This window comes from Struthio camelus, chromosome 6, assembly GCF_040807025.1.
Source record: "Struthio camelus isolate bStrCam1 chromosome 6, bStrCam1.hap1, whole genome shotgun sequence".
NCBI lineage: Eukaryota > Metazoa > Chordata > Aves > Struthioniformes > Struthionidae > Struthio > Struthio camelus.
Window position 1 is genome coordinate 38,207,251 of NC_090947.1, and position 288,358 is coordinate 38,495,608.

Here is a 288,358-nt window from a genome sequence, read left to right on the forward strand (position 1 = left end):
ATTTAATAATCTCGTTCACTAAACTTTGGGGATTTGTTTCGTGCCTAAATGTTTCTTGCACAATTACAAGCCGTTCGCTTTCCACCAGCTGCACTTTAAATGTATTTTAATTGGCTGGAATTTCGAAGGAATCCGTTTGGCAGTCATTGACATGTGAAGCACGCCCCTAGCAGCTGAAACAGGCCCCAGAAGCAGCCCGATTACTTCATCAAAAGAAACTGTTTGAATACCACTGACTCCTACATAACTACACTGAACTCCATTATATAGGTGTGGTGATGTAATTAATGATTATCTGTTAAATTCCTGATTGTACCGGAAGCAAAAAAGTATTACAGACAGATAACAAGTTTACAGTGGTCTGCAGACTTACAGCGCTCAGCGTTGGCTTTCAAATATTGTTAGGTTTCTAGAGAGGCCTTGCTTGTGCTTTTTCTCTTTCTGATCTAAACCGTGCAGAAATATCAACTGCATTACTGTTTCTATACTTGCAATACACCAATGTTATCTGTTGGATTTTTGTATACAATATTATTTTAAAAGCTTCTAAAGTGCTAAATCAAAGTATAAAATAAGTTTGTTTCTACATTAATAATAGCTCACTTTCCCCATTTCTCTTTATTTTGGGGTTCCTAATGTGTATTGTAAGCCAGCTTTGCAGACCCTTAATTTAACATAGTCAGTTCCTCGCACTGGACAGTTTGTAATACAGAGGTTTAAGAGCTGACAGCAGTAGGGAGAGCTACCAACAGCTGCTGGGGGTAAGGGGGAAGAAAAAAAAGAAAAGAAAAAGAGAGAAGACATTAACGAGAGAACCACAAGAATTCACACTGTAAAATACAACATTTAGGATGAATGTAGTGACATTAACAAGTCAGATTTTAAAACAGAGACATTTCAAGTGATTCTGATTGAACACATGGTATCTGAGAAACCCAGAGTTCTGCAACCCATGAAAGCTCCTGTGAAATCATAACTGCTTGAGCGTTCACTTATCATCAGGGTACCACAGAGGATGAAGGAGCTAAAGAAAAGGGATTATTCTCTAGCTGAAGTACAATGAGAACTGTTTTCCACATTTAAAAGGGGAACAGTTCTTCAAGTGAAGTTAAGACAATACTTGCCGCCTACAGAGAAAAGCAGCATTTCAAGAGCACTGTATGAAAAGGAGAAGGATTAATGCCATAGAGAGAGTCCATTATACTACTAAAGAGATGCATATTTTAATAATTTGATGCCATCCAACACTAGAAATTTCCGTAGTTAACTGGCTTATATTCCTAAGAACTGCAAAACTTCAGTGTACTGAGGTCTTACGGGAATTTGCTGGAAGTATCACTTGGGGGGAAAAAAAAAGGCAGAAAGGGTCCAAATAATGATAAATTATGAGGAGCCCAATCTTTTGTTAACTTTTAGCCACCTTATGATATTTCACTGAGAGAGGGCCAAAAAACATTTCAAAGCTGCCCCTATCAATTACTAAATCCCACAGGCTTTGTTCCAGACAGCAAAGTGCTATAAAAGCATCTCTCCAGCGTTCTGCTCCTGAATAACAAAAGGAGGAGTCTAACACCAAAAAGGCCAGGTCAGGAGCGCTGCATCTACCCACAGGACTTATTGATCAGCTACCTAGACTCTGTGTATTACAGTAACCCAGTGCATCACAATCAGTAAATGTTTTTCCTCCTCAAGTATATACATGACATAAAGAAAGATTCTTGCCTTCCTCCTTCCTAAACAAAGCAGAATGAACTGGCAAATGGCAGATGAGACAATTTGCCATAGCTCATCACACTGCCTATGACCGAGCTGGGACATGAATCCAGCTCCTGCAAGCCTTCCTTCCTTCATTAGGCCATGCATTTACAACTGTCCCATGTAGGGGCACTTGTGGCTACAGCACAGATTACACCTGACTTAGCTTAACAGCTGAAAACAGCTAGGAAGAATCCTTAGATCTCTGAAAGCCAAATAGAACAGAAGTGGAGGCTTAAATCTAGACTTCTTTCACCCTCATTCAGGCAGAAATGGAAGATTAGAGAGCTTGACACCTTTCTCTCATCTATAGCCGAGTAAAATGTATGGCAAAAATTGCCAAAGAGCCCAAAAGGTAATACGGATGAGAGAAGAGAGGGAGAACTGCAAAATTATTTGAGACCTCATCCACAAATGAAAAGAAAATCTTAGAGCATCACAAGCAGCCAAAATACAATGTACTTAAATCCTTATTCATGCATCACTGAAAACTGTACACTTTTGCCTACCCGACTCTTCATATTTATTTAAACAAAAAAAAAAATTCCTCACAGAACTGACACATTGCAAATTTCCGGGGAAAAATTAATATGAACCGCATAGTGGACGGAGAGGAATTGTAGACAGGATGGCAGATGTGCAACAGCCTGCTCCAGTCCTGCCACCTCTGCAAAGTGGCAAGTACCAAACTTCGGAAAGAGAAAGATCTATTCATGCTCTATTCATGCTGTCACTCTGGGAATCCCACTCGTTGTCATGGGCAGCATGATGACAGCCATGAAGCCTCGAGGTGCCATTGATTGTCATAGGATATTGAAGACAATTGCCCATTATTTATCTTCAATATCTATCATTACAATTAGCTAAATCTGAGACACTAGCAAATGTTTCCAAAGAAACAGTACCCGTGGCTTTTTCAAAAGAGGGGCACTGATTTATTTTCCAGACTTATGTGAGATTCAAGTCACAGACACAATAAGCCTCAGAAAAGCTGTACACTAAACTGATTTTCTGGTAACTGTTACACCAGAAAACCCTTGCGTTGACAAAACTTAAGCATATGAAACATTTACTATTAAGACAGTTAATAGCCCTAAGCACAGTGAAAAGGAAAAGCATCACTTTGAAATTTCAGAAACTATTTAAAAAAGAAGACAGAGAGAGAAATATGTGTGCTATCAAAGGAAAGATAATCAATCCTTCAAAAGCAGAGACATCAAGAAGCAAAGAACACTTCTACCATGCCTAATGGCAATTCGTTGCTTGCCTGCCTTCTCTAACTGCTGTTGGCATTCAGCTGGATGAGAAAAAAAACACTACAGGACGACACACAAGCAAAAAGGAACTATGGCAAAGGAAAAAAACCGAGAGTGAATGAAAAGCTAGTTTTCCCCTATGCAAATACTACACATCAACGAAACAGTTTCTGGCCTAACAGAACCATCTTGAGAAGATACATAAGGATATTAGCATAACGGATACCTGGTTAAAAATGAAAGAGAACTGGATGAGAATGCAAGCGCACAGGAACTACTAAAAACAGCAGCTCATCAGAGTCCCAGCAAAACATGTGGTGAGACAAGAAAAATGATCTCTCTGATGAGCACATTAGAAAGAATGTGTCATCTGGCCAGTATGCCTGAAACCGGAAGGTGGAAGCATTAAAATAAGGCTTATTACAGCCTTTTTAGAACTAGGTGACAGTACTGACCATTCAATTATATTTTTTACCTAGAGACTGCCTATCTGAAGTGCTGTGAAGGTACGTAAGTGATGATCAAACTCTCCCTGGCACTAACTGAGGTGGACAGGCAGAATGAAAGCAGAGGATGAATCACAACCTTTGTGCCCTGGAAAGTGATATTAATCCTTCCATACATTTTACATCCCTTTCTGCCTCCCCATCTTCCTCCTACATACTTCAAGATTTCCACACCTGCGCAGTTAAGTATAGGATAACAGCAGCCTTAAGGCCCCACTGGCCTATAATATTTTCCTAGACATCATCCAAAAGGTAGCACAGCATACACACAACTCCTCCATGCTGTGGTGTTTGGGGAAGGATATGTATTTATGAAAATACATTTCCTCCTCTGAGCTTTTTTGAAAATCCAGTTCTGCAGCCCTTGCTCATGAAGGAACTACATCCAGTCCAGCCCTACCATGCTTACACATAGGGCACATCTTCATAAAAGCCCTATACAACCTCCCTGAAACACATAGTATGGAAGCCAGGTCCTCGGCACTAACAGTGTTAGTCTACCACACCACTCCAGTTGCATTGTGCTATTTACTGATGCTGACACATACACAGAGGAAACAGCATTTAACAAAAGCAAGATGACCAGGTATTAATGTGTCTTACCCTTCAAAATAGCAAAGTTGAGGCCTTGTAAACAAAAGAATGTATAGAAAAGTTAAAAATGTACATATAAATTTCTTTTGGATGGTGGTGACTCTTTGGACAGAGGAAGCAAGCGCTCCAAGAAATGTTTCTCTGTTGTCAGTCTGCTGGGAGTTCACATGTCATCTCTCCACCTCTACTTTTAAGGAACAAAATCACCAATACTAGAACTGCAATGTAGGGCATGTTACTGAAATATCAGGTGTCGAGCAGATAGACACCCCTTGACAGATCAGTTCCCTAAAGCTAAGATGCACGCACGAACTGTTGTTATATTACCTATTACACAGAATCCTATGACTTGGTATTTGTAGCACTATTAAATTCTTCCAAGTAGATCCTAAAGTGTGTGTTAAGTATGGAAAAGTTTTTCAAAAAAAATAATGGTTTGTTTGCATCTAAGGCCAAGTTCATACCCTAAGCATATCTGCCAAACACAAAGTCATATTATTCAGCATTAATGTCAATGTAGAAGCTTACTGTAGTATCAGTGCCCATGGGCTTATTAGCATCGTTTTTCAGTTTTTCCCTGCAAAAATCCATGCCCAGTAACTCAATTTGCAATCACTTTCTTGTTCCCATCAGCTGAAAAGAAAAAAAGGCATTTAAAACACAAGTGTACTCAGAATTGCTGCAACTGTATGTCACGCAAATAGCTGCTGTCAGAGAAGGTGTTAACCTGCTCACGAAGAGAAGCATAAGACCAAACAGGGTGGATATGAAAAATTTGCACCTTCACACCTTTCATTGGTGAGGGCATGGTCTGAGAGTTCATGTTTTCAAGGCAGAAGGCAGAGAATTAGGAGCATGTAGAGGACACCAAAGGTTGCGGGATAATTTAATTGACTACAGACAGGTCTGGACAACATAACTTACTGGAGGGCAAAAGGAAACAGGGTGGAGTAAAAACAATCTAAATTACACATCTTGTGCGGATGCACATTCACCTTCAGGGGAGTCAGTCTGCTGCCCTGGAGAGATGCGTCATCTTCAAGTGAACAATATTTACTTTGATGCATCATGACAACTGAAATGTCATTTCAGTTGCTGCATGCTGGCTTACCTTATAACCAAACAGATTCATACATCAAGCGGTGACAATTTAAAAACAAATTTAAAAGAATATAGAAAAACTATAGAGAGAGACATAAAAATGATCAATGTTTCGCTCCTTCTGGTAGAAAACATACAGCATCCTATGTCTATGTTTAAAAATATTTTAAAACATCTATTGTTATTCTAATAGATCTTCTCACTCAGAACTAAGTGACCAATCTGGTGTGCTCACAGTTACAGAAGTGAGCGTAGACAAAGAGAAGTCCACAGCTGCTTATTTTTATTACCTTTTAGCACCTTAAATTTCTATTATGCATACAGGTAGGTAGGGGACGATCAACGGATACTCAGCATGGAAAACGAAGGACCTCTAGAAAAGATGAACGTTTTGTTTATTCCATTTCCTATCAATCTCTTGGGCATCAACACTCCCAGCTTGTAATAAATTCATGCTCAGAAAGTCACTTTAAGGATAGTATTTTCAATAAATATAAGAAACTATGATGTCTTCATTAGCCTAATTAAGATAACACAACCTGAAAAGATTGCTTTTTATTAAACGCTATATTGTAACAACACAGAACAGTAATGCGCAGTGTTGCCAGTGAGACCATTCAAATACTGACTGCTGCGATCCAGGAGACCAACCACACTAAAAAATTATCTTGGCCTGCACAGAGCCCCGCTGGTTTGGGGAAAGTATGGCATGAACATAGAAATTATTTCAGCAGAAAGTTCCAGATGATACTTTAATCACTCATTTTTCTCCACCACACCTTAGCAATTATTATAACAATGTATATATTAAGAATTTTGTTTCACATATTCTTTTAATAATAGTACTCAGAACTTTATACGGTATTCAGCATCTAAACCTTCCCAGAAGGCAGGCAAGTAGCAAGTGTCACACTCTCACAATGCATTTCGGTACTGTATAAATGGGACATAATTAAAGTGAGACTTAATTAAAGCTTTTCTTCTCCAGAGACGGACAGGTAAAACATACCTTACTGTATTCCTGAGTACAAAAGAGTCTAAAATTGTCTTCAAGATTACACAATTGTAGTCTCACTGTACAGCAAAGGTGAAATACAGTAATAGTTGGGATTAAGTTCTGCTTCCAGCTGCACCCTTTTCAGTTTGGACTAATTTCTGATTCCTTGAAACAAAGCAGTCAGGATTTACTCTGCATAATACAGAAAACTTGACCGCTTGTAGCACACTGCTATAAGACTGTGTAGGTAACCCCTACTGCTCATGGTGGTGCACCACAAAAATCCACCTGTGTGGAACCAGCCCCTTGAAAGCATATCCCTGGGCAAGTTACTCAACTTCCTCGGCTAACAACAGGATTTCTTGATGGCAGCACTCACCACGTACTGTCTGTAGGTAGAGAAGGTCTATCCCAAAGGAAGCATCAGGCACCACTTTACTGAACACGACAGAAATCATATGTTGGTCGCGTTATGTTTGGAGTGAAAACTTGAGATGGTGGCTGGCCACGGTGCCCAAGATGGTGCATGGGGAGAGATTAAAAACAAAACAGAACAAAAAAACCCAGCAGCATGTGGTGAAGTCAGATACCTATTAAACTTCAGCCCCTCTTTGTAATTTAAGCACCTGTTCAGGGCTATATAGAAATCTATCTGCCTACTTTTATTCCAGTCTCTGGCTCTGGCTCCTAAAGGTATTTGGCAATCACAGTTCTCTGAAAATCCTTGCATAGTTTTCAGAAGGAAAAAAGGGAACTTTGTGTTTTCCAAATACCAGCTAACGATAAAGTTAAAGCTGGAGAAAGGAGCCACCAGTATTTTCTACACAAGCAGTAAGCCAGCAACATGCATTTACCTGACAGCATGGCTTCTACTGGAGAGACCCTCCCAGTTAGCTGGGACAGATGGACAGACAGTTCCTGCTCGCGGCACAAGTCCCTGAATGCTGAGCTTCTGGCTGGGTGTGGAGCAGGAGCCGTGCGTGGGCAAGCAGAGACCCCCTCTGCAGACCTCTGCCTCCACGGCAGGGCAGGCCAGGCTGGTGGCTCGCCCGCTCCGGGCCCTGCTCCAGCCTGGCCAGGCAAAACAGTCACCTCGGCAGGAGGCCAGTCCAGGATCGGGCTGGAGGGATATAACCAAGGTGGCTGGGCTGCACAAATATCAGGAGCTGCTTATTTCACATTTACCTTGGGGCTGCACTACAATTACTTGTTTGGATTAAGGAAGGGCCTAAAACAAAGGGGAAAATCTCCTTTTGAAAATCAGTCTGTTAGGGTTAAAATATAAATGTAAATAGTGAAATTACAGAAAAACACAGCTTGGAAAGGCAAAGCTGAGCCAGGAATCACAGCTATTTCCACAGCGTGGAAATGAGAGAACTGACATCCGTCAGACTCAGCCACAGATTTACTGTTATTCTCTCTTCTGCCTTTCAGTTTCTTCCTCTGCAGAATGGGGATAAACTTTTCCTCGAAAGACTGCAGTGGCAAGAGATAAACTTTGGTTAGTTATACGAGGAAATTATATGTGAAATCCTCTGCTAGAAGCAGTTACAGAAGCTCAAAATTGTATTATTACATTAGAAATATCACTCTTTAAAAAAATCTGTTCTATTCACAATACTGTACTAAATTTTCCTGAGCATAAGTAATATTTTAACAGGATTTTCTTTGTTTGTCGTGTGCATGGGAAAAAGAGTGGGATAAGGAGTTACAGTGTGCCTAGTCAACCAGTCCAAGTTGCTCTAAGGTCATAAAAAATAAAGCAGGACACAGAGAGCTCTGTACTTCAGCTCTAAGAACTTCCAATTGATTCACTTTTCCTCCAAAAACCAACGAAGCTCTTTCAACACATTAGAGCGTGATATGGTCAATCATTCTGCACCACGTAATTATATGGTTGAATTTTGAACAGGCTGAGAGGATTGCAGGATAAGGGTATACTTACAATTACTCAAATTAGCGGAAATGAGCATTTACAAACACTCCAACCAGAACAAGAGCATGCTGGTCAATGAACCGGCAAAATATAGAAAGAAAAAGGCAAAAGAGTGGACAAATAAGGACAAGAGGATAGAACAGCTGCAGCTTGGGAGGAAGCAGCAAACTTTCCAGACGTGAAATTCAGATTTAAGGATTTTTTTTTCCTTCTTCATATCACTTGTGCTTTTTCTGAGGCCCCTAGGTGCTATAGTATGGGGAGCTGGATTTTCTGTTCTGTTTTATATTTCCAAGATGACAATAAGCATTCACCAGCTCAAATGAGATTTGAGCTGGGACTTTTTTTTCCTTAGTGAACTAGAATTTAATACCTTCTTGACCACACAGCCCACATATAACTTTTCACAGATGGGGTTTATCTAAGTTCAAAATATTTCAATGGATTACTTAAAGTGTCTCTTGATGACAAAGCAGCTTTAAGCATATTCCAGGATTAACAGTTACATGATTGATTCTGTAGTACAGGACTGAAGATTCAGACTGAGAAAGGACAGCTGGATGTCTGCAGGAATAAATGTGGTTTTTGTTTATAGCTGGAGTTTCTAGAGAACCACAGCAGTGATGCTCTGAATCAATGCATCCTCTTGCTACCCAGGTCAGTAGCATGTATGTCTAGGTCACACTATACCTTCCGCAATTGCAACAAAGATTCAAACACAGCATGTTCCTGCAAGTGATTGCTTAGACCAACTTTGGGTCCAGGAATCCTATTCAAGGGTCTTGAATGACACTGAATAATCTGACAGTAGAACAGCATTTAACTTGCAAATGCACTGTACAGCTGTGGACTTACTAAAACTAAATTAACTGCCTCTTTGAGACAATTTTCTTCGTTGCATAACAAATGTAGGTTTCTTTTCTTCTGATTCCCAAAAAGACCTCTCCCATTTGTATTTAGCTAAATATCTTGCTGTAAAGCTTTAACAAGGAGAATGATGATTCACCTGAATTATAGTTATACAGCTGCAGTCACTGTCTGCAAGGATGCTTGGATGTTCAACACACCCATGGGATGGCCTTGCAAAACAATCCACAGGAATGTACATTAGAAAACAACCATAAACATACCAAGATGAAGGTTTGACTGGGATTTAGTCAATTAAAACAAATATTTTTGCACTGAGCAATTAGAAGTACTAAAAGTGTTCTCTTTAGTATGCAGTATGGGCACATGGATGACATAAAAGAAATTGTTTGCTCTTAAGTCAGTAAGTGCATTCTTAACAATTGCAAGCAGAAGGGGTGGATAAAGAGCCTGAGACCAGGTTGGCCTTGTATTGCGCATGAAGATTGATTGAGCCAGAGCAATTGCAATAACAAGCGTTTCAATCGTGCCCTAGGCCTCACTAGAAAAGTGCTTTCAAAAGGCAACAATAGAGACACTGCTGCTGATACAGGAAAACTACAGTGTGTATCATCTGGATCTCCCAGATGCTAGGCTGTGCGCTCATGATGGATTGACTTGTCTGTACCATGGGAGCATGCGGGGAGCATGTCATTGTTCTGTTCTTCTGCCACTATTTTTTGGGCTTACCCCTCAGCAGTAACCAGGCACTGGATTGCACAGGCCCTCAACGGCATCATGTTACTTCTTTCCTCAACTATCCTCATTAAGAAAGTTTTGATTATTTTTTTTCCTTTAAAAAATTGTATAAGTTCTGCTTTTCATTGCCCAGAAAGTGGTTGAAAATGAAGAACCAGACTACAAGCTTTAACAACATTAGCAGATACAACATATTTGATATCCTATTTTTATTTTACTGCCATGCCAATAATTAATAGGAAAATTTTTCCACTGCTATCTTCCTGTCTTCCCAATTAGAACTCTCCAGATGGAATCTGATTGGGAATGCCAAAAAAAAATGCACTCAAAAAAAAAAAAAGTCTTACTGAAGTGTAGAGAGAATTCATCTTGACAATCATTATTGTCAACAAATCAAGTTGTAAGGGAATACAGAGTTACATCCATCCATGTAAATGCCAGAGTTTTGCATTTTTTGGTATATCTGAGGAACTCTAGGTTGTCAGAGTTGTTTCCATTCTGTGTTGCGGTATGGATTCCGTTCGGCACGGAGTTTCTGGAATAATACCTATTTATTCTCACTGTGCAAGAAGAAACATCAGTCATCTGTGGGGCTCTGTGTGGTTCCACAGAAGAAAAAGATACAGAAAAGCTGACCAAGCCATAAAATAGGAAAACTGATTTTGGAGGGGAGAGAGGAGAAAAAGGAGTGTTTTATAGAAAGAGATCTGGTGACTTCTGCATAGGAGCACTGGAAGACCTCAGCAAAAGGTCTCAGCCTTAGCAAAGCCTTAGCCAAAAAGCCTTAGCCAAAAACAACCTAAGCTCTGGCCTAACTTGAAACTAGATCATTGACAGATGAACAAGAGGGAGGATGGGCTCCTCAGAGCTGCATGAAGAGCTCTGCTCCATCACCTACTCATGTCATCTCCTAGGGCAGAAAGCAGACTCTCAGGGTTGCTACTGGTTTAAAGATAGATCTGCTAATCTAGGGTTTAATAATTATAAGCAAAGAGCATACAATTTGTTAAGTTTCAGGCCAAGTTTAGTCATCTTTCCTCAGCACAGCAAATCCACCTACTCCTCTGGCAAGAAAAGGAAAGATGTAAGAATCAAGAATAAACATGTACTACTGAAGGACACACTGCATTTTTAAGCTCAGATGCTTAGAAGTTTTCACTACAAAGGAGCTAAGGATGGGCCAAAACCCCAAAGCTTTTTTATTCTCCTTTACCAGCTGTCAGCTTCAGCTGCAGATAAAATAGGATCCTAATTCATGTTTCCTAGACAAACCCGGCAAAGCCTCCAAAGTTTAGATCATCCCTGTAAACATTCATAAATACCTTACAAGCAGTGCCATGGTGCTTTTCAGTGTGTCTTTTTCTTCTCTTCTGTTTTACAAATGGCAAAACCATCAACTTACTTTGTATTTCTGTGTCTGGGAAATTCAGTTGTCTCCATAAACCTCTGAACCTGGCCCAAGAGTCGAAGACCTTAAAGCAGCCATAGCAAACTGAGACAACAGTAAGTGTTCCAGTGCACGTCTCACCAATGTGCAGTAGTTGCAGATCAACAGGGGAATGCCACTAGGGATCTTTCCATTAAGTAGACTGGTATTGTTTCCTTCTACTGACTTCAGTTACCCATTTGATTTCAAACAATATGCTGTGATCCTGCTCTGTTTGTTAGCAAAACGTTTGAATTCAGATCGATATAGCCTGTGATTTTTTTCCCCAAAACTCAACTGAAGGGTTTTATCAAAAAAAAAAAGTGTCTCTACGTAAAATGTGGAATCTGTGGATACAATGATATCCACTAAAAAGTATAAGTAACAAAAAAAAAAAATTCCCGACCTCCTCAAATTGAAGTTTGTACCAAAAATAGAATGATAAAATTATTCTGCAGTTATTTTGGGGGTCTTTCAGTAAGGTCTGATAGCTAATTTACCAATTAGCACTAAGGGAGCATACCTAGAGAAGCAAATCACTGAACAGAAAAGAGAACATGAAGAGTCTCAGGCAACAAAGAGGATATCAGTCACGCATTTCTCTGAAATGAACACAGCTCATCACAACATACTTACCTGCTCCACTGCTCCACTTGACTTGGAAAAGAATCTGATAAAATTTAGTGTATTTTTATATAAACTAAATAGTGAAAGAATTATTTGATATGATTATTACTTAAGCATGATTATGCAGTTACTTTTAAAATATGTGGATTAGGATGAGGACTTTTTTTCATTTGGCACATACAAGATATAGAAAGGAAATAAAACATTGTTTTAGAAGTCCAGTGAAACAGAGTGCTTTTCTAAATCTACACCTTTATGAATGCTAGTGTTCTTTGTATTGAAAGAGAAACACTACAAAAACTCAGGATATCAAGTGATTTAAATCATACGAAAGGCTATAGAACTGACTCAACAACCAGCTGTGAAAGGAGCCAGACTCTAAATGAAATGGATTGTAACATATTTGCAAAAGAAAGCAAGGAACATAACCTTCGACTTTCCCTTAGGCCTCTTTTATAAAAGAGATTCAGCTGTGATTTAAGAGACCCGAGGCAGGAAGGTATCACAGAGCATAACAGATTCATTTGGTGGAAAAAACATTTTAGTTACTTAAAATACTACAGACAAGATTATTTGCAATTAATTATATACCTTCCATCCTCGCTTCTTCTTTCATTCCAAAAGAGTGTAAAAATCCATTACTATACAGATGTGATTCCATGCAAGGTATTCTTAAGGAAGAAAAAAAAAAAAAACTACTCTTTGCAGCACAGCGAGAATAAAGCAACAGCAGCTAAACAGGAGGAACTCCTGCTCTACCCCTCTGCCAGTGAAAGGAAACTAGGAAATTCAGAGCTGCACCAAAACTCTAACCTTCCCAGCAAGACAGTTTCTCAGTACAGTGAAAATTAGAGGGAATTCCAAAATTTTATTTTATGATTATTTACCTACTTCATCGAACTATGGTTCACTAAATATTCACCGTCTTCCTTCTACTTAATATATTAGAATTAGGCTAACTTTTCACTGTAGAAATATCCTAGACTATTATCCAGTGCCTTATATGCATGCAGAGTACCATATAACCCAAGGTGCTGGCAGCCTAAGCTATGCTCCAGAAGGTACTAAAATATGCAGGCTTCAATCAGTTTTCAGTGAAGACCAGCCTTGCAACCTTTCCTTCATAGCAAAAAAAGATGCTGCTAGCCTCCCCACCCCATTCCGCCTTTTTGTTTCAGATGCCCCTCATGTAGCTCTTGTCTTAGTTTATGTTAACCTAATGTCCTCTGCTCCATTTCTCCTCCACTGCTACATTTGAACAGACCTGCTATCCAAGGAGTCCCTCCGCTATGCTTCCAGTTTATCAGACACCATCAGGAGCCTTTTGGTTAACCCGTGATATAATATCAGCCAGATCCATAACTAGAGGAAATATGCCCGATAAGACATTTATTTTTATGTTCAGTGAAGAGGAAAAAAAAAAAAAAAACTGTGGAGCAAAAAAGTTGATCAAGTGCTCTGTGAATCATTTTGTGATTTGTGGACTGAATTCCTTAATAAAGATTTTGCTGACACATGTTGTTTGTATTTGCCTTCAGAACTGTCTAATTAGTAATGAGTAATTCCACTTGGAAAATATTTACATAAAAGCATTTAATCTCATGTCACTAGCATAGATTGCATCTTCTTTAAGGAAAAAAGGAGCCAGAAAGTAAGTAATACTGTAGTCTGTTTTAATGTACTGGGATATCCCACCAAGGATACAACTCTAGTGAGGAGGAACAAGGTCATGCTGTCCCTCAGGTTTCAGAGACTGCACTCTGTTGTGCCCGTCAGATACAAACTTCAGAAGTTCACACCAGTGTAATGGTTTCCAAAGCCATTCCACTGTAAAGTGGGGCCTGCAGCCGCAGTTTAGTTTCATGGGTATAATACGGCAGGATGAATTAATATGACAGAGAAATATCTGTCATATTTTACAATGACTACATCATTTTCCTGTACTAATCCTAAATTCAGTCTATTCAAAAATTTTCATTTGGAGATAGAGGGAATGCAAAACGCTGTAAAAGGAGTGGAAGGGATTAATACTCTCTTCTGGAAAGACAGTTGGTTAAGAATAATTCAGAGCTATGCTAATAGACTTTAGGCATGAAGCAGTAAGGATCACAGTGACTCGAACTCACATCCGTGGAGACAGCAAAGCTCAGGAAAAAGGTTGAACTGGACTAGACATCAGCTATTAATAATTTAACCCTCTTCCTACTCCAGGAACAGCTGAGTTTTGAATCCAACATCTGGTTTGTAAAGTAAATTTTATACCCCGTAAGAAAACCAGCCAAGAGAGCAGAACAATGAAACTAAAACAGAAGGATCCCTACAGAATGCTATTCATACTAATTATTGTCTGTAATTATCACTAATCAATGAATATCTAATCTTACTTTTTAAACAACAGTTTCCATTTGCACTTAAGAGTTTGTAAGTTAAGCAGTCAGGATGAGATTAGAAAGAATGTCATCAGTGGCTTTTGTTTTTCAAAGGATGAGGTTAATTTTAACCTTGCACCATTTTTAAAGCTATTCAACTGCAGTTCAGAAACAGAACAGCTTGTGTTTGTGTAGGTTTAACAGTTAAAATTTAAATGGCCTACCGTGGTTTCAAAACTGCCAGTTGCAACTGAATCTATCCTCTGAAAACAAAGATGTTGCCTCCATAAAATGTCTTGCCCAGGAAAATTTCTTGATTTGGTGTTTGTTGTAAAAGGACTGCCCAGCTCAACCAGAAACATCCTCTACCAAGAAGCTGGGAAATTGCAGTTAAAATGACATAACGTGATAAGGAATGGACTGGAAGGGAACTTCCCATTGGTGAAGCAGGAAGTAAAGATGATGCAAAGTGCTGCTGAAAGCCAAGATCAAAAGGTTTCTCAAAGTTATCAAAGTAAAATATAGATAAATGATCCCACTACAGAGTTGCAGAACGTGGCTGAGACAATAATACTCATTCTAAACCAAAGAAGGAGAAATAAAACTAAGAGGAATATGATGAAACATTACCCGCACCATATCTTTTTCTTCACAGCTGTATCCAGAGCTGAACATCCCAAGAATTCTGCAGAATGTCTTCCTGACATTCCTAGCAGAAGATAAACATCTGCTGGGGGCTAAAGTAGACCTAAATGGAAAAACATCTCAGGTCGAAAATACCCAAAGGTCTTTGTATGTCTTCAATATCTTTTAGTACTCTTTGGCCATGGGAGACTGTAGTGAAAGTACACTGCAAAGCCAAGTCACTTAACAGACCCACAATTAAGATATGCCCTAGTCTTTAAAAATTTTAGCTTCCAAACTCAGCAGGTACTCTGTTTGCTTTGCATAACTGAAGGAGAAAAATCAAAACATGATACATTACTTTCGCTTTTGAACTTGCACTTTAAACATTTCTAACAGCCTGTGCAGGAGGCAATCAAGAAACTAATGAGATCGCTACATATGGCCTTTCGATGTTGCAGCCATTGTAAGCCCAAGAAGCCACACTGCCTGCTGTATATCATTTGTTAATGACATCTGTCTCATCAGAGGACAAGCCACTCCAGCAGCACCTATGCCCGGGAGGGCCAGTTGTCTCTGTTGTGGCCAGGGACAAAAGGCTGACGTGGGCACTATTCATGCAGCTCAGTGACAGATTGTGGGACACAGCATGGCTCCTTGACAGCATGGCTCCTTGCACTGTCTTCTGCTCAAAGTATCATAATGAATGCAGCAGGTCATAAGCAAAGTATTTTCCAGAAAGCTGTTATCATTTCTAAATTATAAATGGTTAAAATTGTGCAAGAGGCTTGCAAACATTCTGTATGTCAGTGTTTCTACCCAAAAGCCATCTTAAATTTTCCAGATTGCTTTGCAGATACAGAGCCAGCTGGCGACTGTGAATAACCTGTACAATGGACTGTCTAATACCTTGTTTGTCTGGCAGGTTATATATTTGATGACCTATCCATGGTTACAAATCACACCATTAAACAGTGCTACTTTTATAAGCGTCTCTAGGCCTGCTTTTAAATAATGACCATGATTTCTAAAAGTGAGCAATCCACAGTCCTCTTAGGTGAACCAGACCTAACAAAAGTACAACTCTCATTCTCTAAATCCCTGATAGTTTGCTCAAGAGATGGATGAATTTAGCAAAGTTGGAAAGCATTGCTTCCAAAAAAGGTGACATGAGACAGATGCTAGTTGTATTCCCCTATTTTTTCCCCCAAGACAAACAAATATGAGATCAGATTTACCTCTGCTATGAAATAATATGTGAGCTCTTGTTTCTTTTCTGTGGGAAAAAAAAAAAGGCTATTTATTTTTTCTAGGGCAAAATACACAAAGACATGCCTGAGTGTTGCTGCAGGCACCTTTTATGAAGATGTAAAAGACATTTCAAACAAAAACCTTGGCAATCACCCCCCCCCCAAAAAAAAAAAAAATTCAGCTGCCAGCAGCAAATATTTCTACTGGCAAACACTTCTCCTCTATAAAATTCTTCCCCATTAGGAACCTCCTTCCCCAAAGGCCTGGTAAAAAAGGTTTGCAAGAGCTCCATGAATATTGTCAAATGGAGGCTGCACTTTGCCTTAGGGCCAGAAGGGACCATTAGATCATCTCATCTAACACCTGCATTTAAAAAGAAAAAAAAAAGAGAGAGAGAGAGAGAGAGAGAGAGACAGACAGACAGACAGACAGACAGAATTTCACCCACTCACTTCTATATACAGTCAGCAAATTTGTTTGTTAACAAATATCTTCCAGAAAGTCAGTCCTCTACCCTTGATCATCAAGAAATGAAGAATCCATTCAGCAGTTCCCTTGCTTTTACCTCCGTGGAAATACTACATTGTGTATCCCAAGAAATACTCCCTGGAAAAGAGCTATCCCTGCCCTGGTACTAGTATTTGTGTTTGTATTTCTAGAAGTTCTCTCTGAACTTTGCTTCTGCATCTCACTGGAATGTACTTGAATTTTAGATGTCACTGGTTGTGTTACATTGAGCATATCAGTAACTTAGGAGCCAACTGTCACAAAATTTACAGCAAAAAGTATGCACATCAGTAACTCTAATGTGTTGAATGCATAAGACAGGCTCAATACTACTAGAACATGTATCTAAGAGAGAATTTGGAGATAGATCTTAAATGACAGTTAGCTACACTGATTTACCCTAATCTGTAAAGTAACAGGACTCCACGTGTTAAAGCTTCTGGATTTGTTTCTATGCTAGCCAGTTAATATACCCAGTTCTGCAGAATTTTTGCATTTTTTAACTACTAAAAGAAATGTCTTTAAAATATAAGACAAAACAAGGTTAAGAAAACATTTGACTATATTTTGTTTTTCATACTATAAAACATTTTAAATTTCTAATCAATTCTTATCTTACTTGTATTCAATTAACAGTCATGGCACTGGTACAGAACTTTTAAAGACCATTTATGTTAACATCTTTATGTATTCACCATTATAGCACATTACTGAAGGGTTTGCTAGCAGTTCACATTTATAATTCATTGCATGATTTTTGCCTACCCTCACTTGTTGGAGCATTTCCCATTTTAGGGAAAGATTCCAGACTGGAGTTATTTGTCCATGAGGCTGTTCAGGTCTCTATGTATCAGAATAGGATTATTTTATCTATAGCTTTGTATAACTATGTTGGATTCCTGCAATATAAAGAAGAAAATACCATTCTGCCTTTTTGAGAGAAAGTATAGCAATGACACAAAATTACACCTATTGTCCTCATGAAAAGATAGAAAATAATGAAGTTGAGAAAAAGAAGAGAAGCAATAGTTTAACCAGGAATAAATAATAATTTAAAAAAAAAAAACAGAGGGACATGAGCTTCAGAACTGGTAAGAATTGTGCCACAGATTTCAAAGGCAGAACACTTAAACCAAGTGTTTGCGCACAGACACAATACAGAAGCGGGTCACGGGTCAGCCAGAGGCAGCGGGAAATACTGTGCTTGACAGTAACTGTTTGCAGGGTGAGCCTTCATACAGTCAGATCTCACACCTAGTAAATAGCTTTAATATGCGATCTGTTGTGTCCTGTGAGTGGTTTTGCCAAGAGAAGAAATAAATGATGACATCATCTGAAAAAAATCTTCCTAAATTGCATCCTTACCTGAAGGATAGACCCATTCACTGTTTTATGATATTTGTGTACAATAACTGCAGGTAAGTAATCCAAAGTAATCATTGCCAGTGCTCTAAATTTGCATCTTTGCCCATCCAAAGATAATCAATGCTGGCTCTTAATCATTTTGGGAAACATATTCATCCTCAAGCATAATCCTTCTGAGGCACATATGGAAAATTGTTTTCTCCAACACTAATGCAACGTGGCCTTTCCTACAGAGAAATATAGAAGCAGTTTTATACCACACAGCCCTTTATCTCTTCATAGCATCATCATCACCCTTCTCCTGTGTCAAAAACTATGCTGGCCATCTGCAATAGCTCTCTGCAGGAAAAGAGAAATAATTCACAGATTTGCTATTATTTATGGAACAAACTTCATCATTATAGGAGAGACTTCATTCTTCACAGCTAGAAAAAAGCCTTACGCTCTTTTCTTCAGATGCTATCATTAGGAGGCAACCCTCAAATGTTAGATAATATTGGTAGACTAAGACTGGAACTCCAGTCTCCTCCAGGGGTGAAAGTGGAGTAGAAGCTCACACTTAAGGATTTATAAAGTTGCTCGAGGAAAGCAACTCTATTTAGAAGGTATATGTTTAAAACCAACCTTACAACTTGTGCAAATCTGTGGGACTAAGGCACCTACCTGAGGCTAAATACAGGCTTGAGTCTTTTCCTAATTCAGGGCGATAACTGGGAGTCAGGAGTATATCGTGGGAATCAGCTCAGGCTCCAAAACGTCCATCAATTCGAACATTAGAAAACAAGCAGATACACGCTTTTGCCTCAATTAAGTTTTTACACTAAATAACCTCGCTATACCAAGTCTTACTGAAAATCATGTGCTAGCTGTGGAAAGAAAGAAGTCACTAGTATGAGATCAGGAAATTAACATTATGAACACGCCTGTGAAAATGTATAGGAAAACACTTCTTTCTTATAAGACTCAAAGAGATCATTTCTCTAGCTCCTGTGTAAGGATTCTACAGAGGAAGTTAAGTGTTTTACACACAAGATAATAATTCTCTAGAAACAATTACAAGATGAAATAGATCACACTAATTCATTTACATGCAGAGAAGATTAAATCTCAACGTATACCACTGCATTCGGTGAACGACAGCCTGTGATAAGCAGACCGAATAGGTGCCCAGCTATGTTGTAGGTTCCAAGACATAGTAGAAAATCCCTTTTTTGTCCTCCCACAAGCCTCCTTCCCAGACCCATGACCTCCTCCAAGAAGATAAAATTACAGGTAAATGGTCAAAGTTAATTCCTTTTAATACCTACAGCTACTTATCTAAACTAATGAATAACTTAATGCTAATTTCAGCCCTGTTGCCACCTATATGAAATCATTTTCAGGCTGCAGCATAGCAATCAACTATCTGATCGTGTGCAAAAGCAGAACGGTCTCCTCTCCTTAGCTACATAACATTTTCCCTTCAGACTGGAAGTCTGTGGGTTACATGAGGTTAAATTTCCTCTGAGATGTGGCCATGCACAAAAGGATTTTGTTATTATAAGGGACACAACGAATGACCACACTTTAGGTTCATGCCAGAGGTGGGGAAAGTGGCCCGTGTTCTAAAGTTCAAATAACTACAAAAAGCCCCTATCTGTAAAGGGCTCTGTTCAACTAAAGAATCAAGGTCATACTGTCTTCATTTTGCCTTAACTTGCTATGTTCTCCCATACCGTCCTCTTAGAGGACTGGTCCTGGAAATACTATAGTTCAAATGAAGTGATAAGAACACACTGAGCACAGATCAGCTGTGGATTAAAGATGAATGCAACTCTTAATGTAACTAAAAGCTAATTAAAGATTGTGCATAAAGAAACTTCCAGTCCACTTGCCTGTCCTCTTATCTGAATATGGCTATTAAAGTCATTTAAACAGATGTACTTGCAAATCCTTGCATGTAACATCAATGTTGCAACCCCTTGTCTTTTCAAAGTGCCAGTCCACTGTCTGGTTTTTAATGCTTTTCTCATTTCCAGATTTGCAGGCAATTTATTCCTTATGAATCAATAATGGCTAGCTTTTGTCAGCTGCTATTTCTCCAGACGTTTTATGATCTTACATCTTACTAATGTCTCCAGGATATTGTCTGCCACTAGGGTTAGGCACATAGACCTGTAATTGTTTGTCTCTTGCCCTTCGAAATGGCTCCCATGCGGACTAACAGGTCTCTGCAGCAAGGTCAGCCAGAGAGAACCACACACAGAAAGCTGGCTTACAGCTGTTCACAAGCAATATTCAGCGCATTTTTCACTCATTCAGTGGCCAGGGTACTTTCAATGGTTTATATCTAAAATATACCTCTACTGGCGCAAAGCCCACAAATCCAACGGTGAAGTAAGAATGAAAGTTATAAATAAAAGAGAAAAAAAAGAAAGGGAGATGTTTCCCACACCTATCATTTGAAATCTCATCATTCAAAGAAAATCTCTCTTCTCTGTCTCTTACAAATACTCTTTTGTGTCTAGTGTATTTCAAGTTGCTACTAGTCTTCAGGTTATGCCCTGCAAAGAACCGAAATACTACAAAGAGCAAGATGTGACAAGAGAGCTGGCAGGAATCCAGAAGACAGAATTTGCACAGTATCGATTTGAGATGAGATAGCCTTAATATTATAAGCTACTGAGGGCTTCTGGGTTGAAATCTTAGACATTCAAATTCTGTTTGTGCTACGATCTAAGGTGTTTGTTTGTAATGGTGATGTCATTATTTTCACAGTTGTCTCAGACCAAGGGATAGTGACACAACAGTAATGTCAAACGCACAGCATTTGTTAATCTTTTGGGTTCTGCAAACAGAAAGATCTCAGGTAAATTTAGAGATACCATGGATGTATCAGAAAGTTGAGTATGAATGAACACCTTGTAAAAATACTGCTGACACTAAAGAGCTTCACTAACTGGTCGTGCTAGTATTCCAGATTCAAGTCTCTCATGTTTGTTGATATACATCTTATAACAGATAGTGAATAAAGTTCATTTAAACTGTTCACAAAAGGTTGGGCTTCCTTCCTTTCCAAATATAAAGAAAGGCAGAGTACCCAGGCTTTTATCTCCTTGTTGTTTCTACAAAAATCTATCCAATGACTATTTTATATCACCTACATATAACTTCCCTCCTTTCTTCTTCTGAAGTTTTACTTCAAAGTCAAATTTCTGTTCCTATCCTCATTTTTTCAGGTGCCTTATCATTACCACAAATGATGTCATCAACATTTCTGAAAACTGTGACAAATGGTCACACTGTACATATATCTTCCTTGAGCTTCTGTATGCAACAAGCCCTCTGAGCTCTTTTGGTTACTTGTCTGTACTGCTGTTTCCCATGCAAGAATCCAGTTCAACCAGGTTTTCAGCCACTTTCTCCAACTCAAAGTTCTTCTTGCTAGATTCCCTCCCCTTTCTTTGCTTATTCTTAATATCCTGCTTAAGAGTTACACTCATGAGAGAGACTTGTACCTTGCCCTAGTGCTTTGTTTTCATCTCACCCGGAATTAAAGCTTCAGAATGCATTTGTATTTTTAGCTGGAAGTAATTCCAGACTCTCTCCATATCCATTCTTTGTGCTCCTTAGTGCTGTTAACACCACTAAAACTGTAAACTTCTCAGAGCTGGCCTTTCTAAAATCCCCGCCTCACACATATGCCTACATGTGTCAGTCTTAGAGTTGAACAAAGCTCACCCATGATGATTCAGTCCAGACTGATTTCAGTGGCCAGCCTAAAAGTTGTCACCTCTTGTTGATTCACCGACTATTTGATAATAAAATTTCACTCCCATCATATCCAGGAATATCTCAGCTCTGCCTTTTCCACCTCCCCCCCCCCCCCCCAATATCTTTCTGGGAAATTAAATCCTTCCATTTTATTTATTTTCCCAGTAATCTATTAGATTATTAACACAGAGGCTTTTTCAGAAATTCCATCATTTCTTTCTCTATTTGTCTGAGACTGACCGGCTGTTACTTACTGCCAATCCATTGTCTAATACTGGTAGTCCTTCCCCCTCGCATTCTGTATAGCTGTTTCTCCTTCAGTAGCCAATTTCTCTACCCCACTTCCTCAAATTTACATTCTTCCATTTATTAATCTCCTCATAGATGGGTCTGCTATTTAGATCCTCTTGCACATCAGCTATCTGCAACTTGCCAGACTTACAACGAGGCTCATCCTCCTAAATACACTCTCCAAATTCAATTGGAAACTCCAGGACTTTCTTTGATTGCATTTCTACTCTGCAGATTTTTCTGTCCAAGAGGTTTATTAAGCGCTCTTTCATACCAGCTGCATAGGATTCCACAAATCCTATCCCCTGTAGGCTGCTTTGCCTATGCCATGTTTTCATTTTTTACATTTCCTGTAGTTGCCATTTCAATCTTTCTTATCCTTACCAGATGGAGAGGGGGAGATGCCCCCTCTTTACTTATATGGGCACTAAAATGCTTATATAAATTTTCACAGACAAATATTTGCTGGCTTGTACTAGTTGCTGGACTTCCCAGGGAACAGAGTCTGTTAGACTTTTAAAACCTTCTCCCTCAGGTAGCTCCCTAATTTAATCTGGGGCCATAGGCAGGAAACAGGTGCCAAACCTGCCAGCAAAAAGCCTCTCGTAACATATCCCAGAGAGGGACTCCGCAGACTACCACCGGCTACAAGCTCATGTCACCATACAACACAATAGTTCTGTTCCACAGACAGCTTTTGTGCAAACCCTCCTTCCTAATGCCCTGCTCCCTGTTCTCCACTGGGCAGTTGGACTGAAACATCTCTCTGCTCCTCCTATAAAAGTGGTCCAAGATGAAATTTTGGCATTATTCAGGTCAAGGGGCCATCAACATCCAAGGAGGTGAGACTTCACCCGGAGGTCCCAAGGCCAAAGGGAACCTGCACAGGCATCTTGTCAAATTGCTGCACTGGCAGTCAGATTAACTCTGTCGATTAACGCACCCCATCATTTTCTGAGTATTCGCACTTTACTTCATCTAATACCAACTATGAATTTTGTAACTAGCTACTGAATATTGGACTGTTTCATTCTCATGATTTATTTTGCTAGTGTCTTGGCAGCCATCCTACAATATAAATCAACCAATATATGAAAATCATTACCAAAAAGAAAGATTTATGCACAACTCACAGTGGTCATGCAGCATCTCTAACTGTAAAAGATGTCCTCTAATAAATTTAAGATACATCATCTTTCTCATCTCAGAGCTTTAAAAATATACAATGTATTGAAAACCTTTTCATAGTTGTGCAAGACTGCACTTTTCAACCCTCAGTCAGTTTATGAATAGGCAAATAATACAGAAATACATCTTACAAGTATATCCAAACGCAGTTTTGACTCTTAAGTGTAGGTCCATTTTTGGCCTAATTTTTAGCACAAAGAATTCTTACTAATGAAACTCAGTGTTCTTGAGACATAAATGAAAGATAACAACTCATGATTCTATAACCATTTCCATCATCCCTTATGTGATTCACAATGTTCTTATCTGTTGCTATCATTGCCATTACATGAATGCAATCACTTTTGGAATTACAGTTGCTAATAAAGTCTATGAAGACAAAGCCTGCCACATCTATCACAGAGATTATTAGGATAAAGTCAATGCTGCTGCAGTCTAATATTTTTCCACAGAAGAGCTGGATGTCATAGAAGCTATACTTCTTTCCATTACGAGACCCAAAATGTGAAAACATTTTATTTTGAAATTTCCAAGAGTAGGTCATCATATATTTTTAATTTTGAAAGGTTCTTTTTTTAATGTTTCATTAAAAAGTTGTAAAACTGAATTTAAAAAATCAATATAAAATCTATAAAAATTACTATTTTAAGTTATATTTGTGGAACTATAAAAAGGCACATTTTTCAAATTGAGAAATTAGGATGAAGTCTTGGATACAGGAGATTAAGAATTTTCACCAAATCTTCTTTTTTGAAAACATTTAGCCCCCACCAAAGAAACTTAGCTTTAAATACTTTTGTCAGTTGTATCAATCAATTCGTGGTTGGAAACCCATTGCAATTTTCTTCTAGATACTTCAGTGTTATTAAAAATGTAAATCAAGAAGCATAAAAGCCAAAGGAAAATAAAAATTAAGACAGACTTCTCATTTATCATTATGACAAATTAAAATAAAAATAACTGCACTGATATAAACCTCTACTTTCTAGATGAAAGAGACAGATTGCTTGACACCTACCATCCATTCAAGTCATTAACAGCGCTCTTCCAGGTCAGGAGAAGCAATGATAACCATTCCCCTGCGTAACACTCAGATTAGTAGAGTGCTAGTACATGGAATTATAAATCTCTCTTTTTTTGTCTGCATGCTCTTCACTTTGCAAGCCTTTTCCTATCCTAGATCAAATTACAACAGAGATCTTCCCCCCTTAGACTTGACTGATCTGCCTGGACCCAAACCCAGACAGTAAATGGCACTTTCTCCCCAGACTGAGACCAGGAGGAAAGTCTCAGAGCATCCTGTGTGGGAATCAGAGCCCAAGCTGGACAGTAAGTCCATCTCCTGAGAGCTTTAACACAGAGATAACTCCGACAGCACTAAGCATGGACTGTCTACCTGGCCACTTGTTTCCAAGAAAGGAAATCCCAACTACCACAATGCCTGAGTTCAAAGGGTTAATATGCCTTCACCTACACCAGCCTACCTCCCTCACACAGGCAGTTTTATTGGTTTAGGTTTCACTCTAACGTAGACACTTGAACAGCCCAGCTGTCCAGTTCAACCCAAATACCTTGCAAGCCTACCCTCGGAGCACAGTTCCGCGCACGTTGCTCTATGCAGCTCACTGCAGGCTCCAGTGCTGAGGACCAGACAGGGAACTCTTTCCAGCTGATTTCAAGCTCTCATTCGTGTGTAAATGTCTGGCTGTTTTAGAAATAAGGCACTCAGGTTTTATGGCCCTGAGCAGGCGTTTGATTTTTCACATGGGAAATAATATAGGAATGATGATAAATTGTCCAACAAATCTTCCACTAGCAATCCAGGGACAGAAGAGAGAGAAGAATTGAAAACGGGAAGTAGGAGATGCAATTTAACAGGGCAGTGGTTTTGTTTGGGAAGAGCGTGTGTGAAACGTTACAGCTGACTGCTTGCTTTTTAACGAGGCTACTTCCGCTGAGAATATTTTTTCAACGTAATCATGAGATGTGAAACTCGTATGAACATTGATGGAGCTTTCTGTATTTCAGTGTGGTATGTCAGTGAAAGCAGGGATTACAGTCTGGCAGTGTAACTGTAGAAATAAACATTTGCTTATGTAGTATGTCCTTTAATCATCAAGTGAATCTCAGCAGTTTGCTGCAGAACTTGCCAAGAGACCTGTTCTGATAGATCATCATGCAAATGTAGAAGGAAAAAGGTGCACCCTCTTCTATTTTCTCATTCAGGGTACAAAAATTATCCCACCTCCTGGACATCTCATTAACAATTTATACAGGTGGTAAATCTGTCTGCATGTATGCATATAGCAGCATAGGTATAACATTATGGTCATATCTTTCCTTGTAAAGGAAAAGAATAGGTAGGCCTCACAATTGAAACATTATTTTCCTTTTCAATTTGAGAATCATGCTACTAAATTCCAATAGAATTGACCTCTCTTAGCTGAGATCTGACTGTGCATCATGACATTTAAGTCTGAGCAGAGAAGGACAGTCATAAAACACCATGTGAAAATATTAGCTATATTGAAGTCAATGGCAAAACTCCCATTTAACTTCACGAGGGACAGAATTCTAGCTTGTATCTCTCATTGGGATGCTGACACAAAGCCAATGTCATCCCCCAAAAAAAAATCCATAGGTAACTAAAACCTATTGATTTACAGCATTAAAAATGAATATGATCAGTACCCTCCAGATGAAAGAGACATAGCATTTGGAATAAATCACATCAGAATATCTAATCCAGACAAGATATGGATGTCAGGGAAGCTTCAGAAAAGCGTAGCAATGCTCCTTGCAGCATTCCTTTTCTTTCCCGTTGTACTGCTTAAAGGTACATGCAAGCTTGTTACTTAGTAATTACAAAACATGTTTTAATTTGTTCATTCATAACCAGTTTGAAATACATCCCAATAACAGCTCTTTTTCATGGTTCTGCATGCTGCTAGGAAAAGAGAACTAATGAAAAGAAATACTGTAAATGGCTTAACTTATTTAGACAATGTATGAATTAATTTCACCCCATCGTATATGGGTATCCAGTAGCCCATAGCTCAAAAACCAACAAAACCCAGATCAAAAACTAAATATATCAGAGATATTATTTGTCCACACGACAAGATTTATTTCAAGATAAAGGAGGTAAGGCACTGTAGAATTAGGAGTAAGACTACTCCCCCTTTTAAGTAACCCAAACATTCAAATTCCTTATATTCTGATCAACCTTAACAGAGGGCAGGACAGCAGAGAAAAGATAAAGATTACTCTTCCACAAATTCTTCCTCCTTGAGTGTTGAGTGCTCCCTCAATGAAAGACAATTTTGTTTTAAATAAATTTCTGCATCTTCATTTAAAAAAAAAAAAGTTAAAAAGCAGAAATGAGACTGCAGCACTCACATCCCATTGAAATGGAACAAAAATTGAGCATGTGACTACCCTTTGCAAGCCTTTTGTGAAAACATCCCCCTGACCTTTTATACTTTTATAAATATGCAGACTCCCCAGGAATACTCTCAATTGTTTATCATGCTGAAAGTCTTGGTGCAATTTAGCACCAAATACACTTCCATTATACATTTAGAACTCATCACAGAATCTAGTAGTTCAGTACTGAATGTTATTTACCTCAGAAATAAACATGCTAGAAAGACTTGTTTCCAAATGTGAACTTTTCTGCAAGGTACCTATGTATGCACAAATGAGCAAGCAGTCACGTGTGACGGTTGTGTACATGCCCATCCAGCCCTTAGGTGAATCACTTACACCACATAGTCTATTCAGGCTTTTGAAGGTGAACAGCTAAGCCTTTGCGCCAGGTTTCACACGCATATTGTGAGACTGCAGTGACACGACAACAGGTATAATCTGAAACTATTACCGACTTCTCACAACTCTTGCTTTTCTCTTGGGTCAAAGAGATATCATGCTTAGTAACAACCCTGGCATTTCATATTTATAGTTGAAAGTAGTAAAATCGTTCTTCTATGTTCAGTCATTAACATGCCGTGTATTTTACTTACATTCATTATAAATCACATGTATGAAAGAGACCAAAATGAAGCCACTGCTAGAAATATCTATTAAATGGTAGACGTCCTTGCTGTTTTTTCAGGTCCATTGTCTGATGCTGTTTTGGTGCACTGCAGCGATATCAGTCTGACTCAAAAGAGCTGTATAAAGGATTTGGGAAGATAGGACAGACTGTAAATGGTCAAAAAAAAAAAACCCAAGAAATTTAGGACAACTTCATTGTGAACAAACTTCTATTCAGCCACTGAGTGCAATACAGTGAGTGACAGCTTATACAGAACTTGGCAGGCTTCAAAGAAAGAGGAATAAAAGAAAACTTTTAGCCTGCGATAAGCTTTATGACAGGGCAGTAAAATCTTAATTGAGATACACTGAACCATTCAAAGAAGTTTGTGTAATACAATATAGGTTTAAATGAACAGACACAGTCAGAAGAAGATGAAAGAAGCCTTCTTTAATGAAAGATCCCCTGATTTTTTAAGAGTATTAATTTCTCTAATTCTTGCATTTGCTGATTTTCTTACCTGTTCTTGCAATGTCTATTATGCATAAGCTGATAAATTCTCGTATTTGCAATCGGTATTGTAATTATGTTGACAAGCGTTAATTCCACTAGTCATTTTTAATTCCTCTTTTTAGAGGAATATATAGCATGGCCTTAAAACTTGTATTATCTTGCCTTAAAAAAATGTGTTACCCCAACACAATTCTACACCTGCTGAAATTCAACAGAAGTTTAGTTCATTATATCATATGGATATGGAGTGTTGGAATGCTTCTACCACTGTTCTAGTTCACTGCAGTCTCACTACAGGATTTGGTATGGCAGAATGATTTTTTGTAGAAATTAAGCCAGCTGTAACTATAGAACTAGAGATATTTAAGCCGAAATCAATAGATATCAGGGCAGCTCAGATGTTCATGCAGCCATATCACCCCTCACAGTCACATTGCCATTAGAGGATTTATAAAGGAAATAAATACCTGATGGCAGAGATTTTTTTTTAACCTCTTTTGTAAAATCATGACAAGGTAGCTGAGAGGACACTGAATGATACTTTGAACTTCTGTCTCTCTCAAGATTTGTCACACGGTTTGGACCACATGAAATATTGTCCCCATAAAAGGCTGCATGAACTAAAGATTTTTAACTGAACCTAGCAACTTTTCTGAACCTAGTAACAACCCTATCTCCAGTCTTGAACCCAGCCCAACTTTTGCCTTATCTACTCCAGTAATTCTGTATAACCCAGATCTAAATCTGTGGTACAGACAGATAGACAAGGAACAGCCCTAAAATTAGACCAGAGGCTATCCCAGACCTGCCAAAATGCATACCATAACCCAAGAACCCTACAAGTCCTCAGTCCCTTCTGGACCACCAGTACATTTATCTCATCAGTCTCTGCCAGCTCTATTCTATTCCTAATCCTAACCTGCCGGCCACAGAAATCTAAACAGGTGATTATTGCCAGCACCTGCCCTGTATCTGTCCTAACACCCCTCATTTCACCAGCCCTTCTGATCTGCAGCTCTGCACCTGCTCACACCTTTTATTCTTCCTCTGCCTACTCTGGACCGTGGTCCATACCCCGAGCCCTTACTTATAGCAACTGCTCATTTTTAAAGGTGTCAGAAAATTCTTTGTGGTGTCTCCACTTTCTTTAAGTCATGTAATAGCTGCACGGAGCACTGCTTTAGTGTTATGTTGATGCAGTATCTGGCTACTATTAGATCAGCTTGAAACAAACAGAGCAACCACTATATTCTAAATACTCTAAAAACTCTAATCTACCATGCTACCACTGCCGGATCAGTAAACACAAGGCAAGGATATCAGTCCTCCTGAGACTGAATACAGACTGAACTGATGGCAGTCATTTGCTGTTTGGTTACCTTGACTACAGCTGCTTTCTGTCAAAGTCTTTAAAGTTAGGAGTTCACTTTGCAAACATACAATCCCAACCTTTTGCTGGGGTGTTGCTGAGCTGCTTTCATCAAACATTGATAAATGTTGACCTACAAGATAAAGGATCATACGAATACAAGCTTTCTTGATTCTTTCATTTTAGCTCCAACCAATTTCCCCACTGAAATCTGAGCTGTAATGATGAGACAAGCCACTTCTCCTTCAATGAGTTTTGCTCGGCATTATTGCTTTGATGTCTGCAAATTACAAACCCACGTTTCTGATAATACATTTTTCAATTTACTGAGCAACATTTATACCTGGTTGCCATGTGGATTTGCATACATATGTCTAAACTTAAATGCTAGCCAGGCTGAAACATCTTCCTTTTGGAGGCTCCACTGAGAAATCTTGGCAAATTAAAATCATTAATACTTTCCGTGAGTTATGTCTGCATAAACCATTGCCATTACCCAGGGACAACACCAAGGTGAAGAAGATGTACCTATCATAGTTGAAAAGAGCCCATTCACTGCTTGAAAAACTTCTGCCTCACAAATACCTGCCTTTGACCTCAAAGCAGTTTTATATTTAATTTGGGGGCAAAAAGAAGGGAGGAAGGGTTGAAAATCCAGGGACCTCTCACCTTCTCCTTTGATGCTGCTTCACTGATTTTTAACAAATTTAGGCCACTCAAAATCAGCTGGAGAGGTAATTCTCAGTACTTAATTATTTAGGCTTTACTTTTATTTTAGAAGGGCCAAGGTTTTAAAGAAATAGATACTAGGGGAGAAACAGACTGAAAAAGGAGAGTATAAAACTGTTTCCATGGCAACTCTTCAGATAACAGTAACAGTCTATCTAGCCTAGAAGGATAGGTAAGTGAGACTAAAATATGTATGTAAGATAAATACCTTAAAGGTTCTTTTTCAGTTTAAATACATAAATTTGAATTTAGGTACTGCCAGAACATTATAGATATTATGAAACCTATATGTTTGATTTAAACAGTAAAAGAACATCTGTTTTACACTGTGCAGTACCATTTAGGAGAGAAAATGTTTTCTGAGAAAAGCCTAGCATCTTTCCACTGGGGATGGGGGGGGGGGGGGGAATCAAGACATTACTGTATCTTCCCTAGGTAAATGGCACAGGTTTTGTGTAATTTAAAATTTCCACCAAATCAGACAGTTCAAAGACACAGACTTCCTTGCATTCTTTCATCTTGCATTCTGTTTCAGCACATAAATGGTTGACTTAAAAGCTCTAAACCATTATTTTGCCGCAGCTAGTGAGGAAACAGATCCTGGTGTCACACACCAACACCCATTGCACTAGCACCATGAGAAAGCCCTGTGGTTCCAAGAACTATGAACAGCAAGGAAAGACCAAAGGCATGGCTGACAAAACTGGACAAAACAAAATAGTTTGAAAGGTATTGGAAGAAAGAGTAAAACAGCATTAGAAGGGTTAAAAAAATAGAAAACTTTTAGGGGCAAAAAAGCTTCAAATGGACCGTGGGTAACACTGAGAATCCCATTTCCATTTCCAGAGGCACAGAACTGAGAAACCCGCCAGGGACAGCACCAGGGCTCGGCTGGCTGTGTCCAGCTCAATGGCTCAGGTGCAGAAGCAGGACCCACTTAGGTTAGGCCAGTTCAGGCAACTGCCCATCTGCACAGCATGATGGCTTAGCAGGCAGCTTCTGGACCACAGAAACTTTAGCCTAGCATATTTAAGGAAACTAACACCAATCACAATTCCCTTAAAAGCATGGTGTTCAACCATGAGCCATTCAACTATTCTGCAGTGAGGCTGTGGCTGCCACCTCCACCATCTAAGCTCTGCCTAAAAAATTCTCTCCCCTCATACAGCAATTAGAAATCTAATTAGAACCCTAAAATCCTGCTCAAATCTTTGCAGCAAACTTAAGTGATTCCTTTCTTCTTTAGAGGGGGAGAAGTAATCATCGTTTATCTCCTATGTCATGTCTTCTAAACCACCTGCTGTTCTCATTACTCTTCTCTCATCTCTTTCTAACCCTTTCTTGAAGTGCAGTGCCTAAAGCCAAAGACAGAAATCCAGCTGAGCCTTTACCAGCACTGAGGTGAGCAGAATAATTACATCTGACACTCCTCCTAGGACATCCTAGAACGATATTTGCCTTTCTTCAACTACATCATGTAGCTGGCTTATAGCTGGATAGCTATTGTATCTCCCCGGAGCCACGCTGAGTAGCCAAAGCCTTGTTGTACATATGCATTTGCTTTCCAAAAGTAGAACTTAACTTTATTTCCAGTTCAGCCTCTGTTCTGATGCTTTCCTCCAGAGCGTTTGACTCCCCTCCTCTTCTTTGCTTTGAGTAATAACAAATCTTTTAACTGCATTTGCTACTCCATCATCCAAATTGTTAAAGGAAAATGCTAACCATAACTGAGTATAAAACAGATCTGGTCTGCTCCAGCTCCACAAGCTCTCCCAGTTTCATAGTAAGCCACTGCTCACCACTCAGACTGGTGAACAGCTGGTTGAGGTGGGGGAAAAGAGGGGGGAAAAGAAGGGGGAAAAGAAGGGGGAAAAGAAGGGGGAAAAAGCTCTGCATAGCTCTGTTATGGTAAAGACCTTTAGACCAGCTTACATATCTGGCAAAAAAGTCTCACCTAAAAAGTACTTAAAAGCTTGTACATATATCAAAGCTACTGCTTCTGTCCTGTTGGTAGTCCAGTTATTCTACCATAAAATTACAGTGATTGTCAAGACAAAACCAAGTTATCTTCTAAATAATTGCAAATTGTCATATTTGGCAATATAGTCATATTACCTATGTTCAGAATCTTTAAGGAACAGAAATTTGACTGACTGCTCTAGAGTCCACTTGCTCTTCCAATTTTTTCCATTGTAAAGGTAATTATCATACTTGTTTTTCTGCCTCTCCTCTGGGACATCATTCACAAAATCTTGTAGATAATTGCCAATAGTTGAGAAATCATTTCAGTTGACTCCTTATGTAGTCTGGGCCAAGACTGAAGTTCATCAAGCTCTTTAACTAGAAAACACAAAACTTATTCTTTCCCTGCATTGGCCTGCACTCCCATCCCCTTATTAAAATTAATTTCATTAAGCATCTGATCACAATTAACTGTTTGGTGAAGAGCAAAACAAAGAAGCCATTGACTACTCCAGTCCTGTCTGCCTCACCCTTTATTTGCTCTCTTTCCCCATTGAGCAAGGAATCTATGGGGTTTTTTTTTTGTTTTTTTAGATTCTATGGGAAGGGCAGTTCATCAGCTACCAAATATAAAAAGGAGACATGTGCATTGTGTTTCAAGTGCAGAGCAGAACTCACTCGAACCTGTAGCCTGTTGTTAAAATCACAAGCTCAGACTTAACCAGTCCCTTCCTTGTACTATGCAGTGCGCCGGGCTCTCTAGAATCAGTATGATGAGTGGTTTCTACTGCAGATCTGAATGGAGGATAAAAGTACTCAAACAGCTACTTTGGCATTAGTCTATTTTAAGTTCTTGCCTTCTAAGATCATTGTGGACTTTCTTCAATTTTTTCCAGTACTCAAGCAGCACCATATGATTTCTCACCTGTATGTAGCTCCCTCTCCTGAAGTTGTCAACTAACTGGTTAAAAAGTTTTTAAAAAATCATAAATTCTCTGCAGAGTTTTAAATTACTTATCATCGGCAAGCATCTGGAAATTAACCTACACATGTCTATGCGAAAGATGAAAGAGGAATAACATTTTACTGACCGCTAGGGAAAGGTTGGCAATACTAAAGAGGGAGCTGTCAATAGTCAGGCAGGGAGGGGAAAAAAAAATCAAAAGAAGTCCTGAATTCTGCTCTTTTCTTCCTTCTTTTCTTCCTGCCTTACTTCTCCAGTGACTTTAGTATGATTTAGTAGTAGCCCACTTTCTCCAACTGTGCTGCAGAATCACTGTCCTTTTGAACTCAGCTAATAGTCTTGTTTGAAGTAGCTGCAGCACGAAGCATGGCAAACACAAAGCAAGAGAACAGGAACAGCATTTACCCAGTACCAACAACTCCCTCTGTAAACAGCTATAATCGATATTCTATGTTCGAGGTCTGCTCAAATGGAGGACCCAAAACAGTAATGCCATTCTTCATAGAAAATACCCACACTGGCAGATTCTGCAGATGAGATTAAAAGACTATGAATCGTGTCTCATATGAAGTGTGAATGTACTCAAAGATTCCTGCTGTTCCTCACTCTTGAATGAGGTTTTAAAAGGCAAAAAACAACACTGTGTAAGAGTACGTAAATTCATGGAGAGTTTTGATAGCTTTTAGCAAATTAACAAACACTTAAAAATTCTTTGGCAAATTAAGCATTGTGCAGTCAAGAATACAAGCACTGTGGGTTCTTCAGGAGAAGGCCTGTCTGTCTTCATTTATGCCTCATTCACTCCTGATTCTTCGATGCTTAACAAGCACTAATTACTAGACTGCAGAAGAATTACATTTGAAAATTGTATTCCCGTAACACTAGGTCTGATTTAGCATTACAGAACCAGAAACCAACCTCAAAACGAACAAAAAGGAGGTAGGATATGAAATTTTTGTACCAGTAAATAGTAACTGAATGCAAACTAAGTGTTAGGTGAAGCCTTGCAAGAAAGTTCTGCACAATGAAATGCAATGTTATCAGAGATTCCTGAACTGGCTTTGAATCATCTCACACAAGCCCAAGTTGGCACCACAGCTATGTTATGTTAGCACAATGCCCTGCCTATGCTGCTTATCCCAGGCCAAGCTATCATACCCAACTTCAACTAATGCAGCTATATTGCTTCTAGGACCAAGGTATCTCAAACACTGCATTGTGCCGTGTAGACATACACAAAGCAGTGGCAAAAGTGCAGTTTGAATGGATAAGCTGTGCCATTTTTCAATTAAATGACTTAATGGATGCAGCACTCCAAATCTGTTCCCATGGCAATGTAGAAGCAGCAATGGAAATAGAGGCAGTTTGCTCTTATACTCGGAAGGACAAGGAGCGGAACAAAACCCTTTTCTCCATTTGAATGAACAAAAGCAGGAGCATTTTCCAGTGCAAACATGTAAAGCCAAAATCTTTCCCATGTCCTGACCACAGTAAAATTCATGAATAAACAGAAAAGACCTGCCAAAAAGGTCAAGAAACTTGGGTTTTGCTTTGTCAGACCAACAGGGGTTAGGGTTGCTTCACAGAGAACATCCTGCTCCCATCCCTCCTGAGCTGAAATCAAAGCACTGTTGGAAGAAGAGTCCCAGATGTTCTTTCAAGAGGCTGAATAGAGGGAGAGACAGCCTATAAGGTAGCCTCAGCTTTGCTGATTAGTCATCATTTTCCACTGTGTTCGGAAACAGAAAAATAGCTAGTGTAGGACGTGAAGCAAAGAAATATACCACACAACAAGCGATCATCCAGAGCATCTTCAATCCTGAGGTCAAACAGAACACAAACAGCTATCACATGGTCTCCATCGAAAAAGCTGCAAATTCTAAGGCAAACAAAATCAAGTCAATTATTCCAGCTGCCTCTGCTACATTAAAAGTCTGCACCCACCCATCACTCCCAAACAGAAAATCTCTCTTGGACTGCTAGCTTCATTAACAGAGGGGATTTCATTGGGAGGAATATACCCCTTTCACCACATTGACATACTCTCTTGCATCATCTCAGTCTAGTCTGACTTAATCTTTGGAAAAGCTTGGCTTTAGGCAGGCCCCTAAATCAGATGCTTAGAAAGCAACAAGACTGAATCCTTGTACTGTGATTTAAGTGACCACTGCAGATCAGAGTGCCCAGCTGTCCAGCCACATATCTCATTGTCTACTGCAGCAGCATATTATTATTTGCGTTGTAGTAGTATCTAAAAATGCCAGTCCACAGCAGGATCTCCATTCTACCAGATATTTTGTAGGTACATATCTACAAACTGTCTCACGCACACAGAGGTAGTCCAACAAGCTGCCCTGCATATTAAAGAACTAAATTAGAAAATAATCTTTTTGGTGACTGCCTAAGCTCAAACACCTGGAAAACTAATGTAAAGACTACCTTGCTAAAGTCCTTGCAGAAGTTGCAATAAATACACTGGGAGATTCCTTAACTTCTTACACCGAAATTGTTGTATTTTATTTGGCCTTCCTCAGACCCTGAGTTGTCAGAAACCTGACCACAGAACACAGACATTTTATTATCCTGAAGAAAATGTAGAGGTTCAAAAGAAAATAGATCAAGTCTCAGAGTAAGTATTGTGACCTTTAATGCTATGTAAAACATTGTTATCATGACACCTATCACCTATTGTCTCTCTTAAGAGGCCTAGATCAAATTCCAGTATTTCTCTTGTAGTCTAGGTTCGTTTATCCCCATGTTCCCAATGTAATTAGGAGCTTAATGTAGCCCCTGCCAGAGCCATCATTTCTGACAACGGAGATCTGGAACTAGCAGTAAGCCTGGACCAAGGCATAGTATAAGCCTAAAAGAGGAAAGTGAGAGCAGAGATTTTTGAAAGCAGCCCACCAGTGTAAATACCATTCTGAATGAACTAACTGTCCAGCTTATCTGGAAGTCCTCCCTCTGCCTTCCCTATTCTCTTCTCTTGAGCATTCGTAATGAAGCAATAATATGCAATAATAAACATCCTTTCTATGAACACACAGTAGTGTCACTGTGCCCTGAAACCCAGCACAAGGCTTGTCCAGCTTCTTTGTGCCTTATACCTCATGATAAAGAGCTAAGCACTAAAAAGTGAAGGGCTCTGATAGAGGAGATGCAGGTCTCCTGCTACCCTGCCTTTTAATTAAATAATAAACAGGATTAAATGGAACTTAATTTAATTCCATGGGAAACTCCCACCCACTCCATGGGAGTGCATCACTTGCTAGCAGTCAGCACTGTATGCATGTCTCTCTTTATTAATAAACGTTCTTCCATCCCAGACACTGTTTGTGTGTCTGTCTCCTTGTCACGCTCAACATGTGGCTTTTCTAATCCCTTGCCTATAAACCCTCAAAATCCATCATCAGGGTATTCTGAAAGAATTAGTACTGGATGCCTTCGCACATGTAAACTGCAATATAGTCAAACATTTGCAATATATTATTGAATTTAACCTAATGAATGTGATCGGGTATTTTTTAAGATTAATGAGAATTATTTTCTTTTTGAAGGACATATAGGCAGCTTCTTTTGTGGCAGTTCACTCCTCAGTCAAAAGACAGTGACTCCTGAGCAATGAGGATTTGGGATGTTCACTTTTGCAATGATTTTCTTACTGCATGAGATGAACATGGTTTAGAAATACATTTTATTTGGTTTCTCACAGAAAGTACTGATACCTTGCGCCATTTCATCCCTGGTGTAATGTTAGCTGAGTCAGTCGTACTTAGTTGGCCCAGATACGATTTCTATATATATGCTGTACAGACTGTTGCAGTAATTTCAGAACAAGAGTAACACTGTGACCTTGATGTGCCTTCTGTTCTCTGTTGTTTTCAGTACTTTTAATGAATACATCTTTCTTGAGCAAAGGATCAAGATGTGGTCCCTTAGATTACCCACACAGATGATGGCTTCTAAATTCACTTTAAAATTGCAGTGAAAGGATTTAAGAGTTATTATGAACAACTCAGAGACGGTGCCTGCTGAAAGCCTGATTATGCTCCCAGCCATCATTTTTCAGACACAGAGAAAATCCGTTAAAGTAAAACTCAAATTAGGATGCTCGTTTTCTTTTAAATTAGTGTTTCATTTCAGTTGTGTTTCCCAGTTCCTGATGTCATTTCTAGGAAGACATGTGCTGAAATCATCCCTTTGATGAGGCACAGACAAGAGGGTTAATGTGCTTTAATGTAGGACAAAAACGGATCCTCTCTTCTCCGTGGAGCCAGCTTGCACGGAATGATCATGGCCACCACAGTTAATGCGGGGTGAGCCCAAACTTTTTCAACCAATAAAGAAGGCAGGGAGGGAGAAGAAGCTTACTCAAAGTGTCATTAGCAACCAAGGAAGGACAAGACATTCCATAATTATCCACGTTTCCATTCTCCTTTTTCTCCAGGGCATCATAATGCTGTGAGGAAAACCACATGGCAACTCCACAGGATTAAGCCATGCCACCTATATGTCAGGTAACTACACACCTTTAGTGTATCACTCACTACACATGAAACCTTTGAACCTCTTAACCAGTAAAGTAGCAGGAGGACTGAATCATAGTGAGCTTTGGCTGTATTTGCTATTCTCACTTCTGAATAACCCCACCCAAAATAGGATGAAACAGCTGAGGACCTTCAGAGATACTCACATTTGACATACGTCAAGTATGCAGACAAACACAGGGAGCAGAGTTTGACTACAGATGAACTACAGTTACATAAGGCTGTAAATGTACTTTGATGTGTGATCAGAAGAGATCCAATTGGATGACTACAATCTTCCCCTGTGAACTTTAAATTCTGTAAATTTATGCCCCTTGGTTTCATCTTTCAGAACAACCAGAGGCAAGGCTCAACAGTCCCCCTGCAAAGTCAAGAATAAACTTATTGTTGATGCGAGAGTAAGACGGGTCGAGTCTATTCCGTGCTGCTGGAGAAACTGGAAATGTGAATATTTGAAACTACATTAACATGCTGAAAGCTATGAAGCAAATTTGCCTACCTTGCTAACTTATATAGCTGTCAATCAAGAACCAACAAAGAAGGTAGCTGTGATGAGACCCATAGCTTTATTTTCTGACCTCACTGCATCTAGAACATTAGCAATAACATCACATTGCTGTATCTGGTCTTCCTATAAAGCACGATGCTGCTTCAAAGTGAAAGCCACATTAAAAATGGATTAGATTAGATGTGCTAAGAGCCTTTTGCAAAGTGCGGCATGCTTTCAACTCCCATGGACTACCGTAAGAAAGGAGAATACTACACAATTTGCAAGAGGTGGTCAGTTACAACAGGCATGTCTTCATTTACTCTTTCAGCACTTTCTCATGTGCATACTATATCAGAAAGAGGCATCACTTTTCCTGCAGTTATTCTGTTTAAATCACACATAATACATAAAATGTTTTTCCCCTCACAAACCTGTTTCAGTAAATACTACACTGTTAATTTTAGAATGACAAGTGCACTAGATGACACACAGCAGACAGATAGAAGACGGCTCCTTCAGCTTATGTTGTTATGGAACTTTTGATGCTTTTTTGAGCAAGTTTCTTCCAGGTCAGTTCCACATACAAACTAGGCTGAGAATTAATAAAGTTAATAAAAATGCGCATTAATCAACCAAATCATTTTTAAAAGACACCCTTAGTCAGCAAAAAGTGTCATAATGAATGATGGATTGTTACCCTGATTCCACAAGCCACCTGCAGCTCATCACGAAGCTACAAAGTAAACTCTTCAAAGAGAAACTAACAATCTTCAGCAAGAATGCAAGGGGAAAAAAAAAAAAAAAGAAATCACACCATTGTGAGTCAGTTCCCCTACTAAAAAAGAAATCTGGAGCAGTTGCATTTTGGGAGAAGTCATGTTCCTATTTCTATGTTCTTTGCCATTTCTTTGATCTGAAAATCTCAACCACTGGGGGCCAAAGCAATCCAGGAGATTTACGTGGCTTCTCTCTTCACTCTTGGGTACCGATCATAACATTTTCTACTGCAGGCACTTTTAAACAATTCATTTTAATTTCAATTTGTAAAATACAGATGCTATTACAGAAAATACATTAGCAGGGGAGACTGTCTCTCTCACATCCCCACCAACCTGGGGATTAGGAAAGACAGAATCTGTTCCTGGTTGGACCGTAAATTCATACAAATTACTCAGGTCCCACGTACCTCACTTACACAAGTGCATACTGTTTGTTACACCATGTTTCATTGCTGAAAACATTCCAGCTTAGTAATACTGTGCTTTGATAAGCCAAACTTTTTTTTTAAGATAATCCCTTTTCTGACAGAAAGCATCACTACTTCTAGCCAAAAACTGATATGTTGTTGTAACAATACCCGCAAATTCTCTGAAGAGAATGGTAACCTGCAGAAAAAAAGAAAAAAAGTCCACATCGCTAATAATGGGCTAAATTCTGAGCTCTTTTCCTAGCATTAAGTACTCTCTGGTAAAACTCCTGGGCAAAGTAGCAAAGGGTAGTAGCTGTTGTTGGCAGCCACAAAGGAAACTCGACTGTGCAGCTAAGCCGTACTCCATCCTTCCCTGCCAAGCAACCTGTGAAGAATCCCAGAGAAACAAATGAAAGACATGATGTGACAATCATTTACGTGCTGGTAGATGCATAATGCAGAGATACACAAGGGAAAGGAGTTATTGGGAGGAAGACTAAGTGTACGTGCCATAGAAATACAAAGCCTGTATTTTACCTATCTGGAATCAGAAAATCCTTCCCAAAACACTGTCAGACAAACTTTGGAGAATGACAAATAAGAGTTCTGATACACATTTTAGTCTGCCATTTTGCTGCCTCCAACATGTACACAGAGACCCCTAGCTGCAACTTTGCTTAGGACAAGCATTTGCCTAAGAATACCATTTAATACCATTTCAATGCAGTAGTCAAGACTTCAGTGCTAGCAACCATTACACTAATGCATACAATTGCAAAACTGTAAAATGTCACTACCCTGTAGAGCATATCTGGCAAACTCAGACAAGTTTTCAATGGCAACAAGTCTATGTATCATCTGTGCAGTTTTCCACAAAAAAATGAAGAAATTTCTTGACTGAAGGACAGCTAAAGTGTACGCTGTTCCCTACATAAGTGATCAGAAGAGTCTGTCTCTGAGCAACAGATCTACTTCACAACCCTGTTAAATCTGATGATATCATCATGCATTATTTGATATATATGAGAAATGCAGTGGGAAGCCCTTTTTAAAGTTGGTTACAGGACCTTTTAGGTATAGGCATAGTGCTGGCTCCCCATTGCTTTCAGGTTGCTCAGCTTGCAGGCAGGTCCCAAAGACGGGGTGCACATTGCTTGAGAAGCACAACGGGAACTGGCCTGGCCCTGACTGGAAAAGGCAGGCTACAGCACCATCGTGGCACGTCTGCCCTTCTAGCCAGCCCTCTGCACGCAGAGCCACGAGGCAAGCAGCCCTTCAGGAGCCTAACTAGAAATGCCAGATGTCTACTAAAATGCCAAAAGTGCCCAGGCACACAGGTCCGTACCGTGGCTCCCGAGGGCAGCCCTGAGGCCAGACCCAACAACCAACACCGCCAGGACTAAGCCACGGTTCTGCCCCACCTGCCCCCGCCTCGCTAGGGAAGTAAGCTCGGCAAAGTCTGGTTTGGGGGCTGATGGCTCACCCCTTGTTGTTCCAGCTTAACTTTGTGCTTGTATATCATAGCATCACTACTAAGACTCCTCCTCGTCTCTGTGCTCTTGGAATATTATTTGTTGCTGTTCCTTTCCACTTCCCTTGACACAAACAGCTACTGCGAATGATTCAGAAAGTAGTGAAGGCTCTGCTTGTCCTTACGTCTTGATTTGCATGAACTGTGAGCCTCAAGAAATGCACGATCCCACAGAAGTTACATATACTTCCCCGATTTCTCTGGGCTAAAATCAAGGAGGATTTAAAATAACTTCTAGCTTCACAGGATCAGTATTTTTAGCTGGAGAACTTCTTATCCCAGCTGACCCACTTAATATAATAATATGCTTTTGGCAAGTGACAGGATACGTAGAACCCTACTGAAGTGATGTAAAGGGGAAAAAGCTCACCTTGAGTACTCCATCCTCCAAACATACACAGCAAGATGCCAAAATGATCAATATATGCTATATGGAGGAAGTTGAAACTAATACTATGACATTGTATCACCTTTTCCTGTCTATCCTGCTTTCTCTCACTTATGTTCTCGCTATTAGGATGTTCGCAAATAAAACTTAACGGAGGAGACAAAAGGTCGAGACCTAACTACATCTTGTTTCTACTCTTCTGCCACTTAGTTAAATTCAATCAATTTTAAGTGGTAAAATGTCTTTTGGAAAAGATAATTAAGTGATCAGCTGAAGTACTAACTCCCTGTTTGCAAATATTGATGAGCAAAGCATTTAAGAAACAAATATTGAAAAATATGTACAAAAGGTAAATGAGATTGTGCTCGACTGTGCTACTAAAATGGAACAGATACGGAAATTAGGCAGGAGGCTGAGGAACACTTGGAAAGACCTTCCATTTAGAGACGCACAGCTGTGTACCATACAGTAACATACTGTCCCACGTATGAAGACAACTGGGCAAAACAGGAAAAGAACAGCGGTGCGTTATAAGGTCCAAGAGCTGTGCTAGATTCTTCCACATGACTCCGGACAGGGAAAGGGGAATATGTACCCACACAAGTTAGCTATGAGATATCCTAAACAAATACCACTGGGACAGGAAAAGCTGTAGCTGCAGCAGGTTTGTGCTCAGGCTAATCAGTACAGCTAAGAGCTAGTCAGCACCATGCTCATAAACACTAACAGCTCCCAGATCCCATTTGCCAACCCATTCCAGCCTGTATGTATTTTATAGGCATATCCCACACGGTCCTGCCATATACTGGTTAACCAAAACATTTAGAAACGCATTACAGTACACTACAATACCAGAGAGCACCGGTTTGGACACTCACGGCTGGGAAACTTCCTCTCTTGAAAACAAACAAACATCATAGTAAGGACTGACTAACCTGGTTCACTTGTATCCCAAAGTCATTATTTTAGCCCACAGTTTGTCATACAGCACTTTAGGCTGAGTAACAGCCCTACCCATCTAGGATCTGCCTGAGCCAATGACCTTCAAAGGTTCTCTCTATTTCAGGGAGCAAGCTGCTAACTCCTCCCTCTGCTCCTTGAAAATAAAGGAATTTACTGTAGAGAAACACACTGTAAGAAGAAATGCCCCATTCAGGGCAATGGCAAGATGCATTTTCATTTCAGAGGAGATAAATTCGGCTCCCTAAACTCTAGGGGATCATGAGGGGGATTTCCCACTAGCTCTGTCAGTCGATAGCAACAAGTAATTCTTCTGACATACCTTTCCATAAAAGAGATGGATCACAGAGGTGCCTGAGTCCTTGAAAACAAAGCATTTTGAGATCATTGAATGAAAAGTGCTATGGCATAAAAGTAGATATGCAGGACATGATGGTTATGCATCACCCTTGCCTCCTAAAAATAAGGCCGCTTTCTAGACATCTAGGAATTTTCTGAAAACATTTTCAACAATTTTGATTAATACATGGTGGATGGCACTATTGCTCTGCTTGTTTTTTAAAAAGAAAAAAAAGCACCTTTTAAAATCATTTGTAAACATATACTTGAGTCGTGTATTGGAACAGCTCTTAAAAGATTCCTTAGTTTTACTCCAGCTTCCCAAAAATGCTCTAATCAGATCAGAGGAAGTGACTAGGCACATTCAGGCTAATCGATAATTATTTATGCAACTTTTAAAAAGCATAGATTGATATATGAGGATGAAAGGGCTGTGAGACAGCATGCCTTCACCCATGGTTAAGAGAGAAAGATTTAGAACTCTCATAAATTCTTTAATGTGAATGTTAAGCATAAAAATCACGTGTTAAGTAGAGTGACAGGAGGTCTTGGGAAGGAGCTGAAAATTGCCAGAAATTCATTGCAAAGCATATAAATTTTGACCTTCCCCTTGAAACCAATGAAGTTATCAGCAAAGACCAGGTATTTGCCATTCTACTTTTTCTTGCTTTAGGATACAAATCTTAATGTTATTTTAACACGCATTATGAAATCATGCATTTTATTAGGAATAACTAGGTAGGGAAATGTTAAACTGCCACTTTTAAGAGCTTACAGTACTTCTTACTGTGTGAGGAGGACTACCAAGAAATTGTAAAGATTTCCCACTTACAGCAGGCATAAATGTGCTCTGCAGTAACGGTGAAGCCACTCCATAAGCACAACTTATTAACACTCAATTTGTAGAATATTAAAACGTATTTGCAGAAAATTAAAATATTACATGTATTCCACTGCAACTACTCAGTACTGCATTGATTTTGTATTCCTTTTTAACTCTTCCCAAACCAGGAGGAGCTCGTCTACTAAACATCAGTGGCGTATGCTACCGTACAAGACACTCAGGGTTTCTACTGTAGCAGACCGGCGGCTGACGGCCGCCCCACGCCATGTGCTGCTGCTGCTGCTGCTGCTGCAGCAGCAGCAGCAGCAGCAGCAGCAGCAGCATCCTCCCCGGGAGCGCTGCGGGGCGCGGAGCGCGGCGGGGCCGTGCCCGGCCCTTTGCTGCCACCTGCCGGGCAGCGGCCGCCACGCCACGGCCGGCGCTCGCCCCGCCCGCTCCTGCCCACGAGGTTTTAGGGCCCAATTCAGCTACCTGGGATGGTCTGCCTCCGTGGCATGCCTTGTATTCCACAAATAGGGGGTCTGCACATAAGCATGCAGAAACATTGTAGCTTCATATTGTGATAGAAATCCTATTATATAAATGTTACATGATATAAAGCGTAGTATATCATATTATGATATAAATCATAGCTATCACTCCCATATGATGGGCCCCATTAGTGAATACGGAGTCTACGCTGACATCATTTATCTTCCACAATTTTGACCAGCAAGACTGCTTGTTTGGGGGAGGGGTGTCCATTAATATACAGGCAGCTGCTGTGAAATAATGGCATTAAACCAGGCTTATCTTGCATTTCCAGATTGCCTCAGTATTACTTCAAGTACAGTGCTAAGGCATGCATGCTTCACAGCACGCATACCAGCGCAGGAGCATGACCCCGCTGCCTACTGAGAATAGACATTCTCATACTCTGGACTGTCAAATGCTGCCTGGTGCCATAAGCAAAGCTGAAACAGTTTAGAAGCAAGAAAACATAGGGCCTAATGCAGAAGGGAGAACAGCACTGAACTCACTCGGGTAAAAATCCACCAACAATGAATCTCCCTCTTATCCTTTATCTAGATTATTTAGCAAGTGAAGGATGGGAACCACAGGCTATTTTTCACTTAGCCAACCCCCTTTCTCATGCATGCAAATCAGCACATAGGGGACTTCATGTCCGTTTTTCACTTAGGAGAAAGCTTAGCAGGGTATAAATTCATCTCAGTCCTTCATGCTTCTCCTGTTCACAACCAGTCATAATTTTCATTTATTGTCTGTGCTATCCTTTAAAATTAATCACACTTTGCTTTTCTGTCTTTCCATTCTGCTGTGTCTTCTGCTACCGCATGAGAAATGGCAGGGGTTTTCCAAGAAGTGACTCACAAAGCAGTTCAGGGGACTAACGTAAGTACGCTCCGACTGACTTGCAGTACTGGAGCCTGGTGTACCTCGTTCATTACCCCATGGAAACAAACAGGAGCTCTGGCAGTGCCAGGATAAGGGAAAGGAGTTTTATCATCTTTCTGTTGTCTTTGAGTATATCCCAAACCACAGAAGTGAAGGATTTTCCTAAATACCAAATGAATAGGAAAGAAATTTTAAAAACTAGTGGTATGGTTTTGGTATTGGGAGGGTTAAAATAATTGAAATCAATAAGAGAAAACAAATGAATTAAGATGAGATGAATTAACAAGTCCAGCAAAACATTCAAATTTCCTACTGGATTAATTTCCTAGTTTCTAACAGATTATTTTTATTTTATTAAAGGAAAACTACTCCAAACCACATGATTCCATTTTTTCAGACTATCACTAAATATTTTATTTCCGATCATATCAACATAACATTAAACAGTAAGCCCCCACCCTCTGCCCCCAAAACTCCACCTTCAGTAATTGGTAGTTTCAACCTTCACATTTCTCTTTGGGCCACATTCCTGCAGAACTGTCAATTCTCACAGCTTGTCTGAGAAGAATTTCATGGAAACAGTGATTGTGAGTTTGGCGGAAAGAGAAATCCCGACATCTGTTCCCGAGAACCTTAGATTAGCTGCATAAGCACACACTACCTCCAGAACACAGCTACAGTCAGTCTGTCTCTGCGCTCTTGCTGTCTGTCTAACGCACCCCAGAGCCACAACTGACACCCTCATCAAATGCACCTTCAACATTGCAGGATTCTGCTGCATCATTTTTTGTAGTTTGAGCCACTAGGATAAAAGGAAACGGTAGGCTCTTAATGGCAATTTTTTTTTAGGCAAGGTACAAATCAGGGCTGAAAAGAAGCATTTCAGGACATTCAACACAGGAAAAAAGCTTTCAGATAAAACAAATAGAAAATTTTAGATAAAACAAAATGCTGTGCAGGTGCACTAGAGGAAATGGACAAACAAGGAGTTTCAACTTTCAAAATTCATTTTAAAGGAGAGAGGAATGAGTTAAAACAAGAGGTTCTTTCCTGTGCATCTCACTGGGGAAAAAGGTGTTTGGAACAAAGTGAATGCTCTCTAGAAAGACTTTAAAAGGCATTGTCTATCAAAAGAAAGATTTGATGCATTCCATCTTCTGTTGCTATTGGTGCACACATAAAGCAAGTGCTTGCATAAAATTTTGTCCAAATCACAGAATCACAGAATCATTTAGGTTGGATGGGACCTCTGGAGATCATCTAGTCCAACCTCCCTGTTCAAGCAGGGTCACCTAGAGCATATTGCCCAGGATCACAGCCAGACGGGTTTTGAATAGCTCCAGCGAAGGAGACTCCACCACCTCTCTGGGCAACCTGTCCCAATGCTCTGTCACCCTCACAGTGAAGAAGTTTTTTCTCAGGTTCAGATGGAACTTCCTGTGGTTCAGGAAGCAATGCTGGAACAGAGAGAGGCTCTCTGTAGAAGAAATAAATAGAACCTGCAATGTTGGATAAGTCTCTTACCCAAACTTATTATTTCCTGGTGTTTCTACAGCGGAGTAACTGCCCAATCAACCTGGAAGCTGGCTCATATCTCTACACAGCACAGGCATGACTGACCTCAGCCAAATGACTGCTCAAGTTTCCAGTTAGAGGTGCAAACAGCTCTCTTGTTTTGAGTTCAGGTGGCCATAGTTAAAGGCACTAACCAAGAAAGAAAAAGGTGATGATATTTCCCTTGTAGTAAAGCCTGTGTTTACTTTGGCACTTAATCAGAGACACCTTTAAAATTAGTCAAAACAAGCTTATGAAGACTCACCAGATTCATATGGCTAGGCCAGCTGGTCATGTTTCACTGCAAAGTGTATTGCTCACTTTAGGGCTGTAATTATCAGTGCTGCCGCACAAATTTGTGCCCTTCTTATTGTTGTGAAAATTCTTAACATCAAAAAAATCAATGCAGAAGTGCTGGAATGGAAGTACTGGAAAGCTGCTAAGACCAAAGAGACATACTCAACAGTACACCAGCTTCCTTACTTCAGCATTTCATGAATTTTATTTTGGCTCTTCACAGAAGCCAAATGCAGAGACTACAGTTACATGCTGATTTCCCTGCCAGAGGAAGTGGCATTCACTGTGAATGCAAAGCAAAATAATTAAATAAAAATGTAACTGTTACAAATACCAGATTTGTCAAATAATACGTTTTTTCTGAAACCTCACCTAAAAGGAATAACTAGAGCTAAGAAAGATCATGCCAAGAGGAATCCAGTAATTCACAGTAAGGAAATTACAGATCGCGAATGAGCATAAGTCACAATCAATTAGTTCTGCATTTAACAACGTAACATCTTTTTTGTTTATGTCTTTCTCAGCTTTCATTTTGGTTTTGGTCCCATCTTCCATGCATTAGGAACACGATAAAGAAGGTCAACAGCATTCAGGGTTGCATTAGGCAAAGCACTGCCAGCAGGTCGAGGGAGGTGATCCTTCCCTTCTGTTTGGCACCACTGAGGCCACACTGTGCTGGGTCCAGGTATGGGCTCCCCAGTACAAGAAAGACATGGACAAACTGGAGTGACCCCAGTGAAGGGCCATGAAGATGATTAAGGAACTGGAGTACCTGACATACAGGGAGAGGCTTGAGAGCTGGGACTATTCAGCCTGGAGAAGAGAAGGCTCGGGGGGATCTTATCAATGTGTACAAATACCTGATAGGCAGGAGTAAAGATGAAGCCAGACCCTTCTCAGTGGTACCCAGAGAAAGCGCAAGAGGCAACGGGCACAAATTGAAATACAGGAAATTCAACTTAAATTAAACAAACCAAAAAAAACCTTTTTACTGGTCAAATTCTTCCCAGAAAGGGTGTGGAGTCTCCATCTCTGCAGATATTCAAAACCTCACTGGACAACACCTTGGGCAGCCTGTGCTATTTGCTCCCACTTTGAGCAAGGGGATTGGACTAGATGATCTCCAGAGGTCCCTGCCAACCTCAGCCATTCAGTGATTCTGCGATTCTATGAAAATGGAACAACTTATTGTCTGAGGACACAAAAACCATTTATAAATTCCTCTGCAGGGCATTCCCATTAAGAAGCTAGATTGTGCCTTACATTATTTAAAATTAGGATTGACTGAGGCTGATCCAGCTAAGACATTCAAATCTAAGAGAAGAATAGTTTTAATTAAGCCCAGCCTGGTACATGAGTGAACAGCAATCCACTGCTGTTGTATCATGCTTCTTTCAAGCTGGATAGCAATTGGCTCCAGGCTTCTCCTAAAACTCTTTGACCTTGGATGGTTCCTCCTGAGAGTGAAGAAACACATTTCAAAAACAGCAAAACATTTTCAGTAGTGAAAGCTATTTAGGCATTGATGTGACTTCATAAGATTTGTATTGAAGCACTACAGCAAGAGGGGCAAGGGGGAGTTAGAGTGACACCTTATTGGGAAAGGCACCCATAAATTGCCTGTTGATTGGTCTCACAGCTGAACTATACAGAGAAAGGCAATCAGTAAAAGAGAAGCACAAGGTGACAGCAAGAAGATTATAACTAAAGTAACAGACAGCAGTTACAGCAGCTCTAGCACATTGAAGGGCTACAACTTTCCAGATAATATAGTGAAAAAACTCCTTAGAAAGCACAGAGGTACTGAACACTGAGATGAGAATATTTGAGTGAGGTGCCTTTACAATACCTGCCTCTAACCAAAAATCGTCTCAGGCAAGTTTACCAGCTTCTAAAATACTATGGCCACACATTTGGCATGTATTCCTGTCACAGTGACAAGTGATTGCTATTGCTACTTCTTAGAGGAAACCCCTGCACGATTAGCGACCTCTTCCTCAGTTCTTTTTTAGTACAAACCATAAGTGGTTAAAAGCAGCCAGTTTTTCTTTGATCTGGAAGGCAACAGAGTGGTTCACAGATTCAGAGTCCGCTGCACAGTATTTAAAGAAATGATAGACTTTCATCTGAGACCAATTCCTGACTAATACTGCAGACAGACTAATACACATTATCATCAAATAATGTATGCTGGTAGGTATGCTGATATGTGTGGCTGAGCTTGCAATCGCTAGGTCTTTTGTGTAATCATGTAAACGTACCCCAGCGCTATGCCAGAGATAAATTCTAAATATAAGAAGCAGAGACTGATGATATATGTTTAGCATAAAAAGAAGCTAGATCAAAACTGCATGTCAAAGCTGAAGTCTTTTAATGATTGGGGAGGGGAAATGTCAAGACAGCCTGTACTATGCAAAATTTTTACTCATGCACGTCCTTCTGACCCAAACCCAGTTAGACCCAATAAGTCCTGGCGAGAGGAGGTGAAATGGAGTATCTTGCTGCAGAACAAACTCAAAACCGAAAACATTCTTAAATCCACCTTGTCAGAAAGCTTTCAGAAACACAGCAACATAGCAGCAGTACAGAGAACTGAGCCCCACAGAGGTCATGGCCAAGACTGGGTTGGGATGGGAAAAGCCTGGTTTTCTCTGTGCTCATTTTCTCATTAGAGAGCTGACAGAGTGATGTCATGTAAACTTATAGGGAAGCTCTAAATGCAAAGCTCAACATCCACAGAAAAATTTTGACATTGCAGGATATCATTTTATCCCACACACATTAAGCAGAAATCTCAGAATACTGTGCTAAGAATTTCATTTTATCTCATTGACATAAACATCTCTGTCATTCCTAATATTCAATAGAAAGTAGCTGTATTCCAATAGTTGAATAATTTTATTTTTGTATGCTTCTGATTCTATCAAAATGAATAACTGCAAGAAAATTTCACAGACAAGTTTACAAGATGAGATATTTCTTGACTGCTGAAATCAGAATTTTCAGTGGTAAAACACTACAGTTGGATAAATGCTCAACCAGCTCCAGGTCACAGCAATTAGAGTTGATATCAAATTGGGATAAGAACCTCACCAAAAGAGGAATTCTCCAAGCTACCATGAATATTCTAGAAAAGATGGCCCTCGCCACTCATTTGGTGCCTCCCTGGCAATCCAGGAAATGCGTCCAAAATATGCACATGCATGCTTTCTCGCATTCATTTATTCTGAAGCAACAGCACACTTTACCTGTCCCTGCACATCACGACTTGTTCTTCCAACACAAAGAAATGTCAAGGCAGCAGAATACAGAAGAATAGTTCACTGTGAAAGCTGTGTGATTGTAGCTAATCTCTTAATTCACTGCACTTCTCAGCCCTTTATTACTGGAGGAAAAGACAAATAGGAAAACCTGTAGCTATTCTGTTGTCTCTACACAACACTCTGCAGGTAAAATCTGCAGGAGTCCAGAAAATAGTGCTCCCTCAGTGCAAATCGCTATACTGCTGGCAATCTGCACTCTGCAAGGGGTCCTCAGTTTGAGGAAATGAGTTCTCTGATTTGAATCAGCTCCAGTTACAGAGGTGCCAGTCTTAAGGGCGTGCCTCCCTCAGAAGCCAGCCGCAGAGGGAGATGGCATTGAGGGAGGTATCTACAGGAAGTTTTCCTTCCAGAGAGCTAGCATGGGCAACGGTTAGACCATTAGCCTGGAACACAGGAAACTTAGAATCAATTACCTGTTTAAACCCAAGTTCTTGTATGACCTTGTATGATTAATTTAGTTTCTGTGTGTCTCTGCTCCTCCACTATGCAATGTCACACCTGCCATAGAAGCGTTTAGGGACCCAGAACAGAAGTATATTGGAACAGAAGTGGATGACATAGGCATCCAGTACAAGGAGCGATATCTGTCTGGCATGCATTTCTGCATAATACAGTCTGTTTTTTCACCTCTGAGATTTTACAGGCAATAAAACCTACTACCACATCCAGCACTTGACAGTACTACATATAAAGTAGGTCACATGACAGAGAAACAAGCACTCCTGCATGGCAGCTTATCCTTTATCCACACTGCAGTGGCATCCAGCCCCTCTCTGCAAGCATATTTTTTCCCCTGGTGAACAACTGCAGGATAATATGGCTCAGCAAAGAAATGGCTGCTTTCTATTAGCTTTCTCCCCTGAGCGCGGTTGTGATCTGATCAGTGTTGTCACATAAGTGGAAAATAAACGGACAAGACTGTTTGGCCTTCTGGAAGCCAGCAGTTTCTGCTGCAGTGGGGCATGTGCTAACACTGACCTCAGCTTAAGCTTGCTTCACTCAACTGCTGAATCTTGCTCACTACACAACTCTGTGCACAGGCTCATATATCCATTCCATATACTCCAGCTCTCTGCACGCGCTCCTAGTTGCTCCAGCACAGACTGGCAAACCAAAGCAGTAGAGTGCCAGGGCCACTTTCTTTGCTCGATTTCCCACTGGTGTGAAGATGTTCTGATGTTACACTCTCAACAGTATTAAAGCTACAAGGCTCGACCTGGCCACCACCTACCTGTGTATACTGATTTGGCCATTTTAGATGAACAAGATGTCACCATGTGCCAGAATACTGTGTAGAAAAATTGGTCTTTGCGATACATCGCAGTTTCTTCTTCCATTATGTAGTGCACCCAGGATTTGAGTTTGAGTCTGTTACACTGAAATACGGGTATAGGAGGCATTAGATTTTGTCAGTAGGGGAAATTTACCTTTCCAAGTATCTTAAAGTATCTGAATGGAAAACAAATAGAAACCAAATGGGAATCTTTTTCTCCTCAGAAAGAAAAGTTTAGAGCAACACTGTTAGAAGGAGGATTGCAGCAGAGGTTTTATGCTCTCCTTTCTCCTACTCCTCAAAAGAGGCTCCCAAAAATGATTTGGCTTCCCAGAAATAATCTGGAGCTTTAATGAAAGATACTTTAACAGAAGATAACACTTTCATACATGGATTACTGCATGATTGTAAATCCAGGACACCTTGGCTACATGCTCCAAATATACCATGCCACATTAGAAATAACAAAACACAGTATCAGAGAGATCAAATGATTTTCTGTTTGACGATCCAAAATCACGTGGATACTTGCCCACAATATCCCGGATTTTCTAACCCTAGTCACTAAACAACAGTTGTTTTTGCTATTGTAATATTAAAACTTCCAAATACAGTATAATAAAGAGGTCATTAAAAAAAAAATCTTTACCCTCACCCTTATGGACAGATCTCTCTAATGGACTGCATATAGAGATAGATCTACTACTTGAGAATTTACAAGTCAAAATTCAGTTTCCTTATGTTCACTACTGGTTTATAGGGATCTTGTTTGGAGGCAGATTCCCCCCCGCAGGAACCTTATAAATGCTTCTTCTGCTCTGCACAGCGTGAAAAAACAAACTTATTCAGAATATACTAATCTGCTGTCTACTAATCACATACATAGGAAACAGAAACAACATTACGATATTCGTTTCTTAACAAAATTAATTCTGTTTTCGTGAAAGTAAAGCTAGACTTCCAAAAAGGTCACCAGCAGTAGCCCAGCATCTAGCATGTTATCACAGAAAATAGTTGAGATATTACATAACAGCTACATGCGCAGTATTCTCTCAGATTTAATGCATTTTGCTGAAAATTTAGCCCAGCACATTAACAAAAACATGTCTAGCATCTAAAGAAGGTATATTGGTTAGCAGAATTTAGATCTCGAATTAATGAAATTATGTTACCATGAATGGTATAAATGCAAGTTCTACTTTAAGGTCAGACCAAAGCCCTGCTGAAGGATCACTGTAAGTGTTTGGTTTACTCAAGCTAGATGATTGGCTAAGATAGATAAACAATTTTCACAGAACTTCTGTTTTTCTAAATTTTGAGCTAAAGAATCCATCCTGAGCTTTTGCCTGGCTCTGAATTTGATGGCCACTTCAAAAAGAGGTGGCTGGAAGAAGAATCTCAATCCTGTAAGAAATTCCCAATTCTGGAGTACATTCTGCTCATTTCAAATTCCACATATTGCAGTAATAAGTGGAACAGACATCATAAGCTTGTATACATATTAAAGTGTTAGAGGTTCACTTCAACAAAGAGTGCATTCCATTCTCTTGCATGATAAGTAGCATCTTTCTTTTAATCTTCTTTAATTAGTATCCTACAGCTAATTTTTAATTCAACTGTATATTATGACCAATGGGCAGATGATTCATAAACAGATATAGCATTTCAAAAAGTCTTCAATCAGTTGTCTGCATTCTTAATTATTTTGAAACTTCAGTATTTGTCAAAACCCACAGTGCATTATCTTAATTTTTGTTATGCCTGCAGGTTTTAGTGAAGTAAGAGTCCATTGTAAGTTAATGAAGTTTTCAGGAAGCCTAAGTTGTTGTTGTTAATACTTCCTTCTCCTTTGCTTGGTTTCTACTTTTACAGCGTTTCACAAACATAGCTGTTACACGGATTTGGCGTGCTGTCTCCTGATTGAATTGCCATGGACAGCCCTGGGTGGTTAAAAATGTATTTGAATCTAAGCAACTATATATAACTTATACATGTCTTAAATAAGGCAAGCAGTCAGATTTTAGTCCATGAAAGAGGGACTTTACCTCCTCAAATCCAGAACTCCAATACAGAATAGCCTTCTCAACAATCAGGAGCACAAGGCACCTTTTTCAAGCAATAATGTATTGAGTGTCTAGGGTTCTGTGCCAGGGAAACACTCAGGACCATCCTGCCCTGAGCAGCTCAGCACTTGCTTGTGGCCAAACAGCAAGATAGAAGGAACACAATTTTCATTTGATTCCAGTCCCAGGTCTCAATATTGCACATGCAATTTGCATTAAACAAGCACTAGATAAAAAACAAATAAGCCTCGGAGCAGAGACCAGACAAAGGACCTTCCAGACAGGCACTAGACATCACAGTTGTTTTCTTCCCTGTTTGATCTCCTTTGGCCCCAGGAATACTGCACAGTGAACCACTTTTTAAATGTGGAAAATCAGATTGTGCACAAGAGATTTCTCCTTCCATTTATAGCCTAATGTGGAAGGATTCTCTGGTGAAGCAGAAATGTGAATTTACAGCCTTTCAAGTCATTGCCTCTATATTTGGGAGTGAGGTGAGTGCTTTAGAGCATCAGTTCTCAAAGTGTCTGCCTCAGATGCCATAATCTCCCCTAAAAAGGGGGGGGGGGGGGGAGGGGGAATTCAGATATAGCACTTAGCATCTCCTTTGGGCTTCTTCAAGTCTTTCTGCATTCACAAATTTCTCACATATGAGATATCATGCTGAATTATACTTTTTACTTTGTTTGGGGGGTTGTGCTCTTTTTTCATAACACCTCTTTTTTCATAACACTTTTGACCCCTAAACGTGCAGTATGCCTTGTGATCACTACCCTAGGCCCTAAACTGCTTCCACTGCTTTTAGAGCCTGTAAGTCTGTCCTTGTGCCCTGTGACATCCACAGTACAGTGCATGATACCAACAGAGGGAGAAGGGAGGGGAGAAGCCTGCACAGCTCTGTATGTTGCCCCTGACCTGAAAATCAAAATTATCTAATCTAGTTCCAATGAGGAATGAACTGTCAAAAGCAGTTCCGAGGTTTGCATTGTTCTGACGGTTCTGCTTCCAAGTGCTTCTACGTTCCTTGAAAATGGAGCAATCATGCACTGATTCAATTCATTTTGAAGTTTCACTATAAGCAAAAGTAGATCTATTATTACATTTTTGTCCTCCCAAATACAAACTTTGAGAAACTAAGGAAACTAGTTAGCAATGTTGTCCAGATAGAGTAAGTCAAGTACATGAAGGATGTAAGAAATTGAAATCAAATGGGGATATCTCAAGAGAAAGTTTTGAAAACCTGTTTAAACAGACAGCTCAGTACCAGTCCAGTAGATAGGACAGTTATCCCTCTAATTTGACAGTCATATCCTATGACTAGAGCACAAAATATGCTATGTGTACTTTCAAAAGGAGGAAGCAAGGAGGGAGAACTGACATTTTGCAAGACTTCAGTACCATTATTGGAGGAATGGGTACATCTAGGACAGGGAGGTAAATGAAAACTGTGATAAAATGCCGCATCTATCAAAGCCAGATTGTGGCAACCTATAATATCTCTCTTTGATAACATAACTGATTTCCTAGACAAGGCCAATGCATTGGAACTAATCTCTACAGATTTAAACCAAATATTTCTTTCACTGCCTCAGAGGAGATTACTGAAGTAGAAAAGATGGAGATTATGAGAATAGCTGTAAAGTAGATAAGAAGAAGAGATTACAACTGTTTACGCTACTGGGAAGAAAAGGGGTTTCTTTCTGAAATGAGTACTGGGCCCAGGTCTGCCTCGTATTTCAATAAAAATCATGGTCTAAGAACAATGTGTGTGGTACTGAGGCTGCAGGTAACACAGGGTAGAGAGGTAATGCCAAAACTGAGAACAAGTTTTCATGGAAAAAGAATTGGCCAGCCCCATGGTGTAGAGTCAGAGATGGGAAGTAATTCAGTAATGCAAAGACCTGCATATATAAACAAGCATGTTGTTGCTAAAGGCTGGGCCTTTTCATTTAAGGGTAACAGCAAAGAAAACAGCCAAAGGTGTATGGCTAATAGTAAGATAACAATGTGCTGCCAAACCAGTTACCTCCAGGGCTCACTGGGGCTGCTCATGGGTAATGATGTGCCTCTGTTTATTTACACTAGGAAATAGTCAGAAAGGTAGGCAAAGTTGCCGGATTTAAGCCCCTAGCTCTATCCCTGTTAAAGTGCAAAAGTGATGAACAGTATCTAACTGAAAGTTTGCAAACTAGAGTACCAATTGACAAGGACAGGCACAGACTAAAATCTTGATTTGAAAAACAAACTCACTTTGTTATTGGGATGTATTCAAATATAAGGAATGCTTCAGTTTAAGCCCAGATATCAAATCCAAGTTCAAGAACATTCAGATCTGATGTTGGAGTCCAGGCTTGTATTTCTGGCACTGTTTTTTTCATCTTATAAAACGAAAAACAACATGAAGTAGGACATAAAGTAAATGCTGCTCCATTCTTGCACTGCATGAACATGACTAGGCTTGCAGAAGGGCAAGATTTCCCTCTCACTCCTTACTTGAGTAGCAGGCGGACAAGTGAGTGAGAAGGAGAGGTGTGAAGAGCGCTACTGCGTGCAGCCTTTGAACAGCCTGGAAAGATGCGTGCATTCCTTCTCATTGAATGCAAAGGTTGCTGCTAACCTGCATATGTTTCACTCACATTCTCCCTGTCCCGTGAGCAGCCTTCTGGAAGAAACATCTGTATATCAGATTGTAATATAACACTGCTCTCCCAACCTACTCATTCTGGTTTTTTTCATTCTTTTCATGAGATTTGTTCTTGAGTTCAGAAATTAGGAATAGTCTATCTTTGTTGTGCTTACCAGAAAAAGCAAGGAGCAGGTTACTATTTCCAAGCATCCCAGTATAAACAAAAAGTAAACAGAAGGATTACTTTCTGTTACGACTGCTCAGGATTACAACTGTTCAGGGATTTTCCTCCCCCCCCCTCAAGCAGATACACTGCAGTGCATCTGCTTATGTAGACAGGTACTACAAGTGATGAACTACAGCATATGTAGAGACTTAAGCATTGACTACAAAAAACCTGAAGCAGCTCTAGCTCAGCCTGCTTCACCCATGCTGCAAGGCATACAGCAGGGGACAGAAGGAAAGAAGGCTGTGAGATTCCAGAAATGGAGACTACTACAGCAGAAATTTTGCTGCACCTCTGCCAAGTCCTGTGGCTTCAGATCATGGGCTTTTACCATGGTGGAGGTAAAGCAGGGAGAGCTAACGGAATTCCGGAAGTGAGGCTTGAAGAGGCATGGGAAGTACATACCTGCATTTAACTAAGCTAGTCACTAGATGTCACTGTAAAATGCATCAAACACAACAGAGGAGAAAAATATCTGTCAGTAAAGGCCAACACCTCTCAGGAGCTCCCACGGAGGAGAGTGCATTCTGCCTTCAGATCAAGCACCAAGAAATCTCAAAGCCTTAGCCAAAAGGGTAGATAAATTCCAGAATCAGATGTTCATTAAAAGCTTTAGGCATTGAAGGTTCTGGGCTTTGAATGCAGACCTCAAACTTGCTATAATTTCAACATTTGAGATATTGAGCATTAACAGGAAAGAAAACAAAACAACCTGCCAAAGATGGCTCACATGTACCATACTAAAAGGTTTGAGTTTCACTCTACACTTATAGCATTTCAACCTTGGCCCTTTTGCTAAGCATATTTAATTTGAAGCACCATAAAAGGCATTGTTGAAACTGGATCTTTTTACATGACATAAACTTCCTCCTAGCCAGAATTCCCAGTAGCAGTTACAACAACAATCATTTGTGTCACATGCACATCATGGGAAGTTATGGCAATTAAACTTTTTTCCTCCCTCCCACTCTCCTATTGCCCATAGAACCTGGGATCTTTAACCACCATCTATGCAATGCTGGAGCTACTCTTCTGTCTTTTCTTGCTTCTCAAGGAATTTAGAAAATACTATGGTTCCTCTACTTCTCCGTCTGCACTTTAACTTCTCCCTTTTCTGTAGAAGTTATGAATTACTATTTGATCTTCTTCCTTGCAAATGCTTTCCTCTTTCCCTACCAATAGTTGAAGAGGCCCAGTTCTTATGAAAATGCATTTGTTTTTCCATCCCATCATCTCATGCATGCCAACTACTCAATATAACAGCTGCTAGTTTCTCTGCCAGACCTTCCTCCTTGTTGACTGCTCTCATTCAACTGCTCCAAACCTCCAGAAATCGCCTTACCCTTGCAATCATTACTGTACAGGCAGTTCTAACATCTGAACACACATAGCGCTGATATTCCTTTCACAGCAGCAAGAATCAGCAGTAAATCCCTGGCCTTACTGCAATCAAAAGTAAAATTCCCGTTGGTCTCAGTAAGACCAGGATTTCTTCTAGACGTAAACCACTGGAAAAGAAAGGAACAAGGGCTTCCATTTCTGGATCTGTCTAAATTATTTAACAAAATCATCTGCAATAATTTTGAGTAGTTAACTGTGATTTAGCTGTTCATTCATAGTGAATTTAATGAATGAATGGTTTTGTAATTCCTGCTTTGTGATTATATTTTTGACAGGTCTCATGACGTTATAAAAACACACTGTTCTATTTTTTCCATGATGAGAGATAATCAATCTCTATATAAATATGAATATACCATCTAACTTGCTTGTACTTTAAATACTTTAATGTACTTTTTCATGTACATTTTAATGTTCCTTTTCCCTGTTCTTTGCTAAGTCACTTCAAAATATTAAAAGCCACATGAGCTTGCAGTGGCTGTACTAAGCAGGAGAGTGGGAAAGGCAGCATTATCTTCCTCAAAACCCTGAGTTAAATTTATATGGTAGGACCATTTTACCTGTGGTGAACTTGAACTTCCACCTGTGAACAGAAACCATTAGAAGTCTGCCTGCCTAAGGGTTTCAGGACTGATCCCAGAATTTAAAAAATTAAACGACAACTCACACTGTAGTTCTTAATTCTGATCTATACACTATGTATGCAAAAAATGTTTAACAACTCAGTTTAAAAGACTTCCCAAACAATCTTTCCCATTTGCAAACTTTTCTATTGAGTTCAGCAAGTGACGCCTGTGCAATTCATAGGCATTAAGGGATATAGTCTCCAAAACACAAATAAAATCTACAGGGAGTATATTTGTCTCCACCTCATAACTGGGGAACTGAGATGTAAGACTGTTGGAGTGTGTAATTTAAACGCCACAGCCGGTTGGCTTAGTCTTGGTGTCAGGACTATTTCTCTCCAGTGATTGTACAGGAAGTCTGACCTCTGACAGCTGAGAAAAACTGGCAGACTAAAGCACGTGTTGCTTTTTTGAACCATACTGTCATAACACCCAATAAGGCCTTGTATATTAAGCAGACAGAATTCCTCCACAGAAGCCTGTGAACAGCTAGCTTCAGATAAGGACCCTAATTTTCATTGGTAAACTTTGTCACACCGTCAAGGCTAGCACAGCAGGCTAAATTCTGTTTTGGTTTACGTATTGTCAGTAGAATTAAAGATGATGGATAAGATAGACAGAAAAAAAAAAATGTTGACATTTTTTGATCCCAGAGTGAGTATGCTTGTGAGTGAGTCCCCTTATTGCTAAGGGGACGGAAGAGAGGAAACACATAATTGTATGCAAGAGCAAGCTACAAATGTGAAAACAGAAGGATCATATATGCAGAGCTACGCAAAGCCTCTTCCATAGGGTCACTGTTCAGCATTTAGGTCTCTGGTACTAAATTAAACGGATTGCTTAAATGTAGGCATTCAAGCTTAAGCCACTGAAAAGAAATTCACTAAGCATTTAATGACAAATCTGACGAAAGAAAAGTATGTCTAGTTTGGATGATGCAATTGATTTAGTAACAGCAGATTAAAAAGACTTAACGCAGCAGAACTTCTTTCTGAAGCAGTACTTAACCAAGAAATACAGCAGGTTGAAAAGGGAAGTTTCTGTTTCACACAAAGTTTTAGGATGGGTTCATTTTCTGAAATAAGACTTCAATCCAATGGGACAAAACACAAGAATTTACAAGAATGGAAATTTGGCTGTAATTTTGTTTCAGAAGTAATATAAAAAACATGTTTCAGATATGAAATATGCTATCTGCCCCCAGAGGCATTATGCTACCAGCTACTTAGAAGCGGGCTCTCAAGCTCCACGCTTCTCAGTGTAAATCCTGAGATATCTGGAAAAACTGTCTCCTTGGATTCTCAGAGTTCCCAAGCCTGAAACAATTTACCTGGCAGGTCGGCCTTAAAGCTACAGCTCTTGGCAAATTTGGGTTTCACTGCCAGTATTCCATATAAACTTCCTTTTGATTTGGTGGAATGAAAATTCTTGCTATATATTAGACAGAAGAAGAGATACGCAACAATCCTGACGACCTTAAGAATGCATTACACATAGTGTTAATGCATATAAAAATAAATAAGGTGAAATGATTCTGTAAGACATTTAAGCTCATTATGCATACAAAAGTTACAAGGACTGTTAACATGCTTACTCTGAACACCTTGACGACCCAGAACTTAAAAGACATATCACTTCTGTGTAAATCATAAGATAAAGTTTCCTTTTTGCAAGTATGGGAGAGAAATGACTACCTTTGAACCCTGAAACAATGTGACATGGCCACATATATCTTTATTATGTAAAATATATAAATTGCCTATATGATCGAAAATAGGTTTTTGACGTAGCCACATCACGTTTGATCTCCATTAAGGAAACAGAAACTCTTTTCAGTCATTGCTCTATAAAAACTCTCAAGAAACTTTAGAAGGAGCTTTCAGTATTACTCTATGTGGAAGCTGGTTATAAGTAAAAGACTGAAATTACTTATGATTGTTTTTTGTATGGAATGACTAACACAGAAAAACTTTAAGGAATATTCCCAAAGGCAATTTAAAGAGATTTTGCTGTTTGCAGAAGGTACTGTACTGTTTAATTTATAAAGTTAATAAAATGACTTCTAAATTATTTAATAAGGTAGGGAGTAATCCTGAAGTTAATACTTGGCTGTTCTGTTAGTGGTGTGAATCATACACAAGACTGAAACATTCTGGTCATGAAATAAACAACTGTAACAATTTCAGTTTAGATACAAAATAATTACAAAGCAAAAGGACTCAGTTTTATTGTTTTTCAAAGAGGGAAGATCAGAGTGGGTGCTGCTGTTACAGCCCAATGGTTTTTATCAGATCTAAGAACATTTTACTACTTTGTGCTTTTAAAACATGCACTTCTACATCCCTTATTCTTGATTATCATAATGTATCACTAATTTATAGCATTTTTAAAGCAAGTACTTTATCTCAGGACTTTGTGAGTTGTCACTGCCTTTATTTCTAGGGCAGAGTGATCTGAAGGCAGAGAGAAGTTATAACTTACGGTTCCGATCTGAATATAAATCCTTGGAAAGAGGCAGAGAGGATAGAGGGGGAAAAAGGAGGGAGAAACAAAAGATAATTTTAATTCCTTGCTTCACAGCTCTGAAGACCAGAGCTTTTAAATCTTTTATATTAGCCTTTAAAAAAGACTAAAGTTGCTACCATTAGCGCAGCATCTCTTTGTCGGTTCAGCCTTGTTCCGATGAAAGTTGACAGATACAACCTCATATAATCTGTGCACATATAATGTGTCTGTGTGCAGACACATGCACACAGGGAAGGATCAGGGCTGACCATGTAAATACAACTATATAAAGCTAAAGTAGGTGGAGAGCTCAGCTTTGTATTTTCTATCTATCTGACCAATGCCTGAACTCTCTGCGTTAAGATGCAGAGCTTTATTGAAACTTACCTGCCATCAAACCCTTTGTTCAAAAATTTAGAAATATCTGGGGAGTAATAAGAAAAAAAACTTCTCAATAATTGTGTCAAATAGTCAAGAGCCTAGCATTAAAAGAAAAAGTTATTATTTTATCCTGTTGATAAGTGGAAAATGAAGACTATCTCCTCTTTTTCAATATTTTTAGTTTCCTACTCAGAACTGTAAACAGAAGATGAAAAAAGACTGTTTGTGCCTTGGATTCATATTTTATTATCTACCTCAGTCTGTAGCTTCAGGATGTGCACGTCTTCTACAAGAACTTCTTAGAAAAGCCACGGTGAATCACTCAAATTCCAGTTTCAGCCTCCTATTAAAGTTATAGTCTAGCATTTAGCAAGTACAGGTGGAGCAAAGCAGGAAAACTAAAAATACTCTCAGAAGACAAGGAAGACATCTCCATGAGTGACTTAAGCTCTTCCTTTCAGAAACCATTTTGGCAGTGGATTATTATCCAAGCCCAGCCACATTATAGCAAAGTAAAAAGCTTGGAAAACTAATCGTGCACAGTTAAAACTTCACTAATTCCCACTAATTTCACATAGGTTGCACACACAGGGGCAGAGTCCATTGCCTTCACATAACCATCAGTCATATGTAGTCAAAGTTCGTTTAAGACTTACCCCCTGGAGCTTCCTTCTGCTTGGGTGGACTGTTGGTCTGGCAGGCCCATGTGATGCAAGGAGAGAAGGACAGTGACACTGTCCCATCTGGCACATTTGGCAGGATATTGCAAGGAGGATTCCAGCCTTCAGAGTCACTGGGGCCAGATTTCGGCTTTGGGAAGGAAGACTCTCCTCTCCCCACCTACTTATCCACAGCCATGTCTGTCTCTGAGCTTCAGGAATCCCCCAGTCTTCAGCCTCCCCGGCGCTCTTAGCAGTGGTTGCCAAACGCACGCTCCTGTTCCTGCCACAGACCTCACCCAGAAAGCCAGAGTTAAGGCTGGCAGTCCCACCTTTAGCACCAACAACAGCCGCCACTGCTTGTCTCTCCATGGTGGGCCCAGGAGGGCTGATTCAGCCATGTGGGCTACGTTCATCCCTTGAACAGCTGCTTCCTGTCTCCTCTGGGAAGCAGTGGGAAGCCAGATGAAAGCATCGCACAGGCCACAAGCTCAACCACACTCACCTAGAAGCATTCCAAGGGCCTTAGCTCTGATTCAAGGGACAAAACTTCTTTGGGAAGTTATATCCCACACTTTAGCAACTAGCGCTCTATTGCTTTGTTACCTGTACATACTGGGGCCAATCTTATCTTGTTCCTCCTGTCCCCACCCCACTGGTACACATCACAACAGGCAATCTTAATGGCTTATAGATATACAGCAAAAGTGGATCAAAAAGCCTGTCACATATTCTTTATTCTCAACCTATTTCTTCTTTTTTCAATCAATCCATTTGTCAGTCACTGCAGCAAATATTGGCTACGCTGACTCCTTCTGCAATAGATTGCTGTATTCTCCTGACTCAGCTGCTACTAGGAATGTTGCTACTTAATGTTAGTCCTAAAAAACATAATCATATGCCAATGTTTGTTTTTATAAAAGGACTGTAACGTGTGGCTGCTGTCCAAACTAGGAATATGGAAAGGGCTGGAACGTACCTCCTGAGTCATGCAGAGCTTGTTTGTGATGACAGGGAACTGGATATCACTTAATTCGTTTGACGCTTACGTCCTACAATGCATGCATGTATACGCATACATACTCTTACCTCGCTCTTCTGACTACTAGAAACTTTCTTCTAAAAGTATTGTGTTTGGTGACTGATAATGCAGATTCCAGAGGTCAGGGTGAAGTATACATGAGAGCTGAGGATAGAGCATTGCTAGTCGGAAGAACCTGGCTATGAAAATTGCAGAGGAGGTCAGAGGATTTCAGAACCCAGGCATCTTTAGAGAAGATGGCAAGCTTTCGCTGAAATAAGTCCTGCCATTACAAGAATGACTCTCACAATACTGACCAATCCCTGCTACCCAGACACTAGCACTTCTATAGCAAGGGATAACTAAGGGGACAGGGGGCTTAGAAAAACCAAGCAAATACGTAAATTTTCAATAGAAACCCAGGAACATTACATTAAAGCACATAAACTATATTGAAATGATTAAAAACTGAGAGTAAAATCAAATCCCACAGTACTTTCTCACGCAAAACTACAGCCACTAAAAAGGGAGAAGTAGAAAGATACCATGAAGTCGACTTAGGGACTTCTTCAGCTGGATAAATTAAAAGATATCATTCAGAGATTACAGTGTTCAGAGGCAATCTGCACTTCCAAGGTATGAAGCCAGATATTACTTACCCTTAATTATTCTGAAGATGTAGCAATAGAAGTACATTCTTTTCCACCAACGTTAGCCACAGACATCTTTTGCACTAGAATGCATGTACCAGTTTTAATTATATAGGTTTTCCCTAAGGAATTCTGACAGGTGAATTATCATCAGTGAAGGCACTCCACTCCTTTCCAAATCAATCCTTGTATCAGAGTCCTGATAAGCTAACCGATAAACACATTTTGCACTATCACTTTCTGGTAGTTGGTTCTCAAAGCCTGCTTTTTCACGCTGCTCCTTTGATATTCTGCAATGCCACAAACGATCTTTGAAGAGTGAATGATAATAGAAAGCTTTAAAGAGACTGGTAAAAGTTATGAAGTTATAAAACTCTATTTGATTCCTCCTTCAGTCTGTTTTCTGAAAGTGTACTGAATTTTAAGAGTGAAGAGATCTTACGGGCTTTCAGTGAAAGATGCTTTTTCCTCTCAAGACATTGTGCTTCTGCTGAAATATATCCTCTTCTGCTGAAATGTATCCTCATTGATACTTCATTGTCTTTAGCGTGACAGGATGTCTATAGGATTTTTTTCCAAGTCTCTTATCAATAGTGTTTTGTGAAATTTGGCCCATAAAACGCGTACCTACTCTCTAGGGTTTCCTTTTCAAATGTATGGTGTGAATCACTTCTGTATGGAGCTACAGACTTTGTGGTACAGAATGTATGCCAAGGCACATATTTGCAAATAGAGGCTCTATTTCTTTTCCTTTTCCTCCTTGTTCCCGGCAACTTTGTATAGGAGCTTCCCATAACTTGACTCCATTTCTCTTCCTCGTTTCCCAAGGTGTGACTAAGTTGTGAATAATTGATGCTTCTGCAAAGAAAGATATCTTTCTTAATCATGTTGCACAGTTTCAACTTACACTCCCTCCAGCCCATTAACTCAAAATAAACTACTGTGCATTCTAAGCGTCTGCACAGTGTCTGTACATTGACATTTACCATGAGAGATGAAGACAAGAAATAGTTATTGACTGGAGATTTTTACAGACCAAAATAGGGACAACGTAATCTTGCTTTTTCCCTGCCTACCTCTGTCTCCCCCTTTTTCCAATCTCTGTGTTCTTTTCTAGACCAGGCAAAAATGGGAATTTTTGCTGTGCAGTTCCAAGAGAGATAACAGAAAAGGCACTACCATTACTATGGTCATTTCTGAAGTCAACAGATGGCATTGCTGCATTTAGAGCACAAAACTTGGAAGTTGTTAGCTACATTTTTTTGTTTGTTATAGAAAACAACTTGGAAGTAGTTTCAAAAGACCGAATCCAAAAGACCTCATGCGAATCCTATTTATCCCAGCATTTCTAAGGCAGCTGAAAGCAATTTTTACAGTTGTGAATAGGTATAAATGTTACAGGACTTTGCTCTGCTTCCAAATTAAAAACAATGAGGGAAAGTCTGATGTTATCACTCTGGTACATTTCATGCAGCCAATTGGCTAGAGAAGCCCACATGTGCAGAGGTCAGAGATGCTTTGTGAAATCAAACAATTTGCAGCACTGTATGAGCCATCAGCATAGCAAAATAAACCTCTTAAAGGCATGTGGTTATGCCTCTTCCTGAAAAAAAGGGAGAAGAATGAAGCAGTTTCATATCTGGAATAGTTCATTAACAAATGCTAGCTACATATCTTACAAGTGCAAGCAGAAAATCTTTAAATGAGAGCTTACAGAGGTGCAAGGATACTCGAGTAATTAATGCTGTGCCTTGTATCAGCTATCGTTGTGCCTCCTATTAGGAAAAAAAGCCCACCTTTGTCTCTCCATGCTCTCATACTGCCACCAAACACCTGATACACAAATGATCAATATTTAACGTTGCTCCCTACTCTGGTCACATCCAGTCATACCCAGTAACTATTGATTCATTCATATAAATACCTTGCAAATATCTTAGCAAAAATTAGGAAAAGACAGGCATAAATGGCACTAAGACTGAATAACCACAAAATCACCCAGGCATTCGCCATCTGCTGCGCCCATCTATGGATAATAGCACCATTTGCAGACAACAGCAGCAAAACCTTTCTCCAAGGATTTATTTATATCGCTGTATTTCCTGGATTATGGCTTGTACTTTCTTGTGTAATAAGTGCCCAAGAGAGTGCAGCAATCAAGAGAGGAGTTAATTTTCCTGTCCAAATAATCCCTGCATCCTAAGCCGTTCAATGGAAGGAATGCATTAATGCCACCCTGCACTGTGAACTGCATTCACCCTTCCCCAGCCTCCACTACTAAGGCGAGGACAGCAGGATTGCAGTCTCACTTAACTCAAACACAAATATTTAAGCAACTCACCTTGCTTAAACCACGTCCACAGACTGGTGAAAGAGAGAACATTGCTTCTGTGTTTTAATAATTTCAAATTATGCCCCAAAGCTATCTGGTAAAGTCCACTAATAGAAAGAGATGGTCCACTGAAGATTAGGTTATTGATATGTCTTTTCTGTGAAAAACTTGAAGCAAAGCTCAAATGGCAGTCTGCTTCTTGCTAATTTTTCCTCTATTAGTTAGTATAATATGCACACAAGGTGATGCCCTGTGTTTCTTATGTAATTATCTTCAATTTTCATATGTGTCCTAAATTACATGTTCCAGCTACCAAGGCTGAATAATAAGGTACTTAAAACAGCAGCTGAAAGGATTAAAAATAAGCAACCAACAACAGAGCTTTTATCTCCTTTCATTCTTAATTTTTCCTTGCCCTTTTAACATACAACAGGCCACAAAATGAATGACAAGGATTAAATTATTTGGCTGCCAGATTATCTCAGTGGCAGTTCTTAGCCGTACAAACCACTGAAAGATCAGGATGTGAGCAGGTGAATCAGACTCTAAACGTATGCTAAATATTGAACTAAATGAAAGCAGATAGATGTGGACTTTGATCATCTAACAAGTCAGACCTAAGAGCAATAGGCATTCTGCAGATGACCTACCTGAAAACTCCCCATTATGCTTGCAGAAGTACATTTTATTTAATTCCTGTAAAATAAAGACATGCGTCACTGCTGGGACATATGTCTTGTTAAGGTGTAGAAACTAAAATTCCAAAGCTACAGACTTGTCTTCAGAATCCTTAAACTATGATCTCAAAACTCTGCTATGGGAGGGTCCCATTGTTTTTTTGTTGCATGTATTTTCTCATTAGATTGGAAGGTGGTTGGTAAAGAAACCCTCCCCCCCTTCTCTATTTTACCTGTACAGTGCCTTGCACAATAAAATATTTATCTTCAAATGGAGATTGCAGGCTTTATTACTACATGAATAATGTAGTAACTTGAGTTATGACCTCCCAAAGACCTATTTACAACAGTCAATTTTTTCTGTCTGTTCGGCATTCTGCTTCATGACTACAGCCACTGGTAATATTTTCCCACTTTACAATAATGCTCGTATTTTAAATAACTGCATCTGTCTGATGTATGTATCTGTTAACTGCTCTTTCTGCCCTTATCTAAACTACACTACTTATTTAAAAAAGCATCTCTCTCTTGACTTAAGAAAAATTGCCATTAGCAACTTAACTTAATAAGCAAGTTACCACAGTGGATGAGTCACTGACATCCATATGCTCAACCTAAACAAAAAGCAAAAAAAATCGCTTTGTTCATAAGGGAATGCCTGGGAGGAGAAGACAATAGAGTAAAAAGTTGTAGACTCTCACAACAAGGAGACTGTACAGACAACTCCTTCTATATTCCTCAGATATCTGCTTCATCTCTCGCAAAACACTTTAGGACACTGAACTGTGCTTCCATTCAGAAAATCTTAATAGATGATGAAGAAGGTTCTATTAAAAAATCTACCTTTTTTTTAGAGAAAGGAGACAGAACTGAGCCAATACAATTTGCTTGCACAGCCAGTCGGTGTTCCCTAATTTCTCTATTTAAATGAAGAGAAGATCATTTCTAAAGACATTCAAAGTGCTACGTGACTAAGATCTTTGGCCAGACATACTGTCTGTTCTGGAATACTCTCTCTCATACTAAAGATGTCTAGCACTGACTGCCCTCTCTAAAAGGCATTCAGCAGAAATAACTGAACTTAGTACAGATGCAGTACAGGAAGTTAAGAGCATTTGTGTTTAGTCACCTTGGATTTTTAGGGATTTTTAAGTTAATCCTCCTCTGTTTGTTTAAGTGGACGTTGCTTTGGGAACATTACTGAGTAGTGGTGCTACAGGGGAGAGCCTACTACATGAAAAGTTTTTAGAAAAAGTTCTTCCGACATTGGGTGCTTATCTTGTGCTTTCTAAGATGGACTGCACCTTCCAAGGACAACGTGGACTAAAATACTAAATGGAAAAGCTGCAGTTACCTTCTTGGTTACAAGGACTTCACAGCTATCCTTGTTTCTCTCACTCTCTTTTATAGCTGAAACATCCAGTGGGCCAGAAAAATGGCAAAACTGAAAAGGAAATGATACTTTATTTAAGCCTGCTGATTAGACTAAAAACTTTTAAGCGCTAAATAATAAGACACACTTTTGAGCAGTGGAAAACTGAATATTGAGTTATAACAGTAACAATTGCCATTTCTAAAACTTCTAAGTGGTGAGTGGTTTCATCACTAATAATGCTGACAGCATGACAGCTCTCTGTGAGACAGTATAAATACCCGCCATGCAGCTAATATAGTGTGCTCACCTGCCTCTGGCAGCGAGAAGAAACTTTCAATACACAGGACGAGATATTAGAACGGACTTCCTAAATTAACAAGTTCATTTACAATCCCATTCATAAGCCGATTAAAGAACATCTCCAAAACTAGCTAGGGGGACAGGGATTTTTGCTCCCACTATTTTTCCTGGAAGGACGTTGCAGAACCTCAAACCTCTGACAGGTAGAAACTTCTTTCCTGACTAAATGTAGTCACGACCCAAATTGTTCTTATGCCAAATTTTCCTTTAGGTTAAATAGTTGTTTTCCTTCTGTGGTGTTTTTTGACTGAGACACCTGTAGGCAGCAACTGTATTTCCTCTAAGCCTTTGTCAGGCTAAACCAATCAAGTTATTTTATTCTTTCTTGCTTAGGATGAAAATATTTCACTTTAGACTGTCTTTGTAGGCTTGTTTCAGTTTGCATTCCAGTTTGAACTTCCCTTTCATAAAAAGGAGCAACTGTACATTGTGAGAACAGTGTAAGATATTGTATCTGAATCTTGTAGGATGGATCCATGCTTCCTTATCTCTACCCATCCAACTCACCAAAGATTTTTTTTTCATAGCTGCCTCATACAGTCAGCTCACTGTCAAATTATTACTAGTATTTGAGTCTTCTCTGTTACTGGCATTTTGGACTGATAATCTCCCAGTTTATCTCTTTAAATTAGGACCTTGCATTTTATATTACTAAATTGAAACCCATTTGTACTGATACAGTTCTTCTCATACATATTTATGTCCCTTTGGTGAAGGCAATCTTTTCCAGCTTTGGGGTATCATTCTATCCCTTGATCCTTAGTGAAAATATGAAATTAAATTGTTCATCACCTCAGTTGTGAAACTCTATTAATATTCCTTCTCCAGTATGTATTTCTCCTCTTAGCATAACATCCTCTTAATTCTAATTGTGCTCCGTTAGGCTATTTTTCAAGCGTCTTTGTAATTCTTCCATTAATACCAACTGTTTTAATGATGAATTTGGTAAGTTTATATAAATATAATATGCTCTTCCTCAAGCCTGTCTCTGGTCTGCAACAATAGTGTTCATATACTTCTCTTGCTATTAGATACTATTGCATTTCCTAGGAGACACTGCCCAAACCCAAACCATAGAAACAGTGCCCAGAGTGATTATACCTCCATTCAGCCATGCTTTTCTGCACATTAAGAGGATTACTGAAAATGACTGTGAGCTAGTCTCCATCTGTACTGAGAAGAGTTTCAGATTGCTCTGCTCAACAGGGCAGGCTTCTTTGTTTCCTAGAAACTTCCTCTCTCTTTTGTAACTGCATATGCCTCCTCAAAGAGAGGATTCCAGGAAAACAAAGTAATTCTGGCCCAGGAAGTCTCCTGATGAATGCCATAAACAAATTCTTCTTGTAAATAATAGAGTAATACAGTCCACTCTGTATTACTGTATTATTGTCATGGTAGACTATCCATATGGGTATTCTCACACAGTACACAGAGTCTAAAGTTTTGTAATAATGGGGACCCTCCTTCTCTCCTACACTCCTTTCCCTCCCCTTTCCTGCCCCTCCTTCCAAAGCAACAGCCAAAGTTTTCAAACTGCAGATAAAGAAGAGAAGGAGCCATGTTCACTTTTAGTTAGCTAAAATAATCTTGTTTTTCAGAGAAGCTGTCACACTCATTTGTATGTTGTGCATGCTTTCACGGACGGCAAAAGACTTCTCTGCTTCAGTGCTGTCAGCATGTAAAGGAAAAAGTGAAAGTTTGTCAAGACTGAATTAATTAAAGGATTTTTATAAATCAAAGGTGCATTTTGGAAGATTCACAATGGTCAGGATTAGCCTCAGAAAAACAGAAAGCAAAAGAAGCGGGTTGCCAAGTAAAATTGTATTTCCTTCATTCAGGGCAATGGTGTAGTCGTCTCCTTGTCACTTCCTTTTTTCCCCATTTTTATACTTTTATTCTGCACTCTTTCTTGAACCATTTATTTGTATGAATTGCTCCGTTCAGGCATTTAAGAAATATGCTAGCACAAGCTTAAACCCAGTATTCTTTATAAAAGAGATACTCCAGCTAGAAATGCTTCTTCACTGAAGTTAGAAGAGCTTGATCTTTCAAGGCTACTTGAGATTCAATCACAAAAGGAATAGAAAGAATTTTCTTCTGAAAACTTTCTATGAACCATTAAGTTTGAAAGCAGGTTCTTCAATCCATTGTTTCTCCATTGTAATTGTTTTGCTTTTAAAGGGAAAGCATCCAGAGCATTGATGCACAACAGTATTGCACTAAATGAAAGCTCAGTACACAGGATCTTGGAGACTATCCATTCTCTGCTCTACAAATACAATTCAGGGAACATTCACTCACCTTCTCCATCTATAGGTATACTTACTACAGGATATCCCACCTAGAAGCACTCCCTTGTCCCTATCCACTTGGGACAGTGCCAAAGAGCCAATGGAACCAATGGAATAAATTTATGCAAGGGAATCCCCCTTTGAAGGACGGAGAATAGTGTTTCAACTGTCTATCCTATTACAGAACTATTTACAAAGATGCCCAAGAGAAAGATACAAAACCAGTGTGATGGTGTCCAAAGGCAAATTATAGCTGAGGTATAAAGAATTTGTTTCTTGTTCTGATCTAGTCTAATTTCTAAAGTTTCTTTTGTCTCACTGTTCTTCCAAAAACATAAATACATATCGATGCACAGGCATTTGCATGTAGGTAAGGGTTCAAAAGATTTTTACTAATCGGTACTTTTAACTGAGACATGTTTCAGCTATAGAAGTTGACTGCACCAATTGCAGGCATGCTCTTAGTGGCGCTTTCAGTACAGGTAGTATAAAAAAATAGACTCCATTAACAGAAATCAAATTTGTAAATATGAATTGTCAAGATTTTGTTGACATCTCTCATTTTAAATGAGTTTGAAATTGTTCTGTACTCCTTGATTTTTCCTCTCCTTTTACATTTATAATAACAATTTGTAGCACATCTATATCATTTTACAGTACATACCCCAAACGCTGCGACTATATTCACTCATTCCTTAATAACTGATGGTTTAAGGTTTACGGAGAGCTGAACTGCACATACATCAATAACACAAGAAAGCACTAAAATGAAAACCAATGTATTTGTTAAGATAATAACCAGGAAAAAACAAACAAAAAAGACGCCACTCTTGTAACTGATCTTACTTTTAAAGAAGTCCATTAAATGCCTTTTGGCAAATTACTTGTACAGTTGTATAAGCAAATGGACAGTTCAGGGAATTGTTTCTGTGGCTTCTAATAGCATTTTTAACGTCTTTATTTTACTTCTTCTATTGACATTGGTTGCATCAGACATCTGGAAAAAAGGGGGGAAAAAAACAACAGCAAAAAAGATGCTCTTTGACATTGAGGTCAAAGATAAAAAACTACACTGAAAGACCAAAACTACCACAATGAGGAAGACATATCTAGAAAGGAAAGGAGGACACATTCATTTTTCACAGGGCAATACCGTTTTTCTGTGTGAATACATACACAGAACCCACATTATTCATGCAAACAGTTCCACTACAGCCAGTGGGAGTACAGTGAGCAGGACAGGTAATAGCATTTCCATGAAATCAACAGGGATGAGGATCTCTACTGTGCTAGATACAGTTCATACACATTGAAAGGTCATCTAGGCTTTTGCTATCTAAAAAGATAAAAAGCTGTGGTAAGAGGAAAGAGGAACAGAAGCACAGTGCATTTAATACCTTGATGCCAGGATACAAAAGACACACAGAACTTCAAGTATATAAACCTTAGCTTCTTATTGCATAAGTGCTTAAATTCTTTGCTGGATCTGGGCCAAACTGATTTGACTAAAGCTGTATATGATTTCTGTGGAAGACTTAAGCATTGAATCCAATTATTCTAAGGTCCAAGTTACCTCCTGAACCATAAGATCAACTACATCAATTCAGCTCCAGATGATTAATCCTATTATTCCAAATCCAGGCAATAACATGCTATGCACGTTTTTTTCTGTAACAGCAGTTTCACTGTATCATTGTAAACCGATAAAAAAGATTAAGAATAATAAATAAGATCTAATAATACATAGAAAGACTTTTCCATAAATTTAAATGATAGGATAAAACCAAAAAGAATAAAAACAATCAGGTCAGATTATTTGGTAACATCTATTATCTATTACTCATGTACCTAAACCATTTATAATGTGTAAGACCATTCATTTTCAAATAAATATTGTAAAAATGCCTCAGTTACTGTCATTTTAAACATACATGCTTGTAAGAAATATGGTCATATTCTTTATGACAGGAAAGGGCTATCCTTTTTTGCTTAATCAAGCCAAACATCTGCTAGAACCAGTTAAAATCAAATCCTCCTTCTTAAGCAATATATTCAATACATATTCTTTCCCAAAACAGGCAGTTGCATGTTGCATTTCTGAAGCAGCTGAACTCATGGGTGGACAACATGACAGGACATAGTATGCACTATTTGACTGAGTCAACTAAAACGCAAAAGGAAATAACAGACTGTCACATCAAAGAGGAGATAGCTAATGGAAACATCTTGTGACAGATTGGAATATCTTTAGTTTCTGAAAAGTGGGTAGCAAATAATGCCCTAAATAAGATTGACTATTCTGAGATCCTTTTATCTATAGTGTTTTTCAGACATTTATTTTTGTTGTTGAGGAGACTTAACCTTCACTCTTCCTCAAATCATGTAGTTAGCAGGGGCTGAGAGTCCCTAAGGAAAGTGGTATCTGATGCAGCATCTGATTAGATTTAGATTATGTTTAGAACATAATGGATCATTTTGAAAGTGAAATCAGCTATAACAGTGATGTCTTTTGTTTTGTTTAATTTGTTCTGTTTAAAATGCTGGAGCTAGATTTGCCTCCACAGTATTACATCCATGTAAGAAAGAATATACCCAGATAAGCATGTGGAGCCCTTTGCTTGGGGGAAGGAGGCTGTTATATGAAATATATCCTTTTATCCTAGATAGTACAATACAGTCAATGCAAATCCTGTAGAGCCCTTGCTGCAAAATGCTGAGTATCTCTTCTGTTCTAAGAGCTGACAGGATCTGACAGCACTCAGCATGTCACAGAACTGAGCTCTTCAGATGGAAAAGTCATCTACAAGTACATTTATGCAAACAATTGCATTCAAATTACAAAAGCCCTTATCAGTTCATATACAGAGAAAACCAGCCACGTCTGCCAGAGTTCACCTACACAACTAAGTTTAATACATATCTGCACTAATTTCCGTCAGGAAATGCATTATCAAGGACCTGCAAATCAATTTTTCTGGATTCTAAATTTTTTTCTGTGAACTACAGAGTTATTATTATCAACTGTACAACTGCAGCTGATCTGTGAATTATTCCAACTTCAAACAGTTTCTCAATTTAACATGTTTGGCTCACTAAAATAACCACTGTTTCTTTACTTCATATAGCAGTACTTTCTTGTGTAATTAAATAGATATTACAAAATAAATAACGGAATTCTGGTGGTTGTGATAAATTGTTCTAGGTAAATTACTGCCATATATTGCTTCATTTCCCCAATGGTGGTTCACTGCATACTGATAACTGATAACTGTTCCTTTAGAAATCTCTTTCCACATGCCTTAGCCTTCACTCACCAATAACTTCATTTTTTATCTTTTCAGTATAGACACTGACAGGTCATATGTATAAGAACATAAGAGCTGTCACGGCAGATCAGACTACTGGTCCATCAAGTCTGGTATTCTGGCTTTACTATATCTCAGAGGAAGGTGAAAATCCTCCTAATGCAATAAGCAATTATGCAACTCTACCCATACAGGCAACATTTCTTTCCAACCACTTTGACAATCAGCTTATGCCCAGAAGCAAAAGATGCTATTATCCTTTAAATAGTTTCCTATGTTGTGCATGACAAACTCCCTTCCATCATGACTGATATTCAACAGGACACTGTCACAGTTAATAGGCTCAAAATCTAATTTGACCAAAGAATAAGAAGACTAAAAAACAAGATTAACAGTAAAACTCTTTTTCAAAATTAAGACAGAAACACTGAGAAAAGGCTGGATTCTGTGGCATTAACTTTGCTAATGTTCTGCGTGCAGGCCGTCTGAGGATTTCAGATTCACGTATGACTGATGAGGAACATAAAATAAATGTAGGATAGTTGATATCAAGAGCCATTTGGAACACAGTCATGGAGACTGACCTGGATTTATCTGCTGTCCTATAGCAAACTCAGAGTAGCAACCTTTAATGGTAACAATCACCAGTGCAAAGGTGATTGAACTGATTTGCAACGGATTTTATTTGTATTTCCTGGTGGTATTTTGCATGTCAGCAAATGCTCCCCTGACAGGCAGTGTCCCAAAGCATAGCAGTAATGTATCACTGAAATGAATCAAAGCCTATGATCCTGTCAGTCTTTGATTGCACCATTTCTGGACCCAGTATTCAACAAATTGCTGAGTCTGGAAAAACTCAACTTATGTAATTTCCCTAAGTCTATTCTGTAGTTACTTTCTATATTTTAGAGCAGATTATGCAGACTATCCCATAGAGATCAGTAAACCATCTGAACTTTCCATAGCTCTGACAAAAATCATTAAGATGTAAGTCAGATGACTGTGAGTTCAGTTTTATTTTCTAGTAATGGTTATTCATATTTCCATTCTTTGCAACCCTTACTATTATCAAAAATCTTGCATCTTTTCCCTTGAAGACAGTCAGCTATTAATTCTTGCTGAAGTTTGTACTTAAATCAGTGGGAAGAGAGAGCTGCAGAACTGGAAAAATGAAAATATCCAGAGAACAACTGGGAAAATATAACTTTGTGTAGAGTCAGATAGAAAAAGCAGGTGTATTTTCAGGGACAAATTAGCAATCAATTGAAGACTGTTAACATTGTAATTTATACTAAAATATGTTATTTCCCAAGACATTTGAAAGATCAAAAAATACAGGAGAGGAATTGTTTTGAGTTCAATAAATGGGTACAACTGGAAGTAATTAAATGAAACTTTAAAAAAAAAAAAAAGAAATTAATAAGGTAAGGGCAGAAAGAGCTGCTGCTCTCCAAAATACCAGTTAGAAGTGTCAAGCTCAAGAAAGTATAGGAATTTTGAAAATTCTTAAAAACAGATAAAATAGAACATTAGCAAATACACTCTGTGGGAGGAGGAGATCCTGCATTCATAGCAAGACAGAACACATGCCCTGACTGCTCTTTTCTATTTATAACTGTTATGAGTCTGTACATGTAAGCATTAGCACAGGAGAATGAAAACATTTCTGACATTTTCAGAATGAGTACATATAAAAGAGTACATTTATATGTAAATAAATGAGTTCATATCATTTCCATGAGAGCAAATATAAAATAAAAAATTTAAATATGATGCTCACTGAGTTCTCTGCAGTATATTTGTAGTCCTAAGACAAATATGCCATCTAAAAGGGAACTGCCCATAGGCATCTACATTTACATGAGTAGGTGTTGTTTGTCTCTTCTGGACTATATAGGCAACTTAAAAATATACAGTGTGGTTACAAACAATGAGTTAATGCTAATTCATTGCCACCACTTGACAGACACATTTTCTGATTCCTAAGATCTTTAAATGGTTCCCTCTAGGGGCGCTACTGAGTGTAAATGTGAGGCTCTTAAGGGCCAATGCGTTTTAACCAGAAACTGTCACCCCTCCCTGACCTGGGCTGATGGAGTCTACATTAAAAAGTTTTGTCCAATGATTTTTCTCTGTCAATAAATAACAAAAGATATTTAGAAGATGCCGAAATAGTATCTCAGCTATAAAACTGGTCTATATTCAGTTCTACACTTTTAGATGAAGCTATCCAAGCTTTCCTTGTCTCTCATGTTTATTAGACGGATACATCTAAGCAGACGCGGTTACTTATGAGGAACACATTCTAGAACATGTAAAGAAATCAGAGAGTGGAAAGTAAATTGAAGCTAGAGACCTAACTTGATTAGGAGTACATTAAAATCCCAGGTTCTCAGTCTCAAAAGCTTGACTGCATCTGCTAACAGTGGGATCTATCTCCAAGGTCAAGCAGGTTCTAAATGCTTCCTATCCATAGGGACTGATATGTGCTGAAGACTGCAGTGACCCGAGAACTGAATTTGGAGACTGTCCTCTTGAATATTACTTGTGATTGTTGATATACTGTATAATGATGGCAAAGAGCAAGAAAAAAACAGAAAGTACAAGCCTATTTCAGGATCTGAACAATCCATGGACTATCTGAATTCCAGAAAAAAAAAATTTGCCCATCTTGTAGTAAATTTTTCATGTGGCAAATAATGTCCATTAAAATGGACAAACTGCTGTGAGTTCATTACACCATGCTCTGCATTTGGTCCCAGTTCCCTTCTGGCTGCCGTTCAGCTTGTTTTTTATCATATTTATAAAGCCTTGAAAGGCCTAGGATCTTATTATTTTAGAAAGTGATTCCCTTAAGCTACACTATACAATCTTCCACCAGACTGAGTGGTTTTATTAGCCATCTAAAGCACAGAATTTCTTCCAAAGGTGGCAATTCCCAGCAACAGTAGAAGTGACGGCTAAAGACAGAACACAGAAGGAAAATGAGTTTTTGAAATGACTCAATGAAGTTAGAGGGTAAAGACAAAGAAAAGAACACCTCTTACTCGAACTTTTTTTCATATAAAGTCTAGCTTTTGGAAGATGAGGTCAGTACCTGTTATTTAAATTAGAGCTTCCCCAACTCTTAGGGGTGTTGATTGATACACCCTCTTAACGCCTTTTCTGTTAATATTTTATATTAGATAAGAGAGAGATGCAATTCACTCTTTTTAAGATCCGGAAGAATCTGAATTTCACAGTTGCAGAAAGTAAATGTAGCTGATACAGCTTTGGCCTTTGAGCTGGCTATCTGACAATGTCTATACATTACTTGGGTGAAATGATAAAGATTGTTATTTTTCACATTTATAGGTTTATTCTGTATTTTTGTAAAAGAAGTACACTTCTGAGCAAGTAAAAGCTCCCCTAGGTTCCAGTTAAAGCTCTGTTCATTTAAATGGGTTGTCTGACACAGAAAATATTTTCCCTTAATGAATGGAAGTCCACACTTTCTGACTTCCCAGCACAAGACTTCTCTCGTAGCAGCTGTAAATGCTTCTACTATGTCTTCTTTCCCTCCAGCATTGTAGGTTGGCATATACCTAAGGTGAAGTGACTTGGTGCAAATCCAAAGGCTACATTCACCATTATGCAGCTTATTATTTTAAGACATCTTGAACAGAACTCTTCCTTTCTCATAAGGATTTCACTTCAAATATTTTTTGTCACGCACAACATATTCCTTTGCAAGAAAAGCATCTCAGAGAAAGTAGTCTGCTTGCTAAGTTTAAAATTCTTTAGTTTGTACAATCTATTTCCATAAAGCCATAAATGTTTATTATTTTATTACTATTTTACTATATACTATATTATATATCTGCAGAAAAGAAAAAGTCCTTTGTTAAAAGATCTTCAGCCTCAGTGGAGTAAAAATACATTTAAATAACAGAAGAGAATTGGAAGGGCAAGGCAAAAGACGGAAGGCAGCTGCAGGAGAGAGAAGAAGTGCCATTGCTTTTAGTAAGTAAGTACTGAAGATACATTTTTAATTTGATAAATTCTTGCAAGAATCAATTTAGGAACTCCTTCCTATATTTTCTCAATTCTAAATGTGTTAGGAGAATATTCATTCTGAGCAAAGCTTTGTATAGCCAAGCACCACACTCAGGAAACTCTAAAAGTAAAGATGTTTTTTCTGTTTTTGCAATGAGAATCCTATTCATAGACTTTCAATTTCCAGGAGTGTTCAGTAACACGATGAGGAGACTCAGAGGTCAATGACATTCCAGACGAATGAGCATTCCTCTAAGATTTCTACAGTGCTTGAAAGATTGCACAGATAGATAGTCTCTGTTGTACAAATTTGGCAGTACTATAGATTGCAAAATGTCAGTGTTCCAGAGAATTGCAAGCATCTAAAAGATTCTCACCAATGTCAGATTAAAAAATTGCGGTACAGCTGTAGCTAACACTTCAAATCACTTTTAGGGAGATGCCATTTAGGGTCATTACAAAAATTCAGTTGTTATCATTTAGCAACTTCAACTCCACAAGTGCTTTCACTTTCCACCATACAATGCAAATACATGCCCAATAACCTCCAAACTTCAGCCAACCTGAATTTTTTCATTACTGAGAACACAAAACAACAACATACCTACACGTCAGCCTGAAATTTGCTGACCACACGTTTCTCAGCCTTTTAGAATTTTGAATTGGAGCTAAAGGGACCTACTGGCTCTGCTTCAGTAACAGTAAGGCTACTGGCATGCTCTCATTTGTGGCAATTCTTCAGTCAGGAACTTTGTCTTTATTACCCATCTCATAATAAACAGACAAGGCCTACTGCAAATAATTTCCCAGTGCTTGAAAGTATTCCAGGGTTTCTGGCATGGAATATGTTACAGAGATTGACCTACACCAGTACCCTAGATAAAATACCCTTCTTTTGGGGGGCTTCGGGGAAAAGGTTGTTCAAGGCTGCTGATCAAAATCCCTCAGCTTGAGTTTGTTTCTAATAAAGAAGTGTCATGTACCTCCTCTTTAAGCAAGAGTCTGTTTGTCACTGTTCACAAATTGTCAAAAACATCAGTTCCCTTTCATGAAGTTTTAGAATGAATCCTTTTTACCTTTATAAAGCAGTTTCCAGTTCAGTGTTTTCTGTATATCAAAACCCTCCCATTTTCCAAATTTAATTGCCAAAATAGTGACAAGAACTCCCTTTTAAGCAGGTAGGAAGTAAACTAAATACATTTTCACACCCTGGTTTAATGGTTCCCATAACTGAAATGTCACCTGGCTACTTGAGAGAGAAAAGATGTCAATGTCAGTGATTGGATATGCGACGTGTTTTCTTTACCCTTGTGTGGTAATGCATTTTGCATTAGTGAGACGTGAACTTGATAAGACACATTTCTGAATCTATATACCCTCTCTGAGTTTCAAATGGACAAGTTAGTAATTTTTTTTTTAAGAAGAAAGTCACTTAAGAATAATTACAGGTACCTACAACAGCACTGAACAGGTTATGAAGTCTGTCAAAAGTTCTGGAGATTTATAGGAAACAGGATATTGTGTGGTCTTTTAAAGCACTCAAGGCTGATCCTGAAATCTCAATTTAAATACAAATCAAATGGTGAAGTCAGATTCAAAACTAAGGTTTATTTGGCTCCTAATATTTGTTTTGGATATCAAATAACAATAGAAATACAAATACATTTAACTAGTGTAAGGCTGGAAAAGAATTAATTTGTTGTTGTTGTTGTTGTTGTTGTTTTGGTGTTGACCTGGAATCTTTTGTTACACTAGTGATAATGTAGCAGGGATGTAATTAGATACTCTGTATTCCAAACTCATCTCTCCATTACACTGGCTGCTATCATTCAATAGCACTAAGGGTGCACATTAGTTAAAAAAGAGAAATTCAGTTCTTCAGTGCCAAGACTTTCCATATTTTTTCTATGAGATACAGTCCGATGAGACACAATAACAACAAATTATCCGGGATACAGTGGGGGTAAAGGCTTTGATAGATACAAAGTTCATCTTGGACACAGGACATTAAAATTCCCAGAATATTTTTACAACTGTTGTTCTTAAGTCATTCCAGTTCACTGTTTAGAATAAGCCAGGAGCTGCATGGAAACCTATGAAAGCGTGAAAGAGGAATTAGGTCTGCAAGCTCTTAGGCCCTGTTGAGTTGGAGCTGTTCTGCACTTTGAAGAGGCTGAATTTCCACTGCAGAGGAAAGGCACTTTGCCCTGTTCAGGCCAGTTCTGTTAAGGTGAGGCAGTCAGAGCTTAGAAAAGAAGCCCTTCAGACCCAGACCAGTAAGCAAAAAAGAGGAAGAAATAAGGACATAGTAACAGCTGCAATGAGTCAGATGAAGGCCCATCTGCTCAGGATCTCAAAGAACACAAGGGGATACTCTGGTGAAGAGTGTAAGAAAAAGGATAAATACAGAATGACCCCTTCCAGCACATATTTTTCCAGCTTCCAACAGTTAGAGATTTACAGGCTTCTTTGAAGCTGACATCTATCAGCAGTTAAAAGACCTATCATTCTTGAACTATCTAACTCTTTTTGAATCCGTTTTTTTTTTTTTTTTGGCATCCAGAAAATCCTATGGATTCAACAATTTTACTTGCATTTTGACTGGAGAAGTACTTCATTGTGTTTGCTTGAAATCTTCTATTTCAAAATTTCACTGGGTGCCACAGGTTCTTTTCCAGTGAGAAATACTGAACAATTAATTCTGCCCCATTCATCTTTGTGTGACGTGTGATTTCATAATCTTCTGTTTTACTCCTCCTCTGTCACGTCTTTCCCAAGTTAAACAGTCCTAGTTAGCTTAGTCTCTTCTCATATGAAGTAATCCAAAGTCTTGGATCAGTCTTATCACCCTATTCCTAACTCTTTCTTGCTTTGCTGTATCTTTTTTGAGGTAGGGAAAGAAAACTGCTGAGTGATTCAAATCTTAGTGCACCATGAATCTACACACCCACAAGCATGTTTATGCTTTGTTCTCAAACTCTTTCTTAATAATTCCCAACTTTCTGATTTTCTGATCATTGTTGAACATTGAACTGACATTTTCACAAACTCTTCAAAGTAATTTTACAATCTCTTTCCCAAAGTAATTTTACAATCTCTTTCCTAATTAATAATATAAAAAGGTCATTTGGTTATATAGTCAGAATCACTTTTCAGTTTAATTTTGCATTTGTCATGCAAAGTAATACCAGCACTGAATGTCATCTGCCATTTTATTTTCCTATCATATAGTAAATCAGTATCCTTCTGCACCACTTTGCAGTCCGCTTTAGATTTTACTATCCTGAGCAATTTTACATTTTCTGTAATTGTCACCTATTCGTTCCCTTTCTAGATCATTTACAAATATGCTGAAAAGCAAGGTCTCAAAACAAGACTTTGAGAGTTTCCAAAGATAAACTGTCTCCACAGTGCAAAGTGATTCTATACTCCTTTTTCTATTTTTGTTTTCTGTTTTTTCTACTGCTATCTTTTAAGCATCCTATGACATATCCTACGACAATTTCATTTATTTAAGTCAGTAAACCTTTGGCTCAAGATGTTTTAAAAAGCTTACAGATATCTGAATATGCAGTATTAACCAGATCAGAGATAGGATTATTGACTCCTTTAATAGCAAACAGACTTGTGAGGTTATCACTTATCTCTAGAGAAGAGTATCATATGTATCTATTATGCTATGTACGCTATCTGTATGTGTGTGTTTTTTACATGTTAAAAAAAAATATATATAAATGAATATATATCCTATGTGTATTTCATGTTAATTCATCAGGGGCAGAAGTCAGACTAATCCATCCATACCAAATTTTCCGTTACAACTACAGCCTCTCTAAAATTAGTGTTTCTCTTAATTATTAAGAGGCTAATCAGGCAATATACCAGAAACAACTGCTCGAAATTTCCTACCCAAATTCCTTTAAAATTCTTGGATGAATACCATCTAGCCCTGTTACTGTTAATTCGATTGATGCATTCTGAAAGCTCTTCTATTGATTCTGTTTTGAGACAATTTTGAGACAATCCCTCCAGTATAAAGATGATACTGGTGTGGGAAACTTCCAAAATGACTTCCTCGATAGTGAACAGCAACACAAATAGCCCATCCAGATTTTCTGTTATGTCTTTATTACCTTTGTTCTTTCCATGTCTTACTTGTTTTATACCTTGACCATTTATCTGCCACATCTCCTGAAGTAGGCAGAGACTTGTTACCTTGGTAAAGTCTTTAATTCCTCCAGGTCCAAAGAAATGTCTAAAATAAATCATGGTGCAAGTTACTTTGCACTCAAATGAGAACATATCCCTTTCATCTTGTGCAGTCATTCAAATCTGTGCAAGGTGGATATAAAATATCACTACTCTTATTAATTACTACGAAGGGAACAAGACACCAGATCTATCAGATTTAGACTATGCTTATGAAATTTTACAATTACATGACTATACTTCTGTTAATCGTGCCACTTTGCACTAAAATGTCACTGTGATCTCTGCAAAGCAAATCTCAAGTAATTGTCCTGCAAGCGGGGAGTTCTTTAGTACACTTACCGCATGTATTAAATGCCTATGACAAATGTCTGTGTTCATTTTGGCACCTAAAACAAGAGTTTATTTCCCTTTTGATAACTCAGTGCAAAGTTATTTGAAATTTTTGCACAGTTGAGATTTATGTTTAGAATGCATGTGGTAATGGAAAGATCTGTTGGAATATACATCAGTGTTTTCCAGTGATGGAAAATTTTATAGGACAATTGTTACAACTATGAATAGGACACAATAAAGCCTTCAAAGGAAAGGGTCAGTTATATTTTATGGGTTTGGTCTTTTGCACTGGGTTCAGTTTATGATACCTTTAGAAAATGTGAACAAATTCTTCATATTCCTAAAAACCATGGGGGAAGATACAGTTAAAGGCCAACGGAAAACTCTTGCTCATGTTAAAAAGCAGAGGTTTCACCTGAATATGGGCATAAGACAGGAACATTTTCTATTTACTACTCTCTGATATTTAATCAGGGTTAAATCAAGGTTATACTGTAGCAACTTCAAGTTGTGAATAAGAAGTAAAAGAAAGGGAAAAGGCATTCTTCAAGATCTCACTTTGTGATAAGAATATTATTAGTGTTGAATATGAAGAATACTGCTCTTCAGAATTATATTGTGTTGTACTTCAAAAAAAATTCCAAAACACAGATGAAGTTCTGAAAAATCAAAGCAATCACACAAAAAAGCAAGATACATTGTTGAATAAGTCTACATAAGTCTTCTGATCTCCAGCGCAGGAGGCTGGGGTCAGTTATCATTTTGTATCAGTAAAGCTGAGGGAGACATCAGCTTTAAAAGCATATGTTGGACGCCTCAAGACACAGTTACTATGTTTGGCAACGAAGAGACAAAGACACTTTTCAGGAAGGTTTTTTAAAATGTTCTCTCTGATTCACTTTTCAGAGGGTTTTTCCTTCTCCTTTTTCTTCTCATCTTTTTTCATATTGAAGACATGTTGAACATTAATAACACAATACTTGGCCTCTCACCAAAGAGCTCATTTGGTATCCGCAAAGCTAACAACTAAACAACTAACCCATTATTCAGAGAAGAGTATGTGGGGTTTATAAAAGAAGGTCAGAATCCCTGCACAGAAGGGATGGAGACCTTCCAGAGACCAGGTAATAGGACTTTATATGAGATGCAGATTATAATGCAGATTCCCTCTGGTTCCTATCCTAAGTGTCCTAAGTGCTTTCTTACAATGCTCATTTCAGGAGCATAAAATGATGTAATAAAATATTTTTTATATCTATATCATCTATGTAAGATATATTTTATACTAAAGTTGTTTCCAGTAGGAAAGGCAAACTAAATTTTGTGATAATGTGAAGGTCTGCTGTAATTTTGTACACAGTGTTACAAGCCAAATGGAAACACCACTTATGCATACCTCCCTAAGAAAAGGTGTATGTAGGTACTGTCTGTGAGTAATCATAAGCTCTTGTTCATATTGAATTCCATTCTGTTCTAGACATATTTATCTATAAAACAGTAATTTATTATTTGAACGAAAGGGATGGAAAATTCAACAGGTAGACTACTGTAAAGATGACATGATATAATTCTGGAGTTAGCACTTGTAAATTCTGCACATTACATTTTAGATCATCATCCACTGCTGATCCATAATCAGAATTCACCAAAAATCAGTATGGATAAATGCAAATGACATAAACACAACATTCCTTAAGCATTCCCACTGAACCCATCCTTTATGATGAGTCCACAGTACGCAAGCAAAAGTTAATATAGATGTGACTTTCCTAACTTAGTCTACCTGAGTCGTTCCCTAATCTGAGCCTGTGATGTGGCCCACAATCACATAAGGCAGCTTTTGTTACCCACTAAGGACAGGGCTCTAACTGCAACTTCTGGACACATAACCAAAGAGGCAAACAGCATCAGTAGGTGATGTGAGCGTCTCTACCAGAACATAATTTTCTTCTTGATTATTAAGATAGCCCTCAGAGTAAGCTGAAAGATCTCCCTTAACAATGGGTATAGCTAAGACCCTCAGTCCTAGCTTTATACAGATGGGTTTAGATTTTTATAAACAATTATCACTTCTTCACTAAATGACAGCTCAAAACAAAATGCTGTCTCTCAGAACAGCATTTGAAATTAAAACTACAGACAGGAGTTAATACATTCAGGAAATTCAGTAGGCCAGTTCAAAAAACAGTGCTGAGGTGTTCTCGCACATCCCACAGACCTAGAAATTTATCTTCTTCAATCACTGAGTGTTGGCTCACAGAGGGTGTATTTGTACATAGTGCTACATGTGGCAACACTCAGGAAGGCTATGTGGTGTCACATGTTGGAGCATGACTACCACTGGAAACTAAGTATGCTTTCTGGCAGATCCTTGCACAGATACAGCACCTTTGGGAGGCACCCTACATAGCACTTCTACGTCATTCCTCCCTGCACCCAGAGGTCACAGTCATGGGGGATCAGCATGCAGCATCCCAGAGCTGAAGAAAGGCTGCAGCTCCATGACACAAACATGCAAGACAGGATGCCAGTGTCAGGGCATTGATTGTACTAACAGGCCTTAACGGCCCTGACCAGCCTCACCTGGGGCTTCCACCCACACTCTTTGCCCATGGGCCCAGGTGCCCCATTTCAGCTCAGCCCTGGGCCTTCATCCTGCCTGAGCTACGTCACAGGTGTGCATGCCTCCAGCTGTGTTGCAGCTGTGCTCAGTCATGGACCCTGTTGATCTAGACCATGCTGTGTGGACTGACTTCCTGGCTTGACCTTGGACCTGCCTGGCAATCGCTGGATATGTCTGACCCTGGTCACTGTCACTGGACCTGATCCTGACTTGCATTCCTAGCTTGACTGTAGACATGGACTTGTCTGATGTGAACTCTGGGCTGACCCTGACCATCATAGGAAGTCCTCTTTGAACATGAGGAAAAATTTTTTACTGTGAGGGTGACTGAGCACTGGAACAGGCTTCCCAGAGAGGTTGTGGAGCGTCCTTCCTTGGAGATATTCAAAAGCTGTCTGGATGTGATCCTGGGCAATGTGCTGTAGGCAACCCTGCTTGAGCAGGGGTATTGGACTAGATGATCTCCAGAGGTTCCTGCCAACCTCAACCATTCTGTAATTCTGTGATCCCCAGGCCTGCCCAGCTCACCTCTCTTGGGTACGGTGGGACCGCACCCTGGCTGGCAAGGCTGCTGCCTTGTTATCACATGCGGTTCCCTGCCCCGTAGGGAGCAGCTGGCCCTCACTGTTCCCTGACAGCCAGGCTGGGAAAGCATATGGGTGAAGATTTGAAAGTGTGAGCTTTGTGCTGAGTGTGGCACAGGGCTGAGAAAGCATATCGAATCAAAAAGTGACTACCATGTTAGCTCAACCCCTTCATTTGAGCTTCCAAAATTACAAGCACAATAAATGGAAAAGAATCAAAGTGCTGTAGAGTCATTATTTCACCTGCTTTGTTTCTGTGTGACAAGAGCCTATTCCACAAACAGTGCAAATCGCAGTGGATCATAAAATCACTCATCTCATGCACACAAAGAGGTTCAAGGCTTTGATCACTTGTAAAATTTCGAATCCCAAACCTCTCATGAAATCCCAGTGAGACTTTCTAGCTAGGAGTGTGTGATTATAGAACAATGCTGGGCAAAAAGTGAAATGCCAGACCGCACATATTGTGGAGGTGCTTGTGGGCACAAACAAGTGTCCTTCAGCGTGCACTGCAGACATGAAGATTTTCTGTTCTGAGGAGAGAAACCCAAAATGAATAGCACTGAATATGAGCAAAGATTTTGGGGCACTGTCACCAAAAGTATATCCATTTATATGATTTTGCTTTTTTTTGCGTAACCATTTTCTGATGATTCATGGCATGTGTAGAATATTGATTTCAGTTGTGCAGCATATTACAAGGTATATACATATTTCTGATTTAACCTATATTAGGTTGTAGAGTTCACCAGAAACATACTTTTTATTTTGATCTTTCTCTATTCCTTATGAGAGGAGTCTATACCAAAACCAGAGAGCAGGATTGGCCACCAGATGTCACCCATCTCCTATTAGCTCCCCCTGAGTATGCCTATGCAGGCTTGGAAAACAAACCATTCTCCAAAAAGCTGTGCTAAATAGAGACTGTCTCGCCGTTCACACAATATAATCATCTTCTCATTATAAAACTGTATTATCTTACTTTGCCGTAATAGCTTCCAAACACTGACGCTTTAGCAGCTTTTAGAAAGTATTTTAAAGACAACCTAAGAAATACCAACTGCAGACAAATACACCGCAACTCACTGTACGAATGAATACCCGTGTGTGCCCGAGGCTTAAAAAACGTTAGCTGATGGAAGGAATCCACCTAGTGCAAACAAAAGATGCTACCGCAGACAAGATCTGGGCCTAACCTTAAGCGTTGGTAGGGGCCGTGAAGGTTTGGGCGGCCGACTCCAGGAAAGGAGGGCCGAAGCGGGTCTGAGGCGGCCGTTCCGCGGCGCGGGGTCGGCCAGCCGGCCCTCCTCCAGCTACGCTTGTTTGTCCCTGCTTTCGTGACCTCTAGCTGAAACGCTGCCCCCGGCCGCCGCCGCTGCCGGTGGGCTCCTCTAGGCCTCGGCGCGGCCCAGGGGAGGAAGGAGAAGCGGCGACGCCCGGGGCCAACGGCCGCCGGCAGCGCGCTGAGGGGCGGCGGGGCAGGTGCGAGCGCGGAGCGACCGTTGGGGCCCGCGGGGGGAGGGGCGAGGGAGGAGAGGGGCCGCGGCCCCCACGGGCGGGGCGGCCGCCGCGGGCGTTTCCCGCCTCTGTCGCGCGCGCCGCCCGCACGTGCCCGCCGGAGTCGGCTGGTTCTGCCTCGCGCCGCCGGAGGCCTCCGCGCGCGCGTGCGTCCGTCCGTCCGCCCGCCCGCCCGTCCGCTCTTCCCCCTCCTCCCTCCCCACCACCCGCACAGGCGGGCGGCGCGCGCGCGCGCGCGCACGCTCCGCAGGCGGGTAGGCACTTTGCACACGCTCCCTTGCTCCGGCCTGGGCTTGTCGGCGGCGCTTCCGGCCGGGCAGGCCGCTTTGCACGCGCTCCCTCCCCCTTTACGCGGCGGCCCGGCCCCGCCGTTTGCGCACGGGCTGCCGCGCCGGGCGCGCGCCCTCCCTCCGGGCCGCGAGGGACAATTTGTAGACGCTCCCTGCGCCCGCCCGCCCGCCTCTCGCTGGTCCGGCCCCCGCGGCGGGCGCGGCGGCCGCCTCTCAGCCCGCGCCGGCCTCCGCCGAGGGACCATGGGCGATGCGCTCCTGCCGGCGCGGGGGGCTGCGCACAGGCGGCGCCGGAGGAGGTGAGGCGGCGCCGGGGACCCCGCAGGGCAACCGCCGTGCTAGGGGGTGCGGCCGTTGCCTCCCCTTCCCCCCCCCCCCACCCCAGGCCGCTCGGGCTGCCGCGGGCCGTGAGGGGGAGCGTCCCCCCTCCCCCCGCTGCCCAGCCGCAGCCTGTGCGAGGCGGCGGCGGTGGCGACAGCCGCCCCTTCCCCGCGGCCGCCCGGGGAAGGGGTCGGGGGAAGGTCTCACCGCGTTGGGTGGGGCAGGCCGGAGCCGGGGGAGCCGCCGCGCCCGCCCGGCGGTGGGGGGGGGGGAGGGGGGAGCGGTCGGTGCGGCGGCCGTTGCCGGCGCCGTCACCTTGTGTAACGACCTTGCCGCCCCCGCGGGAAGGCGGGCGGGCGGGCGCGGTTCGGGCCGGGCGGCGGCGGCGGCGGGACGCGCGTCCCCCCGCCCGGAGCTGCGTTGCGGAGGTTGGCGCCAGCCGCGCACGGAAAGCGTTCCCGCGGGTGGGAGGAGGGTGAGTCTGGGCTGAAGGTTGGTTAAAATCTTCCCTTTTGGGTCCGGCTGCCGAGAGCTCAGTGCCGGCCGGGGCTGGGTTTTGTGCCCTCCTTGGGCTTCGCAAACCGCTAGGAAGCGAATCTGAGAGAAAGGCTTCCTGGGGACTGTCCCCCCCGTGCCAGCTTTCGCTTTGGTCTGCCGGCGCGGCTACTTTTTGCCGAAGATGCGTTGAACTTTAGGTGGGAAATAGCAGCGCTCTGCGTTTGCCAGGTTCGGCGTTTCTCACGCGTCGGCATCATCTCGTGGCTGGAGCGTAAGAGTCGGTCTGTTATGTGTGAAGCGCCGTTTCCGCTGGTGGGCTTGCACGCGTGTGTGTGGACTTACGTAAGGATTTTGGGGCCGTTTTATAGCCTCTCTTGATTTTTTGGGGCAACTAAGGTAAACTTGCTTTTGAATGTATTCAGGGGGAAATGAACGTCACTCAGCTTTGAAGGATCGAATTGTGGTAGAGGCTTTCTTCGTGGGTAGCATGAGGAGCGTAGGTTCCACCTTTTCCAGGTATGATACACCGTGAATCTGATCTTCAGAGTGCCTGTTTCTCTTTCTGGTATTGTGGTCAGTCAACTTTGGAGAACTAATAATTGCATTGGATCTCGATACGTCAATCCGCCGTCAAACCGCAGTGAGAATAGAATGTTCTTTAAATGCAGGTTGACTCTTGTGGTTGAAGTATTTCAGTATATATGCATATTTATTTAAAAAACTGTCACTGCCTCTGTCACTTCCTCAGCTTTTTCAACACCATAGTTCATATTCCAAAGTACAGGAATGAATATTGATCAAGTGCAGTGCAAGTGCTTTATCTCTACAAACAGACTTGCATTTCATTGACACAAATAGCGTAGAGGGAATGTCACTTACTGTATCTGTTAGTCTTTCTTATCAGCATCACAATATTTGAAGTTGTTTGCAGGTTAGGGATGTGTCTTTACTCTGAAATGAATGAGATGATCTTAGTCCTGAGTTAATTCAGAATAGTTTTGCTGATTCAGAAAAGACTGAAAACTTATCTTAAAAAGAAAGAACCTGTTAGTTCTTGTTACTTATAATTGAAACCATTTTGCCTAGGGACACAGAGTCCAATTTAGTTTAAAGGAGTGGTTTACTTTTTTCTTCCTTCATCTTTGTGTAATAATTCTGACTGTTCTTCACGAGAAACTGCTTACTGCAAGACCCACAGCTGACGTAATAATAGTAAGCCTAATAGTAGGAAGAAAAAAACTTTCAATTTTTTTTCCGGTGATTTTTATTACATATAAGGTAACTTGCACTACTGCTTCCTGCTCTTTACATGTATGTGTGGGGAATGATTTAGTCTTGAGGCGGCCCATAGAGCGGTACCTTAGGTATGTACTGAAAGGAAGTTCTGCTCTTCGTAATTTGATGTATACAGCCTGTTTTCTGTCGCTCCTATAAAATATGATTTTCTTTATATGAGTGGAATAAGGATTAAATGAGAATACACATTTTTCCCTTTTGTATGTGATAAATCCATTGTGCTGCCCAGGAGAAAGCCAGCTCATGCAGCCTGGACTGTAAAGATGCTGAAAGGCAAAGTGGCTAAGCATTTGGCTTAAGAAGTTCTGGTTGTTCAAGGTCCTGCAATTGAACTGCCTGAAACTTAGGAAGCTGCTAGCAATGCTGTGTGCAAATTATCTAAAATCCTTAATCTGCTTCATGAAATCTGGCAAAATAATGAAGTGCTCTGAATTCCCAATAGGACTTAAAATAAAGACAGTTGATGTAAGGTCTTAAGTCATCTCCCTCCACCCAGTTTCTCTTTCCTTCTCTTCCTCTGATTTAAGGAGGGGGGGGGGGAACTCTTTAAACCATCAACTTCTGCACTTCAAATAATATGCAGGATTTTATTAGTACCACTCATATCCCTTGAAGTCTGATTTGTTTGTGAGGTTATCTTTATGGCATTGTATGCTGCTGTCAACCAACACGTCCGTTCTTCTATTTTAATAAAATAGCTTGATGTGTGGTTTTCCTCCTCATATTGGCTCTAAAAGTTTAAGAAAACGTTAGGAGTAGTTGGCACAAAGTGTGCTGAAGTGATGTAGTAATTTGATTATTAGCAGTGTGGCAGGTGTTTTGAAGGCTTTTGTGAATACAGTGTTCATAAATTGAGCAGTTTGAATTCTGAAGAAGATTTGATGTTTCATAAGAGAATGGCAGATTTGGTTCAGTTTTATTCCCAGGAAGAGCAGTGATACGGGAGATGTGCTGGCAAATATTCCTTAATAGCTGTTTGCTGACAGATTGTCTAATTTGGTCTGTGCTTACTCCATTAAATAAATGGTGGAAAGAAATCCAATATAATGAGTATCAAAAAAGCCAGGTTCTGATACTGTTTTTATTTGTGTATGTTATTCCCAAAGTGTCTGCAGAACTTGTTTGCTCATCCTGGTTCCAAACCAGGTCAGAGCAGTACTCCAGCAGGAACTTAGTAATGAACAGCAGACGCATCTGTTGGAAAAGATGAACATGCTGCACAGAGCTAATCGGCTAGGAATCTGACAAGGGGAAGCTCTTCTTGGAATCAGGCTGTTTCAGTATTATTGTATCTTCAATTTCAAAAATCACTTAAATGATAGGAGTGATACAATGCCACCCTTTATTCCTCTCTTAGGAATCTGTATGTTCTTCTCTTAGCATCTGTGCATCTCTGCATTCCGTATACCACATATACATGCACTTCTTTCATACTTAAAGAACAAAAAACCTTTAGTCTTCCACGTTTCAGAAGAAAAATTTGATTTTGTTTATTTGCCTGCATGTGTGTGTGAGTGTGTGTGTGTACGTACTGATAGGTGCCACACAGGCAAGCGTGGGACTCAGGATGGTGCAGCCCGTAGAAGAGGGGTTTGCTCTGGGGTGCTCCCCAAGAGTTTAGGAACCCCGGGTGCACCACGGCCAGAGCCACCACACTGTGGGGTTGCGTAGCCTCATGAGTGCAGAGCAAACCGAGTCAGCAAAGGAGAAGCGGCACCGCAGACCCACGCTGTAAGCATCTAGATACCTTGGAATTTCGTACTGATAGCTGCTGAATGTGCGCACGGATAGCTGTTAAACGTGCAGCTGTTAAACATGTGCACTGATAGTTGCTGAATGTGCTGATAAGCATTCTGTTGACCATCCCGTTGGCATCCATACCGTTATCACCTAAGACCATCTGTTCCATGGTCCAGCTATGGTCTGGCACTGATTAATGAGCTAAGCCCGGGAAGGATAAAAGGAAGTAAGCCACATACCTCTGTGTGGGCTCGGACTCACCGTCAGCTGGCCTGCGGACCCGACAACCCACTCATCAGCGGGGATGCCCCTGATGCCAACTGCCAGAGAGAACCTGAATCCTCTTGGCGCAGCTCGAGCGTGGTGAGAATAATCCGGGGAAAACTCTACCGGAGGGGTGGCCCACAAGGACAAGGAAAGGGCGAGAGCGGTCATTATACCGTGCATCCGAGAGCAGTCGTTGTACTGTGCTTCCGTGGCTTAACCGTAGAGCTCTGATATGTGTCTGTTTTTAATTCTTTACTCTACGTCTTAGCTTTGTTATACTTGTAGATTGTCTGCTGTTGATGGTTTAGTGTTGTCCAGTGTCCGTCACATGTGTAGAACCGCTTAGATCTAATACGTTCTTACATCTGACAAAAGATCTCTCGAGGTCAGTGCCACTAATCCCGGAATATGAAAGAATTCCGGACGCCCCTCTAGTGGCGCATCACGCGTGCACAAGCAAAACCTTGTTATTTTCCGATTTAGATTCCTATTGTTAGCATGCAGCACTGAAGCTTTAAATGTTTCATTATCTGGTCTCGCTTTCATTTCTGGAAGAATCTAGAGTTGCACAATGGCCTATAACCTCTGTGAGGAATAATTGTCATCATTCAGATCTTGTATTGATAGTGGCTTGGTTTACAGCACTTGTGGCCCAATCTTTTCGTTAGTCTCTTATTTGCTCGTATATGTTTATAACTGTTACTGTAATTCATGGCCACAAAGAGAAGTGACTAAAGTTTTATGCAAGCTAACCTTCGTTGGATATAGAGATAAATGCTCTAATTGGACATTATTTGAGGAGGAACCAATGTCATTATGGAGAACTAGTGACACCAGAATGAAGACACATCTCTCAAATCGTGGCAGCTGCATTTTGTGTCAGTCCCAAATTTTTTCAAGGTGGATAGCCTCATTCTTCTATTCAGGCTGGAATATTAAGCTGGCTTGTGATGAATTTGTGGGGTTTTATTCTTGCATTGCAGCAAGAAGTCTTGTCTGCTTTAATGGGTGACTCCCTGAAGTCTGAGGTCGATGCATGCACTCAAGCCAGGATGTAGCTCCTTTGCGGGATTTCTCCTGAATTTATGGCGTTTTCCGTATGTCTTGCGAAATAGGGAACCACTGCAGAGAAAGAGTAGAGGGAAGAAAATTAGCTTGGGGGACGGGGATTCCTTCTGTCGTAGTATACGCTTAAGTAGCAAAGTCCTTTTCGTGAGGAAAGTTTGTCACTGATGTGATTCATTTGATTTGTTATTTATGGTTTGCATGAGCTAAAAATGCTGTGAGCTGGGCCCTTCTTTATGTGATGAGTCTTGTAAATGCCTGTTATTCCTATTAGCTAAGCATATTTCTTCATGCATCCCACAGGCATTCCAAACAGTTTAACCTTGATTATTAGTCTAACCTACTGATGTTTATTTTACTGCCCTTTGCCTCTTAATAAAAGCCTGTCATATTTGAAAATTATCAGCCACTTCTGTTGACCTGGTTGTCTTGTAAACAAAGAAACTTGCAAATAATAGGCAAGCTTTTTTTTTTTATTATTTAAATGAGAATAAAGGAATTCATACTGCTAGAAAAACCCGATTACACTCTTATCGGTTGTCGTTCATGGGTAACATAGTTTGCCAGATTTCTCTCTATATGTAGTTACATAACTGAAACCTTTTCCTCATTCATGTTAGAAGGAGGTAATGAAGCTTATTGCTGCTTCCTTGTCTTAAGGTCTGTTAAGGTTGTATTGCCCCCTTCCCTAAGAAAAAGATGAGTCATATGCATACAGTGACTGGTACGTAGCATTTTAGACAACCTGTTTTGAGGTCCTATTAAAGCATCTTCAGATAACTATTAATCAAGTTGTCATAAAAGGTACGAGCTGTGGTGAGTGATCTTTCCTGCCAAAGGTATTATTTTGTTATCTGGAGATCCTATGGAACGTGTGACCTCTGAAGATATTGAACATTTGGGCTCCACCAAATTATGCAATAGTCCCCTTGTCTATAATATCTATGACTAAAGTGCAATAACACATCCTTGTATAAGATCCTTGTTAGTACAAAAGTATCAGCATATGTTTACTGGGCCAGAATTCTGTTGGTGTCAAAAGGCTGTGTCTTCCCCACCATTTCCCTTGCTCTGTCTGTTCGTTCCTTTTGATGCAGAGTACTATTCCTCTCTCCTTTTCCACCACAAATATGGTTGACCTACTGAAAATGTGAATGCCCCTTAGTTGCTTCAGTGCAATTTTTGGAAATTTCTCTTGAAGTCTGCAGAGGGTAGTTGTAATATACATGTGACGTACATGGAAGATAATTTCATGTATTAAGGACCCTACATAACTACATTTCCTCTGCTGTTAGGAATGACCTTTTATGGAAAATGGCTGTGTGTTTTGATTGAAGATGATCTATCTGAACTGTCGTATTAAAAAAAAAAAAAGTCATATCAAACCCTTCTATATATGGTACTTGAACTGGGACAAACACGTAACTCCTTCATTCCGTGTAACTGGGCCTTTTTGATGTGGTATTCATAGCCAAAATCTTTGAACAGATCAGTTTCTACTTCTGAACAAGATTTTAAATAACTTCAAGTCTGTCTTTATAGGTCCTATACAAGGACAGTGCATGCAATGATTTCATTTACTAGTTTTGTAATATTGCTATACTGTGTTATATATAGTTGACTTAAAAGGCTGAAAATGCTAACTTTCAGTTTCTCTTTAAGTTCTATGCTGCAACATTAGACCTCTGTATCAGACATACCAATTTATTACTTTTTTTTTTTTTTAAACAAGTATCTCTGAAGGACTAGAATAAGCACCATAAATGTTTCTAATGTGGTGGTTATCCAGGGTTGAAGTTGTTCATTTATTTGTTCATTCTTATATGAACACATTGTAACACAATGAATGCATGAAACTGTTTGCATGACCTAACTGTAGAGTGAATGTCCAACATTGTTTCAGTACACCGTAGTGTGAAGACTGTTTCCACCTAAAAGAAATATTACCTACAGTAATATTTACAGGAGTTAGTGCTGGAAACATGAACTGTGAAGTAGCTCAGTTCTCTTACTGTTGGTTTGAATTGTCTGTTTCTGTCTAGATTCAATCAAAACTGGCTAGTTGTTAATACTTTAAATGCCAATAAATATAGAAAACATAGAGTCTACCTAAAAGAACTCGGTGATCAGCAGCCTCCAGATCTCGGTCATCTTCAGATTCTCAGGATGAGGTTTTTTTTGTTTGTTTGGGTTTTTTTTTCTGTCTTGCTTTCAGTATGAAAAACTGTACATTAAAATTGGCCCCCTTCACCTAAACAGTAATAGAGTTATCTTGTGTCTTTTTGTTTACCTAATCTTGGAATTTCTGAGCCACCTGGTGAAGGAGCCCTCCTCATAAAAAAGAGAAACTAAGTAGATAAGTGTATTTCATGTCCAAGAAAAAGCTGCAATAATCTTCATACAGAAACTTTCACACTGATTTGACAGACTCCTGCAAATAGAATTGTATGTGGACACAAACTTTCCTATCTACCTACCACACCATAAAAAACCAAACCAACCCAAGAAACACACCAAAAACCTCCAGCAACTCTGCTTTTGAAATCCTCCCCCAATCCTGACAAAAATGCATTTGACTAATGGTAGTCATACAGTGGATTTGGAGACTATTTTGGCAGGAGGAGGGGTTGCAAAAGAAGGGTTATTCCTGAGGTAGCAGTAGGATGTTTTAAAAACAAGTGACAAGCAGTCCAGGTAAGGCTCCAAACTGATGCTCTGGCATTGGAGTTCTTGGAGGCATTCTGGCAAGTAGAAGCAGAAAGGCAACTATGTTTTAGTCCCTGTATATGGATGGCCTTCAAGATGGGAAATGGTAAAATATATACCTCTATTGCCAGCATTATGAAAAATGTGCAGAGAGATCAGGAAGAATCTGGAAAAATATTTGGAGGAGTGAATGAAATGACTTGTTTGAGAGAGGTTCTTGAAGAGCTCAAGCTGTTTGTCTGGAAGTCAAAGTCAAACGAAATTTGGAGATTGGGCACTAACTTCAAACAGATGTAAAACCAAATTAATAGTTAATGGTTTTTCTCTCAGATTTTAATTAAGAACTGTCACTTCTTCTGTGTTTTGGTATGATTTGGTCAGCAAAATCAGTTTTTGTGTTTCTGATCTGAGAGAACAGGAAAAGGATGTGAAGCCCTGTGTGTAGGGAAGGAAAAAAAAAAACCAGGTTTCTCAATCTTTACTACTCAAACTTAGATTAGATTGGACAGGATATTTGTTCAAATTAATAAAGTTACATTATTCCAGTCAGTTTCTTAGCATATTGATTATATTTTTGCAAGTTCTTGTTAAAAATGAACAGTTTTCCCTCCCTGTATTTCTCTTCATGGAGTGCAGTTTCTTATTTGGTACCATCAGTCTTCCAAGAACATAGTGAAATATATTTTCACTCTGTTTGCGTTTAGCACCTGTCTTTGTTGTGCAGCTACGTTTCTATTTCTAGACTGAAGAAATAGTATGCGGGAGTAGAATGCTGCAATGCCTCCTGTGTTTTTTTTCTAATGAAGCTAACAGCTGTTTTACTCTAGATAAAATCAACTACTTTGAGTCTAATGTTAAGAGCCTGTAATCAAGTTACACTGATATGTTATGGTTATACTTTAATTATATGCAGGTTTCTAATAATTGTTTTTATCTTAGATACCAGAGAAGTTTGTTTATAAATCAGTTCTAGAAATAATCTTTTCTTTGTCTTGAATTGTAACTTGTCCTGATAGAGAAATATACACTGTGCTTAGAGGTAGATAGGATGGTATTCTACAGTTCTTGTTTGAATACTCTTCCAGATTTTTTTCACTCGTTTGGCAGTCATATTTAATGACTTGGATAATTGGTAAAACATCTTCAGACTTTTCATGTCTTACACGTTGGAAAAAAAAAGTTACACAAATGTTTGTTACAGTTTGACCTGATACCTCATGGTTTGAGATTTCCAGGGAAGCTTATTGATCTCAGTTTACAGTCCTATTTGTTATCTATGTTTGAATATCTTAAGTGATTCTATTTAGCTTCTGGATTGATAACGTTATGGCATTTACTATGATTCCTTTGAGGAAAAGGTTACAGTAGCTTTCACCTGACCTGTCGTATATTACTTGGGTGAGAAATTTGGTAAGGGAGCAAGGAAGAGTTTCGAACTGCAAAATGATTCAGTTTTTGAGCTCTGCTGTATTCCATTAAGAATTGCCACTTACTGTCAGCTGAGGAACAGTTCTGTGAAAGTTGTAGTTGCCCTCTGGAAGTTGGGAAGTTTAGTTTGCGGATTAAAAACAAGCTGGCTGCTGAAAGTCCAGTGAATGAGCGGTTGTTATAACATGGTATGTTACCAACAGTGATTCAGTGAGCCACGGACCTATAATAAAAGGAATGGATTTTTGTAACGAGAGTTTAAGTGCAGTGGGTAAAGTTCTGTGCTGATGTAAAAGTCATGTTGCAGTTTGCTTAAGCTCTTCTTGAATAAATGCAATTGAAACCTCTGGCTTTGTATATGGAAACTAGTACAATGAGGCCCAAGTGTGCTCTTAAACTTTCCTTTGAGGGCTGTAGCGGCTGATACAGAGCAAAGGCTTATAACAGGTTTAGCTCCTGTTCAGCTTCTATTATAAAGTCCTTATACCTTGATTCATTGCCTGACATAGTAGGTTCTGTATGTACTGGTTGCATAGCTTGTGCACTGTGTAATGTTGCAGAAGAATGCCAGTATTGATTAAACTACTTAAAACATGTCTAAGAACACTTTCCTACATACTGAGATATTGGCATGCATGTGGCTATGTCTAGAGCAAAGAAAACAGCAAGCCCTTTAAATGCAAAAAACCCCAGCTACCCTTAAAAAAATGCTATACTTGAAAAATATTATTACAATTAAAATATACAGCAAAAAGTGTTCTGCATAAAATATGCATTTCTTATACCTGAAAGGAAAGGTTAGACAGAGACTCAGAGAATCTCATTTCTCATCTTTTAGGAAAATCGGACTGGCTTGCTTTCTACATTTAAAATACAGATTTTCTCTATCCCATGTATGTGAGCAGTGTGTGTGGGGGGGGTGGTTGTGTGGATTTTCTTTTTTCTCTATCTGCCATTTGCACTCTGTTCTGCCAGAATTTTTTTAACCTCTATTCAGACTGTTGTTCTTGCCCAAGGTTAGAACTAGACTTGAGGAATTGTTCCCATTGGATATGGCACACTTGAATTCTGCTGTCCCATTGATAATCTGGTACTTCAGAATATCGTGTTCAGATACTGTGTACAACCTAGAGGTTTTAGCACTGTGTTTTATTATTTGCAGGATTTTTCTTTTTTTTTTTGTACTCATATATTCTATGTGGTGCTCCGAGGATCAGAGGAAAATCAACACCAGAGTTCTCTGATGCTCTTACATAGGAATGTTATTAGTCTTCCTGGTCTTCACCAAGCTCTAAGACTGCAATTGCATATAATCTGTATCCCCATACCAGTCTCTGCCCATTTGCAGTGAACTGGCTGAGAAACTGATGAGGCTGTAAATAGCAGTTGGGCTGCCATGGGCTTTGGCCAGTCATGTTTCAAAATGGAACAGTTCCCTCCTTATCTTCATTTTTTTTAACTGTATAAGCTGTGGAAAGCTTATAAGTAGAAGGGGATAAAGCTGCTGCTTTCCATGATGATTCTCCTGATACAAAGTGTTCAAGCATCCAGCCTCATTTAGAAGACTGAATTCTTCATTACTTCTGAAAATACTATCTGTGTGTGTCATGTGGGTTTTTGTTTGTTTATTTTTTAAGCAGAGGTCATCCTCCATGCAGTAAGTGAAATGGTCCAAGTTTTGTGCAACTAATTAGTGTTTTTTCTTAAAAAAAAAAAAAAAAAATTGCACTATGTATAAAGTATTATCGATACCTGTTTGTGTATCCAATTATTTAAAAAGAAAAAATCCTTCTCATTTTATGGAATGCCTGATATACAATTCGTACACATTCAAAATCAATAGCATGGAATATATTATGAAAAGAGATCTCTTTTAATGAAGGTGTATTCTTGCCCTTTCCCAAACTACAGAACATTTTTGAAGATGCCACTCACCTTATTCTTTAAATAACTAAGATGTAGTGCATCAGCAACGTTTAAAATAAAATATCATTGTAGCTTGGTAGAAATTATTCTAGGAACCTTACAGTGCTTAGAGTTTCCAGCTTCCCTGTACTATGGGGATCTGGCCTGTTGCTCAGAATAAAAGTGTGCGCCCTATCCACAAAAATGCCAGAATAAAAACTTTTCATTGCTTATTTTTTACTGTGTGCAATAAGGACCAGCTCTGTCTTACCTTCACTTGGCAAATGGAAGAACAAACCTGTCAAATGTTATTAGCTTTTTTTTTTTTTTGAGGTAGTATATTCTTGCTTAGCTCATGGTTGAGTGCACTGCTGATGGTTGTCCCGTTATTATGGTGCTAATTCCATCTTTGCTCGTGTTTTTTTTTTTTTTTTAAAAAAAAAAACTCATTTAAGGTAGACCAACATTTGAGCTGTAAAGCTGATTAAAAATAATAATAATTGGGAGAAGTGTTAGAAATTCTCCAGAATTCTCCTCCCCCACTTTGATTGCATCTGTTGTAATTTGAAGCATGTTTTCTTTGTCACCCCTACTTAATTACTGCTATTACTACTACCTCCTCCTGTTCTACATCCTAAAAGCCTGAAGGGGCTGTGTTGTTCTCCCTCTTCATTTGGCCATCAGGAGATATGTGGGCAGCATATGTATCTGGTGTTCTGCTCAGCCTGGCTGCTTCCTCCACTGGAAGCAGCCTTCTACTAGACCAAGTGCAAAGTCTTTAGTGAATAAAGTCTCTTATTGAGAGACAATCTGTCCAAATTCAGCTCTTTTTCAGTAGTAGGTAAAATGGTCATGCTGCTTTTAGTCAAGCTGGATTTTTGGTTATGTCAGAAAAGTGTTTTGTTTGTTCTTTGTGCTCAGAAAGAGGCAAAATCTCTTTCTAAATCCAGATTTCTGAATGGCTTTTGCCTTTTTTCCTTTCCTTTCCTAATCATCTTTAAGGATGAAATTTCACAGTATTGAAATGCTGTTTCTCATACACACTACAACTAAGCTTTACCTCGTGCACTTTTTCCTGTGCCCTAAAATGTACTTCTGAAGTGCTTTCCCATGTTTGCATAATATCTTTATTTAATAAACTCAGAAAATGTTCTTATTTACTAAACTTATTGACTTCTAGAACTCAGGCACAGCAAAACAGCTTACCCACACACCTGGCAGATAAACCAGGGTAGAATTTTTTTTTTACTGTAAAAATAAGTAGAGGTTAATGACCTCTGTGAATGAGATTTGTGTAGTTATGCTGAGTCTTTGTTGTAATCAGCTAATAATATATATGAAGTGGACTAGAACCTTTCTCTTGGATTGCTCACCAGCCAGTTCTCAAAACTGCTAGTTTCAAGCAAGGATTCCAAGCCTTTCAAAGGCCAATCGATTTTGCATCTGCTTGACTGTTACCGGCAACAACTCTTTGCTTGTCGTCTTTCTTATATGGCTTTTTCATCTGACCTCAAGCAACTCTCTGTAATGATTGAGGCCATCTATCTTGAATGATGGATGCGTCTGCTTATGTGGCACAAACTTTGAATCTGCAGAGAATCAAAGTTTTGCTGGAGAGGTGAGTGACAAGGGAGTGTATTGTAGTTTCTGGGGTCCTGCAGGTTTTTTTCTGTGTAGGCTATTGGTACTAGAACTGGCTTACAGATTTCGGCTATTGCAGTAACACGTTGGGCTAGATTACTCTAGATGTGCGTATATGCATCTCTACTGAGACTGTCCTTACACCAAAAATAGTCAATCTGGATAAACAGACAACTAATATTAAGGAGAAAACGCGAGATTCTTGCTTCACGTTGTCTCAGTGGCCTGTTATAGGAAAGCAGAGCAAGGCCCCAAATATAAATCTGAGTTTAGATAACTTTTGAAATGTTATCTTTTAAAATTTTTGTGTAAATCTGCTAGCTATTGTCTTAATAATTAAGCTTCCTTTTTTAGCAGCTGCCCTTTTTTGAATTACTCTTTGGAGTGAATCACTCCTTTTCATTGCATGCAGATTTTAGTTGCCTAATATTACCTATGGCCCTAAAGCAGTGTTTTTTTTTTTTTTTTAACAGGACAAAGAAATCCTTCCAATGCTAAAGAATCTTACATGATGATAGGGAGAAGACCATCTGATTTTTCTCTTTATTTTGTTAAGTTGCTGTTAAGCAGTCATTAAGTCATTAACTGGGCAAGCAGTGCTGTCTTTAAGGTAAAGCAGACTGAGTAAGGAGAGCAGGAACAATTCAATTGCTAGGAGAGAAGTAAGGGGTTAAATGAAACCTCACCTATGGGATATGCAACTTATTTGCTTGACTGCTTTGAAGATCATAATTTTTATTGAGTTTGGAGAATAAATGTAAGCATTTTATAAGTCATTTGAAAAATACTTTTTCTACTTATTATTAAATAACTTGGAATTTAAATAGATGTTTTAAGAGCATAGAGGTGGATTTCCAAAGCACTCTTTAGATATATAAAAAAAAAAAAAAAACAAAACTCACATCGTTTGTCAGATCCAGACTGTAGGGTAACAGCAGCCTAACTTGAGGTAAATCATGGAAGCTGTTGACTGGCATGCAGCTGTAGGAGGGAATATGAAATACACCTGAAATATAAAGGGAAATGTTGAGCAAATGTATTCTTTCTTCTGTCAGACTATTAGTATGAACAGTTCTTCTCTTGAAGACCAGACCTAATGAACTTGATTGGCTGACTACGGTTGGGTTTGTGGGTATTTTTTCCCCTCTAATTAGAAATACTGTTATACCCTGCCTCTACATGGCTCAAATACTGTTTTTCTGCTTTGTGCGGTAGAACACAGGTAAAAGCCAGCAGGCTGAGATATGGTAGTGATAGAATCGTCTGTGTTGGATCCTGGTGGTTGTTGCTTACAAAGTGAATGGACTACTGTAGATGCTGAAATGTGATAAAATAATGTCTTAAACAGTTATCTGCAGGTTATCTGTCGAATACTAGCTGTTAAAAATCTGTCAAGTCCTAGCTGTTAAAAAGATAAATCCATGTAGCCCAGTAATAGGGTTTAAAAGAAGAAAGACTTTTTGTACCCACCCATCTCTTAAAGATGTAATTGCCAGTGTACCTCCCCAGTGAGTAGAAAGGGACTAGTATTTTCATAATAATAGAAAATCTATCTCTTGTCTGTCTGTCTCTTTCTTTCTTTTCACTAGGTATGACTAAGTGGTAAAGAAATCCATCCAGCTGCTGTAGTGTCAGTATAGTAGCTCATTTTTATCCCTTCTGCTAGTGCTACAGTACTGTTTCAAGACCACTTAAATTCTGTTTTGAAATGTAGATGATGATCCTTTTGGCAACTTTGTGTGTGCCTTTAGAGTAACTGCTGTGAAGGTTGTAGTAATTTTCAAATGGCTTGTCTGAAAGCAGAATGTTTGTGTAGGTATTCATAGATGGGTGTTTATGTCTTTAGAATTGTGAGTTTATTTCATGGCCTCTGCCTTTCCTAGAACCAAGTTAACATTAGCTAGGTAAGGCACTTACTGATGTGTCCTGTTTGTTAGAGTGTACTTTTACAGCAGGCTGGGGGAATGGACGTTGAGCCTGCTCTGGAGATCCAGAAGAAAATCAACAAATAGAAGCAATTCCACTGGATTTGCAGCTTTGATGCCAGGTTTCTTAGAAAGCACTTCATTTAATTAAGCGTCTGGTAAAGCATTTGTTATACAGCGGCTAAATGCCCCCCCTGTTACTAATGGAAGTTCCTTTTGAGATAAACTTTCTATTGCTGTGTCTCTAACTTTCTGAAAAGTCTTTTTAACTTTTTCAAGTTAGTCCAAAATACAGTATTTTTTTTGACCATTCTAGAGACAGACAGTATTGCCTGATTTCCAGTTCTGCAAGCTATTTAGTTTTTTAGGGCAGTGAAAAGGGTTTGCAGAAGGGCATGTGCTATTGTAGATATTGCCATGAGTTTAGGATGCATCTACAATGGGAAACTGTTACCCGGATTATTGCTGCAGCAGCTAATCTTCTGCTGTCAATAGTGCCATTGGTCAAAACTGTCTTTTTGGGGTTTTTTTGTTTGGTTGGTTTTTTTTGCCCTTGATGTGAGGAAGAGGAAGGAAGCCTTGCTGCTTACACTAATACTGTTCTTGGTGCATCTGTACTGTTGAAACAATAGAGAACTGAACTGATTAGCTAAGCGGATGTGTTTGATTGGACCGTGGAAGTCTGACTTCTAATTCCCTTGTAGATCTTGTCCCTGTGATTCAGGTTATATTTGACATATGTATGGATGCTTAGGTGTACGCGTGTAACGTTGTCAAATTATGTTCATCCCTGTGTAGTGTGTGAAAGAGTTCTTAGTTGATACGCTAGAAGATTTTCTGCTAAAAGGGACCTGTTTTCCCTCCTCTTTCTTTCTATTTGTGCAACTGATGAACAGCTAGACTGCTCTCTGTTGCAGCAGCAAAAAGCTTTGCTAAAGTTTGTCTTATGTGCCCTTACAGAGAATACTTAGTACTGAAGTGGATCCACTTCTGCTTGTTTTTGGGAAACCGTTTCATTTGATGAAAATACTTTCAGTTTGTAAGTGTTTTCTAAGAACTGACTTGCGTTTCCAGAACCGCGGGGAGAAAAGCTCAATCTGCCTACTTGAGAATGTGTCAGAGAGCAGGCTATTCAATAGAATTCCTGTTCTGGTGAAAATCAAAGGACCAGGTAACAAGTATTAAACGTAAAATTTCAGATTATATAATCTGTGTACAGTTCAGCCAAAAGCAAAATTACCTTACCAGCTTCTTCTCAGTCAGTTTAAATTGTTTTGAAAAGGTGGAGAGGCACAGAGTTATTTAAATGGAGTAAGTTCAGAAAACTATTTGGGGACAGGAGAGGAAAAGAACCTTCTGTCATTCAGACTGAAAAATATAAGCTTAAATCCGTGGCAAGGCAGATATAATCTCATTTTATGGTTATATAAGACTATTTAAATCAGGTCATCGGGGTTGAGAAAAAAACAGTCCTTCATTTCCTAGGTGCTCTTTTCTTTTCTTTTGTTTTCTTTTTTTTAAATATACCAAATAAGGTTTTTCTCCTCCCCTTCCCACACTAGCAGGAACACTTTGCTCTAGGGACAGAGATAGGATGAAGCTAAATATATCACTTGTCCACTTATTTCTGAAATGTCCATTATTTCTGAAAGTCTCTTTTGTACTATGTTTTAGGTAATTTGGGGGAAGGACAGAAATGTAAATAGTGTTCAAACTGTAGTTGTTCCTTGCGTAGTTTTGACTCTTTCAGAATTGGCATAATCTATTGCCAGCAGTGGGAGTTGTGCCCAAAAAATCCAGCTTGCAACCTCTAATGATTGCGATAATTTACATTGGCTTTTTGTTTAGCAGTGAAATCCTGTTATTCTAGGTTCTTGTTCATCCTGCATTTAAATTCTTTATAGGAATTGACAGTAAAATTTGTCCATTCATACTGAAAAATGCATGTTGGCAAATAAAGAGGTAGCCGTTGTAATGCGTATCGAATGAACATCTACTCCGCTTTATGCGGAGCCTTTGATCAAGTACTTGATAGTAGGGCGTAATGTCAGTATGCTGGACCAGAAGGGGACAACAGAAGGATGGTGGAAAAGATTCTTGCAGTCTTGGAGGGGCCAGGATAATTTCTGTCTGAACTAGTCTAATCAAAATAGCCAGACTAGCTTTGTAGTTTAAATAGCAAATAACTGCTTACCTGACTTGTTTTTACTGAACTTATTCAGGCTGATTCCATGGGCAGATGCAAGGAGGCTATGACTTCTGGTTGGAAACAATATAGCAGCAACCTCTGCTGGCACAGATGGATCCAGAAGAGGTCACGTCTTCCTGGCCTCAACCTATTATACTTGGAAATTTAGGCCGTGTATACTGAATCATGTGCTTGATGTGATTTATGAAACCACATAATCAATTTCACCTTCACTCTCCTCACTGTTTTGTCTGTGCTGTGATAACTTCTGATACTGAAAACGGCTGCTGGTAAGCACATGAGCATACTTTCCACCACCTCCCCACTCCCCACCCCCCCCCAAATTATTTTTCCTTGTGGTCAGGAAGGGATTAGGTAGCTCTCTCTTCTTACCTTTTGCTCTTACTATATTATTGGGATGTGAGAACAAGAGATAGGAAACACTGAAGAAGTTAGGAGCACTAATGGCTATTTAATGTTAGCTGTGTTATAGATTATTGGGGAGTGAGAGGAAAGGGAGAAGAAGAGATGAAATCACAGACTAACTGGAACTTAGGAAGGTCAGGTCCCTCAATAGTCAGTACAGAGGATGAGGCTCTTTAAGCTCTGCTTTGAATCACTCTGTAAAAGGAGAAGAGGGGCTATGGTAAACAGCTCTTCCCTACCAAAAGATAGTTTCTCCTTTTCATTTGTGCCAGTTCTGATAAGCACCTTATCCATCTGTTAGACAGCCTGGATCACAAAACAAACAAAAAGCCAGTGTAAGACAAACGTTTCAATTGTTTTAATGATCTGAACCCAGCTCATTGTGCCAAATCAACAGATTCATCATCTAGTAGAAGGGATGGAGTGAGAGTGAGGGGCTTGGAAGGGATGGAAAGTGAGAGGTGAGGTGAGCCTGTTCCCCAGCTGTGAGCTGTTGGCTTAGCTCGACTTGGCTCTCCCCTGGGGCTGGACTCTCTCGCAAGGGAGGCCCCCCAAGGGCCCCGGCTGCTTTTAGTCAGCTATGGAGGGAGGAAACGAGCCACAACTTCCCCTTGCTGCTGTGGTGGCAACAGTGACTGCTATTGACATTTGTGATCCTTTACTTCCCCTTCTCTCACCCCATGTAAGCTTGATTTCCCTTTGAAAGAAGGGTGGTCTTAGTAAACCTTTATACCTTACTAGATATGAAGTCAGTAACTCTACCTGGTGAAGGATTTCTGTGGCAAAAAAGGTAACCTCTCAATTGTTTCAGTGAAGTTTCTGCAATCTAGCAATACTGATGCTACTGAACTGTTCTGTAAACAAATACTTCAGAAGTAAAAAATATCTAATATCTCAGCTGTGAGGCTATTCTTGAAAAGAAGGCACTTCAGTTATTTGGCAGTCTGCTGAATGAGACTGAAACAGTTGCAAGTGTGGCTGGGCAGAGTACAGTGCCAGGCCTATTGAAACTTCCTTTTATTTGTGTCACATCTGGGGTCTTTGCATTTTGACATGTAGTGAGAAACTGATCTAGTCCTTTACAGGAATTAGGCATTGCACTCAGACATTGAAACTCAATAGACTGTGTCTAGTGTATAGTGTGGAAATTAATCAAAAGGAAAGAAAATTAATGACCTGCTATTGTGCCATCTATCAGGATATCGCTCAGCAGGTATGAAATTAACTTGCCTTGACCGTGGATTAAGTTTAATGGCATGACGTAAAACTACAGAAACTGTCTCTGTTATTACTAGGGAACAAGCAGAAATTTTTTTACATTCCAGCTTAATAAACTACTTACGCTGTACAGTGTATAGTCCTGTGGTCATTTAACAGCATGAGTCTGGATTATGTTCCCTAAGAAGATCAAGTATTACTGTATCAGTAAAAATTGTTAAAGGCAGGCTGTAGAAACAAAGTTTTAATTTTTGTAATTACTATGTGCCAGATGGTGGATGTATACTTGTTTCCAGCATAAGTACTTCAGCTCAAATATAAGCATTTGTGATCTTTATTTACAATTCATCGGATTCTAACCTAGGTGGTTCCAAATTCTGTTGTTATGGAACATTATGGTGAGCTTAAAAGAAATAAGTAAAAGAAACCCCTACTAGTGTTTTAGTTACCAAAAAAAACTTTTGTTTCAGATCTTAATGTGGAGGATAGCAACAAACACGTATCTTAACTACCTACTGACTTTATTTTAGAACAAATATGCTAGATTATGTATTTAAAGCATTTGGGAAATCGTAGTTAATTTATGTGACAGAAAACATTCCGCTTCCTGGAGGAGTGGCTGTCCAGTGCAGTTCCCTTACAGAGGTCCCACTGGGCAGAATATACCCCTGCTGATGATGATCCATTTTAAAATGATGATTCTGAAAGAAAAGTACTGTGAAGATGCAAAAGATGTTACAGATTATTCCCCATTTGAAATGAGGAGTGAGGAAGATGAAGGAAATATATTTCCCAATTTGAATGTAAAGATCTTGACGTTCTGCCAACTCTTACCTTACTCTGTGCCTTCCTTTTTTCATAAAGCATTTATCACTGTTGTGAAAGTTCCCTTTGATTTCTGAATTCTTAGTGGATTTTTTGCTGACTGCGCTTTGGAACATGCTCCTCTAAAAAGGACAGAGATGATTCTGAGTGTTTTAGAACTCTTGATGTGTTTGCCCTTGGCAGAAAATACAGATACGCAGGGGTTTTTCTTGTCTCCCCCTCCTCTTCTTTCTGCTCGGTATCTGCAGTTCCAAGAGTCAAAGTTGCATATTGGTGATTAGAAAGAAGACTTAGTTAGGACTTGCATAGTATCTATCTTTGAAGCGTGGTTGGTATGCATCCATTAATACATCTTATGGGTAAAACGTCCACAGTGTTTTGGCACGTACTTGATTAAATGGGCTGTATAAGTCGGCTTGCTTGACCTCTTATTGGAGAGCATTTGTGCTCTATAAGAAAAATTCTTTTTGTTCAAGTCTTGTCAATCAGCAACCACATAGAGTAGCGAAGGTCTGATTAGTTAGGGCAACAAAGTTCTTTGGGTTCTGTGTCAAAAGATAGTTCTGACATCAAGGCTAGTAACAAGGTTTTGGTTCATGTCAAGTAAGATAAAACTGCTGAAGAAGTACTAGGATTGTTTTAGTGTTATCCCGCTCAATTGTTGTCGCTGGCAGTGCTTGCTTTCAGGATAAACCTGTATGTAGTAGCTCTAGGATAACAGGAAAGATAGTTTTCTGGACTGCTGTTCTGGAACTTAAATGAAGAGGTTGGTGAAAAGACCTTTTGGAGAGTATTTATTTGGGTTGGCTTGACAAGTAAAATAATTTTAGAAAAAATTTCTTCTTTCTTTGAAGAGAAACATCAGTCTTTGTAACCATTTCAAAATGAGGAATTAAGCAAGTCATGGAGTTCCAGGGCTTAGTAACATTGTTAGCATTAACAGTTCAGGTCAAGCTTTTTACAATGAATAAAAGTTAGATGATTACTAGAGCAGTCATATTACACCTGGAGCTTTGGGCTGCTTTCTTTTTCTGCTTTAGAAAGTGAACATTTGGAAGTGCAGGTCTGAAAAACTTGCTCTTAAGGCTTAAGAGCCTTACTCTTAACATAATGCTGTAGCAACTAAGTTTATATGGAAATTACCCTGGAATAGCATGCTCAATTGCCTGCCTGCACTTTGGGCAGATTACTGAATTTATTTAATCATACCCCTGCCTTTCTCTTGTTGATGGCTTTTAGAGTTGCCTGAGCTTTTTTGATTAATTTGCTGCCGGGAGGAGGTGGGGAGAGGAGAAATCAGTTTAGCTATTTCTATGGAACTTCTCCCTTTAGTTTATTAGGATAAGAGGAAGGTAAAGCGGGAGTGCTCTTTGCAACTGCAGCAGCAAGAAAGTTGATTGGTGTAACTGCCTTAAGAAAAGTTTCCATCAGTTGGTCTCACTAGGAAGACGTTGTTGCATGCCTGCTTTCCTTGACAGGCTATGTGAGTTGAGTCTGTTGCAGCGCTTCATTGTGCATTGCCTTCAAGTTGAGATTGTGTTGGCTGTATTAGCTATTTGCCTCATCTTTACTGTGAGGGAGCATGGAGCCATTATGTTGTCGTCTTGTCTTGTTGTTTATCTGTTTGGGGATCTTTTTTCTTTTCTTTTTTTTTAGTGCACATATAAAGAGAACTTGGTGGTTTTCTCTATGATTCCTGTTGCAGAAGTATGCAGAATTGGTTTTCCTGCCTGCTCAGGGTTAACTAAAGCAGCGTAGTGTCATACCCCTGTGATTATGGGCTCCTGTCAAGTTTTCTGCATTTTTTATCATCCAGTTGGGCTGAGGACAGCTGCTGAAATTCACAGACCTGGTCCACTGCAAGCAAGCTGATCCAATGGAGGAAAAAACAGAATAAAAACAAACAAAAAGCCTGTTTTTTTTCCAATGTGATTTGTGCAGTAAATATCAACCTAAACAAAGGAAGAGGGACTGCTCCTTTTGGTGGCACCCTGGGTTTACTGAGCATTTGTTAATGTTCCAGCTTATGCTGACAACACTATTTAGTTTCTGGTGGGCTCAGAGCACTTGAGCAGAGTAAGTTTGTGTCTGCTAGCAAAGATGGTAGCAATAGCCACTGGTTAAATCATTGTGTGTTGGGTTTTTATGTGAGGAATGAAGGTTTTGTTTGACTTTTCTCATGGTATTCTCTGTATTTTCCCAAAGTGGAGTCAATAAATGTCCCAAAGGAGCTGCCACTCTGTAGACTTCTAATATGGTAACTCAGTCAGGGATAGTCAGAAACTTAACAAGTAAGGAATGATGTTATTAAATAAGACGCTAATGCTGAATGGCAAAAAGTTGGAGCATTGTTTAATTACTAAGCAATGAAACCACTTTGCCCTCTAGTTCATTATGTGTTAAGTAGGTTTATGCCATTGATTCATATAGTTCCTTACAGCTCATAAATGTCACTGTAAAATTACTCTATATAAAATAAGTGTTACAGTGTTTTGCTGTCAGTAGTTATACAGTTGGTTTGGTTTTTGGTGACAAGTTTGTAGATAAAGTGTGAATTTTGTAGTAGAAGATATCATAGGATGTGGATAGTGTGCTGCTCCTCGTTATGGAAAGGAGTGCTCTAGTCCTTGCCTGTCCTTGTCATCCCTGTCAATGTACAGTACTGCATGTAAAAGCAATAAATGCGATGGTAAAAATTGTAATTGAGTCTGTGCCACCACTTCTGAGAACACAGTACCATTGAGATTTGGAGCATAATAGTGTAAGATGAAGTGGCCGCTTTTTTATAGTGCAGCTGACTACTTTCAAAAGTGAACTATTATAATTTGCTCAAATATTTTACCTGGAGGTAAGATAATGTAGTCTGCATCTTGGAAGAATGTTGCCATTGTGAAAAAGAATCTGTATTATAGTACCAAAAGTGATTGCATCAGCAATGTAAAGATCTCGATGCTGATGCTCGGCAGAGATGAAAGGTCTCAGTGCTTTGCAGTAGCAGATTAGTAATGAAGAGATAATATATCAGTTGGTAAGTAAAGATTTTGTACAATGTGTATGTTGCTGGTAAATTCCAGTTAAGCTCAATAGGTGAAGTCTCTGAGGCTTAAGCTTCGCTCTGATTTATTTTAACGGATCTAGGGTCCAAATCTCTTTAAGTATACAGTAGCACAAGCTCTAGTCCTGACCATCTTACAGATATCAGCGATTGTTTCTGTATGGTTTTGCATCAACGGATTTCAAAGACTTAGGGATATTACGTACTATTTATTTTATGTATAGGAAACAACGTACTACTCATTCAAGCTATGCAGCAAGCCATTGCCAGAGTCAAAATACAGGATACATCTCTCAATTTCCAGAGTGCGGTTTAGCTGTAAGATGACAGATGTACAGAATTAAAATGGGAACAGCTTCCCCGGTTTTACTGGGATTGATGTGGCAGAGTATGTCAGTCTGCGAGAAATTAGTGAGGCACAGAAGCTGGTAAAGAAAGAAATTGTATTGTCAGATTGCGGTGTTAGAAGTGCTGCAGCTTGATCCCACATCGTTTTATGGAAACCCTCAAGCAATCTGGTAGATACCTCTTGTTGGTTCATTTGACAGGGGGTACCTTTAGAGATGTGCATCTTAAGTGACTGAAGATAAACTTCTTAAAATGTCATCTTAAGACTGTAACGCTAAACTGAAATGTCCCTTTTGGTTATTCTCTGTTCAAGTAAAGATCTCTTTTGCTTTTCATAATTTATGTGGAAACTATATAAAAGATTTAAAATGTGACAGCTCTGAAATAAGATTGATTTATTCCAATGTGATCTGATTTGGATTCTGACCTAATTTCTCTTAGTTAGCAGTTGGTGTAGGACTTTCTGGGGTATTGTGCTTAGACTTTTGGAGATTAGTGGCTGATATTTTTAGGTTACCCGCTAATCCTTTTTGGGAATAGGATTTTCATGTGAAAACTGACAAAATCTTCAAGTTCTTCCTGTTTTGCTTTAGAATGACACCTGGAAGGTGTACATAAAATGTGAAGGATTGATTGCTTCTTTGTGTTTCGTGGTCTGTCTTCTAGATAAGGATTCTCTGTGTGTGCCTGTGTTCCAAAAAATGATATTTTTCTTTAATGCTTAAGGAAAATCTTTCACTAAAGTTGCTCCGGAGGAGTAATCACATGAAAATACTTTGTGCTGTTTCTCCTTTTTTTATTTTTCTAATGTTGCCTTGTGAATGGCTGTTTGCAAAGCAGCCAGACTGCAGATAAACTAATAAATGCAAATTAATGCTGTTATATTTGTCTAGTCAAAAATTAAATTCTGTACATGACACTGCCTTCCAGATGTTTTCTCCATGTTAGCAATAGCTTTCATCTCCTCATAATGTATGGCAGAGAGAACCTTGTTCTTTAATGCCATACTTGGTGTGGGGTTGTCCTCAGCCTTGTGGGTAAACATATGAAACACTTTGTCACCTGCTTCTGCTGATTGACTGCAGAATGCTTACTGGTCTTGCATATGAGGTTCCCTTTGTGAATTTTTTTATATTAAACTTCTATAAAGTGTGAAAAGCACAAAAATCAAGGCCATTATAGCTTTAATGTTACATGCAGGATTGTAGTAGCTATTCTATTGTCCCTTTTGTTGTACACCTCTCAATGATGAAGCAAGACTATTATGGTTATAAGGAGGTAGGAGCATGATCTTTAAATGAAAAAGATTATTCAGTCAGAACTAAGAAGGTGAGCATGTCTTTTAGAACTGATTACAGATGAGATTTTCCCTATGAGTTACTTTTGAGCCCACATTTCACGGTGGTGACAGCTGTTTATGACCATGTCCTTCTCCTTTCCACCTGCCTCAAGCTGTTAAACGCTAATTAAAGCACACTAAACACCTAATACTGCTTTTTCCACAAAAGCAGTAGCTACAACATAAAATAATCTCTTATCTGAAATTGATGACACAGGTTAAATTGTAGAGGGTTTTTGCTGCATGTTTGGCGTGCTAATATGAATGGGATCTGTCGTCTTTTGTGAAAGGGCAGATACTGGACTGAACTTGATTTAGTTAGTTTCTGCCTCCCCATAATTTTATTGCCTTCAGAAGAGCCCTTGCAGGACGTGCTTTGTGTACTGAAACCTCCTTTATTACTGCTACGCAGAGGACTCCCGAGATGGCTTGGTGAGGTCTTCATTTCGCTGATGACAGGGCGGGGGCTGAAGTGAAAGGGAGGGGAGTAGGAGGATGACCCATTCATACGTGTGACATCGTGCCTTGTGTGACATTTCTGCATCCTGGCAGACCCGGTTAAAATCAGGCTCTTGTCTCCTGGTTGTAGCAGCAGGAAATACGTCAGTTCTGTGGGCGCTGTTAGTGGTGAAAGAGAGCAACTAACTCTCAAGAGGTCTCCTACACAAGTCAAGACAACTTCTGCAACTCAGGGTTTTTTTTCCCCCTCTCCACCAACTCTTGAGAGCTATTTATGGTGCTTTCAGGGAAGAAGCTGATTTAGCTACCACTTGTCAAGCAGCTGTTGGGGTATATGAAACATTCTCTAATTCTCACTGAGGCTGTTTACTGGGCATCCTGCTACTTTACCTCAGCTCCTCTTTTGTCTGTCTTGCTGCCTGTCTCCCACCTCACTTGCTTTGTCTCAGTTAGTAGTACTTGGCTATTCTGACTTCACCGTTCTAAAGTATTTGCAGAAGTAGGGAACTGATGAGATATAATTGTCTAGTATTGTGTTGCTGTACCTCTGGACAACAGCTACAGGAGGATCTCTGCAGACTTGGGGATGTAGTTCTACTTCTTCTCCTTGCCCCCCCCCCCCATCATAAGGACTAAAAGTTGTCTAGTAACAGTTGTCTTTCTTCACTTCTACTTTCCTATGTTCCTTTTCTTTCCTATCTACTGGCTGGATATCACTTGTGCCTTTTATTTGCTTCTCAGTATAAATATAAGTTAATAGCACATATCTACAGAACTTGATTAATTTATGAAAGATTTCTAAATCTGAGGAAACTGAAGCTGTAGAGGTTTTGCAAGCTTGTTTAATTATCTATGTGCAGCTGGTCCAAATATTGCATAAATGCACAGAGAGCTTCAGCTTTCTGCTCTTTACTGATCTGGTTTGGATATGCTGGCAGTATCATCCTTTCTTGTTTGCCTGGAAGGAAAATATGCTGTCTAGATACCCAACTCACCAGGATTAATTTTTTACACACACACACCCCCCCCCCCCCCGCGCTCCCTTAATCTCAGAACTCAAGTTGAAAGGCATGAAAGGAGCTTGTTTGTGGGAATGGTTCTGACTTAGTTTATATGTGGACACAGGGGATTAAGCACATCCATTACACTAGGGAAAACTTCTCCTCCTATCTCTTCTAAGAGCTACTAGCCAAGTTTTTCTCATTTCTAGAGTGTTCCTGAGAAGTGCATAGTTGTACAGATGGTTTGAGGAGGGGAGGCAGAAACATTTTAAAGCAGAATTTTGATGTCTGATTCACAAGGCAACACAGGAAAAACAGGATCTTTCTCTATGAGGAAGAAGGTACCTGAAGGAAGTTGGTGGAAAGATTGCTACTTAAAAGGGATGGTAAAACTTAATTCCTTCCATTATTATATAATTTGATATTTTCTAGGGAGACATGGAGAGGTTTTGTTTGTCTTTTTTTTTTTTTTTTCCTGATGTAGATAGATAAATACAATCTCAATGTTTTGAGAACTGGGTGAAAGACATGAGAAAGATGATTCTTTGGGGGTTGGAGTAGAAGACCAAGTCAAAACAGGAAATAAGGACATCTGATTTAGATGATCCTTGGTAAGTTCTTTAGGGTACTTTAAAAAGCAATGCTTGAGCTGTTTATCAAGATTTATCTGGCATGCTCTGGCATTTACATATCTTTCTTTTTGGGGATAAATAGATTAAATTAACTGTAAGCAGTTAGAAAGGACCATAAACTGCTTGAAACCTCTTTTCAATAAAGAATGTCTAACATTTGGACAACAGCAGATCTATCTGAAGTTTAGGCATTCTCTACTGAAAATCTTATGTTGCACACAGATCACGCTATCTTTGTAGCTAAGCCTCACTCGAAGAAAATTCAGTGATCCTCCCCTCATACAGCCTCGAGTAGCACAGCTTTTGTTGACTGACAGGATCAGTCTGTGGGCTGAGCTAACTCCATGGCTAACTCCCCAGGGCCGCTTGCAAGTACCTGTCCCAGAAACCTCCGTATTTCCGTGTCACGTGACTCCGTGTCACGAGTGCCAATGCAGTTCCATCTCACTTCACTGTGTCCAGACCCTAAACAAGTCCAGCAGAGGTTACTAGGGTAAAGGCTGTAATGAAGCTCAAGTGAAACGCTAGCGAGCAGTGCTGCTGGGTGCGCCTCACTGCTTGGGCGTCGTTACGGCAGAGGTCTGGAGCAAGTAGTCCTTTCTAATCCCTCTGAACAACTTCTAACTTAAACTTTTAAACAGCTTTTAACATAAATTTGATCTAGAATTCTTTTTCTCTTATTCTGCATCCTGTTAAGCAAGAAGGTAAGTGACACTAAGGAGATTATTTAGTTTTTGTATTCAGTGCAGATACTGAACCCCATCAGACCTGCTAGGTAAGGACTGATGTTGTGCGCAGTGGAGGAGGGCTCAGTCTAATAAGAGAAAGCCAGAGTTTGGTTTTGAGGTAGGGTATGTTTGAAGGTCAGAACAGGTAGCCACTGAAAGTGTCACAGCTACCCAACTAACGGTGCTAATTCACAAGTGATACTAACAAACGACAGCACCAGTTTGAATGAGGCCTCAAGTAGTCCACCCCTCTCATCTCTTCTGACTACAATGAAATGGCATAACCATTAAAATCCTGACCAACAAGCTACTGTAATACTCAAGTGGAGGAATTATGCCAACAATAGATCTGCTTTGCTTATAGATTTTTGTCAAACTTAGTTTTGGTGACTAATATTATTGACACAGTCAGATGTTAAGGAGGGTGGGAAAGGTGAGAGAGAAAAGAGTAGGGAAGCCCAGGCCGTTTCCACCCTTTAAAAGCTACCAAAAGCAGCATCAGTGCTCTAAGTACTTTTTGTGTATTATGCATACGTATCAGTACATCTAAGTCTGAGTTCTGTCTGTCACAAGTCTTGTAATATTTGTGTAAATTGTTTGGAGATTTTTAACTCCTGAAATAAATGGTTTAATCCCATTCAAATATAAACAAAATCTTTACAGCGGTGGATAAAAACATGTGATCTACATCTAAAACCAGAACAAGGATAGAAATTCCTTTTAATGTTTTAATATCAAAAATCTTAAAGTAGGTGTAACGTGTGCTGTGTGGGTTTTATGTAGTGATTCTTATTCTATATGGCTCAGTGTACCGGTAGACTATGGCAATTAAGTGCTTAAAAAGGGCAGGGGAAAAAGGCCCAACTACCACTGTAAAAACTGTTTGCTAACTCACAAATGATCTTGCTCAAGTAAGTTAGCACTTAAGAGGTATTTAGAAACAAGCACGGTTTGTGATGAGAAGCGCTTCTTTTGAATGCTTATCCATTTGGCTGAACATGAAAAAATTACCCAGTCACTTTGCGAGTATGTAACAACGGGTGTCATAACCAGGCATGGCGCTAGGAGTTAAAGGACGAAGGAGAGATCAGGCATAATTCTGAAACCATAAATGTAGAGAGGGAGCTACTGCTGTTGAGTCATACTTTCTTCTCAACTACTGCAAAGAAGTACATTGCTAATGATCTTGTATAAAATGAGCCTGAAGAGCATTCAGTGGTGGGAATGTCTTCTCAAGTGTTAGCAGTGTAGATCACTCAATGCATTGTGTTTTTTTTTTTTTTTTTTTTTTTCTAAATGAAACTTTCTTTCATTACTTAACCGAAAAAGATACAAGAATGCGTGAGCGGAGATGATTTTTACAGTAGTCTTTATTTTCTCAGTACTATAAACAAATGTGCTTTTTAAAGTTGAGAGGCATCATTAAGCTAGACTTCTAAATGATAGAAATTGTTCCTTCTTAAATTGTTTAAAACCATATTTTTTTAATGCAATGTAATCCTTTTCCTTAGACAAGCCTCTAACTGTACAGGACTGAGTCGGTTACTTGAACCCGCTATATATATGTATTTATGTATGTGTATATATATTTTTTTCTTCTTTCTTTCTTTCTTGGTATACCTAGCATTGATAGTTCCTTGATTGAGATCATATGGCTATTTTGATCTTACAATAGCTGAACATTGGAAAAAGAACAGATATTTAGTTTTTCGTGTTGCAGAAATCAACTATACATACATAATTCTTTGTAAGTAATTAAACAATGAATCTGAATATCTTTGAAATAATATTTTACACTTCTTGGTAGCGTTCTGTTTTTCTTTTGTGTTATTTGATAGGATACGCTTCTGAATAGCTTTCTGTTTTTGTATTCTACTCTTGAATAGAATGCACAGAAGAAGAGGATATATATATATTCCGGAGCTATAGGTAGCTATTTTATTAATTCCTGAAACCAACAAGACTAAGATTGGCCTGCTGTGGTTGCAGAATGTTTTGGTTAGAGGCCAAAGGGACGTGCCTACAAGGTCCTTCACTCTAACCTGTAAGACTGGTGACTGCCGTATTAGGACTGATAGCAGTAAGGGGTAATAGTATTTCAGGATTACTTATGAACAATTTATTTCTAATTAATACTCTTGGCACATAGATGAGAATTCATATCAAAACAGCGTGGGTAGCACTGTTTCCCATTAAAGTAGTTGGAAGCTTTGCATTTTTTTTCAAAGTGAAAATAGCTTCCTCTCCTATCATGCAAGTAGTCAAGCCATCTCACCGCTGCTTATTTTTTGGCTTTTCTAAAGAAATTTAACAACTGTTCAGTTACTCTTGGGGGGTCATTTTATAACGCTTCCAGCCCTCAAAAGTGGACCTCTCTGAGAACTTATCAAGAGAAGGAAACATTTCCCTGCTGTCATTGTCACTAAATCTGCTTCAGTTTGCAAAGGGTAAAACCTTTTCTTTTATTTCTTTTCTTTTTTTAATATCTTCTAATTTTTTTCTTACCTTCCTTGTGACCTGTATTTGTCAGACCCCTTGGGGCTGGCATTGTTGAGTGTGGCATCAGCTGTGCAATGCTAATGAGGTTCAAGGGAACAGCAGCCCTGTGCCTGCTGCAGCCCTGCAGAATCTTTATCAGTCTTGTCGTGTTTTCAAGAAGGCCACATTTCTCTTTGGTGTTAACTGTAGAAATAGCAACAAATTCTCCTGTGGGGGCAACTAATTAGCATTTTAGTTAAGGAGTCGTGCTTATGATACATATTTTACTGAATTCAGTAAGAGTCTGCAGAATTTAGGGATGCAGGCACCCTGTTAGCTCTTCAGGTTTGAGTGATTGACCAAGGCTAACTTTTTTGCTGACCTAACTGGCGTCAGAAATTTGTATGCTCTTCAGTGTCCTTAAAGTATGCTGTAGTCCTAGCCGCCACATGGGGGTTAAATGAATCCTGTCCTGAAAGGTCAGGCTCTCCTACCCATGAGCCATATTTTTATTCCATCTGTTTATATAAATGTTCTGCAAATGATATCAAGAAAGAATTTACTTTATACATACACTTTTTCTTGGAATAGATAGTCCTTGAACAGATCAAGTTTTCCTGAATACCAGAATTAAGTCGCTTTAGACCACATTCTTAAAAGAAGGGATGCAAAATTACTTCCCTTGACTTCCATTGCACATGTACTTTTTTGTACTCAAATTCTTCATTCATTTGGGATATTGATCTATGTTAGAACAAGTCTTTCTTTCATTGTTTTGTATATGTGTGTGTATATGTAAATACATGTACATATAAAAATTCTTTTATAAACATATTATTAAATTTAGGTAGAAAACTGACACAATATAAAAATAATAGTAAACTAGTATTTCTTACAATAAGGATAAGTTCATATTCTTATGAAGCTAGGAATATGTAAAGCTTAGCAAGGGACATATACCTTAGTTTTCCAGTGTCTAAGCGAATCATGAGAAGTAGGTGAAAATGACTTCTCAGTCACCGCTCTCATAGCTGAAGAAAAGTTTTCTTCTTCATCCTTGTGAGATCTTGAGTTCTAGCAGTAATTTAGATTTTTTTTTAATTTTTTCCCCCCAATGGTAGCAAGTAATAATATATTAAATGCTAAAGAAATTTTCGGTTTCGTTTGTATTTTTGCCTTTAGTATATTAAGCAGGACTGAACTAATAAAATGCCATGCTAGTGCTGAAAAAATTCAATCATCGCTCCTACTCTTCTATAAACTGCTCTTAGTATTCCTGACTTCATGTGTGAGCCCTAGGTCCGGGCTTGTGGTTTAAACTATAAACAGAGATGAGATACTTTTATACAAGAATAAATGTGCACAGATGGAGATAACCAGAAGTGACTTAATGTGTAGGCATTTTTAGAGGTGCTAAAAGCCCACAATACCAAGCTGACATTGATGAGAACTACAGGTGTGAAGTATGCTCAGGCAGATCCTTGAAATCTGATTTTTTTTAAAAGGTGTTTAAACACCTACCGGGACAGTCGAGACTGCCTCACTAAGTTGGGAGCTGTGCATTTGGGCATGTCCATAAATCCCTTTAGATGCCTTTTTGAATCTTTGTACTGAGGTTTCTTTACAATTCATGACTTTACCTTTGCTTTTGGCAGTTACTATAATTAAAGGCTTTTTTTTTTTTTTAAGGGCATGCCTTAGTTCTTAGTTATAAGAAATGCTAATACTGTGGGTTAAATGAAAGAAACAACAAACTTTTGAGGACAAGACTTTAAATAAAATGAGGTATTTTTGTGGGATTCTTTAACCTATTTGAATTATTAAAATTCAGGAAAAGCACTTTCTTTGCTTTAAAAGTTCTTGAAAATAAATCACAATCAAAATAATACACATATTAAAAAGCATCCTTAATTACACCTTTTTGTGAGACAAGTATTCTTTGTAATTTAGAAGAAGAATGTTATAATCTGTTAGCAAGTTCCGAGCATTTTTATTGACGGTCATCTGGCACGACTATCAGACAAAAATACTGATTTTTCTTTTTGTTACTTCCATTTAAGGCACGTGTCTGTAGTAAAGAAAAATTTTGGCAGAGTCAAAAATTATTGTTTATTGTTGTTCCTCTGTAGTCATAGAGATTAAATGTGGATAGTAGCACAGCTTTTTTATTTATTAAAAACTGTAAATGAATCTAATGCAATTATATATTTTTATATAAAAATTCCTGTGTTGCACAGTATGCTTCCATTAAGATAATAAATCAAACCTCATGTATGCAAAGCCATTTTCATCTCCATCCCCAGTCCTTCCTAGCCCTAGTACCAACATCTCCTTCTATACTTTGAATGCGAGGACATTTTTAAAACAAAAACCAATGAAAAAACCCAACCCTCCGAGTCCTGCAGGGTTTCAGCACTTTCTGTGAGGCATGGCCATTTCCAACCTGCCTGCCGCAGAATGCAATCCTTTTAAAAGGTGCCCCTCCCCAGCCCCCGAACCTCTTCTGAAAACTCTCCTTTGCTGTGATATCTGCAGAACAAAATTAAATTAACCTGCCTGTCATGCTTATTAGCACTACTTAGGAATGTTAATGTCTCTGTGTTTCAAGCCTGTCTACTAGTTCTGTCTTTTTCTTGCTGCTTGGGACAAGACTTAAGTTTGTCCTCAGTACAGCGAGTCAAAATCTCCTAGGTCACATGTAGGAGACAGGGTTTACTATAAAGCAAATAGTGGTTTGGAGGAGTAAGGGTTTACTCTAAGAATGCTGTATGTGCAATATGACATGTTCACGTGTGTACTCCAGTGAAATCCAGTCATTTCTTGGATAGGACATAAGAATTTTGATTTTTTCCCTTTTTCCCTCCTCCTCTGCAGGCTATGCTATATTTTATGTCCTGATATATTAAGGTGTTTATAATTTAACTTTCAAGGTGCAAACACAGATATAACGATTACAACTTGACTTTGAAAAATGTGGTCAGGGTTGTGGATTTTTTTTTATGTGATCCGTAGGTATTGGGACATGCTTTTTTTTGTTCTAGGTACTTGTATGTTCTCCAGTAGCGTTTGAGCATGCATACAGCTACAGATAGCACTGTCACCAAGCGAAGGTGACCTGGCGCTTTTTTTTTTTTTTTTTTTTTTTTTTTAAACTTAAGTATTAACTTTTTTTTAAGCCTGAATTCACTCCTTATGCTTGCAAGTGTTGTTGAGGTTTGAAATATAATAGGGAAAGGTTGTCTGGTACTTAGCTCTTCCTACCTCTTGTATACCTGTCTTTTTTGCATATACGCATCTGGAGTTTTGTACTATGTCCTTTCACTTCATATGCTGACTGAAAACCTCTTAAGTACTTAGCCTTTTGCAATACTGCTAGGTTGAGCTAGTTCCTTCCTCCATCCATTTTAATTGGATGTTTAGGTCAGATGCAGATGAACGGATTATCAGTTTTCACTAGAGTTTGTAACCAGCCATATCTTCCCTCTTTATTTTTTTTTAATTCTCTTCTTGTTTGAAGTGGTCCATTAGACTAAGCAATCTGAAGCCTCGATGTTGCTGGTTTTCTGCTTTGGCTCAATTAGTGTGTGGGGGGTGTGTTCCCCCCCCCCCCCCCCCCAGTTCCATGTGATTTGCTTCCCTTGAAAACTGACACAACAGGCATTTTATTTAATCATCCTCCCAAACCCATTATTCTGGAGTTTTCTTGCCACACTGAAGTGGAACAAATTCAGTGGAGGAGGAATAAACATTTATTTAAAATGAATTGAATTCTGTGGATGCCCTTCTTTGGTGGGTAGGTAACGCTGAATTTAAAGATGAATTCTTGTCTGGGTTCTTGAATAAAGATTGTGGGATTCTTGGTCCCTTTCTTTTTTTGAAAAGGGAAAAACTATCTGTGGCTGCTCTTGTACTTTGAAAACGGATTCACTGGAGCCGGCTGTAGTGTGGGGTTGTTTGTTAATGTTTTTGGTTACAGTTTTCTAAGACTTGGCTGGTTTGTGTTTTTAAACTCCCTGATGCTTGTTTGTTTGCACTGTCACTTCAGTTTTGCTCATGAAACTTTTTGGGCATTTATCCTTCTCCTGCTGCTAATGTTAGATCATTGTTATTCTGAAGTCTTCTCTTGTCCTTCGGGCTCCTTGTTCGTTCTCCTCATCCCCCAAAAGACTGAAAGGTCAACTGAAGTGGGGTGGGAATGCCTGTCCACCAGGGTATTTTTTCATTAGCAAATAGTTCTAAAGGTGGTTTGTTTCTGTATTTTTGTAAAACCCATTTTAGAAAAGTAAGTTCTGTACAGTGTTCTACGTGTCTATACATTTATGTGCAAATTGCTTCTGCTTGAGCTGTAGTTGTGCGTGTTGTCAGAAAGAAATTTAATGTTTTTCTCTCTGCTAAACTTATTTTAGCTTGATAAAAATGCTTCTGTCAGAATGTGGACAGTTGCCTCAGAGCTGGCTGGCCTTCTGTGGAGAACGAAGCGCCTTTCGTGAAGCTTTACGTCTCGTACGGCGTGATGTTCAAAAGCTGAATAATGAGAATTGGCACTGTTTTTTAAAGACTGGTGCTGTGTCAGATTTTGTCCTATGTTTTGGGAGAAAGTTTTTTAGAAAGTAATAATTCTATGAAGAAAATATGAGGTTTTTTCCTGTTTTAATTGAAAATTTCAAAGGATTAGGCAGTAACGTGATGGAAACGAAGTGTATTAAATGGTATAAGATAACTGTAGGGATTCTTTGTACAATTAGGCACATAGAAGAAATGGGTAGGAGGAGGTTTCAGGGCAACAGGAGCAAATGTTCCTACCGATTCTATTTGTAGTGTTTGCCTTTAGTGGTTTACGTGCTTCCCCGAAGAGGGTGAGAAAGAAGGCCAGGCACTGGGATACTTCCTTTTTGTAAGGACTGGCAGGGAAGAGAGCATGGGAGAGTATGGGGACACAATAGAAAAACATGCAGATGATGCTCTGTTCTTTGAAAACAGTATTATTTGACGGCTCATGAAATGAAGGAGAAACACCACGCTCCACCATAAAACCTTCTCGCTGAAAGGGATTTCTGCTAGTTTTTCTCCCTCCCTGCTCACGGAACCAGGTGATCTGAGTGGAGTTCCAAGGGGATTTTTGTGGCCTATGGTGTTTTTTTTCCTATTTAAATCTAATGGAAATGGTCTTTCTGCCAGAACTGGAAAATGTGACTCATTTAGACCTGTGGGTCTAGACTTTCTGCTGTGCTGCAAACTGAGGGAGGTTAAAATGGACACTTTGGATTTTTGTATTCCCCGAATTAAGTACTGGCTGCAAAACATTTATTTGAATACCCATGTGGTCAGCTGCTGTATCGTTAATTGGAGCAGCTACTATGAGTGAAACTACCTGTATTAGAGGCGAACAAGCCAGTTCCTTTCAACTTCAGTGACCTCTGTTTTCTGGTCATAAATCACAAAGAGTTATTGCAGTTAGTGTCGTGAGTACTGTGTGAGTTGCAAGCCAGCTGAAAACTTTAAATTAGTGTATTGGAAAAAAAATTAGTTTTTGTATTTAATGACATAGATATGTTTGGATTCTTTTTCTTTCAGTTAAACTTACATAAAACAGGGAAGGTTTTATAGTCCCAAAGAAACAGCATGAGGAAGTGGGTTCTGCATCTCAGTGTTTAGCTCTGATTCCTTGGGAACCCAAAACAGAGCTATGGCTTTGGTCGCGGATGGCGGACCTAACAAACTGGAACCTTCTCTTTCTGCTGAACCCATGAAACTCATTGCATTTGTATAAACAAATATTTGACAGGTTATTTTTCCTTGAATTTGGGGGTTGAAGTTTAGATGCATTATAAGCAAAGGGGAAGAGGGAAAGGGTGAGATTTAAATCTTCCTTCATAAAGAAATCTGAAAAAACCCTGATAGAGGCTAAAATCATTCCATTCTCTAATAATGCGTGCTTCTTCATTTGTACTTAGGTAAAAATGCAGAAAGGATGCCATGCAAGTAAGTGGTTCTTTGCTTGACACTCACTATGCAGCCACCTGTTACAACATGATGGTATGGACAAGTCCCAGTAAGAGATATGAAAGCTTTGCTGCTTATGATAAAAATATGTTTATTAACCTTCAGAAAGCAAATTCTATTGTTATCAAAGTAGAATATGGGAGCCTGAAAAAGTGAATGCATATGATGTTTGAAATTAGTACATAGGCTGGAAGATAGTTTTGTGCTAGTAACAGGAACAGGCCAACCAGCTGACTCATTCTGTAGAATATTTTACTTGCACTATATTTCTTAACCTACAGATGTAGACAGGGGTGGGTTTAAAAAAATCATATTCTCTGGCAGTCTTCAGTTCTAACAGCATCAAAAAGCTCTTGACACTCTTGTTCAGTATTTAATATAAATGTAATTTACTAGTGGCCTAAACTCAGCATCAATAAACGTACTTAATTATGTGTTAGACGAGTGAGAGGAATTTATTTCCAGAATACATGTCGAAAACCTGATGGAAATTGCTGAAAGCTGTGAAGGATGATTAGCTGTCTTTTCTGCCGCCTGTGGTTAGATAGAGGTGGGCTTATGGAGTTTCTGAATTTCTCAGCCTATGTGGCTCTGTACATACAAGGTATTGAAGAAGGTGGTTGTTTTGGAACATTAAAAACTCTTATTTACAGTTCTGAAAAACATATATTTAAAGGAACTCTGAATATTCACTGAGCGTGTGGAAGGAGATAATGCTTACTAATATACCTAAGTATTTAATGTGACACTAGACCTTAGGGAGCCTGAGCTGTAAATGCTTAGTATGAAAATATTTGGTATGCGTTTCATAATCCTGTATATATGTCTTGAATAGACATGGCAAGAATATGTAACTTTTCTTCTGACTACTGCCTGCAGCGTCCTCTTGCTATCTGTGCAGCAACCTAATGTGTACCTGTAACATCTTGTGCAGTGATAATGTTACGCTTTGTTCCTGACGGCCACTGAGAGCTGTAGAAATGCATATGCTTGTAAACATATATGCATGTAAGGGAACAGCTCTTAATTATGCATTAAGGGCCAAATTATGGTGTAAATGGTGCAAGTGCTTGGAAGATAATTTGCGTAGGGATCTTGCTGGGTTTTTTTGTGTTTGTGTGTGAAATTGATAAGACTTTAAGTGTAATATGAAAGAGTAGTAATTATGAAGGAGTTTCCAGTTATCATGGAGAATTTTTTTAAAGAAGTTCTTGAAATAGGAAGTTCTAATCACTGGTTTTGACCTTCTCATAAGAGGCCAATAGAAATCACAAACTTCACCTTGCATCAGGAACAGGTATAAACTGTGTCAGTTAAGTATATCAGGAAGTACAAATAACTCTTTTGACAAGCAAAATTCTTCCTCCATCAATAGTTAGTCCTATTGGTATATGGGAAACTTATTAGTCATGCATTAGCAGTTGCCACTGTAATCTCCTGTTCTATCTGTGACATATCAGACATAAGGTTGACTTAGGGTTATTTGATGTTCTTTGATCTGTTTCCTCAGTTTTGCATGACCCAGTGTATTCAACCGTTCCGTTTGCTCTGCTCTTGTCAGTCGGGCTACTCTTTTTAGTACCGCTTCATCTTCTTAACATACTTTTTGTGTATTTGTTTTACTCTCTCTTTGACTTGCTTTGAAATGTTTTGTTACCTCATCTCATTCAGGGCCTGTTTTTCTTCTCTCTGCCTTGTATTTCGCTTTCTTAACCAGCTTAATACTTTGGTCTTTCTTAAAGTGGACAGTATGTGATCTGGGCAGCTTTAGTGTGTTCTCCATGATATAGGAGTTCAAGAAACACCTTGTAGTATAGTTACAGCCCATTCAGACCTAAGCTGAATTCTGATTTAAAAGTCTGTTTGGTCTTAGATCTACAACTGTGTGTCAGTCTATAATCAAAATACATGAACAGGAAGGCATAGTTTTTCTTGTATACTTTTTTTGGCCATTGACATTTTTGATTGCGTTACATTACTTGAGAAGATAACTGTAGGTAATTGATTTATTAATTTAAATTTATTTTCTTAGTGATTTCTGTGATGAGCATCTGTGATATGAATGAGTTGGGTGGTACAGAGTAGCTTAGGATTTTTTCAGTCGTAAGTTTGGATGAGGAGTGCTCTTTTTGAAGTGAGTTGATAGCCCACCTTACAACACTGGTTTATATTGTGGAGTATTCTTGGAGCTCAAAAACTGGATTCATTTCTAATGAAAATATTCCACAAGGTACATGCCAGGATTGCAACCAAGATCTGTGAAATGTTGGCATTAAGACCAGACAGTGCCATCGACAAAACATATTTTGGACAGGAATCCTTTCCAGTATTTTAGATGACTTACAAAGAGCACGGAGGCAATTAAAGAAAGTTCATGAAATGAGAGTTCATGAAAGTTCAAACCATCACTGGTACTGTGGACCGAAACTAGCAGATGAAATATCTTTCTCAGGTAGTAGTAGATGATAGCTTCCTAGAGGACCTGAAAACTTGGGAGTGAGAGAAACTGAAAAGAGGTACAGGCAACGAAAAGAACTTGCCAGTTCCTGTGTCTGTCCTTAAGTACTAGTACCTTTCTGAAATATTATGAGTTAGGCAGAACATCAACTTAAAAGCTGTTATTCTTAGAAGCTAAGACTTTTTTTTTTAAATTATTTCCTGGATTATGGGGGTTTTGTGTCCTCCCCCTCCACCTTTCCCTGCCCTCCACAGCAGTAGTCCAGATTTGAGAGCACCACAAAGTGATTTTACTGATTCACTTTCCTTATGCTGCCTATGCTGGCTGCTTTTACACTTTAGATTTTTTTTTATTTAGCTTTGCAGGGGCCACAGCTGAAATAGAGCTACTACTAAGTTTGCCAGTACAAGCTGTTCTGCAGCTGTTTAGGGATGGAGGAAGAAGGGAGGCTGTCTTCCACCTACTCAAAATAGTTCATAAGATTTGTGCCCTACAGTTTACTAAGTAGAGCTCTTTTTTTTTTTTCACAAAGAAAACTTGTACAGTTTATTAAATCGTGCTGATAGCTGGAACGCTGGTGGCCTTCCACCAGCGTAGTGGTTATATGGGTAGCAGGTTGTAACATGTCTTAATGCTTTGTGTGGTCCTGGCTCCTTTCAATATACTTTTGTGATCTTCACCAAGTCATTCAATATTTGTGGTAGTCTATGGTAAAGCTTGAAACTTCACAGGAGCACCCTGAGAATCATGTGCAGAGAAAGTTATTTCTACTTCAGAGGTTTTACACATAGTAGTAACGATATGAGTCTTTACATAACTCTGTAGCTGGATGGATCAGAACCGTGCCCATGCTGAACTGCTCACTCTTCCCCTAACATCTGCTGGAGGCTTCCTTTCACTCAGGTGTTTGCTCCTATGCTTTTGGAGGAAAAGTATTACTTTCCAACGCTGCTATTACTTTAAAGTTTTGTCTCGTGTGACTGTACGTTTCCAACTGTTTTTTTTGTACATGTATGGAAGCACATGTATGTCCCTTTAAAATTAAACATTTTAACAGTTGGGAGTGTCATATTTGGGATGAGACGTCATGCCAGTTCAGCAAAATGAATGAGCTCTGGTGCTGTTGCTGACTCAGTAAACACTATAGCCACTGATCAGCTATGAGGGGATAGATAAGTTTGTTTAATGGCATGCAAAGCTGATCTGTATGCAGCAAAATTGTTGTTACTTACAAAGAGAAATAAGAAACATTAGCAACTTATTTCAAAGGAAGTGTGCTCTTCTAATCTTTGGTCTTATCAGCCGTTGATAAATATCAACGTGCACAAAGTGCAGGAAACATTAAAATATTTTGCTATCCTAGTAACTTTCAAATTAGACCTGAAGCAAATCCCATTTTCATCCTCTTTGATAATAAAGAAAAGGACTTAAATGCAGACATTAGAGCAACAGAATAAGCAACAGCACAAGTGCTTCCAAACAGGTGACTGTGTTGAAATTTTAATTCCATTAAATTTTGCACTTTAGAGAAGCAGCTTATATTTTCAGCTATTTGTCTAGCTGCATAAACTGGAACGCATTCAAAATGCTTGCCAAGAACAAATCCGTAGGAAGAAATGTTATACTTTGACCCAAGTTCAAGACGTTCTAAACCAACATGTAATAAATATTTCTGCGGACTTATTTAATATTAGCTTAAATAGTGTTTTTCCTCCCTATGATTTGATACGCACTTGGTTAGCAGCATACATATATTAAACTGGAAAGAAATACATAGGAAATTAACTTGACTGTTCTGTCTTTATCTATCTGGGGTCCAGCACAATTGCTAGACACTACATTTCTGTGTGTTGACCACCAGGTTGACAAGGGATAATAAATGGGTATCCATGCTGATGAGAGCTTCTTTACCTAATACAAAGTACGTTTTGACTTTCCTGTGTGGGTTGGACAACGCTGCTGCTGAGTTACTTGTTTTCTTCTTGGACAGACTGCAAGATGTGATAAAACATGCTGATTTGTGGTTAACAGCAGTGGGTGAGACTGGGGCATGGAGTATCTTACTGATGCATGAAACGAGCTAACAAACCCAGTTTATATGCAGTAAACCTATTTCCTATTAGGGTGTTGAGTATTTGTGTTGTTTTGACTATAAGCTCAAGTTAACAGTTTTATTTTTCTGTTTTTAAAAAATAAACTCTATAAATTCATAGCAGCTTTTTGTGACTCTTGCTACCATAGTTATGCTCTTTCCGAAGGAGATGGGAGAGAATTCCCCTGGAACCAAGGCACACACAGAGGCCCGCATGTGTTAGGGCCAACGGCATTTTGCTCACTGCTTTGGAGAACTTTCAGAAGGTCTGAAAAGTATGAGAGCACACTTCTCAGCCAGTGCCATATTATATGGCTGTTAGCAGACAAATGCCAAATCGAATGGAAAAATAAGAGAGTGTGGTATATTAGCCTTTGACTGAGCTGGACACTACTTTTGGGTAGATGCAAGAAGAGAAAAACGTAGGTGCTTGTATCCATACTAGAACTAAAATAAAACTTCTTATCTACGGTTCTTACTTTTAAAATTTAGTAAAATTAATGAAGTAACTGAAGCTTATTTTGTTCAGTTGTGAAGGAGCATGCACATTTTCGCCTTTACCTTTAAGGTTGTTGAAGATCCTTCCTCTAAGTCTTAGGATGACTGGAGCTTTCTAACTCTTTAAGTTACTTTCTCGTAAAAATCAAACAATAAATAACCATTTCCTAAACTCTTGATCAGCATGCTGACATCCCAAAATGTTATTTTTCAATGAGAAAATTCTAACTGTCCTGTTTTGATACAGTGACAAGACAGAAGGTTATTAATGTCCTGTACTTTGCCTGTGAATAGCTTCTTTCTTTTGTTTGTTCTAGGTCAGGAATGTTTCTAGTTTTCTGAGGTTCAAGGAAGTCTTTCTATTCGCTGTGCTGAAATTCATTTCAGTATTTTGTTCTCCATTAAAAGGAGATCAGGATAGCTTGTGGTTATGGCCTTAAAAAATGCATCATCTAGGATACTACAGATAAGTACAAGTGCTTATGTATTAAAAACAAGGAATCAAACAAAAGTCCTTGCCACATTTTATTCCAGATAAAATCTTCAATTCTGAGCTTCTTTACTGTTAGTCTTCAGAAAGTTTTGAGCTCTAAATCAACTAGCTGAGCGAGATCCTTTTATTGTCTTATTTATAATCCGTATTTTAATGTAGTTACATCCAGTCCATGCTCCAAAATGCCTAACTTGTCATGCATTTTTGCATAAAACAAGCTTCTCTTACCTTCGTGCCTGTGATGCAGGAAAGCAGTCTGAGATCGCAAGTCCAGAGAATTGATATTTTAACCTATTTTTATATTTGTATTTTTGCTGACATGAAGCCTACTGATGCTGCTGAGATTAACTTTCATAGCCTAAAAATTTGTGCTAGAATGCACAGGCTTAACTGAGTCAAGTCATTGTGTGTAATTCTTCTTGTACTAGAAGTCTGTATAACGCACCTCATTGTTCTGTGCAGATTTATTTAAACTCCTTTACAAATACTGTACTTGCTGGGTCATTAAAGAAATATACTGAATGAAGCAGGACAAGAGCTGGCAAAAATTATCAGCATATGTAGCTGTTCAGAAATAGTTTGGGGAGGGAGGGAGGTAGAACTAGTGAGTTCCAAAGTGGTTTTAGATGGAGTAATGTAGGGTATTATCAGTGAGTCTTTTAATGTGACACAGTAAAGAGTAACATTTGTGTCATGACAGTTGTTATATTGTTATTAAACTACTATAGGTTGCTCCTACTGCACAGTTTGGGGCAGAACATAACTTTCTTTGTATCCTGATTCTATATCATTACAGGTTTGCAGAGATTTGCCATTGTTATCTCTTGTGTGCAAGCCTCCTTCCCTTTTCTTTGCTCCCTGAAGTCTCAGGGTAAGCAAACAGCATGAGAAGAACAACATCTCCTGATGGTTTAATTCCTGTAGGAATAAACTACAGAAAATGGTATGCTTGGTAGAAAACTGGAAACATTTCAGAGTGCTCTGTGAAATCACGAATTCACACATGGAACTTATGGTTGGTTTACCATCCAACCTGCTTCTAAGTAAAAATTTTATTTTTGAAAGTGAAGGCAAGCTGCTTGTTCAAATACAAATTTACTTATTTTTATGGCATCTTATCAAAGGCTGCTTTTCTTTCCTTCAATTTACATCCCACCACCTCCTGCCAATATCTACTACATTTAAAAAAAAAAAAAAAAAGAGAGAGAGAGAGAGAAACCCAACAAACATACCCAGAGTATTTATACTCTTACTCTCCCTCAGGCCATCTGTGCTGCTTCTGTGGTGGTGACCCAGTGTTGTTCTGCTTTTCTCAAAAATTGCATCCCAAATTGCCACTTACTTCAGTAACAGTACATGGTGCCATTTCAACTGCAGATGGGGGTGAGAGGAGAGAGAGAAGCAATAGTGACATCTCTCAGCCAGAAGAAAAGAAGCTGTTGGCAGAAGTGTTGCTGAAAATACAACTGAGCAGTAGAAGGAAGAACAAAACTAAGACTCCATAACACAGCTAAAGAAATGGCTTTATGCATTTATTTCATGCATTTATTTCATACCCTAATGAACTTAAATTACAAAATGTACATAGAGCAAAAGCGTGAGCAAACACGTGTCGCTGTACAAGTCTGGCATAGTTGCATGACTTTGCAGCTACCTCTCCCTCCTGAGGTATTGGGAATGGAAATTTCCTTTGAGGTATGTAGGGAATTGGGTACAACTTTACCTGTCTGGAAACTTCACCTAGACCTTGGGTTTGCTGATATTACAGACTTCTCTAGCATGTATCTATTCCTTGCAGAACTTGCTATGGTGAGTCGTGTCCTCCCTAAGACTGCTCACAGCCAAATGTTGAAAGTTTAATTAAAGACTAACAGGAACATTTTGAGATGGCTTAAAATTTGTGAGCTTATGAATAGAAATCAATTAGTTGTTAACTGATTAATTATTGAAATCAGTGGAGTCTTCCAGACTTGGTTATAACTTGTTATAAAACTTTAATCTAGCTGGTTTTTCCTCCTCCATGTAGAGTAAGCACCGGATTGATTTGAATAGGTTAATGCTAGATACTTAGTTTCTTCTAAAGTCTTTTAAAATGTTACACTGATGCGTTTACCTGTTGGAGGAAAAATCAGCAGCTACTGTAAGTTTGCAGAGGGTTGCCACTTTGTAGTTCAGTTCCTTTGTTTCTGTAGCTGTCAGGCTTGGGGGCAGCGTATGGCCCTTTCCACACAAAGCAGGTATGGAGCAAGCCTCTTCAAGTGTATCAACTGTCTGCCTCCTGCTTCATGCATTTGAGATAGTCCAAAGAGTTGTCAGTGACTAAACTATTCCAGAACTGTCAACGTGACAACTGATTGCTCTGAGATTTATTTAGATGTGTGGATGGTTTTGTGCTGATAGAGTGTATTTGCAAAGTTTGATTGTTTAATTGCTATGGCAGAGCTGGAGTCCTTCTTAAAACGTATGTGTTACAAAGATAACTGACATGGTATGATCAACAGTGGTGCTCAAATGCAAGATTGTATTCATATCAGAAACACAGATTTTTTTTTTTCCTTCTCTGATCATCTTCTGCCTACACAGAACATTACCATTCTTTTGATTTCACTTGACCTTATTAAGAAGCTTATCCCATTGTTAATGCTATGTCTTGAAAGAAAGAAAGGTGAATTCAGCCTCCAGAAGGAGTAAAGAAAGCCAACGTCTTGCAGTAGGTAAAAACCAAGGGGCAAGGGGGATTTAGTCTGCAGAATGGATTGAATGATTTCAGAACACAGATTGGCCGACTCAGATGGGACATCTGCTGAGATATTCCAGCAGGAATGAAAAACTGCAGTACTAGGAAGTCCAGTAATTTGCATTCAGTGGGGTATAGTGCACATCTGTTCAGACAGTGCAGCTGCTTGTAGGAAACAGTGGTGAGCATCACTCTGGAATTCGTGTGTGTATGTATAATACGTGTACTTATATATGCATTCATATATGTGTATATATATAAAAAATAAAAGCATGCCTATTTTAAACTATTAAAACCTAGCTGTCACATCTGAATTCATTACTTCTAGAAGGGAAGTGTTAGAGGATTGTCTGTCCCTTTTAAGGTGGCATAATGAAGTATGACTCCTGGCATCCCTTTGCTGAGGAGTGCTGGGATATGGCAGGTGTTTCCACTCACCACTGTGTTTCCTGGCTGTGGCTCTGGTTTATTTGGCAGCCCAGTGGTTTGACACTTGAATTATCGTTAGCTTTCAGAGTAACACACCCTGTATAAGAACAGAGGAACTTAACATGTCATCACTTGTCTATTGTCAGTCTGTGCATTCTGTAAGACGGTAACAAGTTGTTCTGTTTCCAGGTGTTTACACTGTAAAGTGCGGTGCCTTCTTCAGAAAACAGCCTGGAAAATAGACTCGTATTTGCATTAGGATCCTAATATGTGGGTTTTTAAGAGATCTTATTTGAGTTAGTTGCGATACAATAACATATTATGTGTGCCAGGCATGATGGTGCGTTGCAACTGAATGTGTGTGTGTTGTGTACGTATATCTGTAGGAAGAGAAGTAGAGGTAGCTTTCATTAAAGGTTTAGACCAATAAATCAGACCAGTTTTAAACTTTAAAATAAAATGTCACTACGTTTTTGTTAACAATAGACATTGCTAATGGCTAATTCTTACTCATTACTAATCATTATCCCTACATATTCAAAGCAGTTGATCTGTAACAAACTCATCCTAAATTAGGTACAAGCATACAATACCGCAGAGCCGATAGTTAGCATTGATGACTATAGTTTTTGTCTCAGACATCCAGGGGACTGCTTTTGAGAGCTGATCAGGGAGGGAATCCAGAACCAGTGGGTGTCTTTTTCCCGTACCATTAAATTCATGCTCCTTTGCTTTTATAGACTCAGTCATGGAATACCTTAGGTTGGGAAGGACCTCAGAAGGTCTCACCTCCTCATCTTTGAGGTCAGATTGCTCAGGGGTTTATCCAGTTAGGTCTTGAAAGCCTCCAAGGATGTTGACTGCTCAATCTCTCTGTGCCCCTGTTCCATTCTCTGTTCTCCTGACCATCCCCATGGTGAAGAAGTCTTTCCTTGTATCTAGTTTGAACCCCTTGCATTTCAACTTATGTCCGTTGTCTCTCTTCCTCCTGCTATGCATCACTCTATTCTTGATTTTTAGCCTTCCACACCGACAAGAAATTTCTTACCTCTCCTGAAAGCGGTCTCTTCTCCAGGCTTAGCAAGCTGTGTGCCCTCGACCCCTCCTCACAGTTGTCTCTGACCTTGGTGGCCCTCTGTTGAACCTCTGTTGCTGCAGTTTATTGATGCCTGTTTTGTACTGGGTGGCCCAAAATTGGATGCAGTATCAAGATGCAGTGTAATGAGTGCCGAGTAGAGGAGAATAATTGATTCTCTCAATCTCCTAGCTCTGCTTCTGTTGATTCAGCCCAGGATGTTGCTGGCCACTTCTGCTGCCAGAGCACACTGCTGTCTTGTGTTTGACTTGCTCTCCACAAGGACACAGGACCGCTTCCATAGAGGACAACGTGGTAAATCTGTACTGTCCCTAAGCAGCTTTTCCATGTGCCCAGAAATGTGTTCCAAGAAGGCTCACCTCAAACATTTCTTATATGAGAAAAGTCATGATGTTGGTAGGGGCAGAGGGTGTTACTTTCACAGGCTGCAGCAGGTGCCTTTTCCTGTTGCTTAGCTGTTTATTCCTCTTGTTTGGCTGCTGTTTCTTTTCTTAAAACAAAAGCAGGTTTTTCCCAGCTCTCAAGGTTGCACTTCTTTAGTGGCTAGTAACTGACCATCACAGAGTTGCTTATAGTGCTGGGGCTTCTGCTGTAAGCCTGTTCCCAAATATTCAAGGGCCTTTGGTGTTACCACACACTTAAGCTATAATGTTATAAAAAGCTGGTACCCAACTCTAGGTCGCACAGCAGGTTCTCATAACAAGTGGATAAGCCTAACAGGCCAGGACCAGGGCTTTGCACAGCTGGCATAAGGCACAGCATAAGGCCTGAGGGCCTATTCTTAGCAGTGGCAATCCTATTTTTATTCAGCCCTTTTGTACAAAGATGCATATTCATTATTTACTAGTCATGCTATGTAACTGCTTATATTTGAGTTCATAACAAGCTAATAATAATTAAATGCTGCTTAGTATGCTTCTATTTTTATGGGTGCAACAATCTCTGCTTTGGCTATGGACAGTTAAGGTTTTATAAATGGAGCTGTTGATGCACAGTGCTGCATTTCCTCTTGAATCCTGACTGAGGATAATGCTGTTGCAAGTTCCCACTGATTTAATTTTGTATATTGGTGTAGATTGCACAGGGAGCGTCAAACTGTGTGTATATATATGTACTTTTAAAGACATTTTGTTTAATTTTCTGTAGTTGTCTTGTAGATGATAAAACCTTCTTTAAAAAAAAAAAAAATGGGTAATTGTCACCAAAAGCTCTTCACATGAAGATTAACTGTTTCTACTCAGTTTTGAACATTAAAAAAAAAAATGTAAGGGCTTAAAATGCTGTGAAATATGTGGTTTGCATCGCTGATGTAGGGGATCACTTTTGCATTAGGATAACTTCTTCATACTGTTTTTAAATAAAGCGTGAGGTTTTTTGTTGTGATGATATAGGCATGGTAATATCATACAGTACAACTGATGAATTGTCCAGCTATTGGGCAGCATTTCGTATCGGTTAAAACAGAAACTTTGTGTGTCAATGAAACTGAAATACTAAAAATACAAAGATGATTAAAATTTTTATTCCTGTGTAAGATGGGTGTAAGGTTAGCCGTTTTAACCAAAAAACGTTAACCATTTTGTTAAGGATAGTGGCAGTTCTTTTTTGAATTGTCTTATGTATATCAAAAAGAGTCAAACTGGTCTGTTTGGAAAAAAAAAAGTATATCTGGAAACATGAAAAATCATGCTCAGCTTGAATGTATTGATTAAGTTGTGGTGAGGTTTTGAACAATTAGAGTTTAATATAGGGAAGAACATAACAAAGCTGTTTCCTCATTAAAGGTTTTCTTGCCTTGTATATCTTTTCACTTTCACACTTGCTTTTTAGTTTAGGTGCCTTAAGTAGCCTCAGGAAATCGGGAAGAATGATCTTCCTAACAGTTTCACAAACAACTTCGCAACTCTGACAAATCCAGTTTCCGGAGAGGTGCTGGAATTATTTCAAGAGCTGTTTTAGATTGAAACTACTTATCTTTTTCTTTTTCTTTCTTTCTTTCTTTTTTTTTTTTTGTTTAAGTTTAGAAATGTGTTATCATTCTTTATAGAGGCACATGCAAGTATGTTTTCCTGTCCTCCTCGAATATTGCTCCCGCTGTGTGTTTTGGAGACTAGACTAGGAAAAAGCCTTAAGAGTTACCAGGATCAAATCCTTTAAGATGAATTGTGAGGGGAAGGGGAGAATTGGGGAAATAGTCTACCACCTTAAGTTTGGGAATGGCTTACTGTATATGGACAGAGAACTCTATACTCAGCAGGCACCATGAAGTCCATGATCGATTAAAATAGGCAAATGGGCGTTTAGCACTTTGTCACACAGTTCAGTTAATTTCCCACCAAAACTGAAATATCACAGGTATGTTTCTGTGCTGCTGTCCTCATACACTCTGCATATCCCCTTGATGTCTTCTCACCGTTGTCCATTTACATACCAAATAAAGAATTGCTATAGCAGCGTGGTGAGCATTAACAGTGGGGCAGTTGTGTTGCAGTCGTTGACAGGGGTCACAGCTAGAATTGAACGCGTACCGGAGTCTCTGCAGGCAGGCGAGCCAACCTTGGAAGCAGCCAGAGACACACAGGTTCTTGTTCTCCGTGTTTTACAAACCTCCATGACCACCAGCAGTGCTGGGAAATTAATTAGTGGAGCACATGCGGTTGGGCATTCATCAAGTTGCTGGCCATGGGATTTATGTAAATGGCAGTCAGAATAGGGACTGATCATGTTGACCCGTTTGTCTGTTTAATTTATGATCTCAGAGCTGAAACACTTGTGTTTATCACTTAGAATAGTGGGGACCATTCTTCCATCTGTCACTGTATTTTAATCCTTTCTTATGGATAAACATTAATATTTCCTATCTACCTTCTTCCAGTTTTTGAGTTGAATTAAGGCGCTTTTATTTGTTTGATTATCACTAAACAGAATAGGAAAGTCAGCACTTGTGTTCAAGTAAATCATTCTAACAGGTTAAAAATACTGTGTAAAAATGACTCTCTTATAATCATTTTTATATCTACTCTAAGGCTTTTAAAAAAAGATTGTGAAATACTTGTATTTCATCTTTTTTGTTTCCTATTAGTTAACTATGTTCTGTGGGTTTTCCCTAAGCAACTCTCCATAAAGAATTGTTAGCACTTGTCTGGCCAACATGATGGTGGTAGGTTCACTTACTTGTTGAGTGCTTTCCCTCTGATGTGTGGCTGGTAATTGAGGAAGAAAAACTGACTATTGCAACCACACATCTTGCTGCTGTAAAGGAGGCTGTCAGTTCTTACATGAAATTAAGTCACTGAGGGAGTTAATCTTGAATACTTCAGGTTTCTTTGTTTAAATTGCTGTGTTGTCTTCCATTATTGAATTTTCTATATTTTTCACCGCAGATATTGCTGGAGAATAATGAAGCATTCCATTTTTAGTGAAGTAACAGTAGTCTCCTTTTTAGTCAGCCGGAGAATGTAGTTCAAAAACCTGAAAGAAGTGAAATTTCGCTCTGTCAGTTCTTGGAAAACTAACTTAAGTTTCCGGAGAATACTGTTAAACAGGGGTGTTTGCTTTCTCTGTCCAGACATTTTAAACGTAGGAAAAGTTAACTTAGTGGCTTTGTAATCTTTCTCACTGAACTCGCGCTGCACCATTTTTCCTGAAACGCGAGATGGCTACAAAGCTAAACTAGCCCTTCTTTTTATCAGTACAGATGCACGGTGCAGTTACTTTCTTTTTTTAGTTTACTACGTAATGCACGTTGATTACCACAATCAAATAATGCTAAAGGTATGCGCAAGGCGTTGAAAGAGAAGTGGTCCAAAGCAGTTTATGCCCTCCTGCAGGACCGCTAGTTCAGCTGAAAGTGGAAGTTCGGAAGGGAGCTCTGAGGAGCAGAGGGCAGAGCCAGCAGGCGCCTGTGTGATCACCCTGCTAGAGCGAAGGAACGTCTGCGTCGCCTGTGCCGGTGCAGAACGGGAGAGAACGTTATGTCCTCTAATCCCCTCTGGGAGCGTTATGGAGTTAAAAGGACAACATTTTACCAGATCTGTGTTTTAATGTGATAGGCTACACTTGATTACCTTTTTAATTACCTTTCTTCTGTTGCAGGGTTTTAATGCTGAGGACCCTACCTCTAGCTCTCATCACAGAGCTTTTCCTGCCTTTGGATAGTTTATGCCTGTTTATTGTTTTATTTTCCTTTGAGATTATCATGAAAGATGATCCTGCTGTTTGTCTTGAAGGCAGTTATATTCCAACTCATTTTTCCCTCGTGTGTGAAAAGCTCTGAGAATATTAATTTTGGATACAAAAGACACAAGTGGCAGCTAGAAGTGTGTGTTTTGAATTTAGATGTAAAGTGCAGACTCACCGAGCTGTTTTATGAGGAAGGAGTAACAGTGCGTGGCAGAGGCCACACAGGAGCAAGAAGAGATTATTTCAGCCTTCTGAGTGCTCGCGGCGTAAGCCAGGGGAGTGTATTGACTTTAAATAATGTAGACTTCTTTCTTCCCTCTTTACTCCTGAGGGAGTCTGATTTCCTGATCCGCTATCTAGCCATATGCCATAGCTCTTGCCAGGAACTTCTAGCAGTGTCATTGCCAGCTAAAATTACTTGTCTTCTGAGAACTGAATTATGTTGAGAATTGTCTTAAATTGCTGCATTGGCAACATCACAAAGTTTTTGTGTACACACACACAAAATACATTAAAGCAGCTTTACCTTGAAATTCAGACTGGAAACTCTGCTTCAAGCATTGAATTTGATCGAGATACTGTTGGGCACATCGCTCTCTCTTTGTTCTCTTTCCAGTGCTTTCCTCAGCTTGTTTGTGCTTTGACTAGTACAGTACAATATTGATATATACAAATTAAACATTTACGAAGAAACCATATTGTCTACTCCTGTTTTGTAGCAGTTATAGTGAAGGCCTAGTACAGCTGGTAAAACCTGCTAATGTTTTGTGGTAACTCTTTTTCTTTCCTCTTTTAACAGGATGGAACTGAAATACAGTTACAGGCTGACTAAGGAGTCAGAATAAGACTGAATCCTGCTCTGTGACCTTTCTATACCTGGACCATGAACGTGCTCTTTGGCTTCATGCTTTAGAAACCTTTGTAGTAACTCTGTGAAGCTGCTGGAAATCATGGCATTCTCTCCATGGAAGCTGTCCTCTCAGAAACTCGGCTTTTTTTTGGTGACTTTTGGTTTCATTTGGGGAATGATGCTTCTGCATTTTACTATTCAGCAGCAAACACAACATGAAAGCAGTTCAGTCCTGCGTGAGCAAATTTTGGATCTCAGCAAAAGATACATCAAAGCACTAGCTGAAGAAAATAGAAATGTTGTAGATGGGCCTTATGTTGGGACAGTGACAGCATACGGTAAGTGCCTGCTCTAGATCACGTGATAATTTGATTAAGAGGTTTTTCTCAAGTGGTACAAACATTTTGCTTCAAAATGCTGCTCACCTGACCGTACTTCCAATTTCCAGTCTCTTGTTCACAATCTCTATCTCTTTCAGTCTCTTGGTCAGTGTTACACCCTGGGGATGGGAGGAGAAATAAGAGGGTAAAGTATAATCAGATTAGTTCTTGATTTAGTGACTCGACAACGATATTTGAAGTGTGGGTGTTGTCTGGTAAATACTTTTCTTCCTTCAAAACTTATACTAATTTCTCTTTTTAAAGTAACGTTCACTAGTCCAGGTTAATTGGCTTTCCTGGAGGACTTCTACCCAGCTAGCAGAACCCAGTGTACCTTCCCTGAGGATAACAAAGTAATTGGCACTCGAATTACCAGCTGTTTAAGGATTTTTCACGGTGAAGATATCTGTCTCTGTGACTTGAATGCAGCACTTGGGAATTTGTAGGTTCCAGCTCAAAGTAGCTGTGTACTTGTCAGTGACCAGATTGACAATTTTAGTCCCCTTTTCCTCCAACGTGAGACCAATTCTTTGGTTCTTCAGTGTGTGCTCTTTAGGGAGTGTTTTCACCAAAACATTCTGATGCAACATCTATTGAACTAGAATAAAAGGTAGATATGGTGCTGTAGACAATGAAGAATGGAGGAAAATAACTGGAAAATCTTCAGTTATATAAGGAGACTCTACTGAAATTTTTAAACATACATGGAAGAAATAGACATTAATTGCCAGAAACGCATGAATCCTGTCATGATAAACAAGGACGTACACTGAGTTGCCCTAAAGAGGATAGAAACAGCAGAAAACATGAAGTTCTGTTATGATATGTATCAGTATCGTATTGCAAGAGGATTGTGAATGAGCTTTTGTGTACATACCCCATTAAACACATACCATGGGCTATATGGGAAAGGTTCTATATACCCTGCTGTTAAATGCCTGACTTTGCAGGGGCGGGGTGGCTTACAAGGGAATCAAAACCTTTTGCCAGCATGGTGAATCTTCTGTGTGATCTGTTGATTCTTATAGTGAATCCTCATTTTGATACTATGGTGTACCATTGGCAGGGGGAGAGAAAAGACTTTTTTAAACTCATGATTGCTATGAACAGTTTATGAAGTAGTCTGACCAACTGTAACTATCCTGAAGGAAACACTGTCACAACTTCACTCTTCACCCACAGCGGGAATAAGAGGATCGAACCTGTCGTCTGTGGTTTAACTTTCTTCCAACGTGAAGAAAGAAACACTAAATGGTTTCTCATTCTCATGCTGAATGATTTCCATATTAAAGACTGATCGAAATTTTGTTTATTCAAAATGTTAAAATTCAGTTCTAGTTCACTTTTTAGAGCAGGGATAACTTTAGACCTTTTTGGAATTTCAAAGTCCTAGTTTTAACTTTCAGAAAATACTTTTTTTTTTTCCTATCGATTGTTATAGCTAATTTTTGAAAACAATTTCCATCAAACTATAAATAGGTATTTGTAAATGACACCAAGTTAGTTAGACACAATATGAAGATCCAAACGACAGCAAACCCTAACAAGAACTCCACTAAGCTTATGGAACTATCTAGCATGCAAAATGGCTTGTTACCTTTCTGCTGGACAGCAGGTATCTATGTTGTACAGCTGGCTTAAGTGATCAAAGTGAGACCAGGAAGAGCGCTTACTATGTTTATATGTCTAAGAACCCGGATAGATGAAAAAGTGTCTCATGTTAATACTGGAGCAGCTGATTATTTGTGAGGAAGACCAATATACACAGCTGAAATAGCTTTCACCCCTCCATCAGGAATTAGGAAAGTATATCCTCCCTCATCTTGCAGATAGGCTAGGGTGAATTTACTCCTGCAATTAATACAGTTATGAGTAGCAACTAGGAAGGATTTGCTAAGAATCTTTTTATTCCTTGTTTTGCTTTTAAAATGCCAAAGAATATACTCTGAACTCACAGAAGTGCCCAAGTGTGAGAAATTGATATGCTCCAAATGTTTAGTCCAGAGCCAGAACTGGACTGTGTCCTTTAGAACTTGCATTCGTGAGAGCAGTCATAGTGCCCTGAATCCAATATTAGGAAGTTGGCTGCTAATTTTTATAAAGTCTGTCTAACAGGTTCAGCTGTTATTTACCTGGTTATTTGTTAGAACTTGATTTAAATTTTTTGGCATTTTTCAGTTTATATGTCACTGTTTTAAGAAATTCATGTGGAAAAATAACTTGCACTATGTTCATATTTCCTGCTCTTTCCCTTTTCACTTTTTTGGTCAGTCAGCTTACCTAACCTTAAGATTAGGTATCTGGCCCGGGCTTAGGCTTAGCTTAAATGTACTTTGTTTGGCAGTTATTTCTGCATAGTAAGTTTTGATTCTTCCTCGTTTTCATTTCATTCAACTTGTGAATTAGGGGGGACGTGTATGTGTGGAAAAAGTACAAAAATGAACGGAGCATATTACTAGAAAATATTTCTAAAATAAAAATATGATGCAATTTCAAGTGAAGTGTAGCCCCTTTTTAAATTGGCAAGATCCAACCATACTCCTTGTTTGGTAGTTTTTTCCTGCTTACTTGCTTTCTTACTTACCTGCTCACTTTTAGGCTATTTGGGAAATGAATTGCAAAACAGAGTTGTTTCATCTTATAGTTCTCTTAATACTCTGCTCTAAAGAAATTGAACAGATGTCTCTTGTAGGCTTGGACAAAGAATGACGTTTAGCTTACAGTAGATTACATGGCTGCACTTTTCTCTTTGGTGCATGGAATAAAAGTATCTCTTTAACAGATGCAAGACATGTTGGGATGTCTTCATGTTTCTGTTGCTGCTTTTTCTCTCTTCTCATAAGTGTTTGTGTTCATATGAAAACACTTGGCTATAAGGCTGACACTGTCATCCCTAGCGTCGCTAACTATTACATTGCTTTGTTGCTTAAATAATGAGCAGTCTTTATTCTGTAATTTCTACTGGTCTGTGACTGCCCGCTGAACTGTATTGATATTGTAATCTTATGAAATAACACAAACTCAGTAGAGCGGGATTAGGTCAGTCTCCCCAAAGAATTGTGTGCATAGGCTTAAAAAAAGTTGCATTTTAAGAGTGCTTGAAGTTAAGTTGAATTTAAAAAAACAAAAAACAAAAAAACCCTGAAATAATACCTGTCTGCAGAAATTGAAGGTTAACTGCATTAATCTGTGCCCTTGCTAGGTTCAAGATTACAGGATATGCTTAACTATGTTCCCCCTGCAGTTTGCCCATGACATTCATTTCCTGTTCCAAATCCGGCTACGGAATCAGTTGACTTGCTGCCAAGCAGTGGTCAAGTTCCTCAGGAGATGTTAAACTGTGTTTTGCAGGTGGATGATGCAACTTCGTAATGCTTCCATCAGGTTAAGGCCAGCTAAGTTTTTTGTGTGGGAATATTCACGCTCCAGAGCCTTTTCAATTTAAAGACAAGTTTGGACAGGAATTCTCAAACTAAGGAGGTTTGAGGGATGCAAAATGACCGTAATGCGTTTGTTTAAAATGGTGGTGGGACAGGTGTTATGATGAGCAAATAATGCCACGCGAAACAACCTGTGTGAAACCGAGTGAGCCATCGGTTAGTCTGTCCAGTTTGGCATGCCACGTGGCCTGTTGGCAGCAAGCTGTCGAGTTAGCTGTTCAGCAATGAACTTGTTAATGGCTAATATTAATGACAGTGGCTAGAAGTTGGTTGATTGTTCTGTGAAAATTGCCCATGCTATTTAACCTTTTTACTTTGTAATCTTATCTTCTGATTACTCTTAACACACATAATCATGATTTCTGTGTTCAAGAATAAGTATTAAATTTGCTTGATTTGGCTGCCTTTTACCCACTCAGAAGGGTTTCAGTTATTCATAATCATGATTGCATAGTTTGTTCACTTTTTCACTTAGCGATATTGATTTTTATATTCTTCTACCGTACGTTGGTCTGTCATGTAGGTGGATCAAAGACTTCCTTTTTAGAAGTTGTAGTACAAATAGACAGAGTGGCTATTAGTTTTTTATAGCAGTAAACAGTTATTTTGCAAAAATTACTGTGAATTTGTGTCCCCGCCCTCACCTCCCCAAGTTAGCTTCCAAGTGCTTTTTCATTCTGGTGAGATGTCTCTCTATATCAGTGTTTCAGTATCAGTATTACAAGACTATAATGTTTAGCTGTTTTTTTCCTAATAGTCTATATATGCCTTAATGTAAGCTATGTTTCTTCCGCTTACTATTTCCTGCATCTTTTATTCCTATTCCATTCCTATTTTATTCCATACCTTTTTTTTCTAGATTTTCCTCCTTCTGCAATGTGTTTTTTTTTTGTACCTATTATTAAATTCCTGTTCTTTTTTTTTTTTTTTTTTTTTTTGCCTTTGTCTTCTGGATCCCATTTGTGAATCATTTTGTTTTGATAAATGCTTCTTTTATCCTTCACTCCATTGCACCATACCTATATCTAAAAATATATTAAAGCAGTCCATATCATTAGCACTAAAAATTTCATCTTCTGATCTTTAGATTACAATTACACAGCACACATTTTTTTAAATTACAATTACAAAGCACACATTTTTTATTTCTTCAACTTGAATGTAAGGTACATAAAATTTGCTGTTTGCTATGTACATTATAAAATACATATGAAGACCAGTCCCATGTCCAGAGGAGCTTGTATCTGAGGTTGAACAACGTAGGGAATGTTTGTGCAAACAACTGTTAATGACCAAGATTTGCACTGAGTGTTTAGATGTATTACAGTCTCAGTCTTGCATCTATTTTGTAATCCTCTCTGATGGTGTGCATTGCAGTATTAAGCAATTTAACTTTTGGTTTGTAGATCTGAAGAAGACGCTTGCTGTCTTATTGGATAATATCTTGCAGCGCATTGGGAAGCTAGAGTCAAAGGTGGAAAATCTTGTACTTAATGGAACAGGAGCAAACTCTACCAACAATACTACTACTCCTGCTCCCAGCCTAGGAACGGCTGAAAAGCTTAATGTTGCAGGTGAGTATGGCAAATTGTTTAGAACATTTATGGGTTGTTTAATCTGTGTTTTTTCTCTGTGTATGCTCTTTTCTATGCCATAGTGTGATTTTTTTTTCTTTTTTTTTTTCCAGTTGCAAAGATTGAAATGTCTTTGAAACCAAAATTGAAAGGCTAACCTAAATCAATAGCAATTATAAGTCTATTGGTCTTTTACAAGATCAGAGGAAGCCTTTCTGCTATGGCAACTTGAACATGCTGAAGATAGGCTATTCTCCTTTGGCAGAGAATGTTATCTTGCACGTTTTTTAGATATTTTTACATCTTTCTACATCTACTAATTTAGAACATGTTTCATACTTTAAGTGGTTGCAAATCAGAAAGGTGAAACTAGGCAGATGTTTTCTCTCTAAGCCTAATTACTTGGTTAGTGAGAATCCACTCTGTGCAGATATGTAGACTGCATATACAATTTTATTATTAACCAAAAGAAAACACTTATTGTCATTATTTTATTAGTTATGATGTGAAAATGTCCCTTCCTCCTCTGCCCAAAGAAACACTAACTATGGTTACATTACTGATTATCATGTAAACATTTCCTTGCCTATTCTGCCCCGTAGCTCTTATGATTTGACATGTAGAAATGATACACCTCGTGTCTTCAGCTTAAGCAAATGCGTTTTTTAAAATGTCATTTGAAATCATCATGTTTATGTTCTCAGTGAATCAACTCTTTGCTACCCTTACAGCTTCTCAAAGCATTTGAGTTATAATCTAGTGGTGGTAGAATGCCTCGCTGGCCTCTTTACCCTGATGTCTCTTTATTATTCCAAACTTTGCCTGCTCTGAACAGATCTTGCAGTTCATGCTGCTTTGTCTGTTGTCCTGCCCCTTCCTCCACCACTGAGTCAAAAAGATACTGGCCGCTCTGACCCATGGGAAAATCTGCCTGTGCTCTGTGGATGATCTTTGCAGCCCCCAAAAAGGGAGCAGAGCAGCATAGCTAGGCCAAGCATGGCTACTCCAACAGGAGTATAACGGTACTGCTAAGTCTTGCTTATGCTTTGGTTTCCTGTCAAAATCAGTATCTCTGAGGCTGTTACATTTTTAATAAATCTGTCAATGTAGAGAAGCAGTTGCAACCTTTGGTAGACTAATGCCAATGAAAGGAAATGGGGAGCGTGATATGCAGGCGATTACCTGATTACAGCATACAACTGAGTTCTGCATGTTAGCAGCTCTGTAGTGGCTGTATTTATCCATAAAAGGAAATCTCAAATGTGTTATCTCTTGACAAGAGAGATCTTTGTTCCTTTTTTTACCCCATAATAAAAGCGTGCTCACAAGCAGGGACCAAAGTGCTTTGCTCGTATGATATGTTTCTGCTTACCTTGTGGTAACTTTTTTTTCATCGTATCTCTGGCCTTAGAGCGAAAGCAGATTAGAAATGAGTAACTGTAGATGTGTAGTGCTTGCAAGACTAGTGGGCCGGATTGGTTGGGCCGTATTACTTCCACAAAGAATGCAACATGAGATCTTAGTTGCAGATGGAAAGTGAGCTAGTATAATATTGTAACAGTTTCTGGGTTAGCTTTAAAATTAAAAACAATCCTATATATTTTCCTTTTGCAGCTGGACAAAAAAGAGACTTGATGCTGTAATTTCAGTAGATTTGCAGATCAACTGGAAGAACCAGTTGTCAAAATTAGCTTTTCTCAAGTAAAAAATATCTTGAGACAAAACCCAAGATTGCGCTAGAACAAAAAAGTAAACTCATGTACTTGCCTATATCTTTATAGGGAAAGGGCCATTGTTCGGACAATGTAACCTGGCCAGGAAACATCTCTCGTCAGTTTTTAGGGTAAATGAATTTTGTTTGTTCTTGGAGTTTGCCAGCTTCACAATTCTGGCACTCACAAGCAACATTTAAGAAGCTTGTTAGGAGTCTTCAGTTTGCTGCCCGGGGCTTGTTCTGTGGCAAAGTCTACTGTTTGTCTCACTAGAGCTTTAGTTTTTCACCTTTGACTCTCAGTATACTAAGCTTAAAATGTCTGAAGGCACTATAGTAAACAGCAACAACAACAACAAAAAGACCTTTAACAAACAGATTTGCTAAGGCTTGATTAGCGTGTGTTGCTCTGGTCCCTGTTTGGATGATGTCAATGTTCAGGTATCTCCAGGTAGGATAGTAATAATGTGTAGCATAGAGCTTGAGGCTAATCCTCACATACTTGCTAGTTAAAATACCTACTATTCATCCATTTGAAGCAATCAGGTGGAGATTCACCCTATCAGAAGTGACCAAATGGAAGTGAAAAACTTGTTTCTCCTGTCTTCATAGCATTTTCCCAAGAGTAGCAAACCCTGGAAGCCTTATAGGTACTGAGGTAAAATCATGACATAAACATTCCCTCTGTTGTTCAGAAAATAAACTAGGTAAGCAGACCTTCTGATTACAGTACCAGCTGTAGTGTTGGTCTTGTCTGTAATTTTTTTAGCCTTTTCTTTTTTTATAATGCTAGAGCAATTGAGATATCTGAAGATGCTTTACCCGAGAGCAAAACATATTTTTGTTATAATTTGAAACTGAGTATCATAGCAAGCCAGATTTGTCAATTTGAATGTGTACCTATGAGTTTTTCTTCATTGTGTATTTTAAGTATTAGTAACACTTTTCATTTAAAAAAGAAAAAAAAAGACACTATTTATCTGCCGTCTAGGAGAAACCAAAAATGATTATGATTAGTCAACATTTCTCCTTCAAAAGCCTCTCTGCGAATGGAATTTTTTTTAATTATGTACATTGCTATACTTGAAAAGTAATCCTACAATCAGTATCCGTATGTCACAGGTGGAGGATCACAGTAATGCAGGAATCCTGGACTAATCCTAGAGGTCAAGCTGGTGAAATCAATCTAGGTCATAATCTCAGTGGTTTCTATCAGACTTAATGAACACAACTGATGTGACCATAACTAAAACTCATGGATTGCAAAATTTCCATCTGTGAGGTTATGGACGCTGGCTATTGGAGCAGACATGGAGTGTTGTTGTTTTTTAATTTTTGCTTCTGCTCACCTTGTCTGTCTAGACAGTTAAAAATACTGTTATGAAGAAGGAGCATTTATACTGTTAGAATGTAAAGATGGTTTCCTAAGTCATATATATGTTATATTTTAGCATGGCCCAGATATGAGGTCATATTTGACTACATAAGTAATCCAGGTAACAATGAAGAGAGTATATTTTGAGAAATGGTTGTCAGTTACAGTTGCTGAAAAACTGATGAAAAATTAACAGGCCAGTATGTTTGAAAATGCTGACATGTTTCTCAATAAACTAAGGTATGCAAGTTTTGCCCAGTATACATCTTTATAGTAAAATATCTGTTAGCCCAAGCAAGTTCTTATTTGTAATAAACTTAAAAGATCGCCTCTTCTAATGTACTCTATACAAGCTGACACCACTTTCAGTTACCACTTGCCCTTGATACCACAACATGGAATCCATCATCCTTTCTCCTAATAAAGAAAAACAACAACAAAAATCTCCTATGTACTTTTTGATACCCAAAATACCCTCTCTCTGTGACCAGCTGAGTCCTCTTTGCATATTCTTTTGTGGACAGATGTATCCAAACTTTGAGAACGGTCATTGCAGCTGCCTGGGCAAATAAACTAGCTTGTGTCCCCGTAAGGAGCAGACCTGTTCTGTGTTTGTTAGTGGGCAGCAGTTGCCTGTAACTCAATGACCGCATTAATAAAGGGATACGCAGCGTTTACAGTCTTGACAGTGTGAAGGCAGATGAAGAGTTTCCTCTGAACCTTATGAATAAGGAAAGACCTAATACTCTTTTATTTGAAGAAGCTACGAAGCTGTCGGCTAGTGTTTGCAGTCAGAATGTCGTCTGGAAGATTACCAATGTCTTCCAAAACCTTAACCAGTAACTTTTGTAGGCTTTCTTGATGAATGTGTGGTAGCAGTGGTGGTAAAAAGATTAAGTTTCTTCAGGAAAATATAAACCCATCAGGGAAGTTTCTGACTATCCAAGATTTTCTTCTGAGGTGACGTTCAACAGCAGTCTATGGAAAATGTTGGGTAAGGTGAGCCATAAAGTTTGGGAAGATCCAGGTGCGTGTTGTAGGGAAGGTTTTAAAACCTGTACTACTGTGCTAAAATAATCCTTTATAAATTATGTCGTAAAGGAACGAGCAGTATTCTTTCTAGAAGAGCCTCTCAGTGAAGGGAAAAAGGAGGTACTGGTATGGGAAATAATCAAACTGTCATGGCAACTTGGAAAAATTTATCTACTTTTCTTTTAGGACTGTTAATACACCCAACAAAAAGTTGAATAAACTCAAGAGGTGCCACTAGCTATCATAACTATTTATATCTATTTCTTCTAACAGCCTAATAGAAATGTTTATGGCTTCTTAAAACCAGTTTTGATCCAATCCTTTAGCCTGTGCTTTGGCCATAGTAGCCTAAACTGGACAAGCAGTTGAGGATTTAGCAAGGACTGTAAACTCAACTCTCCTTAAAGTATGTAAACTCAAACTTTTAATTGATTCATTTTTCGGTTTCCATTTCCAGACTAGAAATCTGTTTCTTCCTCTTCAGACACTCAGGTAGCGTTGTTGATTTATATGTAGACTGTAATGTGTATTCATATCCTCATTGTATTTAAGTTTAATATTTGCAATGTGTTGCTATGTCTGTTTTTTTGTTCTGAATTTAATTTAGCAGGATCTTTCACTGAGAAGCCTAAGAACAAGCCTAAGTGCAGCTTCTCTCCTTTTTGGATAGTGTGAAAGGATAAGAGAGCAGGAGCTCTTAGTGTAACAAGTATCTCTAATCCTAATCCCAATGAAGCAGAGCATAGGGCCCTCTACTGAAGAATGAGATGAGCTAATGGACTGCATAGTTTGTGTTAAGAATCAAAGCCAAGGAGGACTTGGATAGCTTGAGTAGGAGACCAGGTGTTCTTTTTTTCTTCTTTTTTCCTTTAGAAGCCATAAGTAAAATTATAAAACTTACTTTCTTCTTTCTTTCCTTCTCAAAAACCTAAAACAATCCTGTTGTCATGATATTGACAATTTTCAACTGCTTTTTCAGAACCTCCGCTTGGTCTATGAAATATTGAATTGTTAATAAAGATGCTTATAAAGCTTCAGCTAGTTGATTTTGAGAGTCTTTCCTCTGTTTTCAATTGTCCAAGTTGTATTTTAAAAGATCTTAAGAGATTTAGTAGCCATCTTCTCTGGATTTGTGAGAAATAATATACTCTAGTATACACAAAATAGTAATCTGAGCCTTGAGTGCACTGCAGATATGAGTTTTCATCAACCTTTAAAGAAGGAAGTTTCAAGAAACTGCCACTAGTGACACATGAGGTAAATCTTAACTTACTGTTTTGGGGAGGATTAGGCAGGAATTGGGAAACTTGAAACCATGGCACTTTCAGGCAGAATTTGTCTGCAGTGCTGCTTTTGTTGCAACTGAATCTTTGGCTCCATGTGACAGGTATGAGATTAGCTTAATTTAGGCAGTTTGGCTTTTAAAAGTTATGTTTTCCTAAGATAACTGTAAAAGAAGTTCATGCTGATTTTTGGGGGACAATATTCCGCTAAGCATAGTTCATCAGATAGGACAGTCTCTTGCACAAAAATAATCGGAGAATCTGCCTTCTATTTGCTTCCTGTGATTTTTGATAAGCAAGTTTTTTGTTTGTTTGCTAATCACTCACTGTCGCTGTGTTCTTCAGGCAGCTATGAATTAATGAAACCAAAGGAAACTGTTCCAATTCCTCAGTCTTTAACTCACTACTGAACAATAGTGTTATTAAAATTACAAATATGCATGTTGCCAAACATTATTTCTTAAAAATGTTGATTTAAGGCAAGGCCCAAGATGCTCAGAAGCCATTGTCATCACTGTACTTCTGTGCTTTTTGAATAGAAAAACTAATTTTTTTATAAGCATAACTAGCATTTTAGATAGTATAATTGCACTGAAAACTGTGCCAGACTGGTTGTTTACAAAATGTACTTTTACCCTGAAAAGTGTTGCTTGGGAAGATTTTAATTGCATCCCTTTGATCCCATAAGATAAATTGCATACCTTTGATTCCATAGAAGTGAGCAAATGAAGGTTCATGTCAGGTGATTTCCCCTCTCCCCTCTCACCCTGCCCATACATACCTGACACTTGAAGAACTCCTTTTTTCAAAGGCTAAGAACAGTTAAACATCAGGATGCTGTATTTAGTACTACTCAGTAAGGGGGAGTACTCTGGGCATATCTATGAATAGCATCCATAGCTTTTCTACTTTATACATTGACTTGTTCTGCTGTATTGGATGTTGAGCTCTCATGTTTAATAATATATATTATTTTTAAAAATGAAGGCACTATGTTCTGTTTATTCCATTTGCTTTTTTGAAAATTGCTTTTGTATGTTTTCCTTCCAGTAGATCTAAACTACAATGCATAGATCTTCATCTGTGCCCAAAAAAAAAAAAAAAAGCTTTAAAAGTCACTCATTATGATGCACACTTTGATATTTATTTTGTCATCTAAGAGATGATAGCTCGGCTGCCTATCTGGTATTTGGCATCTTTCATGGATACGTAGCAAGGCAGGTTGGCAAATCGACTTTGGCAAAGCAGGCATTTATTTTAATGTTACTGTGATAAGAAGGACCTTTGTCTTGGTGATATTTCCATGTGCTACTTCCCGCAGAGGTTAAGCTGGCACACTAAAACCTTTTAGGTGGAAAGGAAGACTCGAGTAACTTCGCAATCAGTTGATTTGTTTCTGTGACTGTCTTTCCAGTGAACTTTGTTATATGTATAACAGACTTGTTAAAAGAGTGTTCAGCTATAGTTTGCCTCACTCTTTCAGTACTTGCAGAGACAAACTTGATAAAAAGTGAAACTATTGCAGATTCTTTAGAACTTCCAGAGCTGTTCTCCTATCCTAGGAGTACTGCAGTTGGTTTTTATTCAGTTAACATAGTATGTGCAATCTTCTCTGTGGTCATGCCTTAAAAGACAATCTAATTGTCCTGGCAGAACATCACCATGAACTGGGTATAGCAGAATGTGGACCACGCTGATTGTGATAACCCAGATTAAAGCTTTCCCAGGGCAGTGCTTTACTTTGACTTTGATTCTGTTGTTGTTTATCCACTGTATTTTTTCCACACTATATGTAACCTCAAGCAGCTTTTCCTATTTTGCTATCTCTTTGCCTCCTGCAAAGGCAATAGTGTGGAGCTGAGGAGAATGGCGTGTTTTCAAGCCTCTTGTTGCAGCGCAGCATAATGTTTGTGCAGAAGACTGTATGTGAGTATTTTCCACTGCAATGCTGAGCTGTATTAGGAACGCTGAAGGGGGCTGTAAGTGGTCCCCTGGGCTGCATTCTGATTAACCACTTAACTACTACTTGAATTCTCCTAACGTTGCACTGATTTTAGCCATGTTAATGGAACACAGCAGCACAGCTGGTGTGAAGATGGTCTAGCAGCAGCAAAGTTCATTTTCTCTAAATCGTATTAATGCTTTGCTACTGAAGTTTCTAAAACAGTAGTAGAAAGTGTTTTGTCCTCTGCATTTAAAGTCTTTTAACCTTCAGCTCGTTTCTTTGGCTATGTTGATAGCGCTTTCAGCTCAAGCTGCAAATTCTCTCTTTAAAGAAATATTACCTGCTGGAGAGGAAAAATGTGAATTAAATTGCAAAGAGGTTAGTAAGCTGGGGAAGAGGAAGGAGCCCTTACACAAACTAAAACAGCCTTTACTAGAATATTTTGTCTAACCTTAGTTACCTGATTTCAGAACTGAAATAGAAATAACAAGGAAAGGGTTCCATGAATTAAAGTGAGAATAGTACTTTTATTCAACAGTCAAAACCAGTAAGAGAACAGATAGAGGTAAAACTGTTGAACAGATCAATCAGATATGTTTACTCTATCCTATTAACATTAAGGAGGTTCCTGATGTTGTAAAACCTGCCCATAGGAAACACTTTGAATTGGGCTGTTATCTGTCCTGTACATCATTGCAAGGTATTCTAATATAATTTTTTGCCCTAGTCTAAAAATCTATTCTTTTTAGCTTTAAGGTTCAAGATTGTATAACCTTTTAGGTAATGTTAAACTCTGCAAAATATTTACATTTTCTGAAGAAATAAGAGTTGGTCCTTGGCAGCTGGATAGGCTGCTAATGTATATCACACTGTGCCATTTTCATAGTGTTGTGGCTTTTTCATTTGCTTTAACCAGTATTGCCATTTTTAAAATTCTGGGACAGAATACCTATTGATTGACAATCACTATTGAATACTTATGCAGTTGCATCTCTTCTCTGTAGTTATAACTATTATTCAGCTTACTATCTGCTGTAGTGCATTATTTCTAGACTTTGTAACTGTCTGATGGAGAAGAGTTGAAGCAGAATGTTTCAGCCTGTCATGAAGCACGTTTGAAGGACACGCATAAAGCAAAGGGGCAAAATATGCATATAGCACTTACTAATTTTTAACTTTACTGTTTTGTTAATGAGTAACTTGGAAGCAAGCAAAAAAAAAAATTCCTTATCACAAGTTATGCTTTGGACTACATCATTCTCTCCTGGGGTTTATGGAGCTACACTAAAACTAACAAAAAAAAAACCTGATTGTGTCTTTGAACTGGTGTTTAAGGAGCACAGTGTCAAAGGCATGTGACTAACCAGTCTGTTTGTTCCTCTCCTTTGTCGCTGTGTATGTGTATCTGTTGTAGTGCAAGGTCAGGGGGCTCAGCTTAAACCTGCGTACTTAAACCATCGCTCATGCTGATGTGCCAGACTTTGCCCTGAAATAGCTGATGATTGTTCACACCTTCAATTTCCCCTGCTCTGCTGTGCTCTAGAGATCTCTGAGGCAGAGCTATAACATCTTTAAACAGCAACAGCCACTTGCAAAGTAAAAGCGTGAGTGCTTTTAAACATGGGGGTTGTAGTTTAGTTATTTTTGTATTGAATGTCCCAGGACCTCACAAATGAAGCACTGTATTTAAAAAGGTTTTTAAAATCTGGAATTTATTAGTTTTGTCAGTATTTTCCACTTCCACAGGATAATCTGTAAGCTGTGTGTCCTCTTAGCTTTATAATATGATCATAGTCATATTTTCAACTTGTCAATGCATTGACTTTTAATATAACACCATGTTGTATAAATACTTAATAATTCGCTGTTATTGGTGAAGTGTGTAATAGTGGAGATTCCGCATAACAGCATTCAAAATGAAATGAGTTGCACCTGACTTCAAAAACACTTTGGTGGCGTAAAAAATAATACCGTTGTTCATAGAGCGTAAGAGAAAAGGAAAATGTGCGTGCGTTAGCTAATGTTGCTTTGTCCTGACTTGACAGTTACTGTATTTTTAGCTTTTTTGGCTTTAAGTACTTTAGTTTTGTCTGGGAAAAGAGATCTCAACTTGCATTTTAAATGACGTAACTCCTACTTAAGTATTTTTAAAAACCTAAATGGTTCCTCAAATACTATTCTCCAACAAATGTAACTTTAATGCCTGGCCTGGTATTTTTGCTCTTCAAGAAAGAACTATCTAATGTGAATTTGGTAAGAGCATAATACTTCTGTCTGGACGTTTTGACAAGAATCTTCATATTCAAAGAGGATGGTGACGGCTTCCTTGACTTCAGAGATTTTACAAGAATGTTTCTCCTGCTCAGAGCTGTATAGTTCAGTACTGCTAGCTTAGTCAGGGATGGGAAAAGGAGCCCTTCTGTTGCCACAGGTTAATAGCTCTTACACAGACTTCAGCACACCCTTTGTGCCTAGTGAGCAGCTAGAGGAGCTGAAATATGATTCTTCGTATAGACTCTGGGCAGTAAGAAGCAAAAAACTTGAGAGGGATGTTTCTCAGTCTAGAACTTGCACTGACTATGGCAAAGATGACAGAGTATTGCTTTAGTGCAAGTAATAGTTGACCTGACCCTTAAAAATTTTTCCCAAGTGTGTATTTGGAAACTAGTATGTTGAAAACCTGTCCATTTCTGCTGGCGTTGTGTTGCTTTGTACAGCCCTCCTTGATATAGATGTTTTTCTAGTCTGATTATGTTATCTAGTTTCCTATTTGCAGAAAAGAAGCAAAGCTAGCTTGTCCAGGGAGTCTCTAGATGGGACTGAGTTTCTTTTTCCTATTATTGCTTCTCTTCTTTCATATGCATATATTGCTGCATTTTGTTCTTCTCTGCATAGTATTTTATGTAAATTGCTTCATGGGGCAGTTTGCATTTAAGCTTCTTAGGACTGCTGTCCCCTACACCGTTATGTGATTAGGAGTTGTGAATGAAGCTAAGTGAAACTTGATCTAGGTGTTTGAGTAATCCATGGTAAGGGGAGCCGGATACTGAGTGAGAAGCTGGTGGCTAAGTTGAGCCTTATCTGAGTCTGTAATGGGAGGGGGGAGGTGTTAAATCTTGAGGAAAATAAATCTTAGCTTAGATGGAAGTGAAGTGTAATTTATTGCTGTCGAAGAGGGGGAATGATGCCAGCTCTTCTTGGAAATTCTAGTAGAGACATTAAAACTTCACCAAGCATTTTTACGTGGTTAGAGGTGGTAGTTGTGGATGTTAGTGCTCTGTGTTCCCTACGCGTGTAGATTATCCTGGGGACGCCAGAGTACTGTGTGCTATGTGTATGTAAGCCTTCACAGTAGAAGAGCAGGAGTGGGAGCTGTTCTGGAAAGCTTTGGTGCAGCTGGCCACAGGGGAGAGCAGAAGGCTGAGAATCTGTGGCGTGTGCTGACGTACGTGCCGCTCGTCCTTTTTACTTGTTGGCTTGGGGCAGGAACAGAGGGAGCTGCGAGGGCTGGTGTTCTGCTTGGAAAGTAACTGCATGTAGTATCACCAAAGCTGATTTGAGCTGTTGAAGTATATGATGGGTACAAAATATGTGACAGTTAGATAAAGGCAGTTTTCATTCTTGCAAATAGCATTTTACAGGAACTCTGGAGCACCTTTTGGACAAAGAATAGTAGCATTGTTTGCAAATGAGATTTGCGTACTACAACCTCTTTCTAAGTAACCTTCATTGTCACCTCTGTTCAGATCATGGCCCATCTGCGAAGACGCACTTACTGTGCAGAAAATGTTTACGTATGACAAAAGCAAACAAATATCTAGATTGCAGTTATGTGTGTACCAAAAAAGAGTCCTTTCTCTGTATCTTGTGTTCCTCTCCTTTCTTCCCGTTCTTTGGTGCTTCAAGATACTCATTTAAATACAATATAATGCAAATGATCAATCTGGCACACTGAAAGCTTACGCTATAAAATAGGCTTATAGTTTGTGTTTATGTACTACGCTGTACTTCAAAGGACTTCACAAGAAGAGAGGTTTTCTTTTCCTAACCCTCTGTGAAGTGGAAAGCAATCATATAGTAGCATACAGCAGTGTAAGACAGACTATTCTTTTTTTGAATGGTGAAGTTCACGATCATTCATGTTCTGTCTCTGCAGTTTGTAATGAGGGCTTAACCATACCTTCCAATCAGTAGGATGGGAAGAATAGTACTGTGCTCTTTTTGAAAGATAAGGAACTAAAGGAGTAAGTATTAAACCTGAGGAGGGAGGAATGACCATTGGAGCAAAGGCTGTTGTTGAGTGTTTTCTTCAGTGGCCACCGTAGGCTGCGCCAGCGGCACCTCTGGCAACTGTAGCCACTGAGAGGACTGTCATTCCCACTTCTGCTTTGCTTCCTCAGTAGTGCCAATCAACAAATTGTTCCTGGTTTCAAGCATTGCTTTTGGGCAGGGACGACTTTTAACTGGCATCATCTCAGTCATCTAACCAAGGGTCAGTGAGTTACGGTAGTGCTGGCACAGTGAGGGGGTGGCGGCTGAGGAAGGATACTTAAGAATGCACTGTTGCGGGGGGAATTAATGTTGAATACCATTAATAAACCCTTGAAGAGAAGAGATTAATATCTAATAGTCCTTTGCCTTTCTGAAAATTACTCATTAGGGTCGGATGGTCTATAGATTTTGCAGCTACGAAAAAGGAAACTTTGAATAAGACAAATGTAACTTGTCCAAATGCAGCTGAATTTGATGGGAAGACTTTTGTATTGAGCATAATTGCCCAAACAGTCAGTGTCCTCAGCCCTATTTTCAATAGGCTATCAAAAGATGATCCTTATCTTCTTCTGAGATGCCATTTTATCCAGAAGTTGTAAGTGGTCGACATGATTTTCATGTATTTTTCACCTTGGGATTTGTCATCTATAATATTTAGTTGCATTAATGAATCAGTGAACCAATTTTTGAATGAAAAGGAAATGTGCCTCCTACTGCATCTCTGATGATGTCCTAATAAATTTAGGATATCTTTTACATTTTAGGAAGATCCCAATTTGACATGCTTTATGAAAAGCTCTGTGCTTGCTTTCTGTTCAGGCTCCTGACTTTGTAATTTATTAAGTGATAGCATGCCTATCATGGAATAATTGATAGGAAGAGAGGATAGAAAAGGAGGAAGAGGAGAGAGAATTTTTTTGAAAGTGCTTACTGATTTGAAATTACAAAGTCATCTTAAAAACTACTTTGCTTCAGCATTATTGTCAGTGGCAGTAAAGCTCAGTTTGTCAAATTAGTGCTGCTGATGCAGTGACTGCCAAATCAGTGTATTCCTCCTGGCATACTGTTTTTCCAATCAGCTCCATTTTGCAGTGTCTCACATTTCACATTTTATCTTTAAAAGAAACTATTTGCAAAAGAACGGAAAATATTCACTAAATTAGGAAAAGTGTTTTGTATATAATGAAATGTTCTTAGCTCCAATCCACTGGTCTTGTATCCCTACTCTATCCTAATGCTGCAGCCTTTTTTACTGAGATCTGAAATAGGCATATCCTGGGTGAAGTTCTGTATTACTGCAAAAATGCCGTAGGATGGCATGCTCCTTGGCTGATGCATGGTTGGCTTTAGTAATCTTGATTTTTGCCCATGGGAAAAGCCAGAGTGGGGCAGGTATCCAATTTAGATAACTCTGGGACAGGCTATCTAAATTGGAAACCTCTACTGCTTGTGGCAGAAATTTCTCCACCACATTAGTGCATTTTCCTGCCTAAAGATTTATGTTAGAGGGATCTCAGAAGGAAGTCCCATTCTGGAATTGGTATGGTAACGACCTTTAAAACTGCTCCTAGCCTTTTTTGCTTGGCTCATGGGCTAGAAGGGTTCTTGTTCCATTTTATACTCTTAACATGTTTTAAAAACCTGGCGTGATAGTATCTTAACAAAATATGCAAAAAACCACGTGAATCACTTAAAAAAAATTCTTGAGAGACCATAAGAAATTTTTATCATGAAATGTGATGTGTTACTCGGTTGTAAATTTAGATCAGATTACGATGTTTATTAATTGGGTCATATACCTGGTGCCAAGTTGCTAATAACGTGCATTTGATAAAATGATAACACTTGAAAATCTAGTGCTCATATTTAAGAACAGCTTACATCTTACAAACGTTGGACAACCAGAAACTAATTGTTGCAATTTAGTAGTTTTAAGCACACTTAGATCACGGAAGCATTTTACCTTTTATTATTTTCAGTATGAGTTAACTTAATATTTATTTCAGTCTTCATAGACCACTTGTTGTAATTCAGCACTTTTACTACGAGTCAGAGTTGAAAGCTATACAACCTTTTTCTTCTATAGTCCAAAAAAAAAAAAAAAGCCCCATTTTAAATGTTGTAACAAGTATTACACAGTAGGACTCTAGAGAATCTTCATGTGGATTCACAAAAATAAAAGGAAGGATTCGTTAGACTGTCAGAACTGTAGAGCCAGACTTAATTATGGTCTCTCTCTCTTTAGATCTCATAAATGGAGCCCAAGAACAGTGTGAATTGCCTCCTATGGATGGTTTTCCTCACTGTGAAGGGAAAATAAAGGTAAGTATAGTCTGTTCTTAATCTCATTATGTGTGTTCTATTAAAAATTGAGTATGTGTTGCACGAAGTCGCTACTCAAACAGTGGTGTAAAATAGGAACAACTGAGTGAAGAAAAGAGGGTATTGAAGAGTGTGGGTCACTGCAGCTCTGCCGACCTCAAGTATTTGTAATAAACTGCTACAGAGAAACATAGCTGCATCCTATTAAGACAGGTATAAAATGCCATGTTATATTAAAAATATTTATATTAAAATGCCATATTATAGAAGAAATGCCTTAGTATTATTTTGCTCTCTTGTTATCTAGACCATTGGGATTTTTTTCCTCATTTTTTAAAAAGCACGGTCACCTTTCTTACCCGTTATATGTTTGAGGTTCCCCTACACTAGGACTGGGATTCTGTGTGCAGCACACTCCAACCCTGTCTGTGCTTTAGCTGGACACTTCCTTCCCCTCCTTAGCTAACAGCTTTGTCTGCTTCTTCCGTTCATTTTTTCTCTTAAAAACATTCTACCTGGTCTCCTAACAAGCTGAGCACCACACGTTCCCTGCCTCCTTATCATTATTCTTTCAGCCCTGGGTAAGAAGTTATTTATGATGCCAACACAGGAGAAGCAACAAGGGTCAGATGGGATTTTGTTACGTTGCCAGTCAGCAACAGGTGCTAGTTTTCATTGCACAGTTTCCTTTTCCCTCTGTCTCCCAACATCAGCAGGGTCTGGTCTTTGAGATCTAAAATATTTTGGAATTGATCATGTCATTTAAGTTTATTGCATTACAGGTAGAAAAGTACTGTCCTGCTCAGAGTGACACCTTTTGTGAACTTTCCCAAAAATTCCATTTGGGAGGAAAGCTTTAAAAAAAAATCCGCTAAACCTGTGAATAAGTGTGCAGCCAGAACTTTGGATTTGGTGTTCACAACTGATTATACATAAATTTTGTATTTGATTAATAATTATTTTATATGAAAAAGTTATTAATAATACAGCTGGAAAGCCACCTGGAAAGCTAAACATTGAAAGCCATCAAATTTTGGTTGGAAAGGAAAAAATAAACTTCCAGAGGTGGAGAACTATCTTTTTCATGGTATATAATTTGAGGTCTAGTAAGACTGCACCAGTAGTTGGAGACAAAGTTAAAATTGCTAGGTACTTAAATATGATTATCAAATATTAAGTTTTATTTCTGAAAATGGAAACAAATAACTGAAGTATTGCAGTATATGTGAAAATTTTTTTCTCTTAAAATACTTGGAAATAGTGTTTAAAATCTGGAAGTGTTAAATCTTTAGTCAATCTGTTGATCAGTTTTGACAAACTGGCTCCATAGTGGTTACATAATACATCACTTGAATGTTAAGACGTGAATTTAAGTCGATTATTTGTTTCTGCAGAAATGGCAAATTTAGAGTCTTTGTTACCTGAACTGCTCTGTTAAACTCCAGAGCAAGTGTAATAATCGAGAGGGCAATGAAGGCAACTCCAGCCACACCCGTACGTGTGATTCCTGATCATATTTGCCTTTTGGTGTTGCCCTGGCTATCAGTTTGTGTAGATTCTGCTCATCGCTGGAACGTAGCTACTTCCCCAGCGTAGCTGAACGCAGAGAAGCAGTATGCTGCAAAACGTTCAGAAAATTCCTTTTGTGTCATTGGCGGTTTTTTGGCTGGTTGGCTGCGGTGTCTTGCAGCTTTGCCGTGTTACTTCTGAGTTGAATGTGAAATAGTATTTTAGTACTTAAACCTCACAGACTGCATTCTTGTTTTCTTTCAGTGGATGAAAGATATGTGGCGATCAGATCCCTGCTACGCGAGTTACGGTGTAGATGGGTCCACGTGCTCCTTTTTTATTTACCTCAGTGAGGTCAGTAATCTTTTCATCTGTATAGTGCTCTGTATTTATTGGTAACTGCTTGCAAGCATTTCTCGCAAGAAGTCATAATTTTCTTAGGGAGAATTCAATAAAGAGGAAAAACCGTTAAGCAGAATTGTACCCAGGTATTTCTAGCCTGCAGAATTCTGATGTTAGTTACTGAATTGATACAAACAGCAACTGACCAGTGAATCCACATTAGAAATCCTGTTTATTCTAAATGTGAAGCTTAGTCATAGGTCCTTGCCTCTGGACACTTTCTCTATTGCTTTCCTGGTAACTCCTAAAGTAGCAGGAAGTAGAAATTTTAGGGGAGCTGATTGGAAGTTTGGGAAGTACTTAGAATATGAAACTAGATGATATATCCTCCTAGGAAGCATGGCCACTTCCTGCTTGGAGTCTGTTCATGAATGGTAGGGTCTCTTATCAACATAAATAAATGTATCACCCGAAAGTGACCTTTTTGAGTGAAGTTGCAGATAGATTGGCTAGAGTTATTAATAACTATCAGAACCAAAGCCCAGATTTATAAGCAGCTGAAGTGCTTGCCCTTTTTTGTACAGCTTTCTTGTTTCCTGAGTAACACTTGTTTTCCAAGAATGGATTTTGTCAATCAGAATTTATTTTGAGCTTTTTTACTGGCTTCTGGTATATGCCAGAAAAGGTCATACATGTTTGGTCACTTGACTTCTTGCTGCTTATTAGCAAAATTATGATAACTTATAGCAACTGATATTGGAAGCAGTGTTGATAACTAATGACTTACTGCTTGTAAATAACTTTGAGATCTAAAGAGGTTGCAGAACTGCAAAGTCATATTGATTGTTGTAGTTTTTGCATGATTTAGGGGGAGGAGTTGTTTCTTAATTATGTATTTGAGATTAAAGCAGTAGGTCTGTTACTTAAATAACTCGGTTGTAATGAAAGAAAACTCTGTTAATTTACTCAGCACTAGTCAAACTTTTCAGGGCATTGCTTTAAGAAGCAGTAATAGTTAAATGCATATCCATGATACGTAGCTGAAGAAATAAAAAATTAGATTGTTAATCATAAATTTGACTCATTACTTTGCTAGCACTTTGTGTTGATGTATTTATGAGCTATAAAGCTGGGGAAGGAAAAAAGTACAGGATGACTATACCATTTACCCTCTTACTTGTCCCAGAAGTTGGAGTATGGTTTCATGATCATTTGACGTTGATCTAAGCTTCAACTAAAAGGTTATGTTTTGGCATCAGTGCAATTATGTTTGTGCTGAAGCGTTCTGTCAACCAGTTGATTCTCTAGCTTTTTTATGCAGACGTCCCTTAAAAAGGAGGATTGTCAGCTGAAAGTGAGAATTTACTATTCTTAAATGACATACCCTTATTATTTTGTATTGTTATTAAATCACAATTTTCTGTGACAATTTTCAAAATTAGTGATCAAATATAGAAAACTTGGTAGGTGCCATTAGTTTTTTCATAACTGAACTTTCAGTTCATCCTCATAGTGAAATGCGAGCAGACCTTGCTCTTATGTGACTGATATTTCAGAATGCAGATGTTGATAGTGTCGATACTGATAACTGATGCACCTAAAAGGTGGTTATAACATCACACTCTCCCAGTCCAAAACTGAGAGCAAGCTGTTTCTGAAGTACTCTATGCATTGACAAAAGGACTCTCATCCCTTTGAGAAAGGGATTCAGTTTTAAAGCATAGTGATAGATTCTACTCTAAATTTTCTTCATATTTTTACAAAATAATTGGAGTCCTTTATTAGGCTGGAACACAGTTACAGCAGCAGGCGTCATGTTTGAATCATTTTGTTCAACTCAAAGGCTTTTAGGGGGATTTTTGATCAAACTTTTCAGTACCATGGTGAAGTAGGGAAAAATTATTATTAAAAGCTCTATATTTGCTCATTTTATTACCTGGTAACTTCAAATACTATATCATGTCAGTTGCAAAACAGTTTACAAAAAGTCTGTCCTTTCAGGAAATGCCATGGGCTTGGGGATTTTTTGCTTTTGTAAGTTTGCAACTAGCAGGAAGTAGTGTGAAGAAACTTTATTTTCATCTTGTTAAGTGTTACAAGAGGATTCACTAGGCTGCTTCGTTTTTAGAGTGCTATGAAATAAGTTTGTCTCTATTGGAATAATTTTTCTAAATTGCTTACTCTGTGTATAAGGTAATATCAAGTATTTTCATAAATATTGTAGTTGTAGAATGTGTTTTAATATTTCAGTCTATCCTTGTAGTTAATACATTATATGAAGTATTTTGAAAGATTAATATTACTTCTTTAAACTCAAAGCCAGGATACATTGTACCAAATAAAATATCTAATGCATTAATTAGAGGAAATGTTGTTTTTCTAGTGTAAGTGCTCCCTCAATTTACAGACGTGCAATGGTTGATTATTAAAGGGTTTAGGGATTTGAAATTTTTCTTTAAGCAGCAATGCTGAATTTGTGCCGTTTCTTGTTTCTTAATGAAACAATGGTACAATACTTCATCTATGTGTATATTTGCGAGCTGCAGACAAAGGTCTTGTGGTTTTTTTTTTTTTTACGTTTTCCCATGACAGAATGTAAAACTAATATTGGTTGAGGGTGTTATTAACCCTGAGTTTAAATTCAGCGTTCTTAATCCTATGATTAATGGCATGATTAATGCCCAGCAGCAGAGGTTGGAAAGCTTAAATGTTTGCAAATGCAAGCATGAAGTGAAATTCTAATAACACTACAATGATGTGGATTTATGAGGTGTGTTGACTGCTAAGGGTAACTTGGAAATGCTGTTGCAAGAGTAATTTGTCAAAGTGGACAGTGATGAAGAATTGACAGTTTATGGTGTGGTTGCACAGCTGAAGGATAAACGTGCCTGCAGAGCTCTCAAGTGAAAACTAATGGTTTAAAATATGAAAATGAATTTGGGTCCAGGAAGGCTATTAATGTTTAAGACTCTTCTATTTTACTTTAAGATTAAAATATAGTAATGAAATGATTGTGTACACATCCTCAGTTTGAAAATAAACAAACTATGCATATATCTACCTTTGTTAAAATCACTTCTGCCAGTCTGGTGTGACAAGCACCTGTGTTCTTCCGTACTCTTTTGGGAGGTACTTTTTTCCTGAAGCAGCACATTTAAAATATTGTGTGTCACACTCATCTAGCACTCTTTGTAAGGCAATTTCAGACTTGTGAACAACAGGGCCCAAATATCCCATTTTGTCTTAGAGAATGTGGCGTTACCTCAGAGAGGCAAAGTAACTTGCCCAAGGTTTATGCAAAGATTTAGAAACAAAGCTGGGAATAAAAAGCAGTCTTTGTGTATCTGTCATATGTCTCTTTGCTTTACACTGTTGCCCTGTGTGTCTACAGAATAGAAACAGCACAGTCAAAATGCAAGCTGCCCCAGGTCATCTTTTCTGCAAACTCTGCACAAATATGAGTATTAGCAGTTCTGCCGCCTCTCATTTGCTTTTGACAGCACCCTTGCAGGAGCATAAGTATTAACAGCAGCTAGCTGAACAGCTCTTTTCCACTTTGGCTTGCCTACTTAGGCAAAGTCAGAGGCAAACATTGCAGGAGCAGGAAAGCAAATAGCAGTTTAATGTAAAGCTGTGACCTGTACAGACTTGCGGATGTGCAAAATCTGTGCAGCTTTGTCTGGCTGTTTTGCTGCAGACACCAGCTCGCTCCTCCAGCCTGCTCCTCCAGAGCACTGCGATCGTGCTGGAGCCTTTGAAAGGCTGGAGGAGACACAAATATGTTGAATAACAAAACCAGCCTTGTATGCTCGCAAATGACAGAGCAAGGCAGCAATGAGAAATAGGAAAATTTGAAAAGCAAGTTAAATGCTCTCTGAAGTTTCTAGGTAGTTAGGACCACCTTTTAGTTGTGATACAAATGTGTCTATTGAGAAGAACTATTTCCTTTTCAACTTACTTTTCGTTATGAAAAAGCCAGCTGCCTAACGCTGTACTGCCATTGGCATCGTTCTTTTCATAGATGGCATTGTCTCTGGGGAGAGGAATGTGAATAAATGAATTTCTAGGCAGGCCAAATTTATTTCATTTCAAAATGTCAGTTTGCAGCCAAAAATGATGTTTTTAAAAATATCTTCTGGAAAATAAATGTTAATTTGCACACTGTTTCCCAGCTTAACCAAAAAAAGTTCTTACGGCTCCCTTTCTCTCCATCTGTGTACTCGCTTCCTCCGAGAGGAGCGCCTGCTGCGCAGGAGCAGGACGGCTGCTGGGCTCGGAGGGCAGCCGGGAGCTGCAGTGCAGGTTGCCGCGGCCCCGGGAAGCTCCCCATCTTCCTCCCTCGCGGGCGTGCTGAGGGGCCATTACGTTGGCACGTGAGTGCTGGAGCTGGGCAGATTTCGTTAAAACCCTGGGCTTTGGATCTCCTGGCTTAGCTTTCACAGGCAAGCATAACATTTGGTACCCTTCTTGAAAGTGGATGTAAGGCTTCAGAAGGCCAAAGCTGTTTCGGAGGCAAGTCGTCGAGACTCCTGTAGCTTTTGCCTGTTCCCTAATGTACCCACTTGGGAAAGTTCTTGTTTTCAGTTCTGCCAACTTGAAGGGAGCAGAATGCATGCTTGTTGCAGCAGGCAGTATTTTTCTTTATGCTGTTCCTCTCGCTGTGAGGGATCAAGCAGAAAAATATAAACTGGAGACAATTCTGGGTGCGTTCCGTTTTCAGAATATGAGCTGTAGTTCGAGGCACGTTTTAGTTTAAAAAGAAAAAAAAAGCCCGGAAATCACAATTAGATCGGTTCCCCACATCCTTGAAATATGGCTAGTTCCTGCAGCTTGCTAGGTTTTTTTTTATATGGAAGTCCCATTTCCAGCACTTTTGTAAGCTAATTTCTAGCACTGAGATGAGTTAGTGATTTGCATTTCTTCAGTGCAATGTAATATCAAACCACGATTACTCAAAAACTTGACAAAACCAGTATTTTCGTCTGAAATGTGAAGCAGTGGAAGCTGGAACCATACATTCTTTAGTTCTAGAGAAACTGTATGTCGCTGAGAAATTTAAACGATAACTATATTCAATGCTTTGTCACCAAATCATCGTTCTTTCCGATAGCATATTGGCCTGTATTTGGGAGATCAAGGAAGGCTCAATTCTTTCTCTCTCCCTCTCTCTCTCTCTCTCTCTGTGTCATTCTTTCTCTCTCATTCTCTCTTTCTCTCGCTCTCTCTCTCTCTCTCTCTCACTATGCCAAGGTAAGAGGAATCAAATTCAGTGCACATCACTGAAGTTAAGTGAGAGACTGTTGAATGATGATTATATATAAAATTTCATGTTGCAGTGTGGCTGAGACGGTGGGTGCATAATAACCGATGTTCGGGGTTGTCTGTGGAAGAAACCAATCCAAAGTTACCTGTACACACTTCTCTGTTTCACTGAATAGGCAGGCAGTCATCTTGCACACTGCATATCAAATGAGTACCTGTCACTGATCAAACGCTAAACAAAGTTATTCCAGTTTCTGGAGGAATTCAGAAGATCACCTACCGGAGGGGAGCAGTTTGTTCTTTCTTGAATGGATTTTCTGGGTGAACTTTAGTTCTCTTCTCTTCTGTTCTGCGTGCCTTCATGCTACCTAATTAATGTAAAGATGTACCACCTTTGAACAGATTTTACAGCGTTATTTTTTATTTCCCACTCTGGGATTGACTCTGGGATTGACCCTTCACCATGGATAGAATTCCACTGCAGTAGTAACGCTGTTCACCTGGTGTGCAAAGGAAGTTGCTTTAGTTTCTCTGCATATGGTCTGTACCTGCCCTTCAGAAGAGGACAAAATGTAGATTATCACAGGTCCCAGGAGACAGTAATCTTCAGCTTTTGCAAAAGCTTTATTACCGCAGTTGTGAGGAAGAGTTATTGTAGTAGATGCAAGCTGCAAATCCTGTGTAAACCACACTTTTCTAATTTGTTTAGTTTGTTTTGGGGGGTTATTTGTGGGTGTTTTTATTTTTCTGTTGTTGTTAATTATTTGACTTAGCAGCAAGCTACATAAAGGTAAATCCACTGTGAAAGTGGATTGGCTCTGATATGGGAGTAGAAGAACTCAGTTTAGGCAGAACCCCAAAGCAGTTCTGTAGCTCTGCTTCTCACTAATAACTGGAATTATGTAGCACTTGAATTCTGGACTTCTAAAGTACCATGCAGCCTAGCCTTTGCTACCTGTACTCTAGACAGCGCTATGTCTATTGTGATTAAAAAACTGACAGGGAAGACCTGAGTCTCCAGGTGGACCTAGATTCTTGAGCATGATCAAAGACTGCCTAATATATTTGATCACCATTGGATTCAGCAATAGGTACAGCAGGTGTGGCTACTGTTAGTCAAAAATATGATAGGAGGAAGATAAGTATAGTCTATTCTGAATAATAGCTTAGCCTTTAGATCACTCATCCAAAAAATAGGCAATCTTCAAATCTGCAGTTGCTGCTTTGCAAGAATCTTCTTTAACTGCTAATCTGTAGTCTAGTATCATATGAGATGCTCCTTATCCTTCGTGTTAAATCATGCAGATAACATAACAGTTGGTTGCTATGGAGAGAATAAGCTAGGGAAAGAACTGCTGCTAACCCAGTGAGAGAGAGGTTCCCCTGGAACGACAGGGAGAGCAGTCCTGGCTCCTTGTTCAGGGACTGTTCTGTCTTTTGTCTTAAATCGTCAGACAAAATGCATAATCCAATTAAAAGGCAGGATCTAAATGAACACTGCTCTTCTCCTTTCTCTCGCTCAAACTTGCGGCTTATTGCTGTGTAACTGGTCCTTACCTAGCCAAATACAAGGCTGAAGTATTTCTACATTTCTTATGGAGATTTCATCTAGACACATTTCACTGTTAAAATAATCCTTTCTGTCATCCTTGTCAATGACAAGGAAAACATCTGTAACAGTATGGAGCAGCATTGTGTTTATAACGTCATACCATAGCCTTAAGCTGATGCTATATCATCTTCCTGTGTATCACCATATGCGTAAATATATATATATATATGCACTCTTTTTCCTCTGTACGTTTTATTTAATCATAAGGATGCCTGGAGTCCAGGACAAGGTATGCTTTAATGCTGTCACATTTCCTGCAAACTTTTTTGTCGTTAATTGGATGGTACAATACAAAATCAGCAAAATCAGCAGTAGGTTTTTTCTATCTCCCCATTCTGCCCCTCACATTCGCTGGCATGTGCTTATCCGGTCCCTTATAGATTCAGCAGAAGCTGATAGGCCCAGCAGATCAAGCTTTTTGGGCACTTTGGAAGCAAGGCAGGGAGGCAAGCGCCAAGCATGAGGTGTTTTCACAGAGCATGCGTTACTGTTAGTGCTCCTTTGTCACACAAGGCCGAGGAGGTTGTTTGAAGACTTCCACTCAAGCATATCCCAGCGCTTTTAGAAGTTCCTCACCTTTCTCACCACGTCCGTAGTTGGAAGGTAGTACCTGCTGAAATAAAAACCAACTTGTACTTGTCTTACATCAATACGATGCAAAGTAAAATGGATTAAGTTATCACTGATGTTTGCTAGGAGAAAATATCATTTCGTGAGTGCACTCCTGTACTTTTTCAGTAACCATAGCACCCAGTTTTGCTTTCAAGGAAGTTGCCATGCCAGTGGACAAAAGCCTAAATCTCAGAAGAGCGGTGGGACTTGCTGTTTAGAAATGATGAGTACAACTGCAGTGCCTGCTAAGGGCCATATTTGGCCATGCAAGGCAATCAGGAATATAGCTTAACCACTTAGGTTTCATGTTTAGTCACAAGAATCCTTGTGATGCTCTATATGAATAACCGTGAAGCTGTTAGAATAAGCGACAGTATGGGGATCTTAAGGAAAAAAGAAAAAGACTGCTACTTTCTAGGTCATAGGAAGCTCTCATGGAACTCTAACCCCTGCCAAGAGCTGCAATTAAATGTAATTCCTAGGATCAGCAGTGAGAGATTGCTTGTTCTGGGTAGTAAATGCTGATGTGTTCAGTCTGAGTTAAGGAGCGCTATGCTGAGTAAGAGAGGAAGGCAAAGCAGTGAAAGAGCAGAAAGCGATTGTCTTGACACAAACCAGTGATATGATTATTTAGGTTATTTTTACCTATCTTACAGAAATGATGTAACTTAACTAGTGTGTATATTGCACTACTCTATATTACTGAGGCTAAATGGAGAGGAATGCAAAGTTGTTCACCTTGCTACTGATCAGGGTTGGTGTTAACTGTTCCTTTAATTCTGGCATCAAATGTTAAGCCTGTTTTTTACAGGCTCTTTCAGAAGATGTGTTATTGAGGCTTTGTACATCTATTATACTGCTGTAGACCATAATTTTACACAATGTAATGCCAAAAAAACCTTAACTGAGTGATTTTAACAACTTGGAACATCAATGTTTGAAATATATATAAAAATACAATTGTTGTGTTTTTGAAGGGGAGTGGCTGTAAAATTTAGTGGCGTGCTAGGTCTCTGCGGTAGGTAATATCAAATCAACAAGCTTTTTAACTCTATAGAGGAAGCAGTGAATTCTGTCACTTCCTTTTTTTCAGTAGTTCAGCGAAAGCTACCGCTGAAGTTTTAGGTAACTTGTGTAATTGGGTAGCTTGAAGTCGCCTCTCCCTTCTGCCAAATCTTTGACCAGCTGTAGCGCTGACTAAACTGGGAAGCAAGAACCTGAAATAGAGAGACGTATCTCTGTTCTGTGCAAGAAGCTTGTCTTTGTTGGAAGTGTGATATTTCTTATGTACTAGATACCTCTAGATACAGACATTAAGCTTCTGTAGACTTCTCTGCTGTACTTTCTCGCATCTAGCTGATGATATCTGCTTTATTCTAAAAGTGACTTCTGCTGAATGAGCTTTAATCTGGAGCGTTTGAGTTTTCTGATCTCTGTTGTCACTCTAACTGTATTCCAATTTTCCTCTCAGTTTGTATTTGAGCTGTGACTTGTTAATTCCTGTTGGTTCTTTGATTATCTGCAAAATTAACTCATGTTTTGAACAATAGAATTTTTATTAGCTTTTTCAGGTGGTTTTGACGTTGCATTTCCTTTTTGGAGGCATGTATACCCTTGATCTTTATGGTTCAAGAACACCTGAAGTTCACTACTAAAATGATCCTTAGCCCCCTGGCTAGTTTGTCAGTCAGTATTCTGCTTCTCCATCCCCGTTTTCCCTTGAGTCGCTAACTTAATAGGATTTTTGTCATCTTTCCCCTTGCCCGCTGTATGCCAGACCTGTATTCTTCATCTTTGTTTTCCAGGTGTTCTTGTTGATTATTTATCCCCACATTTAACTATACTCAGGTTGGGAGCCATTGGCTCATAAAGATGAACAGAATTCTTTTCTTCTTCCGTAAGAGAATGCTCTATGCGTTCTTCCTCCTGCTTGTATCAATCTTGAAAATTATGAAACAACTGGCGTAGCTTGGAGAACATATATTTAAAAATCCTCTGGTGAGTAACACTGGTTTGCAAGTGAGAAGAGGAATTGACTAAAATATCAGTAAGGAAAAGTGAATTCTAGACAACCGTGTACTGCCTTTTTACTTTCAAGTCACTCCTGAAGTTTTTGTTTGTGGGTAGAATTACTGTAATTTGTACCGTAGGGAGTATTTCTAAAAGCACAAAAAGACTTTATTTATTTTTCTGCCAGTGAGACATGCTGCTAGCTGTCCTTGGTAGCTCTGAAAAATATCCTGTTCCTTTAGGATTCATGATTGTGCAATATGAAATATGTGAAGCCAGAAAAGGGGGATGTACAGTGGTGCTTGAAATGTCATGTCTTAATACAGATCAGTTTTAACAATCAGAATACTTTCCTATAGACTCATCGTTATTCATACTACTAAAAACAAAAAAAAATGAAAAAATTGAGATTGGGGACCGTGCGTGATTTGTAGCATGGAGCTTGCAACTCTTTTCTACTACTAATTCCACGACTCATACTAGTTAAAGTTATGCCTATTAATTGCTACAATTTCTAGTGTCTTTTCAGAATTGGACACCAGTAAAGAGCCTCATTTCAAATGGGATTGATCAGGTCACTACTTTCAAATGTTGTATTAAATATGCTGGACAGCTTAAGTCCTTGCATTCAAATCGATGTTTTGTATATAATTTGTCTGAAGAACCTAACTAAGCTTGATGCTTCTCTTTAATGAAGTTAGGTTTTCCACTTAATTTTTCTTTTTCATGGGATTGATTTTCTAGGCAGTCATTTGGTATGATACTTATCTTAAGCTTTTAATGTCTAGTGCTTTAGGCTTTTTGTAGTGTGATTAGACTAAAATTGTGTTTTGACATGTCTATGACTGGAAGGACCGTAACAGCAATTCTGAGTTCTGATTCTCTGAAAGTTGTGAACTTAATTAGTCGCAGTGGGATGTCTTAGCTGACCTATAAATTTTTGCTTTTCTCTCTTTCCACTGTACGATTGTGTTTGTGTTGTGCTTGCACGCGTTTGCTTCTAACAGTGAGATTCCTCCTTTCCCAAATTGAATGGGCCAATTCCTTGAGGCGGATGGGTAATTAAGATTGTATAGGAGCAACGAGATTCCTAGGGAGAGAAAGGGAGAGTGCAGGAACTTTCTGGGGCTTGCATCACATCCTATTTCTACCCTAACTAGTTATTGCAGGTTTGGTGGGGGTTTTTTTTGGGGGGGTGGGGGTAGTAGGCAATATTAGAAGTATTGCAGTAGCACCAATTATGTTTCTCTAACAATTATTGTTATTGGTACTTGTGGATACTATTTTTTATAAGAACCTTCCAAACAGGATGTTCTGATTTTTTTTTTTGCCTTCTTTCTTTCAGCTTTTTGTCTAGATCACTAAAAAGAGAAATCAATTCTACAAGGTCTCTGACCCTTAGTTTTCATTAGTCTTTGCCTTTTTATAAAGGTACCTTACAAAGGGAGCTAGGAAATGTTGCAAACTACATACATGTTTTTTAATAACTGGAAGCATAAAAAGCGCACAGCTTTTTGAAAAGACGACCATTTTGGAAACCATATTTATAGCATTTAACAGCTGACCAATGGCTTGAAAGGCATTTATCTCCTGTATTTATTATCATGAATGAATATCTAAATGCTGCTTTTGGTTGCAAATTGTAAGGTTAGAATAATATTGGATTGCAAAAAGTTTCTTATGCTTTTCTTAGAAGACAGCAAAAAGTGATTTTTATCTTCTGCTTGCAGTGACTTACTAATCTGATGCCTTATTCAAGACATAAAAAGGTGAAACATGGAGGCAGTAAGAGAGTTTGATAGATCAATTGAAAGTAGAAACGAATGCATGATTTTTCTTTTATTGTTTTACAGGTTGAAAATTGGTGTCCTCGTTTACCTTGGAGAGCAAAAAATCCTGATGAAGAAACTGATCAAAAAACAATGGTAAACAGCATTAAAACATATATTTGAACATGGCTTATCTAATTTAGATACAGACTGTCTCGTTTTGTAGAACCCATTTTTTCTTAGTGTTGTTATAGCAGACTTTCTTGTATTTGGAAGATTTGTGATATATACGATGTCTATGGTGTATTTTTCTGAATTTATGTTGTGTTTCAGAGATATTTAACCTAATTTTGCAAAAACATGGCCAAAACCAAATCTTATATTGTAGAAATAAATCTCTTATGGAACAATGTAAATGTATTCTCTGGCTGCTAAATGCTAATGATAAAAATAACTGTAATTTCTGTGGCTTAGAAAGTTCTAGCCAAGGATTTCTTAAATAATTGGACTAAAATCTCAACTTTAGCTTAAGGAAAGTATCCTTTTTTCCCTCATTTTTTTAAACTGAGGAATGTGAAGCGCAAGTATACATTTGGGAAGCTTTGTCGCTTCCAGAAAGTGCACTATTTAAAGAATAATTTCAGTGTTTTTCTTTTTGAATGCTTTATTGGAGGCTGAAATTCGTATCAACTTTGATTATCTCTACAAAATGATGTCAAGGCATGAGGAATTCAGGTGGATGATGTTACGCATCAGACGGATGGCTGATGCCTGGATTGAATCAATTAAATCACTTGCAGAAAAACAAAATTTAGAGAAGAGAAAGCGAAAAAAGGTAAGTTAAAACATTTTTTCACTCTTAGCATATGCAATCATTCAGGCTCCATTAAGTCTCTTTTTCCAAAAGTGACTTTGGAGTGCAAATTCCAAATATGTCTAAAAGGCTCATGTTTGTACTTCTGCCTCTTTTCAAGAAGTATTTTACTATTTAAAATCATTTTTACAATGGGCTCTTGCTTCACAAATAATTTTATATATTTTCAGAGAGTCAGTCTTTGAATAAGTTTCCTAACCTCCATGTTTTTGGATGAAAGGGAGACTATACAAAAGTTTCTGAAGGGTAAAACTTATCTCAGAATTTACTGCAAGCTGATGAAACTGGAGTATTTTATGTAGAAGATAACAATTGTACATCTCCTTTGTTTAAAATTGATGTGTTAGTGTCTTTCTGTTTTTGTTTTGAATAGACTTAAAAGTTGGCCGCAACTTTGGGTTGCACCTGTTTGTAGACGTTTTCCTGTAATGAGTCCAATTTAAAGACCATAAGACTCTTGAACTCAGAAGTCCAGTTTTATTTGAATTTTTAAAATCCTTCTCTTTTTTTTAAGTAACCTCAAGTGGGTAAGATAGAACAAAAACAAAAGTAAAAGTTGTAAACACAACTGTTTCCCGTGCCTTGTGCTTAACTGGAGCTATCTCTGAGCACAGTTGTGTTTCTGCCTTTTCTTAAGCCTGGCTGATTGCTGCTTGGCTCCTTGCTCGAGATTCTTGGTTCCTGCATGAGGTCTGTGCTTTATGTTGTGGCTGTCATATTCATCACGCACTATGCTTTCTGTCCCTGAGCAGGCTCAGCCACTCTCAAGGAACAACCCTCCTCTTTCAAGCAGCCATCCAGCCCTTTCTTATTAAAGGAATATAATATCTGAGAATGAATGAACTCAAGAATGAACAGCAGCAGTACTGTCCTGTGCAGGCAGTTTTGATACACTCTACATACTTTAATAAATACTGTTTTTTCTTTTTTTTTTTTTTGTTAAAAGTCATTTAAGATTGCTCTGTAAAGTGTAATTTCATTTTCATGTGGCCAGTTCTATCCTGGGAGCTACACAAGGTAGAATAAAATGTTTTTTGGATGTTACTTCTTTAGAGTGAAAGAAAAAGGTTTAGGTGGTGGGTTTTTTTTTTGGTGCTTGGCACTGTGTGTGTCGACTCTAAAACCTAACAGTCCGGGTATGTAGTGAAGTGTTTGGAACTCAGCTTCTGTGCTGTGTTGCACAGGCAAGCACAGACTTCAAGGAACCTCAGAGAAAGCTCTCCTCCACTGGCAATGAAGAGAAGAGGTTGAGAAAGCCCCGTTACTCTTTCTCGGTCTTTCTGAGTTCATAATGACTTGTTCACAACAGCATAACCTTCTTTAGCTGCTGTGTCTTGTTGCATTAGCAAGTATATCTTACATGAGAATATAACTGGTTATTATACCAGAATAAGTTAACATGAACCATGACTTTTTGTGCAGCATAACAATTCGTTTAGTGAATAACTACCTTTTTGTTGTGTTGTTTTGTGTACTTACTGATCAAGTGGCATATAATAGTCCAAAACAACGTGAAAACGTTCTTATAATGACTGTTCTAGGAATCTGTCACACAGTTAAATTGCAAGGTCTCATATTAAGGGGGCTTGGGATGCAGGTTGTGGGATGGAGCTTGGCCACAGTTGAAGTTTAAGAGAATATGCTGAGAGGTATACTAGTTGCATGTTTAATGTCAATAACTCTCATTCATGTACAACTTTATTTTCCAGATTCTTGTTCATTTGGGACTTTTGACAAAAGAATCTGGATTCAAGATCGCAGAGAATGCATTTAGTGGTGGCCCACTTGGTGAACTAGTCCAGTGGAGTGATTTAATTACATCTCTCTACTTACTGGGACATGACATCAGGATTTCAGCTTCACTGGCAGAGCTCAAGGAGTAAGGAGATTACTTTCAATTTTGAAACTGCAATACAGAAGAAATTGTAAACTCTTGAAGCCTCTATTAGCACAGGATATAATTTCTTAAAGCATAAAATGAAAGTGATAGTTCACTAAAAAGACAATGAGATTATTTTCATGAGCTAAATATATTTATATGAAAAGGATAATGTGTTTTCACTGTAGATTCAGACTCCTGAGACTTTGTAAAATGAATGCTGGAAAATTCAAACTAAGCAACTTACCAGGTGTTTAAGCAGCAGCAAGAAGTGTTAGAGGCTGGCCTAATTCTGTGTCCTCCTCTTCAGTTTTTGCTACTCTTCATTCATCTAGTTTTAAATTAAAAATTCAAATCTTTTTAAAAACATTACTTTTGACACAGTTAATTGTTTGTTTGGTCAAATTACCACTTCAGTCATCTTTATCTTGCTTTGCTTGTTAGTTCTGCATTATGTGTAATACATCTATTTTAATCTTGAGCACATACACATTTTTTCTGTCGCTCTCATTTTTATAGAAAATAAGACAACACTATCTTATAGAGCGCTCTTACATCATGAAGCTGTCAATAGAAGCCAGAAGTTATTTTAGATCACTCCAAAATACTTTCTTTTTAATCGATCCAACTGTATTATGGTCTTGTTCAGACTAAGTGAGTTTTTCAGTGAAATTTATCATCTTATTTATGCATAAACAGTTCTTTAATAAATGCTGAGGGTCTTTAGCATTTGAAAGTTCTTACAGGGATCCTGATTTAAAAAAAATATAGAATGAGACTTTTTTGGAAAGGTGAATTATCACTATAAACAGTATTATAGCATGAATTCAAGGTATTTGGAAAGTAATACTTATTTCTTCTTTTTTTTTTTTTTTTTTTGTTTAGAATTATGAAAAAGGTTGTAGGTAACAGATCTGGCTGCCCTACCCAGGGGGATAAAGTTGTCGAACTCATTTACATTGATATTGTGGGACTCACTCAGTTTAAGAAAACTCTTGGTCCATCATGGGTACATTACCAGTAAGTATGACACTCATCTGATCTCTCAACTGCTTTGTTAAAGAGCTATTCTTGAACAACACATGTGAGCATACAAAATACTGAAGTGAGTACATTCACTTGAATTTGAAAGTAAAAATGTAGTTCTCTGTTGTCCTTCAGTCTTAGGAATGAAGGAGCTTTCTTTGTGGCGTATCATCTTTCTCCCTGTCAAATTTGAAAGACAGTGAACCAGAGACGTTATGGTATTTTCAAGCATTTTTAATATCGTTGTATTACATTATCTTGTTGAGTCATTGTAATTGTTTTCTTTCCCTCTCTTCTTTATTCTGCCCCCCACTCAATTTTTGTTCCCTAATTTTAATAGATGAGCTGAAAGATGAGTAGGTGTAGTTTTTTTTATCTGGAATACTACATATATGTTTGCCTAGCTGTCAGTGCGTGTAGCCGTACTGAAATACATATGACGACTGTGGAGATATGTCTATTATAATGGATACTGCATAGCTGCAACAGTGTAATTGTTTCTGTCCCTTCCCATAAAATGCTGGGAATGAGTCATCTTCAGGGGTGGGTCTGAAAACTAAACTTGCTGGTAGTTGCAGGTGTTGTTGCTCTGTAATCTATAAGGATCCTTTCATTAGAAATGGAAGACGGAGGTCAGTAGAAATTAGTTTGTATAGCCTTCTTATTGAACGCAGTTTTCCAGACACATTTCTTTTTTGTCAGTAACTGTAAATCAGCAAGCCTCACATGTTGTTCTAACATATATCTATATCAAAAGAAAACAAATCTAACTTACTGACTTTGATTTTTTCTGTACCTAATCAAATTAGTGATGTTCCAAGACCCACATAAGCCAGTAAATCCTACTTGATGGAAGGTACTGAAAGGTGTTCTCTGAAGGCAGAAATATTGTTTTGTCCATACCTCAGGATTTTCTAGAGCGTTGCGTCTTTTCAGCATAATTTCACGTGCGACTACTGTGATCAACGTTGCAGATGAGATTACTCTTAGTCTCTTTTTTGAAACAGAAGAATAAATGGAAATTCTCTTTTTAGCAGCCTACTAATAAAACTAATCCTGTTTTCTACTGAGCTGCAGTTGGTTGTCTTTCTGCCAGATGTAATTTTCAGTAGGTGATCACATGCACTACTGTGGAAAGGATATAAAATATATTCATAAATTAAAAATGTTTCTTCCCTTTTGCTTTGCTTCCTGTTTTGTATATTCTGTAATGAAGATATGGAAAATGACACTGAGATTATTAGATTAGCTGTTCAATTTTTCTTGCTTATTTCATGAATCATTACATCTTAAACTGTCAATCTAGTTTTCATTGATTTCTAATTTGTGGTAATTACTGACTTTTTCTGGTTTAAGTGACTAAAATTAAATTTAGCTCTAAACAAATAGTTCATGTAGTGTAAGAGTTTTTGTTAGGCTTTTGAAGAAGAAAAAAAATGACTTAATGCCTTTTTTCCACAGCGTTGAATTTCTAGGGGTTAAAAGGACCTCATCTAGCCCATACCTCTGCTGAAAAGCAGTATCAGCTGTGTTTGTCCTTTTTGAGAGATGTTTGCTGAATCTTTTGTTGAAGACTTCAAAAGTTCCCCCAGCCATTGTTTTACACTGCTAAACTTTAATTTCAAATGTTTTTCTTGGCCAGATTTCTTGCAAATGGCAGTTTAAGCCCATTACTACTTGTCCCATCCCCCACAGGGGTCTGGAGAATAAATTACTCCCTTTCTCCACCAACCTTTAGAACCAACCTACATTTTCAATTGTAGCTCTCTCTAAATGTACTTTTCTTCAAAATAAACAAATTCAGAGTCTTGGATCACTGCTTATAGTTCACGTTTTGCAGACCTCTGATCACACTTGTTGCACTTACAGTTCTCTCTAATTAGCTGATACCGTTCTTGAAGTTGTGTTGTCTTCAGCGTGCAAGTCTGGATCCAGTATTCTTGCAGAGACTTTACCAGAATCGATTAGAGCAGAATAGCTAATTCATAGCTTCATACGAGCTATCTCCTATTTAAGAATCTTGTTGCGATGATTTTTCTTCTCGGCATCATGAGTTACCTCATCAACTTTGTCATAGTAATAAAAATCTGTAAGGTAAAATGAGGAAGTCCAGTGTGAAAAACAACGTTTACACGTTTTATTGATTTCATTCCAGGAAAATAAACAGTATCGTAAATAAAGCTGCCTTATAGCCCTTGTTCTTTACAAACTTTACTTGCCAGTAATATTTAATATCAATAGGAATAATTCTTTCGTTCTTGAAAGAAGTGCTTTCCTTTATGCCGTATACTTTTTCAGCAAACGTGGGGTTAGCTCAGTCTGTTTTGTGCAGGCCAGGCTCAAACGTAAGTACATTACAACTTGTTGTTTGTTGGCTTCATACTGGAATGGAGTGGGAGAATAAAATTATGCCTTCGAAACAGTCTCTTCAGTATTAAGTGCCATATATGCTTTGTGAGAGCACTTGAACCCTGCGGAAATTGCTGGTGATTGCAAGTCAGGTGTCTAGAATAGCTAGCGCAAAAAGAGTAGCTGCTGTGAGAGGTGAATATTTCTAAACAACCAAAATACTGTTTTATACGCTTGAAGTTTGTAGCACCAGTGACTCTGGGTAGTACATACTTTATCTGTGATATCATTGGTACTGTCAATAGCATGAGTGCACCAAAGGAGACCTTATTTTTTGAGTGCACCTTACCTTCACACAGAAGAGTGCTGTATGCTTCAGTCCTGGAGTCTGGATATTTGAAAGCAGTGTATGCGCGATGAAGCAACAGGCCCATAAAAATGCTGAAGGATCTTGTCAAGGAAATATAAAAATTAGTGGCTTAATATAGTTTGAGAAGTACAGCTCATCGTCTTTCTTAGCACCCGCATCCTCCGTACAGCACATAAGAATCTGGCATTTTTTTATTTTTCTACAGTCTCTCCAGCAATGACTCATTCCCATATGCCAAAAATCTATCTGGCTTTATTTTTGAAATAAATTAACGTGACAGGTACCATGAAAAATGAGCAACATTCCTGCTTCTTATGTGTTCTGTAGGATATATCTGTTTCAGGAGGGATACTTTCTGACTAAGTTTTTACATTTGAAATTCAAATATGGAGTTGCCTGAAAGTTAACGTGCGCGTCCATGGAGATTGCTGTCAGCAGACACGAGCTGCTCATGATCTGAGCTGGCTGGACGTGAGCTTGTGTGTCCATGGTGGCACAGTGCTGTGCCTCAGCTCAGAGCTTCCAACCAGGAGCTGGCTGGGGCTTGACCAACCGGCTCCCAGGCGCGTGCGTCTTCTGTCTGTCTGCAGCCATTGGCATACGCGTACCCTTGATTTTATGGTCTGCTGTGGCATAGCCACTAGTTGCTGCCAGCGACAGTGCTGCTGGACGATCTCGCTAGTGCAGGCAAAGAGGAAGCATAAGTAGAGAAGAACTGTAACCTCAGGAGGAGATGAATAAACATATATAGGTACTTCCAGTGGGGCTGCCCTATTAAGATTGTGCTTATGTCTGATGTTATGGAAGATTAGTTACTTCTGGAACAGAGCTAATGCTGGGTTACTTTTATCCTTTTTTTTTTTTTTTTTATATAGGCCCCAATATTTTCACTTATAATATGTCAGAAGAAAGAAAACAATAATGTGAATGTTACTATAAGCAGTTTGCTACCCACTGATTTTTTTTTTTGAGGGATGGGGGGAAGAGTGCTTTCTGGCACACTCAGTGAAGATTATCAAGCTTGCTTTCAAGCTGCTGGGTGTGAGAGATTTCATACTTGGTTTTAAATACTGCCTGGCTGTAGTGGATTATACAAAATATATATTTTGTTATATTTATATATCTATATGTGTTTATATAGACACACGCACACACACGTATTAGTTCTCAGTATTTTAGTTATTTTGTTAGTATTTAAAAATGGTTCAGTTTAGCATTTTTAAAGAGGAGATATGTGACTGTCTGCTTTTTAAATTAAATCCATTTTAAGTCAATCAAGCATGTCATTGAATAGTTTTACCAGTCTGACACTAGTTCTAAGGCACACTAACTCTCTGCAACTTCACTACTAAATCAGGGTGACGTTTTGGGAGGGAAGGGGAAATCGAGTGAAAAACTGAAGTAAAAATCACACTGAATTGACGTTCAGGTTTAAAATATGTTGCTACCTTTTCTTTTTTGAAATAAGAATTATTTCACTGTAGAAATACTAAAAAAATTGTTAAATTTTAAGGGGTTTAAGCAGCTAAGTGAAACAAAAAGAATATGGTACTCGGTTCAGACAATTGAGGCTCTCCTAAGTACATTAAAAGTGTCAGTTCAGCAAAACTGGCATTATTTATGTTCACTTCTTATTTTTAAATTTTTACTTTCCCAGTTCTTTTCTGCTGCATTTCAGGAATTAGGTTCATCACTTCAAACTTTTGACGTCTCATACCATTTCTGCAGACACTATGCTTTCGGCTGTGATCTTTTATCTTTCTGGCTAACTTTATGCCCTAATCATTTAAACACATACTTTGTTTTCCCTGCTTCCTGGTTTAGCTTACTGCCTGTTCCAGCTTCCATCACATTTCCTGTCCTGCTGCTTCAAAGACCCAGTGCATATTGATGTAGTCACCCATATCACTGTGAACAGTTAGTGCTACATACCTTACAACTCCATACAGGGGAGAAATAAGAGAGGAAACAAAGCACTTGGAGATGATAGCGTGCAGGTTAATACTTCTCATATACATGATTTAACAAACTCCGGTAGCATTGCAGTTCTTTAGTAGCCTTTGCCCATTTTCTTATTCATCTGCACTTATGCACCTGGCTAAAAGCTATGTATTTGAAAAGATTTCTGTTTTAAGGCCAGCCAAGAAATAAGAGGGCTTTTATTATGCTCTGATTCATCACTGCAGAAGTTGTTTTGGTCCTGCTGGAGTATTTTGTATGATGCAGAGATAATTGCCACTGTTGTAAAATATTTTCACTGAGAACAGTTGACATAAAACACTAAATTACACAACACAAACTGATCTGTCAGCTTCGTTGTTTGGTGATTCATAATGTGTTGTGTATTTTGACTTTAATTTTTCTTGAAAGATCTTCATGAAGATAAAAGTAAATTTGCTCCATTTTGTGTTCTCAGGTACAAAGGTGGCATTTCATATTAAAGTTTAAAAGTTGTTGTTGTTGGTTTTTTTTTAAATTTAAAATGCCTAAGTGAAAGGAGCAATATATAAGAAGTCTGTAAATATATCCTTTGGGAGTAAGTTCTTTCATGTTTTGAAGCTACAAAAGTGATATTTTACTTAAGAGAACGTATATAGGTTTGAGGCGTGGGAATTTTTGAGGAGTCGGAAATATAGTCATTTTTAATAGAAACTTTTGCAGCTATTTCCCTTCCCTGTCACTCTTGTGGTTGTGCCTCTTTCTTATCACATACAAGCCCTGTGACTCAATGCCTGGTGATAGAGTTCATGTCTTCATAGCACAATGCAATGTGGCATGTGACCCTAAGCATCCTATATAAATCTCTTCCCAAAATTTTGTTTGTGGAGGACTGAAAAATGGTAGGGACAAAAAATGTCCCATACCACATAGATCACTTGCAGTGGAGCTAATGGTCAGCATGATGGCCGTTAAAAAAAAAAAAAAAGGCAAAACAAGACAAACAAACAAAAAAATCCATCTGAGCGATATCAAAAGTTTAGCAGGCTGCATTTTCAAAACATCAGTTCTAGCACCAGTCTGCTGCAGTGTGCCCTCCTTTTCATGTCGAGGAATTTTGTCACCTTTCATGTGTTCTGGGACCTTTTTGAAAGGAACAAGTCATAAATGAAATAAATTTTTTTTTCAAGGCATTAATAAGACTTTAAAGGATTTAGTTTGAATTTGTTACCTAGATCCTTTATAATCCACTGCCAAGCTTTCTGTTTTTAGGTCAGGTTGTTGTAGACATTTGGCTTCTTTATTGTTTCTTCAGAAATATGATAAAATGACTCATAAGGAAATAAATGTCCTGTTTGACTGCAGGTGTTCAGCAAATTAAACTCTTTGGTGATTCCGCAGTAGGTCTAACTGACCCAAAAGTCAGAATCAGGAGACAAAATGCAGTTGTCTAAAGACAAAATACTATTCTGCTCTGATCTTCTCTGCACATGACCCACGACTGTTGCACTGGTTTTGTAGTAGTGCGTGAGAACAGCATGAAATGGATGAAGGAGAATCATCTTAGTATTCCTGCTGAAATTCTTCTGCAGAGCTTCAGAAATTTAGATCATCGCAGTACCATTCCCATAACCTCTGGTGTTCAAGCTCTCTCTGACTCCTCTCTGTAGGAAGAACGAAACCCAAAATAAGCTCCAGGGTTGCTATTTGAATGTCTGATATATCCTTGAATTTCCTGATCTTTATAATGTCTTTGTGAATGTAATGTGAACAGAAACATTTAAAATTAAAAAGTGACTTCAGTTTATACATCATGCATGGTTGCAAAGTCAAACAAAACAAATCTTTCTAATGATTGTAACTATATTTATATATATATATGTGTGTGTGTGTGTGTATGTGTACATACCTACAGTAATTTTATTTTTCTTTCAGGTGCATGTTAAGAGTTCTGGATTCCTTTGGAACTGAACCGGAGTTTAACCATGCCCATTATGCCCAATCTAAAGGCCACAAGACACCATGGGGAAAATGGAACCTTAATCCACAGCAGTTTTATACAATGTTCCGTAGGTATCCCTGGGTTCAAAAATAACATGACACTTAAGAAAGGAATGTTGTCATTGAGAAGAATTTTTGTATTATTAAAGGCAAGTTCATGGTTTAATGAAATGCAGGGAAATGGGTAATTGCCTGTAGACTGTGCAAAATCTCAGTAGTACTTTCATCCAGAGGTCAGAAAAGCACAATATGAGATTAATTTAAATAATAGCAGGGAAGTTTTATCTCAGGGTGCCTACAGAAAGTGGTGATCACGGCTTTTCCTTCAAGTGTCTCTTGAGCTTCTCAAATCCTGCTACAGTGTGAAAAGTTTTTGAGGTACTTGCTAGAGTGATTGCATTTTTATAAACTGCGTTGTTCTTATATATGGACATATTAATCCAAGGATTTTGGCTGTGTTGTTGTATTTCTGCCTTTTTCCCCAACAACTGAGCAGCACAATTCCTTTCCTATTTCTTTACATTCAGGATTCATAAACTGTCACTCAGCAAAAATGGTTTTTGTCTCTGTAATTTTTTTGTGGATACTGTCAAGATTTTCGTCTAACTTGTTCTCCTTTTGCGAGCATTCATCCTGAGGTGAACTGATCCAGATTTTTATCCCAGTGACGTACGAAGCTATTGAAAAATTAGAATGTGAGAGTAACTAAATGTTTGAACAATTCAGAAGTGGATTAGCGTATTTCGCTATTGCTGTACGTTTTTGAAACATCATTAAGTATCTTCCAAAGAAGAGAACTAAAACAGAAACACAACAAAAACCATCTCTGAATTGTGTGTGAATTGGATCCGATTAAATATTTTCAGTGACCTACTCTGACCCTAATCTTTAACTTTATGGGGTTAGGTTCTAGAATCGAAGGCTCTTTCTTTTGCTTTTAGTAGCAGTGTTTATTCAAGTTTGTTATCTCTGGAAGGTGCAAAAAGATTAACTGCTCCCAGCCAGCTTGAGGGGAGTGAGGTTTAGGGAAAAGGAAAGTGCATGTTGTTGTGTGCAGCTGCCTCTCAGTCTAGGTCTGTACAGACACTCTTGGTAGTGCCCAGCATGACCCATGGAGGTTGGTGGGATTCCGTCTCTGAAACCACGGCCAGGGCAAGTACAGTTCTCTCTGAACAGACCTCACAAGTCCTTCAAACTTTCCACTCTTCATAACAGAAGCATGCACACTGGCATCTGGTTGACATGCCTTTGAATTTAGTTGCCCCGTAAAATTCTTGGAAGAGGCATATTTTGTCTGTCAACATTTTCTGTGCAAGTTTGTCCAGAGAAATATAAATGAAGGTTGTTCAGCAGATAAAAGGCTACTTTCACAGTTGTTTAAAAGCAAGTAACAAAAAGCAAGTTGAGGAAATGTGGCTTGGAGGTGGTTACAGAGTTTCTGCCTGGATGGTAAGAAACAGAACTTGTTCCATATCCACAGACTTTGCTTTTTACTTCCTGAGACTTTAGCTAATATTTATTTGTTTATGTCCTATGAATGGAAGATGAGCCCAAGGCTTGACTGTGCTGTTTAAGTAGTCCAGTTCAGAAGTCTGTGCATGAGGTTCCGCTCGAGATAGCGCCCAGGGTGATGGTGCACTTGAGGAAAGTAGTTGCCTGAATACTTGTGGTATAACTGTGTGCCCTCCTCAGCCCCGCTCCATGAAACAGGGAAGAAGGTAAACTTTTCCAACAGAGAAATTCTCTCTTTTGTTGCCTCTGTTATAGGCGACTGCTACATTCTCTTGCTCAGAGCAAATCAGTTCAAAGTGAATTATCAGAATAGTAAGACTATATTGGAAATGGAAGAAATAACTATTTCAGCTTTTTAATACTAGAAATGACTGCTCTTTTCCCCCTGCAGGAAAAGTGGTAAGTAGATTACAAGGAGACTCATTCTGAAGCGTGAGTGATTACAGCGCTGTAGATTGTTCAAGGAATTTTCTTCTTTTTGTACTAGGTGCAAAAAAGTCAGCACGTTTTGTGATATTTAAATTTTATTGTGTTTTTTTTTCCCTCTGTTGCAGAGGTAGCACAGTCTTTACTGGGATGTGATTAAAAAGTTTGTTTGTGCATCAGTAAGGATTTTATCCTAGACTGGAACCCTGAACAGCTTCCCAAGAGCCACAGGCTGTTACTGTGCTTTGAGGACGCTGGTTATAAGGGCTGAAGGTTATTAGTGAGGGCTGAGCAAGCCACGTTCTAACTTGCTGTATGTTAGCAGAATGCTTCGCTGTATTCTCTGAGTCTTCCTGAAGCACAAGTTTTTTCCCTTTTTATGTTCTTTGTTTAAATTCTTTTATGCAAAATAACAGCACTAGTGCTTTTAAAAGTGCGTGATCTTGCTTAAATATCCTTCTGAATGCCTCCTGTCAGTGATCTTTGAGGCAGTGAATACCACCAGTTGATCATAAGTGCTAACTTTAACAAAGGTTTGTTTTTCTTTTGAGCGCGTACTGCCCTGCTCTCCCTTGAATGCAGTCTGTGATCCAAAACCATGAAAGGACGGAAAAATGCTCTTCTGAGGCATATTTGCACTGTGCCATTCGTTATGCTGAATTCTAACGAGTTCTTGGATCTGAGTGAATGCCTGGCTGTTGCTGAGGAATTTTTTTGTGAAAAAGAGTAATTGTCATTAGAAAGACTAAATTTAATGACAGAGGAAAATGTGCGCTGTGTATGATTTCCCTCTTTTACTGCATTATCCATTTGGCTGATTTTCAAGAATCAACAAGGAAAAAACTCAAAATCGCAACAGATTTTTTTCTTTTAGAAATTTGAATGTACGGTTTAGCATGGCATGTGTCATGTCTGCCTGGCGTGGTGGTGGTGGTGTTTTTCTTTTGGGTTTTTTTTTTGTTCTTTACTTTGCCAAGTGTGCTTACTAAAAAGTTTTCAGCTTGTGTGCCGGAATGAGAAAGGGGAAGCTGAGGCGGGAGTTCCTAGTATTTATTGCAGCATGTTTCTGTGTAGCTTTGTAAGGCTATAACACTCTCTAGATATGCACAAAACCCCTCACATTTTGGGACAGATTTTATACAGTAGGTGTGGTTCTTAACTGAAGCCTTGAACACTAGAGACCGTTCCTGGAATTAAACACCCTATCAAAAAAAGAAAAAGGAGACTTAGTTGTACTGAGCCTACAGCTATGTCTCCTCATAGGAGGAGAGCAGTGCTAGCATTACTGGATGTCGCTGCTGAAAAAAGACCAGTAGAGACTAAAGGCAATATAGAAGAGTTCAGAGTAAATTGCATGTCCTTTGCCTGCACTTTATTTGTCTGGGAACTGGATTAGTGCAGAACTTTTGCCAACTTCTTTAGCTGTCACCTTGGAGTATTTTTTGAGAGAGATCTGTGAGTGAATTAAGGAGTGAAAACTGTGTTTTGATCTCCTGTTTCGTATGACTTTATGCATCAACCCTAATTATTAGCCTATAATGTGCAGTGAGTTGGTGGTTTGGAGTTAGCCCTTCCAATATATGAGATGAACCCCAAAAAGTTACTAAAGTTTATTTATGCTCTGTAATATAATATTTTAATATAATATTTTATATAATTGCAATTGTAGTATTTTTATTGCTATTATAATATTTTTATATAATTGCTAATTAGCAATTTACAGCTTTGTTATCAAGCACATATACGTTGGGTTTTTTTAACTGTTGGTACTGTGTTCTCTGAGGTTGTCAAGCTGGATTCCTTCTGGTTCTCTTATCTCTAATAAAGCTGAGCACACAGAAAATCGTTATCGTTGGCCTAGGTCCAGATACAGAATTTTTATTGCAGGCAGGAAATGAGCCAGAAAATAACTGCTTACTTTGGTAGACATGTGCAACAGGACTTAAAATTAATAAGAACTATTCTTAATAATAAAGCAAGCAATTACATCTCTCAGTATGTATGTAAAGAAGTGATCTATTGAGTAATACGTTTCTTGTAACTACTTTTCTGACAACAGCTACGGTTTTATAACATTAAGTGATGCTTTAAAAGATTTTGAATATGCTCGAATTTCTTACAGCTCATACTCCGGATAACAGTTTCCTTGGATTTGTGGTAGAGCAGCATCTGAATTCCAGTGACATTAAACACATTAATGACATCAAAAGGCAGAATCAGTCTCTAGTTTATGGCAAAGTGGATAACTTCTGGAAGGTGAGTATTATCTTGATCAAGATAATAAGGCATAACTCATAACTTCTCTCAAAATTTACCATCCCTTCTCTCAAAATTTACCAAGTTCTTTTTTTGAAAATAAACATATTTAAAGAATTAAGTTAAATGTTTTGGAGCCTTTCAGATGAGGAAACATCTACCTACCTCAGTGGGGATGGATCCTTTGCTATTTCTTATGCCCTCCCTCTTCTCTGATGGGGGTAGGGGGAGGAAGTGCAAAAGCTTCTAGTGTATGTAGCTGTATATAGGTGCATGGTATTTTGAGAGCTGAGTACCATTTCCCTTCTTTGACAAAGGACTTAATGTATATACAAATAATTAGAATGTTTATTTTGTCTCCATAAAATAATACTAATTTTTACAGTGCTGATATCAGAATAATCTTGGAAAATGCAAAAGCTGTTTAAAGTAATGGGAATTTGAAGGAGTGCAGAAGCTCTGTAAACTTTAATCATTGGCATAAGCAATTTTTTCTTTCAGTGATTAACTTTCTTGTGTCTACAACTAAAAATGTTCTGTATTCTAAAATGGAAACTATGTTTCACCAAAGCCCCTAGAAGTGTGAAATCTCATTGTATCTCCATGTAATAATGTAACACGGGCCTTCTGCCTGGCACTCCTGGTGCCACAGACAATTCCATCTCTGCATCCAAGTAATCTCTAAGGGCCCTTGGGGTCAGCAGTCAGTGACATGAGTGTGAATTATGCCCTATTATATAGTGATCCAGCTGTCAGGAACAGCAAGGAGGAGGAGGTAAAAGGGTAGAGAGACTTGTGAAAGACGTGCTGCTTTATCTCCTCTTTCACCAGGATACAATTCTCCAAATACAGAAGTTAACTTGCTGGTGTGAAAGAGTCTGCTGATTGCCACAGACTGTTTTGTTCGAGAAGAATTTAAGCAGTACAAGTTTTTTCTGGAGTACAGCTGTTATAGACCATAACCAACCTCGTTAAAGTGTATAGTTAACATGAAAAAGGAAATAAAAACTGGGAAGTGGACATTCCAGTGTTTTCAGAGCATCTTGCATTTAAAATAATGACGTGTACCTGGAGCTTTCGTAGAAGATAGGCTTGATGCTGGTCTTGTGTCTGTCCCATTATAAGATGACCAAGACCTTATTCATTACTAGAAGACTCTCCCAAGTCTGGAACTTCCATCTACACCCCATTTAGTGAATTTAGGCTGAAGGCCCTGTGTCAGGCTTCTTTGGAAAACCTATAAACACCCCTTTGAATGCTATTTCTTCAACTAAACTGGTGAGAAAATCTGAGAGGCTTTTTATCATCTACCTTTATCTTTTTATCTTATCACGTAAAAGATGACCTCAGGTTTCAATCTGTTATCATACGACTCCTGGTGCTTTCTCATTATTTTTCACTATCACCCTTGAAATAAAAGCTTAGCCAGGGAGTATTGTTTACAGTTTCCAGATATGATGTTTGTTCCCTACAGTTATTGGACTGTAGCTAATCTCTTCAGGAAGTCTATCGAAAGTGTGAATGATAAGCCCTTCCATCAAATTTGTCAGATCTGTTGGCTAAGCAAAAGCTGACAGCCACCAGAGCCATAGCTGGATCTCCAGCTTCATTAGGACCAGCGTCTGCGGAGGAGAGCTATAGAACACTGTTCCTGAGTTTTGGTCAGATTTTCAGTAAAATGTCGTATATTGGACTAAACTCACAGTGGCCTCAGGTTTTTGTCCACTGTCCTTTCCTGGGGCTCCTTCTTCCAGGTTCCCACAACTGGGACTGCATCTTTCATGCTATTTTCAGAGAAATTGGATTGCTTACTAATAACTGTATTTTTTTCAAGAGTCATGTCTGTTTGTGACACATCCCCTATCTGCTTTTTCTGCTCCCTAAAAGGCCCTTATCTTCTAAGCTTCTGTCAACTGAAAAAGGAACTGATCAGTACATGCTGTGCCATACATAGACAGACCAAATAATAGGACAATTTGAGAGTGCTTGTGTCTCACGTTTTCCTTTCTTTTCCCTTTATTGACGTGGAATATCTGTCTCGCACAGTTTTCTGAGCCATAGAAGCACCATTTAGTCTGGTAACTGTGATTATACAGAAAAAATTCTTGAAGAACAATAAGTAAGTGGTCCATCTGTCAGACAAAACAAAGCAAAACCTTAAGAGAAATAGATGAATGTTACCAGTGCTGGAGGCGCAAAAAACTGAAGATCTAAATGTTTATTGGCTACTGTGCTGAGAAAAAATTGTATATTAAGGCTGTGCATTTTCGATTGAGATCTCTCTGCTTGTATTTTGGCTTACAGTCCTAAACCATGTCATCTGTGTCTTGAAAGCAAATTTTGCTTATCTTTGTAAGTAATACTGTGATAGTTCTTCTGTTTGGCTCATGATGTAGAATCTCTCGTATCTCTCCATTTGCAGTCTGCTCTTCTGTCTGCTGAATGGTGGAATAGAGCTGGGTCTTAATCTGAGCCTTTGTGTGGATGAGGCTCTTGTACTTTCAGTTCCTGATCTCATTATCAGTCTCTTGGGAACAGTTGGGTGTAATAATCACCTAAACTTCCTGATCTGATTGGTAGGAAGTGCATAACAGAACAACGTGTTGAGTTGTTGGTTCTGAGAACAAGGTTGTTGCTTAGTCACCAGGATTTTTGAGCTGATGTATATATCTTTATCAGTTTGTTCTGTCTGCATTAATTCAGCAATATCTGTTAATAGCCTATGTGCCTGGAGGAGAGCCTTGTAATAGGTCTACTCTGAGGTTCTGTATGATACACAGGATATTCGTGAGCTGATTCAGACAATAACATGGCTTTTTGGAAAAAGAGCATCTGATGTTGATTTTTTTAAATAGCACGCACTGGAAAGAAACCCCACTACCTTTCTCTGGTAAATTCTTTAAATAATTGCCCTCTCTCTTAAATTCTGCATTATTTTTTGTTCAGATTCCCAAACTTTCAATTTCTAGGCTTTATATCAATTATACGCTTTGTCGACTGGATTGATAATGTTTCTATTACCATGTAGGATTATATCGGTTGAGGTCAAAGTCTTCTTTCTGAAAAGCCTATACTGAAAGCTTTGTGCTTTCTAATGCTTAGGTGCTCTCATATATTTGTTTTCTCTGACCCTTCTCAAGATTGTTCACTTTCTTAAAATGTGAATGCTAGCAGGGGGCACATTGGCCTTACCAGCAGCAAATGAAAAAGAAACACCGTATGCGTTATTAGGCATATCTCCTTTTCGCCAGTGGGAACTCATATCAAGATGACTTCTCAGCCAAGACCCTTCTGCCCTTTTTTGGAACTGCTGCTCTTCAGGACACTGCTCCATTTTATAAGTATTGCCTATCCTTTTTCTTCCAAGATGTATGATTTAATAATTAGTCATATTAAAAAGTATACTGCATGCTTGTAACATCAAGCATATCGTAACTGTAACTTGCATTCTGGCATGCCCATACTTCTTATGCATTGGTACAATCACTGCAGATGATAGAGTTTGCATCAGTGACATTGTGGAAAGTCTTATTGAGAGTGATAAAAATCGAATTCTTCTCATCAACAGAAATGCTTGAACTAATCTCATGTCTGTATAATTTGCTTATTTCATGTTTCCTTCATCTCCCCAGTTTAATGCTCTTTTCATCTGCCACTATGACTTGTACTGAACCAGGCTGATCTATTTATCCTGCTACTTTTCTTTATATTGGACATGGCCAATTAACAAAAACTGTAATCTCGACAGAATACATGTGTCGCTGCTGTGATGCATCGAATCAGTTGTTGAGAGGAGCACAACGTGGAGGGGAAAAAGTTCTGAATTCCAGACTGAGGGGCTTTTTAGGAATATCGCTTGCAAATAACTTGTTTAATTTTAAACCAATCAGATCTGAAATGGATCTGAGATACACACAGGATACCAGACTGTCAGTTCAGAGTGATTCTCCCCACCCACCCACCCCACCCCCCGAGGGAGAACCGGAATAGCAAGCCACCATCAAGGTTTTATGTAATTATGGACGTATCTCCTTTTCTGCATCCAGCCTGGCCTGCAGGAGAAAGATCCCAAATTGCTTGTCATTTTACCTTTGTTAAAAATCCCCATATCCCCAGCTGGCCTGATAATGCTGCATGACTGGACAGAATTGGCTAGCTGGCACCACCTGTTTAAATTGTTTAAACGAACCTGCTTTATTGTAGCTAAAGAGAATTATGGATTGCTTACAGACAATGTTCTGCCTCGCCATATCATTTGAAGAGGGTTAAATTCTGATATGAAGACGACATTCTGATAGTTCTGCTGGATACAGAAAAAGATGTCAGCCCATGGCCTGAGACCAGTGGCATTAATGCCATTTTACAGTGGGGATGTCTGGATAAATTTTGATGGAGATCATGAAGCATATATGCTGCAGAGACTGCAAGAAACCTAGATCATCTTGATCATTTCCCTCTGACAACTGAATTAGCCTTAAGTGGGTTGAGGAGTACAAACAGGCACTAAGTGCATTGCTAAAGGTAATCCTTATAGGTAAACTATCAAAGACAACATTTGCCAAGCTATGAATGTGTTTGTTGTAATCAGAGATTTTAGTTTTTGTCTGGGATTTCTGGCGACGCTAATGACTAGAGACCTCTCTCTGCCTGAGTGAAATGGAATGAGTAAAACGCGAGTGAAACCCATAACACTCTCCATTATCAAAATTGACTTTAATTATAGAACATTTCAATTAAAAAGGAATGTTTGAAGCCTTTCATGTAGTCTTCACTCCTGTTTAAGTACGAGCCTTTTCTTTATTCTTCTTCATGCAACCCCACATCATACTATTCTGTTATTTCTGCCCTCAGTCCTACATAGAAGAGTGAATCAAGATAATTATTTGCTCCATCTTGTTTTGCGAAATGCCATGAGAATTTCACCTGTATCAGAAAATAGCCATGAATATGTAATATGCAATCATAAGATGGTTACCTGCAGAAAGTTTGTATTACAAGGTATTCAAGTACAGCTGCCATAAAAATATTTAAATATTTGGAAGCAAACCAGGGAGTGAGTTTTGTTCATAGTGCCACTTGACAAGATAGGAATTTTTAAGTGGATACTATCCACATAACAAGTTTTGAAGAGCTAGATATAGGAGACGATTACTTTTTAGCTTGTTCTTAACAGGAAATTAAATAACCAAGGTTGTTCGTGCTGAACTTCTCTGCTTTATATATAGCTCCTTGGGGTATGCGTAATTTCCCCATTCTGTGTCCTGTTGGATGGGGTGGGAAGAAGAGAGTGGGGATAAGTCAAAGGACAATGTATTTCTAGGGTGTGTTTCTATTACTAGTGCAGATCAGTGCCTTACTGCAGCCAGTGTTGCCTTTCCCTTCCTTCTGATTGATTTTTGCGCTTCATAGTTAACAAGATACTTTGAACATTTGGTTTCACGTTTGAAGCTAGAAGATGCAGAAGAGAGGGGAGAAAAAATCCTCACCCTTTTTCTCCCGCGTAGTCAGTGCCCACACAAACTTGTCTTGTCGTCTTCTCATGTCGTCTTCTCATTTCGTCTTCCTTCGAATTTGCAGCAGCCTTATGTATCTTATACATACAGTTTTGAAGCCTTATTCAGCATTGATTGAGAAAGAAGCTTTTTAAGAACTGCTTTAAAGAAAGAACAGATAGGTCAGTGATCAGCTGGGCTGTTTGCTTCTCTTTTCATTTTGCAGAACTTTATACCTGCAAAATGAAGTAGTGAGGTCTTATAATACTGGTTGCCACAGTCATCTACTACTATATGATTATCACAAAAACAACACATCAACTGTTTCTGTTCTCGTGATCTCGCCTGTTTTTTCCTGTACCCCTGCGGTATTCTGCTTCAGCTCTTGTAGCGCACAAGCATAGTTCTGCTAGTTCTGGCGACTCCCATTCGGAAGACAGGGAATTCCTCCTTAGGCGTTAGCGAGCGTTTGATGACATTGAAATTGGCAAAGTTTTCAAAAGCCTTAGCGCAGACAAAGAACTGGAGAAACCTTTGTGGATGAAAAACTGTTCAAATAGCTAAAGATGAGGAGAGGGAACTGAATGAGCAGGAATTCCAGCAGATCAGGAAAAGCACCAGTCTTTACTGAGACATTTTATTCTTTTCGTATGCAAAGATTATGTACAAAAAAAACCTATATATTGCTAGAGTATATTTTGTACAAATGTATTTGGTAGGTATCTGAGAAAAGACCATGAATGGACAGACATTCAGGGAAGAGCAAGAGCATGGCAAGTTTACATAATAGCTTTGCTCATTCTCTCTCCTTCCAGCTGTTTGACTGTTGGGAATTTCCTGAGTCCAGCTATCTATTGATAAACTGTCTGTTGACAAACTTTTGAGAGCTCAATTAGAGCTTTTCAAAGCACTTGTCTAATCTGGGACCTGTGAACATTTTCTTGCTTCCACAGCATTCTTTGTTATGGAGTCCCAAAGGCTTCTGACCTGTTGCAGGAAAATCCGTTAACTTTTGGGTTTTTTTTTAAACCTGCCTCCCACTGGCTTTGTTGGGGCTTCTCTTTTGTTGGAAGGGATTATCAATAATCTGTTGCTATCCATGTGCTTTACGGCAATCGCGGCTTTGTAAACCTCTTTTATATTCTGCCAAGTGGTCTTTTCCAAGTGGAAGAATCCTAGCTTAATTAGTTAGATTTCTGTAGTTAATGATAGAACCTATTCTCTAGCTTGGATTCTTCTTGCCCCTCTTAGAACTGCTTCCAGGTCTCTCGGGTCCTTTTTGAGAAGGACCAGAAGAAATATACACAGTATTCGAGGACAGAGAGAACTGTGTATTTATAGAAAGGTGCAGTGATATTCATTTTAGACTACTGGACTGATTTTTTTTCATGGAACTCTGTATCATGGTGAAAAATCTTCGTTCCTGAGTAGTAATAGGCAGCTCAGGTGCATCATTCCTTCATGAAGCTAGGATTGTTTTTCCTCACATGCATCACTTTACATTTATTTCCATTGAATTTATCTCTTGTTTTATTTCCTAATCACTCAATCACTTAACGTTACTGAGGGGGCTTTTTCAAAAGTTTTGGAACCCCAAGTATTCAGTGTTTAATGTCCTTCTGCGTGCAACATTTTGAAATTAGGTTTTTGGCTTTGGTTTTCAACTACTCTGAGTTGCGTGTATCAACTGCACACCAGCTAATTGGTTGAGTGTAAAATACCTGCTAGTCTATAATTACTGAATTGTTACCAAATCCGTTTTTTAAAATAAGTATTCTGGTTTAAGTACTCCATGGTTAACAGTTTCATGTTTGAGTTCCGAGAGACATCATCTGTTCTTAGTGACTTATCACTGTATGTTCAGCTCTCTTAAGACTGTTTTACACTGAATTTGCCAGCGTTTGTGCTCTCTTTTAGTTTCCTCTATAGAACAGGTTTTCTGTTATTCAAGGAGGTCTTGAAAAGTTTTTGAGAGTGTGACACTTGAAAAGACAGATTTTCCAGGTTTACACATTTTTCATTTCTGTCATAATCTCTCTTTAGAGTTATAGTTGTTGTACACTATATGCCACTGGAATTTGGCTTCCTTGGACTTGACACTTTGGCAAATAACCATCAGGATGTTAGGACTTTTGTGTGTTTAGGAAACACACAAAGATCTATATCAGTAACTCTTGTTTTTGAGGTGTGGTGAGACTGGGTATATGAACTGTTTTGCGTATGCTTTGCAGTCTGAACTTCAGCCCCATAAACTAGGTTAGGACGCTGACTCAAACTCTTCTGTCACGTAATTGGCCTGTAGCTCTGCATATGTGGTGTTAGGTTTCATTCACTGCTGAATACGTAATGTTTTATGAAGGTATCTGAGAGGTCTGACATTGCAAAAATCTGATAACCTCAGACTGTCAAACTGATGGCAAAGCAGAGTTGCTGGTGCCCACCCTGTACCACATCAAGAAAAGCAGAAGCAGAGTTTAGTTCTTCATGCATCACGGTTTTCTACAATGTATTATTGTAGCATTTATACTTCTTAAGTTTTCATCTGCTGAACGTAAAACTTGAGCCCTTCAGGCTGTGCCTTCCTGTCAACATTGTCTTAGGGAAAGACTTGTCAGACTGCTGTCATTTGATTTCTCTGATGAGAAAGGCCTTATCATGAAGCTTTTAAAAGTAGGTGGAAATAACTGACATACAGTAATAGCAGTTCTGCAGTCAGTGATCAACAAAAATGTCTGTCTTGAATGGCACGTTTGTTTCAGCTGCTGGAAAAAATGCTTCAGAGATGATGTGTGTGACTGTTGCTGTTACTCTTTTTTTTGAGTCTGAGGAGAAATAAATTGGCTCATCTTTGATGTGGTGAACTTCCATGCTCTGAGTCTAGATTTGCACTATGGGCAGCAGATACGGGGCGAATAGCGCAGTCTGATCCAACCTGCTGAGAGTGTTGACTTTGTATTTCTAGTCTGTAGCCCATAATCTTTTCTCTTTGAGTTCATTTGGGACTTGTCCCTGTCAAATGATTTAGAATAAGGAATATTTATATCCCCACCCAAGCAAGCAGACTCAGGAAGTAGCTTAACAGAGTCGAAGGAATGTCGATAATACATTGTTTTGCAAAGCACATTTCTTGATTCATTTACTTGTAGCTTGTCTTTTTATTAATGCTGTAGTTAGATTCTCTCACTTTTTTGATTCCAAATTTTTAATGTTTGGAATGGAAAAATTTACCATGATTATTCTTGTGAACTGGCTATTACAATATATACTTTTATGAGCTAAAATTACACTTTTCTAGAAGGAATTTGTCAATTCAAGACTATTTGAAATACAAAAGGACACATTTTAGCGAGATTTCTGTAAGGCATAAAATGGTAATGCTGTTTTTGTGGTAGATGATTATGAAAGCAATCGTTTTTGACTCTAAGTGAAAAAGACGATAAAGGAGGGATTGTGCTTTCTGAGCTTTTGGTTTTTGTTTGAGAAGACTTGTGAAGGAGTTAAAGACAATTTTTTTATGTATAGGGAACAAAGGAAAGAGACTGCTCTTGGTTCCAGCTGTTCTTGAAAAATGTTATTTGATTACGAGAAAGAGGGTTGCTCTTTTAAGGGATAAGAGATTTTTCTCAGCTTTTACGTATTGTTTTTTCTCGTTTTTCCTCTGTGATTTCAAAACCAATTCATAAAAATTTTACAAATGGGTTCCCTTGCTTATGCCCGACTATCTTAAAGTCTTCCTTTGTGAGGAAAAAAACCTTTATAGTGCAGTCTTCTGCAGTAGTTCCCCAGTCTTGTGGAGACAGAAACACAGCTACACCGTGCAAATGTCCCATTATTTTTCTAAATATTATGGATGGAAAACTCAATGCTACTTTGGATACTAAATTTTTTATCTGTGGTCTTAGACTACAAATCAGCAAAGAGGTCAGCCGTATGCTTAAATAATGTTCTCAATTACGGTCATGGGTAGTTAATTTATTGTTTTGTTTGCACTTGCAGAGATGCTTAAAATGGGCCATTTTCTCACTGCTTTGCTATGTTTTCCTACATTGTGTTGATGATTGTATATTGAATTTTGAATATAATTCATGCATCTGCTCCTATAATTTGAATTTATTATGAAATATTTCTTACATGTTTTTGTTACCTAAACCTTCCCTCTGCTATAAATAAAGCGTAGAAGTCTATTCTTTTCATCCTATCTTGGTATGCTGCTTTATTTTTTTTTTTTTTCAATATGGTATCCTCTGTTTTGTAGAAAGCAAGTGGTGGTATAGAGGACAAGATGGTGTGTATATATATGTTCATCTATGAAACTGAGGTAATACTTCAGATAATAAGATGGCAGCAAGGCCAGGTCAGATCAGACTTATCAAGTCCACTATTCTGACTCCAACAGTAGGTAAGGTGTGAAGTGTAAGGAAGAATGCAAAGTCGGGGACGTTTTGAGGCCACTAGAGACTAGCTGTTCATGGACTTCCATGGCCAAAGGAAGTCTCGCTTGTGTTTCAGTAGTGATTCATGGATTTTTCTTCCAAAACTGCTTTTTGAATGTAAGTGACCTTTCAAGAGTCATACGCCCAGAAGTGCAGTTCCACAGGAACCATCAGAAAGTTTGTGAAGACTGGATAATTTTTACAATAAGTATTTTATTGTAAAACTGCTTGATTTTCTGTAACAAAGGTTAGTAACTTTGTCATTTACATCATTGAAATAAGTAGTTACAATTTTATGTAAACCTGTTTTTTTTCCCCTAGTTCCTTGCTTTGCATATTTTTCTTGAGTAGGAGTGCATTTGTGTTATCAGTTTGTATGACATTAGCAGGTTCGACGTGATGTTTTATGGTTCTTACAGTAGGCAGTTCATGTTGTCATTGATACCTACTTCAGAGCCTTTTCTGTTTTCACATTTAGAAAGCCGGAGTGTAACTCATAGGCTTGATTTGTACTGAAAGGCAGGCAGGCAGCATTATGGTATGCCTCTAGCGGTAGACCACTACTGCGGTCTGGAAACAAGAACAGGCTGCCCCATTTATATTTCTCCTGAACATTCGTAAGGAAGAAAAATGCTGCAGTGGTAACAAAATATATGAGCTTCTCAACAGTTTCTAATTATTTTCCTTTATAAATATTAGGAGAAACAGCTTTTCCAGAGTCATTCAAATTTGAAGTGAAAAGAAAAATAAAAAATTGGACAAGCTTTTGTTTTCTAGAGTAATTTGTATTGATAAACAATAACAAGCAGCAATGTCTGTTTTATACTTTTCCTTTGGCTTACTGTATGGTCTTCAGGAAGTCCCATAACATTTTTGTCTCTAAACATGAGGGCCATGTCATCCCATGTGGGTTTGATGAGGTTTGTAAAGCACCTGCAATTGGAAGGAAGAAATATCCTTTCCAAGCTCTGAGAATAATCTGACAGTTCTAGGTGTATGTGTAGTCCAAGCTGGTGGTTTTATTTTTATGTTGAATTAAAGTGGCTTTCATTTACAGTACTTTAAAGCTCTGATGCACTGTTTCTCTTGAAGCATGCAGCCTCCCTGCCACATCACAATACCTTCGCTCCTACATGCACAATAGATTTGCACAAGAGCAATCTGCCTTACAGTTGCTGGAGATGTTTGGCTTATTGCTCTTGCTTTGCCCATGGCACGTACACAGGTACGTTCTTCATGTTTATCCGTGGCCTTCCTGAAAGACATTAGTTCAAAGCAATCTGCAGGCAGCAGCATGAATCAGCTAGCTTTCACAGCGTTTTCTTTTCCAGGAAAGAAGGTGGCCAGGAAGTGGCTACTGATCCAATTAATTATTTTGACAAACTGTGGCTGGAGACCCCTACGTAAAACACATAATTTACCCAAAGTTACCGTTTCTGGAGACAACATGTAACATGAGCTACAAAAAATATGGTGCTATAAATTGAAGATAAAAATAGGGAAGTAAAAGGACGATAGTGTGGCATTTGTAGAGAGACTGACTGTTTTTCATTTTTTATTTACAAGATTAGTATTTCACTGAAAAATATGGGACGGTGAACAATCTTGTGGATCACGTATTCAAACCCTCCATCGTTTCAAGCAGCCATTGTATTGGGCTTGATTTAGTTTTTTTGCTTACACGTGATGATGAGTTGACGTCCTAACTGTTTTTCCTGATTTCATAACCGAACTTTGAGTTGGTGTGAGTGTCCTGAGTTTAGGACTGCACGCTCTGAGAACAGCGCACTTCAGATTCTGGAGCTCTCGGTTACTCTGCTAAATGAGCGAGGGAAAGAGAAATCACTTCACCTCTTTATGCTTGGTTTCTCCTGTTTAGAAATCTGAAGTGGTAATTCAGGTATTTTGGCAATTTGGTGAAATGAAAATTGCATCAGCAGCTACAAGGGGCTATCAAACTTGAACACTCACTTTGCAGACAGCTGTGTTTATACACAGCCTTTCAGATCTCTCTCAGCTGTTTTCCAGGATGTCCGCTGCCTTGTGCTGCATCCACTGAAATACAACGTGCAAAAACGTCTTGTTTGCTCCTTGCCTTTCTGCACCTTTCACCCTGAGAAAATGTGTTTGAGTTGGGGAGGAGCAAGAAGAAATAATATTTAACTGTGTGAAAGTTATTGTACTAATTCCTGAGACAGACTCTAAAGCCATTGTCTTAGTCAATAAAATTCACATTTGTTTTCTGTGGATTAAAGATTTTGTTGAAACAATTAGATCCCTTTTACCTCCTCCAGGCTAGAAAAGACTTCTTTACTTGACATGGACATTTCCGTCCATGGACAGTCTGTACATGGACATTTCAGATATCAGATACTCTTGTCAAACAGGAACGCACCTTTCTCTCCGTTTGTTGGCTATTTTGTGTAGCATTTAGCCAGGACGTTCTCTGTGTCGTGCGGGCATAGCTACCAGAACTGAATGATTTAGTAATGGGGCCGGGAATCCACTTCATCACAAACATCACCAGCAGAGGAAGCTAAAGCTAAAAGCCAGTTGTTTTCCGTCTTTAAATAACCGGCATGTGCAAACGTATGTCAGGAATCCATTTAGCAAAGAAACATTTATTCACCTAGGTCCGGTATCTTACCGCTCCAAGATTTGAAACAACAGGATTTTCCCAGTCTACTTGCCCTTTGAGTGAACTTCAGTAAAACTGTCTGACAGTTGTCTGACAGCTGTTCAATGGGTGTGCTGCTTTCACATACGGCTGTGGAGGAATAACACAGAATTATGTGACAAAAATAGTGACTGAAAGAATTCTTAAAAACTCTCTTCCTACCAAAAAGTAAAGAAACTTGTTGCCTGATCTTAGAGTTATTACTGAGACTAAGTACAAATACTGAGGGAAGTTCGCTCCGCTCCGTGCTGCGTACTGGCTGTGAATACGCTCTTCAGTTAGTCGGTTTTGGAACATTAGGAGGTTTTAAAACCGAAAGAAATCCCATATGGCACTGGAAATTAAAGTAACTCTGGTTTGCAGACTAGGATGGTGTGCAGGTTTTTTTTTTTTTTTTTAAGGCAAAACAAAATCCTTTACTATTCTTTTCTGGTCATTTTTACTACTCTCTGCCAAATCCCTTTGAAATTTAAGGTAAATGAAATATTTGTATGGGACTTGTCAGGTGTTTAGGTAAAGATGTGAATTCAGTTGGCAAGAGTGCAGCTCTGTTAAGGTGACATTAACCCTTTTCTTCGCAAACAAGGTGAGCAATAACTAATTATGTTGCATCCCTGACAAAAATAGAGTGACAGCTCTAGCTAGTTTGCAGATAACTATTTTTTAAGGACTAGCTATGCACTTATTTGTCCATCTCTGCATAAATACTGAGAACTTGCATAAGTAATCACATTGAAGTGGTGTATATGCCTATCACCTTTAATAATGCTTATACTTTTATGCATTTGATGTTTCAGAATGAGTTTTTTAGGATAAGTATTTTTAGGCAGTGCTGAGAATACAGCTATCTGGGCACCTGGGGTTTTTTGTCCCATTGGAAATTAATGGTACTTTTGATACTGCTTTATTTCTACATCTACTATAAATAAAGCAAGCTGTAGCCTTCTTGCAATCTAGTAAAAAAAAAAAACCCTAATAGGGTAATAAAAGATCAAATACTGTAGGAATCAAAAAAATAAAATAGAAGAACCAATGAACTTCTTCCCTTTTTGGCACAGGAGGTGTCTCCCTGTCTCCCTGCTACAGGAGATGAAAGACAGTTTTGATAGAACACTACCATTTGAAATGTGTAAAGACTGAAACGAATATATTTTATTGTTGCTATCACAGGATAAGAAGGCTTATCTGGACATCATTCACACCTATATGGAAGTCCATGGAACTGTTCATGGGACCAGCACTATTCATATGCCCGGCTACGTGAAGAACCATGGTATACTCAGTGGACGGGATTTGCAGTTTCTGCTGAGAGAGACCAAAGTAAGTTTGGTGAGACAGACACATGGCTAAAATAGGTAAAAACAGACAGTATCCGAAAAACATGCATTTCATCTCCTATGATTAAGCTCCTAATTTTAATACATTGGAATAACAAACAGCCAAATAAAAGGTGTTTAAGTTACCTCTGTGTACTAAGAATACATTCTTCGCCATGTCCACGTTTTGTGAATTGACAGCTATTCTTAGAAAATTGACACTGCAGCCTACAATCTAGGAGAGACATTTTACAGCCAACTTGAAAAACACGGATAAACGCATTTTTTCTTTTCCTCAGCTCAGAGAGTATCATCTGAGAATGTGCTTTTGTTTTGGATCGTAAATTGAAAGTTAGGTATTGTCTGACAGCTGTTCAATGGGTGTGCTTGCTCTGCCCTGCCAATGACTTGAACCTAGAGTGACCCTACGCTCCAGGAGAGAAAAGATGAAAGGCAGACACTTCGTTCTCTGTTCGTCTCCTTCCTCTGCTCCGATTATGCAGAAGAGAGACAGAGACAGAGAGAGCGCTTTGCCTGTAGCCCCATGGTCAAGGGAACTCAAGTTAAGGGGCAGTGCATACATTTAAATTAATAAACTCGTCACCATCGTTAGAATGCTTTGTGGGCTTTTCTGTGCCATTCCCTAGTCTTTGTGGAACAATATACAGCATTGAAACACTTCAGTAGGCTGCATTTAAATAAAGTGTTTAACTTTCACTTGGTGAAAGAAATGGTTTGCATGTTTAAAATTAGCAAAATGCATGGAACCTTACCACTTGCTCCCCGTTGTTGATGGGTTTCTTGCTGTGCACTTCTGTGTAAGAACCTTTGTTTAAAAAAAAAAAAAAAAAAAAAAGGAGGGGAAGAAAAAAGCAAGCACCTCCCACTTATCCAACACTACTTCAGAGATCTCATTTTTGAAATATTTGGGAAAAAATGGTAATTTAAAGTCTCTGCGTGACAGCTGTTGGCAAATTATGACTTTTTGCAGGCAACCACTGTGTGTATGTACTTGATGCATAGAGACACACATAATGTTGCAGTTAAAAAGGTCAACATTTACTTTTATCATAGACATAACTGAGACTACCCAGCTTTCGCCTGTGTGGAGAATGAAATCACTGTGTTAATCATAGTACTAACGTGGGTAGAATATTGACATTGTAAGAACCCCAAGTACAAACAGTGACTTCTTTCTGAGAAAATGCGTTTTATTCATTGGAATAGTAAAATAAGCCGATGAACTTCCTATAATACTGCTGATGTCCTTGTAATTTGCGAAGTACAGCTTGCAATACTGGTTATGTTTGAATAACAGTGTTCGTCTCTAATTCTTCCTCAGCTCTCTCTTTATTATACTAAACATACATATTACGCAGCTCAGCACAGTGCTTACAGAGCTACATGGGTGTGGGCAAGTAGCCGTTCCAGTTTAACTCCACACTTGGACTAATACACCTAAAAAAGAACACTAAAAAAAAAAAATTAAAAAATGTTTTTATCCAGTCAATCATAAAAGAACAGTTCCTGAGGTTGAATTGCAAAAGTAAGTGCAGTTTTTCACAAAAATCAAGCTGGCTTGAACAGGAGCTTTGTAGCCAGAGCAGCTTTGTGCATGCATGCAGATGCATCCGTGATGTTCCAGGACACTGGTAGAAAATGTTATCTCTTTTTAATCATAATCACTTTAATCACTAGGCAACGTGACCAAATCCCTTTAATGAATTTAGTTATGGGGATTTTTTGTCACTAGACAATCAGTGTCCTGATGAAAGGATGTGAATAGTAGGAGCTGTAACTCACTGATGATAACATCTGTGTCTACGGGGCTCACTTGAACCATCCAGGCCTGCTGTTTGCTGTCTCTAAGCAACAAACTTTGTCTTTAAGCGTCCAGAAACATCAGATTTGTCTTTTTCTAAACAAAAATTTTCAAACTCAAGGGCAGGGATTGTCTTGCATTGCTTGTGATTTCAACGTTGTATTAGCAAGTTTTTGTCACTTGTCAACTGATCTAGTCATTAGAAGTCAGAGCTAAATGGTAATTACCAAATCACCCATTGCAAGGTACTCACAGGTGTCAGTTTACTTTATACTGCTATAGTTTGCCCTTAGACAGCAAAATAGCAATAGGTAACACTAAATTATGATTCTCAGTCAGAGCTTTGCCTTCCCAAAATGCACTTGATCTCCCTGAAGTAGTTGATACTGGACGCGATTATTCTCAAAAACACCCAGGCACAATTTTGTCCTAATGTCTGTATGAAGCAACGCGTTTCAGAGTAAGTGTGTTTTCCAAACAGGAGGGGGCTGTTTTATATTCGTCGTGGCTAGTTCAGCTGTGTAGTGCGTGACAAAAACTAGGCATGTCAACAGTTTCTAATGAGAAGATGTAAACCCATTCATCACGTCAGAGGAAAATAGGGTAGGCGAGCTGGCGGCCTTCCTGCCAACTTACTTGGCTTCTTGCCAAGTGGGCAGCTGGAGGACTTGGACCAGACTATCGTGGAGGAACCAGTTCTGAATTTTTGAGAAATACTCTTTCTTTAGAGAAAGTTTGGATAGAACTTTTTACTTCAATTCACGGTCCATTTTTGAGAAAATGCATTTTTTGCTAGTAAAAGGAATTTACAGTTTCTAAATGGTGATTAATAAAACTAGGCACAATATCTTGATTAGATGGTTTCAGGCAAATCCTATTCCAATGTTGGAAAAGCAGAAATAGGTAAATGCACTTCTATTTTTTTCATGTTGCCTTTTATAAAATAATATACTTTCTAATTCCACACACTTCACAAGAGCAGCGGAATAGTCTTTTAACTGTAGTGAATCTATTCGAAAAATATTTTGGTCACAAAAGGACTGACTTTTTCAAAAAAGCATTTTATATTCATGAGGAAGATATATCAAAATTGCTCACAATAGTCTTTGCCACCCTCTCCTTTCTGTAGTTAGGAAAAGAATATATAAAATAGTTCAGTAAGGAGGCATACAAAAATGGTGATAAACCTACCAACCCTAAAGAATAAATGAGATAAAATGTGTTAATGTAAGAAAGCGGAGAGGAAAGATAAACACTCTTGTTTATGGGACGATAGCCCTTAGAGTAGTGTCTGGAACATGAAAGCTTTCTCTTAAATATTAGCTTTCTCTTAAATGTGCAGCCAGTATGAACTATGCAGTCAGTGAAGTCAAACTTGTGGCTGGTGCCACAAACTCCACCAATAAATTGGCTAGTGTTGGCTGAAAGTCAGTGGGTTTCAAAAAAAAAAAAAAAAAAAAGGGAAAAAGTGGTGCTAAGGGGTTGCCGTTGCAGAGAAGGGAATGGGCACACTGTAATCAGAAAAGACCGATGTTGTGGCTGGTGCGATAGTGGGCGGCCACCTCAAAAGCCTGGAACGCCATAACAGGGGTTTGATTCACTGTAAAGGCAGAAAAGGTTCCTGAGGAGCCTTTCTTAACGGAAACTGAAGTATTCCTGCTTCAGGGTTTGAATACCTGCTTTATTTATTTAAGTTGGGCATGTGAGACTGCAGGCACAAAACCTTTTTTTGATTCATGCAGACCTGCGAACGTGAAGGCACCAGGGCAGTAGGCCGTACAAACAGGAAAGTGGCTTTCAAAAAAAAAAAAAAAAAGGCTGTTACCAATAATCGTTTTACATCTGTATTTGTTTGCTGTTATCTACTGTAGATGTACTTTTATGCTCTAAGCTCCTCCTGGCAACGATCTTGTTATATGTGGCTTTAGCATACAGAACCTACTGTGGCGTGTGCCCACTTAAAACTCTGTAGGAATAATGATGGGTCTGGCTTTCAGAAACATTTTTAAGTTGAGCAAAGTGCTCACATACTGCATGAAATGGCTTCAAGCAGTCATCTACGGGTAGAGTATAAAAGAACGCTACTCTGCATAGCAATTCCGCTGCCGCTAACAAAGCGAGGTAAGGGCTAACGTTTTGAACCCTGAGTGCCGGCAATTACGTTATGATGTTCAAATTTGGGAGTTTTGCAGTGTAGATCTTAAACCGTAGTGTACCAGAAGCTGCAGACTGTGGTGTCCGGCACAGCACCGAGGAACAGGGTGCCCTAAAAGCCAGAGTCCGCAGCGTTTTGTGGAGGCAGCAGTGCACGCTAAGTGAGCGTTCGTATCGGGCAGTCTGTTCCAGACCTTCGTCGTTTGGTGGGAGGGAACCCTGTCTTCCACACAGCCTGAATCTACCCCGAGGATGGATGTTTGATTCAGTGGTACTTGAAAGTAGTTGTCAGTTTTCTATCGTTTATTCTTTATACTTTAATTTTTTTTTCCCTCTGTCAATTAGTGACATTCAGCATTTCCATTTTATACTTTTAGGAAGTGCCTTGACAGATCATTTTACCCTTTTTAGACATAAGCTGCATATAATTCAAAGGATTAGTAAATTAGAGCATCACGTGGCTGGATTAACGGAAATGTCCTACGTTCTCTAACGCTTTGCTTCCAAATCGTAATGAATGTGCCTTTCTCGGGGCAATCAAGACATTCCTCAGGCTTGCTGTTTATCCTGTTAAAAAAAAGTACTAGCTCCCTAACGAAGAAACTTTTATAAGGGCAACTTTGGGGAGCAGGGTCAAGATTGAACTTGGGAACGGCAGTGGAGCTGGTGAAGGCGATGCGATGGAGGTCTGCAGGAAGGAGGTGGGGGGGCGGCAGACCGCCGCGAGCCAGGCTGTGACGGCGGGCAGGGCCCGGCAGGCAGTGCAGGCAGAAGCGCCGTTGTAGCGATCACGTGCATCGCTCTTGCTTTCTTCAAAGGTATGGAGCTACTTAGAAGTGAGGTACTAAAATGGGTGCGAAACAGGTGGTAGGCTATTTATTATAGATTAAGAGTTGACGGTGTGCTCTGTGCTGTCACTGCACGGAAACATGTTCCTTTCCCCGTGGAGCTTCCTCCCAAATAAATGGACCAGTCAGAACAGACAAAAAACTGTTCAGGCTGCACAGCAGCGGCTTATTAAAAAAGAAAAGTGAAAAACGAAGCAAAGAAACCAGCGTTCTCTAAGTAACAGACAACGCTGGATCATAGGAGAATTGATACTTCAGATATTTTTAATTGCTAGTTCTCTGCTGGTTTTCTGCCTGAACTAAGGAGTGTTTTTAAAAAGTAGCATCCTGTGTGCAAATTGTATCAAATGATTTCAGGTCTGTAAGTGATTGTTTTCAAGAGATTACATTTCTTGAAATCACGCCTCTTTCAAGAAGAAAATTAATAAGTACTTGTTCTGATTGGAAGGTAACGTATCTTTTGCCGTATATAGTAAACGCAGTTTATGTAGCCTAGCTTTGGTTGAGATAGCGCTTCAGATCTTTTTCTGTTAGGCACTGGAGAGTTTCCTGTAAGATTTAAATCTGCAAGATAACCGAGATACGTTCTGCAAGTAGGTGACTGTTTTTAACCTGAAGATTGGTTTTAGTCTCAATACCAATATTCGTCTTCACGCAGTGAAAATTGTATGTCCTCAGAAAAGGTGAGAGGTTTTAACCGTCCAGAGTTTCCAACGTTCTCTCTCGAGGCGGGAATCTTACGCTGCTGTTGCCGTGGGTCAGAGGCTCAATGCTGCAAAGCCTACGCGCAACAAGATTGACTACAGTGTTATGCATCAACATTAAGATTATTTTAGCTTTTGCGCAGCCTCATCTAAGCTCCTGGAAAAAAACACTGATTTTCAGTTTTTTGGTACTAGGATTCACTTCCATGTTGTGGAAAACTTAATGTTGAATAGTACAGTTTGGCCTCCTCGACTACATATGTCCTGAATGCATGATCCCAGTTTTTTGAAGCTTGGTCTTTATTTTCTGGGGAAAAAAGCAACAGCTATATATATTTATGTGAAGTCATTCAGCAGTGCTGAGAAATTTGTGGCAATCATAGCTGTTATGAATCAGAGCTCTTCATTCTCTCGTTATACTCAGACTTTAAGATAAAAATAAAGAACCCTGTATTTGATACAGTGTTTTCAATTGTGCTAGGCCAGGAAAGAGGTAGAGATCTAAATAATTGCTGTGCAACTGTGACAAGCTATTACATTTCTTCACACTGGAGAAAAAGCACTGCCTTTTCTAGAGCACCTGTAATCGCATCTAATAAGAATAGCTTTGTGATGTATTTTTCCTCCTTCGATTTCCCTTGGAGCTGTTAAATCCACTTAATCTTGTGCAAGCTCTTGCTGATGAGATAGTGTCTTCAGCTGATGTTTGCTGCCACCTACCGTTTTAATTAGAAGGCTTAATCAGGTTGGCAGGAACGTGTTCATATTGGCAAACCCAACAAATGAGCTGATGTGGGAGAGAGAGGAATACAGTGGTGTAGCTGTTCAGGGAGGTAACCGCTGGAAAACCTGCTCGTCTGCAAGAGAGCCCCAGCAATTTCGTTTGAACAGCAATCAAACCGCCGAATGACATTTTCCCCCCAAAAATGACTGAAAGGGTCTGTTGTTGCCTCAGCTACATGAAAAACCTTCTCAGCTCGTTACAGAAGATTATTGTCAAATCTCTTTTATGGGACATGCCAGTACTGCTGGGGAAGGAGCGGGGAGCAGCCGAATCCCTCTCAGCGTTGAGCCTGATGGTTTTCTTAATAACTTAGTTATAGAACATGATAGACTGTTACTGAGCCCTTTTCTTCTTAATGTTACGTTTTGTAGGCTTTTACCGTTAGAAGTGCATCTTTGTTTATTTCAGGTTAGCGCTTAACTTTCGATTTTTGTAAAGAACAAAAATGAAGACGGTGCTTGTTTCCTGTTTTTCAGCTGTTTGTTGGTCTCGGATTCCCGTATGAAGGGCCTGCTCCTTTAGAAGCTATTGCTAATGGATGTGCTTTTCTAAATTTAAGATTTAGCCCGCCCAAAAGTAGCAAGAATACAGAATTTTTCAAAGGCAAGCCTACACTCCGAGAGGTAAGCTTTATTAATGTTGGTAATTTCCGTATTGAAAATGATTATGAATTTTTTTTTTTGTACCTCAGTAAAGGAAAAAACATATGCATGTTCATTGCAAAAAGTGTGCAACTGTTATTTCCTTTAGCCCTTTATGGGATTTTCAGTCCTTATTTTTATAAGATAAGCAAAATTTTTCTTTCACATACTGTTAAGCTTTAGCTCTATGCACTGTATGTGCATTCAGCTAGTTCTTATTGACAGGTCGTATACTTAAGTTTTTCACTTGAAAACCTGATGTTCTGCTCAGGAACCATGCTCATGCCATGTGATATACATGGTGCGTCAATTTGAAAGGATTTTTTTATTTTGTTGAAGAAGCAAACAGTACTGTGTGCTGTGCAGTAAGTAAAGAGGAGTTTAAGTAGATTGTAAAAAAAAAAAAAAAAAAAAAAAAAAATCATCTGTGGGTTTTGTGTATGTTTTCAGGTTTTTTTTTTTTTTTCCTCCAGAAAAGATCTGCTCAAGGCACTGTTGAGCTCTGGTATTAATGCTAACAACCCACTGTGTTCGTGGTTGAATACTAAATACATTTGGAGAACTGACTTTTTAAGAGAACGGGAAAACCAGAACTCAAGGTTTCAAAACAGCCAGGATATTTAGACTCTATTAAGAGAAAAATGAGGCTAAGTAAACGAGTCCCTCGTCCTGGCTCTGACTTGGGAATGTTTATCTTCACTGTAGGTAGAATTAGGCCTGTAACGCTTGCAAGTATTTAGCAGGCACGTAGCCGTTTTTGACATGAACACTTTTGCTTGTGACCAGGACTTGTTCATACAGGGGTGTGTGTGTGCACATAGTACTATTGCACATGTATATGAATGAATGCTTATATGTATTTCCTTCACATACTTACCTGAAGAAAAACTCTTTGATAACATTTGGATAAAGGGACTCTCGCACAGCAGTATTTCCCCATGGCAGTGATGCTTCAGCTGTCTAAGCTGTGTACTGAGCAGCTCCAGCTAGTTGATAAGCAAAGGACAGTGTTCCTGGTTTAAAATGGGAAATAAATTACTTAGGCTTTGGCGAGCCATGGCTGTAATTGCCTTTCAGCTTGTTACACAAACAGTAGGTGCGGGTCACTGAGTGCAGACTTGTCCTTTCTCATAGTTTGACATTACTAACAAAGGAAGCAGCAATAAAAAAAAGAGAAGTCAGTTTAAATTTGGGCTTGGCATCTTTTGAAGCTTTTCTTCTCTGAGCTGCTCAATTGTTTCTCCCTTTTCCAGTTCCTCTGTGCCCTGGCACAGTAACCAGCTGGGCTCAGTAAATCACTGCAACGCCCCAACTCTTCCCTCGCAGTATTAGCGCTTGGAGTGCCAGGCTAAATCCTGCGGGCATGTGTCAGCGCTAACAGATATACTGTGCACCTGGCTGGCAGGGATAAATAACCACTGTTGACTGCTTTAGTACAAAACCTTGTCATGAGCATTCACCACGAGTACTGTTTGCTTTGTTCATGTGCTTAGCTGACCTACTCCTAAGAGCAGTCTTTTCTGCAACTGGTTCCCACCGCTGCATTTAGATCCCGTTACCAGCTGCTGCTTGCTTGGGGTTAAGAAAGTTCTGAAATCCCTTAATTTCTTCAAGTGCAAAAGGAGCACAAAAGTTTGTGCAATTCTGAGAATTGTTTGATTATCCAAAGATCAGTTTGAAGATAGAGTCTGCCAAGTATGCTACTTCTGCAAAGTAGCCTTTGGAAGTAAGTCGCTGGTTCTCTCTCGTTCTGCACAGAACTTGTGTAGAGAGAGAAAGGAAAAAAAGTTAACTGTTTCCCCCTACCCTCAAGGTTGATCCTTCAGCAAAAACTCCGCAGGAGAAGGGAAAAGGCAAATTTTCATTTTAGATCAACAGCTGTTTTGTTTTGGAACATCATACTGCTGGGGAAAGAGAGAAGTAGAGAAAAGGAGACTAACCACCATCAGACAGCTTGTTTTGTGCTGGTGTTTCATCTCTGTTTCTTAAAAAATGAAATTAAACGTTGTATGCGAAATCTAGTTAAAACATGTGGCCGTTTTTCCCCCACAGAAGTTATTTTCTGCTTTTCGGAAGAAAAAGACTCAAAATTAGAAATTAATTCAAAATTTATAGTAATTTTAATAGACTTTAAATATAGTCAGAGAGAATATCTCATGAGTGTGTAAAATATTAAGCCCTGGCTAATTAAAGCATTTCAGTGTGAGAGAAGAGCCTTACTGTTTTTTGCAAGGATATATGCAGAATAGCTGGTGCAATAAAAATATGTTGCTAATTACCCTTAAACAGTTAATAGCCTGAGAAGTTTAATTGTTCACCTTCCAAATCTGGCTTTAGCGTTTCTGTCTGAGATCATCAGACATAATTCCTAAAGCTGAGTGGAATTTAAAATGCTGTCTATGTTCATATTGTTAGGTAGAAGTTTTTTGCTGTTATTGAAAGTGTTAGGACTGTAGCTTCCGCAGTCTAAAGTGGAGACGTGAGTACCCTGCAACCCACACATGGAAGTACGTACAGATGTAACGGCAGTGGAAATACTATCGAAAAGGCTTAAAATCTGTAGGTCTTATGGAAAGACTGGGCTTTTTGGAGGCATTTGAAGCATGCAGGTGGGAGCACAGGGCCGCGGGCTGCCGGTGAGTACAGGCAGCTGCGAGAGCTGTCCGCGCGCAGCAGCAGCAGCCGCCTGAGTAAACGGCCCCGCGGCTGCAGCCTCCCGGCTGGGCAGGGAGCCCTCGGCGCCGGGCCGGCAAAGGCAGGAGCCGGCCCAGAGGCTCTCAACGCAGGTTTATGCTAGTTGATCCCATGCGCGGTTATAGGACAGGTTGCTTTTGTCCATAAACAAAATACAACAGGCAAAATGTTTTTTAAATAGTTCTTGCGCTTTTGGCTTGCATCCATTTGCACAAGGGAGCAAGCATGGTACATACCTAGTTCAAGAGAAGAGTCTGTCTAGCAGACACAGGTTTCCGCTTCAGAGCTTTTCTACTGTCTATTTTTTTTTATGTCATGCATAAAGAGGCAGCTGTATTTAAAAAAAAAAAATGTGACTTTTCCTATCTTTCTATTTATTTATTTAAAAAGCAGTTTTCTTCCGAGGCCAGCGTGAAACATACTTTTCTCTCCTGCAGTTGTTGCTTCCTGTTAGTGTGTCCATTTGCATATTTCTTGTACTTCTGCGAAAACTGTCACAAAATCTTATTTTCAGTGTTGTCCTGTTAGTTATAGAGTTTCTAGCAAGCAGTCTCCGATATAACTTGCTCTCAGTTGATGTAATTGGTTCTTTATTGAAATTATTTTGTGCCGAAGCAGCGAGCAAGATCTCAGTTAAGTTTGAATGCCGTTACTGAGGCCAAATCCGTCTTTCGCTGTTAGCGGTGAGAACCAGAATTCATCCAAGGTGATAGGAACGCTTCTTTATTCCATTCTCTTTGTAGAAGCTGAGGAACGTTTGAATTTTGACGCAGTGACAAGGCAAGGTGACGGTGACACAGGGCGAGGATGGCTTCTCCTTAAGGCCCTCATACAGGTCTAAGCAGCACTGGCAGCAATTGCAGGCTGTGAAAACTGAGGCCTGTGCTGCCAGTGAGTTTTAGCCCAGCTCTGTGGGGAAGCAGGGCCACGTTGTAAAAGTGAAAAAATTCCAGTAAGCCGTAAATATAGTGCTGGGTTTGTTGTTACGAATGGCAAAGCCACAAAATAACACAGATATTGCTTATGCTCTGCGTTATTTTCCAACTTTCAGTTTGCTGACTAAATTCACTCTCTAAACACCGAAAATCTGAATGATAGCTTAGGAGGAACGATGTTGACTGTTCAACTCTAGCTGAATTATTGCGTTATCCTCATGTACTTTATCCAACAGATCTGGTGGAGGGAGAGACAGGGAAGGACATCTTGCCACTTGTTTTTTACTGATATCATTTCCTCCTTTCAGTTGACATCTCAGCATCCCTATGCTGAAGTTTACATTGGGAAGCCTCATGTCTGGACTGTAGACATCAATGATCGTTCTGAAGTTGAGAAGGCAGTGAAAGCAATTTTGAATCAAAAGGTGAGAAAAGTGTTTGCAATCTGTAATCAACACTTGAGAGCATCGTGTGCTGCATGCAGAGTGCCGTACGATGTTAGTCTGATTAGAGCAGAGCGCTGCGCTTTGCAAGGTTATTAGAAAAAAATTTTGCTATTCCATCTCTCTGGATCTGATTATCATGATTTAGTACTGGATTTGTCAGGTTTTTACATGAAAAATTGAATGTGTGGCTATGTAGAGAGATGTGAATTTCATACGTAAATTATAGAACAATCTGTATTTTCTGTGCGTTCAGCGAGGAAGTTTCCTTGTCGATTCCTAGAGTGCTGCAGGCTCTCCAAATCTGCGCTCAACTCTTTTGACTGATTTTGTAGCCTTAACGTAACCGCTGCTTAAGTGCCTGTGCGTTTACGCTGTGGAATTCTAATGAAGACACTTTAAATAGAAAAAAAAATTTGGAAACCAGTTTGAAAGCATTTTCAAAGGTATCAAGTTTTGAGGGGGGGGCACGGGGGGGAAGGTCCATGTTTTCTTTTTTGTTTCAAATCCAGAATTGGCACTTAGTTAAAACAGAAGCTTTTGGATCAAGTAGTGTCTCAGTTTAGCTTTGTTACTTTGCGGTAAACCGTGAATTTCCATCATTTTAACATCTCCTCAGATATAATCACTGAGCAATTCCTTCCTTGCCTCTGCAAAGAAGAAGAAATCAGCTTAAACTGTTGGCTTTGTAAAATAGTGATTTGTTAATGATTATATTTGTATTTATTTTTGCCACTTAGGCTATTATGTATTATATTGTATACAAGCTGCTACCGCAGTGCACCACAAAGTTTGTTTAAACAAAATATTCTAACCTAAGTACACGATGTTTCAACAGATTGACCCTTATTTACCCTACGAGTTTACGTGTGAGGGAATGCTGCAGAGGATGAATGCGTTTATCGAAAGACAGGTATGAGCTTTGAACGTGGGTGTTGATGTGTTTTTTGTTCTGTGTTGAGAAGGGAGGGCTCGCTCTGTTTTAGAGCTTCTGGATATTGTTGTTGTTCAAACCGAAATAGCTAACGCGTGCAGGCCTTGGCTAGGCGGTTGTTTGCTCAGAGGAAGTTCAGCTGGTGATCCACGTGGATGCAGAGAGCCGCTTCTGCGTGGGGCTCCTACCAGGGACCGCCCTGACGGCATGTTTCAGCGCGTGTGATGGAAATGCACGGGAGACTGCCCAGCAGTGAAGTGAGAGCGCTGAGCGCCAGAATACTCGTTCTGGTTCTGCTGCTCGGTTTGACTCTGGGTTCTGATTCATCTGGGAGCTTATGGCTCATCATACTTCTTTGCAAAAATGGATACACTTTACTTGTATTTCAGGAGCTATAGGATTTTTTTTTCTCTTTGCAAAGAACCTTCCTTCTTCTAATGTTATGTTGAAGCAGAAAGGCAAGTTTTCAGTGGATTTTTTTTGTGTGTTCACACAAAATGTTTGAATCCTGAAATATGACATAAGTATAGAGATACTTTTGTGGTAGAATTGCACTTAAACTAAAGCCTCTGGGTGGATTTTCAAGTATTTAACTTCAATCAATAAAGCTTTAAATGGTTTGGAAACCAGTTACTTAAATGACTGTTGTTCCCTTTGCATTATTACCACAGTTTAGCTCAGCTGAAGGTATTGAGATGGAGTAATAAAGTGGAGAGATTTGCATGGGATCCTAATTTCTGGAAGCTATATGTTTGCTTGGACTTCTTCCGAAGGCCAGCTCTGTTGCAAAGGTCAATTTTTCACCTTTTGTTCTGGCTTCTGCAGGAGAGAAAAGCAGGAATAGTCTTTCTCTGTTATGCCAGTTAACTTCCAGGATAGCACCGGATGGGCTCCTGAGCCTGTATTTTTGAAAGCTGACAGCATTACAGACAGTAATAAAGAGTAACATAGCTTCAGTTCAAAAGCATAGTTGACATAACATAGTTATTTCAGATTTTCTGCCAATAGATACTTGATGGTTTTTGCTGCTGTGTGGATAATTCAGCCTGTATCTCTGCTCCTTTTGATTCTTCTGAGTTAGCTGTAATTGCGAGTTTTTTTTGTCAATACGGGAAAAAACGGAGCTCGGTATAGGGGAGATGAAGTGACAATATAGAGATAGTGTCTTCGGGGCAAAACTGTTCCTTCCCTCCTCCCCAAGAGTGCTATGTCCCAGCTGCTACTGAGCACTTCCAGAAATAAATGTAGCATAATTTTGTTCATTGTTTTGACTAATTGTCAAAAGCCGTTATTGTTTCACAGCCACCAGGATGCTCGTTATTAGCTCCGTTTGCTTAGCGCTGTGCCTGATGCACTGGATGAGGCAGAAAGCAAAGATTCAGACCTCACTGTGAAGAATGTGCAGTCGGAGGCAGGCAGAAGAGAGAGAGAGAGGAGCACAAGCTCGGAGCAGGAGCAAAGATGGATGGAGTTGGTTGTGTTATTCAGAGCCTGCGGGGTACATTAACCAAGGGAGGGTGGTCCCCAAGGGGATTTTGAATGTGAAGAGGATGGGGGCCAGATATATTAGTGCAGACATCGTCCTATGGCATAAGGAAACTGCAGGATTGAAGGGAGTTGTCCGCAGTTCCCCTTCGGGTGCCTGGGCTCCGGATCAGCATGGAGGGCAGTGTCCAGGGAGCGCCCTGAATCTTCACATCCTACAAGTTGGGCCAAACTTAACGATCTTTAGGCTCTGAAGTAAGAGAGGTTGCCGTGAGCTGTGGTTTCCTGTTCAGCAGCAGCGCCCCACTGAGCTGGATAAAGCAGTTTTCGCTCCAGGCGTGCCTGCCTGCCACGGGCCCGCCTGTCCCCGTGACCTACTGAATCCGCTCCCTGTCCTGCTTGCTCCGCGCCTGCTCCAGCAGTTGTGTCAGCCCTGCGGAGCAGCAGCTCAGCGTAGGAACCACGGCGTGGGACTGCTTCAGTTAGCAGTGCCGCCAAAGGAGCCCGCGGGGAGCTGCGGCTGGAGCAGCCGCAGGATCCCCCGTTGCAAACTCGGAGCTGTTGGATGAGACGGACTGGGCTGATCCAACAGGCACGCTGGCTTTGCAAGATGTGCTCAAGCAGGGTGCTCGGTAACCCGGCAGAAAAGAGTGTTGCCTGGGATCCACTGGGTCACGGCGGGGAAGGGCCGTGGGGGCAGGACGCTCGGGCAAGGGCAGGAACAGCCCGAGGGAAGGGTGGCACATCTCCTTTCCGGGCAGCAAGCCCTCGCATGGGCTCTGCCTCTCGCGCCCAGGAGCTGAGGTCGTAGGTAAAACAAACATAAATCCAGTCTCTGGTGAAGCTTAATCTGTGGTTTTACATAAAATCTTTTCTTTATTTTATCCTTACAGCATGTAATGTTGTGGGGCAGGATGGATTTGGAAGAAGTTGCCTTTAGTGGTTGCTAGCAAAGCAACCTTTTTGAAACAACCTTGTTCAAAAATACCTCTAACCCGCTATTGTTAACCTGTCTTTGTAGAGGCTGCTGAAATTACTCTACCATAAATACTGTCATAAATTACTCAAGTTTCTTTTTTCAGATCTGAAATTGTTCTTTTTTTGTTACAGAATGCACTACCCCTAGTAAATCAATGCCACCTATTAATGAAAATCTATATGATTAAAGAATTAATTCATTTGCCTTGCGACTTCATGAGAAGTCAGTTTGTCATCTCTCTGAATTTTTTTCCACAGTTTATGCCTGAAGCACTTTTGTCTCTATGACGTTCTTATTTAGATTATCTATATGTATGTATCATATTACTTTGGTTAATCAAAATGCTATTAACTGAGAAAGCAACTCAACAAAGTAGTAATCTGCTTTTTGTCATTATATGAAAGTGTTTATCTGAACAATACTCGCATCCATAAAATGTTATGGATTAATAAGATTTAACTGTGAACTTCTGCTGTACACTATCAAAAGTATGACAAATTACTTAGGATATTAAATTATTGTTAGACCTAGAGGTACAAAAACCTCCTTTGGCAGAGAAAATCTAAACAGGAAAAAAAAAATAACGAGAATTGGTAAACGATTTAGGGTCTCAGCTTCATTAAAATTTCAAATAGGTCAGTCTTTTTTTGCTTTAGGTCACCTTTTGGGAGCTCTATGATACAAATATTGGTTTTATCGGAAGAAAGGAAACCGTGCTGCACTGGGCCCAAAGTTTTGTATGAGCTCTAGAGGAGAGTTGCAGAATACACAAGTAATGGCTGAGTGCCATGGGGTGTTAAATTTGAAAAAATTCAAATTTTATGTTCAGTTTTTCTCATTTTAAATGTCAAGACAGTGAGAACTTGTGTTTGAATAGTTTTCTCTAGCAGGTGTGTTTAGATATCGTCTCTTCCTTCCCTCCTCCTGTCGCATGCGATGCTTGGCGAGTCATTTCTCTTTCGAGTGGAGAGAGAGCCCTTTTACTAGCAGTTCCACCAAACAGGACAGACAAACTCTTTCTGAATGCCGATTGCTTTATATAAATGCTGAGTGTTTTACGAGCGCAGCTCGCTCTGGGTACCCTGATCCTTTCCAGGTGGCTACTACGGGGCCACCGGTGACGTTTCTCCCCTGCAGGGTAACTGGCCTCTGGCATCCTTCTCCTACCAGAACCTCCTCATGTTATTTGTGCTCTTCTGAAAATAGTCCTTGTAGCACTGAGTTAGTGAAACAGGACGTCACTGAGGAACCCGAAGCAGGGCTGGATATCTGTGGGTAATGAGAATTTCTAGAGTTGCTAATTATGTATTAAAAAAAAGCTATACATGGGGAAGAAACTTCTTTGGGAGTAAAGATAGTACCAGATTCGAACTGCTGATCGAAGGTGATAATTTCCCCGTGCTAAAAATATAATAAAAATATTTTGCTTAAGTTATTTTTATGCAAGCAAGATGAGTTGTGGAATGAGTGTTTGGGTTGATAGTAGTCACTGTTATTTTACTAATGGGGAAAAGTTGCTAGCGAGGGACTAGATGCATCGTAACAAAATCTGTTCTGTCCTGCAGGATTTCTGTCACGGGCAGGTGATGTGGCCCCCATTAAGTGCCCTTCAAGTGAAAACGGCTGAACCTGGAAAATCCTGTAAGCAAGTTTGTCAGGAAAACCAGCTCATCTGTGAGCCTTCCTTCTTCCAGCATCTTAACAAGGACAAAGCTCTGCTTAAGTAAGTACTTAAAAGCCTGAGCATGTTCTTTGGCTGCTCTGTGTTGCGCTGGTTTTTGCCACACGTGCAGTTTTTATGCATGAATCCTGCGAGCAGGGACGGCGCGGGGGGGAAAAGCTGCGAGCTCGGCTGTCGGCCCATGGCCGCAGCGGACGGTGGAAGCTGCTGCTGTGCGGAAAGCGCTGTTGCACTTAGCGCGTGTTAGCGCAGCGAGGGGTGCAGCCCTGAGACAGAGCCAGAAATTACATCTGTTCCTTCCCTGCTGCACCGCCTATGCGTGTGCCCTGCGTGGTGCCCTTTGACATGGGGTTGCGCTTAGCAAGATGCTGGGGCTGCAGGATCAGAGATGCCAGCGCTGTAACTGTGTTTGGATGGACTTGCAAAACTGGAGGCGCTTTGCTGCCTTGGCTGTTTGGCAAGGCTTTTGCCATGCCTTTCCGAGGACTGCTGGTGCGCTTGCATGACTTCTTACATCAATCCTAACTGTGTTTGGTAGCATGCTTGAAGAACTGGATCAAAAACGAAGTTTGCTTTGTTAAAATAAAGATAACTCTATATATATTGCATGATTTGTATCAGTTGTTCATGTAATTGTACACATACTGCTTATAAAGTGTTGCTTATCTTTTATCATTTATTCAGCTCTCTTTGGCTGTGATTCATTTGGAAACATCCATATTCTTTGGCAATTAGCAATTAGTTTCTGCAGACCTTTTGCCAGTAATGTCCTTGATTCAGGTTCCTAAAGCCTTTTGCATTAGATGTGTTACTACCGATTTATAATTCTGACCAGCTACACATTAAGGGAATTAATGTTGCTTCTAGGTGCTGCTGCTTTCAGAATAGGTCTGTGTTCATTTCAGAAAGAAAACGAAGCACTCAAAAGCTAGGCGACAACAAAATGCCCACTAGGGAATCTGCTTCCTAGGTTTTCTAACTGCCTTTTTTTTTTTTTTTTTTAAATTTACTATGAGGTTGGATTTAGGGTTTTCAGTTTTGGTTACAAATGCTGTAATTTCCAGTGGAATGCAGAAGCAGCTCTCATAAATATAATTTTTTCAGGCTTCTAGCTTTTCTAGCTGTCCAGACAAAATTATATTTCTAGGGGAAAAAACTGTTGAATTCTGAAAGCTAGCAATGTTTCAAGAATAAGTGAGGGAAAAAAAAAAACCCAAACCTCTCTTGGAATTGCTACCTCCGCACTTGAGCTTTGTGGTCAGAAAATGGCAATTTGATTTTTTTTTTTTTTTCTTTTTAAGCTGGCTGCTGCTGGCTGGTTCCTGTGAGCGCTGGGCCCCGGTGAGGGATGCGCCTCCGCTGTAGGAGAGCACCGTGGCCTCACCCTCGCGCGTTGGGCTGCCGCCGTGGGCTTGGCCTCAGAGAGATCTTTGCTGATCAGGGAGACTCTCTCTTGATCTCAGGTTCTTTGGTTTTTGTCTTGCTAGAAATCCAGATTGCATTAAAATGTTAGACTTCGGGGAGCGGTCGGAAGCATTTTTTTCTTTTTAATTTCCCCCATTAATCTTTAGCAACCAGGTTAAAGCTGAAAAGGCTGGGCTGCCCTCTGCAGAGAGAATCTGCACAGGTGAAAAGAAATGAGATGAGTATTCTGAGAAAGTGCCGCGGTCTCCGTGCACTTGATTTAGCATGTGATATAGCGTTTTATTGTACTTTTAGTGAGGAAGATAAAAACTGTACTCAACTCCTATAAACTCCACTGTGATTTAGATTGTGTGCTTTGCTTTCTAGGCATAATATTGAATGTCATACCGTCGAGTCTGCGAATGATATCGTGGTCCCCTCTTTTGACGGAAGAAGGAAGCACTGTGTTTTCCAGGGTGACCTCTTACTGTTCAGCTGTGCCGGATCCCACCCAACCCACAGAAGGATCTGCCCCTGCAGAGACTACATTAAAGGACAGGTTGCGCTTTGTAAAGACTGCCTATAGCAGCAGCAGAGCTCCTTTTGAGTTGGGGACAAGATGTGAGTAGTTTTGAGAGAAACTACTTATTACTTCCTGCACTTTTGTCCAGGTTTCTTGCTGCAGGCAGAGCGATCATTGCTGGGCGGAATTATCTACTAAGAGGAGGGATTCATAATGAACAGTTAACTGATGTTTTTTTTTTTCCTATGAGAACATTTGCAGCGTAACTCTTCAAATCCCTCCATCTGCTTGAGAAAAGAAATGAGTTTCATGTTCTACAGCGATTTGAAGGTGACTGCGCAGAATAGTTTGTAGAGAATTCCCAGACCCATCAAACTTCTTTTGCTGTTTGGGTGAAGCAAGTGTTTTCTATTTTTTTTTTTAAAGAGTTAGAACATCTTCCATCATGGTTAGCTAACGGATCTCAACTTCTTTCCGGTAGAAAATTGAAAAAAGTGTGGTTGAGTGGAGAGGGGGTTACAGGGAGGGAGGACTAAAATTCAGTATGGTGCACTGCTTTGGGGACTGCTTTAGCTTGAGTGGCTATAAAGCGGTTTACTTCACAAGAACTTGGAATCATAAGATAGCTCTATATCCTGTGGCTGGGTTTTCTGGGCCCAGTCGTTTTTTCTTTTCTTTCTTTTTCCTTTTTTTTTTTTTTTAAAAACTTTGTATACAGCAAGGTATTGTCTGCATCACAGCTGCTGTACCAGAGCAGTCTAAATAGCGTCATGAATGAGCGAATAGGCAGTTGCCAGCGTTTGACCCATCTTGATGACGTGACAGCTGACTAGGGTAGTGGCACTTTTCGCTATGGAAAAGCTACAAAAACATACGGCCGTTTTCAGAATGGACTTGTCACGGTTTACTGGTCCCACTTAGAGAGTAATCCTTGGGATTTGCCCATGCTTCTGTTGTAGTCAGTCTACTAGAAATACTGCGTGAAGCAAAAAGTATTCAGCATCGTTGGAGCAATATTATTGCTAGAGCCTCAGTTTGCTACGCCTTCCAGTAGTTGAAGTGTTGCTGAATGGCACAGAAAGGTTCAACTATGCTAACTATAATTATTGTATGATAGAAATGTAAAATGTCTTCATAACTAGTTAGGTTTTTAAAGAGAAATCTCTTCTGAAGAATAGTTAAGAGAAGACAAACAACTGCTAAGAAAAGTATTGATGAGCCTTATGGGTTCTTTGGTTGTTCTTTGCTTTGGGGGAAAGGGTGGTTTTTTAACAATTCCAGAGTTTGGAGCTCAAAACAACTTTTGCTTAGAACAGCAAGTTAAATCTTCTGAAATGCCTTCTCGTTTTATAGGGGTAATTTTTGGCTTTTTTCACCATGAGGAGGCATGCTTGAACGCACCACTGGTAGTCAGGAAATGATATGCTGAAATTGGTGAGAAAGAAATCTGCAGTGTATTTTGAAAGCAGAAAAAAGGTGTATGTACTGTGATCAGACTGGAAGAAAACTCAATTTGGCATCAAGGGGTTTCTTCATGAAGATTAAAAAAAAAAAAAGTTACCAGGTGCTTTGAATAATGGAAAAACATAGAAACTTTAAATTTTCTTCTCTTGGGTATATCTGGTTCCTGTTTTTCTCATAACTGGCAATCGCTATGTGTATTTTATGTGTCTCTTGACCTACCGAAAACGAAACAAGCGAAATGCTATTGAATTTTGGATAAATTCTCAAGTCAAGATAAGAGAGAAGTAGAAGAGTTTCAATTTAAAAGCAATGAATTTGCTTTTTCAAGTTTGCTTGTTTCCCGCCTCCCCGTTGCTGATAGTGGTGTACTGTGACACCCCCTAACAGTACTGTGGACGGCACAGAAACTTCACCTTGGAAGATTTTTCAGTATCCAAAAAGAATATGCAGGAACATTGGACAGTGGGGTTGTTATCAGTGACTAGGTTGTGATGAGAATAAAACCTGCTGTATTTTAGAGTAACTTTCCAAAAACGGAACAGTGGGGTTATTTAATGGGAAGCTAACTTTCTGTATGAAAAGAAAACAAGCATAGACTAGTCCAAAGCCCTTACTGGTAGCATATCTAGGCATTTTCTTCAGTCAGCACAAATGCAGTTTGTAATAGTTTTAATATCCAGGAGGAGCTGAGGGAGGAGGATTGGAAATGGATGTGAGCAGGCACAGCAATTCATTTCTTATTTGCTTAAAATGTTCTCCACCTACTTGTGCATATTTGTGCAACTGGAAAATCCCTTGCTTTAAAGAAAGGATTTACCCTTCTGCCTGGTGCTGGAAGTAAAGGCAACAACAGAATTCATCTTCGACAATTCAGCCTGAGGCTCTTCAGGCTGGAATTTAATAATTTCGAATGAGGTATCACAGAGTTACGTTGGCAACAAAGATTTGTATGTGTGCACTTACAGAATGCAAAACACGTAGTTTTTGCTGTAGTGTAATCTTTCGCTGTATATAGATATTTGCTTGTTTCCTACCACTACTATATGGACCACCTGGCAGACTACGTTTTGTTTTGCCTCTAAAACTTTAAAAGATTTGCGGGGGGGGGGGGTGTTGGTATTTGTTATTTTAACATTTTATGGTCTAGTGCTTTGCTCAATGGTAAGTCTGCCTTTAGCACAGCAGGGAGAGTCTATTATAAGCTCTGGCCTTTCTCATGCTGTAGCACTGTTTCTTTCTAGTCTACTGAACTGAATTACCGCGTCCTGGCAAAAACGAAAGAGCAGATACCGACTCCGCTTGCGTTTCAGCCAGGGACAGAACATGTAAATTGGCTTCCGAATCGGTTGGGTCTGATCCTATTTCAACTGAAATCTATAGGGAATGAGTCATTGACCTTAAAGAAAAAGGATCAAACCCCGTGACTTCTCATAGGCTTGTATTACTAATTTTAAGCTTAGTAGCGGAGCTCTCCTTGCAGAAGGAATAGTACTTTTTATGAAATATAGCTTCAGCCCAAATTTCTGTAGAAGGAAAACATCATATGAGAGCTACGAGTGGGTAAACATTGTAAACGTTACTCACCGAACTGGAGAGAGCCCCCCCATCCCAGAGTCGTCCTTGCTCATGCGTTTACAGAGGAGTGCATCCTTCTGCAGAGCAGCGCTCAGGCAGATCTGTGTGGCGGTGTTTAAAAGTCTGAATGATTTACTTAAACGTGTATTATATCCACATTTCAGGATAGAGGTTAGCCTTCTGTCCAAGTTCCATAACTGTTTCCCTTTCTAATTAAAGCATAATCATGTAGTCCAAATATTGCACTTAAACAAGGATATTAGAGATGGGACTGTGTTACTGTATGTTTTTCCGTCTAACAGTATAGCTTGCAGCTTCCTTACTCGGAATTCAGGTTTTTGCAAGACTTGCATTTGAATACATTGATCAGTGATTACGTTTAAAAAATAGCAAAAGTTGAGTGTAAAAAACATTTTACGAGCTTTTAAACATATCTCTCATATCAAGACATTCTTTGTTTTAAAATTTTGTATTTTTGTATGTGACCTAGTTTTTTTCAAAAGTCTTGTTCCTATGAGATTAGAAAACTTGAGAGAAACATTTACATATTTATTAAAACTAACATAAAAGACTTGCCTTTGAAAGGTAAAGTTTCTAAATACACACTGTTTAAAAATGCCAATAAAAACCTCATTTATTTCATATATGCAAGTTGATTTGCACATGTATAAATAGAGTTGCTTTTTGCATTTTTTGCTTCGTTGCTTTGTTTCTTTTTGTAATTTATAGTTGCAGTTGTGTGTTGGCTTGTTAATATCAGATTATGTTTCTCCTACAAATATTTAATGTTTATGTGCCTTTTTCACTTTCTTTTGGTTTTGGAAGGGTGTTTGGAATATGAACGCTGTCTGAACAAGTATAATGGAACACTAATTCCAGGTAAAAATAATAGCTGATGGCTACATAACTCTTAATGGGGTGAATTTTGAATGTTTTAAAATAGTGAGGAAATCTGTCCTAAAAATATAAGGCGAGAGGTGAGAAGATAAAAGATACTGTAGCATCAATGGTTCTTGCAAAAGGTCATTTCTGTAAACAAAATGCCCTTTACTGAATAGCTGCACTTTGATGCGAGTGCTCCACTTGGGATGGAGCGTTGGTTTAATGACCAGAGCAAGCCAGTCTAAACCCGCTATGCTGCACAGGGAGACGTGCCCAGCTCTTACTTGATCAGCAGGGAAACTGAAGATCCACGTTAACATTTGTGAGATGCTCAGTTTTTCAGATAAAGGCCTCTGTGCACGGAGATGCCCTGGGTGATTACTAGGAGAAGACAATCCTGTTATGAGACCTGAATTTACGACTCTCAGTGCAGAGGGAATTTGGGATATTCAGCGTATTGCAGGTTTTTCTTTTTAATGATACTACTTCTCTGCAAGATAGATAACTCTGCTTGCTACCGGTTGCTCGGGGTTCAGTCGGCGATCACAGAACGGTGTTGCGGACGGAGCCAGGCTCCGTGTTCCCTGTTGAGCTCCACCCTCGACCGCTTGTATCGAATTTGGAGAGTTGCTTATTGACAAGCTTTCAGAATTGCTGAAAGTTGCTGTTGACCTCAGCTGCAAATCAGGCTGTTAGGCAATGTCCTTTTTCCTCGCATAATCATGCTATTACACTGCTATCCTTTAAAGTCCTACTCAGCGTCTTTAGTTTATCTGTGATATTAAAGACATGCCCTCCCCTTTCAAAAATGACTGGCTCCTCTAAATTAGAAAGATGATTTATAAGCTTGCAGCACCTTTTTATTTTTTTATTTTTTTAAACATAAACAAAATCCAAATTGCTTTCTCAGGTATATATTTTGCTCATAGTGCATTTCAGGACCAGATTTTTGCTCCTAGTAAACTAAATTAAATGGGATGTATCAGACAGGGGACAATCTCATCCAAGTCTAATTAACTTCATGACTCCCACTGGCTTCAGTGATAGCAGAACTCCTACATTAATTTTTCTTAAAATTAAAAAAAACAGTTCTCCCTTTTTAATAAGTGTAAAGCACTGTATCTTACAGGATAAAGACCAAACACTTGCAGGTTATATTGAGCACATATCAGCAACCTGGTTTGCTTGCTGCTATAGCATATGCCATCACTTAATGAACTGATGTAACCTACTATAAAAGCGTCAGTTCAAATCTTGATTAAATATGTCTTCTCTGTACTTTTTTTTTTTTTAAAGATAGTGTTAGTTATCACTTTCCAATTTCACAGTTTTTTTTTTCTTTCTTTTTAAAGGGGTGCTAACCTTCCTGGCATGGCTGTTTCTTTGTGGTGTTTGCCCTACTGCTGCTATGCCTTCAACTTCTGACTTGTGGTCTCTTTTCCTTTGTAGTTCTCCTTTGGTCCCATCGTTTTAGGGACCAAGGGGAATAATGCACTGACAGATGTACGCTTTCATTCAGGCTCAATAGGCCAGGGAAAGATATAGTTTCATTTAGACATGCTTTAATAATATTGCTGTAAATGTAACATGGAAACATTGTTTTATGGGCAGCGACCTAAATCTTGTCTTCATGCTTTTAAGCAGCATATAGTTTTTTAAGTTAGTTTGTAATTGCTGAATATTATATATAAACAGAGTATGTAAACAGCAAGCTCCATGTATCCAGTGTGAAATGTTTACTATAGGAATGTGTTGAAAATGCCAGGGGCTGAACCCCAGGACGCCTCTGCTTCGAGGGTATCATTCCTGTTCTCGCTTCCAGAGCGAAAGAACCTAGCAGGCTGCAACCATTGCCCATGTGTCTTTTAAAAAATGGCTTGCTTTTAGGTTTTATCTTTTATGTATTCATACAGTTAAAAACAGTACTATGTTTTAATTCAGTAGGTCTCTCTCAGCAGCAGTAAGCCACCTGTTTCTTAAATGGATAAATAAAGGCAGGTCCTTGAAGTTTTGATATTGAGTAATAAAAGTCCATGTTCCACATTCAAACTGCTTTTAAAAAAATTCAGTGGTAGTAGAATCAATAATACCCTTGTCTGCTGGGGAGATCGGTACAGATGTCTTGCACTGAAGCTCTGTATTCGTTTTATTAAGTCAGGTTATTTGGGGGAATACGGTTTGTGACGTTGGGCAAGTGCCTGCAGAAGGCACGGAGGCACTGCGGACCTGCTGCCTGCATGTTTCACACTAACGATAGCGCGCTGCTGGGTCTCTGTAATAGGCCAATGTACCTGTACTGCACTGTCATCCTTGGAAAAATACCTGCCCTAGGTCAGCGCTGATCCACTCGTGGCTAGTCACACCGTAAAAGCAGAGTCCGGCAGGAGCTGGCACAGCCCTTGGCTTAAAGGAGAGTGTGCAAGTAACCCCGCTGCGCTCCCGGGAGCACTCGGCGAAGTGCACGCACCACTTTGGCTCCGATTCCAGCAGTTTCCAGTATTTTGAAATGTCAAAGTACAAAGTAAATCAAGCTAAATTGTTGTCTGAAGGTAGTTAATTTTAATAGGGTTGTTCCCATAACTAGTTTGTTATATTCATTAACAAGTCTGTTGCAATACAATGACAGTGAAGCCCATTTTTAAGAAGGCATAATTTTATTTGGTTTTCCCGAAGGAATACAGCGGAGGAGGAGGAGGAGGAGGAGGAGGAGATGGCAGTTTTTACCACAGGGGAAAAGAGTAATTTTTATAAGAACAGAAAAGTTACCCTGAAGATTCTAGGAGAACTAAAAGAATAACAGTAGAGGAATATTCAGTAGGCTAGCTTGAGCGAGAGAATTTGTATCTCCCGAAGTTTGCTTGGTTGACTATGGAGGGGGAGGTCCTTCAGAAGGCAATTTAGTTGAGGTTTCTGGTCTGAACCATTCCGTACAGGAGTCCCTCCCTCCATGGGCAAGAGGGATCAAACTCTGTGAATGCTCCCTGTAACACTGTAAATTGGAAAAATAAGAAGGAAAAAAAAGCCTACTGAAACCTGTAAAAGTAGAAAATTGCTGCTTTTTGCAGATTAAAATTTGAAGTCAAGGGGAGGTTTTATATGTACATGAGAACTTCAGGGTCAGGCTCGTACTATGTGTGTTTGGCTTGAAATCTCTCCTGAAGTTTGATTCTTTGCTTTCTGTAAATGGTTGTGTTCCACTATATTAAGTTCAAGCAGTTTGATTCGGAAAGAACAGAACACAGTGGTTCATACGTTGTCAAGTTACTGGGGTTCAACAGAATGGGGGTTGATTTTTTTTTTGTTTTTTTAGAATAGTAAATGTTGGTCCTTTAATGGCATAGAACAATGCTTTGTTTTCACCGTTGTAGAAAAAACTAGGGAGAACTTTATTTTTCAATAAACTTTTTTCTTGTGTGATTTGGATTTATGATTGCTTTGTGCTTAAATGGGAAGTCCATGAGCTGCCATTTATCAAAAATTGCGTCAAAAATCCGACTGCAGATTTGCAGAACAGTTCGGTTACCGGCCCCTCTCTTTAGAGGTGAGTAAACCATAGCACAAACAGTCCCATGGACCCACATCCTGGCCATATGGAAAACTAGCAAGTGATTTCCAAAAAGTGTATTCCAAAATAAAGCTATGTCATGTTAAAAGAGCAACTTTAAGGAGTGTTTTAAGACCCAAGCTTAAATGCAAAGAGCTCGAATGTTTATGAAAATACTCTCATGTGGAACAAGAGATGAAGCATGAAACTTCAGACTGGGCGCCTGCATTGCTTCACTTGGCGCCGCCCCCGCAGCCTGCCTGGAGTTTCGGCAGCCGCGACACCAGCCGGGACAGCAGAAGCGACCGCCGGGGAGGTGCCAGGAACATCTTTGCCAAGATCGTGTATGAGAGATTAACTTGTGTCTTAAGGTGCCACATTAAATCACCTTGGAGGTTTTAAGCAGGTTTATCTAAAAACCATATACAATATAAGTGCCTACAAAGTGAAATTTCCTATACTAAACTTGCAGGTTGTTGCTTTGGCACCCATTCTGCTGAAAGGCTATTTCTGTCCATCTTGGTTTTTGTCATCCCGGTTGAGGTTAAGGAAGAGGCCCTTCGTTGTCAGCTTCCGCTATAAACGTTGGCAGGTTTGGTGGAGGTGTCCAAAAGCAACAATACCATCTACTTGGCAGCATTATTGTGTATTAAAATGAGTAGTTTTTAAAAAAGACCCTTTTCTATCTGTTATAAAAATGTCCATCTGTAACATATTTGCTGTGTCCTTTCTCTCTCTGCATGGGAGAGAAGCAACTACTAATTTTGTAACAACTAACACCTTTTTCCAAGTTCATACATGCTTTCTTTTTTGTTTTTAATTTGGTTGTACATGAGTGAGTAATGGAAAATGAGAATATTACTGAAATCAGTAAACACTGATTTGAGAGTCGTCTTTTCCATTCTGCTTAATGGCAGACAACACTAATAAACAACAGCATAAATAAAAACGTCAGACTGAAGTAGGAAGGTAAAAGGCCTGCAAGTCAGGTGAGGGACTGTCATTTGCTTTTGGATATCCAGCTGCACCATCTATTCACTAGCTAGAATTAGAGAGTTCAGTTCATCATGGCTACACATGAGGGGTTTTCTGCTGCTGACTTCTGCCTGTGCTTCTCAGAGAGCCTTTTATTACCATTTCAGTGAAGCAAAGACTGTGAATATTCCTCACCAGTCACTCCTTTCATGGACCTTTCTGTGGCATGCTTCACCCATGGGTGAAATGGGTGAAAAACTGGTTGGTTCAGTGTTGCCATTCAACCTATCAGAATTCTGGAGCGTTTTCTAGCATCAGAATGAATTACTAGAGGACACTGCTTATTCAGTTCCTTGTTCTGGTTAGTTTTGGAAATGTTTGTTTTCTTTCTAGTTTCACCTCCCCTCCCCCCAACTACTGTTAAGTTTTGACATCATAAGGAGAGTTTTGTGAAATGGTGAGCAGCTGAAGTCACATGTGGGCTGTGCTGCAGTCTACATAATGGAAAAAAAATGAACAGGAACTGAACAAAAAATACGCACACCATGCAGCTGTATTGGAAAGAAAATCATGGGGGGGAGTTGAACTACTAAATACTTCAACTCACACACATAGACTGGCTTCAGTCTAACTCCATCAGGTAGGAAGTCCACAGATGGATACCTCTGTTGTTGTAACTACTTCATGCTGCTCTCACAAGCCTCATCTCAAACTGACGGCTTCCTCTTCACTGGGTTAACAGATGGAGCATCCCACTTTACTACCTGATGATGCCTGTTTAGGATGATGTATGCCTCTGGACTCAGGTATTTTATGATTTTACTGATTATGGGCATTGCACTTAAATCCCATTAGTAAATCTTTATTGCCAAAAAAAATCAGATACTGTTTGCACTGAATAGACTCCAGATTGAAAGTCTCATGTGTATGTATGTCCTGCTTTGTCTTGCGGACCCTTGACTTCCTAGGGGTCTAGCATCGCCAGACTTGCTGCAGGTCCTCAGAGACGTACGTGCTGGCTAGCTGAAGGCCTCTGCCTCATGCAGGGCTGTGACAAGGAAACTTTCAAAGCAAACAGTAGTAGACAAATGCTGCAACAGCAATGCCATCTCTGAAGAAAACGTAGCACAGTATGAGCCCTTGGGCTTTCAGCAAGTAATAACTGGTGCTGGCCCTGTAAGTAATCAGTGCAGCATATCTGAAGCAAAAGCAGAACTAAGTCACTTCAACACCCCTCTTAGCGCTGGCCTCACCCTACAGATGGGCTGAATCAGTGTGACTGGCCCTCAGCCACGCTGCAGACTTCGAGTCTGACTGCTGTCCGTACAGATCAGGCCCTGTAAAGGGAAGGTGGGCATTTCTTGGCCCTTGAGCAATTTAGACCAGCATCACCTTTACTCTGTTCCTTGCTGTGCGGTGAGGTGAAGGGTGACACTCCTGTAAGGCCTCTGCCTTTAAAGGGGTGAGTTCAGACAAACACTGGTGGTGGTGACAATGGTATTAGCTGACAAAATGGGATGTTTTTCTAGTTACCTGCGCTACAAATTCAGAAAAGTAGCAGCCCTCGTGCAAGGCTTTGTACAGACTATACTTTCAGTGTTCCTGCAGTTGATGATTGCCTCGGTTGGTGCCCACGTCTGAGCTCGCACACAGCTGTAGGCATGCTCTTCTTGCAGCGCATGGCCTGCAGGCTGCCAGAGGCGCACCTCTGCTGACCACAGCCAGTAAGCGGTAGCACCACATGGGTGAAATTCAAGAACTGTTAAGCGCTCCCTCAAACACTGAAGCTTTCAGCTTGCGGCTGAAAGGAAAAAGAAAACAGCCAAACGGGGGTGGGACATGTCCCTCGCTCGCCCGTTGCGTAAGCACCTAGCCCCGCGGGCCAGGCCGCAGGAATGTGTTTGTGTGCGCTACTCCTGCCTAGTTACTGCTACTCAATAAACCCAGCAACATGCTCAATAATGTGTTTTGTCACAGCACCACTTGGTGGCAGTGGGCGTAACACAAAAAAGACTTGCAGCACGGGTTCAAGACTAATGTTAAGACCTAAAAGGTGCTGTGAGCAGAACAAAACACTTTTTGTGCTGCTGGAGATGAGCTGGAGATGGGGCAGCTACACAAAGCTGTGCGCCCCAAGGATACTCTCTGGTCAATGGCTTCAGTGCTTCCTTACCTCTGTCGGTGCAGCTGCAGCCTGCTGCACTCGTGACTGCCTGTTTAATACACCAGCCTCAGAAACTTCAAAAGAAAACGGGTCGTGAAGACATTTCTTGAGTTGAAATTTGACTGTCTAGGAAAAAAAATATTGCCAAAATGGGAACAAACACTCCTGCTCTGTGTATTAGTAAAGGTTAGTACTCAGCCAGTGACTTAGCCCTTCCACAGGCTGGCCTGCCAAAACAAAAACAAAAAAAAAACAAAAAAAAAAAGATGCCAGAAATGTGCATGCTTTGTCCCACGCAGCTGGGACTGCACTAATTGAAATGGTATTATTAGGGGTGAGGGCACACTGGGCGCTGCATTCCTGGAGGGTTTTGGGGGGGGGGGGGGGGGGGGGGAGGTGGTACGTACAGACATACGTACACCTAGAACTGCATTTGCCCATGTCTGAGGAACTGCTTGTCTAGGGGCTTTGCCTCTCAGTATACTGGCTGAGCAGTTAGTTACTGTAACGTGCCATAGTAAGGCTCCCTGAAGTTAGTTGGTATTGCGCTCATTTCTGAATAGCATTTCCTGGTCTTTTTCCTTTTAGGTAGCATAAGTGTGTCAGTTATTTTCTTGCATTTACCTGCTACTATCAGAAGTGCTTTGAAGCACCTGTGGCAAGTGAAAAGCTTCTGGACTTAGTATAGATCGATCTGATTGATAAGAAAAGTGTGATTGACTTGTTTAAAGCACCCCTCCTTTTTCCAGGTTACACAGCTCATCTGTATTTACAAACACCCATTAAAAAGCGCATTCTAGAGTGCCAAAAGAAAAGTGTGAAACTTTATTCAGTCAATTTTTAACTTTGCTTTATGCACGTGAACATCTGTGTAGCCCTACGCTCCTACTTATGCTAAGCAGTAACAAGGTCTAATTAACAGAATTATTTGACATTTGAGCTGGACATTAGTTTGAATAGCCTATATATTTTCAACGGTCTATGACTTCTGTATTGTGAAGGTTACATCAGGCGTTAAGTCGCTTGCCACAACCAATGTTACCTTCTCACGTCTCTTGGGAAGCAGTTGGCATCAGCCACTGCTAGAAACAGGTTGCTGGAGTTGCTGGCCAAGAGGAGCAGCACTTTCAGTTGTTCCCAAGTGGTGTTCTTTCTTAGGCTTAGCAATGGGAATTGGAGAAATAATAAAGCCCCTGGAGAGGCAGAAAAGGATAAACAGTACTAATAAAAATAACAAAATGAAATGCAGAATATAGCTATTTTCAGTCTCTGTTTCTATTCACTACAAAATAGTGATGCTTAAGGTGCTTGACAAGAGCTAGTCAATCAGCAGGGAAATATCTATTCCACAGATCGCTTTATGGAACTATGAGTTAAAGCAGCAGCATAATGGGAAAATACCAGGACTATGCAAAAGTGTAACAAATTAGGAACTTGGGCACTGAAGAAAGGTTTTGGGGATGGTGTTTTCATTTTATATTTTAGCTGGAAGTCTGCCTGTGATGAGTACAGTGACCACTTTACAGCCTTTCTGGAGTCTTTCCTGAACTCATTACATTATAAGGTACCGCCTTCATCTTGTCAAGTGTTGTGCTTCTTTTCATCTTAGCCATGATGATCACACTATCTAGTGACAGCAAGGGATAAGCAGCATCAGAGTACTGCCAGTAATAGTATTATGACGTTGTAACGAGTTATAAAGTTTAACAAGTTTATGCAAACTTAACTGAGCTAAAATATGTGTAAACTAACTATAGCAGCAGAATAAAATTCATTTTTCAGTGAATTTCATTTTTCACTTTCAAGAGGAAGCGAGCAAAACCTTGCCAAGCATTGTGCACCTCATAGGCACTGTCAGTGAAACCTCCAGGTAGTCTCTTCCGACATGCTTCATTTGGAGCTTGCTTTTAATAATGACATTGAGGATCTGGATGAGCAACTGTTAAGCGACATGTGATGGGAAACACGATTTTAGATAACACAAAAAACATCAGTAGACAATTAGTGCCCTCGCTTTACATCAGTCTCTGCACATTCTGATTGTACATATTCTCTAGTTTGTCATCTACTGCAGTATAGAGAGAAACGGGGATTTCTAGCTACGAGGCTACTTACCATGGTAATATTTCAAACTCTACAATCGACTGTCTGCTATTTTTCATCCGCTCGTGATAAACAGAAGCAACAACACTGGCTCTATGTTGTGAAAGCCAACCTGGAATATATAAAATACAGAGGGAATGGCAATGGCCAGAGAATCTAGTTTAATAGGCTGCTAGACAGGAAGACTTTGTTCTATGATACATTCTGGAAATAGATTTAAAATGTTACTTACAGGTACTGTATAAAATAGATACCAGTTTTATTGATTATACATCATGATTCTTTGATAATTTAACCTGCTACTAAGTAATACATAAGATGTGTGATGGAAGGTGAACAACATTTTACAGAACAATCTAAATCTAATAAATAGATCTATATCTCACCACCAGGTTGAACCACTGCTGTGCCATCATCAGACTACAGAGCAACCACAAAGTCACGCACGCTGATACATCTGTGTATAATATAACAGAAGATGAGAATCTCATTTCTCAAGCCGGTCCTCTTCCTTGCACGTCTTTTTGGCTTTGGTCTGTACAGTAGTACCGTGTGCGTGCTTGTTTGGTCCATGCAAAGCAACAAACAGTGTCTTAGAAGGAAAAAATAGGATTTAGATTGAAGAGGTATAGTTTCAGTTAATTTTGGATTTAAATGAAGTATCTCTCTGATCCCAGAAAGGTTTGTAACCGCTCTGTCAGTTCAAATAGGGGAGAGAAGTGGCTACTTCCGTGCTTTAAGCAACACCGCTTTTGGTGTCCATACTCTACAGGATACTCTGTTAGCCAAAGAGATTAGCAAGGACCGTACTTCTGTTACAGCATATGTTTAAAAAAATATAGCCGGAAAAAAAGAGATCTGATACTCACACTTCTTTACCCATACACTTAATCACATCATTAAGAACACTTTCACTCTGGAGCATAAAACATGGCTGCTGGCTTAAAACTGCGAACTGCATGTTTTCTATTGTCACAGGAATCAATAGCATACTCGGAAAAAAAATGCTGCTGTTTTGCTGAATTGCAAGCAGTGTGCACATCTGCCAGTTTTACAGAGAGATCTCCCATTAAAACAAACTAACAAAAACAAACCACGGGAAACAAACTGCATATTTAGTAAAATACCATTGGCACCACTTGCCAAAACGTATGATGCTGTAGTTTTACAGTCCTTTCGGGGACGAGGCCATGATCTTCACTCAAACATTTCATAATGGCGTGTTTGCCTTACACGGGGTATCATATCAATAAGCAGCCTGCAGAGGAAAGCAAAAGAGCGTTTAGGCAGAGGTGCAAAAGAAAGCTGTAAAATTGGGCTGTTTGAACTCATATGCAGTAACAGCCTTAGCATCTTGTTTTCTCCTGATCAAAATTAATTTCAACCCACAACTAATTCTGTCCAAAACAAAGTCTAAAACAAATTCTGCAGAGACGGTGTCTCCTTTAGAAAGCTTTGAAGCACAGCTTGCAGCTGAAGAATTGCTATGCACAGCAAGAGTCACTTTTGGTTGGAGAAGACCTGTAGGGATTTTGTGGAAAAGGAACGTGGAAGGCACGTGTGGAAGGCAACCTGCTTCACACAAGGCTGCTTTAAAAAGGCATCCAGTAGTAGAGGAGAATTGCAATACTTTCACCAACTGTAAAATCAGGTCAGTTGCCAAAACAGAAGTTGGTTTTATCCTTCGTTTTTGTGAAGACTGTAGAAAGATTTCCGAGCAGCTTAGCATCTTCCCCGCTAAAGTACAATGGTTGTGCTTTGGTGACACAATGGCTGAGCCTGCTATCTGGCTGTCCTGAACAGCACAACAGAACGATGGTATGTACGGAGCATGAGTTTCAGACGCTGTACAAAAAGTTTCTGACGCTGCTTGGTATATGTAAATAATTACTTTTGTACTGATTCACTGCTACGGTTTTCCAGAATAGCTAGTTTTGCAATGGAAATAGTGATTATAATGATTTTGCAAGAGTGGTTTTCCCTATTAAAATGTTAATTTAATTTTCCAAATTCCAAAGGGAATTGTAAGCTTAAAAAAAAATAAATAAATAACCCAAAGCTGCCAGATGATAACCTACTGCACATTGGCCAAGGTCTAGTTCTCAGTATTCATGATTCCAATTAAATAGGCTGCTACATCTCTCCCTTTGTTTCCTTATGGCAGAAAGAGGGACAAAATGAAGACCCAGGCAGCTGAGTGAAATCTTGGCAGCAATGAAGTGCATGGCAGAGATTCATTCGATTTTTTTCTGTTCCTGATGTCATGAATTAAGAAGTCATCTTACTACTACCTTAACATTCAGTAGGAACAATATTATTTGACATACAGCTGACTAACCTTCAGCCCAGAAGGTGCCATATGGTAAGGTTAGGGGAGAATTCACTGTCAAGTTGTTAAAACTTAGGTACGTACAGTTTCTGTGGAAAAGAGTGCTTAAAAATGTGACATAAAACCAGCATGGAGTGATTCTCTGCAAGACTTGTAGTCACTTTTCAAACATTTCAAAGCCAAAAATCTTTTACCTGTTCTTAGCATGTTTCCAAATTCAGGTATACAAAAGTCTCCTAAAAATGATTCCAATTCCTTTTTAAGTTCTGGCTTCTTTCACACTGAGGTGATACAGACAGTCTTTTATCCTTTTCCACAAACTGTGTTTCAATATTGGCAGCTAGTCTAATACAATCCAAAAACTGATTTTTTTGGAACTTCATAAGGCTTTCAGAGCTATGGCTTATCACATTAAAATAACAGCCCATCTGCTGCATATTTTGAAAATATCTACTAGCAGAAGATATGATAAAAACAAATACGGTAAAGCTACAGGAAAGATCTCTATTCTACTGTAATGTTCTGCTTCTACTAATGAACTATTGTTCTCTTGTTTTTTGTTCCAAAAGATCCAATAATTTCTCACCATTTCCCTATCATTGAAAACAGCTGCTTGTCATCTCTTTTGATAGTGCAAAAAAATCTATGGGATTCTTAAACAGGCTTAAGTACACATTGTTGTCAGTAACTAATGAGCTGTAAGACCTTGGTGCAGTAGTAAGCTTCCAACAGCGTGTGAGTATTCAGCGTGAACGTGGTATTAATGTACAGATGGATGCCTTCCAGTTGAAAGTTGCACCAATCCCATTAACAAACGAGACAAGTAACACTCTTGCTCCTGAATGAAATGCACAAACATGTTTGTGGTTTGCCAGCAGAGGAAAAAAATGAGAAAATACTCACTTGATTCCATAGGCAAATATTGTAAGTCCAATTAAAACTCCTATACTGCCATCCAGATACCAGACAGAAGAATTGTGTTTAAAAACTTCTGCACTGAGCAGGATGGAAAATCCCATTATTCCACCTACAAGAGAGTTGAAACCTAGAAGGGAAAAAAAAATGAAAGGAAGAACCAAATCTCAAGGAATTTGCTTTAATCATCCCACCTATGAAGAGGTAATCTTTAGGGAGAAAAGCCATGACTATACCACTGCCACCAGAGAGGGCACGAAATCTTTATGCGACCTTACACTGGGGAGCCTATGTGACATTAGACTGCGCTGAGCAGGAGGCAGTGCAATTCCTTCACATGCGGTCAGCCACAGCTCCGTGCAATGCTTCACTGAACAAATCAAACTATATGGCGTCTGACCTGTGTTCTGTAAGAAAGACCTCTCTCGCTTGTCATTTCTGATGTGAGGAAGTTTATACTCATTCCCCTCAACTGTGTGCCCTGATCTGGTCGATCCCAATTTTTCCATTCTCTGTTTAGTTCCAAATCCTACTGCTAGCTGCTGATGGCTGCAAAGGTTTCGCATGGCTTCTGTTTCTCAATGCTCGTGTTTCCCAACAGCAACATTCCTTCAAAACACTGGACCCGCTGACTCTGACAGCCAAGCACTTGTCCTCCCTCTAGATTATCATGAACAAAATATCTTTGAGCTGTATAATAGTAATAGTGTCTGGTTGGCTACAGCCCTGGGTGGGGCTGATGTAGCCCAGCTGTTTTCCAAACATCCTCTTCATAATAGAGGTATTATTTCAGTACTTGCAAACATCCCTGATTAGCACTTAAAAGATGACTTAGGTCATCATCCTCATCATAAAGGTACCCAAAGTCTCTCATTTTCTCTGAAAAGGAGCAGACTCCAGTACACTCAAGGACCTCAAGAAAAGGAAAACGACATTTTTGCACAGTAACTTTTTGGTGATCTTCTCTTGAAGGTTTGCCCCACCCCACCCCCTTCACATATTTATTTATATGTATTTGGCACTATAGCTTAGCGCTGCATATACTGCTGAATGTGTTAGTGAGAGACATATGTGATATTGCTGGGACTATTATTTTCCATTTATTCCTTAGGCACATCACCGGAACTTCATATCTATTGTTCACAAGTTTTATAAACGCTCTTTTAAATCCCTCTTTCCCCCCTCCTTCCTCTCCAAGACTGTCCCTGCAAAATCCTCCCAGAGCTTTCTGCATAATTAATGTCTTTTTTTCCGTCACCTCTTGGATTTTTGTTTTTGATTGCCAACAACCACATACACGACACTTTACTCCTGAACGTCTCCTCTACCAAGAGGTCTCACACCCAGTCTTTACCTAAACCTTGTTAAGTCTTTCTGAATGACGTAGCTAAAATTTGACCTCTCCTAGGCCGCCATATAGCCGAAATACTTGTACGAGCCATCGTTATTTTGTTCATGGCTACAGTAGTGTCCTCATCTCCCTGGTCTCAACAAATACAGTTTTAACCTTCTGCTATTGATTGTTCCTAGCTCCCCATTTCGATCACACAAGCTGACTCCTCTTCTCCTCCGGATCAATACCAACCTCTTGTCTGAAGGCTTGCCAAACCTGTGCCTTTTGCTACTGACCAAAATGCTGGCGCTGGGGCCGATCCTGCCTGTCAGTGATGTCTCCCCTTCCTTACCTGCTTGCTAACTTTTTCCACATGTCCCTGTTCTATCCCAAGCTGCTCTTGATGCAGGCAAGAAGCTGCCCGCAAACAGCCTAAAAATTCTTCAAACACTCAACATTCATCAAATTACCTCCATAAAACTCTCCTTGACTTTGCTGCCGACAAAAATTTGATGCTGACTAAGAACCGCCTTTCACAGCAATCAGCAACAGCCCACTGGTTTCTTGTTCTCCCACTCGTTTGCCTTGCCTGCTTGTCCCTTGTCAGCCATACACATGGTCGTGGTTGCAGGAGCCATCTTCTTGCGTTGCTACAGTCCGCGTGCTGCCAGCTGACAGTCTGCGACAGGCACTTACAGATGCTGCTGAAACTAGCACAGCTGCAGCGTGACAGAGCTTTCCTGAGCACCCCAAAGCGGCCAGTGAACAAAGCCTTTTTTTAGGCCAGTGCTGGTGCTTTTAGAAATGGCCCTGAGGTGTCCCACGTCAGCCAACCACTGAGTTTACAGGTAAGCAGCTGGACAGAATGAGTTTTTTGTAAGCTAGCCTTTTTGTTTTCTTCCTCATGCACCAGCAGAGACAATTCGGACCCTTCAGTCAGAACACGAAGAAACTGGGTAACAGGAAAGACATCGGACAAGAACCTACCGGACTTCCCACTGTCCTGCTGTGCCAAAGGCAGTAAACAGCCAGAAAAGTTTATTCTTATTCTTATATTGTTTATTCTTATATTATTTATTATTCCTTATTCTTACATTATTTATTCTTCTGGGGGGAACACCTTGACTCAAGGAAGCTTACTCACAGAGGTCCAGCGGTTTTTTGCTTGTGTTTCTGCTTGTTCCCACCTCCGATTCCCTTTTTAAAATGGTAATTGTTCTTTAAGATTCTCCAGATTCCTGTCAGTAGGTGTTTAAATGCAAAGGAAACCCTGGCACAGAAGAGCACGTGGTACTTAGCAAGCCCGTGGCAACATGGGGGATACAAAGGCTTCAGGCTTCCTGCCCTACAAAGAGGAGTTGTTCTGGTACAGCGGTAGCACATCCTACAACCGGGATCAAAGCTCCATTGTACAAACTACAGAGTGGAAATAGGCTTTGCCCATAAGGCTTTGCCTGTAAGTGCTTGAATATTGGATTAATTATACCAGCACAGTTAAACCAGTGGAGACACAAAGCACGCTGTGACCACTCTTATTCTGGAAGAATAAGCTCCTGGTCTTTTTTTTTTTTTTCTTCTTCCTAGTAATGTAACTTATAGTGCTTATATTATGCAGCCAGAGAATATATTAAAGATAAATTTAAATCTCCTACCAGTGTTACTTCCCATGTAAATATGCTCCAGTCAAAGTCAGAATACATAAGCATGATATGCACAAGGAAAGAAATGTATTTTCTTGCCATTACTGGCTGATGGTTCCAAGCGACCCAAAAGCAACTCATAAAGGGAACTGTTTTCTCTTCCTGATGGTCATTCAGTCAAATCTCTCCTTGCTGATGCGGCAGGAAATCATATACTGGCTGAAGGCATTAATCTAGAGACCGCATTCTGTGCATAAGGCTAGGCCAGGAAAAAACAGGTGGCTAAGCCTAGGAAGGAGATACAGGTATCTAAAACCTACAGAAAAGCTGGTTGACATTACATAAGCGTCCTCTGAGATGTTACGTAATTCAAGATAGGAAATAGCTGTTTTTATCATTCAAAAGGCCATGAGCTTTTGCTGTACACAAACTGTATCAACAACATTTTGCTTTGTGAGGATTAATAAATTTAGGCTTTAAAGAGCACTGTTGGCAAGCCCTACTGGAAAGCAAAATTATTCTAAAAAATTATCCTTAATAGGGTTGGCATGTAGGAGAGAGAATTTGCTGTTTTGAAAATAAAACTATTTTGCAGGAAGAAAATTGTGTGTTCTTGTTACTCAAAACAGCTTGTTGGTCTACAGCCACTGATAGCAGGAGGTAAATTAGTAGGAAACAGAAAATGACTAAAAACAGATATATATGCAAGGGAGTGCTAAATCCATGTCTCAGCTGCTGCTGAATCAAATTGTCTCCTCCTGATTGTTAATAAACTAAGTAGGCATGTAAATATATCTTGGGAAAGAAGTTATTTAACTACACCTGGTAATATCAGCCTCCTACATTTCTAAAATAGTTCTAAAAGTGAGAAAATAGAGAGAGGGAAAAAAAACAGCCCGAGGTAATTGTATACTTTATTCCCTAATTCTTTTAATCAAAGGATGAGCCAGCTCCAGATCAGAAGCAATATAATTAGCACAAGGATGTAATTATAGGGGGAAGAGATTTCTGTGTCATGCAGGAGACTAATTCAGCTAGAGCTATTCAGGAATTTTTCAGCTAATATTTTGTCTGAAGAAGCTGATGTTTAAAAAAACAAGATACGTTTTTTTAAAGGGATGGTTAATGAGTTGTCTGCCTAGAAATTATTCTGAAATGGTCGGCATATCCCACTTACACTCTGACAGCGAAGGAAGTCAGACTCACTGGTCTGCAGTTCCCAGGACCCTTTCCAGAATCCTTTTTGTAGATAGATTTCTTGATTCAAAATGTCTAAGATGGCAGAGTCCAGAGTAAAAACTAAGATCATTGAACAACATGGTCTGTTGGGAGAGAGTCACAAATGCAGGGAGCCAGTAGCTAGTCATACCCCCCGCACTGCTGCTTTAGATTCTTTTTCCACTTAATTTTGTATCTAAAATATAAATACTCAGGAAGCTTTCTGTGTTATCACACCTCACCAAAAAAATTTTAGCTAGGTTTAAAGTACTTAAAGCAATTACACATATCCCTAGAGTAAGCTGAAAATCGAGTTTCCTTAAAGTGAAATCGTTAGTGGAGCAAAATAATTTATGTACCATAATTGACAAATCATTAACATCCTACTGTGTACGTGTACAGTGCACTTCAAACTGTCCTGTGCTTGCAGATAAAATCTGGCAGCGATTTGTAGGCCTCTGTGAGATCTCAGCCACGACTGTGGATTCACTTGTTCGCAGAGTAGATCCCTGTGGCTCTCTGAAGAGTTACAAGCTTTGGCCTTGCCAATAAAAAGAATATCTGAACATATCTTTAAATATACCTTAAAAAAACAACAATAATTGCTTCTACACACCTGAACCAACAGAGTAGTAGGAGCAAGGGCTTCTAAGGACACCGTGGGGGAGATTCACCCCGCAGCAATCTATAGCAGGGCCAGAGGAGTGTGCGACAACAGGCAGGCAAAGGCTTTGCTTTACACATGCGATACTATACCAGCTCCACCGAGAGAGTGAAAGGAAAAGCGCAGCGCTACGATGGCAAATTACACCTAGAGCGGCTACGTACAAATGCTGTCTGTGACTCCTGCTCAAGGCAAGGAGGCATTTTCTGCCACAGATTCAGTACCTTTTAACTGTTGGGATGAATCTGTTTACTGAACGCAGGCAATAAGGATAGGTATGACTGAACCAAAGCTGTGTAAGTTGGTGCCTTATCCTTCCTCTGTAGTCTAATCTCTGTCAAATCTAATCTATCTAATCTCTATATCAAATATAAACCTAATTTGTTATGTACTCTATCTCTAGCTCTTGCTCTATTATTGCTTACTATCTGCCCTTTACCTGTTTGACTTCCATCAGACATACTGACTTCAGCTGATGTACTATGCAAGATGCTGACTTCAGCTAGATGTACTTGCATAGCTGATGTTATGCAAGAGTGTTCTGGGGCTTTTTTTCCCATTCCCCACCGGCCTTTTTATCTCATCGCCCTCCACAGTTGCCCTCATTCAGGGGGTCACTAGTACCCTTTGTGTTTACAGCATTCACTGGGAGACTCTACAAACGGACTAGGATCATCTTCAGACTCACCATCAGTTATCAGGGCTCTGCTTGTAAGCACCTTTCCCAGCATAAATTTGATCACTGCCAAGATAGTACAAAGGATTCCACTTAAAACGGAGACACTATACAGAAAATCACCCTGAAAGGAAAGAAGTCAGATATTAGAATATCTTATGATTCTGTCCCACATAATAAATGCCAAACAGTACCAGTTATTAGGCAATTACTGGTGCCTCCGAAATATTCAACCCAAGAAAAGGACCTCCTGAGTTATCACTTCCACAACAGTGCATGTTTATTTTGCTATCTGAAATTGCTTTTGCAAACATAATTAATGATGGTTTCAAGCAACAAATTTTGAATTGACCCAAACTCCTCAGAATTTGGAGCTTATATATTTGCTGAGCTGACTGCAAACTATCTGATACTCTAATATCTAATGCAATCAATAATGACGCCCCTGCAATAATGCAGGATAAAGGACTGAGAGCAGAATCCCAGTTATCACACCTTTGTTGATTCTTGGTGAGAGAACTAATCATTTAATAGTGTTTCTGAATCTGCACTTGCTTTGGTTTTGTTTGGTTTCCCTCTCCCCTAAGGGAAAGTCTGGTCTAAGCTACATCTTTAAGAATTTCGCTACCGATGTGCAAAACCAAGATTGGCTCTTAGCAAACAAATTTTTCACCAACTTTCATTTCACAGTCGCAGAAATACCCACATCGCTTCATTTGCCTATGTAACACGGGCTCCCTAGGCTCCCTCCACAGAGATCTAAGTGGCTGCGTTGGGTGAGTAAGCGTATCTAATTACTGTTTAACATGCCTTCTCTCAAAGGTCCTCTGGAGGCACCTACCGCTTTCCCCTGGACTGTTTTGTGGTGAGGGTGGGGTAGGGGGCTGCACTCCTTGGGCTGAAGCACAGGCTTTGAAACTAAGTGGCTAAAGGTAGCTCTGAGCTTTACCCCCCACCTCCGCCAAGTGTATCATCCCGTGCGCCAGGCAGAGAAACCCGCGCTAGCTCTAGCACGCTTGCCTGCAGTCTAACCGCACAGCTTCGAAATCGATTCATTTATTACTCTTAACAGAAGCTTTAATTTAAGCTGTTGCAACTTCAGTATAGATAAAGCAAAGCACCAGTATACTTTTTTTATCTGCAGGTCTAAGTGGGCCAGTGCCATTGGGATGCTGTTACTGATTAAAATACTCTGGCCAAAATCCCTGCTGATAGTAAACTGTCATGATGATTCACCATCAGCCCCGTCCACTTTCACTGTTTGAGCAGCGGAAACCACCACCTCGATTCAAAACCCAAAGTAGTTTAAAAAAAAAAAAAAAAAGGCAAAAAAAGCAGAGGAGGTTTGAAAGCTGCTTGAGAAGGTACCAGGAATTAAATTACTGGTGTAATGTGTTCACATGACTAAATAAATCATTCAGTACATTTCCTTGTAATTTTTTCTATCATATTATTTTTATGGTCTACTTTACTCTCTCTCACTCGCGAGTGCATTCTGTCTAGTGCTAATACGATATTCAAGATTAAGAAAAAATGCACCAAAGGGAAAAAACTAAAATAGAAGCAGTGAGAACAGAGAACTAAAGGCAGTGGGTAAAGGCAGGATAAAAAAAACATTTGTAAAATTATTGCAACAAAACGACTGGAAAATATCTGGGCAATTTTGTAGTGCTAGGGAAAGGCAGACTGTTTGCCTGGTTTCGGTCTAGTGATGAAAGCTGGGAACTTTCAGAAGATTTAAAATGAAACCAAGTTTGGATCCAAAAGTCTGGATGAACTTTGCAAGAAGCACATAAAATTTGGGAGTCTTGTCAAATTCATGCTTCTCATTCACGTTAACTCACGTGAAGGCAGTTGAGGGCTGTACCTCCAAAAGAGATGTGCTCCCTCCCACAGACCCACCCAAACCTCACTGATCGCTACCAGGCCCCCCTGCCTCTCTTCATCCTCCTCCTCCTCCTCCTCTCAAGAAAAGCACAAGTCACCATCACAGAACTGAACTCCGCAGGCCCAATCGCCACAATAGGATAAATTACTTTGCCATCAAAAGGTATTTTATTGTCAGCCTTCAGCTGACAAAATGCAATTTTTCTACACTCAAAGCTGTTGGAGACGGGACAGCAAACAACTACAGAGTCATGCAGTTTGGGAAAAAAAAAAAAACCCAACAACTAAAAATCCCAAGATGAGAAAACTTGAAAATTCTTGATACAGACATTCACGACTAATTATTCATTCAGCATCTTTAAAATTGTACACATTATACCCTCTATTACAGTGCAAGATTTTCTCCTAGGTTAGGCACATATGCTGAGCTGCTGTTTGTGTTTGTCTGGTCAAAGAAGGTACCATCGGTTTGGGGGTGAACTCCCTTAGGTTTCTGCATGTGTTACTAAACTCACGGTACTTAGAAATGCAGCTTGCCATTTGTTCCAGATATGCTGCTGTCACCAAAGCTAGGCCAGCCAGCATCTACTGCAATGCAAGAACAACATAAATGCAATACAGTTTTCTAAATAAACTTGCATAAAGTGAACTCATTAACAGAATTTTTTTTTTTTAATAGAGGTTTCAGGAACCAAAAATTCTTCACAAGTTAGCTTTTTTCTCATTCGAGCAGAGAACACAGCCTCATTTTGCTATTAACACTACTCCAGGGAACGGTTGATAAGGCAGAACACTTGATAAAGCACAGCTTTTTTATTGCCACGGACATAGAAAGGGTAGAAACGAAATTTAAGAAAAAAGTTCGTAATACCAAATCCTTACAAGTTTGCTCCACGCTGTGCAAAACAGATTTTTCAGAAGCTGCTTTTTTAGCCATCTAAATCCCTACATCTAAACGGTATCTAAACTGTCCCGGGTGCCGAGCAGTTTTGAGCAGCAGCCACTGGGCGGCAGAAGATACGTTAGTAAGGGAGTGCACGCAACTGAGGGGCTAGGGCGACAGAGAAAAAACTCCTTTTTTAATACTCCATTTTCCCAGTAGTCCCCTCCGCTCCCTGGATGTCCAGACCCCTGAGAGCTGGAAGGAGAGCGAGGCCACTCACTGCTAACACGAAGGTTTTGTAGATGAACGGCACCAATCTCAAAACGTGTTCGGTGCTACCTGCTGCACGAGAGCCTGGCAGCCTGGTCGGCACCTACCGCACCGTTCCTCAGTACGCCAGGCACAAATGGGAGAGAAATCAGCCCAAATGGGTCTTTCAGAGCCATACTGCTACAACGATCTCCAGCTGGGAACTGGTTTAAGACAGTTGCGGGCTGCGCAGGCACGCTATGAGTCAGGGTGCGACCGCAAAGTGGGAGTCAACAAAATCGCCGGGGGCGGGTGGCCCACCGGCCGGCCATGTATTTTCAGCATTTGGCCTCGAGCTGAGGCCTCGCCGCGCCGGTCGCAGGGGACGGCCACACGACTGACACACGTGCCTTGTTGCAGCACTGCAGGGATCTAAGAGTTAAATATGTCAAGCTGTGGCTGTGAAATGATTCCCATTAAACTAACTCATCCTTTGGAGAAATAAAGAAAAGAGAAGCCCTAATGGAGATCTAAGCTAATAAAATAAGCCTGGCCATCTGGCACCATCTCCCTCAGGACCTTCCCTCAGTCCTGGCCTCTTTGTACCCCTTGCCTTAGCATCTGACAGTCATTAAGAGCACGGAGCCAATCTAGCCAGGCTCACCGTACCTATTCTTGGTGCTATTTTAATTAAAGCAGCAGCAGCAAATTGTGACAGATGACAAAGATTTATATTCTGATCATTTCCGTATGATAAAGGCTTATCAGAGTGGTATATAAAGCTCTTTCCTTTTCTATTTCTTTTAATCATATTCCCTCATTACTACTACACTGTATGTGAGACCGTAATTAATGGACACATCTAACTTACAAGATGGCTTCATGTATAAAACAACACTGTATAAAGCTAGGTGGATTCTCATTCTGGACTCCTGTCTCATCACACAGCACTCTTTGACAGCTGCAATGTCCCAATGTAATATTTGTTTTATGTAAGATTTTATGCTGCGCCAGTTTTCCTAAAGAAAGCTTTCTTATGTGTTTACGAAGAAACAAACACTGAAGGTCTTAGGAAAGGAATAAACAAAAGTCAGCAGGCAGCTTTCCTGCATTTTATCCAAATGCATTGTCCCTACCAGAAGAGATGAGAACAGTCGTCTTCAAAAATGTGACAACAGCGCTGTCCCTGGTTTCAGCAATCTCACCGAAAATAGCAGTAATCTTATGGCATAAGGAAAATTTGTTAATGATGTTGTGATTGCTCTCTTTTGGATTTATTGTAAAAATTAAAAAAAAAAAAAAAAGCCACAGGGGATGCTTCAGTGTCTGGATTAGTAGTTGGAGATATTTTAATATAATATCCAGCCTAGTAAACTGAAGTTTAGCCAGTTTGTTTTTCCTAGTCTTGTTGTTGTTATCCTAGTCTTTTGCTAGAATGCTTCTAATTTGGACCCTAATACGTTGTCCTGATCTTATATCATATCATCTCTACCAATTTCTTGTTTTCCCCACCCTTCGCTTACAGTCCTTTCCTTTCATTCCCACTTTTGGGATGCAAAAATATTATCATTTCACCTTTAGTTTGCAGTGTTGGGCAAAAAGGTATTAATTGGCATTGGAGGAAGAAGACGTGTTCTGTGTTCCTCTCCAGCGGACATAGCACATATAGGAAATTACCATTAAAATCTGTACGTTCCTCCTCTCTGGCCCTCCTTGGTAGTTTATTCTACTGTGACCCCAAAATAAGCTTCTTCCCCTGGTCAACAGCTGCTCCTCAACAGCTGCAGGCTTCTTTCCATACTTTTTCCCTTTTCTTAGCTTCCTCTGTGAACCTGCCAAAGGCTGAATCACCTACTCACTCTCTCAGGAGCTCGGAATTCCTGGCACCACCTTCTCCATCCCACACTTCCCCTTCTCAGGGAAGACCGTGTTTCACGGCGGGGTAGCAGGTCTCTGCTGATTTTTGCCCAGGAAAGAAGGGATAAAATGAAATGAAACACCTTGACTGAGGAGGTCAGGATGCATTTTTAGAATTTTTAGAATACAACTCATTACCTGTCTCACAGGTCTTGATGATGACCCTTCTTCACCTCAGGTGACTGGTCCCTGCACCCCCATGGGGACCGTCAGGGCCCGTTGTGTTGGTGGCCAGGCTACCACCCTGCTCCCCATCTCCACCTTTGCATACTCGCCCACAGCCTCATGCTCCTCCAGGTTTCTCAGCAGCTCACGTTTTATCTGGGAACGGTGGCTACTGCGGCACTAATAAGCCACTCTATGGAGCATGTTACATAAGCAAAAAGGGCTGGTTTCCCCCCTCCTCCCCCAAAGGATTGTGTCTGTAGATATAAATAGAGATGTTCCCAACACAAACACTTACAAAAATCCAAATCTCTATCACACTTTCTCCAAGTAATAAATAGTTCATGTAATCTGTCTAAAGGGAAGCCAGAGGGTCTATCTCGCCAGCTAACTTCAAAAAGGACAAGAGTTTTAATTGCTTTTCCCTGTCAGAAAACAAAACCGACAGCCCAGTGTCTGACTCAAGTAGGAGACATGTTCTCTTCACATGGAGATATAAAGATCTATTATTAGTACAAAAAAAAAAATCTTGTGAACGTCTAAACTTGTATCTGTAGTGCTGAAGTGCTGTGACAGAGCAATTTCACAGAGGAGAATACTTCTCAAGAAATAAATAACAAAGGCGCAGTCCTGTGGATGCCGTTCGCTGGGGACACCATGGCCCAGAACTGAGGAGCTATAAGCTCCAGGGAATTATCTCAGGTGAACTGAGAACTCCTGCAAAGAGTCTGCTTAAAACTTTCAGAGCACTCACGAGTCACATTTTCCCAGAATTCCTCCATTCTATCAGACAGCTGTAAAGCATCATTTAAAATAGTATCTGCTCACAGCCTTGGAAGCATCTCTCTTGCGAGACTGCTAGTGCGGGATTGAGACCAGCAATCCATTTCACATAACCCAGGTAAGTGGCTAATGGTTGCCACCAACTTTTATGTCCTATCACCGTCGTAAGATCTGAGAATAAGACTTTTCATCAATCACTTGAACTACCTAGTAAATCACAGTTAGCAAAAAAAAAAAAAAACATCAGCTACACTTCACTGTTGGTCAAGTATCCCCAGTACTCTCACGGACCTTGAAGAAGCAAATATATTTTAGGGTTACATGAATTGCTTAAGGCCAAACACCAAACCATACGTAACATTAGTGTAACAATTACAAAACAGGACACGGAGTGCATATTTTAACATACAATAATGTATACATACTTCAGTTTGAAGTGGCAGGTAATTAATTTTATATCTACATATTTATTAGAAATACGCAGGGAAACCTGCATAAGGGTATGTACTCTACATGTGTATATAATCACACGTATTATCTGCTACATTTCTATTGACCTATAATTCATCTATTGATATTGTTAAGTATATTAGATACCAGCATATTTATTATAAGTGATTAAATTCGCAAATAAATTAGAACTCAAAAAAGCTACATTGTGCCGTCCTTACCTTCCCTTTTCAATTGTAATCAATAGTATAGGATACAATTACCTAATCTTACAAGTGATTTCATTTATAAAAGCATGGGATGAGCTACATCTGATATGCTTCACATCTGTTGTATACAAACTGATTATATTTTTCCTTCTTTGTGCTGTAGTAAATCAGAAATACGGCATAATGCTTGCTTACTCTTACAAAAAAAAGTGTCCTTTGCCATACTAATGAGGACAAATGCCAAACTGCATTGACATTACATGTGTTATACTATTATCTAGGGAAATGCAAGCAGTAACTGAATAATAAATGGATATTGATTTACAACCCCAGGTGAAATTAAAACAGTCACTCTCAGTGTTGCTGGGAGGGTCTTTTTTTTACCCTTCTCAATAAACAGGAAAACGTTTGCAAATTCTTTGTGGTAAGAGTAGAAATAAAATACTCCATTTTACATTTAAGCACTTATATTATCCAAGAGTATATAGTAATTGCCATGAAGAAGGTAAGCAGGCAAATGAAAAAAGATTACCGTCAGAGAAATGTCAAGGGTTAACACAAGCAAATCCAAACACAAAACAACGCTTGAAACCTAACTTGAGTTTTAAACTCATTTCTCAATACACCAATAAAACATCAAGAAATTAGTAAAACTTATACAGAAATCCAAACATGATGCCATCAACATTATGGATTACCATTATTCCTCCATATAGGCAAAGGCAAGCGTTGTACCAAATCCTCAGGGTCAGTACTGGATACGGATAGAGCTCTCTGAAACGTTAATAAAGGAATGGGAATTCCTTTTCCTACTGGGAGTTATCTCATTATGGCCAACATAGGTTGGAGAATAAATGCGATGAAGAACAGTAGGGGAAACAGTCTGAATCTGATAGCTAGAAAAAAGATTTAGTAACTCATTTCTAAACCAACAAGAAGTGATTCTATTTTAGAGTTAATATTCACACATAATTATTATAGAAAGGCATGATGCAGAAAAAATCCTTAAATTGCACAATGAGAGGACGATTCATTCAAAATTAAGTGGAAGGGTAAACAGAACAAAGGTTTTATATTCCAAGTGCCAAATGTTGATTGAGTGGACAGTGAGGTGGATTGAGAACCGGCTGGATGGCCGAGCTCAGAGGGTTGTGGTGAATGGCGCAGAGTCAAGTTGGAGGCCTGTGGCTAGTGGTGTCCCCCAGGGGTCAGTCCTGGGTCCAGTCTTGTTCAATGTATTCATCAGTGACCTGGAGGAAGGGACAGAGTGCACCCTCAGCAAGTTTGCTGATGATACTAAACTGGGGGGAGAGGCTAACACACCAGAAGACTGTGCTGCCATTCCGAGGGACCTGGACAGGCTGGAGAACTGGGCGGAGAGGAACCTCATGAAGTTCCACAAAGGCAAGTGCAGGGTCCTGCACCTAGGCAGGAATAATCCCATGCACCAGGACAGGCTGGGGGTTGACCTGCTGGAAAGTAGCTCTGCAGAGAAGGACCTGGGAGTCCTGGTGGACAACAAGTTAAACATGAGCCAGCAGTGTGCCCTTGTGCCCAAGAAGGCCAATGGTCTCCTGGGGTGCATGAGGCAGAGTGTTGCCAGCAGGTCGAGGGAGGTGATCCTGCCCTTCTACTCAGCCCTGGTGAGGCCTCCCCTGGAGTACTGTGTCCAATTCTGGGCCCCCCAGTACAAGAGAGACATGGCACTCCTGGAGAGAGTCCAGCGGAGGGCTACCAAGATGCTCCTATGAGGAGCATAGGAGCTCTATGAGGAGAGGTGCTCCTATGAAGAAAGACTGCAAGAGCTGGGCCTGTTCAGCCTGGAGAAGAGAAGATTGAGAGGCGATCTCATCAACGTGTACAAGTATCTGAAGGGGGAGTGTCAAGAGGATGAGGCGGGTCTCTTCTCCGTGGTGCCCAGCAACAGGACAAGAGGCAAAGGGCAGAAACTGAACCGCAGGAAGTTCCATCTGAACCTGAGAAAAAACTTCTTCACTGTGAGGGTGACAGAGCATTGGAACAGGTTGCCCAGAGAGGTGGTGGAGTCTCCTTCGCTGGAGATATTCAAAACCCGTCTGGATGTGATCCTGGGCAATAGGCTCTAGGTGACCCTGCTTGAGCACGGAGGTTGGACTAGATGATCTCCAGAGGTCCCTTCCAACCTAAACGATTCTGTGATTCTGTGATTCTGTGATTAACTTAGTAAATTCGGATGTAATGAAAGATAGTTAAAAATATCAGAAATCTTAATTCCAAAAACCTCAGAAAGAATTGTTGATTTACCTCTTAACTACTTTAAGAGAGCATTAGGAATAAAGGGGAAAAAAAGGAGGATAAAAAGAGAAAAAGAACTGAGCTGTCAAAAAAACTTTCACAGGGGTGAAGGATATGGAACCGAAATAGTAACTGTGGCATGTCATGCTGAAGTAGACCCTGAAAAGAGAAAGATTCATGGCTGTATAAGAAATAAGAAAAGAACAGAGAAAGAAGTGAAATTTGTAGCTATAAAGTTACCACACATTAACAGCACGTCTCTCTTTGTAGTTAAAAATTTTGTTTTCAAGAAGTTTCCGATCTTTCTGGATTCGTTCAAGATTTTCAGGTGTACTATACAGCATGTTCAGAGCTACATTGCAAACATATTCAGAGTGTTTGAGCAGATCAACTGTAGAGTACATGCATAGAAAGTCCAAGACAGTGTTAAACACTTAAAGCTGGGGCACTCTAAGTGCTCTATACAGCACACATACACCTACTTTTTTCCAGGAAATCTAACCCAAGTATTTAAGCATACTAGCTATATGGTAAGAATAGGAGCGAAACAGTAAGCTTTCCATCAAAACCAACACTTTCCAAGACAAGTGTAGAATGTCACCACATTTCTAAATTGATAAAATATAAAAGCTTTAATTAAAACATTTGCAGGCAAATGGGAAAGGAGGTCACAGACTGATAAAGAAAGCGACTTGCAAGTATGTGTTGATGCATGCAGAAGCTAGGTCTACATACACACCCCCACACAAATTTGTCTCCAAAGGAAACTGAACTATCTCTGCAAAATCAAGATAAGGTTAGATGACAGTTAGATCCTCTCTACAAGGGATATGAAAACTTCATTCTCATTATTTATTCCGGTGTCCAAACACCAGAGACCCACAATACATTTTCTGGTGCCCATCAAAAGTCATTTCCGAATTTCCAAAAATGTGACTGCCCTTTGCACAGAGAAGTTTTTGGTTTGATGCAAGTTGTCACAAGAATCGCAGAACACAGGAGGAATTATAAATCCATCCCCTGCCAGAGCAATACTTGAATGAAGTCTGTGAGGAAGTTCATCAGCAGGATTCTTTTCATTATTCATACCTTCATGAAGGTGAAGAAAATCCATCTTCTCTCTGCATATACTCAAAATTGATAGTTTCTGGACTGTTTGGACAAACACATCCCTTTAGTGGCAGTATTTCTCCTAGAATAACCTGTACCTTATCATTAACTCTGTAATTTTTGACTTCATAAATTAATTCATTTAGCAACACAAAAAACAATTTAATTCTATGGACTAGTTGTTGTGAACCACTGCCCTATACCACAGATACTGAAAACGCTACCCTAGCACAAAGGAGTCTATTTTGAACACGCAGGATGAATATATTTCTCAATTACTTAAAAAGCAACTTCTTTTCCCCATGATATTAATAAGTTTATAATTAGTACAAGGATAGATTATACAGTAAGGATATAATTAATTCACCGGCCAACTCTCCTGATACAGGATGTCATTCTTCAGGGCAGGCTTCTTTTTAATTATTATATAAATCGAAATTAATGCACATAGGGAAAATCTTTACATAACGGTGACGATTTCTGAACTTGCTATTAAGTGCAGGAGAGAAAATCACAGTTATAAAAGTTCTGCACAAATATCAATCAGTGCTCAGCAGTTATCTTTAAAAATCAACTTGACATTGTGCAAGTCCATGGTGATCCCTATACCCTGAGTCCTGTGGGTTTTTAGGGTTTCCCCATCTAAAAATGAGGACAGAACTAAAGAGGAAAGTACCAAGGAGGTCAGTAACCAAAAATAAAGACCATCTCCAGATGATGAACAACTAAATAGACAAGGATTCTCCTGCTTTCAAGAGAGACCAATGGGGCATACAGTGGAGGTATACAAACTCCTGGAGAGGACGAAGGTTAACAGGGCAAAGTACCTCTTCCAGTACAAGAATTATAGGGCAATAATTATAGGGGTGAAAAACTGAGGTAAAAAACAAAAGGTATTTCTTCCAGCAGCGCATAATTACAGACTCATATGACATTGTGGGTACTAAAAACGTACATGGCTTTAAAAAGTGTTTAGACAAATTCATGGAAGAAAAAAACGCAAAGACGCTCCTGGCTGTGGAGCTTGCTGAGACTCAGCCTGCCAGAGGCAAGGAGATGAGGCACCTGCCACTGGCAGAGCAGGAGCCAGCACTCAGTCCCCCTTTAGCCAGCAAGGCCGCTGTTGTGCTTGCATATACAAAACACACCCACTACCAGGAGTCAAAACTGCACAGGACAAACATTTCTCATCTAAAACTACCTGTAATTTAAACAGTTAATCTACCCATTGATATCCTGTTTTATAGGGTATTTCCAAGATAACTACAGTCCTTGGCACATCAAGCAAGGGAGCTAGAAAGAGAATATAGCACTTCTGTGTTTCCCAAGGTTCTTAAGTGTTTAAAAGAATTACAAAAACCACTGCCTGTGCTGAATGTATATTGACGTACACTACATACTACTCATTATTACTCAACACAATGGAAGAGGTAAAACAAACAAAGGAGAAAAGGGAGGAGAAGCAGTATCAGGAAATGCAGAAAGCCAGTAGCCCTAATTCTCCTCTCTTTTATACCAACGTACGTTGGGAGTCCTATCATTCTGTTTCGTTCAATCAAATGACATTTGTCAAGGAATGAAAGAGAATTCAGTCAGGTGACTGAAGAGTGCCTGACTGAGCTGACCCCGAGCTCCACCGCTGGAAATTAAGTAGTTCCTCTCTGCAGTCTAACAAGAACCTGTGGACATTTAAGTCCCTTATGAGATCGGGTGCCAAAGCTGGAAATTCCATTAACGTGTAAACTTGTCGTTCCCTTTTTGATTCTCTGAATCCTGGCGAGGATTACCAGGTCTCCGATTTCAGACTTGTGGCTAAAATCATCATAAGAAAAGAGAAAAATATCAAAGACTCCTGTTTCTTAATGTCCATATAAACAAAATAAAACTTACATTTGAAACATCTGAAAAGGCATTTCAAATGATTTCTTAGTCATGTGAATTTTATATCCTTTTTTATTAGCAGTGTTTTCATAAAAGCGACTCTTCTGAGAGCCATTTCAAGGACAATGCAATCTCTAAGGATCTCAGAAATTCTTTCTAAGGAAATATCTTTCATGCTGTGTGCACGTTAAGCACTGACAAAAAAGTGACCCACATATCTTACATGCAACAGGAAATACAAATAGTTTTATATAATTGATCCAGAATGATTCAAAAGCGACAGACTACCCTTCTAGGTTTTTAACCATAGCAGCTTACAAACAGATACTTGATCTGTTTCATTTGGTAAATGAAACATGTCCACATCATACATCATTTTCTTCACAATTTACTCAATTTAAAATGAACTCAGAGGAACTATAACTGCTCCCTATTTTTAAACCTGACAAAGTCACTGAAGTTTATCACAAAACAAGATGTAAAAAAGACACTTCATAGTTCTGACAAAGATGTAGTCAGTCCTGTTAATCTTGAATCCCAACTGAACAGTAGACTAATGCATTCAAAACTGTGTCTGTCTTCAAGACAGACAGACAATCCTAGTTTTGTGTTCAACATCTACACACCAAGAGGAACATTTTCCAGTTCCGTTTTAGACACATTATTTCCTCTAAAATTGGAGTTACGCATCTAAAACTTCACATAGCTCTTTGAAAAGTATCCAGATCTTTAATGATCTTTGCATCAAGAAAGAATAATTTAGACATGAACTGCACAAAAACATCATGCTATTATGACTCACATGTGAAACCTATGCTGAAACATATATCCTTTCAATCCGATACGGAGCTATTAACACCAGTTTGGTTTTGAGGACCAGCGCAGTTACTCTGACCTTTCCTTGGTCTTGACAGTCTATTCTTGCTTAGACCACTAGGATAACTTCCCTGGCATCAGAGTATCACACTAGCATGACAACCCAGTACTACAGGAACCACCACCAGAAACTATTTCAGGTCATTATCTTGATGCAGAACTGACTATGCACTGCTACGCAAAAAAGCCATTAGCAGATAATGCTGTTCCAATCAATACATTTCCATATGCATCCGTATATTGTAGCTACTTTACGTGGTAAGATATTACAGAAATTAGTTTTATTAGCTATTTGTTTATTGATGCTGCAAGAAGTAGAAGCCAGCACCCCAGATAAAACAGTAGAGGCTGAAACCTCTTCCCCCACCGGTTTCATCTGAGAAGGTTTCTGTTCCTCTAGGACATAAATGATACTGTCTGAGCAGCTGCAGGTTAGCTGAGAACATACTTGACTGGCAAAAACCCAAACTGGGAAGACGGACTATTTCTACTGAGAAACAGAGCTGCTAAAGGAGCACTGAACAAAAAGAAAATCAGCATGAGATTCAAACCACAGTTCAAGCAACTGAAAAAGTTTCTATTAAACAACACCCTTTTCCCCAAATATTTTTAGTGTAGTATCTCCTAGGCATAACAATTCACTGGCCATTGCTGGCAGCAGTATCTTTGCTGTAACATTATTCTCTTTCTCTCCTTTTTAGAATGTTACTCATGGTTTACACACAGATCTTTCACCTGTCAAGCAACCTTTACCTGAATCATTTTTACACAGTGAGAGGCAGTGAAATATGGAAAGACTTTGAAAAGAGAATCCTTGCCGTGTAATTTTACAGACGCCGAATAGAAATACCATTTTTTTTCTTCCCTTGTTCTACTTCCCAGGCAGAATCCCAAGGTCTGAAAATTCTCTCAGGGTGCACATGTGGCATTTACCCTACCACTAGTCAGCCTCAATCTGTGCCCTGCCAGATATATCTTTCCAACAGCTGGTATTACTTGAGCGCATACATGAGTTAGAACAGTCAGCGGGAACGTCACAGGAAGAAAACTATCTATTTATCCTTATCCTGGGTCAAATGTAAGTAGTATCTGCCTAACTTTACCTACTTGACATATCTTCTAGCCCACCGAAGTCTGAATTCAAGGTAGTCTGTGACAAAAGGGACCTCTATAAATTGTTCTTACAGGACACTCGAAATTTGGTGGGACTTGCCCTTTGGTGATAACTTTCTGTAGCTCTGATTTCATAATTTTTTCCTTCTGTAAATAAATTTTAAAAATTAAAAATTAAAAAATGAGGAAGCACAACAAGCCTGAGAGTCATAGATAACTTTGATGCTGCAAACAAGAGAAGTTTCTTCCCATTTAAGGAACAAGACCTTCATCTGTAGAGATTACCTCTAACGATGACAGAATGAGATACAGATTCCATACCTTTTTAATTTTTGACCCCACTGTTCAAATTACTAGGGCATTTGCTGCCAAAGAATTAGACTGAGACATCCAAATTAATCTGATCTGCACTACCGTAAAGCCACCAAACGGGTGCTTTCATTATTATTGCAGTCTCCCTTCTTAGCTTCTGCTTCACACAGTCAAGACTATATATGTAGATTTCATTTTCCCCCTCAAGAGGAGTCAAACCGTAACCAGATGCACTGTTTGGGTACAGCCAAGTTAAGAGGTTGCCCTCTTTTAACTGCCTGTCTTTGCAGGGACTCCCTTCACATTTTCCGGATCCCCTTCAGCCTCGCTGACACAATGGCATCCGTGCTCACTCCCTAACCCGGTTCTGTCAAAATGTTTTGGTTAAGTTTAAGAACTGGCTATTAAAAGTGTTTAAGCTAGCCTAGGTCATTTTGACAGAACCAGGCTAGGCAGCAACTATACGTGCTGTTATGCTGGCAGAGCTCAGGAGGCAGTAAATTACAAAGAGTGAGAAAGAGGAAAGGTGGCATGGAAGGGGAACCCAGACCACCTGCAGCCAAACAATGCATCTGACTGCAATTCAATAATGCATTAATTCCTGGGCTTCTGCTATGCTACTCATAGTTGCCCAAATTTGACCAAGCTACTAAAAATAAGTTTTTGTCGTTGTCCAGCTTCATGAAAGTTTCTATAGAGTACAGCACCCAGTAGGTCATTTGCACTGCTCTAAGTGGGTAACAGGTTGAAATTCCATTTTGTGGGGTTTTTTTTTCCAGCTCTGCCTCCATCTCCTGATTGAAAGCAAGGAGTTGAGATTTTTCTCCAATGATGTGTGGGGAACAGTCCTCGAGGGTCAAGCCCTGATGCTAAAGTCTGCATGCGCTTACAAACTTCATGAAGGCTGAATACGAAAGGTCTAAGTCAGGTTGCATATTCTAGAGCTGAACTGAAGCCTCATATTGTTTGAGCACATTAGAAACTGGTCCAGTGAAAATTAGGAAGAGTCTTCTGGGAGAGGAAATGTTGCCATTTGGCTCTCTCAACGAGTAGCTGGTTTGGATGAGTAGAGCTCAGGGAAGTTAACAACCACTACTGGAAGGAAGCAAGCAGGACAGGACAGAGCAGAGCTGAGAGAAAGGCTGCTGGGGAGAGCTGCTCTATAAGCCAGGTAGGGGCTGGCTTCCATAACCAAAAGAAAGCAGAGAGCAAGAGAAAAGCCTTTTGTAATGCTCCACAGTGAGCCAGTTGAAAAGCCAGCTCTTTCACCCAGCATGCTCCCCTCACCTGTTTCATTCCTGCTACTCGTACATGGCTCTGGAATTGGAGGCAAGAGCTGGAAAACAAAAAAAATTACAATCCAAAAATACATTTTTCTACTCTAAAAACAAAATACTGAAGCTCTTGGAGTACTAAACTGTGGAAATAGTCTCCTCCTAAGAAGTATTTCAATTCCACCACTTTCATGAAGGCCAGAGACCTCTTCGGTATCACCAAACTCCTACGCTCCTGTATAAAAGTTTTAAGCAATTTATGTTCAGAGAGATTTGGTCTGTTGGAGTAACTAAGGAGAAGAAAGGGCAGAATCATACTTGCAAAATCCCTAAGGACCAGGGATCCCTAAAGACTAGCCTCACACAAGAAAAAATTACTGCTTGAAGACTAAGTAAGACCTGCAGTGAGGTTCAGCCAGCCAGAACTTGAAACTGCTATAGCTCCACTGAGTTCAACAGGACTCGCTGCAAGATGTTGCCCTTTCTCAGTCTCACTGGAGGTGTGGGGAATAAAAAGAACATTTTAAAGAACATGAATCACCTTACCACTTCTGGAAGCACCTTCTTCGCAAGATCATGGATGGCTTTGATCACAATACATATAGATGACAGCAGAAATATGACACCCAAGATCACACAAGCGCTAGGAAAAAAGAAAAAAAAAGAAAAAGAAGCATTAAGAACATATCTGAAGCTGTCAACTCTCCCACCGCTGATGGATAACACACAACAGAACTTTAATGATAAAAAAATCTTAAGGAGATAAAGACAAGGACTTGAGATAAGACAACGAAGAGAAATTTCCTGTTCCTTTCCATTTCTTAAAACCTGGACTGTAAGTGAAAAGGCAGGACAGACCACATGGATATTTCCAGGTGAGAGTGACAGAGAAAGACATGCCTCTTCTGCTCCTGATGACATACCAGTCTTCCAGAGGACTGGTACTCTATTTTGTTTTTGTTTGTTTGTTCATTTTGCTAGGGCCTGGCATTAGACATAATCAAGGGAACTTCATTCTCTTTACTGAGCCAGGGCAGATGTTTGGTAAATCTGAATAGTAATATAAGAGAATGTGAAGCCTCTGTTTCCTCCCCAGATCTCCAATAAAAAGAAGATTTTGAATGCAGTCAGTATAAAAATCCAGCAGATTACATGCACCCATTTATAGGCTGTCCAAGGGTCTCACAATACCTGAAGGACACAAATAAGGATCAGAGTCTCATCATATTAAGAACTGTGCAGAATTAGACTCCTTGTCCCTGCCCCACAGAGCTTACAATCTAGAAGCTCTTACAAAAAACAAACAAAAAAGCAAATAAACGGGTAGGTGAAGGGAAGATGAAGTAACAGAGAATCTTACCCATGTTTTGCATGGGAAAGAGGTAAAAGAGTGTGCTTGTAAAGCTCACAATGCATACTCAGAACTTCGTAGTGAAAGAAAAACTTCTGGTTTTGATTCAAACACACAGACTGCTCCTACTTTGAGATGGAGTTCCTCTTGCTGTCAAGTAGTACAGGATAGAAGGCTTTGATTTCTTCTACACAAACAAGAATAGCGAGTCTAGTACAGTATTGATATACCTATAACTCCATTTTACTAATAATAAATAGCACTTCATATAAAAATTCTACCAGTAAATACCAAAATGTATTGTCAACAGAAATACAGTAAGAGCATTTTTAGTGTTTAAAGTATAAATATTTAAGAAGTTATTTCTATAAATATATTTTCTCTTCAAAAGTTACATTTTCTTTGTTTGGCATTCATCATCCGGTACCTATCTGTTAGCTCAGTCTAAGGATGCTATAATTATCCAGTAGCATGCTACTATTTTTAACAATTCAGACATCAGGCCATCTGGTGGTTGGCAGTACATGTAACGCTCACATCGAGCTCAGTCTAGGGACTGCAGTCGGATTGGCATTACTCTGCCTAGGTCGAAAGATGCAGCTGAAGCAGTGGTGCAGGTGAGCACTGGGTCATTTCATTCATCAGCACAACCAACATGAAAACGCACTGTGGAAAATTTACCTAATCCCACAGGCAAGTTCTAAGTAAAGAGGCTGCCCTTACACCGAGAAGTGCAGACAGCGTGGAGGCTAGCACCCTTCTCAGCGCCGGCGTGAGCGAGGTACTCCTTGCCTGTAGGCAAATGGCAGCAGCCCTTCATCTTGTCAAACATAACCTGCTGTGAAAGGTAGGCAGAAAAGGCTCGAAATAGTCTAGTTATCCTTGAGTCCTACCCCTAGACTCAAACACAAGAACAAAAATCGGGCCCATAACCTGCGGGTAGAGGGAAGACTCTCTGCACAATCCTTTGAGGTAGACTCTGTTGCAACGACTGTTATACCTTTTTTGGATAAGGAAGCAGAAACGTGTACCAAAAATTCTACACATTTACCTGGAACAAATGCAAGAGTTATGTAATTTGAACACAGACTTGGCACACAGATGTTGGCTGAGTTGCCGAAGGCCACTTGCTGAGCCAGTGACAGGTAGAAAAAAAGATATATACACTTCATGGAAGAATATGCTGACATTTCTTTTAAAATTGACACTGAAAAAAAAACTTTTGCTACCATTCTCAGGTAGCTTAAACCAAGCAGACCATAAGTTCATGTGTTGGAAAGCACAGACTAAACTTCCTTGTGTCAATACATATTGTTTAATGCCAAGGGCATGGGGAAGAGAAAACAGTGAAACACCATCGCCTTCCCTTATCATGTCTTCTCTTTCCTTTATATATCGTCTGAGGAAGATAGGTGAACTTTCCTTTCAGGCACTTGCCCTGACCATTGCCTGGATACAGTTTTCCAGGCAGTTTGGACAGTTTGGGGTTAGCCTGATCCCTGCAAACCCTCCTTCCACCCAAGCAGAACAGCACATGTCTTGCACCTTTGCTTATGCCAGCAGACAAATAATGACTTCAGCCGTCTTGAGCTGCTTATGCTATTCTTCAGAACAGCTTTTACTGTGTCAAAAGAATTCCCATACACCTACTTAACCTGAAACAGCTAAAAGAAGAAAGAAAAAAGGAAGAAGTTAATAATACAGTGACAGGAGTATTAATAGCAGAGAGAAATGCAGTCTGAGGCTTGAATCAGCATTGAGTCATCATATCAGCAAGCGTAGCATCTCCTTTATACATTGGCTTTTGGAGTCTGCAGCCATACAAAATTCACGAGAAATGGCATAGTACTGTAACAGCTAAAATATATGTTTCCTCTTTTTGTGAGTAAGCCGACTTATCTGTAATACCACTAGAAAAAAAAATACTGCATAGTGTCTTCTTTTAACCTTGTCTGCCAGAAAAATACATTCTATCTAGACTGCAAACCATGCAAAACTCAACTAACAATGTGCGAAATAAGTAACCTCCAAAAATCAATCTTAACTTTTAACTGCAGCACATAATAACCAAATTGCAATTGGTTATTGCAACCTGGCTTTATTTTCAAGCCATTAGACAACAAAAACTTTATACAAGCCTGCTAACTGCCATCTGCTAACAATTACTCAACTACTTTGCAACTAAATAAAACGTTTCCAGCTGCAAATGAAGGGCGTCAGTGCCAGCGTTTTAGGCAAATGCAACTTCATTAATAACATTCTATTAAATTGGATGAGCCAACTGCCATTTCTAGACAGGTTGAAGTTAACTCAGAGTTGCCTATAAAAATTAATGAAAGAGGAGCTATACAGAAGTGAGGTTTGACTGGAAATCTAGTGATGATTTTCCAGAAAGCACTGGCTTGGAATCACCAGAGCAAACTAAATAACATACTCTGCAACCTCCAGGGCACCCATGTTCACTGAGAGCAATTCACACACACTGGAGTCACTGGTGGCATGCAAAATACCCTCCTATTTCAGACCACTGGTATCTTCTTGCGAGGACATGTGGATACTCTCTGTTCAGTGACACCCATGATGCACAGATCTCCACCTACCTCACTATCGGTATCATTCACACCTCCTAGCATCTACGGGAAATTGTGTTCTCAGTTTCTGGCTGCTGTTTATCAAGTAAGATTTTCTACAAGGTCACGTCTTGCTGGCAGTATTAGATCAGCTCGACTCTATCCTAGCTCAGGTTTACCAACGTGGAGAAGACTCATGCCAGTAAGGGGACTGGCCGTCAAAATCCCTTCTCTCCGCGCACCGTCTGGAGGAAAGCACAAACACAGGGCTGTGCACCAGGCGCTGCTCCCTCGGGCCCTGCTGCCTGCAAACTCTCCACCTCGTGGCTCCTGCCCGGCCTGCTGTTCGCGGCACGCAGGCCCGGTGCTGGGGCGACAAGGGCGGGCGGGAAGGATGGGCACGACTCTGCCCGGCAAGGCAGCAGCTCCCCCTGCACCCGCCAAGCCTTTCCAGGGGATGCCCCACACACATTTAAAAGCCTTCGCTCCCCTAGCTCCCTGCCTAAGCCTCTCTTCTGCCTCTACGCTCCGTCACAGATACGACTTTATGACAACTTCACTCCTGAAAGAAGTTTTTAACCTAGCCCGCCCATAGTTAGCAGAAGTCTCCCTTCCCGAAGAATGAGGAGAACGGGGCAGAAATACAGGCCTGCTCAGAGGGCGCTGACACGAGAGAACGATGGCATGTTTCTGTTGTCGTATGTAAGCAAACCATCAGTTCAATACATTTCTGTTTTTCTTACCATATTTCCTGTATTCGTATGTATTATATAAAGAAGTTAACGCATAAAATTAAGAAATACATTCAAGATAAAAGCACATATTGGAAAGATTATTATTTAATGACCTACATTACCAACATATATGCATGAAATGCACCTGCAGTTCATCACATAGAATTACAATCTGTAATCTATGAAATGAATTTCTATTACTTCTTATAGAATTGGTCCTTTCTAAGTGTAGCGTCACAACAACATCAGTACATAACTCTGCTCCTACTTAGCTGTAGAAATTATTGGAAGGGCAAAAATAAGACTGAAATTCTGCTTTTAACAGCCTACGTTGTCCTTCGGTCTTTCAGGTATCTTCAAATCAAACATGACTAAATGTCATATACACAAATTATCACACTAGCATATAATAAATGCATTAAGCCATTTATTATGATGGCAAAGCACTGCTACTTAGGTCTTACCCCGTGGATTTTACATGGCATGCTCCAGTTGTTTACAAAATAATACTCTTTTATTTAGGCTGACAATCTTGCACATCACCTTGACATAACTATACTTTTTTGTTGCTTTTTGAAGAGAAGCTGCAGTATTACAAAACATCCAACTGCCACCTCATCTTCCTTAAAACATTCCCTGTACCAAGCTCTAATTGACACAATTCTTCATTTTGATGATAAATTCTCACATTTAATATGGTAACTACAAAAGGAAATCCATCACCATAGGCCCCAGATAGTCTTTCCCTGTATTAACAATTTGCTATTGTGCATATGTTAATGGCTTCTAAACAGGTAGCTTCAAAAAATACTACGATTCAGCATTTTCCATCTCTACAAACTGTGAAGTTTTGAGCTACCATTAGTAAGTCAGCAAAAACTTTTTCCTTTTTATTACAAAATTAATTTCCTACGAAAAGATGCAACTATTCAAGTCGTTTGCATTGAGCAGACACAGCAAAACAGCCTTCTAATTTGTGGATTTACCTTTAATTGTGTCTTGTATTTGTAACTATTTGTTAGGATTCCCTATAGGTAGTGATAAAGAGTAAAAATTTGTATTATTTCAACCACAGAACTAAATATCAACCTTGCCCAGATCTCTGTGGATTAATCTTCAAAGCAACAAAGCAATTTTCCCTTCTGCACCTCTTGCCATACTCTTTTCATGAGCAGACTCATTAGAGCCAATGGGATTGCTCATCTGCGTAAGCAGCAGCCAACCTGAATCAAGGCTGCCGATTTAGACCTCAGTTATTTACCTTAAAATATTTTGTAAAAATAAATAAATAAAACTAATAACACGTTACACATAAAGAGAAAGAGAAAAACCCTGCTATACACTACCTCAAAAGAGATCTGGGGTAAGAGTCCCAAGGGTGACTGAGAACAGTTTTTTTCAAATCAATTGACTTTTTCTATAAAATACCCACAGCTAGATGACTCCCTTCTTAATTATCTATCTTGCTGGCAAACAGAACACAATGACCCAGTACCAACAAGGGTTTGTAATGAAGCTCTGGGTAATTACTCCTCTCCAGTTAATCTGCTCTAATAGCAGCAGAGGTGGTACAACAGAATTAAGGATTCAGAAAAAACTAGTGATGCATACAAATACATTCTGTAAAAATGTTTTAACTTTCACTTAGCAGCTCACAGACACAGTTGTTTTGGGCCAGGGAGGTGGAGGAAAAAGATCCTGATATACTTGGTAATGTGTCTCCTATATCCTGGAACGATTTTTACCAAAATACTTCAGGTTCATTAAAACAGTCCATGAAATTTAATGACGTTACGTGGAATAAAACAAGATTGCCAGCAGCAGTCTATTACTTCCCAGTTTTGCTAACATATGATACATCTTAAATGCAATTTTAAAAACCTAACCTCCCTCCCTATTTAACAACGGCATGTGTAATTAAATGATTTTGTTATTTTGGTTCCAAATAATATAACAAGCAATACCTAGAATCATCAGTTTCAGATGGTGTTTCCTCTTCTTAATATCATTTATGGTCTTTAAAAGATAGTGTAGATATTAAAAAAAAAAAAAAACAAAGCCAGAAATATATATTCCTTGATGTTGCATATGTTATTAGGCTCAGTCCTCCTGAAATGACTGCTGACAGTAAACACTACATAGTTCTCTCAGTGTTATCACTGTTTAGCCGCTGGAATTGCTCGCAAGGGTCCTTCCTGCATTTGCTTCTGTGTAGCAGTGCATACAGAACCAGAGCAAAAAGTTACTCAGATTTATAAATGCCTGTAGTTCTACTGGTAACACAGTTACAATAACATTTTAAACAGAACACCAAACTATCTCCAAATAAATATTTATTTTTAGTAAGAGCTTTACAGGTGTAGTTTGGGAGGACCAGGGATCACAAATCAATGTCTGCAGCAGACAGTAATACACTCCATGCTTTCATGCAGGCTCAGCTCTAGTAAGAGTCTATTTATACCCTGTAACATTCTTCTCTATGCTAAACCTGGGAAATTGAAGTCTCCCGTAACAACAGGGCTTCTAGATGGATATCTCTCTCTAATAACATTACAGATATCTCTCTTTATTGCCTTAGGTTATGACAGATTCCTAATTCCACCCCAAAGAAACCCTAGGTAATCTTGGTCAATTCTGTTTCCTCCATCCTATCCCCTCTTGTATCTTTTAACTTGGACTACATTGTATTGTATAATGCTAACATTCATTAAATTTATCCATGTTTTTCCAAAATTGCGCATCCTTCAGTATCCACAAGTCAGCTCTTACTGCTGTCTCACCTCATTTTTATTTTCCCCAATAATACTATTGCACATCCTCCCTCACTAAGGATATGCATTTTGTGGTCTTTGCTCCTAGTACTACTGTATAAATACTTCCTTCGGGTGTTCCTTAGAGACAGTATACACTACCTTACCTGAATTAGACCCAAAGCTTTCCGTAATTGTGTCACTTCCATAACGTCTGAATTAATGAGACTCTGTTCTTTCTCCTCTTCATACTGTGCTCTACACACCAATCTTCTTCATCCATTGCTGTAACTTGCATTACTTCATTTTTCTGATTATTTGGATTACTGGGGGTTTTCTGATTACCTTTACACTTTCCAGCATAAAGAACCTTGCTTTACCTTATTCACGTAAAACATTTATAACAACTTCAGTAGAGCCTACTAAGTGGAACATGGCAAAGAAAACCAAAAGGAAAGTAATTATAAACCACTGGAGTCTCTACTAATATTCGTCTTGGGGTAGAAATGATATTCTTATATGTTTGCAAAGCTGCCATCAAAACAGGCTTCAGTTTCCCATTCAATTCTCTGTTTGCTACAACACTATAAATAAATGATGATACTCCTATTTCCTACATATATTTCTATTATCTTCCAAGGGCCAGTATATTCTTAATTTATTTTAATTCTGATTTTTTTTTTTTTTGGATGCAAGAATCCTAACGTGATAGATTTTTCTAAAAGAAATGAATTTTTCACCAGGAGAACAGTGGAACACTTTGCCCAGAAAGGCTGCGCAGTCTCCATTCTTGGAGGTTTTCAAGACCCGACTGGATAAAGCTCTGAGCAACCTATTCTGATCTCATTGCTGACTCTGCTTGGAGCTGGAGATTAGAGTAGAGACCTCTCGAGGACCCTTCCAACTTGAATTCCTAGGATCCTATGAATTTTTACTCGTGAAATCTTTATCTCTGCAGGCTCTGTCAACATTTTTCAGCATTAATGCCTCCTAACAGCCACAGAAAGGGAAACATTAAAATCTCTACAGGCTGTTTTCACCGCTGGAGTTAAGAACTACTAGTGTTAAAACTATTACTTTGCGAGGAACTGTAAGTCAGCATTAAAATGTGCTGCAGGCCAGTATGTGCGATATGAGCTCTAAGCCCAGGAATAATGCAAGCTTTTTCAGCAAAGCTGAACAAATCAGTTTTAAGCAGGATACAGGATTCAATCTCTGTATAAACCCACTAATAAATCCTCTGGGGTTTAAAGGAAAAGAAAAAAAAAAAGATAAAACTAATTTAATAAAAAACACAAACGTGCTGATGCCTGTTTCCATATGATTTGAAAGGATTTTAGTATTAGTGGGTGACAGACCGAGTGATCACATATGGGATCGTGTAGGGGAAGTCATATGGCACAGTGCTGCAAGGCAATTGCCCAAGAGGCTTTTACTATGTCAGGAGTTAGGAAAATTTTTTTGAAAGTACAGTGTTCATTCACTTTCTAATTCCATATCTCTCTCTACATTTCTCTGAATGGTCTTCCTATGTCTAGCCACACTACAGAAGCACTTCTTTTCCTCTTCATTTTGCCACTACTCTTGTTTTCATCCTTTCTTCCTATGACGAAACACAAACTCCCATGCTGTGAATGCTCCTTAATTAGTACTTTGGCGCTTACAACAATCTGTAACACAGTTCCTCTGTAACACGTCTTCTTGACGACAGGCAATTAGTCTTTTAAAACAGAGCTAGGCCTACTCTTATTTAATATTTCTGTTATGTCAGCACTTGTAGTCTGATTATTGTAGCCAAGTATAAAACTCCAGTCAGAGCTGGCCCAAGATTTCTCAAAAGTGTAAGAAAAATTCAATGCTGATCAAAGGATGAGAACTTGGTGGAACAAAGTTCATCTTTTGGTCACTATCAAACTATTTTGTCGTGGCAGATCAGAAGGTTCCAGCTCATGGGGATGAAACGGAGCATGGTAGAGAAAATAGAAGAGGACTGAGAAAAGTCAGTGGATAAAGAACATGGGATGGGAAAAAGTCAGAGGACATTCTGGACAGAAGGGGCTGAGAGTGGTCATTTTGGTTTGCTGGCATTTTAGAAGGCCGGGATGTTGCAGGTGAGAGTCTTTCCTTGCCTTCTCTTTCCCCAATCTCTACTGCAACCCATGCACTCCCAAGATCCACAGCTCTTCTTGTTCTCCACACAGTTCCCTGCTGTTTTTTCTGGAAGAAGCACTCCTTCGCCACCACAGCAGCCTCTATTTGTTATCCACACATCCTAATCTCCTGTCATTAAAGCGAGGAACAGGAGGAACTGAGTAAGGATCAATCCTGCCACTAAGAAAGAGTGGGTAGAGAAGCAGAGGAGAGTCTTAAACAGACTTGCTAGGCATGTCTGCCTGCACAGCAGCAGCCACCTGTTAACACACCCCACCTAAAGCAGTAGCAGGCACCAGAGAAAGCTCTACCAGGGGATACTAGATGGAAGAGGACATGGCCTGTTCAGACCAACTGCACATTATTGCCACAAGCACAACTCTGCTGCCAATTATTTTAAAAACAGACATTAGAACTAGAATGCAGCTGTTCATGAGGATTTGCTCCTTGTCGACCACGTCGCAAAAAAGCGGAGAAGAGAGAATTCTAGCCATAGGTTTTATTAGGATGACATCCAGAGCTGTGAAGATCATAAACCCATTTAAGAACTTACTCTACTAAAAAGAACAACTACTTACCACTATGGTGTATTATTTAACATATTGCCAAAAGTTAATGCAATGTCAGCCTCAGCCTTGAGTTTCCCTGTTTTTTTCTTGTGCTCTACTGCTAGATCCGAACCTTCGTGTCCAATTAGACAGCTGTATTGCTTGCTTATGCTTGTGGTGCACCTTATTTATTAATAGGTGTAGTTACTGATGAGGACTTGAACACCAAACTATACAGAATTGCAGCTGCCCAGAGTGTTTACAGTTGCAGAGTGTTTGCCTGTTGCAGAGTGAAGAGGGAACAGCATCACTGCAAAACGCACAGGAAATAAGTTGGCTCACTGTTCACTTCATATGTTCCATAATCTACCTCTCATTGCTAGAATTCAGATCAGCACTATAACAGGCCCTGCTTTTCCTTGCCATGGGGAAAAAAAAAGTTTATGAAACAAAGAGGATTCATTTAAGAAATATTCCAAATCATCACTGAAAGCAAACTTCTCAATTATTGTATTAGAAAATGTACAATGTCATCACACGGTCTTACTTCATATTCCACAAAATACAGAGGAAATGCTGTTTATATTTGAGGACTCAGGCAAGCTATGCTAGAGATCCATTTCATGCTGGAAATGCTATAGGCCTTTTAAAACTTTTATTATACTCAGAAGTTTTACTACTTGCTGGAGAATAGGGTATTTACATCCTCTAAAAACGTGGAGCTGAACTAGGTCCACAGTTCCATAAATAATTTGATTTTCCAGGTATTAAATATCTGCCAATAAAAGCTTATTGAAATGTCTACAACTTACGAGATTTTGGAAACTCTTACAACCTGTTTTCTGATTCCCGGTCTGCACAGCCTGTACAACTGCACTTATGGTGTGCCTGCTTTATAATCATCCTCATGAAGTGCTGAACATGTTCCTAGCCTGAAGAGCTGAAAGCGGTTATCAGAGCTTCTTTCAATCCTCTGAGAATGGAAATGAAAGCCTTATGAGAATTTCTGTAATACTAATTTTTATGGCAATTACCAAATTCCAGTACGAGACAACAGTATATTCCTGAGTATATATTTGTGAATACCAGGCAATATACACAAACACTGCCTAAACAACTACCAATGAAGTCAAAGGACAGACTTTCACCAATTCAATAGATTTTGGATCTAGCTCCAGTAAAATCATTGCCAAGTCTACAGATGCCACACTTTTAGAAACAGATTTTAGAATGTATAAATATATACATTTGCTATTTCATATTTAATATAAATTCTATGTGTGGGGATTTTGTGTGTGTGTGTGTGTGTGTGTGTGTGTGTGTGTAAAATGTACGCACACATGCATTTCTGCCTGGGTAAGAGCAAAGTTGATGACCACTTGACTATTTTTCTTTGCCTGAACATAGGATTTATGTAGAAATGATGCAGCCTAATGAGTCAGCCTAGAGAAGTAACTCTAAAATTTGTACCCAATACTGTACCTGGATGTAGTATTTTGGCTAAATATTTTAGAGAAAAACTGGTTAGAAATGTTGAGTGTGGTTAAAAAGAAGCTGTATTTCTTCTTCTCTAAAATAGATATTCAAGCCTAGGTGAAGACTTATTTTGCAAACTCTGCTCCACTGGGTAACAGCAATAGGGACATGCTTGTGTCACATGCAGTACCACTCACAGTGGTTTAGAAATGAACAAGAACTCTGAGTCCAGTTTGGAGCTGTTTACAGTTTGTAGGCAATCTCTATGCATTTGACATTTTTCCATATAACTTTGTTTTTCCGTTCACTCTTTACAAAGGAGTTTTTCCTCCAGCCACAGAGGTTTGCCCTTAACTGTGGGTAGGTGTGGATTTTACCATCTGTGCATCAAAACTCTTTCCTGTGTAAGCCATGGATAAAATTATCCACAGTTTGTTCAGATGTGACTGATACTTTTGAGTCTGAATTGAGAAGATTATTTTCATTCAACACTGCCTAAATAGACAGCGCTCATTTAGTAGGGCTAACTGGTACAGCAGAGCCAGTCTGCCCATAACAATTTAAATACAGTACAAATACTGAAAAACTTCATTTTTTTCTTACTGTGAACCAAGACAGAAAACACCTTGCAACCATGCAGATCACTATGCTGTCTTACTGTGAATCAGAGGGAAAAAAAAGATGGGCCAGACCTAACCTGACAGTATGACAGAGCCACTTCTTCCTGTGAAAGGTTATTTCCAATTCTTTTAAGCTTTAGGTGCAGAAGTAGGAAACATGATGATCACCATACTGCATGCCTAAAAATAATACACATATATTTAATATAACTTACATAAGGCATGACAAATAGCCCATGACGAAAAACAGGGGCATATATTCTTAAGTGGTATCATCTCAACCTAAGCAAGAGAGGAAAAGAGGTTTCAATCACTTCGGAAAGAAAGGAGCTCTTTTCACTGTCCCAGCCTCCCACCTGTCATTACATTTTGTCAGTAAGAAAGAACTCTTCAGGCTAATTTAGCATCCATCAAGCCCTCACATTTGCTCACCAGCCACACAGATCTGCCCACTTCCTTTAGCCAGCAGACATGGCACTGCAAGAGACGGTCATGGTGATGGCTCTTTACAGAATCTGCAGAGGACGGTAAAAAAAGGGCAATTCCAATGACCACCCACAAAGCTAAAATCACTGCTGGGATGAAGGCTCTTGATTAGGACACAGGAGACAACAGAGCAAAGGTAGATTTAGGATTAGAAAGAGTAATGCAGCACAGAGCACTAAGGTATCACTTCATGAAGCCACACATTTTTCCCTAGGAACTACAGAGGGATGCTATGTACATATCTGCATTCCCCCTAGCTACCAAAAATGAGTTGCACTAGAAAATGAATTCAGGAGAACGGGCTGTTAAAGGAATATTTATTCATAAGATATCTATATTAACAAGGGGAACGCTAGGGCAAAGGACAGTTACTTAAGATACTTTCAGGGTGGGTGTCTGCTTACTATATGTAGAGTTGTACAGATGATTTTATACTTGCTGTTTACTTAACCATTCTCCCTTAAGTACACTTTCTGCTTCTGTACACAGATTCAGTGCTTTTTAGGGAAAACCAATGCTCATCATGAACATACAAGATAAGGAATTTAATTTCTCCAGATTTTTCATTGGGGAATTAAAACTCATGTTTTTCAATTTTTGAAGGCTTTCCAAGGTATTTGAATCCAGTTCTTGCTGCTTCACTAAACCTGAGAGATTAATTACATTTGGAGCTAGCAGTACTTATGTATTTTTAAGCAGAATAGAAACCCAAAGTCCCCACTGCGTCACAATCCTTCCCAGTAATTTGGGGTGATTTATGTTTGCTCTAATTTGTTTTATTCCTCACATCCTTCAAAACAGTTTTCATCTCCGTGAAAAATAATACACTGATAACATAGCTGTGAAGATTAAGGAATGTATCAAAGTACAACACGTGAATTCTATTTGAAATGGGATTTCTCAGCAAATCTCAGTCAGGCGGCAAAATCTATGTTGACCATGAGGCTTGTTTATCTTTTGTCCTCACATTGGTCTAAAACCATGGATTTACAGGGCAGAAAACATCAAGGCTCTGGCACCTCGTATAGGAACAACAATAGTCAACTTTCCATTTAAACAGAGCACGCTTAGAGAGAGCAATGGCTGCTGCTCTGTGCAGACCAGCTGCCCAAGTCTAAATTCCAGGGAGAAGGTAACTAAGCAACTGGGAAAGATTTCTGATCGCTTAATAGACTTCTCCACAGCTCACATGCTGAAGAAGATCTAAAGCTTTAAAAAAAATTTGTTTTGTTAAAAGCTGCGTCCTTCTAGCTAAACATCCACTGGTTTGCGGTAGTACTTACAACACTGATATGTCTACTTGCTGCCCTGCCCTGTTTACCTGAAGAGGTTACATCTGACGAAAAACTGCAAACAAGCCATATGCTGGGTAAGAATGCCAAAGCCGCTGGTTAACCTTGAAGACCAGCACTCACGCCCAGCACTCTGCATCTGTGAAGAGATAACTGATGGAAAGTATGTTCTCAGGATCTAAAGAAACCAAAGGGAAGGAATGGTACCCTGCTAAGTCTACGGTACTCCAAAAAGGCTGTTGATATCATTCACTTCCTAAGATGCTTTTAGGCATCCTAATTCGCATATCCTACTGTTACATAGCCATAAATTCCACCCTAACCTCCTAGAAAGCTGTCAGAAAAATATCCTTGTTCCCTTCCTTTCTCCCCTCATTACATACACTGGATTCCCGGAGAAGTTCTCTGACAACAGAAAACCACAATGAATCACCACCAGGTTCTTCTTTCATCACACAGAAAAAAAGCTACAACAAAACTGACTGCTTATAAGCTGAAGCCAGATATATTCAGACTAGAAATAAGATGTATTTCTTTACCAGTGAATTTAATTAAACACAGGAATAGAGTACTGAAGGATGTGAGAGATTTTCTAATTGTTGCAGTCCCTAAGGAAGCGTCAAGTATCTTCCTAAGAGTTTGGTTTTAGCTCTAACGGAAGCTGGGAGTTCTTGGATCAAGCTCTTAAGTTTGTGCTATTCCAGATGCCAAAACAGCTGAGAATACTAGTTCATTCTGTCTGTAACATTTAAGAACCTGTTAAGAATTAAATTCTCAGTGGAAACATTTTTCATTTGACCAACGGGTACAAACATTCCCATAAGATCAAATCTAGCTGCTGCAGCTGAGGCATAATGGATGGGAGATGAAAGGTAAGTTGACACATAGCAAAGATTTTAGAAATCATCTAATAACAAAGCTGTAAAGACTGCAAGACCTTCCCAGTTCTTGATCCACTGTTTTTAAATCTAGCATAAGGCAAGAAAAGCTATGCAAAATAAATACAGGAACAGAGATAATTTAAGCCACCTACTGTTCCAAGTAAAGTATCATCTTATCATAAAGAAAGCATTCCAGAACAAGAAACTTCCCCATTGAGGGTAGGAATATCTATTTCCACCTCACAAAAAGCTTTTCCAGCAACAGGAAGAGGTATGACGGTCATCTGCACCCTTATTTGACATACAGGACTCAATCTAATTCCTATTATTTTAATACTACAGCCAACGTTTTGGATGGTGGCTTCACCAATGTAAAAATAAAAGACTTATCTGCATTCATTAGGTATAATGTCATGGCAACACTGAGCTCATAGAGCTCCTTATGAATTATTTGTCCATGATACAATTCACTTTTCTTATTACAGTAATAAAGGTAAGAATAGCTGGAGTCTGACATGTACAATCAAACAACAGTCCAAGAAATGCAAGCTTTCTGCTCTTGGCTTTATGGCAGTATGCTAATTATGAGTAAGGTTTCCCTATTTAATCTGGCAATGGGTTAAGAAAAATGTTGACAGATCGGTTCTCGGGAAACACAGAATTTAACTCAGTATCATCAACAAAGTAATATGTAATAAACCCCAGCTGCAACTGTCAAGAATCATAATGTTAAATATGCTGCACAGACCTAGTTTTTGTAACACCAAACATACAAGCCCAAACAAATCCTAAGAGCAATGGATGCTAAGGCCATCAGCAGATAATTAGCCCCTGCTGCGACTGAAGAGAAATTCAAGACTGTAGCTCTGTAACATAACAATGGGGTTATTTCTTCATAACCTAAAAACGCAGCATTACTCCATTTGACCTGAGTAAGCTGCCAACGCTATTAGAATGACCAAAGTCCTGTTTCCCTCAACAGAGGAGGACCAAATAGGAGATGGTTCCTTTTTTCCTAGTTTCAAATCTTTTCTAGCCAACTGTACACAAAAAGCTCTGTTAAGAAGGCTTTTCCACAAGGCTCTGAGCCCAAGCTTTGTTATTCTGTTTTCTCAAGCTTTCCTTTTTCATCAGTATTTCTCACCAAAACCTCAAACACAGTTCTACTACTCATATCCTAGTTCTTCAGTCTTTTATGCCTGAATGTATCAGATCAAAGAGCTGTCCTTTGGCTATACAGCTAGTTACCATTTCCGCCTCTCATGAGGCATTCTTCCAGGTCCCTAATATTTCAGTCTGCTATAAAGATATTATTTCTACAGCTATTTACCTGTTTTGTTTTGTTTTGTTTACCTAAAATCGCTGTTACCACATCCATTTCAATGAAGTTAAACCCAAACTATAGCAATATCGCAAAACGGTGAGAATCTGAGCTGGTTCTTCTACATATGGCAATAAATGCTACACTAATGTAAATTACAGCTATTTTTCTCCTGGCATAGTATGGTCACACCAGCTCTAGTTCAGGTGCCTCTGTTTCACTGCACAATGTAAACATGCCCCATGCTTCCTGGAAAAGTCACTTAACGTCTTTTTGCCCTTCACTATTTCTCAGAGACTTTATCAGGTGAGCTTCATTAAAGTCAAAGGACCATTCAGAGACTTTTTAAATCCGTGGGTTTTCCATAGTATCTACCTATAATAGAGGTAGAAGACGTAGCAGTAAGTGGAGTGGAAGAAGCAACCTCAGAAAGTCATTCCTGAAAGGAACTGTACAAACTGATGACAGCTTAAGATCCAGGGAAAACAGCAAACCTGCACTTCATCTTTTTCCCAGGAGACCAACTGTCGTTTTAGGTAAGACGACAATTAGCAAGATGCAACAAAACCTACAGAATAAAGTGCCAAATTTTTTTTAGCCAGTGAAGAAATATTTACTTTGATTAATGGACAACTGCATACGAGTGTTTCACTGATGCAGTTTGCCTATTTCTGGGCTTTAGTTAAGCACATATTCAAATAAAAAACCTTGTTGCAATAACTGTTGTTCCTGTATCATGTTTATAAGAGTTATGGCAATAGCTCCAACAGCTGCTCAGCTCTTTTGAGGAAGATTCCCATACTGATGAAGATTACATAGACTGGTAGCAGAACTTCACAATCAAAAACATGCATCAAAAGACTGTTGGCCCAAAGCCAAATCTGTGTTTTAAGCCTGCTGCGCTGGCATCAGTGAAAGCCACGCCAGCCCAAAGACATTCATTTGACATTCATCAAAGGTTTGCAGAACTACATTAACCAGCAAGACTATCAAATAGCTAGGGGCTGGACAAGTTCACCTGGTGACCTCCTATTTTCAGTGACTAAATCTACTGCTGGCACAACTTCCAAAGAGAAGAACAATTTAAGAGAGTGGTTGGAATGAAAAGGTTCTGGCACTTCTGTGTAGGTGCTATGATCTGCTTGGAAGAATTCCATGGCATATGGCCCTAGAGAGAAAAGGTGTCCAGGAGAGCTGGTTGATTTTCAACAAACACCTCCTCCAAGCTCAAGAACGGTCAATCCCGACAAGCAGAAAATCAACTAAATGCAGCAAGTTAGCTGAATGGATGAACAAGAAGCTCCTGAAAACACTCAGATACGAAAAGGAAGAATCTGGCAAGGGATATGAAGGGCAACAAGAGAGGGTTCTACAGGTACATCAGCAGCAAAAGGAAGGCTAGGGAAATGCGAGTTTGCTGCTGAATGGGGCAGGGGCCCTGGTGACAAAGGACACAGAAAAGGCAGAGACACTCAATGCCTTCTTCACTTCAATTTTTGCCAGTTAAGATTTGCCTTCTGGAATCCCAGGCCTCTGAGACAAGTAGGAAAACCCGGAGCAACGAAGACTTACCTTCTGTGCAGGAGGGTCAGGCTAGGGAACATTTAAACCAACTACACATACACCAGTCCACACGACCTGACAGAGTGCACCTACGAGTGTTGAGGGAGCTGGCCAACGTCATTGCAAGGCCACTCTCAATAATCTTTGAAAGGTCATGGAGATCTGGACAGGTTTCTGAGTCTGGAAGAAGGCAAATGTCATCCCTATCTGCAAAAAGGGCAAGAAGGAAAACCCAGGGCACTATAGGCCAGTCAGCCTCACCTCAATCCCAGGGAAGGTGATGGAGCAAATAATCCTGGAAACCATGTCCAAACATATGAAGGACAAGAAGGTGATTGGGAGTAGTCAGCATGGATAAATGAAGGGGAAATCACACTTACCTAATATGATAGATTTCTATAGCAAGATGACTGGCTTGGTGGATGAGGGGGGAGCGGTAGATGTTGTTTATCTTGACTTTAGTAGGGCGTTTGACAGTCTCCCATCACTCATTGACAAACTGATGAATTACAGGCTACATAAGTGGACAGTGAGGTGGACAGAAAAACCAGCTGAACTGCTGAGCTGATGGGATTCTTATCAGCAACATGAAGTCCAGTTGGAGGCCAGTCACTGGAGATGTCCCCCCAGGGACTGATACTGGGGCCAGTACTGTTCAACATCTTCATGTAGACAGACCTAACTCAGTGGCACCCCAGTGACAGGAAAAGAGGCAATGGGCACAAACTGAAATGCAATAAATTCCATTTAAACATTAGAAAAAAAAACTTTGTTTACAGTGAGGGTGATTGAACTTTGGAATAAGTTGCCCAGGAAGGTTGTGGAGTGTTTCTCCCTGGAGATATTCAAAACCCAGCTGGACAAGGTCCTGAACAACATGTTCTAGTTGACCCTACTTTGCGCAGGGGGCTGGACTAGATGATCTCCAGAACTCCCTTCCAACCTCAACCCTTCTATGTTACTACGATTCTGTAACAAGACTTAGAGGCACAGCACTGCCAATAAAGTCTCTCATGAAGAAGCAGTAAGATACACCAGGCCCGAGGTACAAAGGTAGAGGCTCTATTATATTTCTGCAGTGTCTCGTTTAATCAAGTACATCAGAGTATATTCCTTCCTCCTGTCTTTTCCTCTCATGAAGGAAAACAGAGAATGGCAAGAACTTTACCTTGGTCAGACTTTTCATCTTTTGTTCACCCCTCTCTTCTTTCTTGGATTTCTCAGTCATTGCTTTGTTGATGATTTGTTCAACACTTCTAACTTCCCTGTATGCTTATTTGCAACACAGGAGATCATGCCGAGCAAATCAAACACTCACGAAACATGAACTCAAGACTCTCTTCCCAGCTATTTGTAGTCCTTCCTAATTCTTGCATTTCCTCAAGACCTACGATTCTTTCAACTATCATTCAAATATTCATGGAAACGTATTAGCCTGTTGAGAGATTTTATCCTCCTTTATTCAACTGTCAAAACAGAAAGATGGTGAAGTGGGAAACAATCCAAAAGTACCAGTCACAAACATATCAGATGTTCAGCCCACTTCTATATCCTCTTCCATTAATAAGCTGGCTAGACAGAATGAAGCAGTATCTCATACGTCTTACAATCTTACAGTGGTTTTCACCTGATTTATGTGTTTTGATTATATTTTCAAAGCCACTTGATGTATTTACAAAATAAAGTATAAAAATGTCATCACAAGTGAAGACATACCTTAGGCCAAGCCAGATACATCTTTTTAAGATGACTTAAGAAAAATTCTTTATCAGTAAGACTTCAGAAGCCTGCTAGCAAACCTTCAGCTTTTCAGGCCACCTGTATCAAAGACTTTTCAGGAAAGATGGATTCCAAAGGTTGATTTTAAACGTATTGTGCACTTACTGCACGTAAATCATCCAAAGAATCAGCAAAGATGTGCCCTGTCCATCTTTAGTCTCATGTACATTGAAAAAGTACCTTCTCATCTTGTTCCAGAAAAATGAAGATATCAAATGAATTAGTAAAAATGAAACGACATCATTAACCTCTGCAGGGCAAATTTTCATGCCAGTTACAGACTTACAATCCCCCCTGAAGTCAAACAGAATTGCATGGGTTCAGCTTAATAGAACTTGGCACACTGAGCTGGTATCTGCCGTTCATTCTGAGTACCAGCTGATGAAACGTTGCATCTCTAACTTCCATATGGCTACATTCTCAAGAGAGATTATACAGTTCCTTTATATCTTAGCGTTTTATTGTAAGTATTTAATTCATAGTACATCATGAGTCAGGCTGTATTCTCTGTGTCTTTTCCTGGGTTGTTTTTTTTCTTTGTAACTTTATGTTCTCTCTGAATGAAGTCTGACAGTGGATCTAACTTTGACCTCAGTGAGAGGCTTTCCACTGATTTCAAAAGATTTTGGATCAATCTTTTGCTGTCGTGTGTATGAAATAGGAATTTTTATAAATTTGCGATATGTAATTTGTTGGCAATTGCATTTAGCTCCTGTCAAGGAGCACAAGAATATGACTTACTTTCAGATATGTTAGAACACACACACACACACACACACACACACACACACACACACACACAAAAATGTAGTACTTTAAAGAATAAAAGACAGAGCTACAAGCAAAGAACTATACTGAACATGCTCCAGTACATCGTACTCTGGTAAATAGCAGTAAGGCATCAACAAAAATCCAGAGTTTTGCACAGGCATGTAGCTCCCATGCTAAGGCAAAGTATGGCCAGGCACACAAAAACATGAATAATGCACAGCATGACATAAGCACCTATATGAATTTCCAAACTGTCCAGGAGTCTGAGAGCAGACTTCTTCACTGAGGCATTGGCACACCAAAAACAAGAACTGTGAAAGAACAGGTGTAGTTATAGACACATATGATACAAAGATTATCTGCAAGATAAGTATGCAGCCAAGAGGAGCCATGCAACATTTCCCCAAAGTGGAGGAAAAACAATCACATGCAGCCTTTCTAGCAAGATACTGATTAAACACAAGAGGAAATTATAAATGTGCCTCCCTCAAAAATCTGACACAATTAATAACTGTCTTAACAGATACAATCACCTCTTTACTTGTCTATACTATGATTCTCTTTTCAGTTTTAGAAACTGAGAGATACCCAGATTGCCTATCCACTCATTAATATTCCCAGCATATGGTAATGTTCTTTCACTCAATACTGATTTCATCATGTAACCTTAGCTGTCTTCAACTAGAGGGCATGGCAAGTAATTCATTGACTTAATTCAGACTTATGAAAAGCAGAGGGATATTATGAAAGCAAATTAAAAATGAGCATAAAAAGCAGGAAAATATGTTTGCCACTTTGCTTGTTCACTTTGCTGGCTTAGCCACAGGGATATGTTGATTCTTCTTTTGTATTGGGATTTATTCTCTCTATAAAGTACTTTATAAGGTTCGCTTGGAAAAAGCTCAGCCGAAGGGGATTTCAAAAGTATGTTAATTAAACGTTGAGGAGGATCTCTGTGGACGCCCACAAAAGCAAGATATGCAGGAAATGTCTGTTAAGGTGTACAAATTTGTGCAGGAGCATTTCTGGATTTATTTTTATGAATCAATGCTACATCAGTATTCTGTGGCCTTTTATTTCAAACTCTTATGTATGGAACTCTGCCAGAGAGGAATTCACAGCACTGGCAAGCTGTTGCATTGAAAAATACCGCTTACAGTTTTCTTAGGTTTTAGGTAGGGACCATGAAGACAACTTTTAGTCCCTTCTGGTTTTTTTTTTTTAATTGACCCTGTGAAAAAGACCCCTGTGGTGAGAAAGGCACCACATTAATGGTGTTTTAGAATAAAAGCTTCCCTATCATCCTAAATTTCAAAATTGTAGTCCATTCCAGAGAGAGAGTTGAGTTTCCTTCAAACAAGCCAGATGGGGTACTGCTAGCTATGGTAGCACAGAACAAGAACAAAGCAGATAAATTGAGATTATGCTGAACTCCATGCTGCCCACATTGTACTACTATTTTCTATCTAGATATATCCTAAATTTGTGTAGGAAGTAAATCTCCTTTTTCTGCACGAGCTGGAACAATTCCTTAGCCAATCACCACCTGATCTTCTCACTTACCACACGTACTGCCAATAAAAATGCTACAAAACGAAACGGTGCAGGATATAATTTCCAGTCTGATCAATACTGCACGGCAGACTAAAGAAGACTTTTATCCATACCATTCATATAACCATCATTAAATGCACTTCCTTTGCAAGCATATACTTTTTTCCGTAAAGAAGATATGCAAGTATTGCTATACCCTTACTTATCAAAACAGCAGTAGTTCCATAATTAAAAAAAAGTGTGTGTCTCTCTTTGTAGTTATAACAGACATACGTCATCCCACTGTCATATCACCACCAGAGGTTCAATTTTATCAGGTGTTCTGCAACCTCAACTTCTGATACTATCACTAAAACCAGAAGTGATTTACCTTTAAAGAGCAACATTAAAAAACATGAAAACTTACGGTCCAATCTTGTCAAGGGAAGCACAAGTATAATACAATCATCTATTTTAAAAGCATAGTCTGGTGAGAATAACCGACTAAGATGTAAATTAAGAGATTTACAAATCCATTATAGATTGCACATACAGCTCATTTAACATAGACGCTGCAAGAGAAAAATCACAAAGCCCTAACTATTGCCATCTTGGCTGGAAAAGATCCCCATCACACGGAGGTTTGCCCAAGGCAAAAAAGGCTCCATGTTTGGGACCAAGCAGTAAATGGACATAAGGAATGAATACTTGCTGACATGACAGAACGTTTCTGTCAAAGCTCTGGAATGTGTAACATCACAGCTTGACAGGGAAAGCTCTGCAGGCCTCTATCAAAGCTGAAAGTAATTAAGTGTACTTACATGTACTCCCTGTGCGCAGAATGTACAGCAGCTGCGTTGCTGTAACGCCACAGAACTATCACTGATGACAAAACATCCAGGGTAGCATCAAACTGAAAGAGATACAGAGTCAATTGTTTTGTGGGCCATTATTGTGCCCTGTACTTACAGCAATGCATTTATCATCATGCTGCACAGGCACAAAGCAGCTGCAAAGATATCATTTTAATGAGAGTAGGATTTACATTCATTAAACTGATCTTCACATTTCTGCCATGTATTATTGCACAATGATACACTTTAGAGCTCACTAAGTCAATCAAGGGATTAAGAACTTAACGTTTGTAAGCCATCGACTGTGGAAAAGTTCAAAAAAAACAATCTGCCAGTTGTGGCACTGTAAGAGTTAAAACACTAAGAAGATTCTTATGCAAAAATCTAAAAGAAAAAGTGTGTGAAAATGCCTGTCAAGCACTCCTTTTTCCTGCAAATTCATTAATTTTCCTCACTAGAAGATTTTGTTTCAGAGTAAAGAAATACTAACCTATTTTGAAATCCCTGTTTATTCAAGATTGCCTATTATTCTATAGCATTAGCAGAATTGCCATGTTTGTATTTCCAGTCAATGAAGACCTGAAGTTAGGTAACATCTACAAATTCTGCAAAATACTGGCTTGTGCCACTGTAAGTCCCCACAGAGTCAATGCAACTTTCAAATTTGAAAGCCAAAGCCAAAATATTTGATGTTTGAGTCATTTTGCATGTCATTAGGAATATTTCATTCTGCCACTAATCAGGAAAGTCACAGCAATTGTTAGAGAGCAAAGCTGTCATTCTGAAGTCAATAGGAGTTTTATGATAGACTTCAATAGCAAAAGGGTCACGCAAATTTCAGAAGGGAGCTTCAGAATTTGGATCAAGTTCCACATGGAAAATGAATAAGCAGAGAAATTCTGGAAAAAAAAAAAAGTCTAGTGGGTAGTATCTATCAACGACGAGATATAAGTATTGATATTAACTCCACTGTAAGACTTTGTAGTCAGAAACTGAAAAGGTATAATGAAAACATCTTTATCTATCATTTCCCAAGGTGTAACTTCAATAATAATTTTTCTCATCCATCACTGATTTTGCACACCTTATCATGAATTTACAATAAGAAAAAATATAGTACTTCACGTTCGGAAATAGCACATCATAAAAACTGTATGAAATCTCTACTTACAGCAAATCCAAATGATGATGCACTGTATCTCATTACGGAGACAGCTAAAGGAAAGAAAACATTATTTAGAATCATCTAAAATCTTCTCCTGGATCCCTTTTTCTTCTCTCATCTGGGAGCTGTAAAACTAGTTTCAACAGATGGGCTTAGTCTCACCCAGTTCCCTCTAGAATGACCTAGCTGACACTTAGAAAAGGTCCTCAAGAGAGGCCTTGCGCCACAGGGAATGGTGGAGAATGACTTTTCTTTCTTCCAAAACACTAATGCGTTCAGAATTTAGCATAACACTCAGAAATACTGTGTTTATGGAATATGCTGCCTTTCAGATGAAATTTTGAATAAAAGTATGTTGAAATCACAATTTCAACCTCTCAGAAAACTTTACATGATTGGGTCTTGCTCCAACTAGACACAAAAGTCCACTTGACAATCAGCTGGCTGACAGAAAACTATGCAGGCCCATCCAAACTTCATGATTGCCTTCTTTCTATTAAAAGGACTAAGCGTAATTTACACATCCCCAAGAAACGTTTCAAATTCCATCAGGTCAGCAATTTTCAACAGTAAAAGCACTAGTGAGAACAATTTTAACCAGCTCTAATTCTGACTGCATACTGCCACTGGAAATAAAATGACTCTTTAAAAAAGGGGCCAACTGGCATCTAGAACAAACAGTCATTTAGATCATTTTATTCCATGCATCCTAATTCTATCACCTTACAATTCCAAATTCTAGGAAATATTATGCAAGCAAAAATAATTTTCAATAGCAAGTTAAGCCACCCACTCCGTAGCCTGTAAAATGCTATTGGAATTCCACTGACTAAAGTTGTGCGTTAGCAATTGCACCTCCATGCCTTACACCTTAGACCACAATGCAAATTTCTATGGCCTCAGTGCTGCCATGTTTACACTCATTAAGTAGCACATAAATTTCTGATTATCTTGCTTCCTTCTTGCAAACTGCTGAATGCAGGAAGGAATTTGCAAGAGGAAAGCAGGACGACTGCATACTATGTTAAAAGAAACTTCTCTCCCTTCTATTTGCAAAGGCATGCCCCTGCTTTTTGAGGAGCAAAAAGTGTGTGTTCACCATGCCCCACCCTAAACTCAGTAAAGTTTCCTGTCCCTACTTAGTTTATCCAGGCACGGTCAAGCATCTTGGTTGAGCTGCTATGAGTCAAGCGGTCCAGGTTTTGCAAAGCTTTCTACTCAGAAGTTGCTGCCTATTACCACAGGCAGGCTCTAGGAGAAAAACTGGTTGCTGGGTCTCCTCTCCTTTTGAGCTCCAGAGAGCCCCAGGCTGGTGAGAGACTGCTCCTCTACAGAGTGCATGGGCTCCCCTAGATGATGATTGTAAGAAGAGTTTTGTCAAATATTACCCAACACCACAAAGAGTTTGACAGCTGGAACTAGCACTGGCCTGGAAAACAAGAGACATCACCGACCGGCCTGGCGATCTGGGCTCCAGGCTGAGCCCGGGTTGCCACCCCTGGAGCTTGCTCTGCTCATCTCACTTCGGGATGGTGGGACTTGCCATTGCATGGCAAGGCTGCTGCCCTGCCCACTGTTACTCCCCTCGGTTCCCTGGCCCTTACGGAGCAACCAGCCCTTGCTGCACCCTAACAGGGACTACCTAATGTATGTCAGGTAAGAAGCGGGTGAATTCAGTGCTTGCTGGAGAGCACGAAAGTGTAGAGCACTTGGCCTGCATGGAGAGAAAAAGAGGAATACTAGGGAAGAAGGAGACAATGGCAGAGGCCATCACTTGTAGCTGTGACTTCCTCAAATTGTAATTGTCATAGGCTACCAGTATTACTATGCCTATGAGCAAACTCTATAGCATTGAACAGCTCTAGTTTTCTTGCTAAATTCTGTAGATTGTAGAGCGAAAGCAGGACTAATTGAGCTTGCGCTCCCTGACTAAAACACATAAAAAGGACTCCAGTTTGAACATCTAAGAGGGCTATGAATAGAGTATAACGGGATTAATTTTATTACTCTTTCATGAACAGATATCAGCTAACTGGGTAAGAAGAATACATTTTGGTAAAAATAAAAATACTTGAACTATAAAACCAGACTCATTAACAACTCTGTCAATCTTTGGCTGACAAAAGCAATATCTAATTTTTGGTATTTCAGTACTCATTAGAACAGCTTGGCAGAACAAACCTGCTGTGGTTTGACTGTTCTTTTCAGAAACTGTGAGCTACAGTTCTGTGGCACTTGTCTGTATAAACATCAGTTTAAAAATCTTAGAATAAATAACCCCTTTCTTATTTATTTCAGACATCACAAAGGCATCACAACTATTTGGACTAGATATCACAAATATTTGGACTTTATCCTTACAATTGGCCAAAACACAAAGAAAAGTCATGAAGTTCATATCTAAACTCCCATTTTCTCAAAGCTGAAGAGTATTCAAACAGTACATACGGATTAACACCTCCCTCTCATTGTTAAATCATTATTTTCCACACTTCATCTCCTAGGTAAAAAAAAGGCTGTATTTCTTGGTCGGACTTGCCAGGCAAGAGCTACACCCGACAAGCAGATACTAACTTGCAGTGTTCCAACTGCAAATTTGAACACCGCAACGCATAACAATGTCCTACCTATCAGATTTTCATTGCGTGCGTTTTACTGCTCAGAGGCATGCAGTTTCGAAAACTGCATAAATTGCATCAACAAAATACAGACATTCACCTGCATAAACGAGCTTGCAGTGTTCCTGTAGTTATTGTTTCCATATGCTGCCACACTTTTCTTTCCTCTCTTACTTCTATTTCCAGACTGCCTTTGTGGTGGAATCATCTCCTCTGCTTTTACCAAATTGACAGCTTTTACCTCGACCCTAATCCTGATTTTAAAAAGATTCACTCTGTGGTCCCCTTCAAAATGAATATATAATTTCTGCAGGATGTAAAGAATATACAGATAGTCAGACCTTAAGAATCCTTTAAGGGACACATTTGGTGTATTTAGGTCTTCAGTGTGAGAACTATCTTTACTTTTGTATATTCTAAAACAGTGAATATGCACGGCACTAAACACACAATCTGTTTGGCTTGAGCTATCTGAAACCAGAATCGAAAACAAATATTAATCATTGGAACAACAGTGTCAGAAGTCTGCTCAAACCTCTTTGCTAGCTAGCAAGTAAGACTGGTAGAGTTCCAGGCCTTGGAAACCCCTAGGATAATAAGGTGCAGTGACACAGGTTCAAAGGCCGTACTAAAAGCAGTAATGACCGTTTAAGCAGTTGAAATATACATTTTTATATTCTCTCTAATTATGTACAAGTTTTCTAACAGGAATAACCCATTTATCTTTCTTTCCAAATCAAGTAACAATGCTAAAGCACCTTCAGTATTGTCTGACTATTGTATTCAGTAATGTGTAATAAGCACATTCATACCTATAACTGACAAGTAATGCAATAAAGCTCACCAATAAATCAGCCCAAGTTAATTGGGATGTTTGTCCATGAGTCTAGGCTCACGGCAGAGAAAGCATCTGTAATATTTGCGTACAGGGAACCAACCAATACAGCTTGCCACAGCCTGACCACTTCCTGCAAGGACAAAGATTGGGTCCCATTCTATGCACTGAAGAAGAAAAGACTTGTAGGGAAGTACTTTTCAGCATCCAAGCACTTAAGACCCCTGGGCAAAAGCCTGATGAATAACCAGTGGTCCTTATGCCTCCGGTATCACTGTCATGCTCCACAAGCAACGTACAGCATTGCAGGAATGGATCACAGAGCTTTTGCTGAACCATTGTCCCCTTTCTCCTCAATCCACATTCTGCTCTTCCCAGAAATAGGGGCTCCTAATCTCTATATTGAAACAGAACAATGATAGGAAGCAAGCAGTGAGGAAAGAACAGAGCAGGTCTCTCTAAAATCCTGTGGAGTCACTACATACATTTAGCAGCTAGACTGACATGACAGTGGGAGCCTGCTTTTAGCTTTTTATTGGCTCAAGTGGACAGCGTTTTATTAGCTCTACAACAAAGCAGATAATCCTAATGCACTTTCCTGGCATTTGTTAACGGAACTTGCAAGCAGTCAGAAACTAAAAATAGAGACAGCACAGTAAGCCACAAATCTACCACTGTCTCCACCTGTACAGCAACATCAACTTGTGAAGTCTGCCAAGCTATAGGTCAGATTTTGCTGTAAATCCTTCACCCCCTTCAAAGTAATGCCAAATAAAGAAAAACATCCAATTTCCTACATTTTGTACCCTCAGCAAAATAAGGTTATTTTCATTCTCATCCTCATAAACCTCAGAAAAAGCATGTGGCTAGGCCTCCAACCTTACAAAATCATTCCAATTTAACTTTTCAGCCATTCACTCTCCAAGCAGCCTTTGTCACGTTTAATCCTTCTAAAATGTGTTCCCAGAGAACGTGGACCCAGCAGTTCCCCTTGGAATCTCAGTTCCTGCTCCACATTGGGAGAGCTCTATGGCACCTTTTTGCACAAATATACGAGGTAAGAAACAGGACAGTGAATTAACTCTGCCTCACAGAATCGCAGAACGGTTGAGGTTGGACGGGACCTCTGGAGATCATTTAGTTCAACCCCGCCGCTCAGCAGAGTCATCTAGAGCATACAGGATCGCATCCAGGCAGGTTTTGAGTATCTCCAGAGAAGGAGACTCCACAGCCTCTCTGGGCCTCCGGTTGTCCCCAACAGAAGTCAGTGGGATGAGTCTGCGTACCAGTGAGAAAGATGGTACATAAAACCAGGTCCTCCATCAGTCATAAAATCCCCTCTTATCTTCTTGGAGAGAGGAAAACTATTTCCAGGTATCTCCTCTTGATGGGATAATCACTCCACCATATTTACTTTGAAGTTAGCCTTTCTGAAAAACACACATGGATGCCAGCACAAAAAGTATTACTGCTCCAAAGTGCCTGATTTCTGCTACATGCAGGTAGCTTCAACCTCACTGAAAATTTTCGGTTTATTTCTACATATATTACCATGCGTATCTTGCAGGTGGTACAAGTGACAAGCCAGAGGAACTGGAAGTTGCACTAAAACAGAAGTGAAACTGAAACACAGTCTGTTTTCATTGCCCAGTGCTGGTAAAACAATAAAAATTAATGTTACAATAAGTATTTCAAAATAAATCCATTCCAAGCACAGAAAACCAAATGAGTAATACTTTAAAATAACCTACAAAAAATCCCTCACAAAAACTGAAGGCAAAGAAGAGACATGACTCTAATATCACTAATATATGTAATGAGCTACACTGACTAGAACTTTTCAACTACCACATTGAAATTTTACAGAGCAAAATTTAAGAATTTTGTGCATATAGCCAAAATTTCTGCAATCAACGCAGTAGCTACAAATGGCTGCTGAACATATGGAAATCCCAGACACGACTGCCAGACATCTCATCTACATGAGCAGATCCAGTGCTATCCTTCAGTATCATGTTCTTACACCTATGTTTCTATCCCAAAGTCATGGGCAAAACTGAAGCACACCTATCTCTACAAAATCCTCAGCTCGTTTTCCCAGTTTATAGTTACATCACTGCGGTAAAGGCTCTCATTTCTGGGCAACACCATTATACCATTATGTATATATCCACCAAGCTAAAGCATTTTTAATATATATTAAACCTGGATCTTGATCTCAAAAGAGTGAATAACAGATCTGTAAAGTAGTCCCTAATAATGCTAATTTTTTCATCTGTCTGCAAGGTGTGATAATGACTGTATGCATAATGCACTGACAAAATAGCATGATGAGATGTTTGTCCTTCGGGATGACTCAGCTGTGGCATACACAGTGTGATTCAGTGAATGGGGGGGGTGAGGGGGGGCACTAAGAGTCAGTTTTAACCTAGTGCAATGGTCAAATCCTTAGCAGAGATAAAACTGCCACAACTTCATTTACTTCAGTGAACTACAACAGTGTATACTAGCTGAAGATCTTCCCCATTTCTTATTTACACAAACAGGGCAATTTCAGGGCTCTGTGCAAAGATTTTCCTTTGAGTTTAATCTAAACAATTCTTCTCAGTTTGTTGACATATTAACAAAAATAATAATTATCACCTCTGACTCCAGGATTTTATTTCTTAAATCATTCATTTCTCAATGTCTCAAATTCATAACTTCTTAGAAATTTCTTTAATTTTTGTACAAAGAATTAAACATAAATTCCTACTTAAATTTGTCTTGTGGCTGCATCAGGGGCTGATCAGAAGCATCAGAAGCCTGCTCAGAAGTTTCAAGGGGTAAATATCCGCAGTACTAGCTGTCACACCGGCAGCATGAATGTAACTTTCCCAGACCACCTGTCCATTGACACTACTGGTTAGCACCATGGTGTAATCTCAGAGGACAACAGAGCAGCTCAGGCGTAAGGTTCGCATAGCCTCCTGACTCCCTTCTAAATATGCCAAATGAAACATTCCTATTATAATTTGCTATTTGTATTATCGTAGCTCTTAGGAGCCAACAGTCCAAAGCAGGATTCCTTGCTCTTAAAAGTTTGTAAAACAAGGATCAAAACACACATATAAATAGAAGAATATAATCCAAGAACATTGGTCAGCATGACAGACAGTAGATTAAATAGTCATGTACTGTAGACATCAGAGCAAAAAAGTTTTCAGAAAAAATTTGAGGAAGAATAATAATGTGGTTTTGCAGGGAAATACTTCTCCATGCCAGGACACACAGAGACTTCTGTGATGTAGAAAACTGAAATGAAAGCATTCGACTCAAAAATGCTGCTATTTTTACTTGTTATTCCTATAGTAATAGAAATAGTATAGTAGGTTTAGAACCTTTATGCTACCTGGAACAATATTAAGCACGGCTCCTACAATTTAATCCTGCTTTAACCTTACTTTGCATTTGTAGCAGGAAAGGGGGCCAAGCGCATTTGTGAGGAGATGCCTTTGGAGAAGAGGTCTCAAGAGAGAAGAGGAAGTCTGCCCAAATGGAAATTTGCCCAAGCAAGTGAATCTAACTGAAAGGGAATTATTTATTTTGCTTTCATCCTCCCATTTATTACCAGAAAGGTATCCATGCCTCCACTGGCATACCACACAAAAGAGCAGAACAGATCTGAGCACTACCATGCAATCCTAAACTATGAAATAGTCCTACTATAAGCCAAGATACTACTCCTTGAAGGATTAAGAAATTAGCCATATGAAGAAAACAATAAATCAGCTTTCTCTATAATGTACAGTACATGGTCCCCAAGAGCATAACAAACAAAAAATGAAAAGAAAAAATAAAAACAAAAAAAAGCAAACATGCAATGATAAAAAGACAAAGACTGAAGGTAAATCAGTTCCCCATTTCAGAAAAGATAGTGCTAGGGCTCTCTTTTAACAGTTGCTGAAAGAACTTCTGTATACAACAAACCTTCACTGCCACACTTCAGCGGCAGTTTAGTGGACATAACACTAAAAAAAGGGAAAGCCAAATACACCGTAAGAGCCAATTTTGCATGTTGCTTTTTCCAGCACAGCCAGTCTAAATTACATGAAGAAACATTCATTTAGGGAAAGCTTTTTGAACATTATAAAGTAGAAAGTAGGCAACTCCAATAAAGCAGAGTTAACAGTGATTTTCAGGGTCATTTGAAAGTCTGTGCAGTGGTAATACTACAGTAAGTACAAGCACTGTACAGACCAGTACACTGCAGAGATGATTCTAGGAGTAAGCAGGACCGCTCCTTTCCAGCATCCCACTGCTTCACACACTCCAGTTACTCCTTTCTCATACGCCCATCTTCTGTTTTCAAAGAAGATACTCACAAAAAAAGAGCACAAACACGAAGTCTAAGGAATAAGGAAGGGTTTTTGGCTTAGTTTTGGCTTTGTAGGGGGCTGGAACAAAAAGAAGGACCAGATGCTAACGCTCCAGTCTTCTCAGGTTGAGCTTTATCAAGATACTAAATGCATATATTTGCTTTTTAAAACAGGAATAGAACTTAAAAGGTCTGTAAGAGACATACCAGTTTTCCTTCCATGCACATGGTGCAAACTCTCTGAAATTGAATATGCAGGTGTACACTTTGATCTGATGCATTTCAAATGTGATCACTTGAGTCACCCAAAATAACTCAGCGCACTGATGGATGAGCCTGCTATTAAGGCAGATAGTCTTTTAATGAAACGAGGTATTACTGATGTCCTAACTCCAAATACAACCACCATACAAACACTGACAAGTCTTAAAATGTTGCAAATGCAGTAACGTCAAACTGCAACCCCCCCCCCCCCCCCCCCGCCCCAGCTTTGTAATTTAGGGCTTGACCAAAAACAAAAGACAAGGTTTGTCCCTGGACAGAGGTAAAGAATAGGTAGTACCTTGGCTAAAAAAGCCACAAACAACCAGAAACATTAAGAGACACCAGACACGCTCAGCAGCTTTTTCCAAAGCTCTGTGGCCAATATTTGTAACTCCGTATCCAACTGAAGATTATTCGAACTGCAATGACCTTGCCCCTCCAAAAGGCAAGATTTCTCTTATCTTGATGTGTTACTCACTAAAGGGAAAGCTAGTAGAGAACTATTCAGATCTTCTACAGCATACGGCATTTATACTTAAGAGTTTGGCCATTTGCTTTAAAGTGCGTTTTACCTCAGTTAAGAATAAGCCAGAAGTCTAAGGTTAAGGTTTTTAAATAGGGCTTAATAGGGCTTCTGGAAGCTTTATAGAGATCCAGAGAACTCATATTTTATACACGTATCCCCACACTTGTATCAGCTTAGGCACAGGCTAAATATTTTTACCAGGCATTAAAGATCAGTCAGCTCTCAGGCAAGAGCATTCCAGCCCTTAGCTTATGGAAATGTGCAGCGTTTTGAAGTTCATGTCATGTGAGCACATCAGAAAGACTGAGAGCGCCTTTCAGAAAGATAAAGAATGAGACTCTATGGAAGCTACAGCTCTGATGTATAAACATTACATTTGCATGCAAGGATTCAGGCTAACCGTGCAACACAACCAACTTTAAATATCTATGAGAAAAAAAAAATTTGTTTATTAGCCTTTATGTAGAATATAAGCACATTTAAAAAACACAACATAACCAGGAAGAACTGCACCCCCTGTCCCACCCCGGACAAGGCTATTTTGCCTCCATTACTATAAGCAAGCCTACAGGTTTAATTTAAACAAGATGCTTAATTTTAAGATTGCCAAATTTAGATTAAATGAAACATATCAGAAAACTTTGAATGCCAAACCCCTGGATTCAGCATCTATTTTTCATTTTACCCTATTTTTTATACAACTATTTCAAATTTGACTTCACTGAGAATTGTTGCTTTCAACAATTTTAGTACGTCAGGCACCAAGAGCATTAAAAAATAATCAACTCTGCTGTTAAAAGAACAAACAAGCCCAGTTTAAAAGTACTTCTAAGAAACTTAAATAATTGTCCAACATTGCAAAATCTAATTCTCAAACTGTCAACATGATACAAAGATTCAAAACCCAGGCTCAATAATGCATACAAATAGCACTTCATTGGTTGATATTTCAGACTTAAAATCCTCATGCCATCATAGAAACCAAACACAAACTTAAATACCTGGAATCTTCCTCTAGTAGAACCTCTGTTCCATTTAAATTGACCGACTGAAATAAAATGTGGCGGGTTTAAATCAGGAGGGAACTTAGCCAGCTTTGCCACATACCATACTTTCTTCTAGAAATATTCCAAGCATCCTCCTGTACCTCAAATACAGCTCTTAAATAATATATGCTTAAAATTAGATATATTTGTTAGCTATCACTTTAATAACATATCTGTTTAATAACCAGTCTGTTTAAATCTACTCAGGCTGGATTTTTCCTGCTTGTTCCTTCAACTTAGAGATAAATACAGACCTGTCAGATACTTTATAGTTTCACTGAAGTTGCATGTGAACTTTCATACACAAAATTTTGATCAAGGGTCTTATTTTTCCCCTAGCATTTCAGTAAAATTTTAAGTTGTTAAAGGGATATAGCAATAAATTGCAAGATTCTGTATTTTATCACAGAAAAATTTCCAAACAAATTAAAAATCTTTTATTTGCTGATGTTTCCTCTTTGCTTTTTTATTGCATATGAAGAACATGCTCCTAGCTATGTTCACCACTGGTCATTATTAAAAATTTATACTTTTTTTTTTTTTAATTTTAAAATGTCTTCAATTTGCTTTACATGAGCAGTACTACTTCCATTGAAGATTCTTCTTTGTCTATCCTCCTTTGGATACAGATCTCCCACAATTACCAAAGTCTCTGACACTTTCAAATGTGACCACTGCAGTACTACACCATCACATTAAAATCATTCAGAAAGAGTAGCCAGCAAAAAGATATCACGGGCCAGCTCTTAAGCTGTGCTTCAAATGAAAAGAATGTCTTGTCTGTGCTCTTCTAGACATGGGTTTCTAATTAGGAAAACTTAAGCTCATGAATTTCACTTTAAAAATCTTGCAGTAAATGCCTTAGGATTTCCTTAACTGAGGTTACTTCTTGTCTTCTTCTCTGGTACCATGGCACTGGTGTTCCGAGTGGAACTCAACCTTCTACGCCTCTAGTTTAAGCAGAAGGAAAAGCTAAGGTAGGAAAATCTCTGTTGAAGGGTTATTAGAATCAGACTCTGCTTTTTGTTCTGGCAAGGTCATGGTCGTGACTATCTTTATGCTTGGATATACAGTCTGAGCTACTTTTCAAACTTGATTTGGTGAGGTTGAAGAACATGGAAGCACCTGCAGCTGGACATTACAACAAGATTAACTACATCTGAAGTGAACTTGACTGATTTTGGGAAGATAGCCTCATTTTTATTTGATGGATTTTTAACTTTTTAATGCTGCATGTATGTGTGTGGAGAGATCACTTTTTGAGATCATTACACATATATACCCGTATTTATAGTGACTTCAAATTATGTATTTGTATCTATTAAAAAAAATTAAAATAAATAATTATAGTAATATTCCTGTTTCACCGAGAAGGAAACAGAACAGGATCAGAGATGTTATGAGACCTTTGGAGATCATGGATAAAGTCTATTTCATGATGCAGAAGTTGTTTAATAGCCAGAACAACTGGACACTGAAGAGAGTATAATCGTTTGAAAAGGCAACTAGGTCAGAATGGTTGTCACATTTTCACACATCATACTGCCCTGCTGGGTAACTTCTGACAAAACCCTTAATCTCTCCCTTTCTTAGGGTTCTTACCCATAAAATGGGACTAAAGTACTCTAACGTTTGTGGATGTTACAAAAGGGAAAAATAATTTTTACCATATGGAAGAACCTACTAATTCAGCAAAGA

General features: G+C 39.3%; 2 protein-coding genes across 7 annotated transcripts in view; one reads left to right on the forward strand and one right to left on the reverse strand.

Annotated features, from left to right (window-relative positions):
• Nucleotides 1-86,946: 86,946 nt before the first annotated feature.
• MGAT5 (alpha-1,6-mannosylglycoprotein 6-beta-N-acetylglucosaminyltransferase) lies at nucleotides 86,947-223,646 on the forward strand. Of its 3 annotated transcripts, none has more exons than XM_068949198.1 (17): nucleotides 86,947-87,246; nucleotides 137,224-137,612; nucleotides 142,501-142,668; nucleotides 156,532-156,608; nucleotides 158,382-158,471; nucleotides 169,809-169,880; nucleotides 170,398-170,559; nucleotides 172,308-172,477; nucleotides 173,363-173,497; nucleotides 180,096-180,229; nucleotides 184,222-184,355; nucleotides 198,128-198,277; nucleotides 205,062-205,208; nucleotides 209,164-209,280; nucleotides 210,137-210,211; nucleotides 214,262-214,419; nucleotides 216,169-223,646. In XM_068949198.1, the coding sequence occupies exons 2-17, from the start codon at nucleotides 137,375-137,377 to the stop codon at nucleotides 216,365-216,367; spliced, it is 2,226 nt and encodes a 741-aa protein (XP_068805299.1). In that variant the 5' UTR covers nucleotides 86,947-87,246; nucleotides 137,224-137,374; the 3' UTR covers nucleotides 216,368-223,646. The 3 variants fall into 3 exon arrangements, with proteins under 3 accessions (XP_068805299.1, XP_068805302.1, XP_068805300.1); XM_068949201.1 differs by lacking the exon at nucleotides 86,947-87,246 and adding an exon at nucleotides 87,946-87,963; XM_068949199.1 differs by lacking the exon at nucleotides 86,947-87,246 and adding an exon at nucleotides 88,194-88,282.
• Nucleotides 223,647-227,303: 3,657 nt separating this feature from the next.
• TMEM163 (transmembrane protein 163) overlaps nucleotides 227,304-288,358 on the reverse strand; it is a 110,271-nt gene continuing 49,216 nt past the window's right edge. The window contains exons 3-9 of one of the 4 annotated variants that reach the window (XR_011141980.1): nucleotides 277,021-277,064; nucleotides 275,817-275,908; nucleotides 253,716-253,812; nucleotides 237,799-237,910; nucleotides 232,244-232,385; nucleotides 229,398-230,269; nucleotides 227,311-229,123 (exon numbers count right to left, since the gene is read on the reverse strand). Coding sequence is in view for 3 of the 4 variants with exons in the window: in XM_068949207.1 (XP_068805308.1) it covers nucleotides 230,209-230,269; nucleotides 232,244-232,385; nucleotides 237,799-237,910; nucleotides 253,716-253,812; nucleotides 275,817-275,908; nucleotides 277,021-277,064 (548 nt within the window). In the remaining variant the exon portion in view is untranslated. Of the gene's footprint in view, nucleotides 229,124-229,155; nucleotides 230,270-232,243; nucleotides 232,386-237,798; nucleotides 237,911-253,182; nucleotides 253,232-253,715; nucleotides 253,813-275,816; nucleotides 275,909-277,020; nucleotides 277,065-288,358 lie in introns of those variants that run through there. The other 3 variants (XM_068949208.1, XM_068949207.1, XM_068949209.1) reach the window with 3 other exon arrangements.

Bases quoted from the DNA above. Each gene is read 5' to 3' on its own strand.
- MGAT5 (XM_068949198.1), top strand. From the start codon at position 137,375: ATGGCATTCTCTCCATGGAAGCTGTCCTCTCAGAAACTCGGCTTTTTT. The intron at 158,472-169,808 runs GTCAGTAATCTT...ATTGTTTTACAG, and splicing joins TTTTTATTTACCTCAGTGAG to GTTGAAAATTGGTGTCCTCG. The intron at 198,278-205,061 runs GTAAGTTTGGTG...CCTGTTTTTCAG, and splicing joins TTCTGCTGAGAGAGACCAAA to CTGTTTGTTGGTCTCGGATT.